The sequence below is a fragment of the Taudactylus pleione genome, unplaced genomic scaffold (assembly GCF_031769625.1).
Source record: "Taudactylus pleione unplaced genomic scaffold, aTauple2 ptg000121l, whole genome shotgun sequence".
Classification (NCBI taxonomy): domain Eukaryota; kingdom Metazoa; phylum Chordata; class Amphibia; order Anura; family Myobatrachidae; genus Taudactylus; species Taudactylus pleione.
In genome coordinates, this window is record NW_028284523.1 from 6,638,477 (window position 1) to 6,926,834 (window position 288,358).

Sequence of the window (288,358 nt, forward strand, 5' to 3'; positions counted from 1 at the left end):
CTCATTATTTTATTTGAATTTTTTCTACAACAATACAAAATACCATAATCTGAAATATAACATAATTTTTATTTCGTAAAAACAAATCTGGCATAAAATATATTCCATAAAATATCACTAAGTCCAGAGCTGATGCATCCTCTCGGAGCTCCCCACAAGTGGCCCTTAAAAGCCCCCTCTGCAGTGATCCCCATGACCGGACGGACTCCCAGGACAACCACTCTGCATCCTTAGAGTCTCCTGTAACGAGGGATTAGGTCCACGGAATTGGAGTGCACTCCTAGTGCCCTCGCAGATTGCGGCATTTCCCTCGCTTTGAAGCCGCGGCTTCAACTTGCAGCTCCTACCCACTGAGCGCGCACTCCGCTCGCGGTGCTGCGACTCTCGGACCCGATCTCTGGGGGTACCTGTGTTCAGCCCAGAGGCTCTGCTGTGACACCCTGCTGCTGTCGAGGCCTGCTCCGGACACCCCTTGGGCCCGCTTCACTCACTCCAGCTAGCGCACAGGCCCCGGTAGTGGAGCCCTGTGCTGTACCCGGGACTCACTTGGGCTGTCTCCCAGGATGGCCCCTGCATTCCCTGGTGCCCTTGCCTGCTGCTGCACCTGCCACCAGGTCCCGGGTGACCTCCCTGTTAGCTGCCCCAGTGGTCTGCCGGACCCTTGGTGCAGTCCTGTCCTTACAACACAGCCACAACCTGTGACTCTCCAGGGGCTGCAGAGCCTAATTGTATCCCCAGACAGCCTCTCACATGGATACTGCTACACCTGCTGCCTCTTGTATTCTGCTAATCCTGAGGTGAGACGGGGGGACACTTGGCTATTAATTTTCTCACAATCCTCTAAACTGCTCCGACCTTGTATTATAAGCTATTGGGAGCTGCCATCTTGGCCTCTCCCCAATCTCCCCGTCAGGTCTACTGCTGCTTCTACTGCACCTTCTGAGCTGATTGTTTACAAGTCTCCCTCCTTCAAGCAACTACATCGCACAGCTGTCCTATCTGCAGTCGATTTGATTTATATAAGTGTCCCTGCCGATTCTGTGTGTCAGGCTTAGACTCCTGTCGGGAGTCCTCAGACCCTTCTTCAGCCCCCATCAATTTCTCCAAGGGATTATCTCCATGCTGCACTGATGTTTCCCTGATCGCGCTGAAGTCATACTCTCCAGTGGTGCTTATTCAGGCCATCCAACTCTGTTTACTACTCCAGACCCTCTGTTATAATCCACTACATCTGCACTACTAGTTCAGGACACCTATTATTACCATGAACAGCTCTAACGTGAATATCAAAAAGCGGACGGGCGATGACATCACCCAACACTTCTCTAAAAGCTTTTTTTAACAGATATCAGATCTAAATTGCGCAAACATGAAGTGCCAAGCCGCCTGTGTAACACAGAATAGAGCCTTCACCACACTCAGATAATATCCGCAACAAAAAAAATCGTGTTCCACCCTGGCGCATAGGCACGTGTTCCCCAATATATGTGTAACAGTGTCTTACACCAATTTTTCCTGTCCACTTCCAAATTCATTAAATGGGATTCCCCATTCCACCTTTGAAGATTTTTATTCTCAAAAAAATTAAGAAAAACAAAATATAGTGTAATACTGTCACTAATCAGATATGAGTTTTTTTATATTGTGCTCACATTTAATAAAGAATAACTAGCATATATCACCATATCCCAGGTGTGTCCTTTATTCTCTCCCAAGTATCTCCAATATTCCTTCCAATTTGCACAGTTGGTATCTCAAATAGAATTCAAAATAAAGAAACAAATAGTGCAATTTCGTTTTGAACACAAATTTATTACTACATCGCACTCGCATTTAAAAGATTAAAACAAACCTATATCACCAAAGTGATAAGGGTTTTGTCCAGTTGTGATGGTAAATCCTTCAGCTGGCAAACAAAGGAATTGGAGTCCCCAAATCCCGGAAAGCTGTAGCTTCAAATTCCGGAAGGATGCCAATCCACCTCCGATAGTCCCCAAGTATTTCCTCTGCTTAACGCGTTTCAGACCCTTAATGGTCGTCCTTCAGAAGTGTGAGGTGTAAAGTGTGCTGGACTCATACCACCTCAATTACATGCTGAGAGTGGTTTTCCGCACCGGAATCCATAACCAGAAGTGCGTCATCCCGTCTGGCGTTCTACGTTCCAACTACCGGAAGTGCGTCGCCGGTCGTGACGCATGCGTATCAGCTTGTCCTTTTGCCGGATGTAGATCATCAGGTCCGCATTCCCTTCCATTAAACTGTATATAAGTAAACAAGGAGCCTATATATATATATATATATATATATAATGTGTGTGTGTGTGTGTGTATATATATATATATATATATATATATATATATATATAAAACAAGTGTTAAAACACTAGGAAAATAAGTAAATTCAATAACTCCAAAAAAAATCTATAAAGACTGATTAATATAGGATATGAGGTAGATATCAATGTCAACAAAATTAATATACAATATGAAAGTTAAAATCTGAATCAGAATATATAATATAATAACATTTATATAAAATAAATGACAATAAAAATGCAGAAAACTATGAAAAACCATTTTAGTTCAAAGTCACTATTAAGACCCTGGGGGACCAATGTGTGAAGTTTGCATATCCATTTAATCTCCGCCTTGGCTAGACTGTTCTCTATTTTTTTACGCCATGTTCAATTTATTTGTTCAATCCCCCAGAATGCCTTAATATGACACGAACTGGAATTGTGGACCTGTTTAAAATGCGCAGAAACAGTGTGCATTTCCAAACCTTTCTTGATGTTCTAGAAATGGTCCTCAAATCTAATTTTCAAGTTTCTACTTGTTTTCCCGATGTAGAGGAATCCACATTGACATTCAATAGCATAAATTAAGTTCTTTGAATTACATGTAAGAAAGTCGTTAATAGGATATGTAGTCCCATTAGCTTGAAACTCCTTAAATTTTCTGTCGCCTTTGACAGTATTGCACATTTTACAAAGTCGACACTGATGAAATCCCTGACTTCTAACACTATTTCTATTTGGGGCTTCAATAGCGCTGTGTACCAATTTGTCTTTTAATGACTGGGCTCGTCGATAAATGAAAGAAGGCCTGTCCCCTATTACACTTCCTAAAACCTGTTTAAGAATCCTCCAATTCCTTTTAAAAATGGTTTAAATTTCTTGATGTTGACTGTTAATATACAGTGATCTTTTATTAGTAATTTTATCTCTTTTGGTTTATTTTTGGTTTCCCAAATCAATTTAGTTCTTTCGATGGAATTTACCTCCAGAATCCAATCTAATAAGGCCAAAAATGGCTTGGAGGCGGCATGAGACTCTAGGGATAAAATTATGGAAGTTAATTTATACAGGAAACTTAAGATAAAAGCCCCTAGAAAAGATACCGTGCCACCAGTGCTAAACTCTTTCTGGGTCTGGCTGCATGTGGAGGGGAGAATGCACTTGTCACTGAAGTAAATATAAAATCTGGATTTTTTTAAAGAGTGGGGCAAGCCTGATGATACCAGGTTAATGTCTAACTCATTTGCTGCACCAGATGGCAGGTTTTCCCTACAGGTAGCCTTTTGTGCCAGCTTGGCACACCTGATACCTCTGTGGGTATGAAAATCACTTCTGGTTGAAGAAATCTAACTTTATTGTATAACAATACACTGTATGTAACAATTACAGCACTACAGGTGTGTTATGACTTATCGACATTCAGAATGTCGACAAGTCGACTGGATACCAGTACTACAATAATTACCAGATGGTTCACTGCACTAAAGCCTCACAGAGAACCCTATCCTTAGGGGGCAATAATAACCTTTCCCTAAGCACCAATTCTGATGGATGCAACCATTTTCACTCTATGCAAAATGGCAATGATAGTGAAGTCGGCAGCAATCACTGGAGCACTGAACAAAATGCTCAGTTATATTTAACTCCTCTAGCAGCAATTTAGGGACAAAACTCAAAGATCACCCCACTTTTCCTGGGCTTGCATAGTGGCAAAGTCTGTGTAGGCTTTTAGCTTTGATCCATAGTGTCTTCTAGCAATCCTAGGACATGTTTCAGAGATGTATGTTCATCCCAAGATGAACATACATCTCTGATGTTTCCAGGTCTGTGCCTGCGCGAAACCTGTTCTGCGATTACGCTCGCAGACCCTTCTCAAACTGCTGCATGATTGACATGCTGCAGCATTTGGGGGCGGAGCGGGGGTGTGGCTAGTCACCAGTCCTGGGAACGGGTGTGTCGCAACCGTTTTCCTGGAGAGACGAGACCAGGGTCTGCATCGGCAGATGGAGATTTCTGGCCTCTTACATGACCAACACACTGTAAGGCTGCAGGAAGCTACAGCTCCCGCAGCCTGACCAAAGGAGCAACCATTAACTGCAATGGTGATCCCAGCCTGCGATGTCGGTCGCAATGCTGGGATCGCAAATGGAGCAAGGGGTGTCTGACACTTTGTTCTGCATTTGCATCACAGATTAAGCAGTTCATGGATCATATGGCTACTCCCATACTGCCTCCTTGTATGGGGTGCCCACAGCATGCTATGTTTGCACCTCCTAAACATCCTGGATGGATGGATGCTAATGCCCACTCAAGTCAGAAGTATGGCTCAGTCAGCTGTTGCAAGCAGACCGGTAGTTACTAAGGCACCTAAGCGAAAGTTATCTTTTTATTGGTCTTTTCAGCATATGGATTCAAATGCATCATCAGAGAAATCAGATGATATGCAGGGTTCTTCTCCAGGGTCTAGCTCGGGAGAGGACCATCCATCCACAGTAGATGTTACTTCTTTGGTGAGGGCAGTTAAATCAATCCTAGATATTCAGGATGATGAACCAGCCCCTAGTAAGAAGGCTCCAGTGTTTAAACACCGGAAGGTGGCCGAAACTGAGTTTCCTAAATCCGAGCAGCTCACTGCATCGTTGTATCCTTTTCCCAGCTTCTGAATGTACTAAGTGGGAGGTGCTTCCTACTGTGGATGCTCTCGTGACACACTTAGTCAGAAATGCTACGTTGCCTGTTCTATTTAAACATGTCTTAAGGCAATACTTTCATGATACTCATCCATCTGTGGCTGGAGCTTGCGTAGCCAAAGCTGTTGAAGAATGGACGTGGCATTGGAAGACTCTCTACCAGATGCTACCAGAGAACAGATCATGTATATCTCCCACATACGGGAAGAAGCCTCCTATTTGGGAGGAGCTGCAGTAGATGCTGGAATTTTAGCTTCTAAAGCATCAGCAGCTTCTTGAGTGGTGCGCAGGGTTCTTTGGTTAAAATCCTGGAAAGCTGATACAGGATCAAAGAAGACTCTGGAAAACTTACCTTTCTATGAAAATATACTATTTGGAACAGAGTTAGATAATAGCTACACTGGCGGCTTCATAGCCTGCAGATCTGCTATCTACGGGTACAATAAAATCTAGGCAGTTTTCTTTTCAGTCCTTTCGAAAAGGAATGAGCAACGTAACAGTATTCCTCCAAACCATCTAGTTTTCGTAGGACATCCAGGTGACAAACTAAGAGGTCTGGGCCGGCCAAACAGCTAGCTTCTAAGCCGGAGACAAACCCTTGGCCTGATGGGGCGGGCCGCCTCCTGAGGGAACCCAGGGTGGGAGGACGACTTTTTCAATTTGCAAATTACTGGCATCCAAGAAGTTGTCTCTCAGGAGTTTTTTTTGTACAGATTGTCCATCATGCGCAGTCAAGGCCTTGGCCCTTCAGGAGGCCATTCACTCTCTGCTGCAGGCAGGGGTAATAATCCTGGTTCCTGTGTTGCAACAAGGAAGGGGTTATTATTCCAATCTATTTTTGGTTCAGAAACCGAATGGGTCTCATTGCCCTATTCTAAATCTAAACACCCTCAACAGATTTATAAATGTACCTAAGTTCCGTATGGAAACTCTCCGGCCAATTATTTTGGCAATGGAGCATGGGGATTTTATGGTTTCCCTGGACATTCAGGATGCTTATCTGCACGTTCCTATTATGCCATCCCAGCAACAATTTCTACGGTTTGCTGTCCTACAACAACTATACCAATTTCAGGCAGTGCGCTTTGGCCTAGCAAGGGCTCCCCAGGAATTTACCAAGATAATGGCAGTCATGACGGCCTATCTAAGGCATCAGGGAATCAGAATACTACCATATCTGGATGACCTTCTGATACTGGCACAAACTCCAGTTGTTTTACAACACCATTTTCAACGGACCTCCCTACAAAAGCCCTGCTGGATCATCAATTGGAAGAAATCCTCTTTCTCCAACACAGATGGTACATCTGGGAGCACTTCTGGATTCTCAGGCACAAAAGGTGTTTCTACCAGAGGACAAGATTGCGACGCAAGTTAAGGGTATCCATTCTATCAGCGATGCAGGTCCTGGGATCAATGGTATCCACCACGTCAAAGGTGGAGTAGGCGAAGTTTCATTCCAGGCCTCTGCAAAGACTGACTCTCTCCAGGTGGAATGGACAGTATCATCTACTAAGGTCCCAGAAGATCCTTCTTACGCCAGAGGTTCGTCTCTCCCTCCTGTGGTGGCTGAAAAAGGATCATCTGGACTGTGGGTGCCCATTCTGGATTCCAAATTGGGTGCTTCTCACCACGGACGCTAGTCTTCGCAGATGGGGGGCAGTGACAGATCATCACACCTTTCAGGGAAGATGGAAAATCGGGAAAGTCATCTGCCAATAAACATTCTAGAGCTGCAAGAGGTATACAAAGCACTTATCATGGCACAGGACTTGCTCCAAGGCAAGCCGGTCCAGATCCAGTTCGACAACGCGACTGCAGTGGCCTATCTCAATCATCGGGGAGACACGCAAAGTCATGCAGCCATGAAAAAAGTGGCAAAGGTTCTTATTTGGGCAGAACGTCATCTTCCGGCCATCTCAAAAATATTCATACCGGGAGTCCTCAATTGGGAAGCAGACTTCCTAAGTCGTCAGGACATACACACACACACACACACACACACACACACACACAGAGTGGTCTCTCCAGCCGGGAGTGTTTCAGCTCTTGGTGAACAAATGGGGTCTACAGACATAGACCTCATTGCATCATGTCACAACCACAAGGTCCCCAGGTAAGGGTTCAGGTCCATAGACCCATCAGCAGCATTCGTGGATGCACTGGCAGTAAGATGGGACTTCAAGCTGATGTATCTCTTTCCTCCAATTTCCCTCCTCCCAAGAGTCCTCAGAAAATTCAAGAAGGAAGGCGGAACAGTAATACTAGTGGCTCCGGCTTGGCCCAGACGTCATTGGTTCACCAAAATACAGAGTCTATCCATAGACAATCCATATCTTCCTCTTTGGCAGGATCTGTTAATGCAGGCATACAGATTTACCTCGTCTGGCTTTGATGGCGGGGCTCTTGAATCTTTCATTTTAAGAGCCAAAGGTTTCTCCTGCTCTGTGATTCAAGCAATGTTTAGAACACAAAAGCCTGCCTCTGCCTGAATCTATTACAGGGTTTGGCATTCTTTTGGTCAATGGTGTTCCCACAGAAAGTCCCTAGGGTGTTTACAGTTTTCCTGGTACTGGCTTTTCTCCAGGCTTGTTTAGACCATGGTCTTCGCCTGGCCACTTTGAGAGTGCAGGTTTCTGCATTGTCAGTCTGGTTCCAGAGAAAGATTGCTTCATTACCAGATGTTAGAATTTTTTGCAGGGAGTTCTGTGAGTTCCCCCTTTTTTTTTTTCCACCGGTAGCACTGTGGGATCTATCTTTGGTTCTTAAGGGGCTACAAGCTCCCCTATTTGAACCTCTGGACTCTGTAGACTTGAATTGGTTGACAGCAAAGACACTTTTCTCCTCGCTATCTCTTCTGCATGCAGAGTCTCTGATTTGGCAGCGGTCTCTTATTCCCCATTTTTTATTTTTCACTAGCCTAGAGCTGTTCTTTGTACAAGGGAGGGTTACCTTCCTAAGGTAGTGTCCCATTTTCATGTAAATTAAGAAATTGTAGTTCCAGCTTTTCAGGCTCCAGACCTCTCTGTAGGTAGTTCGTGCTCTCCGTATCTATGTGGAGCGTAAAAACTGTTAGAAAATCAGATGCTCTTTTTGTATGATATGGTTTTCACAAATGAGGATGGCCAGCTAACAAGTAGACCATGGCTCAATGGTTATTTATGACTATCTCTCAGCTGTACACACAGGCTGATCTCCCTGTTCCAAACACGGTGAAAGTACATTCTAATCGGTCTGTAGGGCCTTCGTGGGCATTTAGTCATGGTGCCTCTGCTGAACAATTGTGCAAGGCAGCCACATGGTCTTCTGTCCACACTTTTCACTTTCTTCTGTCTACACCTTTGCCTCTCAGGACAATGAGTTCTCCTTTCTGCTCAGGATCGTCCCCCACCCTAAGGGGAACTGCTTTAGGACATCCCCAAGGTATCCCAGTGGATCCCTATGGACCCTGAAGAAAATAAAAGTTATGTTAGACTCCTTTTCTTTGAGGTCCATAGAGTCCACAGGGCACTCAACCTAGTTGCATTGGGTAAATTTTCTTTTCTGTCGGTCACAGATTCTCTCATCTTGCGTGAGAGTGTTTCTAGTGTGATTGTTCTTTCTTCTGCCTTGAGGCTTGTTTACAAATCTAATGGCCTGTGGCTGGGGGTTGGGTATATATGGAGGATCCAAGGCATCCTGGGAGCTGAAAGCTTTAACTGTTTGGTGCCTGGATCTCTCCAACCACATTACCCATGGTATCCCTGTGGACTCTATGGACCTTGAAGAAAAAGAGTTATCAATGGTAAGTCTACCATAACTCTTTATTTTTACAAACTTGTATAAAAACACTGCCAATTACTCTGGAGACATTTTTCTGTACCATAAAATGTTGAATAGACTTTATCTCATGAGAAACTCTGGCTTGCTATCATTTTTCAACCATAAAAAGTGCAAAAAAACAGCCCTTTGACGCCTCTTAAAAACCTCCAGTACATTCCTTATGTTCACTAACAGCCTTTGATATGGTCTTGCTATCTCAATAACCTCTTTTTTGGGGATCCAAGGTGGTTCCCCATTTTTTTATGCAGTTCTCTAAGGTTGCATTTTGTCGAAAAGTTGTGCAACCTCGCCGAACTACTGCAAATTGTAATTTCTAATTGGATCTTGCATTTCTTAGGTGCGCACATTCGTGCGATGTGTGTGAGTTTCATGAAACAAACTCGCATATGCCAACTTGCACTTAATGTCAAACAATAAATAACTCTGATCAACAAAGTGGAGCATTTAAAGAAACGTTATGGTTTTAATCTTTTCCAGTATTTTGGGGTGAAATCATGCTTCCAGTTGACTAGCACTTCCTGTAAATATATCTGATAGAATACGAAGTCATGCAAGAACAGTTCCAGCAACTGAAAGCTACATGTCGCTGGTGTGAGCGACCCGGGGACTTAAATTGTAATAGCTCTTTTAGAGGAAATGGTACATAGTATAGGACAGAGGTTCCCAACCTCTGCCATTATAGTTCAGGTTTTAAGGATATCCATGCTTGAGCACAGGTGATTCAATTAGCGCCTCAGTTAACCTGTGGCCAAATCGCAGAAAGTGTGGCCATGCCCCTTTCATTAAAAAAAATTAAATAAAGTGCAGCGGTGCTGCACGCTGTGGAGGGGTGTGCTGTGTTCCCCTCAGCCCGGTGCACAATCAGCCTGATTGCTCCCCACCACAGAGAGGAGACTGATTAGCAGCAGTGCGCACGTTCCCACTGCAGCCCAACACACAGCAGTGTGTGCTGGGCTGCTGACAGGTAAGAGGGAGGAGGCATCGAACCCGGGGCCCCCCAACAAGCCTGGGTAATTAATACCCACTTCCCCCCTCTCTTGGCACCCCTGCCCATATCGATCCAAAAGATTGATACAGGACCTTCAAATGGCCATCCTTATACTTGGCCAATAAACAACATACTGTATCGCATAGTGCATCTGCGGGTGTGTACAGATATGTCTGTGAATGACGTCGTTCACAGACATATCAGGTCGGCCCTGCAGCACAGCTGATGTCGCTATATCGGTATATCTCTGTGTGTACAGCCGACCTGCCAACTGCAGGAACTACTGACACCGATATCACAACTGGCCCCGGACATCGAAATACACTAATACCCCTTTTACACCAGAGCAAAAACCTGGATTTTTGCTGGGTCTACCCAGGTCGCAGCTCAATGTAAAATGGACCCTGAATAATAACCTGGGTCAAGTGACCCAACAAACCAACCTAGGTAGCTACCAGGGTTGGACCCGGTAATAGTGAGATGTAAACGGTGCGACCCAGGTTATCCGAACCTGGGTCATGCCTAAAATGAGCTGATTGATGGTTGTGGATGGAGCAGTCAACTCCCACTTTTTATGACCTCACAGTTTTAACAGGGCAGACCTGGGAGTAACGCAGATTGAAGGTGCAATGTAAATGGGGTCTGACCTGGGTTGGAACCATGTCCAAAAACCCAGGTTGGACATAGGTTTTAGAGACAGCAAGAAACCCCAGATGGTGGATTAATTCATTCACCCTCCTCACAATCGGGACGTAATATTCACCCACCAAAAATGTAATTTGCATTTTTCTCCTTCTGGAATCAAACGTTAGACGCTGCTCTGGAAATCCCATGACTCTCCTGTAAATTTCGCAACATTTACTAGCAATATATGCCCACACCGCACAGCACGCTGTCATACACACACAACTGTTTGCTACGGCGGTCCGGCCAGTAATACTCCTTACTCTAAAAACGCACAGAGCGTCCGTCTCTATGGTAACTAGCGCAGCCGCACAGCAACACAGTAAATAGCCCACATTACATGCGCAGTCTGAGGTGGTGGTGTCACCAGTGACGCACCAGGGAGGCGGGGCCGAAAGTGACATCTCCAATGAGGTAAGCCTCGGCAATGACATGCGCAGTGAGGGTGTATCCGGCGTGACATGCGCAGTACTGACAGCGCGCCATTTTGCTGGCGTTTGAATGTGATGTGCGAGAGGCGCTGGATCGAGGCCCGTGAAGAAGTGTGAGACACCGGGACAGGTAATTGGGGCCGGGTCTCCCTGGCTGCCCGTCCTAGGCGTGTTCCCGGCCATGTTCGTTACGAGCTCTGGACAACATCTCCTCAGTCGTCATTCCGGTGCGGCATGTGTGGTGGGATGGGCCTCACTGGGGTACATGGCTCCGACCCCCTCATATATATTCCTACACATAGATCATGTACAGTTACCGGCACCGCTATATCCCTCATTATTTTGTGCCTTCCTGTACTGTGTAACGTCCCCCTTATCGTCTGTCATCCCAGGCGTATCCCCGCGCCTCTGATCACAAATGTATAATGTATCCCTCATTATCTAGTAGTTACCCTGCACATGTGGGAGCATTGCCTTTGGTAACTCATTAGCTGGCATCACCACCTATATATCCTAATCATCACATACTGTATCTAATGTACCCCTTATTATCTCATGTCACCGAGATTTATCCTGGGGCATTGCCTTTGGCATTCCTCAGCTGGCATCGCCACCTATATCATAGGACATCACACCTACTGTAATGTCACTGAGGTTTACCCTGTACATGTAGCCATCACCATTGAATATAATTTACTTTTTTATCTAGTGTCTCCCCAGGCTATTCTCCCTATATAATGTGCATTCATTCTGCCAACCCAAATATATACTGACATTACTGTGTAATGTTCTTATTATTTAGTGTCAAGCCTGTTAATTAGAAAATGTATGTGGTAATACATATGTCCTATGTTACATGGTTCCTAGCTCTTAATTGTTCTGATACATCTGTTGTACGGAGCCCTTGTTATGCCTTATAATAAAAGGTAACTGAAGAGGTGAGCGGATGAATGTGTTTTGTTTAGAAGAAACTGGTATATTTACAGTTTAAGACATATTTTATATAAATCAGTAAATAGGTTACCAACGTTTAAAATAACATTGTTACTATGATGACTAGGTCATAACCATCATCTATTAACAAAAAAGTTTTTAGAAAGTTGTTACATAACACCTTCATCCACTTGCCTCTTCAATTATAATATGGTTGCACTGGTGAGTTTAGAAATGTTCTATAAAGGGGATGTAGTTAATAACCCGGCGGACGATATGTTGGGATTTGAGCTTCCGTTTTTTTCAATCCCATTCCCTATAAAAAGGGTTAATATCGCCATCAGTCAGGGCTTGGTGCTACTCAACTAAACTCTGTTCTAGCTCCATCCTTGTATCATCCGGATTGGTGGGTACAATGTTTACCTACAGCTTCCTTTTGGCATTTGTTATTGTCACTTACCCTTTGAAACAGGTTGAGTGGGTGAGCTGTGCTATTCTTATCTGGTAGAGATGTCCATTAAAAGGCTTTTTTTTAACCTCTCGGCTAATATATTGTAAAAAAAAAAAAAAAAAACAATCAGAAATTGTGTTTGTGTGTGGGGGGGTGTTGATTGGACTAGGTCAAGAACACCTACTTTAGAATAATTAACACCATATACAATAAAAATAGAATTTTTTTTTATTTTTATATAGTATACTGTTTAAAGTTCATGTTCTTAAACTAGTGATGGTCATTGAAGGCTGCACCATTGATGTTCTAGAATATCGATAAGACCATGGATCGTTTAGTCAATGATGCGTACTTCGAGTGCGCAGACCTCATTGGCCTGGTGCCATTAATGGTTTCTCAACGTTGGCTGCCGCCATCGATGGTGTGGCACCATTGCCTTGCCATCGATGGCAAAAAAAACAAATCACTTGCCATAGGCAATCAATGGTCAATGTCCATCCCAAATCGGTGATCACGTGTCGATATTATTGCTCAATACGGAATCGGCAAAATGATACATGGGGGGGAAAATACAATATTAATGTTTAGAAGTATTGATATTTACTACTAAGTTTGCACAGTTGTAGTCAACTGGAAGTTTGGGGAGCAGGGGCTGCTGTTCTGGTGAAAGCCTGTCAGTCAGGGTGATTCAATTGTTTTTAGCAAGGCTCTAGCGCACAGGTTCTCAAACTCGGTCCTCAGGACCCCCCAACAGTGTATGTTTTTCAGGTCTCCTCACAGGCTGACAAGTGATAAAAATTTGCTCCACCTGTGGATCTTTTAAAATGAATAGTGACTACACCCGTGCACCTGCTATGTGACCTGGACAACATGACCAGTGTGGGGTCCTGAGGACCGAGTTTGAGAACCACTGCTCTAGTGTAATGGGCGTCCGACGGAGCAATTTAATTGTTGCTCTGCTCGGGCACGAATAGATGCAGGAGCACACATTTCTGCTCGCACCCTCCTGAGGTGGCGATAAGAAATGTGATTAGTCTGCGCTAACCAGGACTTTAATTGGGAAATCAGGTGTGATAAAACAGTAAATTTCCCCCAGTGAATGATTTATCACAACGGTAGACTCTACCAGTGAGATATATCAAACAAATCGGTATGACTAAAGCTGGGTACACCCATTGTCGAGTTTTGCGAACCATTAGAGGTAGCAGTGACCATTGCAGTGTGTACCTCCAAATCCCCAAATTCATTGTTTGATGTATTGGGTGGTCGCATCGTCTTGTTTGATGTGCTGATGCCACGGACAACACTGTGTTGTTACATTAAGCATGTAATAATATATTGTGTAGTGTGTACGGCGATGCAATATATTGTTACATCGTGTCGGCACATCGCTGGGGTGTTTACTCTGCTGTGAATTTTAGAAGAAAATGAAATGTAAAGCCAATAATTGAAGAATATAGATATTCTCGATATACCGGAAATATCGATAATCGGTGGCAGAGAGATACTGGGGCACTGCTTTGATAATATTTCTTTGACGGCTGCACATTTCTGCATATACTGGCTAGCAACCTTCTGCTTTCATTACATTTTACCAGCTATCCTCCCAACTAGAATAATTAACCTGTCCAGGATTTTTTGTATTCACCGTAAAATGCAGAGAGGACGCCGGGCTAGCGATCACTGCTACCAGCAGTAATCGACACACAATAATGGGAGGATTCGTAGGTGCAGAGGTGTCGGGAGGTCCCTGTGAGATTAGTTGCTGCTGGAAGATTATCTTCCAGCAGCTGCCCAGTGGGCGTTTCTGACTGGTCGCATCAGATGTAACCATGTCAGGGAAAGTCCATCCTGGCAAGTGGTTAAAGTAATTTAATTGGCAATGTCGCTCCCATAATTGTTTCTTCTTTGGAGCTGGAAGTATTGGTATACAACTACATAAACAGGATTTTCATGTATTTTATTTTCTGAGATGCACTGCAAGTTTCCTGCCTCTTGGATGAAATATCTGTGTGGCTCTTGCTACAAGTTACCCTGAGTCTGTTACTGTGAGATTAAGCACAGAGCATGTTGCCAGTGTGTTTGCTTCTTCTTTTGTTCTATTTGTGGGACATTGCAGACTGGGTTTAGAGTAGGCACTAAGCATTGCACAGCAAGCACAACCAACCAAGGAAGGAATGCAGTGTCCCCCAGATGGGCTCAGAGGTATTGATTGTATAAAAAAATCCTTTGCAGGACTGGGTTGATCATTCTAGTTGGAAGAATAGCTTTCCTGACGACCTGCCTCTTCTGGTCCCAGTGAGGGGTCCTGGGTTGCGGCAGCCCAAATACTGGTGGTTTCCTTTGCTCTCTTTCAATCCTGCAAGTTTTAACAAACCATGCATGGGGATACCACTGCTATCTTCTCCCATTTCCAGCATTGGGATGAAATCCACTTTAAGTGCTCGATTCAATTGTCTGCAACTCCTATAGCTCCTGTCGCGTTGTCTCTCCCTTAGTACCCACCCTGGCCGGCTTTTTCACAGATGCTAGCAAAAATTACGGACCACATAGCAGTCCCTATACTGGCTCCCCCCATGGGATGGCCACAGCAAGTACTCCCTGCAAATCCTGTACCTCCCCCATTGATGGGTGTACTGTCTACTTCAGTACAGAGTTTGGCTAATACCTCTATGGTTTTTCAGCGAAAGAACAAGCCTTTACCTACTAAACGTGCTCTGTTATCTGACTCGGATATATTATCTGGGGAAGCAGAAGACGCAGACCTCTCTGACTCAGGAGAATAGGAGCCACTCTAAACTAAATATACCTGCTCTTGTGAGAGCTGTAAAATCTATTTTACAAATAGAAGTGGACGAACCTGCTCCTAAGAAAAAGAATGCACTTTTTAAACGCCAAAAGGTGGTTTTACCAGAATTCCCTGAATCCGATCAGTTATCTGATCACATGAGGGAAGCATGGAATATGCCTGGCAAAAGGTTTCAAATTCCAAAACTGTCAAGTTCCTTTTACCCTCTGCCAGCTGCTGATTGCCCTAAATGGGAAGTTCCCCCAGTAGTGGATTCTCATGTAACACGTCTGGTTAAAAATGCCACATTATCCATTCATACTGCAACATCCTTGAAGAAGAAGACAGATAGAAATATAGGAGCTTGTCATAAATCCATTTACTCTCTTACAGGCACTATTAATCATCCTGCTACGGCCTGGGTGGCAAAAGCCATTGAGAGTTGGGCAGTGATCCTAGAAGAGACATTTCCCCCTGATGCTTCAAGGGAACAACTATCCTTCATATCTCACATTAGGGATGCAGCCTCCTACTTAGATGAAACAGCTATGGATACGGCTCTCCTGGCCTTCATGATATCCGCCACTGTGGTAGTAGCCCGCCGTATTGTTTGACTCTGTTCCTGTAAAGCAGATTTGGAATCAAAGCACGCTCTGGAGTCTCTGCCTGATTAGGGAGACATCCGATTTGGTCCAGAATTAGATACAATTGTGTCTATTTTGGAGGCTTCCAAGACAGCGTTCCTGCCCTCTTCATATAATACAAAACCTAGGACATCATCCTTTCGGTCCTTTCGCCCTCAAGGCAAAGTCAAGGGTCAGTCCTTTCATGGCAGCAGACATCAGCCAAGGCCTCCAAGCCTAGGGCCAAACAAGCCTGGGCTACTAGACGTCCACCTGCAGCCTGACGGGACAGGCCTCTCCCTGGAGGCTCCCAGGGTGGGAGGCCGACTTCAATTCGCCCAGGTTTGGCATCAAATCACATTAAATACCTGGTTAAGAGAAGTGGTCTCCCAAGGATATGCCCTCTCCTTCCTGAGGTGACCTCCCCCAGCTGTTCTACTGCACAGGACCTCCATTGGACTCTACCAAGGCCCTGCTGCTCCAAAAATCCTTTCAGTCCTTACTGAATTCAGGGGTAACAATTCGAGTCCCCTCCTCAAATCGGGGCAAGGGTTGTTATTCTACCCTTTTCTTAGTTCAGAAGCCCAATGGGTCTCATCGGCCTATCCTCAAATCTCTGAACAAGTTTATCAGGGTGCCCAGGTTTCTTATGGAAACCCTCTGTTCTATCATCCTAGCTATGGAGCCGGGAGTTTTTATTGTATCCCTAGACCATTGATTACCAACCTCTGTCTTCAAGGCACACTAGAAGTCCTGGTTTTAGAGATATCCATTAAACACAGATGGTTGAATCAAAATAACTAAGGTACTAATTAAGTCACCTGTGCTCAAGTATGGCTATCCTTAAAACATGGACTGTTAGTGTGCCTTGAGGACCGTGGTTGGGAAACCCTGACCTAGACATTCAACACACTTACCTACATGTACCTATAGCGCCTTCTCATCAATATCTCCGGTTTGCTACACTGCAGCAACATTACCAATTTCAGGATCGTTTGGCCTCTCAATGGCCCCTTGGGTCTTTACCAAGATCATGGCAGTTTTGGCAGCCTCTCTTAGTCATCAAGGGATCAGACTGGTCCCATACCTGGACGATCTCTTGCAGTTGGCCAGCTTCCCAGAGACTCTTCACGCCATCTGCAGGTAACCATTACCTTTCTACAAATGCACAGTTGGCTGATCTACTGTAAAAAGTCTTCCCTGACACCCTCTCAAAGGTTGGTACATTTGGGAGCCCTCTGGGACTCTTGAGTTCAGAGAATCTTCCTAACATCGGACAAGTTTTCAGCACTGCATCACAGGCTACGCAGACTGCTCCACAATCGGCGAGTGTTGATTCACTCTGCAATGCAGGCCTTGGAATCAATGGTGTCCACCTTCGACATGGTGGAATTCGCCCAGTTTCACTCCAGGCCACTACAACACCTGATACTCTCCAGGTGGAATAGGCTACCCCATCTGCTCAGATCCCAGACGATGAGCCTCCCCCCAAAGGTTCGCCTGTCCCTAGCCTGGTGGCTACAGACTTTCCATTTGAACAAGGGTCGACCCTTTTGGATCCTGGACTGGGCTCTCCTCCCCACGGACGCAAGCCTCCGATGGTGGGGTGCAGTAACTGGTCAGCACTCTTTCCAGGGCTGATGGTCCCCAGTCGAGGCAGTGCTGCCAGTCAGTAACCTGGAACTTAGAGCCATCTACAGAGCTCGGGCTCAGAACATTCTGAAAAACAAGCCAGTACAAGTACAGTCCGATAACGCCACGGCTGTGGCCTACCTTAATCGCCAAGGGGGCACTTAAAGTCAGTCCGCAATGACAGAAGTGTCCCACATTCTCACATGGGCTGAATGCAATCTCCCAGCCATCTCCGCAGTGTACATCCCGGGGATTCTCAATTGAGAAGCGGATTTCCTCAGCCATCACGATATGCACGCAGGAGAATGGTCTCTACATCTAGAAGTCTTTCAGCTTCTGGTGGACAAATGGGGTCTTCCAGAAGTGGATCTCATGGCCTCAAGTCGCAACCACAAACTTCCAGTTTATGGAGCCAGAACAAAGGACCCCAATGCGGCCTTCAAAGTCGCCTTGTCGGTAAAATGGAACTTCCAGTTGGCATATCTCTTCCCTCCAATATCCCTGCTTGCTCGAGTGCTTCGGAAGTTTAGACAGGAGTGTGGCATAGTCCTTTTAATAGCTCCGGCTTGGCCCAGATGTCATTGGTACTCTGATCTTCAAAGGCTCTACATAGACGTTCCTCTTCAATTTCCTCTACGAGTAGACTTGTTGTCTCAGGGTCCATGTCTACATTCGAACCTTGTCCGTCTGTCTTTAACGGCATGGCTCTTGAAACATCCCTCCTAACGGCTAAGGATTTCTCCAGCTCTGTGGTCTAGACCATACTCAGAGCACGCAAACCGACCTCAGATAGGATTTTCCACAGAATATGGCATACATATTTCCTATGGTGTGTTCCAAGAAACTATGACCCTTAAGTCTTTAAAGTTTCTCGTATTCTTGCCTTTCTTCAGGCTGGACTAGACCTAGGCCTCCGCCTAGCATCTCTCAAAGTACAAGCCTCTGCTTTGTCTATCTGGTTTCATGCAAGGTGTTCTACGTATACAACTTCCCTTTGTCCCTACTGTGGCTCCATGGGACTTGTCAGTGGTGCTCAAAGCACTTCAGGAACCTCCATTCGAACCCCTGGAATCAGTGGATATCAAATGGCTCACTGCATAGACTTTCTTTTGGCTGTAGCGTCTGCCCGTAGAGTATCTGATTTAGGGGTGCTTTCATGTCTTTTCCCACCCCCTTTTTAATATTTAATCAGGACAGGGCTGTATTTCTAACATACCCAGGCTTCCATCCCAATGTGATTTCTCGCTTCCACCTGAATGAGGAAATTGTTGTTCAGGCCTTTAATTCACCAGACCTCTCGGCAGGTGAGGCCTCTTTGGATGTGGTCCATGCTCTGAAGATCTATACGAACCGTACTACTTTACATTATGAAATCAGACTCCCTCTTTGTCCTAATTGGATTCCCTAAGAAGGGATGGCCAGCTAACACACACTCTGGCCAGATGGCTTTGCATGACTATCTCACAGGCTTACACACAGACTGGCCTTTCTGTGCCGACTACAGGCTCTACTCGCTCTGTGGATCCCTCATGGGCAGCCTGGCGTGGCACCTCAGCTGAACAGCTATGCAAGACGGCTACCTGGTCTTCTGTCCACACCTTTCTTAGGTTTTATGCCTTTGATACATTGGCCTCTCAAGATTCTTCCTTCAGGCGTAGGGTATTCCTATCGGCTCAGGAGCATTCCCGCCCTTGAACAACTGCTTTGGGACATCCCCCAATGTGGAGCCCTGTGGACCCTAAAGAAGAACAGAGTTATGGTAAAACGTACCTTCGTTAACTCTTTCTTTGAAGTCCATAGGGTTCACAGGACACTTGACCTGACGCACCTGGCTTCTATGGACTTCTCCTCTTGGTCACTTGTTTCCTTCTCTGCGTGAGAGTGTGATTCCTCAGTGTACCAGTCTTCCTTCTCTCCTGCTCCTGCCTTGGGCTTGTTAACAAAACTGAAGTGTCCTCAGGCTGTTGGCGGGGTATAGGGGGGAAGGACCGGAGCATCCTGGGATTAAAAAGCTTTGCAGTTGGTGTCTGGTCCTCTGTGTCTCACCTACACCCCAATGTCTCCCTGTGGACCCTATGGACTTCGAAGAAAGAGCATTAACAAGAGTAAGTTTTACTATAACTCTCCTTTTTTCAATCAGTGTTCTATACAAATATTCACCACATACTTTAGTTATAATGCAGAGCTTTACACTAAAAGCTTTTTATCATGGCAGTATTGTCTTTATTATAAACACTTGGGAAATGTTCCCTCAAGTGTTCTAGGGTATCCAGCGTTCTGTTAAACATCTTCTGCTGTTAGTGCTGGATCACACAGATATTTATGAATATATTTTGTGGAGTGTGGTGTTTTGCGTTTCTGTGCCTGACTGTTTGTGGAAATGTGTAGATCTAGTGCTGCCTTAGATATCTATGGTCCTTTCCTGGCCACTAGTGGGAAATATAAAATGATGTAATGTAGGTATCTAATATGGTAGGCACAAATAACTATATTCATTGACCATGGTATATTTTATGCATTTATCCAGCTAAGATTTGTGGGCAACCACCGCATTATTTCAGCTATAGCTTATGTTTTACTTTAGTATAATTGTGTGTGCTTGCTATCAATAAACATTTCACAATCCACTTGCAATCTCTTCGTGCATACCATAGATTTCCACATCACATAATTTTATACTTCTGAACATGATAGGCCTAATAACAGACAATAATATTCTGTTTTTTTTTTTTATGCTTTCCAGATAGTGAGAGGTTTGCTATTGGCTTGACTAATCCCTTTTGGCACTACACTAAAACTTCCAAAAGAATATTCATTAAAATTGTGAAGGTAAGTTTTGGATTTGGAGGTGTACTATGTGCATCACGTAGCCAAAATAGCATTTTTGTATTAGTTATTTAATTAATGAAAGTGTCTTTGTCCAGCAATGAATTTGTTTTGCTCCACTTTATACCTCTCGTGGTTATTGAATACTTGTTAATTATGATTAAATAAGATCTCAGGATAAGTCCACTTCATGCTTGGGCAACAGTCTAAGGGGCCTATGTATCAAAGCTGGGAGAGAGATAAAATTATAAAGGTTCATACACAGTGTTCCCGCTAGGCTGTTTTAGCGGGGCGCGGCGCCCTGCCCTCCTTCTGGAGGGCATAAAGCACCCTGCCCTCCAGGAGGAGGGCAAAAAGCGCCCTGCCCTAACAGCCTGCGGGACGCAGTGTCCCGTGGGTGGACAAACATGCGGTGATCCGGTCACCGCCGGAGAATAGACGCCGGGCGCATGCGCCCGGCATCTATTCTCCCTTTCTGCAGCGCTTGGGGGCTGCCCGGCATGTCCGTAAGCGCCGGGCACGCCCCCAAGTATGACGAAAAGGGGACGTGTCTTATAGACATGCCCCCTTTTCATAACCACGCCCCCTTTTCGGGCGCACGCACAAGATTGCCCTCTCTGGCTCCGGCGCCCTGCCTGCCGCCGGAGCTAGAGGGAACACTATACACACACAATGATTTTTTGAACGATTATCGATAACGTTATCGTTAATCATTGGAAAGTTAAAACGATGAACGATTATCGTTCATGCGCGTTCACGTTTGTAGTTCAGTCAGACTGACCAACTCAACGATTTTAAGGGAATATGCAAAAATTGTTTGCAGTTCAAAAAAATGGTTCGTTACATTTAGTAAATGAACGATTTTAGTAAACTATTTTCGTTCATTTTTCCCTTGAAAAAATGAACGAAAATGGTTTAATAAATTCGTTCATTTACTAAATCGTTGTGTGTGTGTGTATGCAGCTTAAGAAATCGTCAACCAATCAGCTCCTAACAATAATTTTTTAAACACAGCCTGCAAAATGTAAATTGGAAGCTGTTTGGTTAGTACTTTATCTCTCACAATTGTATCTATCTCCCAGCTTTGATACATAGGCCCCTAAATCATTGTAATATGGGTCATACAGCTGGATCTTTCTCAAATCCAGGTCCAGCAGAAGGAAACCCCACACAGCTGCTTAGTTATGGCTGTGTGCAGGGCTTGGAATGTCCCATTGCTATTTACTGAATTGAGTCAGGCAGTGTGAGACATGTACCACTTTTTCTTCTCTGAGCTGCTGTGAGTTTCCTAATTGTCTCCTAAATATATATTAATTGATATTGCAGAGAGCATATTCTCAGTTTTGTGCCCAGATTTATCAATGTGTGATATTTTTGTTATCACTCATTACTAATCTTAAATGGTTCTCCTATCAATCAACTCCTATCTGTCATGTATTTGAAATATGATAGTTAGGAGCTGATTGGTGGGAGCACCATTTAAGTAATGATTGATAACAAGAATATCACGCATTGATAGCACTAGTATCCTATTTTAGGTGTTAGATAATCTGTTGACTACATAGTCAAATAGACTGTATTAAACAATGTCACCTCTATATATTCAGCCGTAACACTCATTGCAGTATTTGTCTTCAGCTATATCCATTGATGTCCTTATCAATTTTTCTTTGTTACTGATAGATTGTGTTATGCACTCTGTTAGCCCCTCTGTGTGTGTGTATGTGTGTGTGTGTGTGTGTGTGTGTGTATGTGTATATATATATATATATATATATATATATATATATATATATATATATATTTATTTTTGTTGTTCATCTGGAATGTCTCATTGGTATGTGACTATTTCAGGTATTCTAAACATGGAGCTGAGTGATGCTAATCTGCAGACACTGACTGAATATCTGAAGAAAACTCTAGACCCAGACCCAGCTGTACGCCGTCCCGGTACGTGCTAAATCCAGTAATTTACCCTCTGGTTAATTTCTGCAGCATGACTGCTCTCTGGCGCATTATGTCTATTGTATGTCTGCAGACAGTACATATTGCATTTATGTAGCGTTCCCGCTAGGCTGTTTTAGCGGGGCGCGGCGCCCTGCCCTCCTTCTGGAGGGCAAAAAGCACCCTGCCCTCCAGGAGGAGGGCAAAAAGCGCCCTGCCCTCACAGCCTGCGGGAGCCGTTCTCACCCGCGGGACGCAGTGTCCCGCGGGTGGAGAAACATGCGGTGACCCTGTCACCGTCGGAGAATAGACGCCGGGCGCATGCGCCCGGCATCTATTCTCCCTGTCTGCAGGGCTTGGGGGCTGCCCGGCGTGTCTGTAAGTGCCGGGCACGCCCCCAAGAGTGACGAAAAGGGGACGCGTCTTATAGGCACGTCCCCTTTTCCGATGACCATGCCCCCTTCTCGGGCGCGCGCCTTCGACGCGCGCACGGGCATGCCCTCTCTAGCTCCGGCGCCCTGCCTCCCGCCGGAGCTAGAGGGAACACTATTTATGTGCATGCTTTTTTCATATTGTGATAGTTAAAAATTCATGGGGTAAAAATAATCGGTATGCAATCGGGAAGCCGACTGCCTAAATACCGGCAGCCGGCTTCCCGACTGTCATATCCCGGCAAGGGTGAAATTCCGGGCGTCCCGGGGGGGACTTAGGGTTAGGCACCCCCCCGAGGGGAACTTAGGGTTAGGCACCCCCCCGGGGGGAACTTAGGGTTAGGCACCCCCCCCCCGGGGGGAACTTAGGGTTAGGCACCCCCCCCCCCCCGGGGGGGAACTTAGGGTTAGGCACCCCCCCCCCCCGGGGGGAACTTAGGGTTAGGCACCCCCCCCCCCCCCGGAGGGAACTTAGGGTTAGGCACCCCCCCCCCCCCGGGGGGAACTTAGGGTTAGGCACCCCCACCCCCCCCCGGGGGGAACTTAGGGTTAGGCACCCCCCCCCCCCCCCCCCCCCGGGGCGAACTTAGGGTTAGGCACCCCCCCCCCCCGGGGGGAACTTAGGGTTAGGCACCCCCCCCCCCCCCCCCGGGGGGAACTTAGGGTTAGGCACCCCCCCGGGGGGACTTGGGGTTAGGCAGCGGGGAAGGGGGAGGTTAGGCACTTAGAGGGGGGATTAGGGTTAGGCAGCGGGGAAGGGGGGGTGGTTAGGGTTAGGCACCCCTAAGGAGGGTTAGGGTTAGGGGGGTTAGGTTAGTAGATACTCACCTATCCACGATCGGGATTTCCAGTGCTGTCGGGCTTCCGCTGCTTCGAACTCTGCTCCTGTCGGGCTGCCATGCGGCCGGCGGTATTTCATACCCATTCCAAATAATCTGTCTTATGTTTTGATACAAGCATACATTTTTGTCTCTAAAAATTGTTTGCCATCCTGTAGGAAAATTCTGTTGAATCATAAAGAAAACATTTTTGGGTAGATATACTAAGCCATGGAGAGAGATGAAGTACCAGCCTATAAGCTCCTAACTGTCATTTTATAGACTGTTTTGAAAAATGACAGGAGCTGATTGGTGGTACTTTAGATCTCTCTTTTTTATCTATATCTAAAGTTTTATACATCTCCCCCTAAGACTGAACTGGCTACTCTCCCTCCATTCCTCAGCAGCATTAGGAGGAGATGTACTAAACCCTGGAGAAGATAAAGTACCAACTAATAAGCCCGTAACTGTCTGTTTACTGGCTGTGTTTGAAAATTAACAGGAGCTGATTAGGGGCCGCCTCGCTGCTTTGTGGCTTTGTTTTTCATTGGGAGCGCTCTCCTCGGATGAGAGGCCTATTGACCGAGAAGGGGGGGGGTCTGCTCCTTCCCTCACCACCTTTGGGCTCGTCTGCACACTGGGGCCTTATTCAGAGATGTACACAATGCCGATATTTAGCGATTGTTACCCATTGCACATGTATTTAAGTCAAACATGCATCTATTTTGCGATTACGCTCGCCCAGAGTGAGTGACAGGTAGTCAGTGTTTGAGGGAGGGAACGGAGGGTGATTAGAAAAACATTGGTGTGTCGGACCGTTTCAGGGCTGCATTTTGGCCATGCATAAATGAGCCACTGCGTTCATGCTCACAACAGGAGAGCCTCCTGCGTGTCTGGAGACCTGCTGTGTCTGGAGCATCTTAGGCTTACTCAGAACGCTGATGACTGCCTGATCTACGTTCGATGTTTAATCTTTTTGTGCGTGAGCGGCGGATGTGAGATGTTTTCAGTGGGTTTTCTAAGCACAGGACCGCAAGTGAGTCATTGGCATATTTTCGCAGCTGCGTTAGCCTACATCTCTAAATCAGGCCCCGACCTCCAGCAACCACAGCAGTTCCACAGACCCTGCAACCAGATGCTGAATCTCGGAACCTGAATCTTGGTGCAGTGGGATTTTTGATGGTGAAAGCATGAGAGGTGGATTTTTTGGGACTTACTCCTGGTTTTGTTTCCTCGGGTTCCTCAACTCCACAGAGTTGGTGGTCTTCTGGGCTGGAGGTTTTTGTGCCAGCCTCGTCCGGTCCCAGGTTTTTGGCTTTTGACAAGAATGGCTTCTCTAGCTTTTTTTTTTATTTTGTTTTTTTTGTTGGTGATTCCTAGCTGGTGTATTCCAAATATACATTTAAGTGTCTAGTGGACATCTTCGGAGTGCAGTTATGTCCATAACCATAGGAATGTCTTGCTCCATGACCAATTTCTCACAACTTCTGGTGAGTAGATGGGTCTGCCAGACAGGGTAGGGTCTACTGAACACATGTTCAAAGTTTCTGTCCCTGGTCTTGAGACCCTGCCGTTTTTTTTCCTCCTTTCGTGCCTCTGACAGCCTCTGCTATGGAGGCGGGAGTAAGCCATGGCATCCATATGGCAAGGACTGTTGTCAAGTTCTCAGTGACTGTTTTGCCATTCCATGGCGACTTCCAGTACAGGGCCACTGTTTTCCTGAGAACTGTTTTTTTTTGCGTTCGGTGGCTCAACGGGGTGATGCTACCTCCACTTAAACAGGTGTCAATGATTGAGTGATCTTAAAGATGTTCATGGCTGTGTCATCTGGTTTATTGCATATTTGCCAATGTTCTTGCCTTCACGTGTGCCAGGTTTTTTTTTTTTTCTGTCTTATTTCTTTAACTAGAAAGGCAGAGATTCCCACTGGACTCTGTTCTCTTCTGGTTTCTCTACTACAGATTTAGTTGATCTGACTAGAGAGATGCTTTTTAGCTCCTCTTGGGGCTTCTGCTCCTAATGCTTGGTGTGGGAGCCATTTGACCCAATGGTTTGACAGTCTCTGCCTTTGTCCTCTTCTCCTGGGTTTTAGTTTTATGGCATGGCTTTTTCCTTGGAGTTACTTCAGGCCTTTTCCCTTCGGGGGTGTTCTCTGGGACTGCTATGGCAGTCCTCCTGGTCTCCAAGCTCCTATACTTTCGCTCTGGCTCCTAGATTTTAGAAAACTATCCAGTACACAGAACCCTAATTAGAATATTTCCAGGGAGCATGTAAGGTGGAACAACATGCATATTTGTTATTACATATGTTAACAATAGTTAGGACAATCCTACAGCCCATGAGGGTAACTTTTAATAGTATTTCCCCAAATAGAATGATGGAGCTGCAAAGAAAGTGTCACAGTTTAGGGAATCTGTATGAAATACAGATGGAAGGGATGCTGGCTGTTATTACACTGACAGCGGCATCCCGATGGTTCAAATCCCGACAGGGGAACGGTGAGTAATGTTCCCCTGTCCTATTTACCGCCAAACCGTCCCCCGTTAGTGCCTAATCCTAACCGTCCTTCCTTAGTGCCTAACCTCCCCCCAGATGGTGCCTGAACCTAACTCCACCTGTCTAGAGCCTAACCCCCCCCCCCCCCCTCCTGCTGCCTAGCCCTAATTCCCTCTGGGGTGCCTAGCCCCCCCCCCCCCCCCCCCTGCGGCTGATACTTATCTTTACTCTGTCTCCTTACGACCGGGATCCCGGCGTCTGCATCCCCAGTCACCTCGGGATTCCGTGGTCGGTGTTTTCTCGGCGATCGGGATTCCAGTGATGGGGTTCCGGCAGACTGCATCCCGGATCTAAATTGCTTCCCCAGTTAAGTATTACCTGTATTTCTCCTTCATCCACTAGGGGACACTGGAGCTTCATGACAGTGGGGTATAGACGGTGGGTTGAGTTGAGCCTGGCACTTTAAAAATCTACAAGTGTGACTGGCTCCTCCCCCTCTATGCCCCCCCAACCCCAGTTTTTAGAATGTGCCCGAGTAGAGCCGGTGCACAGGGGCTGTCTCCAGGCCTTATATTAATTTTTATATAGATTTCTAAAAGAATACGGAGCATCTGTTAGCGGGTCGGCGCTTCGGAATTTGGAATTGGACCTTGGTCACCACGGACGCCAGCCTCCGCGGATGGGGAGCGGTGGTTCTGGACAATCACTTCCAGGGGCTTTGGTCGCAGCAGGAGTCCCTCTTACCAATCAATGTTCTCGAACTGCGGGCAGTCTACAGAGCTTTGATACAGGCTGCTCCTCTGTTACGAGGACTTCCGGTTCGGATACAATCCGACAACGCCACGGCAGTGGCATGCATAAATCGCCAAGGGGGAACCCGCAGTCGGATGGCAATGAGAGAAGCCAGTCGCATCCTTCTGTGGGCAGAAAGACACGTAGAGGTCATTTCCGCAGTGTTTATTCCGGGGGTCGACAACTGGGAAGCGGACTACCTCAGTCGTCAGGATCTTCATCCCGGGGAGTGGTCCCTTCATCCCGAGGTCTTTCATCAACTGGTTTGCAGATGGGGGAAGCCACAGATAGACCTGATGGCATCTCGGATAAATCATCAACTACCCCTTTACTGCTCCAGGACCATGGATCCGGCAGCGGTGGGAGCGGATGCTTTACTGATCCCTTGGTCGTACAGCCTTGTGTACCTGTTCCCACCGTTTCCGCTCCTCCCTCGGATTCTCAAGCGGATCAAACGAGAGTCGTCCACCGTCATCCTAGTGGCTCCGGATTGGCCTCGTCGGGTTTGGTACTCCGGTCTTTTATTCCTTCTGGCAGACGAATCTTGGCCTCTTCCGCTACGATCGGACCTTCTACAACAGGGTCCATGTGTGTACCCGGATTTACGGCGGCTTCGTTTAACGGCGTGGCTATTGAGACCGCCATCCTAAGAAGCCATGGAGTTCCTAGGTCGGTCATTCCTACCATGCTTAGGGCTAGAAAACCGGTAACATCAGCGCATTATCATCGCATTTGGAGGGCTTATATCTCCTGGTGTGAAGGTCGTGGATCCTCCACTTCCTCTTTTCATTTACCACGTCTTCTTCTTTTTCTTCAAAAAGGCCTCGATGCGGGGTTACGCTTGGGATCGCTTAAAGTGCAGATTTCTGCTCTTTCTATTTTTTTCCAGCGTCGCCTAGCTCTGATTCCGGAGGTTCAGACCTTTTTTCAAGGGGTACTTAGAATTCAGCCCCCCTTTGTGCCACCCACGGCTCCTTGGGACCTGAATCTTGTTTTATCTTTTCTTCAGTCATCCACCTTTGAGCCTTTGCAGGAGGTGGAATTGAAGTATTTGACTTGGAAGATGATCCTTTTATTGGCCCTGGCTTCGGCCAGACGTGTGTCTGAACTTGGAGCCTTGTCCTGCCGTTCCCCTTACTTGATTTTTCACGAAGATCGGGCGGAACTTCGTACCCGGCCTTCCTTTTTGCCCAAGGTGGTCTCTGGTTTTCATCTGAATCAGCCGATTGTAGTGCCAGCGTTGTCGGACTCTTCTGGGGATTCTCACTCCTTGGATGTGGTTCGGGCACTTCGCATTTATGTGTCCCGTACTGAGTGGCTACGTAAATCAGAGGCTCTATTCGTCCTTTATGATGCTTATCGGCGTGGCTGGCCTGCGTCTAAACAAACTTTGGCCAGGTGGATTCGTCTGACTATTCGTCAGGCATATGTTGCTTCTGCTCGACCACCGCCGGTATCCATTTCTGCGCATTCTACGCGCTCTGTGGGTACTTCTTGGGCGGCACGTAGAGGTGTCTCGGCTTCACAGCTTTGTAGGGCAGCGACGTGGTCTTCGGTTCATACTTTTGTACGTTTCTACAGATTTGACACTTTTGCGGCTTCTGCTTCAAATTTTGGTCGTAGTGTCTTGCAGGGCGTTCAGCACTCTCCCCCCCAGGAGGGTACCTTTGGGACGTCCCCACTGTCATGAAGCTCCAGTGTCCCCTAGTGGATTAAGGAGAAAACATGATTTTGGTACTTACCGTTAAATCCATTTCTCCGATTCCACAGGGGACACTGGACGCCCACCCAGTGCTTCTTGCCTGTTCTCAGTTGCTTGTTCTGCTTCAGTTCTGTTGCAGTTTTGTCTGTTTTCATTGTGTGACTGTTTATCACTGCAGCCTGCTGTGTTCTTGCAGTGTGTCAGTATGTTGGATGTTTCTTTTCCTGTTCTCCTTCTCTGTTCTTCAGTCTGTTCTCCGTCTCCTCTCGGGCTCAGTTCTTTAAAACTGGGGTTGATGGGGCATAGAGGGGGAGGAGCCAGTCACACTTGTAGATTTTTAAAGTGCCAGGCTCAACTCAACCCACCGTCTATACCCCACTGTCATGAAGCTCAAGTGTCCCCTGTGGAATCGGAGAAATGGATTTAACGGTAAGTACCAAAATCCTGTTTTTTAAGTCTTTTAAAGATGACTATTTGTATAGAAACAAAATGTTTGGGAGATACTTGCCTCAGTGTGCCAGTTATTGTTAATTATCTCATAGCTGCTGTTGGTAGATCCTGATACTCAAGACTGCAGACAAGCTGCTTCTAGAAACTTGAGAAACAATGGGCACGATTCTATTCCATGCGATGTGAATAGCGCCGGGAGTGAGCTCCCGGAGCTATTCAATACACCGCGCTGCCAAGTCCGACTAGGATTTCTTCTCGCATCCCCCTGGGGATGAGAGCAGATATCCGACAAAAGTCCCGGCGCGAGGCTGTTTTCTGCCCTTAGCGCCGGGAAAACAGCATCGCGCCGGGAAGTTAGGTTGGGGAATGCCCGTTATAGCGCCTTAAACAGGGTGTTTAGTCGCAAGAACGGGCATTCTCCGACTAAACACCGCGCACAATTGAATTGCTCCTGGAGCTATCTCCCAGCGCTATTCACATCGCATAGAATAGAATCGTGCCCAATGAGTTTCCAGTATTGAAATTGTCTATTCCAATTTACCATATTTGTTTCTATGAACTGAGAAATCAGAATTCTACTTATGACATGCTTTGGCAATTAAAGTGTTCTTTTTAGCAGTGATGCACTTATTTAAAGTAATAAAGTTTGTGTGGTAACCCCATGGGAACTTAACCAATACTAGGGAATTTGACCTGCAGAGGTTTATTCTAGGTGCGTTGGACACTGGATGCAGGCGCTGCGGTGGGAACTCCGACGCCGGCATCCTGACAGGGTTAGAATACCAACCTCGCTTGTAAATACCCTAACCCTAAACCTATCCCTCCCCCTAACCCCAATATTTACCGTCGGGATGCCGGCGCCGGAATTCTGACTGTTGTTGGGATTCCGGCGCCGGCATCTGGACTGTCAAGATCTGAACTGCACCCCTTCTAGGTATATAAATATACTATTCTAAAATACTAGGGAATCTGATTATTCTACTCCACAATTCAGATTGTATAAAATATCACATTGTTGGTTTCTTTAGCTGAGAAGTATCTGGAATCCGTAGAAGCAAATCCAAATTATCCATTGTTGCTTTTAACCCTGCTGGAGCGTTCCCAAGATAACGTCATCAAAGTGTGTTCATCTGTGACTTTTAAGAATTACATCAAAAGGAACTGGAGAATTGTAAGTACCACTGTCCATGGCCTGTCAGTCTTATTTAAATGTTGTACAGTAGGGTTTCATTCGCCCTGTTCTTTACAGGAGCGCTGTAAGTAGTGACTGCTAAAGTGGAAATTACATGAGTATGTTCTGATTTGCATAAGGCCAAATGGGGTTAGTTAGGATGGCACGACGTGAGCGTGAGGAGAGGACTTTTGCCAGGGCTGTGGCTCATAAGTGTGGTATGAACTTGTGTATGTGTGTCTAGAAAGAAGAGGGCCCTTGCATACTGGTGGTTGATCCATGTACGGTTTTGACCGTGACATGGGAGATCATTGATTTGTCACTTTATTACTGCATTGGTGGTGCCTGGGGGCTGTAAACACTTACTAGTGCAAGGCTAAATGTTACCACAGGTTTATCTGAACAGTTTGCTTTCTGAGTGTCTTATTTGATCATGAATCTTGGAAAAAGAATAGTGTGTGGGGTATACAGTATATACTCCATTTGTAAAATGTTTGCTTCACAGTCTAAAGGTGCCTACACACTATGCGATGTGCTCACGATGCGATATCCTGAGCAATTTCCCTTGAACTCTCCCCGGCACTCCAGGACAAGATATGCAGCAAAAGCAAGATCTATCCTGCACAATCTAAAGAATTGCCTATCTTTAGATCGTGCAGGATAGCAGACAGATGCTTGCACGGATCAGGGATATCCGTGATGCATGCATCTGTCTGTAAAAACATAAGCACAGATGCACGGACGAGATCAGTGAGACCCGTCCATGCTGCTGTGTTTAAAAAAAATGAAAACCTGTGTGTAAAAAAAAACAAAAACAAAAAAAACAAAAAACCGTGTGGCGCCCTCCCCCAAAAGAGCAAAAAGCCCCGTGCTTTACTGACCCAGTGCTGGTTGTGCAAAATACGGGGGACAATCGGCGTAGGGGTCCCCCGTACTTAAGCACAACCAGCATCGGGCTAGTCATAACCAGCAGGTGGTTGCCAAAATACAGGGGACAAACTACGTAGGGATCCCCCGTATTTTGCGCAACCAGCACTGGGCTCTGATCCGGTCCTGGTTCTGGAAATATAGGAAGAGGAAATGCGTAGGGTCCCCCTGAATTATCCAGCACCAGATTTTTTTCTAGCGGGGGGGCTAATACCACAGCCAGGGTAGCCCTTTCACTGGGTCCTCCAGCCGAAGCATTAACCTTGACTGCTAGTCAGCCCAGGCCAGGGATCCTTGGGGATCCCCCCCCCGCCGCCCCCAATCAAGGGGTCCCCTCTCCAGGGCACCCCAGGCCTAGGCTGATAGCACTGGGCTATCCCTGGGGCAGTGGGTGCCGGGTTGATAGTGTAGTACATTTGATAAAAGTAAAAAAATTGTCTTTTGCAGTGGAACTACAGATCCCAGCAAGCCTCCCCCCCCCATGCTGATACTTGGAGAACCACAAGTACCAGCATGCGGGACATTACGGGCCCACTGGTACCTGTAGTTCCACAGCAAAATAAATATTAAAATAAACGCAGGACACACACCCCGTAAAAAGTAAGTTTATTAAACATGCAAGTACACATACTCGCCAATGTATCCCTGTAGCCCATCTGTCCTCTTCTCCAAGTAGAATCCATAGGGTACTTGTAAAAAAAAATAATATCCATACTCGCCGTCTCCTATGCTAAGTTCGGGTCCTCTTCGTTCCATGTAGGGGTCATTCCATGTCAGTTCAACCAGGGGTGTCCACCACCCATCGCAGATTTCTCCGACATTTTTTTTTAGTTAAGAGAGAATGTCAAAACTGCTATTTCTGCCAAATATCTCGACTGTCTGGCAATTTAGTTTATTAAATATCGATTTTTCAATGTATTAAATTATTTACTAATCGTTGCTTCTTTATCCAGTTTATTTGAAATATCACGGGTGTTTATTAAGGAATCATCATGACCCCCCCCCCGAATCCAAATATCAAAGACCAAATTATTTTATCTGCCTTTTATTTTTGCATTACGGCAAAAATGCACGTTTTTCGGATAGAATTAAAAATCGCTAGGTTCAATCGACATCAGGGATGCTATTTTTCTTTGGGTGCTTAAAGGAAATCGCACCTAATTGAGTACAGCCCATGTGTATTATCATATATCATCATTGCTGACTATAATGAGGCTTTTTTTTTTTTTTTTTCCTTAAGATTGAAGATGAACCAAACAAGATCTGTGAAGCAGACCGGGTTGCCATTAAAGCTAACATTGTAAATCTGATGCTTAGCAGCCCAGAGCAGATTCAGAAACAGGTAGTTGTTTGGCTCCCAGAAATGTGCGAGAGACTGTCTGCTAATGTGAGATAAACGTATACATGCCCACTTTTCTCTCTATAGCTAAGCGATGCAATCAGTATCATAGGACGGGAAGACTTCCCTCAGAAGTGGCCAGATTTGCTGACTGAAATGGTTAACCGCTTCCAGAGTGGAGATTTCCATGTGATAAATGGGGTGCTGCACACAGCTCACTCTCTATTCAAGAGGTATGGAGGCATGGCCACAGTCTGAGCTGTCCAGATGTGTCTAATGGTGCCCACACACATAGTGATCTGCACACGATCCCATGATGTGTGCGATTTCCCCTGAACTCTCCCCCGGCAGTCCTAAACATGATTTGGAGTAAAAAATGTCCAATCTGACTTAAGATCTTTCGTGCATCCAGTGCATTGTGTCCCAGATTGGCAAATCTGCCCTACAGCACAGCAAATCTGAAGGTGCCATGTATGACTAGCGGGGACACGCATTGGCATCGTGAGTGGACACTCAAGATTTGGCCATATTTCACACGATTTGTCGAAATCTGCCAAATCGGGTAAAATATTGCTGTGTGTGTAGGCAGCTTGAGAATGTACTCCATCTCTAGTAATGCTGCCGTCGTCTTGTTTTAGGTATCGTCACGAGTTTAAATCCAGTGAATTGTGGACCGAGATTAAACTTGTACTTGATACCTTTGCTTCACCTCTCACCAACCTTTTCCAGGTAAGATATTTACCAGGTCCACATTGGTATTTGGAATAAAACATTTTAACCTGTCACAATCCTTTGAATTGATTAATGTTTGGTGTGTGTTGGTTCTTTCTCCTGCAGGCAACCATCGGTCTGTGCAATACTCATAGTAATGATGTCAGCGCTTTAAAGGTCCTCTTCTCTTCCTTAACTCTGATTGCCAAGCTCTTTTACAGCTTAAATTTCCAGGTAATCAATGCTTTTCTATATTCAGCATTAAGCACTTTATTTTTTTATAAATTCTTTATTTACAATTTTTGAAAAATTCACAACACAGAGCATCATATAACCATAATAAAATAATTCTGTACTACAGCAAGTAGGCACTAAATAAGAGTACAATGTAAGCTTGAATGTTCATCAAGTGCAAACAAACCCATTTTAAAGTAAAAATAGAGCTAACCACATTTACTGGAGGGGGGGGAGGGGGTGACGAGACAAAGGAAAGGGTGAGGTGAAGTCGGGAATAATCATGTGAAACACAGGTAGAGGGGAGAAATGAGGAGGCATGAGTGTATAGGCGGACATGGCTAAATGGAGCTAAAAGTATCTATATCTGATGTGAAGGTACCAGAGCTTTATATACACGTGATGACTTAAATACAATCCAGTTGAACCAAGTAGCACCAAAATCGGAATGCTTCTCTAAAACGGTTTAAAAGACATATTCATATAAAAATTGATCGCTGACACCCCTCCCATATTGAGGGAGCTACCACCGATCGCCAGTGGGCTGGGACAACTGCCCTTACTGCGTTAGCCAAATGCTTAAGGAGAGACTTCTTTAATGTCCCCCACCCCCACTGCAAATGCAAGGGAAGGACCCTAATGGATTTAATAAAAAAATCTAGTTTTTTAGTATTTAGAATTCTACAATCCATTAGCTACAAAAAAAACAGCATTTAAATCTGATTTACTTTTTCATGAATCAAATATCATTTATAATAACCTAATATAATAAGTCTGTCCTGTCTCAACCATGCATGTGCAGTGGGACCTTGGGTGTGTGCCCTAATGGCTCCCACTACTAGGGAAACTGGACAGTACCTAGCCTAGGAGGATGACCTAGCTGGCTGATGGGAACAGGTTAAGTATGGATGTGTGGTTGACCGGGCCGAGCAGCATACATTGAGCTAGGTGACTTGCCTTTACCTTAAAAAGTAAATTAAAATATTTAGTGGCTGTTCCTTTTAAGTGAACTGTCGAAAAATCTGTTAATTCCCCATTGTACTGAATGTTTATGGTCTATCTCACAGCTTGTACTAAATCCTCTATCCCTAGGGGCATGACCTTGACGGCAACGGAGTAGGATGCTAGTCCTGTGCACTCCAGCCGTTTTCTTATATATATATATATATATATATATATATATATATATATATATATATATATATATATCCTGTAGCCAGCAGGATCTTCTCTGAAGGGCTTTCTCCTGTTCCAGGCACCGGTCTGAGGTTCTGGATTGAGCGTGTCTCACCGGGCGAGGTCTTTCTTTTTCTCTCTCTTCTCGTTTTCTCTCTCTTTCTCCTTCTCTCTCCCCCCGTGCTGCTGCTTTCCTACGCATATCAACCTCAGCTTCCTGCTGCCGGCACTGGTGTGGTTGCCTGGCCTCTCTTTTTAAAGCTCTGACTCCTATGGCTGGGGCTGTGTTTCAGGCTGCGGTCTCCCGCCCACCGCCATTTTGTCTTCATGTCCCTGCTGATTGGTGCTGCTGCCATATTTCATTGGAGTAGGTCAAGGCTCCTGGGACAGGGGGTACCTCAGGTGAATAACCCCGTTTTTCCTTCATCCACTAGGGGACATTGGAGCTCAAGACACTGGGGTGTAGACTGTGGTTGAGTATAGCATGGCACTACTGTGGAGTCCAAAAGGACTTTAAAGATATGCCATTCTCCAAGGAGGTCTTGTTCTGTCCCCAACTGGATAATATTTCCTTTTGCAACAGGGTAAAAGCATTCTTTTCTCCCAGTCAGTGTTTTATCATACGCAATGAGCTGCTAAATATCTAGACTGTCAAGACAAGCCATCCCCTGATATCGGCATAGCCCTGGGAGGCTTTTTGTTTTGTGGTCACCACAGACACATGCTGCTTTGTTGCAGATCAGCAATTTAGCAGCTGGTTTTCTATTTTCCTTGTGAGATCATCCACTATAAGGTACATTGTTGTACTGTTCCCTTTTGGGATGTCTGGTAGATCAGACATCAGTATATGGAATATATTGATGATGGCATCATACTTTTAGTGACATAACTGTTTTTTTTTTTGGGGGGGGGGGGGGGTTGGGGTCGTGAGGGTGATCACACACACTTTTTTTTTTTTACATATGGACATATCTCCTCTTAGGATTATTGATGTATTAGGCTTGTTGTTTTAAATTCAGTTATTGCACATATTAAATATATTTTATGCAAATTATCCATTTGCTCATTCTTTTTTTTTTTTTTTTATTCAGTTGCAATTTTGGGGGCTCAGGACCCCAAATTTAATGAGCAGCATCTGGATTTAATCATTACTCAGCCTTCTTTTGTATAGTCAGTGGGGCCTGGTATTTCCTATCGCTCATATACATTCATGCACAATGATAGTCCTTCTCCTGTTTTGTAGGATCTCCCTGAATTCTTTGAAGATAACATGGAAACCTGGATGACCAATTTTCACAGCCTCCTAACTCTGGACAATAAGCTTTTACAAACTGATGTGAGTATTGTGGTAATCTGTGGCTTGTTAGAATACAGTTAATCTATTCTTGAGATTTATACATGGCATTCATGTTATCATATTGGAAAATTGTCTCAGATTAATTCATGCTTGATTGCATCATTATATAACATGGGTAACTGCAATTAAAAGAGAACTGCAGATGACTCCCTTTTTGGTCTGTGTATACTCTTCCGACAGCACCAATAGGCTGCTATGATGCTGGAAAAATTGCCAGATCTCAGACATGTTGGTCACTGGCCAAGTGGCAGCACCTTGCCTTGAGGGATCAGCTTTATTAACCGTAATTAGGGAATTTACAAAATAAACACCAAGCAGTACTTACTTCAGATCTACTATACTGATAAATATGTATCCTGGCTGTTGTTGCACAATGGCAACTTATTGTGTTTTGCATTAACCTTATTCTCTGAAATTGGCCATGTTATAGGATGAGGAAGAGGCTGGATTATTGGAGTTGTTAAAATCTCAAATCTGTGATAATGCTGCTCTGTACGCTCAGAAATATGATGAAGAGTTCCAGCCATATTTGCCACGATTTGTCACTGCTATATGGAATCTTCTAGTTACTACGGGTCAAGAAGTTAAATATGACTTGGTAAGCACTAGTGTTCGTTTATTTTAAGCCATCCGTTTTTCCTGTATGCTCAGGATTTCCAGACAAGCATGCATTAACCCAGGTTCAATCTGTTTACATTTCATCACTGTAGGTAGTTACATGTTAACAGGGAAATAGTGAGAAATGTTGATCATGTAGAATAGTAACAAATCTTCGCTTTAATTCCAGATGTTCTTCTTCAGTAGCCCTACTACTTGTTTGGATGTCCATAACATGCACATCAACCACTCCCACTCATGTTGTAATGCACAGTAAAAAATAAATAAATCTGTAAATTGTGTTAATAGCTTTAATAAAAATGAAATAAAATCAGATTATCATTCAGATGACCTGGACATCTGTTTATGAGCACTTTTGACTGCTCTGCACCACATCCAAAGGATACCAGTCAGACAGTTATTTGCACCATATGTGCTATTTTTTTTTTTTTTCTGCAATAACTTTTTTTCACAGTATGGCTATAGTGTTTAGCATTCATAATGGACCCATTCTTTTGTCTAGCATCCAATTGAGCAGCATTGAGTATTAAGTGCAGTGACAGGAGTTTGGGCACTTAACATTTACTAGCAAGCAATTTATCTCCTGCCCCATTATACTCCTGTAGGCTCCCTGGGATCCAGAGGCAGTCACATTTTCTCAGGGTGGCTTTGGCAGCCATTTATTCAAACTTTGTTTTACTCTTTAAACCGGCAGTCCACTACAAGTGATCACCTTCTGGGGGCAGGATCCCGGTCACTGCAGACAGGTCAGGAGAAGGGTCACCAATGCCTCCTCCTATTTTGTCTTTCCCTGTCATTTTCAAACCCTGCAGAGAAGGAGGTAACCGCTCCAGAGGGTTTGTGTGGTTGTTGTCACTGCATTGACTTAATGGGATGTTGATGGTCTTGGAGATCCAACTTGACTCCTTCCCAGCAGGTGATTATCTTGAGACTTTTTAGTAGGACACCGATCAAGGTCCTTTCTATACGGGGACTGGTGATCCAACAGCTGTCTAGTCACTTTTGCATGAAGGTCCTGGGAAAGTTTGTTTCCACTATGCAAGTGTTGCATCTTGCATAGTTCCATTTAACAGAGTTGCGTATGGAACTTTATTTTAAAATAGATTAAGTCTCAGCAGCACTTGAAAAGCCAAGGCACATTTATATTCCACTGCTGGCTTAAAGGCAACCACCTCAACAGGGGTCACCCATTCTTCATCTGGGGCTGTACTCTGAGGTTGGACACTTACCTTACCGAGACTGGTGGCTGTTGCTATTCAGGGTCTTTGAACTTCATAAGGTGCATACACACACAACGATTTTTTTAACGACTATAGTTAAATGATATCGTTTAACGATAATCGTTTGTGAAAATCGTTCACTATCTGAGTCAAACGATGAACGATTTTCGTTCATGCGCGTTCACGTTTGTAGTTCAGTCAGACTTGTCAACTCAACGATTTTCAGTAAGGGAATATGCAAAAATCGTTTGTAGTTCTAAAAAATCGTTCATTACATTTAAATGAACATAGTAAATGAACAACTTTAGTAAACGATTTTAGTTAATTTTTTCAAGGGAGAAAAGCATTTACTAAAATCGTTCATTAACTAAATCGTTGTGTGTGTATGCAGCTGTAGCAGTTGCAGCTCCTTACTTCCTCCACAGATAAAAACATAGTCACTAAAACTAGAGGTCAGTTCAAGTTAGTAGGGGCAGACAAATGTTAACAGGAAGGCATCACTGTTGAATCACTTGGTGGAGTACTTTGGCTCCAGAGCCATAAATGTCAGTTCCTTAGAGGCTCTATCTGAAGAATGGTATTCGGACTTTAGATAGACCGTAAAAAGGTTGACCGTGTCTAGATAGACATCAGATGTTCGACAAGTCAATAGGTCGACAGGGACAAATGGCCAACACTGTGAAAGTCAACTTTTTATTTTTTTACGGTTGGACATTTACCCCGACAGTTAGGGTTAGGCACTTACCAGTGGGCTAAGGGTTAGGCACCAGGAGGGAGGGTTAGGGCAGTGGTTCCCAAACTTTTTCGAATCGAGGCACCATAGAACATCAGCATTTTTTCCACGGTACCCCTGGGCCAAAAGTTTTTTTTTTTTTTTATTGAGAAATTCAGCAAAAATGAAGGAAGTAAATTGTGCTTATATGTCACCCTTAGGATCATTTATGTGGTGGTTGACAGGACTTCGCTTCTTTTTAGCCACATTTTTTGATTGGCACCCATTATTATTGGTTTTGCCTATCACACTGACTAAAATAATTTAGTGGACCACCAACCCGTGGCACCCCTGCAAGTGCCCTGAGGCACCCCAGGGTGCCACAGCACCCAGTTTGGGAACCACTGGGTTAGGGTGAAGATTAGGGTTAGAAAAGAAAGGGTGTTGACTCTGTCTGTAGACCTTTACTGTGTCGACCTTTAGTCCCTGTCGATCTATTGATTGTCTAACATCTGGTGTCTATCTAGAAACTGTCTACCTTTTTAATTGTCTATCTTTTATACCATAACCCTGAAGAGATGTTTAGGTGATTCTGCCAGCTCCACACTAGCCAAGAAAATCTTGGTGCATAAATATTCTAAACCTGGCTGATGGTCCAGTATGCTACCTGCCTCCAAGACTCAGTTTCTTAAGTCATATGTATAAACTGGTTAGCTAGGGAAAAAAAACAAACCGCAGCCTACAGCCCAGTGGAAAAAACATGCCCCCTCCTAGAGCATGAAAATGAAAGCATTTTGGGATGTAGAGAGGGAATAGTGTCCTATATACCCCATGGTATCCAGGATAGGTGTCAGAGAAAAATAATTATTTGTAAAACTTCCTTCCTGTTAGCCATCTCCACAGCCTTGAGAGTTTCTGAGCTGCTGGATGCTCCGTCGTGGAAGTCTATTTTCTACATGTTCTGTGATGACAGGACTGTTCTTGCAACAAAATTTTTATTTCTAAATGCCATCTGAATCAGTATATTTTAATCCCGGCATGAGATAGTCGTTCTTCACGCTCTGGATTTTGTTATGATATTGCAGACCTATGTTCAGAGGGGGCGATTCAATTGTTTAGCTGGTGGCTATTTAAAAAAAAAAAATTTTTAAGGTGCTCGACAGAGCAATTCAATTGTTACTCCGTCTGCGCGCGATAGCCGCCGGTGCCTACATTTCTGCGCCCAGAACAAGTGAATTGCAAAACTGGGCACTCATTAATGATCGCCACCCACAACATTTGAATCTCCCCCATAGAATCAGGCATTTGTGTAGTACAGATGTCCTTGTGTTTCTTCACAATGTCCATAAAAGAGTTTGGCCAGCTTCTAAAAAGGGCATTTTCAAGTGGATTAGACTGGTAATTCCCTTGACTGTCCTGTCATTGTTCCCATTATAAGGCTATCTCTGAATAAATGAGAGCACATTCCACCAGATTTGGATGACACTTCTGCTTAGCAATTGTTTTGTGCAGTCACCTTGTCATCTGTTCACAGCTTCACAAAATTCTGCAGAATTAGCACCCAAAGAAACCAATATTCGATGTAGTGCTGTGCACAACAACTTCTAAATCTACCCTCCCTTAGGTTCCTCTTTGGTGTCCCATCCCCTTTAGAATGTAAGCTCTTCCGAGCAGGGCCCTCTTCCCTCTTGTGCTTTTCCTTTCCTTATACTATCAAAAACTCCATACAATGGCACCTAATCCTTGGGGGTAAATTTAACTAAGTGAGAGTTTTTAGAAGTGGAGATGTTGCCCATAGCAACTAATCAGATTCTACTTAACATTTAACTAGCACATTCTAGAAGATAATAGCTAGAATCTGGTTGCTATGGGCAACATCTCCACTTCTAAAAATTCTCACTTTAGTAAATTTACCCCTTGGTTTCTAGCGCAATGCTGCATTCTTGAGTATTATGACCGCTAATACAGCAGTGTTTACAAACCATGTCCTTGTCCTGCAATGTTTTGTACTGTAAGTTACTTGTCTCTTGTCTTGCTTATTATATTCATGTATCTTGTAAGGCGCCTTGTGGTGCCATATAGATAATGATGATAATGTCTGCAGCGTGTTTAGTGTCCCCCTATTGGATGTATAGAGATGATGGTGTTTTTGTAGTCATGTTCTATTCTTTTCTCTGAAACATTGTTCTCCCTTTTGCATTATTTTTATGTGTGGCTTTGTTAGAAAAATGAGCATGGTACAGCATAGAGGAGGAGGAACTTGAGCTTTTGCCAGTAAATTTAAAGTGCCCAACCTCTTGCCTCTGCAGTATGTACACATATCTAGGATTCAGAGAAAATTAACATAGGTACAAACTTTTTTTTAAAATTTTTTGTAACCCATCTATATTACTAGACAATTGTTTCAGTTGGTGAAATATATGCATATTATGCTGTATGGGAAAACCTAAACATACAGTGTAGACACCTCTTTATAACCCATGGTGTTAGCTGTAGACCCAGTAGAAAGTGACGGTTATGCTTCATGTTGTTCATAGCTGGTGAGCAATGCTATACAATTCCTGGCATCTGTATGTGAGCGGCCACACTACAAGAATTTGTTTGAAGATCCCAACACTCTGACCAGTATATGTGAGAAGGTCATTGTTCCTAATATGGAATTTAGAGGTAAACCTCTTCATGTTCAAAGTAACTTTAACAAAAACGATAAATATCTCTTTAGGGCGGTAGTCAATTAGCACCGAAGTCAGCCCGACGCCGGCACTTATAAGGGCTTTTTTTCTGGGACCTGATGTGTCCCGAGAAAAAAATCCATGAAAAGTTTAAATTTTTCCGCCCCTGAAATGGCGAAAATACACAGGATCTGTGAACATATCATGGATCTTATGTGTTTTCAGGAGAAATATCCTATTATTTACTTCCAAAATAATAGGATGGGGGGGGGAAATCCCCGTTTTCGCTGATCGCAGCTAATTGGATACCCCTCTTTAGTACGAAAACGGCTTTTTTGTAACTTTATCTAATTTTCTCTAAATGGTTGCAAGATTATTCTATAATCTGTTATGTCTCTTTGGCCTGTTTTTCTGCTAGTATAAGGGGGAGGATATTTGTTGTGTACGCTCTTAACATTTTCATGGTTTCTGCATTTCCAATGCTGCAGCTGCTGATGAGGAGGCATTTGAAGACAATTCAGAGGAATATATCCGAAGGGACTTGGAAGGATCTGGTAATATTTGACGTGATTCAGTTGATTAGACCAACATGTTAATTTTATCTTGCTTCACGGTCTAGGCACATAATACATGCTAAGGGAAACATTTTTGTTTTGTTCTCCAGCAGTAGTGAGGTTGTCTCACCACCAAGAAACTCGGGTGCTGGGGAACAAAAATGAACTGATACCCTTCTTTTTTTTTCTTAGGGGGGTTCCCAGGGAAAATGATTCTCACAATGCCATGGTGCTGTTTGGCTACACCTGGGAGCCTCCAAGCTTTTATAACAAGTGGCTCTGCTATTGCTGAGTCTTTGTGCAACAGGACTTGGAGCTCTGTGCGAACCCTTGTTGCTGATATCTCAGGTCATATATGCAAAACCTTTCACTTAAACACTGGTTCAGACAGATCATACATCTCTGTAGTCAACAAGTGGGCTGCATCCTCTTGAATAACTCTGGATTCTAGAGGAAGTGTCTAAGTTGATTTAGTTGTGTACCAACCCCGGCATATTGTTTTTTCTTCTACAATTCCTTATTTGGCAGTTCAGCTTCTCGACTTAATGCTGCAATTTCAGGTTGAGTTGTCAACGTTGGCGCTTCTAACCATCCTTCCATATCTTCTGGTACTGCCCAACCTTTAACAATCAACTTGTCACACCAGAGAGTTGTTCAGAGGACTTCGACCTATGGATCTCCCAGTTGCAAAGCTTAAACCTCTTTGCTGGGGTGGGGGTCCCTGGAGAATACATCGGGACTGTTATGCTGGGTACATATGTAAAGATTTTCTGTCCAACCATCCAACTAGTTGATTGGTTGGAATGAAAATCTGGTAAGGTATGAAAGCAAATGACATCAGCAATTTGCTCCCAAATATCGGAAAATGGACACAAACTGTTTGAACAAATTGTTTAGATCAAACATTTAACAAACTTGTCTGAATGACCATTTTCATCTGCTTTCTGGCATTTAGGAGCAAATTGCTGATTATCAGTTACTCCCATACCTTACCAGACTTTCATTCCAACCAATCAACTAGTTGGATGGTTGGACACAAAATCTTTACGTGTGTACCCAGCTTAAGCCTCCAGGCCTCTTTCTCTTCCAGTGTTAACTGTTGCTGATGCTAAGGAGTTGGACATTTTGTAGAGCTGTTCTGTGATACTTCCCTGTAGCTGGGGTCACTCTGAGAGAAGGGAGCAGAAGCTGCTGTGGTGTTTTTTTTTATTTAATTTTATGTTTTTTACTTGTAAATAGAAATGTGTTCTGATTTGAGGTGCACTTGAACCTTGGAAAACTAATTCATCATTTTGTCAACCTTTTGCCCTAGACATTGACACCAGACGACGAGCTGCTTGCGATCTGGTTCGTGGTTTGTGCAAGTTTTTTGAGGGACCAGTCACTAATATCTTCTCATGTTACGTTAACTCAATGCTCCAGGAATATGCAAAGAATCCATCTATTAATTGGAAGCATAAGGATGCAGCTATCTACTTGGTGACATCGCTGGCATCCAAGGCCCAAACACAGAAGGTTGGTTTAAGTCAATTGTTGTAATATAGTTTTCCTGTGTGGTCAGGTAGGTTGGTTTTAGCTTAGATCCCAATTGTTGTATTATAGCTATCTCTCTTTTGCGCTCTATGGTCACTGGATGGATTGAATCTAGATCGCTTTTGTAGTGTCGATGACCTTGAATTGTACAGCTGTCAATGTAGAGCCACCAGTGTTGAATCTTCATGATCTTATTAATATTTTACATGTAAAGGGGGCGTGGCTTGGCGCAGCATGGAGTAGCAGCGTTTTTGCTGTAACTTTCGCCGACTATCTGTCTCTCCATCCTGATCTCCTGGTGGTCTAGGGCTGACGCCTTACCTGCGACTGTGGGAATCACTCCTGAAGCCTCCGGTCTCCTGCGCGGGTGTATCCGGCGTCCTGCTGTGCCTGCTCCGGCGCCGAGAAGTCCTGGGGCCTGTGGACGCTTCCGGTCAGCGTGGGCTGCTGATGTGCCGCTGGTCTCTCCCTCTCCTGTTGTGGTGTGCTGCCCGGGGCTCCCCGATCTGCTGGCGCAGTTGTTGGGAGTGACTGCCTCCTTTTGCTGCCGTTCCTCTGCTGCGTCCCGTGGTCCGGTGAGTCTCACTGCAGACACCATCTTGGATGACTCATGAAATCCTCCTGTGCTATGCTCCTTCACTACATTTAATCAGCACAGCGCTGTTCAGTGACTGCAACTAATTACACACAGTGCATCCTCCATTTACAGTGATATCAAGGGTGTTTCGATTACACTGCACTCACTTTCTTGTGTGTGAATATCCTTATAATATATATTTTACCATGGGGAAAACTGGCAATACAGCTGGAGCTGCTGGCAGGCTAGAAAAATATGCTAGAACTTCCCAGCCACCTCTGTCTTCTAGCCAAAGTGTTGCTGTTCCCTCCCTCTCCTACCTGCTGAGGGCGATACTGACCATAATGGTGCGTCACATTCTACTCGGCAAATCCTGCAGGCTATCTCTACATCTGAGCAGCGAGTCACTGATAAAATTGGTCAAGTGCAGCTTGACTTATCCCTACTTCATCAGGATTTACAGAAAATAAGGGAGAGGGTTGGCGAAACAACACCGTGTTTCTGATCTGGAGGATACTACCTCACCTTTAAAGCATAAAGTCGAAGAATTATCTTCCCAAGTTGTGTCCATCCAGGCTAAACTTTCCGATGTTGAGTGTCTGCTTAGGCGCAACAATAACCGTCTTGTTGGACTTCCTGAGCGAGCTGAGGGTTTAACCCCTGAGAAAATTTTGGAAGACTGGCTAATTCAATTATTCACCAGGGAAGCTTTCAGTCCTCAATTCACTGTTGAGCGTGCTCATAGGCTCCCTTCTAGGCCCCCTGTGCTTGAACATTAATTGCCCGCCTGTTACACTTCAGAGATCGGGATATCATTCTCCAATTGGCCCGTACTAAGGGTCCGCTGCAGTTTGAAAATCATTCCATTTCGAGTTTTCCCGAATTTGCATTGGAGGTGCAGAAGAGTCATTCTCAGTTCTTGCAAATCAAGTGTAAATTACGTGACTAATATTCAGTATTCCATGTTGTTTCCTGCAAGTTTGCGAGTGGTGCACGATAATACTACTAATTTTTCCACTAACCCCAAAGATGCAGAGGTTTGGGTGGAGCGTCAGCCCCGTGCTCCTCGCTGAGGTGTCCTTGTTTCAAATTGTCTGAATTTTTTATTTTTTTTTGCTCTCGTTGGCCTTTAGTGCTTGCTTATATGCTGCTACAAGTTTCTGTATTAATTGATGCATGTTTTCATGCTTTATTATTTATCTATTGTGTGTATGTTTTATATTTGGTTGCTATAGTATGTCTGCCTATAATGTGTAAACTATAACATGATGCGTCTAATTCTAGTTTTCTTTTTTTCCTTGCTATCAGCTATACACAAAATTGTTTGTTCCACCAGCAGACCAATTACGGTATAATTATTAAAGGGAGTTTCCTGCTGAATATAGTAATAGGGTCTATTTCCTATACCCCTTTTACTCTGTGCTCTATATAGGGTTTAGTTAGGATGATTATTAGCTAGTTTTGTTAGTCTATAGGGGAGGGGTGTCTTTTTTGGGGGGGGGAGGCATGGGGACTAGGTTTTGAAGGCTATACAGGGTGGGTTAGGGATGGGTTAGTTTTTTTTTTTTTTTTTTATCAGTGCATATGTGTAATTTTTTCTCTCAATTTTTGGTGCTTCTCAAGGTATACTATATTAACCATTGCTGACACAGATGTTCGGCCCGCATTGAGCTCTCCCACTGCATTTTGGTCCCTCTCTGTTTCCGGTTTGTCTTATTTTATCCTGTATTTATTGTTTTCTGTGATATCCCGTGATTGCGGATGCTGGTGATCTCTGCCTCCTTGGTTGGAATGTTTGGGGTTTGAATGTTAAAATTAAGCGTTCTCTTGTTATGTCCCAAATTAAGAAATATCACGCTGAAATTGTCTTTCAGAAACTTTTCTACTTCAGGGTCCATAGGGGTCCACAGGGTGACCTTGGGGTATAGCTGGATCCTGGATCCTCGGGCACCACGGAGTTAAAGCTTTTAGCTGCTCCCAGGATGCACTTGGGTCCAACCTCCCCTATACCCCGCCCCCGAGCCACAGGCACCTCAGTTTAAGATGGTGCCCGGCCGGAGTCGGGTCACCCTGCGGGGGGGCTGCAGGAGCAGCCCCCTAAAGCTTTTTTAACTTAGTTAAATTTATTTATTTTTTTGACTATAGTTTTTTTCTCCAGAGCGGCAGCGCTGGGCTGTCTGTACAGACGCCCACGCTGCCGCTCCTTCTCCCTGCTGGCGCCGCGACGCCAGCACTGAACTGGGGATCGCGGCGGGGGAAGCCAGAGTCTGTACTAGCCGGACTCTGGCTTCCCCCGGGACTGCTGCCGGAAGACGCCGGGGAGATCAGGTAAGCCGCGCACCGCTGATTAGCGGCGGTGCGCGGGTTCCTTTCAAATGCAGTCCCATGCCCCCGGTTCTAGGGGACAGACCGGGGGCGCTAGCGGTGGCGGCGGGCCCCCCCTCCATCGGAGGCATACCCCGCCAGACCACTAGACCACCAGGGTAATTAAGCGGCAAGCGGGATGCCGCAACCTTGGGGGTTAAATATGCTAGCCAGGGGAGGAAGCCTTCCCTGTCAGCGGCTCCTCCCCTCAGCTCAGCGCGCCTTTCAGCTCGGAGTCTGGCGTCGCTGAGCTGCAGATACACGGCCACTCCTCCTCTGAGGTCTCCAGCGGCCATTTTCTCTGTGGCAGTGTGGATACTCTCAGGGAGCACGCGGACCGGTCCCCCTGTGTACCTCTCCCCTGCAGAAGGACAGTGTACACAGCGCTATAGCCCTCCCAGACACTGAATCTGGGCAGGTTGATTGTAGTGGAAAGGTGCAGTGAGTATATCTTCCTGCATGGTATGTGACTTTTGCTAGTGCTGCCTGTCTGTGTCTTTTTTCTACTTACTGTCAGCCTGTACCTATCCCTTTCCTTCTCCTACAAGCCCTACAGGTGTGCGGGGGAAGGGTGTTTCTACTGACCTCACCTATATAGATCACGTATTTGTGAGGTCCGTCACATACAGTTGTGTGCTACACGGTGCCATATTGTGGGCTGTTGTTCAGCACACTGGTGAGTGCGCACGTTTTCTTCCTAAGTCATGTCTGAGGAGGAGATTGAGCACTCCGGGGCTCCAGCATTGTTCTCCTGCAGGCGCTGTTCTGCAGGAGTGGATAGGGAGGATTTGTCACAGGACGGCCTGTGCGGACGGTGCCAGGCGGTCCCTGGTACGTCTAAACCTCCCATTTCGCAGGAGCCACCATGGGCGATGTTTTCCCAGGTGCTGGTGTCCATCGCGGACCGTCTGTCGGTCCCGACTGCCGCCCCTACTAGGGCGTTGCCCCAGCCTGCCATCCCCCATTCCCCGGGTGTCCCACAATTATTGCAGACTCCCCCGGGGTCTCAGCCTGTTGGTCACTATGCGGGGTTGCCAATGTATATTCAGTCCACCCCTGTGGCACAGCCGGCTGTGGTGCCGTTTCAGGCTCCTGTGACAGCTCCTCCACCCTGGGTGGATGCGCTTTCCCACACTGTCCAAGATTTGGCGGCAGCATCTTCGGCTTTTCAGTCGATGTTGCGCAGTGACGTGCCCTCCAGGGCGTCTAAACGCTCAGTCATGGCACAGGCTGCGCATCTTTCGGATTCTGAGGGGTTCTCGGATGATGGTGAGGTACAGGATGACTCAGCCTCAGATGCCTCAGTCCAGGAGGTAGACACTAAGTCTTCCATCAATGTGCGGGCTCTGGTTAAGGCGGTGCGGGCTATTCTTCTGATTGAGGATGAGGCACCCGCTCCCAAGTCAAGGTATCCTAGTTTTAAAAAAGCTAAGGTTACTTCTACAGCATTCCCCTTGTCTGATCAGTTGACTGATCACATGGCGGTGGCCTGGCAGACGCCCAGTAAGCGTTTCCTGCCACAGAAACGCTTGGCGTCCAATTATCCATTCCCGGAAGCGCATTGTAAGAAATGGGAAACTCCGCCTGCAGTCGATTCCCATGTAACACGCCTCATCAGGAGTGCTACTTTGCCATTGCCATCTATATCCTCGCTGAAGGATCCTACGGACAGGAAGGTGGAGACTTGTCTAAAGTCTATTTATTCTCTCTCAGGGGCTGTAGCCCGGCCGTCCATGGCCATCTCCTGGGTGGCCAAGGCCATTGAGGGGTGGGCCAACGCCTTGGAGGACACGTTTACGGATGAATCTCCGGACGTCCAGAGGGCGTTGTTAGGACAGATGAGAGATGCCGCCTCCTACATTGGAGAAGCATCTTTGGATGCTAGCCTGTTGACCTCTAGGGTTTCGGCAGCAGCAGTGTCTGCTCGTAGATCCTTGTGGTTGCGGTCTTGGAGAGCAGACGCGGATTCAAAGAAAGGCTTGGAGGCCTTACCTTTTAATGGGGAATTACTATTTGGTCCGGACCTGGACAAAATAGTAGATACCCTGGCAAAATCCAAGTCAGCCTTCCTCCCTTCAGCTACTACACCTGCTAAGGTCCGGAGCTCAGCGTTTCGTTCCTTTCGGGTTCAGGGCAAGGCAAAGGGTCAGTCCTTCCCGAGGCAGTCCGCACCCAAGACCGCCTCAAAGCCAAAGAAGCAAGCCTGGAGTGCTAGGCGCCCTTCTTCCAAGCCAGAAGATAAGCCTTCTGCGTGATGGGACGGGCCTCCCTCTGGGGGACCCCAGAGTGGGAGGCCGACTTCTTCAATTCGCCCAGTGCTGGCACAATACAACCACGGATGCCTGGGTGCGAGAAGTGGTCTCCCAGGGGTACGCCCTGTCTTTTCGGCACAGGCCGCCTTGCCAGTTTTTTTGCACAAGTCCTTCTCAGGACAAAACCAAGGCCTTGCAGGTTCAGGAAGCCATAGAGGCCTTGCTGACGGCGGGGGTCATTATACCCGTACCACAGTCTCAACGTGGGATGGGGTATTACTCTACGCTGTTTCTGGTGCAGAAACCCAATGGCTCTCATCGCCCCATCCTCAATTTGAAGTCCCTGAACAGGTTTCTCAGGGTTCCCAAATTCAGGATGGAAACTTTGCGTTCCATCATACTGGCGATGGAACCAGGGGATTATATGGTCTCCCTGGATATCCAGGACGCCTACCTCCATGTGCCTATAGCAACATCGCACCAACGGTTTCTGCGGTTTGCTATTCTCCACAAACACTACCAATTCAGGGCTCTACCCTTTGGTCTCTCCTCGGCACCAAGGGTATTTACCAAGGTGATGGCGGTCATGGCGGCTCACCTTCGGAGCCAGGGGATACGGTTGCTACCGTATCTAGACGACCTCCTCTTGCTGGCAAGCTCCCAGGAGGTACTGATCCAGCATCTCCACCTGACGGTCGCTTGTCTACAGGCGCACGGCTGGTTGATCAACTGGAAGAAATCCTCCCTCATCCCATCACAACGGATGGTTCATTTGGGGGCCCTGCTGGACTCTCGTCAGCAACGGATTTTTCTGACTCCAGAGAAGGTCTCCTCCTTACAGCTGCGGATTCACAGTTGTCTGAGCAGTGGCAGAGTGTCGGTGCACTCAGCGATGAGAGTTTTGGGGTCCATGGTGTCGGCATTCGACATGGTGGAGTTTGCCCAGTTCCATTCCAGGCCCCTGCAGGGGCTGATTCTTTCAGAATGGAACGGATTGCCACACAGGATCCGCTCTCAGATGCTGGTGTTGTCCTCGGAGGTGCGTCTGTCCCTAGCCTGGTGGCTGCAGACAGCGCATCTCCTGGAGGGGCGCCCCTTTTGGATCCCGGAATGGGTTCTGCTCACGACAGATGCCAGTCTCCGGGGTTGGGGGGCGGTGACAGGCTCCTTGTCACTTCAGGGTCGTTGGTCGGCGGAGGAAGCGATTCTTCCCATCAACATCCTGGAACTGCGGGCAGTATACAGAGCCCTGCAGTCATCCGGCACCGCTCTTCACGGAAGGGCCGTTCAGGTGCAGTCAGACAACGCCACCACGGTGGCGTACATCAATCACCAGGGAGGGACTCGCAGTCGAGCTGCGATGTCGGAGGTGTCCCGCGTCCTGGCTTGGGCGGAGCGCTATCTTCCAGCTCTCTCGGCAGTTTTCATCCCAGGAGTCCTCAATTGGGAGGCAGACTTCCTCAGCCGTTACGATGTGCATCCCGGGGAATGGTCGCTTCATCCAGAGGTATTCCAACTACTCGTGGACAAGTGGGGGCTGCCAGAGCTGGACCTGATGGCGTCCCGTTACAATCACAAGCTGCCTGTGTACGGGTCAAGGACAAGGGACGCAGGCGCAAGTCTGATAGACGCGCTGTCGGTGAAATGGCTGTTTCAACTGGCTTACTTGTTCCCTCCGATATCTCTGCTGCCTCGGGTCCTGCGCAAGTTCAAACAGGACGGAGGCACACTGATCCTGGTGGCCCCAGCGTGGCCCAGAAGGCCGTGGTACTCCGATCTGCGGAGCCTGTCCATCGACGCTCCGTACCTCCTACCTCAACGGCGGGACCTGTTGTCTCAGGGGCCCTGTCTTCACCCGGATCTGGGTCGACTATCTTTGACGGCGTGGCTCTTGAGACAGCCGTCCTGAGGTCTCGGGGCTTTTCTAGCTCCGTTATTACCACCATGCTGAGGGCGCGCAAGCCTGCTTCCGCGAGGATCTATCACAGAGTGTGGCACACTTACTTTCAGTGGTGTGAGGCCAGAAACTATGATCCCCAGGTGTTCCGAGTTTCGCGTATTCTGGCTTTCCTTCAGTCCGGTTTGGACTTAGGATTACGTCTTTCTTCACTGAAGGTACACGTGTCTGGTCTGTCGGTGTGGTTCCAGCGCAGGATCGCTGCTATGCCGGACGTACACACCTTTTTCCAGGGTGTTTTGAGAATCCAGCCTCCCTTTGTGCCACCTGTGGCCCCGTGGGATTTGGCGGTGGTTCTTAGGGCCTTACAGGGTCCTCCTTTTGAGCCCTTGGAGTCAGTGGAGCTCAAGTGGCTAACTTTTAAAACTGTTTTCCTCTTGGCAATTGCTTCTGCCAGGAGGGTTTCTGATTTGGGGGCGCTTTCTTGTCGTCCCCCTTTTCTGATTTTTCATCAGGACAGAGCGGTGCTTCGCACTCGTCCTGATTTCCTGCCTAAGGTGGTTTCCAGGTTCCACATTAATCAGGAAATTGTTGTACCAGCCTTTCAGTCACCTGATCTTTCGGCTGGGGAGACTTCCTTAGACGTTGTAAGGGCACTCCAGGTTTATGTGGACCGGACTAGTTCTGTGAGGAAGTCGGATTCTTTGTTTATCCTCTTTGGTTTTCACAAGAGGGGTTGGCCTGCCAACAAACAGACTCTAGCCCGTTGGCTTTGTTCTGTTATTATTGAGGCTTATATGCAGGAGGGTTTACCTGTTCCAGCCTCTGTTAAGGCTCATTCCACTCGGTCCGTGGGCCCTTCTTGGGCTGCTAGCCGTGGCGCCTCTGCTGTTCAGCTCTGTAAGGCGGCCACCTGGTCTTCCATTCAGACCTTTTTGAGGTTCTATGCGTTTGACACCTTTGCCTCTCAGGATGCATCCTTTGGGCGCCGGGTTCTCCTATCAGCACAGGAGCGTCCCCGCCCTTAGTTGGACTGCTTTGGGACATCCCCAAGGTCACCCTGTGGACCCCTATGGACCCTGAAGTAGAAAACAAGAGATATGGTAAGAACTTACCTTTGTTATCTCTGTTTCTACGAAGTCCATAGGGTCCACAGGGCACCCGCCCTGACGCACCTGGCTTCATATGGGCTCTGTGACTGGTCACCGGTTTTCCGTCTCCCATTTCTGTGAGTATGGTTCTTGTGTGTTCCAGTCTTCCTTCTCTCTGTTTCGTCTCCTCCTCCGGCCTGGGCTGCTTACCAACTGAGGTGCCTGTGGCTCGGGGGCGGGGTATAGGGGAGGTTGGACCCAAGTGCATCCTGGGAGCAGCTAAAAGCTTTAACTCCGTGGTGCCCGAGGATCCAGGATCCAGCTATACCCCAAGGTCACCCTGTGGACCCTATGGACTTCGTAGAAACAGAGATAACAAAGGTAAGTTCTTACCATATCTCTTGTTATTTATATGGTAGCAAAGTGTTGGCACTTTAAAAAACCCTGGGTTGGGCACATGTATCATTCCACATTTGACAGGTGTACCGCTCATTACACTTTCACCTAGAATCTAGTTTAGTTGATTCCCAAGTGCGGTTTGTTATCCTCCGGACTACTGTTAACCATGTCCTCCTTTATATATTGGCTGTTTATATTCCTCCTCCGTATAATAATGAAGTCTTACATATTTGTCGCTCAATCCCCTGGTACCCCTGTGATATGTTTGGGAGACTTTAATAATGTCATGGATCATCGATTGGGCCGGTGGAAGGAGGGTATTGATTCTTCCTTGCCCTGTCCTTCTCCCACTCTATTTGCTAATCTCATTGCTGAATTGGGCTGGATTGACGTTTGGCGTTGCAGGAATCAATCTGCCGCTCAATATTCCTGTCAATCCACTTCCTTCCATACATTATCTCGTATCGATCTAGCATTGATTTCCCCTGATATATTATCCATGATATCGGAGGTACATTATTTGCCCAGAGGTGTCTCGTACCATTCTCCTGTATCACTTAATTTGGGCATGTCTCTGGATAGGTGGGTCAGGTATTGGAAACTGCGCCCATTTTGGCTATCCATGATGGGGGCTGGTTCTGACCTTGTTACAGCATGGGAGGGCTTTCAATTAGATAATCTTTCTCACCCAAATCCGACTGTTAGGCATGATGCATTTAAGGCATATATGCAGGGCTCTTTCATTAAAAGAGTCTCTGAAATTAAAATGTATAATCCCATCTTGTGCTCCCAATTGGAGACTCTATATCCTATCTCAATCGCCGCTTGATCGTGAGTTGTGGTTGAGTGGTCTGATTATCTTCTTGAAAAATCCAAACATAGACTACTTTTCCCTAGGCATAACCAGTATTTTCAGGCTGAGGTTGGTGGTGGCTATTTGGCTTTCTTGGCGAGAGCGGACTCCCATTCTAATTTTAAACAGTGCATTCTTGATTCTCGTGGTCTGCCGTGTTATTCGGGGGTTGACATCTCTGAGGTATTTTGTAAATATTGTTCTTCTCTGTACGCTTCCAGGGTTTCCTACTCTGATGACCAGCTTCAGAACTATTTGGACCGAATTGTCCTGCCGCAGCTCTCTCAGGAAGCTATTATATGTCTAGATGCTCCATTCACTGTGGAGGAGATTGAGGTTGCTATCTCTTCCCTCCCCACCTCCAAGGCTTCTGGCTGTGATGGGATTCCTGTGGAGGTGTACAGAAAATTTAAGGATTTTTTTTTTATTCCTTATTTATTGAATGTATTTATTCTCTATTTGATTGGGGATCCCTCTCTCCTTCAATGTCTGAAGCAATTATAGTTGTATTAGCTAAGCCTGGGAAGGATCCTACTCTCCCTGAATCTTATCGTCCTATTTCGCTGTTAACCACAAATATCAAGATACTAGCTAAGATACTTGCTACACGTTTGAGCCTAGTAATTACTTCACTCATTCACCCTGACTAGACCGTTTTCATGCCGGGGAAGTCTACAGTCCAGAATCTTCGCAGATTGTTTTACCATTTGCAGAGAAGTGATCTGCTCGGGGAGGAGACAGTGGTGGTGTCTTTGGACACCGCCAAGGCCTTCGATTTGGTAGAGTGGGGCTATTTGTGGGCTGTGCTCCGTAAATTTGCCTTTTGCCCAGTTTTATTCACTGGATTCAACTCCTGTATTCTTCTCCAGCAGCTCGAGTGTCTGTTAATGGGTATATGTCATCTCCTTTTCCCTTAGCGAGGGGGACTCGTCAGGGTTGCCCGTTGTCCCCTGCTCTTTTCGCTATGGCTATTGAGCCATTGGCCTGTTTATTACGTGCAGATCCCGATGTTCGAGGTATTGTGTGGTTGAGGATGTTGTGGCCCTGTATGATGATGATATGCTCCTGTTTTTAGAGGATTCAGGGAATTCGTTAGTCGATGCTGCGCATTATTAATGTTTGGTGTCTACTCAGGACTACTTATTAATTGGGATAAGTCTAACTTATTCACTATTTCAGGCCGCATTCCTGAACAAGAGCGGCTGTCTTGTCTCTTGCAGTGGACCGTAAAATTTGAAATATTTGCAAGTTTGGATTATACCCCTAGCTTCAAAATATATATCGCAAAATACTGATCCCATAACAACTAATTTTAAAGCAAAAGTCCATGTTTGGCAAAAATTGCCTCTGTCATGTTTGGGACGTATACATTTATTTAAGATGTCTATTCAGCCCAGGTATTTGTATATTTTGCAGCACTCTCCAGTCTACAGTATGTCCCCAAAAGGGTGTTTTCTGTTATTGATAGTATCCTTTCCTCCTTCATTTGGGGTCAGGGTCCTGCCAGTGTGTCCATTAAAGCCCCCTATAAAACTAAAACCTCTGGAGGTTTAGGCCTCTCTAATCTTAGGTTCTATTATATAGCTGCTCAGTTAGTTCATCTGTATGATTGGGTGTCCGGCTCTGCTGGCTTAACGATGCTGGGGTTTTTGGTTGAACGGATTGGATCCTTCTTTACTCCTTTATTTATTTATTATTATTTTTTTTTACTTTCTGTCATGTCTACTTCTGGATTGCCCCCTTTACTACGTCAGGCTCTGTTGGTTTGCGTTACGCCCATACCCTTTTTGATTGGTCTGACTTCGATGCTGATTCTCCTCTATGGTTTAACAACACCTTTTTATGAACTATTTAAGCTATCGTCGGATAACATGTGTCTCCTGAAGGGTGTTAAGTGTATAGGCCAGGTGTATGACAATGGAGGCTTTAAGTCGTCTCAGCAGCTACAAGTTGAATATAATATTCCTAATACAGCCTTTGTTAGGTATTTGCAATTGCGGCATGCTGTACGAACAGTTTGCCGTTGCTACTCCTACACTTTCACCGTCTCCTGTCTTTGATTTCTACTTTGGGTTCTAGGGGTAGAGTATCATCTATCTATGCTGCTTTTAATGATAGACTATTTCAAGAATTGTTTACGCCCCTTATGTTAAAATGGGAAGCGGATATCTGTCCTATCTCTGATGAACACTGGTCACAAATGTTAGGGTCGATTAAATATACTACACCTTGTGTTAGATATCAACAGGTACATTTTTATGTTCTACATAGTGTATCGCACAACCATTTTTCTGTACCATGCTGGTCTTAGGGAAGACTCTCTCTGCCCTAGATGTCGGGAGGATCATGCTGGATTTTGGCACTTACTGTGGGACTGCCCATTAGTCCATGTATTTTGGGAACATGTTTGGAGGGATATTTTACTCACAGACCCTTCTCTGCCGAGCTTCAGTCCTGAAATTTGTTTATTCGGTTTGGATTTAGAAGAAACATACTCTTTAGTATTATACCAATATATTCTGTGTCTCTCTGCACTGACCAAGGTAATTGTAGCTCATGCGTGGTTTACGGCTGATTCCCCTTATTTGTTTAAATGGAGAGCTTTGGTAAATGACGTGATTAAACATGAAAAACATATGTTTAAATCTCTGAACAATATGTCAAATTTCACGATAAGTGGGATATGTGGTGTCATTCATGGCTGGGTAGGACTATTGGTACTATCGTGGATGCATAGATTTGCCTTGCTGCAGGTGGGATGTGCTTGGTTGGGTTTGAATTAGTTATTGTCATATGCAGGTATCTGATACCCTATTTGATATCGTAGTATATCTATGCTATCCATTGCTGACGTCTATTACGATTTCCTTTTTTTTGTTTTTTTCCTCATGTTCTATATAATTGTCGATTTGTGTATAATTTTAGATATACAAATGTATTTCATCTGTTGGTTTTAGTAGAAGGCACTCTGCTATACAGATATATTAGGAGAAGCTACTAAATTTCCTTTTTTTTATTTTTTTATTAATGTTTGCATATAAAACAATCGATGACTTTGCACTGTTTGTAATTTGAAATTTTCTTTAATAAAAAATGCCTGATTTAAAAAAAATATATATTTTACATGTAAATTGTTGAATCTATATATTTTTTTTCTTGCAGCATGGGATAACACAAGCTAATGAACTTGTCAACTTAACTGAATTCTTTGTCAATCACATTCTTCCCGACCTAAAGTCTTCTAATAGTGAGTGACAAAGGGGTGTAATTGTTGAGTTTAAGAGAAGAAAAACATATAAACTTAGTGATTGCTATTATAAATAAAATAATTGAAATCATATTCTATTACTTGATTTTATATGTGTACTTTACATTTTGTGGTAGAAAGAAGAAATAATAAACCTCTGCATTTACAAATACTGTATAACATATGGCTACTTGTTTGCTGACTTTCTTACACATTCACAGCCATAGAGAGGATGTACAGATCTGTCCTCCTACAACTATCCCTTTTGCACTATATGAAGAAAAATGCCTAGCGGGATTTCAGTGCTGCATACTTTCCTTTTTTGCTTTTTCCTGCTACTTTTCCTACTTTTGTAAATAAGTTTACAGGTAGTGTACTAGTTTTTATTTTTGTCAAACAGAAATTGGTATATACTTGCAGATTAAGCTTCGTGCATGCATGGTGAGGGTCACTAGTAACGGACCTGGCTTGTGTACTTTCCTCTATCTAAAGGTGGGTACACACCTGGTCGACGGGTCTACCGACCTACCTACCAATTGGTAAGTGCCTTAGGCTGATATTACTTTGCTGACATCACAACAGGACAGGCATTTAAATTGCCCGCCTAGTTGAGATGGCAGTTACCGGCGGGTCCCTGCAGCAAGTGTACGGGCGGTCAGCAGGTCACCCGTACACACAGCTAGGCATGCCGATATATATGCATCGGCTGTGCTTCAGGACAGATGCGATATGTCTATGCATGATCTCATTCACAGACATATCTTCCATAAACACCCACCGATGTACTACAGATATCGCCTGTTCAAAGGAACGGCCGATATGTCTGTCTGTGTGTACCCAGCATAAGTTTGCAGTGTACTTAGGATTAGTGTTTTTTGGCAGTGCTAGGTAGCAAAGTCTGTGGCGCAATGAACAGTGTTATTTGGAGCAATTTCAGGGTCTGTGTGTGTAGTATCCATAAGTCAGTGAATTACTATATGAAATATTACGTTTGTTAAGGTTTTCATTTTGTCAGCAATTAAAACAAGACTTATTTCAGCCATTAAAATGTATCTGGAAATATGTGCAAGGCATTATTATGATTATTATAATGCCTTATGAAACATTCCTTAAATTAAAGGTTTTAGTGTGAAGATTTGCCAACCTATAAAGATGCATTACTTGTCTACCTTATCCTAAGATTTGTGAGAGGTGCAAATATTAACTGGCTAGCTATTTTACTGAGGGGAGCACCATTTTGTAATACAGGCTCTCTTTCTTCACTCCGTGATTGTAGTTATCAGGATCAAAGGGTAAAGGCCCCCTTACATCAGAGATTGATTGCAGCAATTGTGCAATTTGCAGTCGATTTGTGTTTAAAAATCTTTCCCTTTTTCAATCGATTGCAGAATTGCCACAATCGATTGAAAAAGGGAAAGGTTTTTATACACAAATCGACTGCAAATTTGCACAATTGCTGCAATCAATTGCTGATGTATGGGGGCCTTTAGGCTGGGTACACACGTAAAGATTTTCTGTCCAACCATCCAACTAGTTGATTGGTTGGAATGAAATTCTGGTAACGTATGAAAGCAAATTACATCAGCAATTTGCTCCCAAACGCTGGAAAATGGACAAAAACTGTGTTTGAACAAATTGTTTAGATCAAACATTTAACTTGACTGAACAACCATTTTCATCTGTTTTCTGGCATTTAGGAGCAAATTGCTGATCATCATTTACTCCCATCAGATTTCTTCCCAGAGATTTTTTCCAGCCGGGCGACATCAAAAATAGTTGGCTGGGGGCCTTCATAATTATGCGCGCCGGGAAAAGGGGCATCTTCCTTACCAATCCAGCCCGACAGGTCTCGGGCTGCTCCCCCACTGGCTCTAAGTCAAAAGTGCCCATTATGCAGTGCCCCCTGTAGTTGTGCCCTTTATACAGTGCCCCCTGTAGTTGTGCCCTTTATACAGTGCCCCCTGTAGTTGTGCCCTTTATACAGTGCCCCCTGTAGTTGTGCCCTTTATACAGTGCCCCCTGTAGTTGTGCCCTTTATACAGTGCCCCCTGTAGTTGTGCCCTTTATACAGTGCCCCCTGTAGTTGTGCCCTTTATACAGTGCCCCCTGTAGTTGTGCCCTTTATACAGTGCCCCCTGTAGTTGTGCCCTTTATACAGTGCCCCCTGTAGTTGTGCCCTTTATACAGTGCCCCCTGTAGTTGTGCCCTTTATACAGTGCCCCCTGTAGTTGTGCCCTTTATACAGTGCCCCCTGTAGTTGTGCCCTTTATACAGTGCCCCCTGTAGTTGTGCCCTTTATACAGTGCCCCCTGTAGTTGTGCCCTTTATACAGTGCCCCCTGTAGTTGTGCCCTTTATACAGTGCCCCCTGTAGTTTAGCTTTGCACTTATACAGTGCCCCCAGGCTGAAGTAGTACCCCCAGACTGGTCCCTTATGCAGTACCCCCAGGCTGAAGTAGTACCCCCAGACTGGTCCCTTATGCAGTACCCCCAGGCTTAAATAGTGTCCCTTATGCAGTGCCCCCAGGCTGGCCCCTTATGCAGTGCCCCGAGTAGCAGCCCCCCCTATACAGTGCCCCGAGTAGCAGCCCCCCCTATACAGTGCCCCCAGTAGCAGCAACATGATACAGTGCCCCCAGTAGAAGCCCCCTTTATACAGTAATGCATACTCACAAAAGAAAAAAAAATAGACACCTGATCCCCGCTCCAGCCGACGACTGCTGCTCCCGGCCCGCTCTGCGCTATGGGAGAGACGTCATGACATCTCTCCCATCAACCACTGCGGGGAAAGGAGCCGGAATGGGAGCTCATGAGTGAGCTTTAGCCGGCTCCCTCCGTGGCCGCAGCAGCCAATCGGAGTCTGTATGACACTCATTGGCTGGCTGCGCTGCTATGACAAACACACAGCTGCCGCTGGCGGCTGTGTGTTTGTTTCTGTGTAGGGCAGATCGCTACTCACTGCGGTCTGCCCTACACTTGTGGGGCCCTGGGACACTAATGGCGGGTGCGGGTCCCTGTGCAATGCATTGGCTGCACCGCCACTAGTTCTCAGTGCCGGGCGGTGGGGGATTTTTGCCGGGCGGACCGCCCAACAAAGCGTGGGGTGAACACTGTCCATACGTCACCAGATTTTCATTCCAACCAATCATCTAGTTGGATGGCTGGACAGAAAATCTTTACGTGTGTACCCAGCTTAACACCCTTGTAAGGGGTCAAGTGAAATTGACAAATTATTTATTATTTGTGTAGTTAATAAGTACATCAGGAACGGGAGTGGCCTGGTTTCTTGACAGAGGCGGTAGCAATTTTCTCTCTTGAGGTCTTGGAGGTGCTCTTTTTCCATTGTCCTGTACTACCCCCGCCCCTAATGGATTCAGAGGAAAGGATTTAACAACTCTATAAAAATTAAGTTTTCACAATCAAGTCTTCACATTTTAGATGTTAGTTGGACTGAAAAGTATAAATTACTAATCTGGTTCTATACATACATAATTGGTTTGTGCTTGTTTTTTTTCCCCCCTGCAGTTAATGAGTACCCCGTTCTTAAAGCAGATGGAATCAAGTATATTATGTTTTTCAGGAATCAGGTAACTGGTATTGTGTGATTTTATTCTGTACTCATATTGACTAATATCCTTCAATTGGAACAGTAGCCTACGTTGTAATTTTTCACTTTGTAAACAGCCCTTCTGCATCAAAGCCAATTAATCGAGGTCTTGCATGCACTCTTTTATGTTCACTAGTACGGGGAATGTTAACCGGTTAGCCACTGTTATATATATATATATATATATATATATATATATATATATATATATATATATATATATATATATATATATATATATATATATATATTTTTCTAAGTTTTGGTTTCACTTCCCAAGCCTAATACTTGGCTGGAATATCTATATTGTGGTCGGTTTACTCCTTATGGTTACATTATTTTCTTTTATTAGGTTCCTAAAGAGCAGATGCTATCGACGATTCCTCTCCTGATCACTCATTTGCAAGCAGAGAGTATTGTGGTTCACACATACGCAGCACATGCACTTGAGAGGTTATTCACTATGAGAGGGGGATCATCCAACACCACCCTGTAAGTGTCTGTTTGCTGACGGTATGTGAATAGATCTCTATGGAATCTGCCTGTTTCTACTTCAGGGTCCATAGGGGGTCCACAGGGTTGACCTTGGGGTATAGGTTGGGAACCAAATCCGGGCACCACGCAGTTAAAGCTTTTAGCTCCCAGGATGCACTTGGGTCCACTCTCCCTATAACCCCACCCCCCAGCCAGAGGCACCTCAGTTTAAGTTGGTGCCCGGCCGGAGTCGGGTCACCGTTACTGCAGGGGGGCTGCTTAGCAGCCCCTAAGCTTAAAAGAGTTTTATTTTATTATTTTTTACTACTCTTCAGAGCGGCAGCATCAGACTGTCCAATGGACGTCTAAGCTGCCGCTCCTACACCCCGCCGGCGCTGCGACGCCAGTACAGATCTGGGGATCGCAGCGGGACCCCAGAGTCTGTACTAGCCGGGCTCTGGAGGAATCCCTGGGCTGCTGCCGGATCGACGGGGACAGGTAAGTCGCGTGGTCACCGCTTGCGGTGATCCACGTGTGAATATGCAGCCTTATGCCTCCGGTCTCTGGGGACAGACCGGAGGCGCTAGCGGTGGCGGCGGGCTCCCCCTCCATGGAGGCATACCCCGCGTGTCCACTAGCCCACCAGGGATTATAGCGGCAGCGGGAGCCGGCATCCCGGGGGGTTAATTGCTAGCCAGGGGAGGAAGCCTTCCCTGTCTAGCGGCTCCTCCCCTCCCCTCCCCTCAGCTCAGCGCGCCTTTCAATACTACAGTCTGGCGTCGCTGAGCTGCTTCCTCCGCGGGCCACGCTTCTTCTGAGGTCTCCAGTGGCCATTTTCTCTCTGTGGTGCTGCAGAACTCTTAGGATGTCAGTGAGCCCAGTCCCCCTGCGTACCTGGCCATTTGGGTGAGTGTACACAGCGCTATAGCCTTCCCAGACACTGAATCTGGGCAGTTGAATGTAGCGACATTGTGCAGTATATTATATGTCATGCAAATGTATGTATATATATATATATGTCTGCATTGTATGTGACTTTTGCTAGTGCTGACTGTCTGCTTTTTCTCTCACCTGTCAGTGTATATCTATCCCTTTTCTTTATCTGCCCTAATACAGGTGTACCTGGGGTGGTTCTGAGACCTCACATATATATATTTGTTAATATCTGTGAGGTTTGTCACATACTGTTGCGCGCTGCACGTTGCCATATTTTAGATGGAACTGTGAGTTGCATACGCTGATAATGGGTCCCTGCAGCTAATCTTAGCGTCAGTCAGGACCGGTATGGCGCTGCTTAATATTTCCGTCAAGATAGTCAGATATATCTGACCAGGAGATTGCACACGATACTGCACCCATTATTGCGATCCTGCAAGTCATAGCCTGCAGGAATTAGTGCGGAGGATTTTAACTCAGAAAGGTTTATGTATGCGGCACCATCTGGTGCGGGGCCCCTTGCACGACCCCCTTAAAGGGCGGTTTATTTCTCAGGATCCTCTCCTTTGAGGATCGCCGGGCGGGCCCCATTGTCGTCACTCGCTTGGAGTTACTTCACCATACTGCCCTTTTGAACTCGGGGTATCTCGCAATTTCTTGCAATTTACCCCTGTGCAACAACTGTCGCTCCCCGCCGGGGTTTTTCACAGTACATGAATTACCTCCGATACCACATCGGTCTGTCATTCCCCTTGCAGGGATTACCACAACGGCCACCCTGGTGGATGTTGTTTTATAGAAATACTAATTGGCGTGATATATGCCCTGTGGTTACTGACCAGTGGCTCTGCCGTGAACTGGATGGTATATTCGGCTCTTTCCCTCTCACATGGGGGGAGCCGATTTCAAGTATTATTATCCCTGCTTTGGGGCTGGTAGCCAGGTTCATTCTGGATATAGAGAATGTCGATCCTGCACCTGTATCATACATCTCCCGTTTTCTGCCCAGCGGGTGGATCTCATAGCGGGAGTCTGGCTGTCGCCAGATACGAGGAGTCACAAAGGCCTCCTGTTTCCCATTCCCTGAGGGTCCTCACAAGTAATGGAAATCCCCTTCTGGGATGGATTTGTATGTTAATCATCGGGTTACAGGCATTAATACGCCTCCCATCCCGGCCTGGACGGATTTTACGGATCCGTAGGTGGTAACTTTGCCTGAAATCAATGTACTCGTTTTCAGGGCCTGTTGCCCGTCCTACCATGGCCATCGCATGGTGATGCTTTTGTGACGTTTTTCCCCTCCAACACGTCCTGAGGTTCAAATATCTTTTGCCGCTCACATAAAATATGCAGTGGTCATATGTGGGATTACCTCATGGGATGCCGGTCTTCTAACTTTCAGGGTTTCGGCGGCGTCTGTATCCGCCGCAGTACCCTATGGCTGCGTTATGGGAAAGCAGAGGTGCACACTCCTTCCATGGGGAAGATCTTGTTTGGTCCTGACCTTGACAAGATCGTTGCATCATTGGCAGTATCACTAATGGGGAGATACCGTCTTTAGCTACTCCCACTACATTCGGACTAACTCTGTTAAGTCTTTTTGTCCTCAGGGTCAGCCTAAAGGCCTGTTTTTTCCTAGGCTGTCGGCCTCCATGGGGGCCACCATATCCAGTACCGAGCAGTCCTGGACTTCCGGACGACCCTGTTTCTACACCTGAGGATATACCCTCAGCCTGACGGGACAGGTCTACATCTGGGGAATTTCCAGAGTGAGGTACTCTCATTGCTCAGGCAGCCTCCTCACAGGCATTGTTACATGGGCCCTTCTTCAGACCTGATCAGGGCCTTACAATCCCAGAAAGCTATACAGTCTTTGTGGTAAGCAGAGCTATTTCGGCCAACCTCACTATCTCAGTGAGGGACTGGTTGTTCTACTTTCTTTCTGGGGCGGTGACCGACTGGTCCTCATTTGCCTATACTCTGTCTCAAATCCCTGAATCAGATTCCAACGGTGCCTGGACTCAGGTGGAATCGTCCATGCTCCATCATCCGACGTTTGGAACCTGGGGATTTTAGGGTATATCTGAGTATTCAGGATACGTACCTACGGGTACGTACAGAGCCATATCATCAGCAGGGGTTCAGGTTTGCTGTGCCACAGCAACACTTGTAAGTTTCGGGCTCTGCCTTTTGGGACTGTCCTCAACTCCACCGGGGTTTACCAGCCTTATGGATTTTCTGACAGTTCACCTGTTCAGGGTATCCGAATGCTCCTTTCTCTGGACGGTCTCCTGCTTTTAGCAGGATCACCAAGGTACTTTACCGCCAGGTCAGGATAACCGTGGCTTCTTCTCGGCACAGATAATTAGTCAACGGAGAAAAAGTCCTCCCTACATCCCTCACAGGGTTTTCTTCATCTGGGAGCACTGCTGGATTCTCAGACTCTGAGAATTTTTCTGGCGTAAGACAAGATCTCCACTCTTCAACTTGGAGTGTGCGGATATCTACGCATTCGACATATGTCATTACTCTTTGTGATGCGCGGTCTACCAGAGTGTCTACCTTTTGGTAGGGTGGAATGTGCTCAGTTCCATTCCAGACCTTGCCATAATTGACTCCCCTCCAGATGGATCGAGTTTTTCCCATCGGATCGATGTTCGAACGATGATACTTTCTCCAGAGGCGAGTTGGTCTCTGTCCGGGTGGCTATGGCCATCTCGTCCAGGGTGTTCTTTGCTACAGACAGTGTCTGGTCCGCATTCGTTTCGGGGCAGTTGGACGTCTGTCGTTTCTGTCCTGCCACTTAACTTGTTGATACTTTAGGCTGTCTTGGACCTTTACTCTGGCCTAACCCATATGTCACGGTAAACCTGAATAGGTTCAGTCCGACAGTGTCACAACAGTGACTTCCATCTAGGCAACACTGGTAGTTGGGTGGCAATGTCAGGTATGTCATCCATTCTGGCATAGTCCAAGGGTCTTCTCCTGGCCAACTCTGCAGTGTTTATTCCCGGAGCTCTCCATTGGGAAGCGGGCTTCCTCAGCTGTTGCGACGTGCATCCCGGGGACTAGTCTCTTCTCCAAGAGAGGTTTCAACTCCTGGTGAGCAGAGGGGGCCTCCCTGAGGAGATTGATCCTCATGGCCTTCTGACTTGATCACACATTACCGGTGTTACAGTCCAGCTCCAGGAGTACTGAAGCTACCTTCAGTGACTCTTTGTCAGTGAAGTGGTCCTTCCACTTTGTGTACCTGTGTCCTCCGGTCTCCCTTCTTCCTCGAGGTCTTCGGAAGTTTAATTCGAGACGGAGGGGCTTTCCTTCTGGGGGCTCCAGTTCGTCCCAGACATCACTGGTACTGAGATTTTCGGAGTCTCCTCATCGATACTCCGTTCCTACTGCTTCACTATCTGGACCTGTTGTCTCAGGGTCCTTGTTTTTCCCTGGACCTGGATCGTTTGTCTTTGACTGCGCCCCTACTGTGGTCCTAGGGCTTCCCTGGCTCTGTCTTCATTGAGATGTTTAGAGCAGATAGGCCAGACTTTGCTGGGATCTGCCACGGACTGTGGCACACATAATTCTTATGGTATCGTACCTGTCGATACGATCCTCCGGTGTCCAGGATTTTCAGATATTCTGGCATTCCTTCCGGCTGGCTTGGGTTTCACCCTTGGCCTGGCCTTCCTGACAGTGCGGATCTCTACACTGTCGGTATGGTTAAGATATGGAATTGCTCCGCTCTGGTATCCAGTTCATCCTTTGGAGTGTTTTCTGGATTATGCCTCCACTTGTCCTCCCTAGGGACTCCTGGGGAGTTAGTAGTGGTTCTTTGTTCCGTCCGGGGACAGTCAATGGAACTGCTGGTTGTGATAGCCATTACATGGTCTATTGTTTAAGCTCTCTCTCTCTCAGGGTGTTTAAATCAACCAGGAGAGTGTCTGAATTGGGAGCGTTCTCATGTGGCTCCCTCTTCTGGAGGGCATCATGTCAGGGTGTGAGTTGCTCTCGCCCTGTATTTCTTCTTAGAGTGGTTTTTAGGTTCCATATTATTCTGGAACTTATGGTACGGCCATTCAGTCCCCAGTCTTCTCGGCTGGTGTGGCCTCATTGACTGTGGTCCGGCCTCTTTGGCTTTATATGATCCGTTCAAGTTCCTTATGGTAATCGGACTCCTTATTGGTGGTCTGCGGTTTCTGGTTTTCACAGGAAACGATGGCCGGCCTATAATGAAATGTTGGCTGGATGGCCTCGTATGTCTTCCTCAGGGGCCTACCCATAGGTAGGCATTTCTGTCGTTGAGGCTTGTTTTTTCTCAGGTCATGTAACCCTCGTGGGCGGCTCGTTGTGGCGCCTCGGCTGTTTTGCCTTACTAGGTGTCCACGTGGTCTTCTGTCCAAACCTTTTTTTAAGGTTCTAGGCATTGGTTTCCTTTGCCTCTCAGGATGCTTCCTTTTTGGCGACGGATTCTCCTCTCAGCACAGGAGCGTCCCCACCCTGGGTTGAACTGCTTTGGGACATCCCCAAGGTCAACCCTGTGGACCCCCTATGGACCCTGAAGTAGAAAACAAGAGATATGGTAAGAACTTACCTTTGTTATCTCTGTTTCTACGAAGTCCATAGGGTCCACAGGGCGCCCGCCCTGACGCACCTGGCTTCATATGGGCTGTGTTACTGGTCACCGGTTTCCCGTCTCCTTTTCTGTGAGTATGGTTCTAGAGTGTTCCAGTTTTCTCTCTCTTTTTCTCTCCTCCTCCGGCCTTTGGCTACTTACAAACTGAGGTGCCTCTGGCTGGGGGGTGGGGTTATAGGGAGAGTGGACCCAAGTGCATCCTGGGAGCTAAAAGCTTTAACTGCGTGGTGCCCGGATTTGGTTCCCAACCTATACCCCAAGGTCAACCCTGTGGACCCTATGGACTTCGTAGAAACAGAGATAACAAAGGTAAGTTCTTACCATATCTCTTGTTTTCTCTAGTTTGGTTGTAGTTGAGGTGGTACAAGGTTTGAGGCCAGTGTGTCTGCAATAGGTGGTCTGTTAAGCTGCTGTGTCTAAAGCAGTTCAGCTAATGGATTGTCCACCACATCTGGCTGTTTTTTATCATACAGATAGTGATTCATGGGTCAGTATGAAAAGTCTTGATATATCTCTCTTCAGTCTATATAATTTCTTTTTTCTATTTAATACAAGCTTAAGTACTTTATTTGTTCACAGGACAGACCTTTCATTCTTTCTCTGTAAATGCACCAGGATTTCCTGCAGTGGCGTATGTGCCCCACTTGCATTAGGCTCATAAAGAGAAGCACTGGACGAGTATAAGGCGTTTTAATTACCTACTTATCCTGCGGTTGGATACCATTATTTCCTTTTCCTTTTTGTGTTGGTGGCACTGCTGGCTTCTGTCTGCTGCAGTTGTGGATCCAACACTGCTGCATGCAGGATGGGTTATCAGCCATAGTCCCCTTAATTAGTCTGCAGTCATTTCTCTGGACTAGACTATCTGCTCTATCATACTGTACTCTGCCTGGAAAATTAGCTTAATTCCCTGTGCAGAATTTCTAATTTTAGAACCCCTTGAAGTAGAACTTAGTTTGAAGATAGAGCCACTGTATTCCTTTGTTTATGGCTTCATATTGAGGCATTCGTGTGTTGGTTGTTGGTTGTATAGTTTTGTGTTTCTGGGGCTTACCTTCCTCAGTGGATAGAATTTCCTATTTAACAGAGTTAATTATGGCCTTAAAATTCTAGGGTTCAGTTTAATGTAATAAATGAAAAATTTACAGTGCTAATAGAGGATAATGATCTTAATAAATCTTGGTAAAACAGATGAAGTGCAATCAATTTTAAAATAAATATAGAATTTTAATAATGTATATAAAAAACATACATATAAAAAACATGTGTAGGCCAATGTGTATTTGAGCTACCCTTGCATGAAATAATAGTATTCAAATGGATATAGGTGACAATGTCTTATTGCTCTATGACTCCTTTGAAATAACAGTGGAGAGAATATTAGAAATTCCAATTGGATTAGTCTCTACCAACTCACGATGTATAGGGATCCAGAAGGTGTCAAAGCGACATCACGCTTATTGAAGTGTCCCTTGGAGCGGTGAAACATAGGTGTAGTCCATGGGATTCCTTTAGAAGCCACTGTAGAAGTCCGTCTGTCGTTTGGTGAATGCCCAGACAAAGGATTGAATGGTCCACGGAGTCTGTTCCAAATTAGAGCTGACAGCAGAATAACTGTATCCAGAAGAGTCTTTTTCATGTAGAGGGGTGCTCAATCTCCTAACGTGTTTCGCTGGGTAACCCCCAGCTTTATCAAAGGTGATTATATGTTGGAGTATTGGAGATATTTACTATGGATCTAATGGATCTTGATACTTAGTATATCAGATCATACGATGGAACAACACAATATATTCTGTGTCCATCTAACATTACATCATAACTATTGTTAATTCAATTAAAACCTACTATTTTCAGTAATCATAGACTCTTCAACACTCTATAACTCCCTATGTTAAGTATTATCTATCCTTACTTATTTGTTGAAGTTCCAAAAATTATAAAATGTATTCAATTAGAAAAAAAAGCCAGGCCGAATGTGACCTTCTCCTATCAACAATAGACCATGTGACCTGGTAATATCACATGGTCTCTTGTTTACATCACATGATCGGCTTAACACGCTATGCAGTGTTAAGCAGAGGGATAAAATTCTGGACGGAATAGCTCAGTGTATGTTAAAACTCTTAATTTCTACTTCAGGGTCCATAGGGGTCCACAGGGTGACCTTGGGGTATAGCTGGATCCTGGATCCTCGGGCACCACGGAGTTAAAGCTTTTAGCTGCTCCCAGGATGCACTTGGGTCCAACCTCCCCTATACCCCGCCCCCGAGCCACAGGCACCTCAGTTTTAGATGGTGCCCGGCCGGAGTCGGGTCACCCTGCGGGGTGGGCTGCAGGAGCAGCCCCCTAAAGCTTTTAATTTTTTATTTAACTTAGTTAAATTTATTTATTTTTTACTATAAGTTTTTTCTCTAGAGCAGCAGCGCTGGGCTGTCTGTACAGACGCCCACGCTGCCGCTCCTTCTCCCTGCTGGCGCCGCGACGCCAGCACTGAACTGGGGATCGCGGCGGGGGAAGCCAGAGTCTGTACTAGCCGGACTCTGGTTTCCCCCGGGACTGCTGCCGGAAGACGCCGGGGAGATCAGGTAAGCCGCGCACCGCTGATTAGCGGCGGTGCGCGGGTTCCTTTCAAATGCAGTCCCATGCCCCCGGTCTAGGGGACAGACCGGGGGCGCTAGCGGTGGCGGCGGGCCCCCCCTCCAGCGGAGGCATACCCCGCCAGACCACTAGACCACCAGGGTTAATATCGTGGCAAGCGGGATGCCAGCAACCCGGGGGTTAATATGCTAGCCAGGGGAGGAAGCCTTCCCTGTCTAGCGGCTCCTCCCCTCAGCTCAGCGCGCCTTTCAGCTCGGAGTCTGGCGTCGCTGAGCTGCAGATACTCGGCCACTCCTCCTCTGAGGTCTCCAGCGGCCATTTTCTCTGTGGCAGCGTGGATACTCTCGGGGAGCACGCGGACCGGTCCCCCTGTGTACCTCTCCCCTGCAGAAGGACAGTGTACACAGCGCTATAGCCCTCCCAGACACTGAATCTGGGAGGTTGATTGTAGTGGAAAGGTGCAGTGAGTATATCTTCCTGCATGGTATGTGACTTTTGCTAGTGCTGCCTGTCTGTGTCTTTTTTCTACTTACTGTCAGCCTGTACCTATCCCTTTCCTTCTCCTACAAGCCCTACAGGTGTGCGGGGGAAGGGTGTTTCTACTGACCTCACCTATATAGATCACGTATTTGTGAGGTCCGTCACATACAGTTGTGTGCTACACGGTGCCATATTGTGGGCTGTTGTTCAGCACACTGGTGAGTGCGCACGTTTTCTTCCTAAGTCATGTCTGAGGAGGAGATTGAGCACTCCGGGGCTCCAGCATTGTTCTCCTGCAGGCGCTGTTCTGCAGGAGTGGATAGGGAGGATTTGTCACAGGACGGCCTGTGCGGACGGTGCCAGGCGGTCCCTGGTACGTCTAAACCTCCCATTTCGCAGGAGCCACCATGGGCGATGTTTTCCCAGGTGCTGGTGTCCATCGCGGACCGTCTGTCGGTCCCGCCTGCCGCCCCTACTAGGGCGTTGCCCCAGCCTGCCATCCCCCATTCCCCGGGTGTCCCACAATTATTGCAAACTCCCCCGGGGTCTCAGCCTGTTGGTCCCTATGCAGGGTTGCCAATGTATATTCAGTCCACCCCTGTGGCACAGCCGGCTGTGGTGCCGTTTCAGGCTCCTGTGACAGCTCCTCCACCCTGGGTGGATGCGCTTTCCCACACTGTCCAAGATTTGGCGGCAGCATCTTCGGCTTTTCAGTCGATGTTGCGCAGTGACGTGCCCTCCAGGGCGTCTAAACGCTCAGTCATGGCACAGGCTGCGCATCTTTCGGATTCTGAGGGGTTCTCGGATGATGGTGAGGTACAGGATGACTCAGCCTCAGATGCCTCAGTCCAGGAGGTAGACACTAAGTCTTCCATCAATGTGCGGGCTCTGGTTAAGGCGGTGCGGGCTATTCTTCTGATTGAGGATGAGGCACCCGCTCCCAAGTCAAGGTATCCTAGTTTTAAAAAAGCTAAGGTTACTTCTACAGCGTTCCCCTTGTCTGATCAGTTGACTGATCACATGGCGGTGGCCTGGCAGACGCCCAGTAAGCGTTTCCTGCCACAGAAACGCTTGGCGTCCAATTATCCATTCCCGGAAGCGCATTGTAAGAAATGGGAAACTCCGCCTGCAGTCGATTCCCATGTAACACGCCTCATCAGGAGTGCTACTTTGCCATTGCCGTCTATATCCTCGCTGAAGGATCCTACGGACAGGAAGGTGGAGACTTGTCTAAAGTCTATTTATTCTCTCTCGGGCTGTAGCCCGGCCGTCCATGGCCATCTCCTGGGTGGCCAAGGCCATTGAGGGGTGGGCCAACGCCTTTGAGGACACGTTTACGGATGAATCTCCGGACGTCCAGGGGGCGTTGTTAGGACAGATGAGAGATGCCGCCTCCTACATTGGAGAAGCATCTTTGGATGCTAGCCTGTTGACCTCTAGGGTTTCGGCGGCAGCAGTGTCTGCTCGTAGATCCTTGTGGTTGCGGTCTTGGAGAGCAGACGCGGATTCAAAGAAAGGCTTGGAGGCCTTACCTTTTAATGGGGAATTACTATTTGGTCCGGACCTGGACAAAATAGTAGATACCCTGGCAAAATCCAAGTCAGCCTTCCTCCCTTCAGCTACTACACCTGCTAAGGTCCGGAGCTCGGCGTTTCGTTCCTTTCGGGTTCAGGGCAAGGCAAAGGGTCAGTCCTTCCTGAGGCAGTCCGCACCCAAGACCGCCTCAAAGCCAAAGAAGCAAGCCTGGAGTGCTAGGCGCCCTTCTTCCAAGCCAGAAGATAAGCCTTCTGCATGATGGGGTGGGCCTCCCTCTGGGGGACCTCAGAGTGGGAGGCCGACTTCTTCAATTCGCCCAGTGCTGGCACAATACCACCACGGATGCCTGGGTGCGAGAAGTGGTCTCCCAGGGGTACGCCCTGTCTTTTCGGCACAGGCCGCCTTGCCAGTTTTTTTGCACAAGTCCTTCTCAGGACAAAACCAAGGCCTTGCAGGTTCAGGAAGCCATAGAGGCCTTGCTGACGGCGGGGGTCATTATACCCGTACCACAGTCTCAACGTGGGATGGGGTATTACTCTACGCTGTTTCTGGTGCAGAAACCCAATGGCTCTCATCGCCCCATCCTCAATTTGAAGTCCCTGAACAGGTTTCTCAGGGTTCCCAAATTCAGGATGGAAACTTTGCGTTCCATCATACTGGCGATGGAACCGGGGGATTATATGGTCTCCCTGGATATCCAGGACGCCTACCTCCATGTGCCTATAGCAACATCGCACCAACGGTTTCTGCGGTTTGCTATTCTCCACAACCACTACCAATTCAGGGCTCTACCCTTTGGTCTCTCCACGGCACCAAGGGTATTTACCAAGGTGATGGCGGTCATGTCGGCTCACCTTCGGAGCCAGGGGATACGGTTGCTACCGTATCTAGACGACCTCCTCTTGCTGGCAAGCTCCCCGGAGGTACTGATCCAGCATCTCCACCTGACGGTCGCTTGTCTACAGGCGCACGGCTGGTTGATCAACTGGAAGAAATCCTCCCTCATCCCATCACAACGGATGGTTCATTTGGGGGCCCTGCTGGACTCTCGTCAGCAACGGATTTTTCTGACTCCAGAGAAGGTCTCCTCCTTACAGCTGCGGATTCACAGTTGTCTGAGCAGTGGCAGAGTGTCGGTGCACTCAGCGATGAGAGTTTTGGGGTCCATGGTGTCGGCATTCGACATGGTGGAGTTTGCCCAGTTCCATTCCAGGCCCCTGCAGGGGCTGATTCTTTCAGAATGGAACGGATTGCCACACAGGATCCGCTCTCAGATGCTGGTGTTGTCCTCGGAGGTGCGTCTGTCCCTAGCCTGGTGGCTGCAGACAGCGCATCTCCTGGAGGGGCGCCCCTTTTGGATCCCGGAATGGGTTCTGCTCACGACAGATGCCAGTCTCCGGGGTTGGGGGGCGGTGACAGGCTCCTTGTCACTTCAGGGTCGTTGGTCGGCGGAGGAAGCGATTCTTCCCATCAACATCCTGGAACTGCGGGCAGTATACAGAGCCCTGCAGTCGTCCGGCACCGCTCTTCACGGAAGGGCCGTTCAGGTGCAGTCAGACAACGCCACCACGGTGGCGTACATCAATCACCAGGGAGGGACTCGCAGTCGAGCTGCGATGTCGGAGGTGTCCCGCGTCCTGGCTTGGGCGGAGCGCTATCTTCCAGCTCTCTCGGCAGTTTTCATCCCAGGAGTCCTCAATTGGGAGGCAGACTTCCTCAGCCGTTACGATGTGCATCCCGGGGAATGGTCGCTTCATCCAGAGGTATTCCAACTACTCGTGGACAAGTGGGGGCTGCCAGAGCTGGACCTGATGGCGTCCCGTCACAATCACAAGCTGCCTGTGTACGGGTCAAGGACAAGGGACACAGGCGCAAGTCTGATAGACGCGCTGTCGGTGAAATGGCTGTTTCAACTGGCTTACTTGTTCCCTCCGATATCTCTGCTGCCTCGGGTCCTGCGCAAGTTCAAACAGGACGGAGGCACACTGATCCTGGTGGCCCCAGCGTGGCCCAGAAGGCCGTGGTACTCCGATCTGCGGAGCCTGTCCATCGACGCTCCGTACCTCCTACCTCAACGGCGGGACCTGTTGTCTCAGGGGCCCTGTCTTCACCCGGATCTGGGTCGACTATCTTTGACGGCGTGGCTCTTGAGACAGCCGTCCTGAGGTCTCGGGGCTTTTCTAGCTCCGTTATTACTACCATGCTGAGGGCGCGCAAGCCTGCTTCCGCGAGGATCTATCACAGAGTGTGGCACACTTACTTTCAGTGGTGCGAGGCCAGAAACTATGATCCCCAGGTGTTCCGAGTTTCGCGTATTCTGGCTTTCCTTCAGTCCGGTTTGGACTTAGGATTACGTCTTTCTTCACTGAAGGTACACGTGTCTGGTCTGTCGGTGTGGTTCCAGCGCAGGATCGCTGCTATGCCGGACGTACACACCTTTTTTCAGGGTGTTTTGAGAATCCAGCCTCCCTTTGTGCCACCTGTGGCCCCGTGGGATTTGGCGGTGGTTCTTAGGGCCTTACAGGGTCCTCCTTTTGAGCCCTTGGAGTCAGTGGAGCTCAAGTGGCTAACTTTTAAAACTGTTTTCCTCTTGGCAATTGCTTCTGCCAGGAGGGTTTCAGATTTGGGGGCGCTTTCTTGTCGTCCCCCTTTTCTGATTTTTCATCAGGACAGAGCGGTGCTTCGCACTCGTCCTGATTTCCTGCCTAAGGTGGTTTCCAGGTTCCACATTAATCAGGAAATTGTTGTACCAGCCTTTCAGTCACCTGATCTTTCGGCTGGGGAGACTTCCTTAGACGTTGTAAGGGCACTCCAGGTTTATGTGGACCGGACTAGTTCTGTGAGGAAGTCGGATTCTTTGTTTATCCTCTTTGGTTTTCACAAGAGGGGTTGGCCTGCCAACAAACAGACTCTAGCCCGTTGGCTTCGTTCTGTTATTATTGAGGCTTATATGCAGGAGGGTTTACCTGTTCCAGCCTCTGTTAAGGCTCATTCCACTCGGTCCGTGGGCCCTTCTTGGGCTGCTAGCCGTGGCGCCTCTGCTGTTCAGCTCTGTAAGGCGGCCACCTGGTCTTCCATTCAGACCTTTTTGAGGTTCTATGCATTTGACACCTTTGCCTCTCAGGATGCATCCTTTGGGCGCCGGGTTCTCCTATCAGCACAGGAGCGTCCCCGCCCTTAGTTGGACTGCTTTGGGACATCCCCAAGGTCACCCTGTGGACCCCTATGGACCCTGAAGTAGAAAACAAGAGATACGGTAAGAACTTACCTTTGTTATCTCTGTTTCTACGAAGTCCATAGGGTCCACCCGCCCTGACGCACCTGGCTTCATATGGGCTCTGTGACTGGTCACCGGTTTTCCGTCTCCCATTTCTGTGAGTATGGTTCTTGTGTGTTCCAGTCTTCCTTCTCTCTGTTTCGTCTCCTCCTCCGGCCTGGGCTGCTTACCAACTGAGGTGCCTGTGGCTCGGGGGCGGGGTATAGGGGAGGTTGGACCCAAGTGCATCCTGGGAGCAGCTAAAAGCTTTAACTCCGTGGTGCCCGAGGATCCAGGATCCAGCTATACCCCAAGGTCACCCTGTGGACCCTATGGACTTCGTAGAAACAGAGATAACAAAGGTAAGTTCTTACCATATCTCTTGTTTTTCGAACAATAAAAGGTTTGCCTCACAATTAGGATTTTTTATTGGTGTTGATTTGTTTCTTTTTAATATATATTTATAGATGAAGTGCAATTAATCTCATGTGTGAGCAATCAGTGGCCATATTGATCTTGTATAAATATCTCCAATACTCCAACATATAATCACCTTTGATAAAGCTGGGGGTTACCCAGCGAAACGCGTTAGTAGATTGAGCACCCCTCTACATGAAAAAGACTCTTCTGGATACATTTATTCTGCTGTCTGCTCTAATTTGGAACAGACTCCGTGGACCATTCAATTCTTTGGGCATTCACCAAACGACAGACGGACTTCTACAGTGGCTTCTAAAGGAATCCCATGGACTACACCTATGTTTCACCGCTCCAAGGGACACTTCAATAAGCGTGATGTCGCTTTGACACCTTCTGGATCCCTATACATCGTGAGTTGGTAGAGACTAATCCAATTGGAATTTCTAATATTCTCTCCACTGTTATTTCAAAGGAGTCATAGAGCAATGAGACATTGTCACCTATATCCATTTGAATACTATTATTTCATGCAAGGGTAGCTCAAATACACATTGGCCTACACATGTCTTTTATATGTATGTTTTTTATATACATTATTAAAATTCTATATTTCTTTTAAAATTGATAGCACTTCATCTGTTTTACTAAGATTTATTAAGATCATTATCTTCTATTAGCGCTGTAAATTTTTCATTTATTGTATGTTATCTCTTTATTGAGTGTGACTACACATTTCTTGCAGCTGCTGTGGAAATAGGGCCCATCTGAGCGCTTGTTGTGAAGTTTTCTTCACATTATTTTCCTTGTTCAGTTTAATGTAAATGTGGAGAAATGTTTGATGTAATTTACATCTATCAACTAGATATCATTATTTATATATAGTTTATAATGTGATTTTAGTAACTTTTTTTTTTTTTTTATCCCCAGCATCACTGTAGCCGATATGTTACCATATGTGGAAGTGCTCCTATCTAATTTGTTTAAAGCCCTATCGTTACCTGGCTCTTCAGAAAATGAATACATCATGAAAGGTAAGTGGGGGGAGTATTTGTAAATCAGATATTAGGAATTCTATTCCATACTTGTCACACCTATGAGTAAGCTTACCATACTATTCCTAAACCGAGACGCTCATGAATCTCACTGATTTTGTTGCTGGCTGACTTCAAGCCTGCATGTCGCCTGGTTTTAATCAGCCACAGAACCTGTGTGATTTATGAGCGTCCCAGTTATCCAGTTTTCATTAACTCTAGTTAGTAGTCTTCTAGTTACACATGTCTGGACAGCAGCAGAGCACAGCACATTCGTTTTATGAGTTGTCCGTTATTTTCAACAGCGATCATGAGGAGCTTCTCACTGCTCCAGGAGGCAATCATCCCGTATATTCCTTCAGTAATTACTCAACTCACACAAAAGCTTCTTGCTGTTAGTAAGGTCAGTGTCTCTTCATCTTTCATTGTACAGTAAGTGATGCAGTATTTTATATCTAATCCTGTTTTGTTTTTTTTCTGTTTTTTATAGAATCCAAGCAAACCTCATTTCAATCATTATTTGTTTGAGTCCATTTGCCTGTCAATACGTATCACATGCAGGGCTACCCCAGCTGCTGTTGGTAGTTTTGAAGAGGCACTGTTCCTGGTGTTTACAGAGATACTCCAAAATGATGTGCAAGGTGGGTAGTGAGCAAGCTCTGCAATCTGCAGCCCAACTCTACTGATCCTACTGTAGTAACGTGCTTTCCTTACCTTTTGTCCAATTATTATATTACACTAGGTCTTTGGGTCCAAAGTTTCCAATGGAGGACACTGGGGGGTATAGCATGTGCAAGAGTGTCTGGGCAATAAAAGGTTAAAATCCTTCCAGGCATGTGTTAGAAAAAAGGTGTCTGCGCTAGTGTCAATACATATAACACATACCACATATATTTTTGTTATATAAATTTATTATAAATAAAATTAATGAACTGCAGTTCAATATTGTTAAAACAAATATTCACACATACAACATGCAAAATGTCTCCAATATATGTCTAAAGCTACACAAATAACGCTGTTGTAATCAAATGCACTGTAAAATGCATAAGTGTAGCTGTTGAGATCAAATACACTGTATCACTGCTAGCTAGGAAACAATGTAGCAAACAGTTGGATTGGTAATTCTGAATGTCAAAAAATATGTTCTAAATAAAATCTAAAAAATATAGTCACCATACAAGTTCAGGTCCAAATGGATTCCTTAGACCAATGTGTGGTGTATATTAATGCCGCTAGACCACGGTAATAAGGACCGAAGGGTCTCCTGACCAGTAATGCCCGCTCCCTTATTTTCCTTGTCCTGATAGTGGCAGTGAAACGCCGGACTCCCCAATGCTTAGCCCTGCCGAGGACTCCCAATAGATATATAGCAGCAGAGTGTGGGGCTAGATCGCACCGCTCTGGCGGCTCCCGACCAAGGTGTAGGGAAAGTGAGCAGATGACCAAATGTTGTATTCTCACTAAAGCGTATAGGCTCCAGGTGATGGAGGAGGAAGCAATGGTGCAGGCTCCACGTGTAAAGCCAGGAGCAGTGGCTTACAGGGGTAAGATTCTATTTGCTTTTTGAGAAAAACCCTGTAAGAGGGGAGAAACACGTCAAGGATATCAGTGGACTGCTGTTCACTTTTCTGCATATGTCTGGAATTTCTACTTCAGGGTCCATAGGGGGTCCACAGAGTTGACCTTGGGGTATAGGTTGGGAACCAAATCCGGGCACCACGCAGTTGAAGCTTTTAGCTCCCTGGATGCACTGGGTCCACTCTCCCTATAACCCCACCCCCAAGCCAGAGGCTCCTCAGTTTAAGTTGGTGCCCGGCTGGAGTCGGGTCACCGTTAGCGCAGGGGGGCTGATTAGCAGCCCCTAAGCTTTATTATATTTTATGAGTTCACAGGTTTATTTTTCTTTTGGAATCTTCAGAGCGGCAGCGTCGGACTGTCCATAGGACGTCCAAGCTGCCGCTCCGTCACCCCGTCGGCGCTGAGACGCCAGTACAGATCTGGGGATCTCAGCGGGACCCCAGAGTCTGTACTAGCTGGACTCTGCGGGCGCCCAGGACTGCTGCCGGATCCACAGGGAGTAGGTAAGGTCGCGGATCACCGCTTATCTGTGCATTTAAAATGCAGTCCGAGGCCTCCGGTCTCTGGGGACAGACCGGACACGGCGGGCCCCCCATACCCCGTGTGTCCACTAGACCACCAGGGACTTGGCGATCGGCGCTGGGAGTCGGCGTCCCAGGGGTTAATAGCCGGCCAGGGGAGGAAGCCTTCCCTGTTGTAGCGGCTCCTCCCCTCAGCTCAGCACGCCTTTCAGTGTCTCAAGTCTGGCGTCGCTGAGCTGCATTCTTCCGCGGGCCACGCTTCTTCTGAGGTCTCCGGCGGCCGTTTTCTCTGGTACAGCAGCAGATCTCCAGAGATGTCGCTTGGTCCAGTCCCCCTGCGTACCTCACCATCAGGTCAGTGTACACAGCGCTATAGCCTTCCCAGACACTGAATCTGGGTAAGTTGAATGTAGCGACGTGCAGTATTTTGTGTGTATGTATATATATATATATATATATATATATATATATATATATATATTTTATATATTTATTTTCTACTTCAGGGTCCATGGGGTATCCACAGGATACCTTGGGGTATAGGTGATGACGTCAGTCTTCAGGCACCACAGAGTTAAAGTTTTCAGCCTCCCAGGATGCATCTGGGTCCCTCTCCTATACCCCGCCCCCGAGCCAAGGCATCTCAGTTTCGTCGGTGCCTGGCCGGAGTCGGAGGCACTGTGCAGAGGGGGGCTATGAAGAGCCCCTGAAGTTTCTTTTAAAGGCAGCGCTGGCTGCACATCTGGGAGTGCAGCATGGACAGTTAGTACTGACGTCCATGCCGTCTCCCCTACACCCCGCCGGTACCAGAACGCCGGTACTGATCCGTGGATGCTGGTAGACATCTGGGGTCACGGCTAGCGGTGTCCCCTGATGTTTTGGACCATGGCCGGATCCAAGGGGATGCAGGTAAGCAGCGGGGTCCCGCGGTGGCTCCCCGCTGGTCACATGGTCCTGAGTCCCCAGGCAGGGGGCTCCCTGGGGACTGGCTGCAGCGTGGAGCCAGGCGACCAACCTGCGCTTCCACTACCCCCTTGGACAGCGGGCCGCTGCTGAGCGGCATGCGCTGCGGCGTCCCAGGGGTTAAATGCATGCCAGGGGAGCGCGCTTTCCCTGTCTCACAGCCGGAGCCTCCCCTGCTGCACACAGCCTCTCTGCTCTGCCTGATTGGCCACAGTGTGTCAGCTGTCCTCCCCAGGCCGGCCTCCTTCATCTTCTGCTCCTCGGTGGCCATCTTTAAAGCATGGTGAACACTGCTGGAAGCCTGTGAGCGGTGGCATTTCGGTCTGGGTCCCCCAGCATACCTCTCCTCTGTTTGTCACAGGTCAGTGTATGCAGCGCTGAGTCCTACCAGCCTGAGGGTCTGAGTAGTTGAGAATCAGCGCTAATAGTGCAGGGATTTGTTTCTTCTGCATTGTATGTGACTGAACTGCTAGCCTGCTGTCTGTACTTTCACTTTCTACTGTCAGCCTTATTACTGTCCCTGATCTTGCTCTGCTCAAAGCCCTTGCGGTGTGCAGGGTGTTACTCACACCTATACGTATTGGTATAGTGTGAATGTCACATACTTACCATCATGTCTGAGACTGATTTTCCTCTCCAGCTCATGTGTACTAAATGTAAGGTACCAATAGCGGAGGGGGAGGGTAACGCGGAGGGGTTATGCCCCCAGTGCCTGGCACTGTAACGGCCGATTATGGTCCCGGTACAGGAACCTCCCTGGGCTTGTTTCGCTAAGGCGCTTACAACCCTTGTGGGCCAGCTAGCTCCGCCACCTGCGTTTACCCAGACTGGTTTGTCCCAGCAGTCAGTGGTGTCGTCACCCATGCGGGAGTTCCCGAAACAATTGATGGTACCCCACAGTCTCCCTGTCCCTTCCCAGGTTTCTCCGGAGCCTGCGTGGGTTAATACTCTTAACTACATCGGTTCAGCATTTGTCCGATGTTTTACAGGGGGAGTCTGTGTTGCGGCCTCATAACGGCCGGTGGCGTCTTTATCTGCTCCTTATGGGGATGACGATGAGACGTCAGATCATGGGGAGATTCTGGATCTATCTGACCAAGAACCTCTCCGTACCAAAGAGCCGGACGCTAAGTCCAAGGTGTATATCCCTGGTCTTATTCGAGCGGTCCGCTCGGCTTTAGTTATTGATGATATTGGTCCTTTGGTGGCCACATTCATATATGCCTTTTTAAGGATATTAAGGGTGAGGCTACGGTGTTCCCTCTTTCTGATCAATTAGTGGATCATTTAGAGGAGGCGTGGAAAAATCCAGGTAAACGGTTTCAGCCCCAGAGACGCTTAGCCGTGGCTTATCAGTTTGCGGTCAATTATTTTTCTAAGCGGGAATCCCCTACGCAAGTGGATTCACATGTCACACGCCTAGTCAAAAGTGCCACGTTGCCTATGCCTTCGATGTCATCCTTGAAGGATGTCACTGACCGCAAGGTGGAGATCTGCCTCAAATCCGTTTATTCCCTTGCAGGGAAGCATCCAGACCGGCTCTGGCCGTGTGTTGGGTAGCCAGAGCTATGGAGCGCTGGGCGGATAATTTGGAGGCGTCTTTGGACTCTGACTGTTCGGCTGAACAGACCGAGTTGGTGGGCAATCTCCGAGACTCGGCCACTTACATTAATGAAGCGGCCTTAGATATTTGTATGCTCACCTCTAAGATCTCCTCTGCAGCCGTGGCTGCTCGTCGCATCTTATGGTTGCGTTCTCGGAAAGCGGACGCGGATTCCAAAAAGGGATTAGAAGGTCTGGACAAAATTGTAGTTACGTTGGCAGCCGCAAAATCTGCATGTCTTCTGTCTGCTACGATTCCTTCTAGTGCTGGTGGGTCGTCCTTTTGGCCTCACAGGGCCCAAGGTAGGCCTAAAGTACAGTCCTTTCCACGGCAGGCTGGGGCCAAGAAATTGTCCAAGCCCAAGAAACAGGTCTGGAGTACCAGACGTCCGGCTCCTAGGTCAGATAACAAACCTGCGGCCTGACGGTCCAGGCCTCCTTTTGGGGGACCCCAAAGTGGGGGGCGCCTGCTTCAGTTCGCCCGGTGCTGGTCGCAGTGCATGTTCCAATTTCCCAGAGGTGCCTGGGTTTCTATTCCATTCTATTTTTGGTGCAGAAACCCAATGGGTATTACCGTTCAATACTAAACCTAAAGGCCCTCAGCAAGTCCTTGAGGGTGCCTCTGTTTCGGATGGAGACCCTGCGGTCCATTATTCTGGCACTGGATCCTGGGGACTACATGGTGTCATTGGACATCCAGGACGCTTACCTGCATGTCCCTATTCTTTTGCGCCATCAGCAGTTCCTCAGATTGGCAATCTGCAACGAACATTTCCAGTTCCGGGCTCTGCCTTTTGGCCTGGTGACTGCTCCACGGGTATTCACCAAGGTCATGGCGGCTCTCCTGCGGACGCAGGGAGTCCTACTGTTGCCTTATCTGGACGACCTCCTGTTGATAGCGGGGTCTCCAGAGCTTCTTTTACACCATCTGGATCTGACGATTGCGGTACTGCAACGTCACGGTTGGTTGACAAACTGGCAGAGGTCCACTCTCACCCCGTCTCAGAGGATCCTGCACCTCGGGGCCTTATTGGACTCCAGGCAGCAGTGGTTCTTTGTGACGGAGGATAAGATCCTTGCTTTGTAGTTGAGGGTGCGCAGTTGTCTGCAGTGTCGTCGAGTGTCGATACACTTGGCAAAGAGGTTATTGGGCTCAATGGTGTCGGTATTCGACATAGTGGAGTACGCCCAATTTCACTCCAAACCTCTGCTGCTATTGATCCGGTCCAGATGGAATGGATTGTCTCAGTGTCTCAAGTCCCAGACGATGGGGCTCACTCCGGATGTTCGCCTGTCTCTAACCTGGTGTTTGCAGACGACCCACCTCAACAAGGGTCGCCCGTTCTGGGTGGCGAACTGGGTCCTGTTAACAACGGACGCCAGTCTCCGGTGCTGGGGAGCTGTCACGGGTCCACACTTGTTTCAGGGCAGGTGGACTCGGGCGGTAGCGGAGCTTCCAATAAACATTTTGGAGCTCCATGCGGTGTCAAGAGCTCTCCAGCGGGCACAGCCGGTTCTCCAGGGTCACCCTGTGCAGGTCCCGTCGGACAACGCCACCACGGTGGCCTATTTAAACCAGCGAGGAGGAACCGGGAGAGTGGTCTTTATACCAGGACGTCTTTCGGAGTCTGGTGGACAAGTGGGGTCTTCCAGAGATAGACCTCATGGCGTCCCGGCACAACAACAAGTTGCCGGTGTACGGGTCTCGAACATGAGACGAAAAGGCGTCTCTGGTGTATGCCCTGTCCGTCTAGTAGACGTTCCAGTTTGCCTACCTTTTCCCTCCGTTTTCCCTTCTTCCGCGGGTATTACGGAAATTCAAATCAAGAAGGAGGTACGCTACTGTTGATAGCTTCCGAGTGGCCCAGACGGCACTGGTTCTCCGACCTCCAGAGTCTGTCTGTCAGACGTTCCTCTGAGGTTACCATTACGACCGAATCTGCTGTCATAGGGTCCTTGTCTTCACCCGGACCTGACTCGGTGTGGCTGTTGAAACGGTCATGCTAAGGTCCATAGGGTTTTTCTAGCTCCGTGGTGCAAACCATACTAAGAGCTCGTAAACCTTCCTCGGCAAGAATCTACCATCGTGTGTGGCATACTTTCTTCCGGTGGTGTAGACCTAGAGGGTATTCCCTTAGGGAGTTCCGCCTGTCTAGGGTGTTGGCTTTCCTACAGGCTGGACTGGAACATGGGCTTCGCCTGGCTTCTCTGAAAGTGCAGGTGTCTGCCCTGTCAGTCTGGTTTCATCGTAGGATTGCTGCGCTCTCTGATGTGCACATCTTTATGCGAGGTGTTCTTCGCATTCAGCCACCTTTAGTTCCGCCAGTGGCGCCTTGGAATTGGGCTGTGGTCCTGAGAGTTCTCTAGGGGCCGCCGTTTGAACCACTGGACTTTAAATGGCTTACAGCTGAAACCATATTCCTTCTGGCCATTGCCTCGGCCAGACGGATTTTGGATTTAGGGGTTCTCTCTTGTAGACCCCCTTTTCTGATTTTTCATAGGAATAGGGCGGTGCTTCGCACTCGTCCGGGATTCCTTCCCGAAGTGGTATCCAGTTTTCACATCAATGAAGAAATTGTTGTGCCGGCTTTCAATTCACCTGGACTTTCAGTGGGTGACGCCACTTGGGATGTTGTGCGGGCATTGAGAATTTATGTTGACCGCACTTCTTCTTTTAGGAAGTCGGACGCCTTGTTTGTCCTCTATGGCTTCCGTAAAAAGGGTTGGCCTGCTTCAAAGTAGACTTTGGCAGGCTGGATTCGTATGGCAATTTCAGAAGCTTATCTTCATGAAGGTCTTCCAGTTCCCTCCTTGGTGAGGGCTCATTCCACTAGGTCTGTGGGTCCTTCGTTTGCAGCTAGACGTGGTGCCTCTGCAGTTCAGATCTGCAAGGCTGCTACGTAGTCTTCTGTCAATACCTTTGTGAGGTATTACGCTTTTGACATCTTTGCCTCTCAGGATGCTTCCTTCGGGCGGCGGATTCTCCTCTCAGCACAGGAGCGTCCCCACCCTTAAAGGATACTGCTTTGGGACATCCCCAAGGTATCCTGTGGATACCCTATGGACCCTGAAGTAGAAAATATGAGATATGGTAAGAACTTACCCTTGTTATCTCTATTTCTACGAAGTCCATAGGGTTCCACAGGACTCCCGCCCTGTCGCACCTGTACTGCAGATGGGCTTTATTCTGGTCACCGGTTTTTCCGTCTCCCTATGGTGAGAATGTGATTCTTGTTAGTGTCCAGATTTTTTTCTTCTCTCTTTCTTCTCCTCCTCCGGCCTATGGCTTGTGACGTAACTGAGATGCCTTGGCCCGGGGGCGGGGTATAGGAGAGGGACCCAGATGCATCCTGGGAGGCTGAAAACTTTAACTCTGTGGTGCTTGAAGACTGACGTCATCACCTATACCCCAAGGTATCCTGTGGAACCAGGGTAAGTTCTTACCATATCTCATATTATTTTCTGTATGGAATGTGACTTTAGCTAGTGCTGACTATCTGTGCTTTATTCTCTCACCTGTCAGTGTATATCTATCCCCTTTCTTTCTCTCTGCCCTGATACAGGTGTACCTAGGGTGGTTCTGAGACCTCACATTTATATGCTTGTCAATATTTGTGAGGTTTGTCACACACTGTTGCGTGCTGCACGTTGCCATATTTTAGGTGGAACTGTGTGTTGCATACGCTGATAATGGGTCCCTGCAGCTAATCTTCGCATCAGTCAGGGCTGGTATGGCGCTGTTTTATATTTCCGCAGTGATGGTTAGTCATATATGTCTGACCAGGAGATAGAGCGCGATACTGCACCCATTTTTGCTATCCTGCAAGTCATGGACTGCAGGTATTAGTGTGGAGGATTTGACGCAGAAAGGGTTATGTATGCAGTGCCATCTGGTGCCGGGCCCCTTACACGACCCCCTTGGGCGGTTTGTTTCTCAGGATCCGGTCCATTGGGGATCGCCGGGTTGGGCCCTGTTGTCGTAACTCACCTGGGGTTACTTCACCATACTACCTTTTTCATCTCAGGGTATCTCGCAGTTTCTTGCACTTTACCCCTGTGTCACAGACTATCGCTCCCTGCCGGGGTTTTTCACAGTACATGATTTACCTCCAGTACGACAACGGTCTGTCACTCCCCTTGCAGGGATTACCACAACATTCACCCTGGTGGATGTCGTTTTCTACCAAATACAAAATGGCGTGATATACGCCCTGTGGTTACTTCCCAGTTGGCTCTGCTGTGAACTTGATGTATTGGGCTCTTTTCCTCTTACATGGGGAGAGCCGATTTCAAGTATTATCTCTGCTTTGGGGCTGGTAGCCAGGTCCATTCTGGTTATAGAGAATGTCGATCCTGTATCATACATTCCCCATTTCTGACAAGAGAAAAAGGTTGTTCCCAAGCGCTCCTAATGGGAATGGTGGACAGTATTTTAAATGTCTTTCTTACACAATTATCCGTGCGTGATGTAATAACACCACTTAATCAATCCAAGTAGAATGCTCCTATATCAATGTCACGGATCCAGAAAAAGTTTGAAATAATTCACCGTAACTTCTATTATATCAGGTCGTCGTTCAAAACTTTGTTTAGTTTCCTCCTTCCAGGGCAGCACCTCCTTTATACTGGTATCTTTCAATGTGCATACATGCAAAACAGAAAAGGGGGTTGCCACAATAGTGTAAAATCTTCACAATTTTTTATAAAGTTTAAAAAGTACAAATGGATGCGTACCATAAATGACCTTTCAAGTGAGGTACACTGTAGAACATAGAAGAGATTAGGTAGAGTCCGCACTAGTCAATCAGAACCATAAATAATCATTTACTGAAAATATATTATGTATAAACCAACATATAGGTCTTAACTGAAAAATTTTGTAAGACTATGACTCGGTTGGTGGTGCACCAGATAAATTTGTGGGAACACAATATTAATTTGATATTTTGCAAAGAAACAAAAAAGGACAAATGTAGTCTTACTGGTGCACTCTTAAATAGTAGAAAGATAAATCAATGAAAAAATGAAATCAATAACAATGAGTAATAAGCTATATTAATACATAACCTTTAATAGATATTTAAAAAAGTGTATAATAAATACACTGATTGTTACCCGGGATCACAGGAACACCGAATGATCATAACTCACACATAACAAGACAGTACGACATTTTGAAATAATATTTTCGCCATTTGTTTTTCTTAGTTCCTTTATGTAACAATAGTCAGAAAAATTATTCAAGAATATTTCTCAGGGAACCAGTATCAATATACCACATTCCTAACACATGAAAATATTTATTCATATGGCCTCATTGAATTTTATAAAAAAAAGTATATAAGCGATACAGAGGAATCTGAGCAGCTGTGTAAGGAAGCCAACATCATATGTACTAAGAATCCTTAATAGCATGCCCTCATCAAAAGTTGATTAAGACTGCTTAATGCTTCACAGTATCCTAAACTCACATCTGTGAAAAACAGTGGTTGATCATGCAATAAATAAAGAACATTGATAAACTCCTAGTATACTCCTGTCTCATCACACCAGTGACGGCAAGAATATTGGTATTTACCCTAGAAGGTCACACTCAAATGAATCTATATCTTCAATAATATAGAGAAACCTGTTAGATATATCCACACAATGTATAGGAAGTTTGGAGAATGATAAATATACATCCACTGCAGTATGACATGTAAAATGGTGTGGTTAGATCCAATTGGTATATAACAAAACACAATGGAGTTTAAATCAGTGTGTGGTGAGAAATAAAGTATAGCATGGTGTCAAGCTGCGCCACACATCTTCTACTGTCCCTTATCTTGTATTAATGCAGCGCATAAGGGATGAGAGAGGAGTGAACCAGAACTACCAGGGAAACAACAGGTTAAGCGCCTCTGCTGTCCCCGCTCCTGACTGTATCTACCCTCTGTTGCTACATAGGTATTGCAGAGGGAAAGTGTCAGCCCGGCTTGGATGAGAGAGTGCTAGAGTGATGGGGAAAAAGGAGAGTACCTGGAGTACATACGAAATTTGATGCAATGATCAGAGGAGTTTAAATCGCTGGTTATCTGCACATCACACGTGATCGCGGCAGTGCAGCTGCTCGTGGTATCACAGGTAGGGCTGGTTACGTGTCGTCACCCCGTCTAATAGCCATCGCGTGTGATCGCAAAAGTGTAGCCACTCATGGAGGCTACATAGGGCTGGTTTACACGTGGACCACCCGTCAGCAGGACACACGTTTCGCCTTCCCAGGCTTGGTCACCTGATCGCCGTGATTATATTAATATAGCTTATTACTCATTGTTATTGATTTAATTTTTTCATTGATTTATCTTTCTACTATTTAAGAGTGCACCAGTAAGACTACATTTGTCCTTTTGCTTCTTTGCAAAATATCAAATTAACACTGTAGAGCATATAGGGGTATTAATGTGCTCCCCCTATAGAGTGTTACCTTCCCAGTCTTAGGTACTCCAAGTATAATCACCATACAACCACCAACGCGTTTCCACCTTCTATGAGGTCTTTATCAAGGTATATGGTTAAATTTAGACTGACCTGATATATATAGCAGCAGTGGGCGGAGCCACCCTTGTTATATAATGTATGTAAAATGCGCACTTACTGCTTTTACACGGAGCTGTCTCCAAGCTCCATGGTGCTGAGACCTTAACAGCGCACCATGTGACCGCGCTCGTGTCCCGGAAGTGCCGCGTATCCATTCTATCTTCCCCACGTGATGCGTTCCATCTCTTGGAGCGCATCACGTGGTTCACAGCTCTAGCTCCCGGAGCGCAACGTTTAGTGCAGGGGTCTTCAACATTGGCCCTCCAGCTGCTGTGGAACTACACATCCCAGCATGCACTGCCATAGTTTTAGCATGCTGTTATATCAAAAAGGTGGCAGTGCATGCTGGGATGTGTAGTTCCACAGCAGCTGGAGGGCCAAGGTTGAAGACCCCTGGTTTAGTGGGCTTAGTTTATCATCGGCGCTGTCATGTATAAACTCACCAGTAGCCGCCCAGTGATTGCTAAATAGCGGACAAGTACCTACCATATATAGGTGTTTATCATTATTTGTGGCTTATAAAGTTATTAAACTCAATGAAAACTTAAATATGCAAATGCAGATATGGATATATCCTGCATATGTATAAAGTGCATTGTGGCTTAAACATGCAATGGGACCATTGTCATATGAAATTTACAATATAACCTATACAAGCAGGTATATAATGGCATACAATAATCATAGTGAATGTAAAAATGCAATATAAAAATACATAATAAATAAGAAAAATCCCATAATGTGAATAAAAGTACAATCAGAAGAATAAATATATGACCATATCAATAGCCTAAAATGGGTGTGGAGATCATAAAAACCATTTAAGTTCAAAATCCGCATTCAGGCCATGCGGTTCTAGAGTTTTCACTTCATAAATGTATTTCATTTCTGTTTTAGCTAAAAATGTATCAATGCCCTTGGTTCTCCAGTTTCCTTCTACCTTTTTTATGCCCATAATGTATTTGATATCATTTACAGAATTTTGGTGTTTCTCATGAAAATGTTTGGCCAAAGCATGGTTCGTTACACCCCTTCTGATGTTACGCAGGTGTTCAGCCCTCCTGACTGAGTTTTCTGGATGTTTTTCCTATATACTGTAATCCGCAGGTGCATTCAATCATGTAAATACAATTATTGCTATTACAGGTCATGAATTCTTGTATTTTGAATTTTTTGGGGTTAGATGTAGAATCACACGTTTCTATTTTTGAATTTTGGTTGGTGTGCGTGGTGCAAACCACACATGAACCACACCGGTGGAACCCCTTTGTTTTCATCCTGCCGGTTCTCTTTTCAGCTATGGCACTTTTCACCAATCTGTTATTAATGTTAGGGGCCCTTCTGTAGGTGAACATTGGTTTCTTTGGAATTATCTCCTTCAATATGGGATCCTGTTGCAGGAGATACCAATTTTTCTTAATAATGTGTTCATCCCTTCTATATTGATTATGAAATGCGGAAACAAAAGAGACTTTGGGTTTTTGATTTTGTCTCTTTTTATCCCTGTGTTCTAGGAGTTCATTTTGTGAGATAACACCTATTTCTTCAATAGCTTCTTGTATGCAATTATTATCATAACCTTTCACTAAGAATTTCTGACGTAATGTTTCTGCTTGTTCTGTAAAATGTTCATCTTTTGTACAATTTCTACATGTTCTTTGGATTTGTCTTCTAGGGATATTTTTCTACCATCTGGGATGGTGATGACTTTTTATATTGACATATGAGTTGCTATCTGTCGGTTTATTGTAATTTCTAGTAGCCAATCCTTCATCCGTTAAATAAATAACAAGGTCTAAAAAGTTTACCTCCTTTTGATTAATGTTAAGTCAGGTGTATGTTATATTCATTATTTAGATTATTACAAAAATTATTTAGGTCCTCCTCTTCCCCCCTTCCAAATGAAGAATATATCATCTATAAACCTAATCCAAGTTATGCTGACCATGTTGGGATACAGAGACAAGCGTAAATTACTTGTTAATGCAGTGTTTGATATGGTTAATAATACCAAGGATGATAATGAAACTGTTGAAATTATGGATGAGGATTTGGAAAGTGTTATGACTAAACTAGAAAAATCACTCTTGCAAGAGAGTAAGATATGGTGGGAAATTGCCACCCTGGAAAGATATATAGCAGATGAGTTGATCCCTAAGGGGTTACAAATTAAGAAACCATGCACATTTCAAACAGATAATGTAGATTTTCAGCAGGATTGGCAGTTGATTTTAAGAAAATGTTTCTTTTCTCTCGTGGAATTAATTAAGGAAAGAAAAACTAAACTCACTAATAATGAACAGATTGATGAATTATCCTCATTGATTAATCCATACAGAGAAAGGAAGGAATGTAAAGAAATTGAGAAAGAAATGGAGGGAAGAGTGATGAGAAAAGAAAAAGAAATTATCAGTAGGAATCAGAGGAAATATCTACGTGATAAGAGAGAGGAAACTAGGGCTGAGGAAATAGAAAATCTTAATACCAGCTTAAATTCTATGCAAGAATCTATAGATGAATGCCCAGTTCATACAACTGGGTTCATTTACCCATCACGAGTAGATAGAACAATAGGAAGAAGGAATCCTAATAGAAATAGACTGGAGGAGAGATTCATTATCGAAAGAGAAATTACTCACCAAGGAAATATACCTACAGGAATGAGAGAGAAGATAATTGGAGTCAATATGAAAGAGGTAATAGATAGAGACCGAGGTAGGAGATTTAACAATGACTATACTACTTGGAACAGGGTGAGGCGGAGTAACAGGAAAACTGATACACTATACACCATATCAAATACCTACTCAAAATCGGTTTAAGCCACTGGATAGTGGGGATTTTTTGGAGAGGGACAGAGGAATGAGAAAACGAATTTAAATAAACACAAAAAACGCAGCCATAGGGGCAAAAGAGGAAGGGGGACAAAAATAAAGAAAAAGACTCACTTGAATAATGAATTCCCACAGAGGGAGGAAGAAGTTGAATCCATAAAAATATTCAATTTAAGTACATATGCAGTGAAAAAGGAAGAGATGAGCTTATTACAAACAGGTCTAAAGTTTGCCCCCATTAATAAAATTAATAAGTTTGAAATGTATATCGACATACAAAAATTTATTAGAAACTTGTCATTAAAAAAGTTTTTTTTAAAACAAGACAGTGAGAAAGAAGCCTCTGATACGGACTTCAACCTAAATATACGCAATCAATTTAGACCAAAATCTATATTCAATCCAACATTTAATAGAGGGTGTTTTTTGGAAAGTTTTAACAAAATTGTGTGCACAGAGATAGAACAACTAGATGCTAACCAAAGTTTAATACATAATCTATCCCAGAGTGAATTCAATGCCATACACCAATTAGAGAAGAATCGAAATATTACAATTAAACCAGCAGACAAGGGTGGGGGTATAGTCCTAATGGACACCATTAATTATAATGCAGAAATTTTAAGACAATTAAATGACAGGGATACATATAATCCATTAAGGGGCAACCCCACAGAACGGATTGAGAAGAATTTTATAAATCTCATTTCTCAATATGAGGAAAAGGGTGTTATTACAAAACAAGAAAAGGAATATATAATTAAGGACCATCCGGTCCTTCCAGTAATGTACATATAATACCCAAAATCCATAAGGATTCCATTAATCCCCCGGGGAGACCCATTATTGCCGGCACAGACTCGATTACATCCAATTTGGCACATTTTATTGATTTTAATTTACAACCAGAAGTTTTAAAAATTAAATCATATGTCAAAGATACTGTAGATACTATTAGAATGTTAAAGAATACCAACATCCCTAACCATTGCCATTTGGTCACAGCAGATGTTACAGCATTGTACACTATTATAGACCATGAATTGGGAATCAATGCAGTGGAATATGCCATTAGGAAAAACTCTGATTTAACTAGTAAGGATAAAATTAATTTTATTAAAGAATCTCTGAACTTTATTCTTACCAACAATTATTTTTTGTTTAATGGACAATACTACACACAGAAAAAAGGGACCGCCATGGGAAGTCGGGTAGCATCGGCTTATACGAACCTATTTATGGCATGGTAGGAGGATCTAACCATTTAGAACAATAATCCATTTCTGGATAACATCATTACTTGGATTAGGTTTATAGATGATATATTCTTCATTTGGAAGGGGGGAAGAGGAGGACCTAAATAATTTTTTTAATAATCTAAATAATGAATATAACATACACCTGACTTAACATTAATCAAAAGGAGGTAAACTTTTTAGACCTTGTTATTTATTTAACGGATGAAGGATTGGCTACTAGAAATTACAATAAACCGACAGATAGCAACTCATATGTCAATATAAAAAGTCATCACCATCCCAGATGGTAGAAAAATATCCCTAGAAGACAAATCCAAAGAACATGTAGAAATTGTACAAAAGATGAACATTTTACAGAACAAGCAGAAACATTACGTCAGAAATTCTTAGTGAAAGGTTATGATAATAATTGCATACAAGAAGCTATTGAAGAAATAGGTGTGATCTCACAAAATGAACTCCTAGAACACAGGGATAAAAAGAGACAAAATCAAAAACCCAAAGTCTCTTTTGTTTCCACATTTCATAATCAATATAGAAGGGATGAACACATTATTAAGAAAAATTGGTATCTCCTGCAACAGGATCCCATATTGAAGGAGATAATTCCAAAGAAACCAATGTTCACCTACAGAAGGGCCCCTAACATTAATAACAGATTGGTGAAAAGTGCCATAGCTGAAAAGAGAACCGGCAGGATGAAAACAAAGGGGTTCCACCGGTGTGGTTCATGTGTGGTTTGCACCACGCACACCAACCAAAATTCAAAAATAGAAACGTGTGATTCTACATCTAACCCCAAAAAATTCAAAATACAAGAATTCATGACCTGTAATAGCAATAATTGTATTTACATGATTGAATGCACCTGCGGATTACAGTATATAGGAAAAACATCCAGAAAACTCAGTCAGGAGGGCTGAACACCTGCGTAACATCAGAAGGGGTGTAACGAACCATGCTTTGGCCAAACATTTTCATGAGAAACACCAAAATTCTGTAAATGATATCAAATACATTATGGGCATAAAAAAGGTAGAAGGAAACTGGAGAACCAAGGGCATTGATACATTTTTAGCTAAAACAGAAATGAAATACATTTATGAAGTAAACTCTAGAACCGCATGGCCTGAATGCGGATTTTGAACTTAAATGGTTTTTATGATCTCCACACCCATTTTAGGCTATTGATATGGTCATATATTTATTCTTCTGATTGTACTTTTATTCACATTATGGGATTTTTCTTATTTATTATGTATTTTTATATTGCATTTTTACATTCACTATGATTATTGTATGCCATTATATACCTGCTTGTATAGGTTATATTGTAAATTTCATATGACAATGGTCCCATTGCATGTTTAAGCCACAATGCACTTTATACATATGCAGGATATATCCATATCTGCATTTGCATATTTAAGTTTTCATTGAGTTTAATAACTTTATAAGCCACAAATAATGATAAACACCTATATATGGTAGGTACTTGTCCGCTATTTAGCAATCACTGGGCGGCTACTGGTGAGTTTATACATGACAGCGCCGATGATAAACTAAGCCCACTAAACCAGGGGTCTTCAACCTTGGCCCTCCAGCTGCTGTGGAACTACACATCCCAGCATGCACTGCCACCTTTTTGATATAACAGCATGCTAAAACTATGGCAGTGCATGCTGGGATGTGTAGTTCCACAGCAGCTGGAGGGCCAATGTTGAAGACCCCTGCACTAAACGTTGCGCTCCGGGAGCTAGAGCTGTGAACCACGTGATGCGCTCCAAGAGATGGAACGCATCACGTGGGGAAGATAGAATGGATACGCGGCACTTCCGGGACACGAGCGCGGTCACATGGTGCGCTGTTAAGGTCTCAGCACCATGGAGCTTGGAGACAGCTCCGTGTAAAAGCAGTAAGTGCGCATTTTACATACATTATATAACAAGGGTGGCTCCGCCCACTGCTGCTATATATATCAGGTCAGTCTAAATTTAACCATATACCTTGATAAAGACCTCATAGAAGGTGGAAACGCGTTGGTGGTTGTATGGTGATTATACTTGGAGTACCTAAGACTGGGAAGGTAACACTCTATAGGGGGAGCACATTAATACCCCTATATGTTCTACAGTGTTAATTTGATATTTTGCAAAGAAGCAAAAGGACAAATGTAGTCTTACTGGTGCACTCTTAAATAGTAGAAAGATAAATCAATGAAAAAATTAAATCAATAACAATGAGTAATAAGCTATATTAATATAATCACGGCGATCAGGTGACCAAGCCTGGGAAGGCGAAACGTGTGTCCTGCTGACGGGTGGTCCACGTGTAAACCAGCCCTATGTAGCCTCCATGAGTGGCTACACTTTTGCGATCACACGCGATGGCTATTAGACGGGGTGACGACACGTAACCAGCCCTACCTGTGATACCACGAGCAGCTGCACTGCCGCGATCACGTGTGATGTGCAGATAACCAGCGATTTAAACTCCTCTGATCATTGCATCAAATTTCGTATGTACTCCAGGTACTCTCCTTTTTCCCCATCACTCTAGCACTCTCTCATCCAAGCCGGGCTGACACTTTCCCTCTGCAATACCTATGTAGCAACAGAGGGTAGATACAGTCAGGAGCGGGGACAGCAGAGGCGCTTAACCTGTTGTTTCCCTGGTAGTTCTGGTTCACTCCTCTCTCATCCCTTATGCGCTGCATTAATACAAGATAAGGGACAGTAGAAGATGTGTGGCGCAGCTTGACACCATGCTATACTTTATTTCTCACCACACACTGATTTAAACTCCATTGTGTTTTGTTATATACCAATTGGATCTAACCACACCATTTTACATGTCATACTGCGGTGGATGTATATTTATCATTCTCCAAACTTCCTATACATTGTGTGGATATATCTAACAGGTTTCTCTATATTATTGAAGATATAGATTCATTTGAGTGTGACCTTCTAGGGTAAATACCAATATTCTTGCCGTCACTGGTGTGATGAGACAGGAGTATACTAGGAGTTTATCAATGTTCTTTATTTATTGCATGATCAACCACTGTTTTTCACAGATGTGAGTTTAGGATACTGTGAAGCATTAAGCAGTCTTAATCAACTTTTGATGAGGGCATGCTATTAAGGATTCTTAGTACATATGATGTTGGCTTCCTTACACAGCTGCTCAGATTCCTCTGTATCGCTTATATACTTTTTTTTATAAAATTCAATGAGGCCATATGAATAAATATTTTCATGTGTTAGGAATGTGGTATATTGATACTGGTTCCCTGAGAAATATTCTTGAATAATTTTTCTGACTATTGTTACATAAAGGAACTAAGAAAAACAAATGGCGAAAATATTATTTCAAAATGTCGTACTGTCTTGTTATGTGTGAGTTATGATCATTCGGTGTTCCTGTGATCCCGGGTAACAATCAGTGTATTTATTATACACTTTTTTAAATATCTATTAAAGGTTATGTATTAATATAGCTTATTACTCATTGTTATTGATTTCATTTTTTCATTGATTTATCTTTCTACTATTTAAGAGTGCACCAGTAAGACTACATTTGTCCTTTTTTGTTTCTTTGCAAAATATCAAATTAATATTGTGTTCCCACAAATTTATCTGGTGCACCACCAACCGAGTCATAGTCTTACAAAATTTTTCAGTTAAGACCTATATGTTGGTTTATACATAATATATTTTCAGTAAATGATTATTTATGGTTCTGATTGACTAGTGCGGACTCTACCTAATCTCTTCTATGTTCTACAGTGTACCTCACTTGAAAGGTCATTTATGGTACGCATCCATTTGTACTTTTTAAACTTTATAAAAAATTGTGAAGATTTTACACTATTGTGGCAACCCCCTTTTCTGTTTTGCATGTATGCACATTGAAAGATACCAGTATAAAGGAGGTGCTGCCCTGGAAGGAGGAAACTAAACAAAGTTTTGAACGACGACCTGATATAATAGAAGTTACGGTGAATTATTTCAAACTTTTTCTGGATCCGTGACATTGATATAGGAGCATTCTACTTGGATTGATTAAGTGGTGTTATTACATCACGCACGGATAATTGTGTAAGAAAGACATTTAAAATACTGTCCACCATTCCCATTAGGAGCGCTTGGGAACAACCTTTTTCTCTTGTCAGAAATGGGGAATGTATGATACAGGATCGACATTCTCTATAACCAGAATGGACCTGGCTACCAGCCCCAAAGCAGAGATAATACTTGAAATCGGCTCTCCCCATGTAAGAGGAAAAGAGCCCAATACATCAAGTTCACAGCAGAGCCAACTGGGAAGTAACCACAGGGCGTATATCACGCCATTTTGTATTTGGTAGAAAACGACATCCACCAGGGTGAATGTTGTGGTAATCCCTGCAAGGGGAGTGACAGACCGTTGTCGTACTGGAGGTAAATCATGTACTGTGAAAAACCCCGGCAGGGAGCGATAGTCTGTGACACAGGGGTAAAGTGCAAGAAACTGCGAGATACCCTGAGATGAAAAAGGTAGTATGGTGAAGTAACCCCAGGTGAGTTACGACAACAGGGCCCAACCCGGCGATCCCCAATGGACCGGATCCTGAGAAACAAACCGCCCAAGGGGGTCGTGTAAGGGGCCCGGCACCAGATGGCACTGCATACATAACCCTTTCTGCGTCAAATCCTCCACACTAATACCTGCAGTCCATGACTTGCAGGATAGCAAAAATGGGTGCAGTATCGCGCTCTATCTCCTGGTCAGACATATATGACTAACCATCACTGCGGAAATATAAAACAGCGCCATACCAGCCCTGACTGATGCGAAGATTAGCTGCAGGGACCCATTATCAGCGTATGCAACACACAGTTCCACCTAAAATATGGCAACGTGCAGCACGCAACAGTGTGTGACAAACCTCACAAATATTGACAAGCATATAAATGTGAGGTCTCAGAACCACCCTAGGTACACCTGTATCAGGGCAGAGAGAAAGAAAGGGGATAGATATACACTGACAGGTGAGAGAATAAAGCACAGATAGTCAGCACTAGCTAAAGTCACATTCCATACAGAAAATAATATGAGATATGGTAAGAACTTACCCTGGTTCCACAGGATACCTTGGGGTATAGGTGATGACGTCAGTCTTCAAGCACCACAGAGTTAAAGTTTTCAGCCTCCCAGGATGCATCTGGGTCCCTCTCCTATACCCCGCCCCCGGGCCAAGGCATCTCAGTTACGTCACAAGCCATAGGCCGGAGGAGGAGAAGAAAGAGAGAAGAAAAAAATCTGGACACTAACAAGAATCACATTCTCACCATAGGGAGACGGAAAAACCGGTGACCAGAATAAAGCCCATCTGCAGTACAGGTGCGACAGGGCGGGAGTCCTGTGGAACCCTATGGACTTCGTAGAAATAGAGATAACAAGGGTAAGTTCTTACCATATCTCATATTTTCTACTTCAGGGTCCATAGGGTATCCACAGGATACCTTGGGGATGTCCCAAAGCAGTATCCTTTAAGGGTGGGGACGCTCCTGTGCTGAGAGGAGAATCCGCCGCCCGAAGGAAGCATCCTGAGAGGCAAAGATGTCAAAAGCGTAATACCTCACAAAGGTATTGACAGAAGACTACGTAGCAGCCTTGCAGATCTGAACTGCAGAGGCACCACGTCTAGCTGCAAACGAAGGACCCACAGACCTAGTGGAATGAGCCCTCACCAAGGAGGGAACTGGAAGACCTTCATGAAGATAAGCTTCTGAAATTGCCATACGAATCCAGCCTGCCAAAGTCCTACTTTGAAGCAGGCCAACCCTTTTTACGGAAGCCATAGAGGACAAACAAGGCGTCCGACTTCCTAAAAGAAGAAGTGCGGTCAACATAAATTCTCAATGCCCGCACAACATCCCAAGTGGCGTCACCCACTGAAAGTCCAGGTGAATTGAAAGCCGGCACAACAATTTCTTCATTGATGTGAAAACTGGATACCACTTCGGGAAGGAATCCCGGACGAGTGCGAAGCACCGCCCTATTCCTATGAAAAATCAGAAAAGGGGGTCTACAAGAGAGAACCCCTAAATCCAAAATCCGTCTGGCCGAGGCAATGGCCAGAAGGAATATGGTTTCAGCTGTAAGCCATTTAAAGTCCAGTGGTTCAAACGGCGGCCCCTAGAGAACTCTCAGGACCACAGCCCAATTCCAAGGCGCCACTGGTGGAACTAAAGGTGGCTGAATGCGAAGAACACCTCGCATAAAGATGTGCACATCAGAGAGCGCAGCAATCCTACGATGAAACCAGACTGACAGGGCAGACACCTGCACTTTCAGAGAAGCCAGGCGAAGCCCATGTTCCAGTCCAGCCTGTAGGAAAGCCAACACCCTAGACAGGCGGAACTCCCTAAGGGAATACCCTCTAGGTCTACACCACCGGAAGAAAGTATGCCACACACGATGGTAGATTCTTGCCGAGGAAGGTTTACGAGCTCTTAGTATGGTTTGCACCACGGAGCTAGAAAAACCCTATGGACCTTAGCATGACCGTTTCAACAGCCACACCGAGTCAGGTCCGGGTGAAGACAAGGACCCTATGACAGCAGATTCGGTCGTAATGGTAACCTCAGAGGAACGTCTGACAGACAGACTCTGGAGGTCGGAGAACCAGTGCCGTCTGGGCCACTCGGAAGCTATCAACAGTAGCGTACCTCCTTCTTGATTTGAATTTCCGTAATACCCGCGGAAGAAGGGAAAACGGAGGGAAAAGGTAGGCAAACTGGAACGTCTACTAGACGGACAGGGCATACACCAGAGACGCCTTTTCGTCTCATGTTCGAGACCCGTACACCGGCAACTTGTTGTTGTGCCGGGACGCCATGAGGTCTATCTCTGGAAGACCCCACTTGTCCACCAGACTCCGAAAGACGTCCTGGTATAAAGACCACTCTCCCGGTTCCTCCTCGCTGGTTTAAATAGGCCACCGTGGTGGCGTTGTCCGACGGGACCTGCACAGGGTGACCCTGGAGAACCGGCTGTGCCCGCTGGAGAGCTCTTGACACCGCATGGAGCTCCAAAATGTTTATTGGAAGCTCCGCTACCGCCCGAGTCCACCTGCCCTGAAACAAGTGTGGACCCGTGACAGCTCCCCAGCACCGGAGACTGGCGTCCGTTGTTAACAGGACCCAGTTCGCCACCCAGAACGGGCGACCCTTGTTGAGGTGGGTCGTCTGCAAACACCAGGTTAGAGACAGGCGAACATCCGGAGTGAGCCCCATCGTCTGGGACTTGAGACACTGAGACAATCCATTCCATCTGGACCGGATCAATAGCAGCAGAGGTTTGGAGTGAAATTGGGCGTACTCCACTATGTCGAATACCGACACCATTGAGCCCAATAACCTCTTTGCCAAGTGTATCGACACTCGACGACACTGCAGACAACTGCGCACCCTCAACTACAAAGCAAGGATCTTATCCTCCGTCACAAAGAACCACTGCTGCCTGGAGTCCAATAAGGCCCCGAGGTGCAGGATCCTCTGAGACGGGGTGAGAGTGGACCTCTGCCAGTTTGTCAACCAACCGTGACGTTGCAGTACCGCAATCGTCAGATCCAGATGGTGTAAAAGAAGCTCTGGAGACCCCGCTATCAACAGGAGGTCGTCCAGATAAGGCAACAGTAGGACTCCCTGCGTCCGCAGGAGAGCCGCCATGACCTTGGTGAATACCCGTGGAGCAGTCACCAGGCCAAAAGGCAGAGCCCGGAACTGGAAATGTTCGTTGCAGATTGCCAATCTGAGGAACTGCTGATGGCGCAAAAGAATAGGGACATGCAGGTAAGCGTCCTGGATGTCCAATGACACCATGTAGTCCCCAGGATCCAGTGCCAGAATAATGGACCGCAGGGTCTCCATCCGAAACAGAGGCACCCTCAAGGACTTGCTGAGGGCCTTTAGGTTTAGTATTGAACGGTAATACCCATTGGGTTTCTGCACCAAAAATAGAATGGAATAGAAACCCAGGCACCTCTGGGAAATTGGAACATGCACTGCGACCAGCACCGGGCGAACTGAAGCAGGCGCCCCCCACTTTGGGGTCCCCCAAAAGGAGGCCTGGACCGTCAGGCCGCAGGTTTGTTATCTGACCTAGGAGCCGGACGTCTGGTACTCCAGACCTGTTTCTTGGGCTTGGACAATTTCTTGGCCCCAGCCTGCCGTGGAAAGGACTGTACTTTAGGCCTACCTTGGGCCCTGTGAGGCCAAAAGGACGACCCACCAGCACTAGAAGGAATCGTAGCAGACAGAAGACATGCAGATTTTGCGGCTGCCAACGTAACTACAATTTTGTCCAGACCTTCTAATCCCTTTTTGGAATCCGCGTCCGCTTTCCGAGAACGCAACCATAAGATGCGACGAGCAGCCACGGCTGCAGAGGAGATCTTAGAGGTGAGCATACAAATATCTAAGGCCGCTTCATTAATGTAAGTGGCCGAGTCTCGGAGATTGCCCACCAACTCGGTCTGTTCAGCCGAACAGTCAGAGTCCAAAGACGCCTCCAAATTATCCGCCCAGCGCTCCATAGCTCTGGCTACCCAACACACGGCCAGAGCCGGTCTGGATGCTTCCCTGCAAGGGAATAAACGGATTTGAGGCAGATCTCCACCTTGCGGTCAGTGACATCCTTCAAGGATGACATCGAAGGCATAGGCAACGTGGCACTTTTGACTAGGCGTGTGACATGTGAATCCACTTGCGTAGGGGATTCCCGCTTAGAAAAATAATTGACCGCAAACTGATAAGCCACGGCTAAGCGTCTCTGGGGCTGAAACCGTTTACCTGGATTTTTCCACGCCTCCTCTAAATGATCCACTAATTGATCAGAAAGAGGGAACACCGTAGCCTCACCCTTAATATCCTTAAAAAGGCATATATGAATGTGGCCACCAAAGGACCAATATCATCAATAACTAAAGCCGAGCGGACCGCTCGAATAAGACCAGGGATATACACCTTGGACTTAGCGTCCGGCTCTTTGGTACGGAGAGGTTCTTGGTCAGATAGATCCAGAATCTCCCCATGATCTGACGTCTCATCGTCATCCCCATAAGGAGCAGATAAAGACGCCACCGGCCGTTATGAGGCCGCAACACAGACTCCCCCTGTAAAACATCGGACAAATGCTGAACCGATGTAGTTAAGAGTATTAACCCACGCAGGCTCCGGAGAAACCTGGGAAGGGACAGGGAGACTGTGGGGTACCATCAATTGTTTCGGGAACTCCCGCATGGGTGACGACACCACTGACTGCTGGGACAAACCAGTCTGGGTAAACGCAGGTGGCGGAGCTAGCTGGCCCACAAGGGTTGTAAGCGCCTTAGCGAAACAAGCCCAGGGAGGTTCCTGTACCGGGACCATAATCGGCCGTTACAGTGCCAGGCACTGGGGGCATAACCCCTCCGCGTTACCCTCCCCCTCCGCTATTGGTACCTTACATTTAGTACACATGAGCTGGAGAGGAAAATCAGTCTCAGACATGATGGTAAGTATGTGACATTCACACTATACCAATACGTATAGGTGTGAGTAACACCCTGCACACCGCAAGGGCTTTGAGCAGAGCAAGATCAGGGACAGTAATAAGGCTGACAGTAGAAAGTGAAAGTACAGACAGCAGGCTAGCAGTTCAGTCACATACAATGCAGAAGAAACAAATCCCTGCACTATTAGCGCTGATTCTCAACTACTCAGACCCTCAGGCTGGTAGGACTCAGCGCTGCATACACTGACCTGTGACAAACAGAGGAGAGGTATGCTGGGGGACCCAGACCGAAATGCCACCGCTCACAGGCTTCCAGCAGTGTTCACCATGCTTTAAAGATGGCCACCGAGGAGCAGAAGATGAAGGAGGCCGGCCTGGGGAGGACAGCTGACACACTGTGGCCAATCAGGCAGAGCAGAGAGGCTGTGTGCAGCAGGGGAGGCTCCGGCTGTGAGACAGGGAAAGCGCGCTCCCCTGGCATGCATTTAACCCCTGGGACGCCGCAGCGCATGCCGCTCAGCAGCGGCCCGCTGTCCAAGGGGGTAGTGGAAGCGCAGGTTGGTCGCCTGGCTCCACGCTGCAGCCAGTCCCCAGGGAGCCCCCTGCCTGGGGACTCAGGACCATGTGACCAGCGGGGAGCCACCGCGGGACCCCGCTGCTTACCTGCATCCCCTTGGATCCGGCCATGGTCCAAAACATCAGGGGACACCGCTAGCCGTGACCCCAGATGTCTACCAGCATCCACGGATCAGTACCGGCGTTCTGGTACCGGCGGGGTGTAGGGGAGACGGCATGGACGTCAGTACTAACTGTCCATGCTGCACTCCCAGATGTGCAGCCAGCGCTGCCTTTAAAAGAAACTTCAGGGGCTCTTCATAGCCCCCCTCTGCACAGTGCCTCCGACTCCGGCCAGGCACCGACGAAACTGAGATGCCTTGGCTCGGGGGCGGGGTATAGGAGAGGGACCCAGATGCATCCTGGGAGGCTGAAAACTTTAACTCTGTGGTGCCTGAAGACTGACGTCATCACCTATACCCCAAGGTATCCTGTGGATACCCCATGGACCCTGAAGTAGAAAATAAATATATAAAATATATATATATATATATATATATATATATACATACACACAAAATACTGCACGTCGCTACATTCAACTTACCCAGATTCAGTGTCTGGGAAGGCTATAGCGCTGTGTACACTGACCTGATGGTGAGGTACGCAGGGGGACTGGACCAAGCGACATCTCTGGAGATCTGCTGCTGTACCAGAGAAAACGGCCGCCGGAGACCTCAGAAGAAGCGTGGCCCGCGGAAGAATGCAGCTCAGCGACGCCAGACTTGAGACACTGAAAGGCGCGCTGAGCTGAGGGGAGGAGCCGCTACAACAGGGAAGGCTTCCTCCCCTGGCCGGCTATTAACCCCTGGGACGCCGACTCCCAGCGCCGATCGCCAAGTCCCTGGTGGTCTAGTGGACACACGGGGTATGGGGGGCCCGCCGCGTCCGGTCTGTCCCCAGAGACTGGAGGCCTCGGACTGCATTTTAAATGCACAGATAAGCGGTGATCCGCGACCTTACCTACTCCCCGTGGATCCGGCAGCAGTCCTGGGCGCCCGCAGAGTCCGGCTAGTACAGACTCTGGGGTCCCGCTGAGATCCCCAGATCTGTACTGGCGTCTCAGCGCCGGCGGGGTGACGGAGCGGCAGCTTGGACGTCCTATGGACAGTCCGACGCTGCCGCTCTGAAGATTCCAAAAGAAAAATAAACCTGTGAACTCATAAAATATAATAAAGCTTAGGGGCTGCTAATCAGCCCCCCTGCGCTAACGGTGACCCGACTCCAGCCGGGCACCAACTTAAACTGAGGTGCCTCTGGCTTGGGGGTGGGGTTATAGGGAGAGTGGACCCAGTGCATCCAGGGAGCTAAAAGCTTCAACTGCGTGGTGCCCGGATTTGGTTCCCAACCTATACCCCAAGGTCAACTCTGTGGACCCCCTATGGACCCTGAAGTAGAAATTCCAGACATATGCAGAAAAGTGAACAGCAGTCCACTGATATCCTTGACGTGTTTCTCCCCTCTTACAGGGTTTTTCTCAAAAAGCAAATAGAATCTTACCCCTATAAGCCACTGCTCCTGGCTTTACACGTGGAGCCTGCACCATTGCTTCCTCCTCCATCACCTGGAGCCTATACGCTTTGGTGAGAATACAACATTTGGTCATCTGCTCACTTTCCCTACACCTTGGTCGGGAGCCGCCAGAGCGGTGCGATCTAGCCCCACACTCTGCTGCTATATATCTATTGGGAGTCCTCGGCAGGGCTAAGCATTGGGGAGTCCGGCGTTTCACTGCCACTATCAGGACAAGGAAAATAAGGGAGCGGGCATTACTGGTCAGGAGACCCTTCGGTCCTTATTACCGTGGTCTAGCAGCATTAATATACACCACACATTGGTCTAAGGAATCCATTTGGACCTGAACTTGTATGGTGACTATATTTTTTAGATTTTATTTAGAACATATTTTTTGACATTCAGAATTACCAATCCAACTGTTTGCTACATTGTTTCCTAGCTAGCAGTGATAGTGTATTTGATCTCAACAGCTACACTTATGCATTTTACAGTGCATTTGATTACAACAGCGTTATTTGTGTAGCTTTAGACATATATTGGAGACATTTTGCATGTTGTATGTGTGAATATTTGTTTTAACAATATTGAACTGCAGTTCATTAATTTTATGTATAATAAATTTATATAATAAATATATGTGGTATGTGTTATATGTATTGACACTAGCGCAGACACTTTTCTTATACATGCCTGTTTGTGAGGGTATTCTGCAGGAAACCCTCTGGTGTCAGCTGTAAGTGTCCATACTAGACAGATATTGAGCAGATAGCGCACCATTTTCTTCTCTATAAAATCCTTCCAGCACAGCTTACTCCCCCTCTGCACTGGCTGCTCTGTATTAAAATACACACAACAGTGCTCATTCTGCAGGGAATTCATACATGTGCCATAGTCGGATATTTAGTATTTGGTTGGTTCTGTTAGGTTAACCTGGGTCACACACAAAGAAAAGGGAAGACATTTTCCCCAGTGACCAAGCCCTAGCTTAGGAGTTGTAGAGTATTAGATCGTGATCACAATAGGAATTAATTTCAAATTACACCGCACAGTAGTGTCCCTTATTCATGTTAAGTCACACAGTAGTGCCCCTTATTCACTTTACATCACACAGTAGTGTCTCTTCTAACACGTGCCACGCAGTAGTAGTGCCCCTTACACATTATGCCACATAGTAATACCACTTAGACATTATGCCACACAGTAATGCCCTTTACATATTGTTTTTCAGTAATACGCTTTATTCATTATACCATACAGGAATTCCTTTTACACAGTATGCTCCCCCTCCTGTCCCACCAGCAGCCTCTTAACTTGCTCCCATTATGTCCCTCTAGCAGACTGGTTATGGATTTGGCGCGCACTCCCGCAACGGTGGGCAGCCGCACTGCAGCCCCTGAGAGTGCTGCCGTTATTCGAATCTGAAACGGAGCTTGCGGACCGGCAGCAGCTACTGATTGGCTGCCGGTTTGCAAGCTCCAAATGGCTAGCGACCAGAGCCAGATTTAAATGACAGCGCTGTCAGGGATTGGCCCCAGCAGAGTGCGCTCCCGGGATCCCAACCATTATTTAAACCGAGTCCCCAGTCCTCAATACCAGGTAAAATACGCACTATAGCTTGTATTTGCAATTACTGTTCTTAGAGAAGGACGCCACCATTGAGTTTTTGGCAAACTATTATTCCTTTTCCAAATGCAGCCTTCCTGAAACTTTGATTTTCTCAAATCTATTTTTGCTAACACAGGTCTCTCTCTACGTCCAGCACTGTCCGCTGCTTGGGTCAAGAAGGCCATGAAACGCTGTGTGGATTCTTTTGGATATAGGCTTTCGTGGTGGTATGAACAGACTGAGCTGTTACCTTGGTGGATAATCTCAGATTAGCATCCAGGTACTTAAGGGAGGCTGCCATGAATTCGGGAATTTTGTCATCACGGGCCTCTGCATCTGCCAGTATTGCCCAGTAGTTACCCACTTGGCAGGCATATGCGGATTCGAAAAAGGCTTTTGAAATGATTATGGCGGAAGTAGCTGCGTCCAAGACCGCTTTTATACCTTCCTCTGCTCCAAAACCAAGGCTTTCCCTTCAGTCTTTTGTCAACAAGGGAGAACAAGATTTGTTCTCCAATCTAGGGGGCAGGCAGTCTCTTTTCCTTCCTAAGGTTCGCGGCCTAGAGGTTGTCAGGCCAGACCTGGACGTCATCCTGCTCCCAAGCCAGCCGCTGCATGACTCTTTCCCGTCCCCTTCTGCACCCTCAGGGGGATTCATTGATGGGGACTCCTCTGTTCAAATTCAGTGACCAATGGCCTCTTTCAAATACGGAAAGGTGGGTTTGATGTATTGTCTTCAGGGGTACGCCCTCAACCTTTGGGGCCCACCTCCTCGGTTCTTTGTTACCGGACTTCCCAGCTCCTGCGAAAACAGCGGCTCTACAGGGGTCCATCCTTTCCCTTTTAGTGTCTGTAGTCATTGTTCCTGTGCCATCTTATTAGCAGGGAAGAGGCTTCTATTCCAACCTCTTCTTTGTTCCAAAGTCAAATGGGTCTTTCCGCCCCACTTTGAATCTAAAATCGCTGAATATCCATCTTTGGATTCCCAGATTCAAGATTGAATCCCTCATATCAATTCAATCTTTGGAACCCGGCGACTTCATGGCGTTCTTGGGCATCAAGGATGCTTATCTACACGTCCCAATCTGGCAGGGTCATCAGTCCATTCCCCATTCAATTCCAAGCTCTACCGTTTGGACTCTCGATGGTATCTCGAGTATTGAACAATGTGATGTCTGTCATGGCCGCTGTCCTCTGTCAAGAGGGGGTCAAGGTTTTTCCTACCTTGATGACCACCTCATCACAGCCAAAACACCGTCCACCTTGGATGCTCACCTCCAGTTATCCATAAATTTGTAAGTGCTCACGGTTGGATACTGAATCTCTGAAAGTCCTCTCTTGTTCTGGCCCAGCAGATGGTCCACCCCAGAGCTTTTCTGGATACAAGATCACAACGTATCTGCCTGTCAGTAGACAAGATCTCGGGGGTTCATTTGCTTGTTCAGCTGCTTCCTACAGTCTCTATCCATCTCTGCATGAGAGTTCTCTGCAAACTGGTGTCGACTTTCGACATGGTGGAGTTTGCTCAGTTCCACAATCTGGTATTTCAGAGGAAAGTGTTATCCAAATAAAATGGGTCTACCCTCCAGATTTCGCTCTCAGGTCATCAGTCTGTCTCCCCGGACAAGACCGTTCCTTTTGTGGTAGTTGTTCAAACATCACTTGAACAAGGTGTGTCCCTTTTCAAATAACGTTTTAGACTATTCTTACAAATAGACACTAACCTCCGGGGATGGCGTGCAATAAGCTTTCACACAACCTTTCAAGGTCGCTGGTCTTCTCAGGAGGCATGCCTCCCTATTAATGTTCTTGAGCTTTGAGCTCTCTTCCTGGCTCTGGTACAGGCTTGTCACCTTCTTCAGGACCTCCTGGTCAAGGTCCAATTGGACAACACAACTGCTGTCGCTTACATCAACCACCAGGGGGGCACCAGAAGTGCTCAGGTCATGAGGGAAACAGCGCAAATTATGTTCTGCGGCTAAAAGCCTCCTCTGGACATATTGGCAGTCTACATACCCGGAGTGGACAACTGTGAAGCTGATTATCTCAGCTGCCAGGATGACCTTTCCGTGGAAAGGTCCCTTCATCCAGCCCGTTTAAACTTCTGGTGGGGCCAACCAGAAATCGACCTGATGGTGTCTAGATAGAACTACAAGGTGGACAGGTATGGCGCTCGTACTTTGGATCCATGGGCTCATCTTGTCAACGTCCTGTCAGCTCCAAGGGTGTTCAAAATGGTCTAACACTTCCCTCCCACTGCTCTCATTCCACAAGTTCTTCGCAAGCTCTGGAAGGAGTGTGTTCTGTCAATTCTGGTAGTTCCCTGTATGCCTCATCGTTCCTGGCAAACAGATCTTCAAATGTTTGTGGCCCCTCCTTCGTGTCTGCCTTTGTCCAGACCTTCTCAGTCCAGGTCCCTTTTTGTTAACACAAAATGCCAACTTTGGCTTTGACGTGGCTATTGAAACAGCCTAAAGGCGAGGAATTTCTCCGATGCTGTGGTCTTGACCATTCTCAATGTCAGAAAATGTCTTCAGATTTACCACAGGGTATGGAAAGCCTATTTCACTTGGTGCAAACAGGCGTTTTCTCATTCAGTGTTCCGGCTCTCCAGGCTGCTGTCGTTCCTCGATTTGGGATTTAGTCTTCCCCAAAGGTTCTGGTGTCTGTCCTTTTTTTATTTTCTTTCACAAAAACTTGCGGTCATTCCTGCTATCCAGACTTTCATGCAGGGGATCTTGCACATTCAGCCCTCCTTTGTGCCTCCGGTGGTGCCATGGGATCTGGTTTTGGTTCTTCAGGTGCTTCAGGAGCCTCCCTTTGAGCCTTTAGAGTCGATAGACCTGTGGTCTTTGACTTGGAAGGCTGTTTTCTTACTGGCCATATCCTCTGCCAGGAAGGTCTCCGAATTATCAGCCTTGTCGCATCGGTCGCCGTTTCCAGATCTTTCACCAGGACCGCACAGTCCTCCACACACATGCGCAGTTTCTCCCAAAGGTGATTTCTCGTTACCACGTTAATCAGAAGATTGTGGTTCCAGCTCTCCCTGAAGGTGAGCCCGGCACTTCGGATCCATCCTTTACATACCATAGATGTGGTCTGTGCTCTCAAATAAATGTCTCCAGGACTAAGGACTTGCGTCACTCAGATGCTCAGTTTGTCCTTTTGATGCTCACAGGCGCAGATGGCCTGCATCAAAACAATCTATCGCCAGGTGGATTACTGCTTATGTTTCCAGTTTTACACCTGTCCCTGAAACGGTCAAGGCTCTCTACTCGGTCAGTGGGGACTTCATGGGCAGCTCACTGTGGTGTCTCAGCTGTACAACTTTGTAGAGCTGCTGCCTGGTCTTCTCACACCTTTATTAGATTCTACCGCTTTGACACTTTTGGATATCGCAATGCCTGCTTTGGTCGCAGGGTGTTATCTACCGCACAAGAGACTAAGGGAAGGACCCTTAGGGACAGCTATGGGATGTCCCCAAAGTCTCCAGTGTCCCCCTATTGGGAAAAAAGAGAAAATAGGATTGTGTCCTTACTTGTTTAATCATTTTCTCTGATTCGATGGGGGACACTGGACACCCTTCTCTGTCGCTCCCAGCATTTTTTTGTGGTTGTCAGAGCTTGTGTGGGTTACAGCCACCCATTGTGTCAGTGTGTGTTGTGACTGCCTCGCTCTGTTGTGACTGCCTCCTTCTGTTCTTCAGCTTTGTTAGTATAACTGGCTGGCAGGGGTGAGGCATAGAGGGGGGAGTAGCTGGTGCCAGAAGGATTTTAACCTTTTAGTGTGCAGACTCTCTCTCACATGCTATACCTCCCAAAATTTCCAGTGTCCCCCACTGGAAGAAAAAGAATAACTTTTAAAAGGAACTTGAGTATGGACCCAAAGAACTAGTGTAATATAATGATTGGATAAGAGGTAAGGCAAGCACATTACTAAAGTTAGGTATAAACACAAAATCCAGTTTTTTTTTGAGCTGGGCTCCCAAATGTTCTTAGTCCCCATACAGTTTTTTGCCTATAGCATTGCATATCTGACAGTTATGTGACACCCTCCCCAAACACATTCTGGATTCTATTGCACATGTTGCTAAATTCTATTAGAAGAAAGGAAGTATGGAACTACATAACTAGCCTCTTGAAATCTGTACTTTGTAACCGCTCCAGCACCCTGTATATAGGCAATCTCGCATTCAAGATTTTACTTGTTGAACAGAGAGTTCACAGCCTTTTTTCTCGTGTGAACATTTTATTTAGCGTTTTTAGAAGAATATGTCTACAAGAAAAATGTGATCAGTTGATAGTACACCCTGTCTGTTTATTTTATGGCCTCCTAGTGGGCATATGAAGATTTGTTTCCCAGTCCCCTACTTCAGGTCTATCAAATGAGTTAAGTGTGTCTTGTTTCTCTTTATAGAGTTTATGCCGTATGTGTTTCAAGTAATGTCTCTGCTCCTGGAAATGCACAAAGATGACATCCCCACGTCCTACATGGTCCTGTTCCCTCACCTCCTACAACCAGTCCTGTGGGAGAGAACAGGAAACATTCCTCCTCTGGTGAGACTCTTACAAGCCTACCTGGAGAGAGGAGCTAGGACAATAGCGACCAATGCCTCTGATAAAATTGTAAGTTCATGTCTGAATGAGTCAGTTATGTGACCCTGAGCGCACAGGGAATACTGGGGACAAAGAATGCAGGTGCACACTATTTACTAAGAACAAGGATAGTCAAAATAATCCTGATAAACGCTACAATTAACGCTACAATGTGTTCGTATTAGGCATGTTAAGGACCCATTTTATGGGGTTCACCTTGACGCGGTGGATGGGCAAACATCACTCATACTCCATGTTAATTGTAGAGTTTATCAGGATTAGTTTGACTATCATTGTTCTTAGTACTTAGAGTGTGCACCTGCATTCTTTTTTTTCCCTGTATTCTACTACAATTCTCAGCATGATAGCGCCTCTTAATTTTAGAAATAGGATGTGCAGTCAAAGCCCTCTCCCCTTTCGACTAGATTTGTGTATATATTGTACACTTGAAGGCTGAGACTACTGCTGGGTATTTGCACCCAACCCATCTGCCCTTAGGTGTTTTTAATCAGTACAGGTTCCTACACTGATGTCTACATATTACAATGGGCACTATTATAGGTAAGTCCTGGATAAATTGTCCTAATGTTATTAGGGATGTCAAGGACCTGTCTTATGGGGTACACCTTGACACGGTGGATGGGCAAATTTTTTTGGCCAAACATGTACTAAGAACCTCACTTAAACTGTACAATTAACATTGAGTATATCAGGATTATTTTGACTATCATTGCCCTTAGTACTTAGTGTGCACCTGCATTATTTGTCCCCTGTATTGTACTACAAGTCTCAGCATGGTAGCACCTTTTATTTTTAAAATTAGGGTGTGCTGTCCAAGCCCCCCTCCCCTTAGCACAGGGAATACTGAAAGAGAAGCTGTCATTTCACAATAGAAATTTTGTATTTTTTTTTTAATGGTGAATGCTTTATTTCATTAATTAGAATGTATGGTTGGATTGCAATACTCTATCTAGAGAGTCTACAAACCATGCAGGGCCTTGATGTATCCAGTATGTGATATATATATATTGAAGATAGTGTTTAAACCATTTTTGTTATTTGTAAACTGTTTGCAGCCCAAATAGATTGATTTCTTCCTCTCTCCATAATGGGACACAGGGATTGTGGTGGGGTATAGGCTGTGCAGAAGAGTCTGGGCACCAAACAGTCTTTGACACCCTGGCAGCCCAGGCGGCATGGTCTGTGTTACCTTGACAAATAGCCCTTGTGTTAACATGGTGAGGGGTTCACTGTGTACCCTTCTACTTAGCCCCATTTGTGCGGCCTTACATTCATTGCATTTCCCTTTTTTTTTTCTTTTTTTTTTACACACATCTGTTGCTACAGCTGTGTGGGTGGGGATTGCCTTCGACCCTGCCATGTCCTCTAAAGCAGAGCACCTAAGGAGGTGGGGCCTCCTGTGTTGCGTACATATAGATCTTGGTCTCTTCCCGCAGGATCCAGTCCAGGCTGGTCACTATATCCGGTGCTGCACAGATACAGTGAGAGGTCCCACCCACAGCCTCAACCAGGAGCCAGCTTAGGCTGCCTTTCTGTCACAGGTAATGTTACAGTTGGTTGAGCATTTGACAACCCACTCTCCTCCCCTTCCCCCTATGGGGGCCCACCCTGCCATGGTTGTGCCGTTTAATCTGCAGCCACCTGCTTTGGAACTACCATGGTTGAGTTCCTTCTCTGTCCAGTACAGGGTTTAGCGTAGGTGTTCGTCTCCTTCCACAGATGCTGGATAAGGACCTTCCAAACGCAGACCAACCGTCTAGGCGGGAAAGTTCAACCCCCCTCCCCCTCCCAGTCTGGTTATGCTTTGGACTCCCGAGTTTACCTTAGACCTTGAGTAGATCGGGTCCATTACTTCAGATGAGACCTCTGGCTTCGTTACTGGTGTGCCGACACAGATTATAAGAAGGCTCTTGAGGCTCTTCCTTATTCTGGGAACATTCTCTTTGGTCCTGAATTGAACAAGATTATTGCCATGCTGGCAGCATCTAAGACAGCATTTCTACCTTCTGCATGGGCCACTTGTTGCTCTTTTCGTCTGCTTGGAAAACCCAAGGGACAGTCTTTCTCCATGTTCCAGCGTTCTTCCTCTAAGGGCTCTAAGCCCCGCAGCAAACAACCCTGGGCTGCCAGATGCCCCACCACCAAGCCTAACAGGGCTGGCCTCCACCTGGAGGACCCCAGCATGGAAGGTCGGCTTCTGCTTTTCTCAGAGACCTGGATGACGACCACGACGGATGCCTGGGTACGTGGTGTGGTTTCCCAGGGCTTACGCTCTAACCTTCCAACAGTCCCCTGGCCCATTTTTTTTTTTTTCCACAGGCCTTCCAGTGGATCTGGGAAAAACAAAAGCACTGCTGGATACCATTCACTCTTCTAGCCTCCAAGGAAATTATTCCAGTACCCAAGGCTTAGAGAGGCAAATGCTTTTATGCCAATCTCTTCTTGGTTCAGAAGCTGAATTGTTCCTTTCGGCCAATCCTCAACCTAAAGTCTATCAACCGCTTCTTGCCGGTCCCCAAGTACTGCAAGGAATCTCTGCATTCCATCATTCTGATGCTGGAACCAGGGGATTTCATAGCCTCCTTGGACATCCAGGATGCCTACTTACATGTTCCTATTCGGCTCAGTCACCAGTACTTCCTCCGGTTTGCGGTCCAGGAGGATCGTTACCATTTTCGTGCATTGTCATTTGGCCTTTCATGACAGCTCATTTGAGGCGCAGAGGTGTCGAGATTCTGCCTTACCTGGACGATCTTTTTATCCTGGCCCAGTCTCCGGGTGTCCTCAAGGAACACAATTATCTGGAGATGGATCTTCTCCAAGCTCACTGGTGGATCATCAAATTGAGAAATACTTCTTTAACTTTTTTGGACTCCAAAGTTCAGGGAGTCTATCTTTCGACGGACAAACTTCGGGACCTTCAGGACAAGATTTACAGGTTCTTGCATCACCTCAGAGTGTCTATTCACTCCTGCATTCACTGGTCTCCACCTTCGACATGGTGGCATATGCATAGTTTCACTCCCGGCTGCTTCAGTTGGGAGTTCTGACTCCATGGAACAAATCTCATCAACAGATCAAGACGCAGACAATCATTCTCTCTCAGAAGGTCCTTTAAGGGTCAGTGGATGGTTCAAGAGAGCCGCCTTCCTGTCATCATTCTCGAACTCCAAGCTGTCATCCGGGCTCTTTGTCTAGTGCAACTGCTTTGCCAACATCGTCCGGTCCTGGTTCTGTCTGACCACGTGACTGCAGACGCCTACATCAACCGTCAGGGGGGCACTCGCAGTTGCGACGCCTTGAAGGAGTTGAGTGGCATTCTCAGCTGGGCAGTTTGTCATCTACTGGCTCTGTTGGCGGTCTTCATTGCAAGTGTCCAAAATTGGGAAACTGACTACCTAAGCTGCCAGGACGTTCATTCAGGCTCTTCAGACTTTTCAGCTACTGGTTCATCGCTGGTGTCTACCGGACATCGACTTAATGGTGTCCCGACACAACCACAAGCTGCTAAAGTATTGTTCTCGCACCAGGGATTTGGGAGCTCTTATGGTGGACGCCTTAGCGGTTCGCTGGGTCTTTTGTCTCTTGTACATATTCCCTCAGATCTTGCTCATTCCGTGGATTGTCCGCAAATTAAAACTAAAAGGCGGCACCATGAGCCTCTTAGCTTCCGACTGGCCTCAACGGGCTTGGTACGCGGAACTTCAAGGTCTCATCTACGCTCCCCTGCATCTTTTGCTGAAGCTAGATCTACTGTCTCAGGGCCTGTGCTTCCATCCGGATTTGGCCCATCTTGCGGGGTCACTCTTGGGCCAAGGGCTTTTTCAGGACAGTTATTCATACCATGCTTACAGGCTGCAAACCCGCCTCAGCTAGGATTCATCACCGGGTTTGGAGGATTTACTCCTCATGATGTTTGGTCAGGGGCCTTAACTCCATGTCCTTTAGAGTTCTCTCCTTCCTGCTAGCCGGTCTGGATTTGAGCCTGTGCCTTACATCCCTGTGTCGTTCAGGTGTCGGCCCTTTTGGTAGTCTGAGACATTTCGTTGTTGCCTGATGTCAGAACTTTCTTTCAGGGAGTTTTTAACATGCAGCCCCCTTTTGTTCCTCCAATGGCTCCATGGGACTTTGGCCCTCATTCAGAGCCACTCGCTATTTGCGGTCGTTCGTTCTAAAACTAGGGGTGGCTATTCAAATGAACCGTTCGCTGTTTGCGGTCTGTTCACGCCTCTATGTCTGAACGAGCGAACAAAACTTGCGTTCGTTTTTTGGAAAAATACGCCCCCTGGCCGCTCGCATCCTACGTCATGTCCGCTATTTATTAGATTAATCGAGTACATCGACAAGGGTATGAACTGCTCACTATTCTTGGGGTTGGTGTTTGCTACCACAATTTTGCGAGCAGTTCTGACTATAAAATAACCCAGTGACGTGGTCCATGATGCTGCTGTTTTAAATATGCACACCCATAAAACGCCCGTTTTGACCTTTAAGCACGCCTGCGTTCTGATCTCCACTCCCCATTTTCAAGCACCTTCCCCTGTTACCACCCACATACGCCTCTTTCTGTCAGTCAAAATAGCAGGCATTCGCTATTTTGCGAGCACATGAATTTCGGCCGCACTGACTGGTTAGCGCATGCGTATAACGATCCGTACGCATGCGCAGTTGGGCTAACATCGTTCGGAACGAACGAGCGGCCGCTTACGAGCGGCTCTGAATCAGGCCCTTTGTCTTTAGTGCTTCAAGCTCTTAAGTCTTCTCCCTTTGAGCCATGAGAGTTGGTGGACTTAGAAGAATGTATTCCTTCTGGCCATAGCGTCGGCCTAAAGACTGTCAGAGTTGCATGCGCTGTCGTGTCGCTCTCCGTTTCTGGTCTTTCACTCGGACTGGGCCGTTCTCCAGACCGTGTTAGGCAGCCTTCTGAAAGTATTTTATTGGTGCCACATCAACCAGGAGATTGTGGTTCCGGCCTTCCGGTCACCTGATTCTTTGCCAGAGGAGGCTTCTTTGGATCTGGTGAGGGCCCTCCGGATCTGTTGAATGCAATAGGGATCTCCGTAAGTCAGATTCCCTTGTTGTACTCTTGTACTCTATGGCTTTCAAAAACTGGGCTGTCCAGCTACAAAGCAGACCTAGGCCTGATGGCGCCGTTTGACCATCCGCCACCCGTACGTGGCAGCGGACCTACCTGCCCCGGCTGTGGTGACTGCTCATTCCACCAGGTCGGTAGTGCCGGGGTGCCTCAGCAGAGCAGTTCTGCAGGGGGCGGCTACGTGGTCTTCTGTCCACACGTTTCTCCGATTCTATTCCTTTGACGCCTCCGCAGCCTTTGGCCAGACGGTTCTCTGTCAATGTTGGGAGAGTCCCCTTCCTTAGGGAAATTGCTTTGGGACGTCCTACAGTAATCCCTGTGTCCCCTATGAAGAGAGGAAGAAAAAGATTTATGTTCTTAACTGGTTAAATCCTTTACTTCGAGATCCATAGGAAACACAGGGCGCCTACCCTGATGCACCTGGTTTGTGGTGGTTTGTTCTGTTTCTGGTTCCCCTGTCCATCTCTTCAGTGTGTTTGGATCTGTGCGTGTGCCAGTCTTCCTCCTTCTCGCTCCTGCCTTGGGCTTGCTAACATAACTGGCCTGCCTGGGGCTGGGGGAGGAGCAGCCTGGACTGCCATGAAGTCAAAGATTTTAACTGTTTGATGCCCAGTCTCTTCTGCACAGCCTATACCCCAGCGTAATCCCTGTGTCCCCTATGATTTTGTAAATTTCCTTTCTGATTAGGAAATTATCAATAGTTGTTTTCTAATCTGTCTACTTGTCAATAAGAGAATCCAGTCGACGAATCTCAAATTCTCAGTTTTAACACTGGCCTTGGCTGAATGACTGAATACATAGAAGAACCTAGCTCATTTTTACTGTTTTACTAAAGCATTATTCTGCCACAATTGATAAGAGGATGTTGTATTTCTGACACTTAAAGCTGGGTACACACTGACGGATACATTGGCCGATCAATTGATCGGCCAATGTATCTGCTGCCTGTCGGGCAGTGTGTACCCGCGATATGTCGGTGAACGTCGGCATTCACCGACATATCGCATTGGCTGTGCTGCACAGCCGATGGACAGATATGTCTGCAGACATATCTGACCATCGGCAGGTGCCGAAAGCCCGTACACACACAGCGGCAGCCACGAGGAGGGGAGCGGTACACGCCCCTTGGTCGCCGGGACCTGCGGGCAGACACAGGTGATGGTGGTTCAGTGTTGTACGAACAACCATCATCTGCAGATATATCTGCAGATCACTCGATCTGCAGATATATCTTTATAGTGTGTACCCACCTTAAGCCTTAGTACAGCCTGGTGAAGATAACATGACTAGGAGGCAAGTGGTATATTACCCTTGCGGAAATCTGATTTCTGAATTATAACTTAAATCCCTGTATGAACTATATCAGTGTTATTATGTGATTAAACTGGTTTCCTGTGTTGTAGCCTGGCCTTCTAGGTGTCTTCCAGAAACTCATTGCATCTAAAGCAAACGACCATCAAGGATTTTATCTCCTGAACAGCATTATCGAGCACTTGCCAGTGTAAGTAACCACTCGCGTCTCGTGGCATGTGTAATCTTGTTGGATCTGGTTGAGTTATTGAAAATCTGCAGTGTGTGTGTGTGTGTGTGTGTGTGTGTGTGTGTGTGTGTGTGTGTTATATATATAATTTTTCTCCCTCTCCATTGTCTTTGTTTCTTATAGATTGTGCCAATTTGGTTGTGCAGATATAATAAAGAATGTGCCCTATGACTTGATTAATGTATTTAAAACTTAAACACATGTTGAAATGGCTTCCTTTTTAGATCATGCTGTCAGTTTGGTTATATAGTTTGGCTACTAATACTCTAGCACCAGACGATGTCAACTGCGCACCTCTGTGGAAACCGCCATTGGGAGAATTTTAGAACAGACATTTTAATAAATAAAACAATTTAAAACCACAATTAAAATACAGTATAACTACAAATGGCCGGTGATTTAAATTATACTGCAAAAATACATGTATAGCAACCATATATCAACTTAATTAATACAGTAATTAATTGTTTAGTTATCTCTATGTAGAAATCAATTTTGAAATAATATCAACTGGTACGAAGTTCATTAATGACTTGGCATGTAAAAATTTATTTTTAAAAGTCAATTGTAGGTAGGTAGGTCCAGTTCACACAGAGTCCAACAATGTATTAGGAGAAACTGTTACTAATAAGCTAATGCTAAATACTATTACTTATGGAAACTTGGTAACTTTGTTGATGTCCCAGAGGATAAATCCACATGGCAATAAAACATATAATACTATGGTAGTTTTTTGGTCTTGCTTTTTAAACACTACTGTAATCCTCATCTCCCGGCTGCTGGAGATCCTATTATGTTGCACTACAGGAGGGCTGCGCAGTACCATAAATATGTAAACATATCCTTACCTACCAGCTGCTTGATAACGAAACCTACACTTTAGGGAAAACCGTCCCATGTGTAAATAAGCAATCAGCTTAATGAACACACAGGGAAATAGAGCAGTGGTGAAAACCTGTTTCAGTAATAGTCTGCTGTATGAGTGTTGTTTCAAATGTTTTTTACCACTGGCTTGTGGGTTAGAATCTGCATTCTTCTATATTGCTCCTGGACTCCTCCACCAAGAAAGCTCCTGAAGCTTCTGCCACACCACTCTGAAATTGCTAGCTTCATATCCAATATGCTGACAGCCATCTTTTGTCAGTAGATGCTCTCTCTGGTTACTATATGTGTTAGTACACTTCATTTGCAAATTGTGAGCTGATCAATGCAATATTCATCACTGTCCATCAGCGACATGGTGCTTTTTCATTAGGACATTAGAAGGTGAATCACCTGGCAACTCGCTGTAGTCTTTGCAGAGTAGACACTCGATGCTAAAAAACGAATACTGTGTATTACACAAATGCTGAACTTCTAACACTTTTACTTTTTGAACTTTAAACTGGGTAACGGATCCTCTTTTTAATCTGTAGCTTCATGTACAATCTTTGTCCTGCAGTGAATGTGTGGATCAGTACAAGAGACAGATCTTCATTGTGCTTTTCCAAAGGCTGCAAAACTCCAAAACCACAAAGTTTGTGAAAAGTAAGTTATACAGGATGTGCCTGATTTCCTCTTATCAGTACTTGCATTGCATGGTAAAATGGCTCTAGATTGCATTGGATATGTGGGTGGTAGTGGGAAAATGTTACTCTCCCCTGCACTGGCTTAGACCTTCCCGTAGGTCAGGAATTGGCTGCTGTAGTTGAGTATGTGTTTGGAATGTCCTTTTACTGTAATATCCATTGTGGGGCAGTGAGCTATGGGGTATAAAGGTGTAGGTATTAGTTTGGGCATGTTAAGGGAAAAGAAGTTCTGTCCCTTCAATATAGCTCAGATGGGCAACACCTCCTCTTCTAAATACCAGCACTTTAGTAAATATACCACTAGGAATCCCATTACATGTTCAGTTATTCTTAATTACTTGGTTCACGTCTTGCCGCAGTGACACAGTCTTCACATAGTTTGTATATCGGTCAGTATCAACAGTAGCCCATGCATGGGTATCTGTAGCACCTTATGTTACCTGTAAGATCGGTTGCTAGTATCTGTCAATAAACATAATACTTTTTTTCATTTTTACCAGGTTTTTTGGTGTTCTTAAACCTTTTTTGTGTTAAGTACGGAGCTATTGCCTTGCAAGAAATGGTAGACAGCATCCAGCCCAAGTGAGTAGATGCTTTTAATAAGTTTCCTCCCTGCCACTAAAAATGAATTGATGGCTACACGGTTGTTGTATCCCAGGGAGCGTTGGGCACTTATAGTCTGGATAACTTGCTAAAAAAGGGTTTGAGGTCTGTAGACATTCCTGTGGATATAACCACAGATGGAAATGCCATTAATGTTTTCACAGTATTCAAAAAAGTTATTCGTCTTCTGCAGCTTGAAAGGTGAGATTATAATTGTTTTCTGGCTTTAGTTTATTACATCAGGAATTATTTTACCACTCCGAATATGTTGAAATTAGGATCTGTTGGGGTATCATATCATGAATGTTGTATGTGGTATGGCGATAAGTCTTTTTGCTTTGCAGTGTAGTAAATTAAATGGTATGTTCTATTCAAAGCTCAATGCACAGATATAGTGTAGATATTTGTAAGCAGATGATGCTGTTCTCTTATTTACCTAATATACCATATATCATGATCTGGAGCACATGCTTATCTTATCACAGGATGTTTGGAATGGTTGTGGAGAAGATAATTATCCCAGAAATCCAAAAAGTATCTGGGCCAGTTGAGAAGAAAATCTGTGCAGTTGGCATTACAAAAGTGCTGACGGAGTGTCCCCATATGATGGACACTGATTACACAAAGCTGTGGTAAGGACAGACTACACTGACTAGTAGCCTTACTAGTAGAGGAACAATACTACCAAAATGCTCATTTTAATTTATTATTTGACTGAAATTTTCCCAGTTCTACAAAGAGTAACGAACATACACTGTAAAATTGCCCAAATGGTAGAGTCTGGGACACCTGCAGCCTACGTATGGAGTGCACTACATTAATCTATTAATTACATCAAAAACTGTCACCAAATTGTAAATATTATGGCACTGCATATATTTATATATTAAATACATCTGTGTAATATATTTGTCCGCAATATTTTCTCCCTGTTTGCTTTAGGACGCCTCTATTGCAGGCTCTGATTGGTCTCTTTGAGTTGCCTGAAGATGACACTATTCCTGATGATGAACATTTCATTGACATTGAAGATACACCTGGTTACCAGACAGCATTTTCCCAACTTGCATTTGCTGGCAAAAAAGAGCACGATCCTATTGGAGAAATGGTTAAAAATCCCAAAATCCTCCTGGCACAGTCTCTGTACAAGCTATCTACTTCCTTCCCAGGCCGGGTAAGACCGTTATACAGTGATCTGGAACTATAGTAAATATAAAAAAATCTAGTTGTGCCTCTAGTAATAGTTGGTACCACAGTTTGAAAGTGTGAAGCTCCGCTCCACCCCCACCGGACCTCCATTTTTTTTATTTGGTACCTTCGAGTAAGGTACGTTTTAGCTAACTTTTAGCTTTTAATTTATTTTTCCTTCATGTTACACTGTGCCTCAGTCCCTGTTTGCTGAGCTCACTGCACTTGTTAGAGCGGAACATAGCTGCTGAACATCTTCCCTCTTGCTCTGCGACTGGATCCCTGGGTGACTCATTGCTTCTCTGGCTGAACAGTGCCCAGTGCTCTACCATAACAAGGACATCCGGAGTCGGGTAGGGTAGCCACAGCTTGCCCCTGCGGTAACGTTGGGATGCTATCTGGCCACACTGTACACCTGGTACATAGCATCTCTAAAGGTAATCCTGCGACCGGATCCTGCAGCCGCTCTGCTATGCTTTTACTTATCTGTCGGTTGGAATTTGAGCATCACTGCCGTTCCCTCTACTGCTTGGCATGGTGGCTCCTCCCCCAACCCTACTTGGCAGGCTTCAACAGACACTCCAGCGCCGTCTTTCCCTACTGACCTTGGGGTATGTAGTTGAAGTAATCCATTGCACCAAACAGCTACAGCTTTCAAGCCCCCATCATTCACAGGACCTCCTCCCTATATACCCAGCCACAGGCATTCCGTTATTATGTTTGGTGCTCGGCAAGTATCCAGATGTACCTGTTATAACAGCGGTCCCAGGCTTTTTATTTTTTGATTTACCTTAGTTTTTTATACTACTGGGTTGAGTAGTACTAGGCGTCCAAATAGGATGCATGTACAACGACTCCTATTAACATAGAAACATAGAATTTGACGGCAGATAAGAACCACTTAGCCCATCTAGTCTGCCCCATTTTTAAACATATAACCTCAACCCTTATTGATCCTTACTTCTTCTGAAGGATATACTTATGTCTTTCCCATGCATGTTTAATTTGCTGTACTGTCTTAGCCTCTGCCACCTCTGATGGGACACATACCTCCGTTGATGCCGAAATGCCAGCTCCTGCAATGTTCCCTGGGGATTTTGGTGGGTCACAGCGAAGCTTAGCTAGCAGCGACGCTGGGGCCCGGACTGCAATCGGATCCAAGGAGATGACAAGGCGATTCCTCATTTTCGGGGAATTGTGTGCTGCAGTCCTGGCTTCCGGTGTATGAGACGCACCGGAGGCTGCTGCTAGTGAGGGCTCGCGAGCCCTCTTATTGGCTGACGCCGGGGATGGTAGTAGACGCACTAGTAGCGTCTACTACTGTGGGGCCATTGTACCCGTGCCGTTAACGCAGCTTAGGGGAGATGGGGTGTGGGGTTTTTCATTTGTCTTTTCATATTTACTTGTGAAGACTGTCGCATTGCATTTTTACCTTATTCCTGTGATACATTGTTATGTCTAAAGGCATGGGGAAGCACCTGCACAAGAACCACCTTGGATGGCCTCTTGGTCTCAGGCTGGTGTCATATAAATGCTGGTGTCATATAAATCCTGTTCGGCAGGCCTCTCGGCTCAGGATTTCATATAGGATGGTTTGTGTGCTCCCTGTTATAGGAGACAGCTACCTCACCAAATCCATTATACCAGCTAAAAAAGGGCATTGTTACTTTTATACTTATATATGCTAAGCATAAAAGGAAACAAGAGTTTATGCAAGTTTTTATTTTTGTTTGTTATAACTATCAATGCTATTGCTCCATTTTTACCCTCAACTACCAGGTGTGAAGGGCAGTGGTTCCCAAACTTTTTCAGGCACTCTTAGGGTCTCCTTCATTTTTTCAAGGCACCCCTAATCCAAATGAATTACCTGTAGTACTGCCCTTTATGTAGTGTCCCCTGGTGTAGCGCCCATAATGCAATGCCCCCTGTAGTAGTGCCCCTTATGTAAAGTCCTCTCTAGTTGTGCCCATTATGCAGTAGCCCCACACCCCTGTGCAGAACTTACCTGACTGGAGTTCACGCTGGTGACCGCTCCTCCTGCTGTCACTCCCACTGCTCTGACCTGGATCAAGCTGGATCCAGCAGGCACACATGATCCTCACAAGTTCCCAGTGATGCATTGTGCCGGACCGTGATGTCACCTGCGCACTGCATCACTGGGAACGCTGAAGAGATCAGAGACTTCCTTCGCCCCTGAGAACTTTGGAGCCAGTGTTCCAGTTACTGTGGGAAAGTTGATCGCGATCTACCAGTGGGAGCTACTGGTAGATCGCGATCAACGTTTTAGCAAGGCCTGTAAAAAAAAAAAAAAAAAAAACCCAGCAGCTTCCCTCCGGCCATGACCCTGGTGACAGAGAGGCACACAGTTTGGGAACCACTGGTGTAGGGGTTAAGTTGTACTTTACTACTACTTGTGAAGACTGAGCTGCCCATCCCCCTCTCTCCTAATTAGTTGGAGATGCTCAGCTACTCCTATGGCCAAGGTATATAGCACAGAAATCCTACCAACTTTTCTAAGTTGATTCAGTGCCAATTTGTAAGTATATTTGTTTGCATTGCACTTGTATCCTACCAATGTAACTGCAATTTAGTGCCTATTTGCAAATATATTTATATGCATGTAGTTCTAGCCAAAAACTTGTGTTTAGGTAGTTGATTTTAATGCACATTTGCAAATATATATATTTTTTTCTCTTTTTTTTTCTAAGCCCCCAACTGCCTAGTGATTAGAGTGTACTTCACATTTAGTTTTATCGGTGAAGGAGGTCATTGTTAACCCTACACTTGTTGTAGATTATTTGCAAATATTTCCCATGTCTCAGGACAAAGGTAAACGGAAGATAATTGTTGTCCCTGTGCTGGTTTCATGTAAATCCTGTACAGTAGGCCTCTCAGGTTTTTATACAGGATGGACACAACAGCAGTTCACCTTGCCAGCACCTGTTCAGGGGTCACCTTGAAGGTCCTCCTGGTCTCAGGTTATGACGCAGTTAGTGGACCGCTTATCAGCCCCCACAACTGCCTCCCACTTTGGTTTTCCCACAGTGATTACAGCCTGTTATGTTTCCTCTTCCCATACATCCTTCCTGGATGGAGAATTATGTACACTCAGTTCAAAATCTGACTTTTTAGCATCTACCTATCTGTAGAGGGTACAGACGAATAAGACATCAGTCTTTTAAGCATATAAATGGACTGCACCATCCTCTCAGTCCATCCTGCTTTCAGATTCTGATCTGTCATCTGAGGAGGCAGAGGATACACAGGTTTTCTCCCTCTGGGCTAGATTACCTCAATCTAAATGGCTCACTGAGGTTATGGGGGGGAAGCATGGAACACTCCAAATAAACTGTTACAGATTCCAAGATGGACTAATGTCTTTTTACCCTCTCATGCAGGGAAAGTGCATTAGGTGTGAAATCCACAGAAGGTTGTTGGCACAACTCCCTGCTCAGTTCAGGGGGGATAATCCCGGTTCCTTTGGCTATCAGGGAAGGAGTTATTACGCAGATTTGTGTTTGATTCAGAAACTATATGGGTCTCATCTCTCAACAGGTTCATCCATGTGCCCAAGTTCGGTATGGAGACCCTGAGGTCAATTATGCTGGCAATAGAACCTGGGGATTCAGGGTTCCCTGGATATACAAGATGCATATCTGCATGTACCTATTGCATTATTCCACCAGGGGTTTCTGAGTTTTGCTGTTTGTTAGCAACATTACCATTGCCCTGTGGTCTGTCCACAGCCCCTCGGGTGTTTACCAAGATAATGGCAGTCATGACTGCTCTCCTCAGAAGACAAGGAGTCAGGATACTGTCATACTTAGACGACTTCTTGATATTGGGTCTTCTCCAGCAGACCATTGCCTGACGAGCAGACTGGACTAGCAAATTGCTCCGCAATTGAAGAGTGTCAGTTTACTCAGCAATACAGGTCCTGGAGTCCATGGTATTCACCTTCGACATGGTGGCATATGCTCAGTTCCATTCCAGGTCCTTGCAACAATGGATTCTGTCTCATTGGGATGGTCCGTAGCATTGGATAAGGTCTCAAACGATCTGCATCTCGTCAGAGGTTCGGCTCTCACTCACATGGTGGCTGCAGACAACTCATTTAAACAAGGGTTGCCTTTTATGATTCCCAGATTGGGTGGTACTCACCACCGGTGCAAGTCTGCAAGGATGGGGTGCGGTGACAGGTCATCACACCTTTCAGGGAAGATGGCCAGCTCAGGCAACCATCAAGTAGGCACACGAAGTCCGGCAGCCATGAGGGAAATGGCGAACATTCTGCTTTGGACAGAATGCTATCTTCTAGCAATCTCTGCAATATTCATCCCAGGAATCCTCAACTGGGAAGTGGACTTTCTAAGTCTTCAGGACATACACGCTGGAGAATGGATTCTTCATCCGGACATCTTTCATCTCCTGGTGGACAAGTGGGGACTATCGGTTGTAGACCTCATGGCATCATGTCACAACCGCAAGGGACCCCTCAGCCGCCTTCGTAGATGCTCTGGCGGTGAGGTGGGACTTCAGGTTGGCATACCTGTTTCCGCCAATCTCCCTCCTACCAAGGGTCATCAGAAAATTCAACCAAGAAGGTGGCAGGATAATACTAATAACTCCTGCCTGGCCCAGGAGACATTGGTTCACTGATCTGACATGTTTATCCATAGACAGTCCACTTCCTCTATGGCGGGATTTGCTAGTGCAGGGTACCTGCCTATATTCAGAACTACCTCTGCTGGCTTTGACGGCATGGCTCGAGTCTTCGTCTTAAAGGCCAAAGGTTTTTCTACTTCAGACGATGCTTATGGCAAGGAAGCCTGCATCTATCACAGGAGTTGGTGTTCCCACAGAAAATATGACCCAAGGGTGTTCAGGGTCTCCCGAGTTCTTGCTTTTCTGCAGGTTGGACTAGACCTCGGTCTTTGCCTGGCTACTTTGAGAGTTCAGGTTTCTGCATTGTCCGTTTGGTTCCAGCGCAGAATCGCTCTCCTGCCAGATGTTAAAACTTTTTTGCAGGGTGTTCTGCACCTTCAGCCACCTTATGTCCCTATGGTGGCACCGTGGGATTTATCCTTGGTTCTCAGGGCGCTGCAGGCTCCTTCCTTGGACACAGTGGACCTCAAATTGTTGACAGCAAAGACGCTTTTTCTACTCGCTATCTCCTCAGCTCGCAGTGTTTCTGATTTGGCAGCACTTTCATGTCGCTATCCATTTTTGATTTTTCACCAGACTAGAGCTGTCCTTCGTACAAGGGCGGATTACCTTCCAAAAGTGGTATCCCATTTTCATATGAAAATAAATTGTAGTCCCTGCCTTAAAGTTTTCTGGCCTTTCTGTAGGTGAAGCTTCACTGGATGTGGCTCGAGCTCTTCGTATTTACATGGATTGTGCCAGCCGCATCAGGATGTCAGATGCATTTTTTCGAGGTTCATGGGGTCGACAATGCACCCATCCTGATGCGCTTGGCCTCAGTTGGGATCTATTCTTTTCTTTTTTTGTCATGGAGTCCCTCTTTGCTGTTTGAGTGTGTTTCTTGTGTACAGTGTACTTCCTTCTCCACTTTCCGTCTCTTGCCGTTAGACTTGTTTACAAACTGAATGCCTGTGGGTGGGGTATATAGGAAGGATGTCCTGTGCAGGCTGGGAGCTTGAAAGCTGTAGCTGTTTGGTGCAATGGATTACTCCGACTACATACCCCAAAGTAGTTCCTGTGGACCCTATAAACCTTGAAGAAAAAGGGTTAACAAAGGTAAGTCCTACCATAACTCTTATTTTTCTTGCTCGAATTGGTTCAGTGCAGGCTATTAGCCAGGTTGTAACCTGTATTTAAAATAGTCTGTTTTCCTTATTTCCTGTCTTTTTTTTTTTCCCACATGTCTGGGAAGGTGGAAAAAGCTGCAAAGTTTAGGCAGTTTCTATTTGCTGCATTATTCTATGTATGTGCCAGATGTGGAACAAAAATAACCAAAGGCCGTACAGAGCCAGCAGCCAGCTGTGAAACTGAGCCCGTGGATCAGCTGTTGTGTAGTTCAGCGGATGAGTCTGTGATCATGGAGTGGGCAAAATCCGTGGCTCAGGCCATTGCTGACTTGTCCAGGGATATTGATAATCTGAGGTGACTGATTGCTCTCTCCCCTGTGGCCAGGTAGTTCCCCCAGGCTTCTGCCGGTTCATTCTACTGAGCAGTTATGGGCCCATAACAAGGGAAAATGTCTTTCCAAGGTGTCTGCTTCTATGGAGAGTATTCTGGCATCGTATATAAGTGGGTGGATGGTGTAGTGCGCTTCTCTGGAGTGGCACAATGATGATCTCGAACGTGTTTGGACGCTGCAGCCAATGACACAGGTGTGCTCCCCGTTCTCACCAGTAAATATTATAGTAGGTATGGACTAGGGAAATATATGTATTAAGATGTTTTTATTGAGGTAGAATCAAATAATAATTTTGACATGAAGTGAAGGAAAAACAATCAAATATTCCTTCAGTGGAATAATTAGTACAATACTACAACAACATATTGCATATGATGACAAACACATACAAGACCATATAGAGAAATGTGATCACATTAAAATATACCAGCTATACATAAAAATATATATATATATATAATTAAAAACCTGTATGAATATCCAAATTGGACTGTGCCTGGATGTCTGTTATAGTAGCTATCCTTGAAGGGTGGTTGGCCTTACACATGTAATGCAAGCTGTTTAAGTTATGGTTAGTGTAAACATAAATGACTGATAGATGGGTGGTTGGTGCGCACACCACCTACCTCCTTTGCAGCACGTTGGTGTACGTCACATCATGTATGGGGGAGAAGTTAATGTATATTTTAGCTGGAATGTCTTGTAAAGCATATGGTGAGATGGAGACCTCCGGTTGTTCGTTTGTCCCCGGGCTCTGCTCTCTGATATCTCACTAGGAAGTTTCAATGTAACTACTAATCAGTTTAAACAATAGTAATAATCTATAGGTCAATCATTGTTAACAACTGGTACATGTAGCATCGTGAAAAGGGGGCATAAAGAAACATGATAATTATCCCTTCCACAAACGAGTAGCTCAACCTGCATCTAATTATAAGCCAGATCAACAGCCCCACTACACTACAAGCCCTGACGAAGCCCGAAAGAATTTGGTGAAACTCGTTGGCCATGCCCCCAACCGCTCCACTGTTCCCAGAAGAAACTACCCTGTGGTAAGAAGGACGTGCACGCTCACCGCTGGAGTCTGTCTCTGCACCAATGGATCACTATCCATCACAAGTAGCCCCGCAGAAAAACGAGCAACCGGAGGCCTCCATCTCATCAGATGCTTCACAAAACATTCCGGCTAAAAGATACATTAACTTGTCACCATAGATTATGTGACGTACACCAACGTGCTGCAAAGGAGGTAGGAGGTGCGCGCACCTATCAGTCGTTTATTTTTACACCAACAGTGACTTAACAGCTTGCATTACATATGCAAGACCAACCAACATTTAAGGACAGCTACTGTAATGGACATCTAAGCACAGACCACTTTGGATGTTAACACATGTTTTATATATATATATATATATATATATATATATAAAAATCTGGTATATTTTAATGTTTACATATTTCTCTATATGGTCTTATTTGTGTTTGTCATCATATCCAATATGTTTTAGTATTGTACTGAAGGATCATGTGATTGCTTTTCCTTCACTTCATGCCAAGATTATATGCTGAGCCAGTATAGATACACTTCTATACCTATTATAGTATTCTGGCATCCTCTAGTCCTAACACTTCTAAAAAGAGGTGGTTACCTTGGGCCACTTTTCCTGGTGAGTCTGACTCCGCAGACTCCACCCTGACCGGGAGGAGGATACGTCTGCTAATGTTGGTGTTCGCGAACTAGCGGAAGCTGTTCGCCTGACCCTCAGCCTTCAAGAACCTGAAGTTTCTGAATCCAGTAGGTCTTTGTTTAAACATAAAAATAAGCCGTTGTTTACCTTTTTACTGCCTTTTCTAATTTTTCTGATATTTTAAGAGGCTCGGTTGCATCTAGATAAGAAATTTCAGATTCATGAGATTCCGATTTTTTTTTTTTTTTTAAATCTCTTTGTGGATGAGGACACCACAGCTTGGGAGGTCCCACACCGGATGGATGCTCCTAAAGCCAGCCTGGCCAAGGCCACGGTTATTCCTATGGTGCAATCAGTCACCTTGAAGGACCAAACCAGTTGGAATGTAGGTCTTTTTGAAGTCTTTTTTTTTTTTTATACTGGTGTTTCCCTTCATCCCATTTTGGCCATTGCCTGGATCAACAAGGCAATTGAGTCCTGGACTGGATTGGAGTCTGGTTTACAGGCTGCAGGAGATCCTTATGAACTCCTTAATTTGGTAGATCAGATATGTGAAGCTTCTATTCTATTTATATTGGCGACGCCTCTCCTAAATGTTACTTTTTTTTTTGTTTTTGTTTTTTTACTGATGCGTGTGCCAGGAGATCTATTTGCCTTAGATCGTGTGATGCTGATCCAGAATCCAAGCGTACCTTGGAGTTAGTTCCCCTCAGTGAGCTACGAATCGAAAACAAATATCATCACACATGCTACAGGAGGTAAAAGCCCTTACCTTCCGGTCTGTACACCTAATGCAAAATCTCCCTGGTTTCATTCCTTTCGCTTCTCTGGAAGGGGCAAATCTCAGACTTTCAGATGCACTTCCAGTTACTCCCGCAGGGGAACCTTCAGAGGATGTGGTTCCATAAGTTCTCGCTGAACCAGGCCCAAGCTTTCTGACAAGCCAGCTATATGACTCAAATGGGATCTGTCCCTATCCAGTGGTGAGGGCCCGTCTGCTCAGGTTCTGGTACATATGGCTTCAGACTACTCTAGACCTTTGGATTTGCGGTATTGTGTCCAGAGGATACATTCTGAACCTGGTAGGTCACTTGCCCACGGGATTTATGGTCACTACTCTTTCAAGGACCCATCCAAACATAGCTCTGCTGTCACCTCTTCATTCTCTTTAAATTCCAGAGTTATTGTTCTGGCTCTCTCTCGCCAAGAAGGCCATTGGTTTTTCTTGCACCTCCGGTCTTCCGTCCAGTTCTAAATTTAAAGCCGCTGAATCCTCATCTTTTTCTGACAAAATTTAATATGGCGTCTCTGTGCTTGGTTATCAGCACAACAGAGGTTGCCGAATATTCAGTGTCTGTAGATATCAAGGAAGCTTACCTTCACATTCTTATTTGGAAGGGCCATCATCAACTCTCTACGCTTTGCCGTAGGATACCTCCATTTCCAGTTTTAGACTCTATCATTCAGGGTTTCACGAAGGTCATGGCCCACATGGTTTCTTTGTTGAGGCAGAAAGGAATAGCCATCATTCCTTATTTGAAAACCTTCTAATAAAGGCCCCCTCACAGGCATTGGTCCTACAACATCTGCCTATTGTGTTGAGCTTCTTAAAGGCTCACAGTTCGATTCTAAATTACCCCAAGTCCAACTTCACTCCTGTTCAGAGGATGGTGTTCATGGGTCTGTCTTTCGACACCTGCTGTCAACATTTTTCAAGACCTCCAGTCGTTGGTGAGGTTACATCTTCCGCTATCTCCCCAGGAGTTGCTATCATTCTCCGATGTATGCAACTTTTGGGGAAAATGGCAGCTTCATTCAAGGTAGTCCCTTTTTTTCCCAGGTTTCATGCCCGGACTCCTCAGCGCCAGATCCTGCGTTTTTGGTCCAGGACCAGCTCCCATTGGGACCAACAGCTCTTTCAACTGTCTTCGGACACGCTAGTCATTTCAATGGTGGCTTTATACCCCCAATCTGTCCAAGGGATCCACGTTCTCAGTTTGACATCGGGTGCTGCTCACCACAGATACCATTCTAATGGGATGCTGGGGTGCAGTTACTCTAGACTTCCGGCTTCGGAGTCTCTGGTCTGAGAGGGAATCCACTCTCCCCATCAATATCCTGGAGTTGAGGGCTGTCCAAAATGCACTAGTCCAGGCTCAACCGGTTTTGCAAGGCAGACCTGTTCGGATTCAATCGTACAATGCCACTCCTGTGGCTTATCAACAAGCAAGGGGGGGGGACATGCAGCCGTTAAGCTATGACTGAAGTCTTGCATCCTTCTTTCGGCAGAACGTTGTGTCCCCCCTGCCATCCACACTGTCCACCCCAGGAGGTGGGAACTTCACCATGACATGTTTCAACTGATAGAGCACTGGTGGATGCCTAACCTAGACCTCATGGCCTCCCCTTAAACAATAAGCTTCCAGTGTATGGGGTTCACAGAAGGGATCCCTAAGCAGTTCTTATAGATGCCATGACAGCACCTTGGTCCTTTCAGCCGGGATATCCATTTCCACCAATATCCATGCTGGCCAGGGTTCTTCAAATGGTTTGACGAGGTCTTTCTGTGATCCTTGTCGCTCCGAGCTGGCCTAGTTACTCTTGGTACGCTCTCCTTCAGTGCATGCTGGCGGACGTCCCTTACCATCTTCCTCTCCAGAACAACCTTGTTCATCAGGGTCCTTGCCTACACCCAGATTTACCTTGTCTGGCTTTAATGGCTCAGTTCTTGAAACCCAGATCCTTAGGCTCGATTTTTTTTTTCCAGGCTAGTAGTTCAGCCAAAAAAAAAGGCTTGTAAGCCTGTTCACAATTTATCATCGTACCTGGAAAATTTATATATCTTGATGCAAGCGGCAGTCTCTTTCGCTGGCTAATTTTTGCCTGCCGAGGCTCTTGGCCTTCCTTCAGAACAGGTTGACTAAGGGCCTTTTCCTTTCTTCCCTCAAAGGGCAGGCGTTAGCCTGGCCTGTTCTGTTCCAAAGACATTTGGCCCTGCTTTCAGAGGTCCAGGCCTTTCTGCAAGTGGTACTTCATATTCAGCTTCTATATCTGCCTCCTATCCCTTCGTGGGACCTTAATAGTTGTGGAGGCTCTTCAAAGACCTCCATTCTAGCCTGTGAAAACAGTGACATTGCTTTATCTTGCCTTAAATGGCTTTCCTCTGACCATTGCTTTGGCGAGTTTCCGAGTTGGCTGCTTTATACTGTAACCCCCCCCCCCCCTTAGTTCGAAAGACCACCCAATCCGGATCGAAAATCACTATTCCCTTCCTAAGGTTGATTAGAATTTTCAATTAAATTAAATCAGGATATCATTCTTTCTGGGAGCAGCCTCAACCTCTTCATCCTTGGAGTTGTTGGATGTAGTACGTGTTCTAAGAATTTATTCTGACCACACGGCTCCCATTAGGCGGACGAATTCCCTATTGGTTCTCATCAATTTTCCCAAACTGGGTTGGCTGTCTTAAAAAAAAAAAAACATTGAATTGTGGATTACTTCTGCCATATGCCAGGCATACCTATCTGCTATTAAACATGTTCCGTCTTCTCTCTGGGCTCACTCTACTCGAGTCGTAGGAACTTCTTGGGCGATTCAACATGGATCCTACTTGGAACATTTATTCAGAGTGGTGACATGGTCCTCTGTGCATACATTTTTGGTTCCGGTGACTCCAGATTTGGACTTAAAATTCTCTGTGGGGCTTTCCTGGACAGCAGCCCACTCTGTTACACTCGCTTTGGTGAAGTCCCATTGTCAAGATATGCATTGTCTACAAGATTGGATGATAGACGAAATTGGATGTTTTACTCACTGTAAAATTATTTTCTCTAAATCCATTAGGGGACCTTGCACTCCTTCCCTGATTGATGTTTCTTCTATGTTCATGGGTTTTCTTGTCAGATAATCATGGTTTTGTTCTGTTTCTTCTTCCTCTTTCAGCTTTCTTAGACAAAAACTGAAGTCTGGTGGAGGTGGGAGGTGTTAGAGGGGGGAGCTTCACACTTAATTATTTAGTGCCTTTACTCCTGTGCCAGCCCCTTCTACCCATTGTCGAGATATACAGTATCCCCCAGATGCATTCCGAGGAAAGGATTTTGCGATGAGTAAAAAATTCTGAGATGAACATGGATAAACATACATCTGTTTAAGTTCAAGTTTTAAACAATAATATCGGACTGTTTTATTAATAATGTTCCTCTAATATCCTGAGCTATAACAAGTCCTCTTTTGGTCCCTCCAGGTCCCCAGCATGATCAGCGCAACTATGAATTCAGATGCCCTCCAATTTCTCCAAGGATATCTCCAGCTTGCTAATGTAATATTGGTGTGAATGTGGATGACATTGGAGCACTAACCATTACAAAGCACTTGGGGGCTTGTGTGAGGAATTTCTGCATGGTCAAGAGTGTATTAAGTCTTGGACTTTAATACACAGCCCGGCCTTTTAACACTTATTTTTCAAACTGCATCCAGTGTCTGTACTAATGGGCAAGGATTCATTCAGCAAGTTTTAAGGGTGGATAATTTTGTCTTGACTGTTCCCGTGAAATAACAATTAATTTATTGTACAGTTTAATCAAACTTCCTCTCATGCGGCGTCTATCAACAGAAAGCACTTGTAGTTGCATATGAAAACTTTGCCTTTTTTCTATATTCATTCTCAGATGTGTTTTTTTTTTTTTTTCCTGAATTGTGAATAAATAAGACGCATTTGCTTAAAGCTGTCTAGTGATGTGCCATTATTATACATTCAGATGCCTGGTTTGATGCCCGGTGTGAATACTTAGTGAACTCATTCCACTCGGAAAATCTGTTCCTATTCCTCACATGGTTTAACTTTAATAAAGGTTATTTGTTGAAGTCAATATGCCTAACTGTACTTTATCTTGCACAAGTTAGTACTATTAGTCTATTCAGAGAAAAAGAATATTAGTCTTGATTTACTGTATAAACACATGATTTAAGTAATATTCAAAGGAACAAGGTGCACGATACGGGGCACAGCAAAGGGGTGGTCTAAAGCAGTGGTTTTCAACTCTAACCCTCAAGCCTTTCCAACAGGTCATATTTTGAGGATTTTCTATCTGTGAAAGCAGGTGGGATAATTACCGACGCAGCAAAATAGATTAACTCACCTGTGTATGATTAACGAAATCCACAAAACATGACCTGCAGGTGATAATTGAGGACTGGAGTTGAGAACCCCTGATGTAAAGTGATAGGTTTCTAGCTCAATTAAGAAAATTAAAGCAAAGGCTTGGTTACAGCCTCCGTACAGGAAAAAGTGGACGTTCTTCCGCAACATCTCCGGGAATTCTACCTAGTTTAGAACTATTATTAGATGTAATACTGTATGTTGTGACTCCTCTCTCTTCCCAAGCCGCATCTAATATAAATATATATATATATATATATATACATATATATATATATATATATATATATATATACACACACACACACACACACACACACACACACACACACACACACACAGTAATTTTGGGATTGTCATGGAGTCATTCACAGAAATAAAATTAAATTGGGAAAACCTCAATTCACGCACACAAAAAAAATACTATTGTTTCCAAGCTGAGAGTCATCTGAAGGGAAGACCTCCAGAACTAGCTTTCGGAAAATTGTATGAAATAATGACCATCCTGCTGCTTTCCAAATATCTTCTGCTGATTCTTGAGCACTGAGAGTCCATGTCATCACCACTGGTCTCATCCCCGAGTTCTAGGGGTATATTTTCTAAAGTGTGTTTATAGAAGTGAATGTTGCCCATAACAGCCAATCAGATTCCACTTAGCAGTCAGATTCTAGCTATTGTCTTCTAAAAGGTGCTAGATAAATGATATGGGCAACATCTCCACTTCTATAAACCTCTAAGTCAGATTTTTCACTGGATTGTGCTTCTTGGGTGGCTCACCAGTGGTGCCTCGGCTGAGCAGCTTCGTAGAGAGGCCAATATGGTTCTCCGCCCATGCTTTATTCCAGTTCTGTTCATTTGCCACCTTTGCTGCTGCGGTCGCCTCTTTTGGCCAAAGGTGTTCTCAGCGCAGCTCCGGTGCGTCCCCTCCTATTATGGGATAGCTTTGGGATGGGGCATATGGGGGAGAACCCGGGGCTGCTGGGAGAAGAAGCTTAACTATTTGGTGCCTGGACTTTTCCTGTTTACCCTATACCCATTGTCTAAGCCTGTGTTCCCTATGGAGTTAGAAGAACTGGACTTAAGAGGATTTATGCCTTACCTGGTTATCAATTAACAAAATCCTGCCCGATCTACTTTCCCTCTGGTTACTGAAGGATAACACATTTGCACCTTATACCCCACTGGCTTCTGACAACTTCAGTGGTGATTCACGGCTCTCCGGATATTGTAACCAAGGGAGCCCCCATTTCAGACGGACAGCACTCCATAAGCATGTACCTGATACCGGGCTGCCACACATTCGGTATATGCTTATGAACGGAGATCTATAAGCTGACTGCTGCCGATCTTATGGTGGGTACACACTGGGCGATTTTAATGAAAGATCAAGCGATTACGATATCGTAATCGCTTGATCGTTCATAAATCGTTCAACACAATGTCAAAAACGACCAGCGATGCGCGCTCCCGCTGGTCGTTTTCGACATTGATCATCGCGGCTACTTGCAGCACAATTAGGACGTTATCGTTTAATCGCTCGGCATCAGACACAGCCATTACAGCTATTAAAGAAGAAGGAAGTTTGCTGCGCGTGGTCCTGCCTAAAAAAACGGTAAGTAAAGTCCCCCACTGTCCACCAATGTTTTTGGGGTCATTATTAGAGAGGCATAAGGGGCTTCAAAACGTTTGGGGGCATTGCACAGCATGGGAGGGGGGGGGCATACTAATGGGGCCATTGCACAGAATGTGCTGGGGGGGGACTGCATATTGGGGGCATTGCACAGCATGGGAGGGAGGGGGGGGCAGCATTACTAATGGGGACATTGCACAGCATGTGCTGGGGGGGGACTGCGTACTGGGGCATTGCACAGAATGTGGGGGGAGGGGGGGCAGCATTACTAATGGGGCCATTGCACAGCATGTGCTGGGGGGGGACTGCATACTGGGGGCATTGCACAACATGGGAGGGGGGCAGCATTACTAATGGGGACATTGCACAGCATGTGCTGGGGGGGGGACTGCATACTGGGGGCATTGCACAACATGGGAGGGGGGCAGCATTACTAATGGGGACATTGCACAGCATGTGCTGGGGGGGACTGCATACTGGGGGCATTGCACAGCATGGGAGGGGGGGGTAGCATTACTAATGGGGCCATTGCACAGAATGTGCTGGGGGGGGGGGGCTGCAGTAATACTGGGGGCATTGCACAGCATGGGAGGGGGGGGCAGCATTACTAATGGGGCCATTGCACAGAATGTGCTGGGGGGGGGGCTGCAATAATACTGGGGGCATTGCACAGCATGGGAGGGGGGGGCAGCATTACTATGGGGGCATATCTTTATTTTGTGTTGTAAAAAATAAAAAAATTTATTTTAAAATTTTCAGACATGCCTTCTTCAAAAGACAGGATTCATTGAGCTATATCAAGCTAATGAGTGCCTCTGGAGACTGAAGAGTAAAGACTACATGAATAGAGTGTTGAAAAATGAGGCATTTGAGAAACTACGCCAATACAGTACAGAATATAAGCCTGACCATTGAATGGGTCAAGAACAGAATCCAGGGTCTGCGAACCGTGTTTTTGAAGGAACACAAAAAATACTTGGAATCGCAAAGATCAGGAGCAGGGGCAGCTGAGGTGCGAAAGCCATCGCTATGGTACTACGACTTGCTGCTGTTTACCTTGGATAAAGAGCCAAGTCAAAGTTCCCGGAGCTCGCTGGTGCCACAGTCACCAGATGTGGTGCCACAGGACACCGTGAGTCAGGATGCTGTAAGTTTTTTATTAAAATGTATTTTTTTAAAATGTCAAATTTTTAAAAAAATCTAAATATATTCACGTTTTTTAAATAGAAATCAGTCGGGAAGCCGCTGGTTGGAATGCCAACCATCGCCTTTCCAAATGTTTAAACCATGCAGTGGATAAAAGCCAGGCATCGTAATCCCGATGCCTGACCTACGCATGAGTCCAGACGCATGGTATCCCCGTCACTGCTAAGCCGGACAGGGATAGTTGTGGGGGGGGAATGATTGGTTAAGGGTTCCTGGGGGGAGGGGGTTGGGCTCTTAGAGCACCGCCCTGGGAGGTATAGGGTAAGGCTGGTGGAAAGGGGGAGCTTCAGGTTAGGCACCCCCCTAAAGGAATGGTAAGGTGAGGTAATTATAAAGGGTTTCTTACAACTATAAACATTTGACTTTTTAATCCCTGTTTTTTTGTTTTTTTAATTCTTTATGGCACCAGAAATTTATGTTTGAATATAAGTTAAGCATGTGTTAAACATGACATTAATTATGTAATTTTTTTTATTGCCATTTATTTGCATTGTTTTGGACCAGAAAGTTTTATATTGTGCAGGTTTGTGTGTTATTTTTGGTGAAAAAAAATTTTTTGAAATAAACTTTGCCTTTTTATTACAGCATTTTTTTTAAAAAAAAATGTTTAAATTGGTGATGTGATTTTTTATTTTTTTTTATCATACTGCTGGCGGTAGAGGATCCTGACCCGGTGTCCTGCGAGCCCCAACAAGTGGAAGTCCCTGTGCGTGTGGCCGAGACACCATCCAAAGCGCCCACTAAGAAGCGGAAAGGGACAACACAAGCATCCACTTCGGGAACGTCAAGGAGTGATAAGTTTCTAAAACATGCGGAGGAGGTGCTTTCCAAACCCCCGGATGAAAATCAAATATTTGGCCTAAATCTCGCCAATGAAATGCTGACCATTCCTCCGGAACAGGTCAAGCCTTTCAAGCGTCTGGTTTATAAGGCATTGGTACATGCTATTGAGGGGGACTTGAGTATGGCAAGTACCATTGTTTTAAATAACAGAGAGCAGCCCACCCCAACGGCCACATCAGGCAACCTCACCGTCCCAGAAGTAACTTACGCGGATCCACAACATGAAAACCCTTCTCCGTTACAGTCCCACCCCTTTTCTTTGTCGCGTACCCCCTCGCCCCCTTCTGCCTTTCCTAGTACTTCATCCAGTGGTGTTCACACAGCACTGGGCAGTGCTCGCACCACTGTATTAGGCGAAGATGAATTTTTAAATATGTCAATTATAAAATTGGCAGTTGTTTTTTTTTTTTTTCATTTTTTTAAAACTTATCACTCCTTGTATTGATTTGGTTCTTTGTTTCATGGTGGACTGTAGCATGGTCGTAGTACAACAACGATGGCTACTCCACCTCATGTGCCCCTGGTTTCTTGTTCTTTGTGACTCTAAAGTATTTTTTGTGTTCCCTCAAAACCGGGGCCCAGATCCTGGATTCTGATCTTGAACCTGTTGAAATGTTCACATCAGGAATATTGTTCTGTACTGTATTGGTGTAGTCTTCAAATGCCTTATTTTTCACACTCTAAGTGCCTCTGGAGACAAGATTACACAAATAGTCTTGATTAGACTCCTGTCCAAAAAGTAAACATTTTTTTTTTTACTAAAGTTAAAAATTTGTGGTCTCTTATTTAACGGCTTATTAAAATTGTAATGTGTTATTTAGGGTACTTAGGCTTATCGAACACAGATATTTTTATATTACATAAACACCTGTTTTCGGGGGTTTGCCTCAAATACTATGTATCCCCCGAATGTATGAAGGAGGGACCGCAGCAGGTATCTCCGATACCTGCTGCGATCCCTCCATTGCCGCCAGCAGCCGCCTCCCCCATAGGTTTCTATGGGGGATGCGATGTTGCCAAATGTATCAATATCGGGAATGCGAAGCATTCCTGATATTGGCACCAGCAGCTAACGCCATCTGAAGATGGCGTTAGCCGCTGTGTCCTATGGGCACTTACCCGCATTTCAGCCGGCAGAGGGATCTTCCAGATTCCTCCGCCGGCAATGGGCGCCGCTCATGTGCAGTCCGCGGGACTGCGCACCTGCAGCAGCCTGGAATGCGCTCCGGTCACATCGCAGGAACGGGGTCTTTTCGGAGCCCGTCTCCCTGCATGTGCCGGGTCATACATTCGACCGGTATGATCGCATTTTGCAATGCAATCATGGGCGGTGCTGCATGCCCTGATCGCATTGCAAAATGTGATCCTTAATAAATGGGCCCCTATGCCTCATAATGGCGCTTGATCACACCCGGTCATTAGCTCTACAAGCTTGCAATTGGGTGGATGTTGCTCCAATGCACATGCGTACAAAAGGAGCCGGCTCCGTCATGCACATGCCCGTGACCTGGCTAACGACGGGTGATCCGTCGTTAGGGGTCTCCTAGCTGACGGGGCAAGCTGTCAATGTTGAGTGACAGCTTGCTCCGTTTGTTTGGTGGTACGGGGGCGTGCCTGGCCAAACGGAAGCGTTCCTGCCAGAACGCTTGCCGTTTGGGGGCGGCCCCACTGACATCAGTAATGTCTCTGGGGAGCTTCCTGCTCTGGGGCTTAAGGTTGTTGAGACCCTACCTTAGGGTGTAGTCATTAGCCCCAATGGTCACGATGGTCTTGACCATTACAACCATCACCAATAGCAGCTGTTACAGCGGTGGGTGTTGACCCACAGCCTAACCGGCGACATGGAGGCGGCCGTTCAGGATGCAAGCGGCCGCCCTGTTTCAGAATGAAAGCTTGCATCCTACGACCGCCTCTGAATTTGGCCCTAAAACTGAATACTTAACTTTCATTATTAAAATTCGGTTTAATGGCCACTATAGTATTTCTTATTTAATTTTGCAAAAAGTTATGTTAAATATTATCATGCAAAAGAAAACACAAGGTGAAATTTTTTTTTATTAGTTTTCAGTTTTTAAAAACATCAAGAAACATAATTCCAGATTATATTTAAACCTGCCATGAAACGGCACCTTCACCATTAAAATAATTCAAGTATTTCCCTCTGACCTCTTTTGCCCGGGCAGAGCCCGGAGAGGGAAATCTTGGGGGATTTAGAGATGTGAGGACAATATTTTCCTCACTATGGTCAATATTTTCAGGCAATGAGTTTGTGGCAGGCGCTTGTCCAATTTTTTTGGCACGAAGCAAATTATGTAGGGCACAACATGCCAAGACAAGCCACTCGATTTTGTCTAGCCTGAAATTTATACAAGTATGGAAAATGCGAAACCTATTCGCCATTATGCCAAAGGCATTCTCAACAGTGCGCCTCGCACGCGATAGTCTGTAGTTAAAAATTCTCTTTTCAGGTGTTAATGCCCTTTGAGGAAAAGGCCTCATTAAATTTTCATTAAGGCCAAATGCCTCATCGGCAACGAATACAAAATTTCAACCATATTTGGTTTGTGTCCCCGAAGGTATGTTTAACTGATTGTTCATTAGTCTCTCAAAAAAGACGGTCTCTCGGAAAGAGCCACCATTGGAAGACCTTCCATTTTTGCCAACGTCAACAAATAAAAATTTATAATCGGAGCTCCCTTCGTCGTGCGCATACGCATTTGGGTACCAATGACCCGCTTGCGAGCGTCCTGCATTTGCAAGAGGGTCTGAAATACACAGCGCTATAGCCTCCCCAGACACTGAATCTGGGCAGTTGAATGTAGTGCCATTTGCAGTATGTTATATGTAATGTTTATGTATATATTTCTGCATTGTATGTGACTTATGCTAGCACTGACTATCTGTGCTTTATTCTCTCACCTGTCAGTATAGATCTATCCCTTTTTTTTTTACAATCTGCCCTAAACAGATGTACCTAGGGTGGTATATACTTGTCAATATTTGTGAGGTTTGTCGCATACTGTTGCGTGCTGCACGTTGCCATATTTTAGATGGGACTGTGTGTTAGTATATGTTGATAATGGGTCCCTTGCATAACGGTGGGTTTCGTTCTGATCGGAATGAAATAGTACACACGTGACCAATATGAGTGAGTACAAATGAATACACTTTATTTACAAGTAACAAACAAACAACATACAAAGTATACAGTATACTCAACTTTTGTCTATGTATTCAGATGACACCGCTAAATCATCATCTTCAGCATAAGATGTACTTCATCTTATCTTCTCTCTGGGGAGCCCTCGTTTTCCAACGCCCAGATAATTCAATTTACATTGCAGGCACCTCTACTGCAGAGTCTTAGGTCCATACATGAGCTAATGGGTCCTTTGTGTACCTCTGGTTTTTATACCCTAAAATGGGGTGTTGGCTTGCCGGATATTAAGCCCATATCAATTACATACAGTGCTAGGTATCAAGCACTCATTGGTCCAGCATAGCATTGACCAAACTTATCTCTATTGCACATGCTCCGTAAGCACTAAGATATTACCAGACAAAGAAATACATTAATGACGTATCCTAATGTCTGGAGATGAACCTCTATTTCAAGGCTCCTTTGTATAGAGTCTGGACATCAGTTAATTACCCATAATGCATAGCATCTCTACACAGCTTACAAATGGTCATTCCAATGGAATGTAGCTAACTGATAAGAACATGTAGGCTATGAATGGCTCATTATACACATGGCAGGTACAAGCTAGGGCCCCTCAAATTATGGCTTATTTGACCCCAAAAGGTCATTTGACCATTCTATGGAAAAACAGCAACTGTATTAAGACAATCTAATTTCAAACCTCAAGAGGCCTAGCAAGGGGTATATATGTGTGTTACAACTTATATGCCTATGTAGAAATTAACTATTTAATCCACTGATTACAGTCCCTGCAGCTAATCTTAGTGCCAGTCAGGACCAGTGTAATGCTGCTTGATATTTCCACAATGATTGTTAGTCAGATATGTCTCACCAGGAAATAGAGCACGATACTGCACCCATTTTACGGAGGATTTGACTCAGGAAGGGTTATGTATTAGGTGCCATCAGGTGCCGGGCCCCTTAATGGACTCCCTTGGGCGGTTTTTTCCTCAAGACCCTGGCCTCCATTGAGAATCGCCTGGCGGCCCCCATAGTTGTCACCCGCTTGGGGTTACCTTAACATGCTACCCTTCCCTCTCAGGGTATCTCGCAGTTCTTGCACTTTACCCCTGTGACACAGACTGTTGCTCCATACCAAAGTTTTTCACAGTACATGCAATTCCCTCAGGTACCACAAAAGTCTGTAATTTCCCCTGCAGGGATTACCACAACAGCCACTCTGGGTGGATGTCGTTTTCTAAGAAACACAAGAATGCTTAATATACGCCCTGTGGTGTCTCCCCAGTCTGTACGGCTGTCTAACACAGTTCGTCAGCCTACGGTGTTCCGGATAATGTCGCGGACTCCTATTGCTCTCACGTGAGGGGGAACCTATATCAAGTATTATCCCTGCTTGGGTGCTGGTGGTCAGCTCCATCCTAGTTATAGAGGATGTCAAACCTGCACCTAAATCATATCGCCCTCAGTTTAAGCATCAAAGTGTCTTCGGCTGTTTTCCTCTTCTCTGACCAGCGGGTGGATCACATGGCGGGAGTCTGGCTATTGCCAAATAAGAGGTATCACAAAAGCGTTTGGCCTCATGTTTCCCATTCCCTGAGGGTCATTACAAGTAATAGGATTCACCTCCTGGGGTGGATTTTTATGTTACTCGTCTGATTAAAAGCGATACTACGCCTCCCATTCCTGCCCGGACGGATTCTACGGATCCGTAGGAAGTAACTTTGCCTGAAATCAATATACTCGCTTTCAGGGGCTGTTGCCTGACCAACCATGGCTATCTCATGCTTGGCTACTGCTATTGAGTGCGGGGCTAAGGCATTTGTAGAGCTTTTTCCCTCAAAAACTTCTGGGGATCCGATATCTTTTGTTGCTCACATAAAAAAATGCAGTTTCAAATGTTGGAGTAAATACATTGGATGCCAGTCTCCTAACCTTCAGGGTTTCTGCTGCCACTATCCGCCGCCATACCCTATGGCTGCGTTCATGGAAGGCAGGGGTGGACTCCAAGTTGGGCCTTAAATGGATACCCTATATTTGGGAGATCTTTTTTTGTCCTAACCTTGACAAGATTGTAGCAACGTTGGCGGTATCACTAACGGCAAAATTTCCACCTTCAGCTACTCCCACTACAAGGCCTCAGAATAAATTTGTTGAGTCTTTTTTTTGTCCTCAGGGGCAGCCTAAAGGCAGTCTTTTCCTAGGCTGTCGAGCTCCACGAGGGCCGCCATACCCGCTACCGAGCAGACCTGGACATCCAGACGCCCTGCTTCTAAACCTGAGGATAAACCTTCAGCCTGATGGGACAGGTCTTCATCTGGGGGATCCCAGAGTGAGATACCAACTTTTTCAGTTTGCCCAGTGCTGGTGTCAAGTCACCACAGATGTTTGGGTAGGAGTTGAAGTCTCTCACGGGTACGCCTTCTCATTGCTCAGACGGCCTCCCCACATGTTTTGCTACACAGGCCCTTCTTCAGACCAGAACAAGGTCTTACAAATCCACCACAGGATCTACCACAGAATGTGGCATACATAATTCTTATGGTATCGTACCTGTAGCTACGATCCCCAGGTGTTTAGAATTTCCAGAAGTTCTGGCATTACTTCCAGCTGGCTTGGGTCTCGCCCTCCGCCTGGCCTTCCTGAAAGTGCGGGTCTCTGCACTGTCAGTATGGTTCGGATGTGGAATTGCTCCACACTCTGGTATCCAGACCCTCCTTCAGGGTGTTTTCTGAATTCTACCTCCCTTTATTCCCTAGGGACGCCTTGGGATTTGGCAGTGGTTCTTAGTGTCCTCCTCTGAACCACTAGTTTTGATAGCTCTTTCGTGGTTTATGGCTTAGACTCTCTTTCTTATGGCGTTTGCATCTGCCAGGAGAGTGTCGGAGTTGGGAGCGTTCTCAAGTGGCTCCCTCTTCTGGATATTTTACCAAGACAGGGTTATCAGTCGCACTTGCCCTGTGTTTCTTGCTAAAGTGGTTTTTAAGTTCCATATTATTCAGGAACTTATTGTACCGACATTTCAGTCTCCAGTCCTCTCGGCTGGGATGGCCTCATTGACCGTGGTCCGGCCTCTCTGGATTTACGTGGTCCGTTCAAGTTCCTTCAGGAAATCAGACTCCTTATTTGTAGTCTATGGATTTCACAGGAAAGGATGGCCGGCCGATAGCCAAACAAAGCCATCTAGCCAATGTCTATCTCAGGGGCCTACACATAGGAAGGCCTTTCTGTTTCTGTTGATGCTTATTCTACTCGGGCTGTGGGTGGCTCGCTGTGGCGCCTCGGCTGTTCTGCCTTGCAAGGTGGCCACGTGGTCTTCTTTCCAAGGTTCTTATGCATTGGATTCCTTTGCGCCTCAGGATGCTTCCTTTGGGCGACGGATTCTCCTTTCATCACGGGAGCGTCCCCACCCTTAGAAGGACTGCTTTGGGACATCCCCAAGGTCAACCCTGTGGACCCCCTATGGACCCTGAAGTAGAAAACAAGAGATATGGTAAGAACTTACCTTTGTTATCTCTGTTTCTACGAAGTCAATAGGGTCCACAGGGCGCCCGCCGTAACGCACCCGGCTTCATATGGGCTGTGTTACTGGTCACCGGTTTCCAGTCTCCTCCTCCTGTGAGTATCGTTATTGGGTGTTCCAGTCTTCTCTATTTCTTTCCTCCTCTGGCCTTTGGCTACTTACAAACTGAGGTGCCTCTGGCTTTGGGATGGGGTTATAGGGAGAGTGAACCCAGTGCATCCTGGAAGCTGAATGCTTTAACTGCGTGGTGCCCGGATTTGGTTCCCAACCTATACCCCAAGGTCAACCCTGTGGACCCTATGGACTTCGTAGAAACAGAGATAACAAAGGTAAGTTCTTACCATATCTCTCATTATTTCTCCTTCATCCACTAGGGGACACTGGAGACCATAGACAGTGGGGATATATACGGTGCTAAGTGGAGGCTGGCGCTTTAAATTTTAAGAAGTGTGACTAGCTGCTCCTCTTCTATATCCCCCTACAAGCCCAGTCTTAGTTCGTGCACGAGTGGAGCTGGATGTGTTTACACACTCAGGGTTTTGTAATTGGTTAGAAAGCACTTTTGTGCTGGTTAGAATACTTTGAGGAGACAGGCAGCAGCTGCATGTTGAGCACACAGCTTTAATGTAAGAGGGTGTAATAACCCATTCCCCACTGCAGACCTGGTAGTGTTGCTTGTTCAGACAGCCTCATACCCAGGCTCATTATTGACATTGCCATTGCGTGGCACCTCTAAACAGGTTTTTAACGCACTTATAATACAATTTAAGCACCATAGTGGGAGGGGGGGTGCTTAGCTCCGGAGCCCTGTTTCTTCCTCCCATCGCTCCTCTGAAGGGTGCTGGCGGCCATTACACGGAGTGACTCTGCCTGATGTATATATACATATATATTTAAATGCTGTTGCAGTGAAACGGGTAGCCTAAACAGAACTGTAAGTACACCGTGGGGTTTAGGCTGGTTAGGAGAGCATTTAAGCATCAGTCATTACTTCCTTCTATGACTAGCGTTTTCTGGCACTGCTGGGAGCACTATTAGGGCACTATCCTGTCTCTCTGTATACCAGTTTTTTCTGTTAACCTTTTTCATTACACTTTAATGTTGTGTGTGTGTGTGGGGTCTGTATGTATCGTGAGGCTCTAAGGCGTCTCTACATGTTCCAGAACTGTAATGGCTTTTTTAGATATTGTTTGGCAAACTCTAATCTGGTCTTCCTGTTTTTGTGGCTCACCAATGGTTTACATCTTGTGGTGAACCCTGTATATTCACTCTTGTGAAGTCTTCTCTTGAATGTTGACTTTGACACATATACACCTACCTCCTGGAGAGTGTTCTTGATTTGGCCGACTGTTGTGAAGGGGTTTTTCTTCACCAGGGAAATAATTCTTCTGTCATCCACCACAGTTGTTTTCCGTGGTCTTCCGGGTCTTTTGGTGTTGCTGAGCTCTCCGGTGCGTTCTTTCTTTTTAAGAATGTTCCAAACAGTTGATTTGGCCACACCTAATGTTTTTGCTATCTCTCTGATGGCTTTGTTTTGATTTTTCAGCCTAATGATGGCTTGCTTCACTGATAGTGACAGCTCTTTGGATCTCATATTGAGAGTCGACAGCAACTGATTCCAAATGCAAATGTCACACCTAGAATCAACTCCAGACCTTTTACCTGCTTAATTGATAATGAAATAACAAGGGACTAGCCCACACCTGTCCATCAAATAGCTTTTGAGTTGATAGTCCCATTACTTTTGGCCCCTTAAAAAGTGGGAGGCACATATAGAAACCGTTGTAATTCCTACATCGTTCACCTGATTTGGATGTAATTACCCTCAAATTAAATCTGAAAGTCTGCAGTTAAAGCACATCTTGTTTGTTTCATTTCAAAGCCATTGTGGTGGTGACTAGAGGCCAAAATATGAAAATTCTGTCAATGTCCCAATATTTATGCACCTGACTGTACATGCTATTGCATTTCCAGTTTCAATAAAGCTTGGGAACATTCGGATAAACAAATTTCAGATGTCCCGGTGATTTTTCTCTTTTTCATGCATAGCAGTATATCTTGTGACCTCACTGCACTACTTTGTTGATCCACGTGCGGCTACTGCGCACACAATTCACAAACACAGAAAAAATATATTTTTTTTAGCACTTGGGGGGAGCACCCCTGATGGACAGAGCACCCCCTGGACAACACTACAGCACCCCTTTAGGACTGGGACACTGCACAGGATTTTGGAGTGGACACAGCCCCTATGGACAACTGACTGCACAACACAGTCCAGCCAGCCCCTATGGACTTTGAAGTAGTGGACACAGCCCCTATTAACAACAGCAGCACAACACTACGCAGCCCAGCCAGCCCTAACTCCCACCCTCCCTCTTCACTGTCCACAGCCGAGTGAGAAAATGGCGCCGACGCGGGTACCTTATATAGGATCCAAAACCCGCGAGACCCGGAAGGCGGGATGATGATGTTTTGCCTCGATTTCAGATCCGAGTCAGGCGGGAAAAGTCGAGCCTGACTCTGATCGGGGGGCCCAGGGGGGTTCGGATTTCAGAGATCCGAACCCGCTCACCCCTACAATAAACCCCACCCCACAAGCTTGTCATCTTGGTGTCATTCTTGATTCTGAACTGTCCTTTGTGCCCCACATTCAGTCTGTCTCAAAATCCTGTTACATACATCTAAATAACATAGCCAAAATTCTACTGCAAAAACTCTTTTGCAATAGTCTACGTGGGAAATAATGAGTGCATGGATTAGTCTCCTTACTGGTCTTCCCAAAAACAGCCTCTTGCCGCTACAATCCATTATGAATGCAGCTGCGAGGCTAATCTTTCTCAATAAACGTTCAATGTCTGCTGATCCACTCTCAGTCCCTCCATTGGCTACCGGTCTTCTACCATATTCAATATAAAATACTTACACAAAGCTATTAACCAAACCACCCCAACATACATCTCTTCACTTGTCTCAAAATATCTCCCAACCTGCCATCTCCGCTCAGCACAAGATCTGCGTCTCTCATCCCCACGCATTACTTGCTCCCATTCACAGTTATAGGACTTTTTTCAGGCTGCACCCACCCTGTGGAATGCCCTCCCACACACAATAAGACTCTGCTAGTCTCCAAACATTCCCGGAAAACTCACCTTTTCAGACAAGCTTATCAGATTCCAGATTCTCTCACATAACCTTCATAGCTTCCATATATCTGTGTAGGAAGTTCAAAAGAGCTGCTTAAAATTCAAATCAGGAGAGCGGCCCGTGGTTAATAAGGTGTACCCACACCTCTGTATAAACAATTTTGAAAGAAGATTTAACCTTAGGTGCTACCCTTCAATGGTAAATAAATGAATGGAGCGTTCAGGTCTATGCAAAAAAAAATTTGTTCAAATTCATAGAAAAGATCCTTCAGACGGTGAAATTCATATAAATTCTATATGATATATTCTGTCTCTAGTATATAGCCATACTACACAAAAGAACCAAAATCAAAGGTCATGGTAAATATGCAAAATATAATACATTAAAAAGACAGTAAAATAATTACTTTGGACTTCAAAATGGTGCTGTGGCTCAAAGTTAAGTGCATTCAATTGACTTTCAGTGGTTGAATAAATAAATGACATGTTGGCATGACACATGACTGATGGTAATGCTCACCTTTCCTTCTCCGGACAAGCGTTTTTCCAGATGCCCCAAACAATCTGAAAGGGGATTCATTAGAGAAAATAACTTTATCCCAGTCCTCAGCACTTCTATCCCTGTATCTTTTGAAGAAAATTAGTCTGTCCCTGATATTTTTCCTGGAGAGAAGTGGCTTCTTTGCTGCCCTTCTTGACACCAGGCCATCCTCCAAAAGTCTTCGTCCTGTGTCATGCCAACAGTAAAGCCTCCTTAAACCATTCATGTGTGGGGTTGCTTCTCAGCCAAGGGAGTGGGTTCACTCACAATTTTGCCTAAGAACACAGCCATGAATAAAGAATGGTACCAAAACATCCTCCAAGAGCAACTTCTCCCAACCATCCAAGAACAGTTTGTTGACAAACAATATATTTTCCAGCATGATGGAGCACCTTGCCATAAGGCAAAAGTGCTAACTAAGTGGCTCGGTGAACAAAACATCGAAATTTTGGGTCCATGCCCAGGAAAATCCCATTGAGAACTTGTGGTCAATCAAAAACCCACAAATTCTGACAAACTCCAAGCATTGATTAGGCAAGAATGGGTGGCCATCAGTCAGTATGTGGCCCAGACTTTGACAGCATGCCAGGGCGAATTGCAGAGGTCTTGATAAAGAAGAGTCAACACTGCAAATATTGAGACTCTGCATAAACTTAATGTAATTGTCAATAAAAGCCTTTGACATTTGATTCTAGCACACTCTTGTCTGTATCTCAGCAGTTTGTTGCATTAGCCGAGTGCGATAGAAGCACCAGAGCAGAGAGCGATACCTCAGGCAGGAAAGATGAACTGCAATGGGTTGTGACAGGTGCAGGGTGCTAGAATGAACATCTACTCTTGAAGCACTGGCAGCAGTGATGTGCGGGAGGTGAGACAGAGTGTTTCCTGTCATAATTTGTATAGTCAAAACTCTAAATATAAGAAAAATACAAAGAAAAAAAATAAATATCTTCTTTGTATTATTGTAATCACTTTTATAGTCAAAACTCAGGGGAGGCAGTGCCTCACCTGCCATACACAGTCTTCCTTTTCCGCACATCCCTGATCAAAACATACCAAATTTCCAGCACTATATACTGCTTCACCTTTGTGAAATGACCACATGAACCCTCTGAATCATAAATGTATCTGTAAATCTGGCTCAATACTAGCCAGTGCCTCCCCAGCCATTTACCTCACCACACGTCACTGACTGGCAGAGAAACAAAACTAACTTTTACTGACCAAATAGAGAAAGCCATTTTGACCGTTAGCAAAGTGCTGATTGCTGTAAATTAAAACTAATGTGCAGTTGTCAGTGTTTACAATGCACTGCCACTTATTGCTTCTACCTAGTACAACAGTGGGTCCTCATGTTGGAATTGCCAGTGCTGATGGTGCCATCTGTCAACTGTAGCTGGTATTACAATGGATACTCACAGTTTGCTCAGCAAATTAAATGGTAAGTGTATTAAACGAGGCATTCATAATGGAGGAGAAATTTAATTAAGAAAAAGTACATAAAAATTTGACAAACCCACCAGGTTGTCCCAAAATCTCAAGAACCAATTTAGCCTCTTCCAATTTATCCATATACCTGTATATAATACATTTCTACAACCATATGTTAAAGCACACAAATCATACATCAGAGACACCACAGACAGTCTGAACACCATTCAATACTCGCTCAACGATCATGAACAGAGCCTGGATGCGATCTGATACTATCTAAGCAAAGATGACACACTACAACCAGAACAAGCACATTTCATTCTTGAAGGAATCAGGTAAATCTTGAAACATAACTACCTACAGTATGGTGACAGGTACTATAGACCTACTTGCCTACTTTTGAAAACAAGTTTCAAGGAGATTATATTCAGTAATAGAATACGCCATGCGCGGCCCAAAGTGTGTGTCTAGCTCCACCTATGGGTGTATCTATTGCCACTCAGGGATGTTCCTGCAGTGTAATTTCCTCCTTAGCCTTACTCTCCAGGTCTCTGTCCCACCCCCTTAGCAGTGTCAACCCAATAGCCCTCACTCTCCATACGTCTCTGCCTCCCCTCTCCTCCAACTTATATCCTGTTTTCCGAGTCCCATAATTTCAGTGTGTGACTGGCAGGTCTTTGTCACCCAGCACTGTATCAGCTGTCACAACACTGAGTACAGCTCCGCTTCTCTGTCACCCAGCACAGCACACCCTCTGTGTCATCCACCTACCGCCATTACGGCACCCTCCCATTACAGCCTGCACATTATCCCGGCCACTTACTCGAGATCCACTAGCTGAGATCCGTGTACCTGGAGATGTTCAGTTTCTCCCATCCTGCGATGGGGCTGCGCGCATGGACAGCTCCCGGGCCTGCTAATCCTCCCTGTAATTAAACCAGGCGGTGACCCCGTTCTGCCACCTCTGGGTGATGTCCTCTTGTCCAGGCCCAGCCTCCCGGCACATGCGACAGGCAGTGCAGTGGGGAGAAATCCAGGGGATTTTTTTTTAACTATCCGGGGCAGCGGGAGACTCCACAGTGAATCGGGAGTCTCCTGCAGGATGCGGGAGGGTAGGCGCCGACTATAGACTAATCACAGGGACTGCTATGGGGAATAGATTTGTGCAAAGTTATGGAAATCTCTTTATGAGTTATTGGGAGGATAACATCTGGTCCAGACATAACTTTTGCGCAAATCTAATACTATGACGAGGTTCATAGATATGTTCATATGGAGGGGGGACATCACGGAATTGGACCAATTCTTAGAACACATCAATAGCAACAATAATTTGAAGTTCACCACCTAGTACAGCCTGGTTTAGGTAAGTTTTTGGGACAATCATATTTATTGAAGATCATACATACGAAAACCTACATTAAATCGGTTGACGTAAAAGTGATATCCTTTCAGACAATGGCTACCTCCCTAATTGGCTGCAAAGCATACCCATCAGTCCGTTCACGAGAATACGGAGAAATTGCACACAATTAAAACACTACCAAACTCAAGGCCAAGCACTGAAAGAACGATTTCTAGACAAAAAGTATGACATGACCAAAGTGGAGGAGGCATACCACAAAGTAGAGAAGACAGACAGACACATTTATTGAGATACAAAACAAAGATTACTGAGAAGGAAGCAATCCATATAAAACTTCCTTCATCACACAATATAGCAGTGATACTAAACATCTGCAACAAATCCTCAACAAGCACTGGTATTTACACATGGAGGGTGAAGTACTCACAGATATACTTCTAGATAAACCGAAGATCATTTACCGCAAGGCACCAGACATTAAAGAATGACTAGTAAAGAATCATTTCAACAACCATGGTAAAATCCAGAAATCACTAACAGGGAACCCACTACAGGGAGGTTTCTACTATTGCGGCAGATGCATAAATTGCAAATTAGGAAACATCCACTGAAGAGGTGGGAGAGTTCATCTCGCACAAAGCCAAAGAAACTTACGAAATTAAACAGCACATCACCTGTGAAAGCACATGGGTTATATACATGATAGAATTCCCTTGCGGCTTACGATACATTGACCGAACCACAAGAACATTAAAAATAAGTATCGCCAACCATGTAAGAAACATCAGGAAGGGTGTTCTCACACACAACCTCTCACTCCATTTCAAGGAACATCACCATCAGGACCCAAGAGGTCTAAAATTCCTAGGTATAATATAGAAGAATTGGGGGGAATCAGAAGAAAATCATCAAAAAGGAGGAATTGAGATGGATTTTCACACTCAAAACATTCAGACCACAAGGGTTAAACATTGACGATAAAGCTGTAATTACAAGCTGATTTTGATTGCTACATGTTAAATAACCGCACAGTAACCACGGCACCACTTATATATACACACACAAATGACACAATTAGTCCTGATGACAATCATGTACTACACAAATGTGGAGAATGAGGAGTGACAGGTTATAATAACCCCACAAGAAAGATTTATGAGTTAACATAGAATGAGTATTGAATTATACAGAAAATCCATCCAGAGACACGGTTAATAATGGGTATGAATTACTCTATCACACAGGTTCTCAACCTCGGTCGTCAGGACCCCAAACAGTGCATGTTTTCCAGGTCTCCTCACAGAATCACAAGTTAAATAATGATCTCCACCTGTGGATCTTTTAAAATGTGTCAGTGAGTAATGAGTGCACCTGCAGAGTGACCTGGAAAACTTGACTTGTGTGGGGTCCTGAGGACCGAGTTTGAGAACCTCTGCTCTATCAGAACCGAAATGGACTAGAACGGAAGTCTATCTAGTGCTATGGAATACATACAGTGCACATGAGAATCACAATGAACTCTGCCATGAATGGAGATATTAACACAGCACTACCGCCCACATGTGACATCATCAGTGAAGTCATGAATTGGCAAGAATAAAAGGGAACCACATCCAAGATAACGCACACATTCCCTGATGAAGGCTCTACATGAGCTGTCGAAGCTGGATAATTGGCTGAGACAAGATCAGTTTAAAATTGGATCGCAGCAACGCCATCTTGCGACTGGTCGCAAGACGCCATCTTGGAAATGAGATCGCAAGATGCCATTTTGTGAATGGCAACCCAAGCGCCATTTTAGATAAACTCACACTTTAGTACATGTGGCGATATTCCTATTTGCATCATGCGATTGCATCTTTCACCATTTCTCATACACACATTAATACGCACAATTGCACTGTTATCTATTCGCATATTAGCGAATGTATAAGATCCTGTATGAAAACGCTGAATATTAGCTTCATGCACATGCATCTGCCTCAAGTTAACTAGCGTCTTTACATCAAACCCCACATACTCACACATTACATATTCACATACAAGGTTCCATAAGCTTTAAGGTATAAGATTCAAGTATGCACATTTATTATAATTGCTAGGAAATAAAGATTATTTCGTAACTAAGGTTTTATACATGATAAGCCATGTTTGGTATTGTACTGATGCGTACTCTCTCAACAGTATTCCGGTAATATCGATGGAGAGATCGCAACATGCATTCAAGCAACAAAATGTACATTATATGACCAACTGTTAGGATTTGCATGAAGCGGGAAACCAGAGACCACCAGTTGTTAGAGGCTGGACTGTCTATTTGAACCAACCTGTATTAGCAACAAACTTCTCTATTGTGTTGTTTATTTCTGGGGGGTATAAATATGTGTGCTCTGACCCTGGGTTCCTAGTCTTCATGCTGAATGCTGATTGACGGGGGGTTTCTTGCTGATGCCTACATCTGGTCCAGAGCGCTGCGTATGTATAACTGTACTTGGGTCTGTATAATTCCTTTGCGCCAAATTGTACTTATAACTAGCGTGTAACTTGACTGTACTTTTACTTGAATACTTTGTGCTTTGGAACCACAGGTTCTAGGTCTGGAGTCTTTATTTACTGTATAACTGCGGATGTAAAATAGCGTCATCCTTTGAGGTTTATAGGCAGGATATCAGAAGGTATAGGCAGGGGTGTATAGAGGTTCAAAGGCAGTATCGTTAGTTGGGGGCTCGTAGTGAAGTCACTTACCCACTCACACGGCACACACGGTTATCGATATCTCACCAAAGGGTGGAGTGGCCACATGCAGGGTTTATCTGCAACCGCTCGGTGCTGAGAGATCACTACCCGTTTTCGCATGAGCCAGGGACGCTGACTAGAATCCAGGGACAAGAGAGGAAAAAGTTTGTTTTCCTTTGTTGATAGAACCTAACATTTAAAGGGATGCCGCAGTATTGAACACATGGCTGAGTCGCAGTTTTGCGCACAGTAAAGACGCACTTTTGTGTACACAGCTAAAGATTGTCATACGGTTGTGTGGTAGTCGCATTATTGTGTATTCGACTGGTCGCACAATAGCGTATACATACTTCCGGTTGTGCTGCCACATGTTTAAACAAAGCCATTGAGTTTACATTATCAATTGTTGCCAATAATTGAGTTAACATGTAGTTTTCTGCGCAGGAAAAGTGTGTGATTGTGAGTATTTGTTTAGGGTGTAACACGGGACCTAAATGTTAAGGGTATTGTATGACCCTTAAGTACTAGGCGCAGGAGTTGGCCTAGTAGCTCGGTAAGTAGCTTACCGTTCTATACACATCAGCAGGTGTACATGTTGTCTTTGTTGTAGGAACCAGCTCTCAGTGTGATTGCAGTGTTCAATAATTAGGTTGGGTTATTTGAGCATTGTAGTTGAGCCACACTAGGAAACTTGTGATTGTGAGCTGAGAGATAATAGGTGAGCGGGAGCATCTAGAAATTTCTTCCGTAGGTGAGCGGGGGCATCTAGAAATTTCTAACGTAGGTGAGCGGGGGCATCTAGAAATTTCTTCTGTAGGAGAGCGGGGGCATCTGGAAATTTCATCTGTAGGTAAGTGAGAGTATCTAGACTGTCTTTCACCAATTTAAATCTTTATTGAAAAAGTTAGGGTTCTCCCAGGATGAGGGCCAAGCAAACGGTAGAGATGTTAAATGATTTGCTGCTGTTGGAAGCGCCACATGGGTCGGCACGGCATATTATGCATATTAGGTACGGTGCCAATGCAACCAGGTATTGTGATTTATGGTTTAATATGATGAGGAAGAGTGTTAAACCGTTTCCTAGAATTGGTAGTTTTGATAAAGATGTATTGAATAATGTCAGAGACCACATCAGTCTGATGCACTCTCGAGGTGAAAAGGTAAAATATTATGAATGTTTAAAGTTGTGGCAGCATGAAGGGGATGTGTGGCTTAAAAATGCGCAAGCGACGCAAACTAGCATTGTGAGCGCATTGCCAGAGAATGCATCCACGACGCTAAATTGCAATACGAGCAAGCCGCAAAATGGCGCGCACGTGCAGCAAGGTAGCATTGTAGAAGGTATTGCCAGCAGTTCATGCACACCACCTCCACCTTATGTGGATGGAGGTGCAAGTACAGTTATCAAAAATACCCATAAAAATGTAACAAGCAATTTGTACCCTCTCTTAAGCAACCATAAAGAAAATGTTCATGATGTGGATGATGAGCCTATTGTAATGTCTGCCATTTCCCATGCTGTACAGATGATAGATGCTGCACCACAACAATCACGAGTGGTGCCATCATCTCCATCAGTAACAGTAAGGGAAGTGCTAGCCCCCTCTGCACCCGTAGAGGAAGTTGTTAATATCATACATAGCAGCAGCAGACTAAACCCCCAGCCAGGTAGCAAGGTCAAAGGTAGCAGCGCTGTGGGTCTGCATCCCATTCAGACTATAACTGTTCCGAATGGAAATGCAGATGCGAACGGTGTAGTGCCGAGGGAAGTGGTAATGCATTGTCCTTGGACAAGAGCAGAACTAAATTCCATCATAAAAGATTTCCCCGATCCCAAAAAGGAACTAGCCAAATGTCAAAGATTTTTGAGGAATTTGGGTAGTTCTCATGAGCCAACTAATAAAGATTGGCGTGTGGTGTTAAGGGCCTGTCTACCGCACAATCCCGACATGACAAAATTTATCACGGATTGTGTATTAGATGGTGACGTTCCCTTAACAGACCAATTAAAAGAAAGTTTATATATTTCACGCATCATAACTCAATTAGGTATATATTTTCAAGTAATAGTTAACTGGAACAAAATTTTCACCATAAAGCAAAAGGAGCGTGAATCTGCAGAAGATTATTGCGACCGGGCTCTGCAGACTATCACCCAGTACACTGGGTTAGAAGATATTAAAGATAGCACTCACCACAGGGGAATGATTGTCACCATATTCATGGATGGCCTTAAAGAAGACTTAAAGACCCGGGTTCAGACCTCACAGCCTGGCTGGAGGGGAGTCACAATAGATACCCTCATAGAATCTGCCATAGAACATGATAAAAACATCTCAAAGAAGAGAGAGACCCAGAGTGAAAAACTAATGGCTGTCAGCATCCAAGCTCTGGAAGGAATGACTGTAACATCACAGCCAGTAGACACACCTGCACCTATACACACACTTGCACCTGAACAGTTACACATCCTCAACAATCCCATACCACAGCAAACACATCCTTACCCCACATATCATACACAACCACAGGTCCCATGCTACCCACAAACTTCATACCTCCCACCGTACCCTTATCCTCCATATTCCTACCCATACCCACCATCTTTCCCTCTTGCTCAATTCAAACAACAATCCTTTCATCCACCCCGTTCAAAAAGATGTTTTAACTGTCACCAAGTGGGACACATAAGTACTGCAAAGTGAAGAACACCACACATGAACACGGGTTTCCCATGGGTTCATAAGCAACCCCAGTATCTTCTCCCAGGCCTTATATGACTGTTTACAATCTTTTCATCCTGCCAATGGATCTGTTCTAATGTCAAATGTGGATGATTTATTGTTGTATTTAGGTCATGTTTAAATTATATTAAACTGTTGTGCTTTATCTCTCACACACAGGACACAAGGTTGCTAAGGATAAACGGCAGCCATGCCAGGCTAAGGTTAAATACTCGGAATACTATCCAACCCAGGGGCCCAGGCATTATTTAGAGCAGTAGCTATTAATAACAAGATTTAATTGCCGGAACCTGTATGCAGATACTGTGGACCTCATTCATAGCCGGTCGCACAGAGCGGGCGGTCGGTCGGTCTGAATGAGGGGAGGACCTCTTGAATTTTCAAGACGTCCTCCTTTGCAGTGGTAAGGCTGTGAGTTAACACCCACAGCCTTACGACCGCCTAAGGTGATGGTCGCGATGGTCAAGACCATCGCGACCATCGGGGCTTACGACGAGACCCCAGGGTAGGGTCTCCCTTGTCATAAGCCCCGGAGAGCTTTCGGCTCTGTCTGAGCCGGAAGCTCTCCACTGACATCACTAGTGATGTCAGTGGGGCCGCCCCCAAACGGTAGGCATTCCCATGGGAACGCCCCCATTTGGGCTGCCACCCCCCCGGCCCGCCTTCCAAACGGGGCGAGCTGTCAATCAACATCGACAGCTCGCCCCCTTTGGAAAGAGACCCGCTACGACCGGCGCTGTCGGTCGTAGCGGGTCTCACAAATGCCGGCGCCGTCGTGCGCATGCTCTGTGGGGGGCCATCAACCCGGTCCGAGCGCATCGGCGCTAACGACCGGGTCTGAATGACCCCCTATATCCCTAGAATTATTCAAAGTGATAGGGGGATTCATTTTATAGGTGACGTTTCCCAGAACATGTGTAAGGTGATGGGTAATAAAACCAAGATCATTCCAGACTGTCATTTCCTTTATCCCTTTGAGATACTGTTTAAACAGGCAGCCTCATGTGAAAAAAAAAAATGATAATGAGGTTATTGTGCAGGGTCCCACGAAGATGAATAAGAATAACAGAAATTGAAAGTGTTATTAACTAACATGTCTAATGCGAACTGTCATGATGTCAAACCTGGGGAATTTGTTATGATCCGAATTTTTTTAGCTCAGGTCGTTTGACTGATCGGTGGAAAGGTCCGTATCTGACGATTGTTGACAAAGTACCACATCCTCAAAGTGTGGCCGGGGAAGACACGTGGGTCCATTCCACTCACTATAGGGAGGTTAGCCAACCGGTGGAGATACAAGGTCGGAGACGAGGCCGATAACGTGGACCTGTCAATTGCGAGCTTGTGCCGAAAGGATTAAAAAGGGTACGGTGAGATACCTGAACTAAAGAAATGTGTAGATCAGTGCTTCCAGCAATGGAGTGGTCTGCTGTGGTCATCCTAGTTCTTTCTTCCAGAGTTTCTGTCGTGATGATCTGTTTGGGGATACCCAGTTTCTGTGATGGAGGACCGATAGAGGAGATGGGAGCTGATGGCAGCGCTGATGGAGTGGAGTCAGGAGGAGTGCTATGCCAATCAGGGGAGTGTCTGACCAATCTTAGTACTGTTATTGTTAAGAGAGCTGTTATTCCGGATACTCGGGGACGGTGTAAAAGTTTGTCGTCTGAAGATTCCTGTATTTGTGAGCTTTGTAGGTCCCTAGTTGATGAGAACTGTATCCAACGGTGCCAACCTAAATATAACCCGTACTGGGGTGGGTATCCTTTAGAGGATTATCATAGCATGGTAGGCAAAGTGTTAAATGAAACTGATTGCTGGGTGTGTTCACATGTGCCACAGGGACAGCATAATGTAGGGATGGTGCCATTTCCGCTGAATATCACGGAAATTTTAGAATTACAGAAAGGGAAGACATTGGATGGAAAATTCCTCTCATCCAAACCACCTCATTTCAAACTCTATCAATTCCAAGTAGATAGATCACTTTTGTGTTTAAACATAACCAACCCTAATAAACCCGGGAGTTGGGAAGTGACAGGGAATAATCAGATGATGACCTTCTCACAAAGAGCTGATAATGAGTCCATAAACCATGATTTGTTACGCTCAATTAAATCTAGTGGGAGACATTTTAGGTACCGGTATACATTGAGTTCCACCAAAGAAATTATTGGTAAGGTGCCAGATGGTTATTGTGCTAAAATAATACTGCCAGAGAATTGCATGTACCAGATGGAAGACCCAGAAATAGGATTGTTTGCAAGGGAAATGTGCTTAATGATAATGATGCATACCATTCCTTATGTTCTCCCTGATAATGTATATTTTATATGTGGAAGAAAAGCATATAAGTGGCTCTCCCCGAGTTCCGAAGGTTTGTGTTACCTGGGAAGAGTATTCCCAGAAGTTATGACCCTCACACATGTTGAAATGCTGGGTATACATAAAAACACACCATCACCATATCTTCACATGCAATATGAACAAAAAGGCAAACGAAATATGATACCTGGTGACGTGCATAAAGCCACTCAGTTATTTAGTGAGACAACTGGATTTCAAGTTTTAGTCGCATTGGATCCCACCAGGATCGCTCGGGGTACATTAAATTTTAGATATATTCAGGAACTTGCTAAATTAATAGAAAATATCACCGAGATGTACGATGACACATTCAGGTATACAGGGAGAGAATTGCAAGCGTACAAGAAAGAACTGGTGCAACACAGGCTAGTGTTAAATTATTTAACTGCTGTTACTGGAGGGTATTGCGTAACATTGGCCACCCAATTTGGAGTAAAATGTTGCACCTATGTCACCAATGATACCAGCGACCCTAAGGAAGTGATAGACCGGAAGATGGATGAAATTCTGCAGCTAAAATGGGAATTTCGTAAGAACCATAATGCTTCAGTGGCTGAAGTAGGGGAGAAGATAGAAGGATGGGTTTCATGGCTGAACCCAGTGAAATGGTTCTCAGGTCTAGGGGAATGGGTCCAGGAAGTGATCGCCAGCATCGGCAAATTCTTAATCCTTATACTGATTGTCATCATAATTGGCATATGTGTCCGGTGTGTTCCTATTGTGTTGAAGTGTGGAAAATTTAAAAATAGAGTAAAACGAAAGAACGAAATCATGATGATGGTCAGCATGAATACCGAGGTAAATACAGAACTGCATTACAACCCTGAACTAGGAAATACCATCATTTAATGTATTATATTTAGACCTGCATAGAATGTATTATTGAAATGTTATTTTTAAAACACCTCAGATAATGTAAAGTCTCAAATTCCCCTTCAAGACTGCCTTTATAGGACTGGTGTATCCCCACACCTTTCACATGATCTTCCAAGATCCGGGGTGTGCGTATAATAGTAGTTTTATGTCCCCACTCAGAGACACATTATTGATGGATTAAGAACCACATTGTGCCATCCCATAATAACACTAAATAGTATATAAATGTAAGCCTAAATTATATTTTAAAATCAGATTGTGATAGCATGTTGTTTGCTATCAAAGGGTGGCCTGTCGAAGCTGGATAATTGGCTGAGACAAGATCAGTTTAAAATTGGATCGCAGCGACGCCATCTTGCGACTGGCCGCAAGACGCCATCTTGGAACTGAGATCGCAAGACGCCATTTTGTGAATGGCCGCCCAAGCACCATTTTAGATAAACTCACACTTTAGTACATTTGGCGTTATTACTATTAGCATCATGCGATTGCATCATGCGATTGCATCTTTCCATTAATCATACACACATTAATACGCAGAATTGCACTGTTAACTAGTCGCATATTAGAGAATGCATAAGATCCTGTATGAAAACGCTGAATATTAGCTTCATGCACACGCATCTGCCCCAAGTTAACTAGCATCTTTACATCAAACCCCACATACTCACACATTACATATTCACATACAAGGTTCCATAAGCTTTAAGGTATAAGATTCAAGTAAGCACATTTATTATAATTGCTAGGAAATAAAGATTATTTTGTAACTAAGGTTTTATACATGATAAGCCATGTTTGGTATTGTACTGATGCGTACTCTCTCAACAGTATTCCGGTAATATTGATGGAGAGATCGCAACATGCATTCTCAACTTATGGACCGCAGAGACTTCAAGCAACAAAGTGTACATTATATGACCAACTGTTAGGATTTGCATGAGGCGGGAAACCAGAGACCACCAGTTGTTAGAGGCTGGACTGTGTCTATTTGAACCAACCTGTTAATGCCTTGTAATATATGCCCTCTCCTTTATGACCAATGGTATTATCAACAAACTTCTCTATTGTGTTGTTTATTTCTGGGGGGTATAAATATGTGTGCTCTGACCCTGGGTTCCTAGTCTTCGTGCTGAATGCTGATTGACGAGGGGTTTCTTGCTGATGCCTACATCTGGTCCAGAGCGCTGCGTATGTATAACTGTACTTGGGTCTGTATAATTCCTTTGCGCCAAATTGTACTTATGATAAGCGTGTAACTTACTGTACTTTTACTTGAATAATACTTTGTGCTTTGGAACCACAGGTTCTAGGTCTGGAGTCTTTATTTACTGTATAACTGCATACGCAAAATAGCGTCATCCTTAGAGGTTTATAGGCAGGATATCAGAAGGTATAGGCAGGGGTGTATAAAGGTTCAAAGGCAGTATCGTTCGATAGGCGTTGCAAACCCAGCACCCGCTTATCCACTTTCACACAGGATTCTATCCAAAGTCTCCTCGCCAGTTGAGCGGCTGGTGACTCACAAAAGGACCGCATGATCTCGTGAGATCGTAGTACCCAGAAATCTCGTAGAACACCAGTGACTCCTGAGTGCAGACGCACCATAAGTCAGCCCTTAGCATTAGGAGCAGAATCAGGAGGGCAGGACAACAACATCAGGATACCATTCACCAAGACCTGACTGCACTGCAAGACACAAAACAGGTAAGCGAATGGACTGGAGGGCACGGGACGCCGCCTCTCCAGAGCAGGCTACCCCGGCAGGACTCTCATCCTTTGTGGACTTAAATCGCCCCCTGCACTTCCAACACTGGGATACCATCATTCCCCCGAACCGTATATTAAGGTGCATCACAGTGATCAGTGACTTTTGCGGCACACTAACATCCAGCATAATCGGTTGGAGCACTGTTCTCCAAATAAAACCTAACATACTTTCACCATCTATAACTATATGCATGATTTATTTGGTCACTCACATTGCTTATAGTTATTAACCTACTGATCAATTGCTGTATTGTGTCATCCACTATATGTTTTACTATATATATATTGACATTAGGTGATTCAATAAGTGTTAAGATTGCAGATCTACCAAAAAGGAATCATTAGTGCAGACCCATCCCCCATATTTCTATATATTGGAGGAGGTTGCAGGTCAAAGGTTATAGTAATAAGTTAACAAAGGTATCAAGGATTTGGTAAACTTGACCTTGGGTTAATAAATTACAGCAAAACTATGGGGGGGGAGATTATAGATGGATAATGTGGACTTCAAAGGAAAAGAAGGAGTTGGAAGTTTGCAATATGGAGAAAGCAGGATGTCAACTCCACCAACTTGTCGGTTTACAGCTCCGGAGGTATGGCTGAAGTGAAGTATCCCATAGGAGAGAGCTGCAAGAGATTTGTTGTTAGAAGGTTTTTTTAATGACAAAGAAGTTAAGGGATTTTCAAATGAATAATTCATGAATGGATGTGAGTTTGTTACAAATAATAGATCTTGTGTTCCAGAGTGTGCAATAAAAGGGGAGGGTAGCAGAGATATGTGCATAATGTTGGAAGGATTGGAAGTATGAGGTGGATGGAATATTTGGAGTAGAACAAGAACGTGAGTAGATAGTGCGGATTGCTCAGGTCCAGGGTTGGGAAAACACCATCCGCTATAAGAAGGACCAATGTGAGAAAGAGGACATGTGAGGATGATTTGTGGATATTGAAATTTGATTCAGCTTATGTAGGTAAGTGTGTGCAGTAAACAAAACAGTTCATAGATGAAGACTAGCAAGTGAGAAGCAGTGAAGGGGAAGTCACAATATGGGATGGAGAAATAGAATGCTGGAGACATTGGAGAGAGGTGTGGTCAAAGCAATTATGAGAAAGAGTGAAGGTAAACCGAATAGGGGCATGAGGAGTAATGTTCCACATTGTACATCACCACTAGAGAAGCTCTGTGAGTTAGCAGGAAGTGCCCAGGAGGCAAAACAAAATAATCTAGGCGCTCGGAACAGTATACTATATAGTGAAATATTTAACCTTAATGTTAGTATATACATTTAACAGTGGAATACCTATATCCTTCTACTGAAATAGTATTGCAGAGAAAAGTGTAAGGAAAGGAGCATATTTTCATGTTACAGATTGTTTTGTTTTATTGAGCGGCCAAACTATCTACCATCATGGTCACGCTATGGAACTGCACTCTGTATCTGTGGCATGAGTGACTCATGCCATAGTGAATATCTGCATTTGATTAGTAATCTCATAACACTTCATGGAGACATTTAACATAATGGATTTTTAATCCTTACTTTGCACATCAATTTATGCAAATTAAACAAAGGGAAAACGGGGATGGAGAGTGGGATTCTCGCACAGAAGCTAATTGGTTTATTTAAACTGCAATATCTTCACTATTAACAGTGTTAATAATATATTATATATACAGTATATGAATAAATCAATCCAAATTAGTATCACCACATGCTTAGAGCAAAACAATGTATACAAACAAAAATAAATGCATGCATAAGCTCTTTGAGAAAAATGATAGAAAACAAGACCTACTTCAGTGAAATCTACTTGGTTTTTAAGGGATTACATTTTTACTTTATATTATTACTGTTTAATAACTGTATTCAAACTTGGCAAATACAGCCTTTCATTAACAAAATTCTAGTTCAATACCTTTTACACAGAGGAATCCTAGTACTACCTGTAATCATTACTCAGTGCCCAGGAGGTGTATGGCTAACTTTGTTACACAGTGCAAGGTACTGTAGATTTACAAAACGACGGTTTTCCTACAAAAGTTAAAACTGCAGGAATATTAAAAGCAAAACGTCTGGTATTGCATTTAACATTATTGCTGTTTTCAATTGTGGGGTTAAACCTAAAAAAGCCACTATATAGTAAATCTAGCATTTTGTATAAGATCTTTGGGACAGTAGGGAGTGGAAAGGAGATGTCTGGCTGTATTGGCAGAGGGACATGATTCTGAGCCGCACGTGAAGTGGCTGTATTTGTGGGCAGCCGCGTAGATTTGGATTAAGGGAGAGGGGGGGGGCAAGTCACCCAGCCCTCTCTCCCCCGATCAGAGTTCAGCTGCCAGAGGGCCTCATCCCGTTTGATCAATGCTCTACAATTCCACCATGCGGTTTGAAGTGTCTGGACGTCAACTAGTGACATTGCTACGCTGTCACTTACAATCTACAGATGATGAGGGCCCTGACCGTACTATGAGGCAAGAGGAGACGGGGTACACTGCATAGGATTAAGGTAATATGGTTTTTCAAGTAATTTCAGTCGCTCCCTCCCCCCGCACTGTCCATCTATACACCTATTTTCCACTTTTATGTTCAGTCCTTCCTGTGACAGTTGCATTCTCTGGCAATACTAGATACCACTGGTGCTCAAGGGGCATGCATCTGACAAATACACTCCAGTCCTCTTATTAAAAGTTAGGATTACATCTGGGCTAGGGATGGCCATGGACCATAGATGATTCCTAATCAACAATTGTTTATGGTCGATGTCGAATTTTTTCCCATCGATGGGGGGAGAACCAGATGGTCTCCCTCCACCGATGGAAGAACATAACTGAATATTTTTATTTTATTTTTTTCAAGGTGACAGGACACAGAGCATAGCTCCGCCCCCAACACCAGCAAAGCCACGCCCCCAGTTCTGATTGACCCACCGGCCAGTCAGGCATGGAATAGGGATGACCATCGTTTGATGAAGCCATCGATAGTCATCCATTGCATATTTGATTACCATAGATGGCCACTTTATAAATTTGCCAACGATGGTAACCATACCGATGGCCATCCCTAATCTGGGCTATACTTTTATAAATATAACTACTATTATTTATTTGATTATTCCAATTCAGTGCTCTAATTAACATCAGTTTATCACCTGTATGATCTCACACTATATATGGCAACCTGTCACCACTATTTGGTACTTTTTTTACATTGTGTTAACTCTGCCTATGCTCATTCATAAACATTCAAATTACCAGCCACCATACATACAGACAAAACTGTACTAGCACCAAAAATTAGTGGTCGGTGACTACTATTATATTTTATTTAATTTCAGCTTTACTGACCAGGGGCGACGAGAGGGAGGGGAGCGGGTACAGATTACCCGGGCCCGGGCCTGTCAGGGGGCCCGGACCATCCACAGCACATCACCATTTTTTTTTTTTTTTTCAACATATTTTTTTTCTTAATAAACCACCGAGGCCGGAGGCGGGCGTCAGTTCGGGGGGTAGGTGTAACTGCACTGTCTGTGTGTCAGTATCACAGACAGTGCCACTAACTACTCACCCTGCCTCACCTTCCTTGGAATGCAGGAGGCAGTCGCGATACTGCGGAGCTGATGCTCTCACGAGATGATGTCATCATCTCGTGAGGCTTTCTCTCAGCAGGCACCAGTTCCAGGCTCTGGGCGGCGGCGGGGCAGAGACCTGGAGGGAGGGATTAAAAAAAGGGAGGTAACTGTTACCGCGGGCATCCTTGATGTGTGTCAGAGTGCAGACAGAGGGCCCGATTCAGACCCGGTCGCAAGCGCTAAACGCTCGCAACCGGGTCGATGGTGGCCCAGAGTGAATGCGCACGATGGAGCCGGCTCCCGTTGTGCGCATGCGCGAGACCCGGCTAGCGACGGGCAATCCGTCGCTCCGGGTCTCGTACCAAAGGGGGCGTGCTGTGGGTGGGCTGGGGGAGTGGCTGCCCAAACGGAGGCGTTCCCATGTGAACGCCTCCGTTTGGGGCCGGCCGCACTGACATCACGAGTGATGTCAGTGGGAGAGATTTCGTCTCTGTTCTCCCTGGGGCTTGCGGCAACGAGACCCTACCACATGGGTCTCGTCGCAAGCCCGATGGTCTTGACCATCGCGACCATTTTCCTCGCCGCTCGCTATAGCTGTGGGTGATCACCCACAGCTATGCGAGCGGCGAGGAGGCCGTTCTAAAAAAAAAAAATAGCCCGGCCCTGATTCAGAGCGAGCGCTCTGTCAGAGCGTCCGGCTCTGAATCAGGGCCAGAGTGAGTTGGGAGGGACTGTGGGCTTCATTCAGAGGCGGCCGACAGCGCCAGTCGTAGCGGGTCTCTTTCCAAAGGGGGCGAGCTGTCGATGTTGATTGACAGCTCGCCCCGTTTGGAAGGCGGGCGGGGGGGGGTGGCAGCCCAAACAGAGGCGTTCCCATGGGAACGCCTGACGTTTGGGGGAGGCCCCACTGACATCACTAGTGATGTCAGGGGAGAGCTTCCGGCTCTGACAGAGCCAGAAGCTCTCCGGGGCTTACAACAAGTGAGACCCTACCCTAGGGTCTCGTCGTAAGCCCCGATGGTCGCGATGGTCTATGACCATCGCGACCATCACCCTAGCGGTCGTTAGAGCTGTGGGTGTAAAAGCACAGCCTAATGACCGAAACAGAGGCGGCCGGTCAGGATGCAAGCGGCCGCCCAGTTTCTGAGCGACCGCTTGCATCCTCCGACCGCCTCTGAATGAGGGCCTGTATGTGAAGGGAAGAGCCGAGCGCACCACTGACTGCTAGGCTGTGAATCTCTGTAAGTGGACATTGACACTTATATTATTATACACTAATGGTGTTGGATGCATTATATATATAAATATAACAAGAGATATGGTAAGAACTTACCTTTGTTATCTCTGTTTCTGTGAAGTCCATAGGGTCCACAGGGTTGACCTTGGGGTATAGCTGGATCTGGATCCACAGGCACCACGCAGTTAAAGCTTTTGCTGCTCCCAGGATGCACTTGGGTCCATCCTCCTCTATACCCCGTCCCCGAGCCACAGGCACCTCAGTTGGTAAGCAGCCAAGGTCGGAGGAGGAGATAAAACAGAGAGAAGGAAGACTGGAACACACAAGAAACCATACTCACAGAAATGGGAGACAGAAAACCGGTGACCAGCCACACAGCCCATATGACGCCAGGCGCGTCAGGGCAGGTGCCCTGCGGACCCTATGGACTTCGTAGAAACAGAGATAACAAAGGTAAGTTCTTACCATATCTCTTGTTTTCTACTTCAGGGTCCATAGGAGGTCCACAGGGCATCCTTGGGGATGTCCCAAAGCAGTTCAACTAAGGGCGGGGACGCTCCTGTGCAGAAAGGAGAACCCGGCACCCGAAGGATGCATCCTGAGAGGCAAGGTGTCAAACGCATAGAACCTCAAAAATGTCTGAATGGAAGACCAGGTGGCCGCCTTGCACAGCAGAGGCACCACGTCTAGCAGCCCAAGAAGGACCCACAGACCGAGTGGAATGAGCCTTAACGGAGGCTGGAACAGGTAAACCTTCCTGTGCATAAGCCTCACAAATAATAGAACAAAGCTAATGGGCTAAAAGTTTGTTGGCGCCAACCCCTCCTGTGAAAACCAAAGAGGACAAACAATGAATCAGACTTCCTAACAGAATCAGTCCGGTCCACATAAATTCTGAGAGCACGGACTACGTCCAAGGAAGCCTCACCAGCTGAAAGATCAGGTGACTGAAAAGCTGGCACAACAAGTTCCTGATTAATGTGGAACTTAGAAACCACTTTAGGTAGAAACTCAGGACGAGTGCGAAGCACCGCTCTGTCCTGGTGAAAGATCAGAAAAGGGGGACGACAGGAAAGCACCCCCAATTCTGACACCTTCCTGGTAGAAGCAATTGCCATGAGAAACTTAAACGTTAACCACTTGAGTTCCACTGACTCAAGAGGCTCAAAAGGAGGACCCTGCAGGGCCCGAAGAACCACCGCCAAGTCCCAAGGAGGCACAAAGGGAGGCTGAATTCGAAGAACACCTTGAAAAAAAGTGTGAACATCTGGCAGTGTAGCGATCCTACGCTGGAACCACACAGACAGCGCGCAGACATGTACCTTCAGGGAGGCAAGACATAAGCCCAGGTCTAAACCTGACTGAAGAAAAGCCAAAATCCGGGAAACTCGGAACACCTGAGGATCATAGCGTCTGGACTCACACCACTGAAAGTAAATGTGCCACACTCTGTAGTAAATCCGTGCGGAAGCAGGCTTGCGTGCCCTGAGCATGGTACTAATAACCGGACCCGAGAAGCCCCGAGACCTTAAGACGGCTGTCTCAAGAGCCACGCCATCAAATACAGCCGACCCAGATCCGGGTAAAGGCAGGGCAGGGCCCTTGAGACAACAGGTCCTGACGCTGAGGAAGAAGGTACGGAGCGTCGATGGAGAGGCTCCTCAGATCGGAGTACCAAGGACGTCTGGGCCACGCTGGAGCCACCAGCACGAGCGTGCCGCCGTCCTGCTTGAATTTCCGCTGGGCCTGAGGCAGCAGGGATATCGGAGGAAACAGATACGCCAGGTGAAACGTCCATTTCACCAACAGTGCGTCCACCAGACTGGCGCCTGCGTCTCTTGTCCTTGACCCATACACAGGCAACTTGTGATTATGATGGGAGGCCATAAAGTCCAGCTCTGGCAGCCCCCATCTGTCCACGAGTAGTTGAAATACCTCTGGGTAAAGCGACCATTCCCCGGGATGCACGTCGTGACGGCTGAGAAAGTCCGCCTCCCAATTGAGGACTCCGGGAATGAAGACTGCCGAGATTGCTGGAATGTGGCACTCCGCCCAAGCAAGGATGCGAGACACCTCCGACATCGCAGCATGACTGCGAGTTCCTGCCTGGTGGTTGATGTATGCCACCGTGGTGGCATTGTCGGATTGCCATTGAACCGCCCTTCCGTGAAGAGCGGTGCCTGACGACTGCAGGACCCTGTACACGGCCCGTAGTTCCAGAACATTGATGGGGAGAAGTGCTTCTTTCGCAGTCCAACGTCCCTGAAGTGACAACGAGCCTGTCACTGCCCCCCAACCCTGGAGACTGGCATCTGTTGTTAGCAGAACCCAGTCCGGGATCCAAAAGGGGCACCCCTTGACTAGATGAGCCGTCTGAAGCCACCAAGCTAGAGACTGCTGAACCTCCGGGGACAACACCAGCATCTGAACCGGATCCGGTGAGGTAACCTGTTCCATTCGGATAGAATCAGCCCCTGCAGGGGCCTGGAATGGAACTGGGCAAATTCCACCATGTCGAATGCCGACACCATGGACCCCAGAACTCTCATTGCCGAGTGGACCGACAGTCGGCAACTGCTCAGGAAACTGTGTATCCGCAGCTGCAGGGAGGAGACCTTCTCCAGAGTCAGGAAGATCCTTTCCTGATGAGAATCTAGCAGGTCTCCCAAATGAACCATCCACTGTGATGGAATCAGGGAGGACTTGTTCCAATTTATTAGCCAGCAGTGTGCTTGCAGACAAGCGATCGTCAGGTGGAGATGTTGAAGCAGTACCGCTGGAGAGCTCGCCAGCAAAAGGAGGTCATCTAGATATGGCAGCAGCCGTACATTCTGATTCCGAAGGTGGGCGACCATGATCGCCATCACTTTGGTGAATATCCTTGGAGCCGTGGAGAGGCCAAAGGGTAGGGCCCGAAACTGGTAGTGATGTTGCAGTATAGCAAACCTCAGATACCGCTGGTGTGAAGGTGCTATAGGCACATGGAGGTAGGCGTACTGGATATCCAGGGAGACCATGTAATCCCCAGGTTCCATCGCCAGAATGATGGAACATAACGTTTCCATCATGAACTTGGGAACTCTGAGGAATTTGTTCAGAGGACTTCAAATTGAGGATAGGGCGATGAGAACCATTTGATTTCTGCACCAGAAACAGAGTAGAATAGTACCCCGTCCCCCGTTGTGACTGAGGAACGGGAACAATGACCCCTGCTTTCAGCAAGGACTCTATAGCTTCCTGAATCTGCAAACCTTTGGTTTTGTCCTGAGAAGGACTCGTGCAGAAAAACTGGTGGGGTGGTCTGTGATGAAAAGACAGGGCGTATCCCTGGGAGATCACTTCTCGAACCCAGGCATCCATGGTTGTATTGTGCCAGCACTGGGCAAATTGAAGCAGTCGGCCTCCCACTCTGGGGTCCCCCAGAGGGAGGCCCGTCCCATCAGGCACAAGGTTTATTTTCTTGCTTGGAATAAGGGCGTCTAGCACTCCAGGCCTGTTTCTTGGGCTTAGAGGCGGTCTTGGTTGCCAACTGCCATGGGAAGGACTGACCCTTGGCCTTACCCTGAACACGAAAGGACCGAAAGGCAGAGCTCCTGACCGTAGGATGCGATGTAGTCAAAGGAAGGAAAGCTGACTTGGATTTAGCCACTATTTTGTCCAAGTCTGGACCAAATAATAACTCCCCATTAAAGGGTAAGGCCTCCAGGCCCTTCTTAGAATCTGCTTCAGCTCTCCAGGACCTCAGCCACAAGGACCAACGAGCAGACACAGCTGCCGCCGAAACTCTAGAGGTCAGCACGCTTGCTCTCTGGACATCCGGAGCATCGTCTGGAAATGTATCCTTTAATGCGTTGGCCCAGGTCTCAATGTCTTTTGCCACCCAGGAGATGGCCATAGACGGACGGGCCACTACCCCTGAGAGAGAGTAGATAGACTTTAAACAAGTCTCCACCTTCCTGTCCGTGGGATCCTTGAGGGAGGAGATAGACGGTAAAGGCAATGTAGCACTTTTGATTAAGCGTGTGACATGGGAATCCACCGCCGGTGGAGTTTCCCATTTCCTGCAATGAGCCTCAAGAAATGGATAATTGGATGCCAGCCATTTTTGTGGCTGGAATCTTTTACTGGGCAACTGCCAGACCCCCGCCATATGATCCGTCAACTGCTCAGACAGGGGAAAAACCGTCGAAGTCACTTTAGCCTTCTTAAAATTAGGATACTTTGACCTAGGGGCCAGTGCATCATCCTCTATGTGCAGGATGGCCCGCACCGCCCTAACCAATCCGGCACATTAATGGAGGATTTAGTCTCTATCTCCTGAGCCGTGGCGTCCGAGTCAGTGTCCTCATGTACCTCCCCGTCATCTGCAGACACGTCCGTGTCCGTTAAATGCGCAGCCTGGGAAGCCAGCTCTGGGCGCATAGACGCCTTTTGAGGCATGTCACCCTGTAATATTGACTGAAAAGCCGAAGACGAGGAAGCCAAACTCTGTACAGAGCTGGAGAGTACATCCACCCAGGGTGGAGGAGCCGTCTGAGGAAAACCCTGAAAGGGCACCACAGAATGTTGCAACACTGGGGTAGACTGAACATACATAGGCAACCTCATATACTGCCCAACAATCTGAGACCCTGGGGGAGACTGCAATAATTGCGGAATACCCGGGAATGGGGGACGGTAGGTTGGGGCAGCGCCCTAGTAGGGACAGCAGTCGGGACCGCTAGACGGTCCGCAATTGACACCAGCACCTGTGAAAACATTGCCCAAGGAGGGTCCTGTGATGTAGGGGGTTGAGAGGGCCCAGGCAATAGCTGGCACCGCCCGCACAGACCGTCCTGTGATAAATCCTCCCTCTCCACTCCCGCAGAACAGCGTCTGCAGGAGAACAACACAGGAGCCACAGAGCGCTCAATCTCATCAGACATGACAACATATATATTCACTATATATATATATATATATATATATATATATATATATATATATATACAGTCAGGTCCATAAATATTGGGACATTGACAGAATTTTCAGATTTTGGCCTCTATTCACCACCACAATGGTTTTGAAATTAAACAAACAAGATGTGCTTTAACTGCAGACTTTCAGATTTAATTTGAGGGTAATTACATCCAAATCGGGTGAACGGTGTAGGAATTACAACAGTTTCAATATGGGCCTCCCACTTTTTAAGGGACCAAAAGTAATGGGACTATCAACTCAAAAGCTATTTCATGGACAGGTGTGAGCTATTCCCTCGTTATTTCATTATCAATTAAGCAGGTAAAAGGTCTGGAGTTGATTCTAGGTGTGACATTTGCATTTGGAATCAGTTGCTATCAACTCTCAATATGAGATCCAAAGAGCTGTCACTATCAGTGAAGCAAGCCATCATTAGGCTGAAAAATCAAAACAAACCCATCAGAGAGATAGCAAAAACATTAGGTGTGGCCAAATCAACTGTTTGGAACATTCTTAAAAAGAAAGAACACACCGGAGAGCTCAGCAACACCAAAAGACCCGGAAGACCACGGAAAACAACTGTGGTGGATGACAGAAGAATTATTTCCCTGGTGAAGAAAAACCCCTTCACAACAGTTGGCCAAATCAAGAACACTCTCCTCATTGATATGGAAACGTGAAACAACTTTGGGAAGAAATTCAGGACGAGTGCGCAGCACTGCCCTGTTCCTATGAAAAATCAGGAAAGGGGGTCTACAGGAGAGAGCCCCTAAGTCAGAAACACGTCTGGCCGAAGCAATGGCCAGAAGGAAAATTGTTTTAGCTGTCAGCCATTTAAGGTCCACTGAGCCCAGTGGTTCAAACGGAGAGCCCTCAGGACCACAGCTAAATCCCAAGGCGCCACTGGTGGAACAAAAGGCGGCTGAATTCAAAGAACACCTTGCATAAAGGTGCGCACATCAGGGATTGCAGCAATCCTATGATGGAACCAGACTGACAGGGCAGACACCTGCACCTTCAGAGAAGCAAGGCGAAGCCCATGGTCTAGCCCCGCCTGTAGGAAAGCTAACACTCTAGACAGACGGAACTCCCGAGGGGCGTAACCTCTCGATCGACACCACTGGAAGAACGTATGCCACACACGATGGTATATCCTTGCAGAAGATGGTTTCCGAACTCTTAGCATAGTTTGTACTACAGAGCTGTAAAAACCCCTGGACCTTAACATGGCCATTTCAACAGCCACGCCGTCAAAGACAGCCGATTCAGGTCCGGGTGAAGACAAGGACCCTGTGACAGCAGGTCCGGTCGTAGCGGCAACCGCAGAGGAATGTCCACAGACAGACTCTGAAGGTCTGAGAACCAGTGCCGCCTGGGCCACGCGGAAGCTATCAACAGGAGCGTCCCTCCTTCCTGTTTCAATTTCCGGATTACCGTGGAAGAAGGGAAAACGGAGGAAAGAGATAAGCAAATCAGAACGTCCACTGGACGGACAGAGCATCCACCAGAGACGCCTTTTCATCTCTTGTTCGAGACCCGTACACCGGCAACTTGTTGTTGTGCCGTGACGCCATGAGGTCTATCTCTGGAAGACCCCACCTGTCCACCAGAAGTTGAAAGACATCCTGGTGCAGAGACCACTACCCGGATGAACGTTCTGGCGACTGAGAAAGTCCGCCTCCCAGTTGAGGACTCCCGCTGCTGTGGCCGGGAGATTGCGCTCTGCCCAGACCAGAATGCGGGACACCTCTACGAGTGCCGCCCGACTTCGGGTTCCTCCTTGCCGATTTATGTAGGCCACGGTGGTGGCGTTGTCCGACTGGACCTGCACGGGATGACCTTAGAGAACCCGATGTGCCTGCTGGAGAGCCTTGAAAACCGTGCGGAGTTCCAAGATGTTTATCGGAAGCTCCTGTTCTGCCTGAGTCCACCTGCCCTGGAACAAGTGTGGACCCATGACCGCTCCCCAGCCCTGAAGACTGGCGTCCGTTGTTAACAGGATCCAGTTCGCCACCCAAAACGGACGACCCTGGTTGAGATGGGTCGTCCGCAACCAGCAGGCTAAGGACAGGCGAACCTCCGGAGTGAGCACCATCGTCTGGGACTTTAGACTCTGAGGCAGTCCATTCCATTTGGACAGGATCAATTGCTGCAGAGGTCTGGAGTGAAACTGGGCATATTCCACCATGTCGAATACTGACACCATGAAGCCCAGTAACCTCATCGCCGAGTGCAGAGACACTCGGCGACTCTGCAGACAACTGCGCACCTTCAACTGTAAGGCAGAGATCTTTTCCCCCGTCACAAAGATTCTCTGCTGACTGGAGTCCAATAAGGCTCTGAAGTGCAGAATCCTCTGAGACAGGATCAGGGTGGACTTTTGCCAGTTTATTAACCAGCCGTGACGTTGCAGAACTGCAATCGTCAGGTCCAAGTGGTGTAGAAGGAGCTCTGGAGATCCTGCTACCAACAGAAGATCGTCTAGGTACGGCAACAAGCGGACTCCCTGCAGCCGCAGATAAGCCGCCATGACCTTGGTGAACACTCGTGGTGCTGTCGCCAGGCCAAAAGGTAACGCCCGAAACTGGCAGTGATCGTTGCGGATTGCAAACCTGAGGAACTGTTGATGGCGTAAAAGAATAGGGACATGCAGGTAAGCGTCCTGTATGTCCAATGACACCATGTAATCCCCAGGTTCCAGCGCCAGAATGATGGACCGTAGGGTCTCTGTCCAAAAACGCGGCACCCACAAGGACTTGTTGAGGGCCTTGAGGTTGAGAATCGGATGGGACGACCCATTGGGTTTCTGCACCAAAAATAAATTAGAATAGAAACCTTGGCCCCTCTGGGAGAATGGAACAGGCACTATAACTCCAGCCTGGAGCATAGTGTGCAAAACCTTCCGCAGTTCCACGGCTTTGTTCTGGTCTAATGGAAGGCCCGTGGTGAAGAATCGGGATGGAGGCCTGTGCCGCAAGGAGAGGGCATACCCGTAAGAAACCACCTCGTGAACCCAAATGTCTGTCGTGGTTATCGACCAACACTGGGCGAACTGCAGCAGGTGGCCTCACACTTTGGGATCCCCCAAAGGGAGGCCCGGACCATCAGGCCGCAGGCTTGTCATCTGACTTAGGGGCCGGACGTCTGGTACTCCAGGCCTGTTTCCGGGGCTTGGCCGATTTTCTGGGGCCAGCCTGACGGGGAAAAGACTGTGCTTTAGGCCTACCCTGGGCCCTGTAAGGCCGAAAGGACGGCGTACCTGAACTGGAAGGGTCCGCAGCAGACGGGAGACATGCAGATTTGGCTGCCGCCAGCGTGGCTACAATTTTGTCCAGATCCGGACCAAATAGGACTTCTCCATTAAAAGGCAAAGCTTCCAAACCCTTTTTGGAATCAGCGTCCGCCTTCCAAGATCGCAACCATAAGGTGCGACGAGCAGCTACAGCTGCCAAAGAAATCCGAGAAGTTAGGGTACTGATATCCAAGGCCGCTTCATTGATGTAAGTGGCCGAATCCCGGAGATTGCCTACCAACTCGGCCTGTTCAGCTGAACAGTCGGAATCCAAAAACGCCTCCAAACTATCGGCCCAACATACGGCCATAGTCGGTTTGGATGCCCCCCGCCCCGCAAGGGAATAAATGGACTTTAGGCAGATCTCCACCTTACGGTCCGTAGCATCCTTCAAGGAGGACATGGAGGGCATGGGCAATGTGGCACTTCGGACTAGGCGTGTCACGAGAATCCACCTGTGGAGGGGATTCCCACTTAGAAAAATAATTGTCCACAAATGGGTAAGCCACCGCTAAGCGTCATTGAGGCTGATACCGTTTACCAGGATGTTTCCACGCCTCCTCTAAATGGTCTACTAACTGACCCAAAAGAGGAAACACTGTGGCGTCACCCTTAATATCCTTAAAAAAGGCATATTTGGATTTGGACACCGGGGGATCGTCATCCTCAATAACTAAAGCTGTGTGGACTGCCCGAATAAGGCCATATAATAAGGAATATAAACCTTGGACTTCGTGTCCGACTCTTTAGTAGGGAGAGGTTCTTGGTCAGATAGATCCAGAATCTCCCCATCATCGGACGTCACGTCGTCATCTTCATAAGGAGCAGACAGAGACGCCACCGGCCTCTTATGTGGCCACAACACAGACTCCCCTTGTAACACGTCCAACAAATGCTGTACAGAACTTGTCAGTGAATTAACCCACGCAGGCTCCTGAGAGACCTGAGGAGGGGAAATATGGAGACTGTGGGGTACCATCAGTTGTCTCGGGAAACCCTGCATGGGTGACAACACCACTGACTGCTGGGACAATCCCATCTGTGAGAACGCAGGTTGCGGAGCTAACTGGCCCACTGGATTTGTAAGCGCTTTGGCAAAACAAGCCCAGGGCGGTTCCTGTAACGGAGCCGTGACAGTAATTGGCCGCGCCAATAAAAAACACTGCTGACATAGCCCCTCCGCGTTACCCTCCCCCTTCGCTATTGGTACCTTGCACGTAGTACACAGAAGCTGGAGAGGAAATTCACTCTCAGACATGATGGTAAGTATGTGACCACTCTCACTGATACTCGTTAGTATAGTGGGAGAAACACCCTGCAATCACCGCACCGCAAGGGCTTTAGCAGAAGAAGAGGAGCAAGGACAGTGAAATGGCTGACAGTAGAAAGTGAAAGTACAGGCAGCAGATGCTAGCAGAAGTCACATACAATGCAAATAAATTAATCCCTGCACTATCAGTGCTGATCCTCAACTAAGCAGACACAGAACCTGGTAGGACACAGCACTGCATACACAGATCTGTTTCAACGGAGGAGAGGTATGCCGGGGGCATCCAGACCACGATGCCACCGATCAGCAGCTTCCAGCAGCGTTCACCATGCTTCTGTAAAGATGGCCACCGAGGAGCAGAGAGGAGGCCGGCCTGGGGGAGGAGCACTGCCACAGGGCCAATCGGCAGGTGCAGAGAGGGCTGTCTGCAGCGGGGGAGGCGCCGGCTGTGTACAGGGAAGGCGCACTCCCCTGGCATGCAACTAACCCATGGGACGCCGCAGCGCTACCGCTCAGCTGCGGTCCGCTGTCCCAGGGGGGTAGTGGAAGCAGGGTTATTACCTGGCTCCACGCTGCAGCCAGTCCCCAGGGAGCCCCCTGCCTGGGGACTCTGGACCATGTGTTCAGCGGGGACCCACCGCGGGACCCTGCTGCTTATCTGCTGCCCCCTTGAATCCGGCCATGGTCCAAAACATCTGGGGTCACCGCTAGCTGTGACCCCAGATGCTTACCTAGCATTCCCGGATCAGTACCAGCGTTCTGGTACCGGCGGGGTAGTAGGGAAAACAGCATGGATGTCAGTAGTGACTGTCCATGCTGTACTTCCAGATGGGCAGCCACAGCTGCCTTGAAGAAAACTTCAGGGGCTTTCCTTAGCCCCCCTCTAAACAGATGCTCCGACTCCGAGCCGGGCACCAACGAAACTGAGATGCCTTGGCTCGGGGGCGGGGTATAGGAGGGGGACCCTAGTGCACCCTGGGAGGCTAAAAACTTAACTCTATGGTGCCCGATGCCTGACGTCATCACCTATACCCCAAGGTATCCTGTGGATACCCTATGGACCCTGATGTAGAAAGGTAAGTACTACTACTCAATGAGTATCACCATATAAAGTTATTAATTGAGCCCAATATTTCCTTTACAAAAAGCATGCCAGGGACAAATTTTCATTTAAGCCACGTGGGGAAATTACATCTAACCTATATATCCACTCAGCTTCCCATTTCAGCAAAATTTTTCCCCTGTCACCACCTCGTAACAAAGGGGGGATATGGTCTATCATCCTATAGCGGACAGATGTTAGTGGATGATTCCGTTCACAAAAGTGTCGGGCAACAGGATGATCACGATTTTTATTTTTACTCAATAATGCTGCTTTAATGCAGGATCGGTGTACAGCCATCCTCTCTTTAAACTTCCTTTGGGTTTTCCCCACATATGAGAGACCACAGGGACAAATTATCTGATATATTACAAAACTACTATTACATGTTAAATGATGACGAATTGTGTAGTTTTTACCTGTGTGTGGGTGATTGAATGTATTCCCTGATATTAGGAATTTACAAGTTATACAGCCGCGTCTAAAACAACCCATTTGCTTTGTTTGTAAAAAATGTGTAGGGGTTATAAGATCTTTTGAACTATAATTGGTCTTAACCAAAATGTCACTTAGATTTTTTCCTTTTGTGTAGCATGGCATTAAAGCAGCATCATTAAGTGCCAGTTCCTCATCAGATGTAACCATCGGCCACAAGACCTTTGATGCTTTATTAATAAAAGGTGATAGCTCATTGAATCGTGATACCCATGGAAATTTGTTATCATTGTTATTTTTAGATTTTTTGCAAAGTAATTGTTCTCTGTTCATCCCCATTACTTTGATCTCAGTAGATTCAAGAAGTTGTTTATCATACCCACGGGACAAAAAATTTTGTATTACCTCATCAATCTGATGAGAGGCCTTTGTGTTATCATTATTGATTCTACGAATCCTAATCAACTGCGAGTATGGTAACCCCTGTTTCAAGCTTCTAGGATGAGAGCTCTGGAAATGGAGCAGGGTATTGCGATCTGTGATCTTGTTAAACAATGTATTTATTTTTTCTCCGTTCCTACTAATGCGAACGTCAAGAAAGTCAATCTGCTCCACATTCATCACATAAGTAAATTTCACGGGACTGGCTGATTCATTATGTCTTTCCATTAGATCAATAAATTCATCACTTGAACCCCTCCACAAGATCAATAGATCATCAATAAATCGTACATATAATATTACTCTAGAACTAATTTCCTTCTTCTAAAAAAATAGCGTCTCTTCAACAGAGAACATATAAGTGTTAGCATATGTCGGGGCCACCAACGAGCCCATGGCACAGCCAGCAAGCTGTTGGTAGAATACACCATCAAATGAAAAATAGTTCTTTGTAAGAATAAGCTCTAACAATTGTAAATAGATATCTACATATGATAAATCGATCATATTATCTGCCATCAGCAATTTTCGCACAGCAGATATACCCTCATCGTGCGGAATGACGGTATATAAGCTGGTCACATCTGTGGTTATAAACCATATCCCGTCCGAGCCCAAGTTGATTTTATCTAATTTATTCAGGAGCATCGTAGTGTCTAATAAGAAATTAGTTTTTTTTTGTATCAAAGGTTGTAATATTGTGTCTAACCAAATTGCTGTCGGTTGAAATAAAGAGCCCCTGGCCGATATAATCGGTCGTCCAGGTGGAGGGGAAATACCCTTATGCACCTTCGGCAGTGTAAAAATAACCGGTATTTTAGGGCAATCTGGTAACAAAATAGACAACATCTCATCATCAATTAACGACGCATCTCTAGCTATATTTAAAATATCAGCTAATTCCTGTTTAAATTTAATAGTCGGGTCACTCTTTAATTTATAGTATACATTTGTATCACTCAGTTGACCAATGATCTCATGAACATAGGGCCTAATTCAGACCCACTCGCAAGCGGGTCGATGTTGGGCCAGTGCGCATGCGCACGACGGACCCGGCTCCGTCGTGCGCATGCGCGAGACCCGGATAGCAACGGGCAAGCCGTCGCTATGGGTCTCGCTACAAAGGGAGCGTGCTGTCGATGGTGACAGCACGCCCCCCTTTGGTGGGCATGCCGGGGGCGTGGCTGGCCAGCCGGAGGCGTTCCCATGGGAATGCCTACCGTCTGGGGCCGGCCCCACTGTCATCACAAGTGATGTCAGTGGGAGTGCTTTCGGCTCTGATAGAGCCAAAAGCACTCCAGGGCTTGCAGCAACGAGACCCTACCACAAGGGTCTTGTCGCAAGCCCGATGGTCGCGATGGTCTTGACCATCGCGACCATCTTCCTGGCCGCTCGCTATAGCTGTGGGTGGTCACCCACAGCTATACGAGGGCCAGGAGGCCGCTCTAAAAATTCAGAAGGACAGCCCTGATTCAGAGCGAGCGCTCTGTCAGAGCGTCCGGCTCTGAATCAGGGCCTTAGTCCCACAGTATCCTGCAAAACGATACTGCCCCCCTTGTCCGCTGGGCGGATTGTAATAGAGTTATTATTGGATAACGATTCTAACGCCTGTCTTTCCAATAACATTAGATTTGGATGTCCAGGAATTTTATTATTAACCATGTCATTGTTGCATTTGAAGAAAAAGGTTCAAATGTTGATTTTGCCCTTAGTTTATATAATTTACTAGGTATTAGATGTTGTGTAGTCATAACTTGAGGATTTTTATGAAAATGTTCTCTTAGTTTTAAATTTCTTTGCAATCGATATTTCTCTTTCTGCCATTCAAATTTATTGAAGGCAGTGGTGGGGACGAAGGACAGTCCTTTATTTAATACACTAAGGGCCTGATTCAGAGCCGCTCGTTCGCTCCGAGCGATGTTCGCACATCTGCTCATGCGTATGGGTCGTAATGCGCATGCGCCAACCAGTCATTGCGGTTGGAAATCGAGCGCTCGCAAAATAGCGAGTGCTTGCTAATTTGAGTGACAGGATGAGGCGTTTGTGGGTGGTAACAGGGGAAGGTGCTTGAAAACGGGGAGTGGTGATCCGAACGCAGGCGTGCCAAACGGTCAAAACGGGCGTTTTAAGGGTGTGCATAATTAACAAAGCAGCGTCATCGACCACGTCGCTTGGTTGTTTCTTAGCCTGAACTGTTCGCATGATTGCAGTAGGATAAACCTACCACAATGTACTCGATTTATCTAATAAATAGCGGAGATGATGTAGGATGCGAGCGGCCAGGGGGCGTCTTTACAAAATAGCGAGCGCATGTTTCATTCGCTCGCTCAGACATAGAGGCGTCAACAGACCGCAAAGAGCGAGCGCTCAATTTAAATAGCCGGCCCTTTTTTCTGAACGAGCGAGCACAAATAGCGTCCGGCTCTGAATCAGGCCCTAATTTCACTTTTAGTGAGGATATGGGAGGATAGATTAAATATCACTTCCTCTGAGGCAAAGGTGGTCTTCTGCCACGTCTTACCCCTCCTGGTCCGTCTCCCACGTCTAGTGTAACGCTTTGTGCCGTGGGGTTTCGCATACGAGTTATTACCCCTAAAGGGGTCGATGGTTTCCTTCGGGAAGCATTTTTGGGTACATCTGTGTCACTCGTGGTAGTGTATAGTTCTTGGGATGAGTCAGTTTCACCCTGGTATCTATTACTGTGGTAAGGCCTCCTAAAGAACGTTTTTCTCCTCCTAGGGTCGGGTGGTCCACCCGCCAGCCTTTGATATACTTGATGGCGTTCATAATCCATTTCAACCTTTTGGAGTTTCTCTTTTTTAAATTGAATAAGCTCCCTTTTATATATGGTGATTTGATTGTTGAGTTTAGCTACCCAATCGCACTCTGGGTCAGCATGTAAGTATGGTATAACAAGTATCCACTGGCCCTGATTCAGAGGCTTTTTTTTTTCTGTGCGGCCTCCTGGCCGCTCGCATAGCTGTGGATGACCACCCACAGCTATTGCGAGCGGCCAGGATGATGGTCGCGATGGTCAAGACCATCGCGACCATCGGGGCTTGCGACGAGACCCTTGTGGTAGGGTCTCGTGGCCGCAAGCCCCAGAGAGCTTCTGGCTCTAATAGAGCCGGAAGCTCTCCCACTGACATCACTGATGATGGGAATGCCTCCGTTTATGAATCCACCCTTCCGCCACGCCACCCCCCCCCCCCCCGCCAGCCACGATCAACATCGACAGCCGCCCCTTTTGTAGTGAGCCACGGAGCAAGAGAATTTCTGTCTCGCTCCGGGGCTTGCACACACGCAGTGCGGCCGCTGCGCGTGCACAAACCGCACCACTGACCCGCTCACGAGCGCTCAAGCGCTTGCGAGCGGGTCTGAATCAGGCCCACTGTCCTTTAGCAGTGGAGAGGTACACAGGGGGACCGGTCCATGCACTGCCTGAGAGATCTGCGTTGTGCCAGAGAAGGTGGCCGCAGGAGACCTTAGAGGAGTCCCCGCATGTGGAGAGAAGCTCAGCGTCGCCAGTACATGTGAGCAAAGGCGCGCTGAGCTGAGGAGCCGCTAAACCAGGGAAGGCTGTGTCCCATGGCTAGTGATTAACCCCAGAGACGCTGGTTCCCCTCCAGCCATTACTCCCTGGTGGTCCAGCAGACGCGCAGGGTATGCCTTGAGAGGGGGAGCCCGCTGCCACTACTAGCGCCGCCGGTCTGACTCCAGAGACCGGCGGCTAAAGACTGCCTTTACCCGCGAGCAACGCAAGTCAGCGCTGCTCGTGGCTTACCTGTCCCCGTTGATCCGGCTGCAGTCGTGGGAGGTCCCGGAGCCCTGCTAGTACAGACTCCGGGGTCCCGCTACCATCCCCAGAGCTGTACTGGCATCACAGCGCCAGCGGGGTGTAGGAGAGGCAGCGTGGACGTCCTAATGGACAGTCTGCTGCTGCCGCTCTGAAGAGTGTAAAAAATAAACAAACTCCTTTAAAAAATAAGCTTAGGGGCTGCTCCTGCAGCCCCACTGCGCGAGGGTGACCCGACTCCGGCCGGGCACCAACTAAAACTGAGGTGCCTGTGGCTCGGTGGCGGGGAACAGAGGAGGATGGACCAAGTGCATACTGGGAGCAGCAAAAGCTTTAACTGCGTGGTGCCTGTGGATCCAGATCCAGCTATACCCAAAGGTCAACCCTGTAGACCCTGAAGTAGAAATATATATATATATATATATATATATATACTTATACACCCACACTAAGACCCTCATTCAGAGAAGCGAGCGCTCGTTCCGAATGAGGGCGGCCGCTTCTATTTTTAAGTGCGGCCTCCTGGTCGCTAGCTAAGCTGTGGGTTACCACCCACAACTTTAGCGACCGACCAGGTTGATGGTCGCGATGGTCAAGACCATCGCGACCGTCGGGGCTTGCGACGAGATCCTAAGGTTGGGCCTCGGCAGCCGCAAGCCCCAGGGAGCCTCCTGCTCTGATCGAGCAGGAAGCTCCCCACTGACGTCACTTCTGATGTCAGTGCGGCCGCCCACAAAACGGCAGGCGTTCCTTAAGGAACGCCTCCATTTGTGAAACCACCCCCCCGTCCCGCCTACGAAACGGGCCGAGCTGTCGATCAACATCGACCTCCGGCCCTTTTGTAGTGAGTTCCAGAGCGAGAGAGTTTCTCTCTCACTCCGTGGCTTGCGCTCGCGCAGTGCGGCTGCTGTGCGTGCGCAGGGCCTAAACATCGACCCGGTTGTGAGCGCTCAGAGCTTGTGACCGGGTCTGAATGAGGACCTAAATATATGTGTGTGTGTGTGTGTGTGTGTGTGTGTGTGTGTATATATATATATATATATATATATATATATATATATATATCGCCAAAAGTCCTGCACTCTCAACTTAAGCTTGTCATCTTCAGGGTGCATCCAAGGACGACTGGGTCCCAAAATAAAGTTAGATTTCCTGTGCGGAAGGATGCACTCTCTGGTTTTTTAAAAAAAATTTGATTCATCTTTAGACATCATATTGAAGCGAAGAAAATCTTGTTTTCATGGTCGACGTTTCGGTACAATCATGTACCTTTCTCAAGACCTCAATTCGACAAGATAATAAACAACAAACACGCAAATAACAATATCTGTGAAACATGAAAAAAAACATATAATAATCTGTCTATCAGGTTCCCAAACGTCAATTATTCACCTCCATGCCATTAATCACCCATGTGTGAACAATATACCGTCATGAATATATCTATTGATGAGTGCACTCTCAACATGCAGCCTGACACCATAGTACACCTGTGGAGAGACAGCATACCTGTGCTCCGTTGAACCAGGGCATAAACATATCAGGGATAATCTGAATATTGAATACATATATTATATTACTAAAACTCACAACTGTATACAGAAATAACACTCGAGCTACAGAGACTGCCACTCATGTAAAACCAATTTCAGTGGTGAAAAAAAAAATACACTTAATTACCTCGATATAAATTCACGGAGTATGGCCAGACTTAAGAGATCCATAGAGGAACATTATAACCTGTAGAATAGTAACCATGATGGTATCAATGGCACAATGTGAACCTGGACTATAGCCACGTGCATTGTAAACACAGGCTTACCTGTAATCATATATCTGAAGGAAAGGCATAACTTCCGCGCGGCCCATAGCGTGTCGAGGCTCCAATCCACCCCCGCTATGCTGGTAACAACGCTCAGTCGCGGCTAAAAAGCCGCCAGACCGGAAGTGCGTGTTCTAAGGATCCGCTTCCGCGTGTCACAGTGACACGCAAGCCAAACGGCGGTATCCAGGTGACGCACATATGTGATCAAATCTGTCAAATAGACCCAGTGTATCCCGGCAGCGAACTCACGTGATATGTCAGCACACCAAATCGGAAATGAGTGTAACCAAGGTTTCTAAGCCGGCTCAATCCGGCAACAATACGCATATAGTTAGACGTTATAGGAACCTGATAGGACTAATATCGGGGTATCAATTAAAAAGTGTCACAAGCGTGGAATTTAGGAGCTGTGTTCCCGGACTGGGCCTTGGATCTGTATTATTTGGCGCAGACGCTCGCTGGAGGAGGCTTGGCTTAATGAAGTTTCTCCGCATGAGAGGGTGCAGCAAACTGACAGGAGTTTGAGGAATGCGGCAGTAACGAGATAGCTAGGAAGCTGCGTGGAGCGGCTGGATAGCCCAGGGTAGACGTTGGTAGCTGAGTGGCTATGTGGAGCGGCTGGATAGCAGTGGGTAGACGTAGGTAGCTGAGTGGCTACGTAGAGCGGCTGGATAGCCGTGGGTAGACGTTGGTAGCTGAGTGGCTACGTGGAGCGGCTGGATAGCCGTGGGTAGACGTTGGTAGCTGAGTGGCTATGTGGAGCGGCTGGATAGCCGTGTGTAGACGTTGGTAGCTGAGTGGCTACGTGGAGCGGCTGGATAGCCGTGGGTAGACGTTGGTAGCTGAGTGGCTATGTGGAGCGGCTGGATAGCCGTGTGTAGACGTTGGTAGCTGAGTGGCTATGTGGAGCGGCTGGATAGCCGTGTGTAGACGTTGGTAGCTGAGTGGCTACGTGGAGCGGCTGGATAGTCGTGGGTAGACGTTGGTAGCTGAGTGGCTACGTGGAGCGGCTGGATAGCCGTGGGTAGACGTTGGCAGCTGAGTGGCTACGTGGAGCGGCTGGATAGCCGTGGGTAGACGTTGGTAGCTGAGCGGCTATGTGGAGCGGCTGGATAGCCGTGGGTAGACGTTGGTAGCTGAGCGGCTACGTGGAGCGGCTGGATAGCCGTGGGTAGGCGTTGGTAGCTGAGCGGCTATGTGGAGCGGCTGGATAGCCGTGGGTAGACGTTGGTAGCTGAGTGGCTATGTGGAGCGGCTGGATAGCCGTGGGTAGACGTTGGTAGCTGAGCGGCTACGTGGAGCGGCTGGATAGCCGTGGGTAGACGTTGGTAGCTGAGTGGCTATGTGGAGCGGCTGGATAGCCGTGGGTAGACGTTGGTAGCTGAGCGGCTACGTGGAGCGGCTGGAGCGCAGTGGGAAGGCTACTTAGCTAAACTAAGAAACTAGTTGCACTGGCAACTTGTGTGAGCATTGGAGATCCTTTTATAGTGGACACTGGGAGCTGACAGGCTGAGAGAGAAGGAGAAGGCTCCTCATTGGTGGAAGTGGGGTCACATGGGCAATCCAAGATGGCCGCACCCATGGACCGGAGGACAGCGCTTCCTGGAGGTAGTCAGCGGGGACCAGCGGTGAGCAGGAGCCGGCGTGGGAGCAGCACAGCAGCGGGACCCTCCAGAGGACAACAGCGTACAGCGCGGGAGCCGGAAGACAGCGCGGGTCAGCGCCCGCACAGGTAAGCGACGGGGTCTGATTCTGGGGTCTCCAGGCCGGCGTGACAGTACCCCCTTCTTCAAGAGTGGCCACCGGACACTTCCTTGGTTTATGAGGAAATTTCACATGGAACGCTTTGACCAGACGGGGTGCATGGACATCGGAGGCATTTATCCAGATTCGTTCCTCCGGACCACAATTCTTCCAGTCGATAAGGTATTGAAGACGGTTGTATCGACAACGGGAATCTAAGATTCTGTCAACTTCGAACTCCTCTCCCTGCTGTGTTTGAACACTAGAAGCTTTAGGCAGGACCTTCTGAAATCGGTTTAAGACTAGTGGTTTAAAAGAGAAATATGGAAGGAACTTGGAATGCGAAGAAATGGAGGAAGCTTTAACTTGTAAGCCACAGGATTCAGGACTTTGATGATTGGGAATGGACCAATGAATCGCGGAGCAAATTTCATTGAGGGTACTCGGAGTCTTAGGTTTCGGGTAGAGAGCCAGACCATATCCCCAGGTCGGAAATTTGGAATCGCTCGTCTTTGGCGGTCAGCAAATCTCTTGTACCGGGCTGACGTTTTAGTCAGAGAGGAACTAACCTTTTCCCAGATGTTGGAGAATCGTTGAAGGGACATTTTGGCCGCAAGCACATCTAATGTGGGAAGAAGAGGGAAATCTGGCACTCGAGGATGTTGACCAAAAACTGTAAAAAAAGGAGTTGAGCTGGTGGATGTGTGATAATGATTATTGTGGGCAAATTCGGCCCAAGGAAGAAGTTCAATCCAGTCATCTTGGGAGGAGGAGACAAAAGTGCGCAGGAACTGTTCCAGGTCTTGATTGACCCTTTCGGTCTGACCGTTGGTCTGGGGATGATAAGCGGTAGAAAATTTGAGTTTTATCTGAAGGGCTGAGCAGAGTGACCTCCAGAACTTCGCTACGAACTGTACTCCCCTGTCGGAGATGATCTCTTGAGGAAGGCCGTGGAGCTTGAAGATCTCTTTTATAAAGCTCTGGGCGAGTAGAGGTGCAGACGGAAGCCCAGTAAGTGGTACGAAATGAGCCATTTTAGAAAAACGATCCACGATAACCCAAATTGTGTTGTGGCCCCGAGATGGAGGAAGGTCAGAGATGAAATCCATAGATAGGTGAGTCCATGGCTTAGATGGAATTGCAAGAGGTTGGAGTTGACCGTGTGGAACCCGCCGAGGTATCTTGTGTTGGGCACATTTGATGCATGAAGACACATAAGACCTGACGTCCTTTTTCATCGAAGACCACCAATAGGACCGCTGGATAAATTCTAGGGTTTTATCCATACCCAGGTGACCAGAGAACCGGGAAGCATGAGCCCAATGCAGTAACCTCTAGCGGAGTTCCGGAGCGACGAAAGTCTTCCCAACCGGGGGTATAGAATATAGTTGAGTAGAGGGGAAGGAACCGGAATTCAAGATTGGTTGGGGCTGCTCCATGGGTAGATCAGGGTTGCTCGTCATGGAACGGGAGAGTGCGTCGGCTTTGAGGTTTTGTGAACCGGGGCGATAGGAGACTTTGAAATTAAATCTGGAGAAAAACATTGCCCACCGGGCTTGACGAGGGTTCAAGCAATTTGCAGATTTAAGATAAAGGAGGTTCTTATGGTCAGTAAAAATGGTAATGGGGTAATGAGCTCCTTCTAGAAGATATCGCCATTCTTCGAGGGCTAGTTTCATGGCGAGTAACTCTTGATCTCCAATGGTGTAGTTCTTCTCTGCAGGCAAAAACTTCCGGGAAAAGAAACCACAGGGATGAAGTTTTTCATCTTTAAATCGCTGGGAGAGCACTGCACCGACACCTTCAGAGGATGCGTCCACCTCCAGGATAAAGGGCCGGGTGGAGTCTGGTTGCTTTAAGATGGGAGCGGAGATGAAGGCTTGCTTAAGAAGTTGAAATGCAGAGGTAGCTTCGACGGGCCATATAGTTGGATCTGCTCCCTTGCGGGTGAGGGCTGTAATCGGAGCTACCAGAGTCGAGAAACCTTTTACAAACTTGCGATAGTAATTGGCAAATCCTAGGAATCTTTGTATGGATTTTAAGGAAGAAGGAAGAGACCAATCAAGAATGGCTTGTAGTTTTGACGAATCCATTTGAAGGCCTGTTCCGGAGATAATGTATCCCAGGAATGGTACACTTGAGACCTCAAACAGACACTTCTCTAATTTGCAAAACAGTTGATTGGACCGCAACCTCAGAAGGACTTGTTTGACCTGGTCTCAATGAGTTTGGAGGTCTTGAGAAAAAATCAAAATGTCGTCTAAGTAAACGACCACACACTTGTACAAGAGGTCCCGGAAGATTTCATTGACGAAAAACTGGAAGACAGCCGGAGCATTACAGAGGCCGAAGGGCATAACGAGATACTCGTAGTGCCCATCCCTGGTGTTGAAGGCCGTTTTCCATTCATCGCCTGGACGGATACGAATTAAATTATAGGCTCCTCTTAGGTCGAGTTTGGAAAAAACTGTGGCTCCCTTGACTCTATCAAATAACTCTGTGATGAGAGGAAGAGGGTAGCGATTCTTAATAGTTATTTCATTAAGACCCCGGTAGTCAATACACGGGCGCAAGCCACCATCTTTTTTTTTTACAAAGAAAAATCCAGCCCCTGCTGGAGACGTGGAAGGTCGAATGAAGCCTTTATTTAAGTTTTCCGTAATGTACTCCGACATGGCCTGAGTCTCAGGGAGAGATAGAGGATAGGTTCGGCCCCTAGGAGGATTCTTCCCGGGAATCAGATCTATGGGACAGTCCCAATCACGATGGGGAGGTAACAGGTCTGCGCTCTGTTTGCAAAAGACGTCCTGAAACCCATCGTAGGCTTTGGGCAGGTCTGTAGAATCCCGTACAACGGAAGATCTGATAGGTATTACCCGCTGAAGGCAACCTTTGAAGCAATTGGAACCCCAGGAGATTATTTGCATGGTGGTCCAATTGATTTGAGGTGAATGTCTCTGTAGCCAGGGTAATCCGAGGACTAAAGAATGAGAGGCTTTGGGAATCACTAGGAAGGATAGTTGTTCAGAATGGAGCACCCCAATGGTAAGTTTAAGTGGTGTTGTACGATGGGTGATGGTTCCACTAGAAATGCGACTACCATCGATGGCGGTTAAAGTGATGACTCGAGGCAACGCTTCCATGGGGATTTGATGCTTCTGGACAAATTCAGTAGTGACAAAGTTCTCTGCCGCTCCGGAATCCAGGAGAGCTAATACAGCTTTGGAACCTCGAGGACACTTTAAATGAGCCTGGATGGTGGAATCAGACTTCCTTTGTGATTCAATGGCAACTCCTAACTTAACCTCTCTTTCATAACTTAGGAGGAAGCGTTTCCCGGACGAATGGGACAACTTTTAACTAAATGTTGAGGAGATCCGCAGTACATACAGAGGTTCTGCTTCCGCCTTTTCTGACGCTCCTCAGCCGATAAATGAGAGCGGTTGACCTGCATGGGTTCTTCGCCCAGAGGAGGAGAGGGTAAGCGGGAAACTGGACGTGGCCTTCCACGATCAAATCTGCCTCTTTCCAAGGCACGCTCCCTGTGACGGAGATCCACCTTGTTGCAGAGGGAGATTAACCCATCCAAACTGGTTGGAAGGTCACGGGAAGCTAGGTCGTCTTTGAGCCTTTCAGAAAGGCCACTCCAGAAGGCAGCGATGAGGGCATCCTCGTTCCAATTGACTTCTGAAGCCAGAGTCTGGAACTGGACTACGTATTGGCCGACGGTCCTGCTGCCCTGACGGAGGCGTAGAATATCAGCTGATGCGGAGGTAGTTCTTCCGGGTTCATCAAAGATTTTGCGAAATGTAGCAACAAATTCGGGGTAGTTGGAGAGCAGGGGATCCGACTTCTCCCAAAGGGGCGAGACCCAATCGAGTGCTTGGCCAGAGAGTAGAGAGATGATATATGCCACCCTGGTTCTGGCCGTCGGAAAGTTGGCAGATTGTAGCTCGAATTGGATTTCGCATTGATTTAAAAAACCCCTGCATAATTTGGGGTTGCCATCGAACTTGCTCGGAGGGGAGAGCTGAAGACGAGCAGGAGGTAGAACCGGAGGAGCAGGTGACACCACAGGAGGAGAGGCGGCTTGGGAGCCAGCGGGAGCGGGATGAGCCAGTAAGGACTGGATGTTGTCCAGGCGTGACGACATATCTTGGATAAATTGGATCAGCTGAGCCTGAGAGGTCTCCTGTCTTTCCAGACGGGATAGTACATCCTGCGAGGCTTCTATCCCAGATCCTTGACCACTTGCCGAGTCCATCTGGCCAGTGCAAACTGTCACAAGCGTGGAATTTAGGAGCTGTGTTCCCGGACTGGGCCTTGGATCTGTATTATTTGGCGCAGACGCTCGCTGGAGGAGGCTTGGCTTAATGAAGTTTCTCCGCATGAAAGGGTGCAGCAAACTGACAGGAGTTTGAGGAATGCGGCAGTAACGAGATAGCTAGGAAGCTGCGTGGAGCGGCAGGATAGCCTAGGGTAGACCTTGGTAGCTGAGTGGCTATGTGGAGCGGCTGGATAGCAGTGGGTAGACGTAGGTAGCTGAGTGGCTATGTAGAGCGGCTGGATAGCCGTGGGTAGACGTTGGTAGCTGAGTGGCTACGTGGAGCGGCTGGATAGCCGTGGGTAGACGTTGGTAGCTGAGTGGCTACGTGGAGCGGCTGGATAGCCGTGTGTAGACGTTGGTAGCTGAGTGGCTACGTGGAGCGGCTGGATAGTCGTGGGTAGACGTTGGTAGCTGAGTGGCTACGTGGAGCGGCTGGATAGCCGTGGGTAGACGTTGGCAGCTGAGTGGCTACGTGGAGCGGCTGGATAGCCGTGGGTAGACGATGGTAGCTGAGCGGCTACGTGGAGCGGCTGGATAGCCGTGGGTAGGCGTTGGTAGCTGAGCGGCTACGTGGAGCGGCTGGATAGCCGTGGGTAGACGTTGGTAGCTGAGTGGCTATGTGGAGCGGCTGGATAGCCGTGGGTAGACGTTGGTAGCTGAGCGGCTACGTGGAGCGGCTGGATAGCCGTGGGTAGACGTTGGTAGCTGAGTGGCTATGTGGAGCGGCTGGATAGCCGTGAGTAGACGTTGGTAGCTGAGCGGCTACGTGGAGCGGCTGGAGCGCAGTGGGAAGGCTACTTAGCTAAACTAAGAAACTAGTTGCACTGGCAACTTGTGTGAGCATTGGGGATCCTTTTATAGTGGACACTGGGAGCTGACAGGCTGAGAGAGAAGGAGAAGGCTCCTCATTGGTGGAAGTGGGGTCACATGGGCAATCCAAGATGGCCGCGCCCATGGACCGGAGGACAGCGCTTCCTGGAGGTAGTCAGCGGGGACCAGCGGTGAGCAGGAGCCGGCGTGGGAGCAGCACAGCAGCGGGACCCTCCAGAGGACAACAGCGTACAGCGCGGGAGCCGGAAGACAGCGCGGGTCAGCGCCCGCACAGGTAAGCGACGGGGTCTGATTCTGGGGTCTCCAGGCCGGCGTGTGACAAAAAGATTTTTTGAAGAAATTTGACAAATCACTTAATAGTTAATGGGATCTTACATATATACAATACACTGCTTAAAGACATATATTACTATTGAAGGCAGTTATTAGAGGTTCAGCAATTCAAGTTGCGGCTCGGCTTAAGAGAGAATATAAACAACAGTATGAGAAAGCGGAAGTTGAGGCTGCGCAAATTGAAGAAGCTCATAAAGCAGACCCCTCTAATAAAATATTATATAAACAACTCCTCAATGCTCGAGAAAGGGTGAATGTCTTCTCACTTAGAGAAGTACAGCGTAATATTGCCAGATTACATAAAAAATTCTACGTATTTGGTAATCGAGCAAGTCGACTGTTGGCTAGTAAATTACGTGGACGAAGGACTAGGGGTCAGATACAGAGAATCTACAATCACCATGGGGCTAAATTATCGGACCCTGTAGAGATAGCTAATGCTTTTGCAACCTATTATGCGCAACTTTATAACCTCAAAGATGACCCCAATACTGCCCAACCAACGGCAGCCCTTATTGAGCAATTCTTGAGTGGGCTTACTCTCCCGAAATTGTCTTCTGAGGCTTGTCTGTCCCTTAGCACTCCTTGGACTCTGGAGGAAATAGATGTTGCCATTAGTAAAATGCAATCAGATAAGGCTCCAGGTCCGGACGGCTATTCTGCCAATTTTTACAAAACATTTAAAGCTGAGCTGGCTCCGGTTTTGTTGTCTGTGTTCGGTGAAGCAACGGAATCTAAGCAATTCCCTGCAGAAATGCTGGAGGCACGTATAATTGCCATACCAAAACCCGGCAAAGACCCTAATGCTGTAGCTAATTACCGACCTATTGCTTTGCTGAACACAGATGTCAAGTTGTTTGCCAAATTGATTGCTAGTCGCCTGTCTCAACTGTTGCCGGTTCTCATTAAACCGGATCAGGTCGGATTTGTGATGCATAGGCAAGCCCCAGACAATACACGTAGAGTTCTCAATATTATAGAATATTATGACTATCGTAGGGAGCCTTTGTTGATCCTATCGCTTTATGCCGAAAAGGCGTTTGACCGCCTGCACTGGGGTTATTTGATGAAGGTTTTACACAGTTTCGGTTTCCAGGGAGGTATTTTAGATTCCATTTCGGCCCTATATACTTGCCCTTCTGCGAAGGTATTTGTAAACGGTTGTCTATCTGACAAATTTGACATAACCAACGGCACACGTCAGGGGTGCCCACTTTCGCCACTCATCTTTGCGCTTGCCATTGAGCCTCTGGCGGAGATGATCAGAACCCTCAAATCCATACATGGTCCCTTGCTCGGAGGCTTCTCTCATAAAATAAACTTATTCGCAGATGATATTTTACTGTGTTTACTCCACCCAGAAGAGTCCCTTCCAGCATTGCATGCCATATTGGATCAATACACAGCAGTGTCCTTTTACAAACTCAACACAGCAAAGACAGAAGCCCTCCCTCTTAACATCCCAACTGTAATTTTGGAGAAACTACAGGAAAATATAGATATACATGGAAATCAAGGTCCCTCAAATATCTGGGGGTGCATTTAGCTAGAGACCATGATCTTATTGAATGTAATTTTGGGCCCCTCTTGAAAGCTTATGAAACTTTAACAAAAGAATGGATGCTACATGAGGTGTCCTGGCTAGGAAGGATTGCGGCTGCAAAAATGGTGCTTCTCCCTAAACTAATGTATTTATTTCGGACCATTACTAGACCCCTATCCAAATCCATATGTAACAAATTTTACCAAGTACTCACTAAATATATTTGGAAGGGGAATCAACCCAGAATAGCGAGAAATACCCTCTCCCTCTCTAAGGAGACAGGCGGAGTGGCCTTCCCAGACTTGGAGAGATACCATTCAGCGTGTATACTTAGCCAGGCAAGGGACTGGTTCATAATAGACTCTCCCAAACCCTGGGTAATTATTGAAAGGGAACTTATGCGTCCCTTTCCCCTTCCTGATCTATTCTGGCTGCCCTCTTCTGAAATCTCCTTCAGACCGGGTTTCTGTAAAGCAGTCCAGACTACAATAGTATGTTGGCATGCCTGTGTTTCCTTAGATGAGGAGATTTCCCTGCCTTCTCCTAATCTATCTCTCCGATCAATAGCCAATTTGATCCCTGATATGCACTTAGGTTCCTGGGCGAAGGCGGGCCTCTCTTCTTTGGGGGATGTATTCGCGGGGGAGGATTTGGCTTCTTTTGTGTCCCTTCAAACGCAATTTGGTTTAACGAAGCAGGACTTTCATAAATATTTACAGCTGAGACATTGGTTGCACAGTCACCTCCCTTCTCAACTTAGAAAACCTGCCTTCCCATCGCTACTGCTGACTCGTATACGAGCCTCTAATCACAAAGGTGGTATATCTTGGTGGTATCAGTATCAGATAATGTTAAAAAAAAAAGGGAAAATTCCGTGTCAGCTTAAATGGGAGAGGGATCTGGCTGTGAACCTTTCTGATGAGGACTGGAATATTATTTTTCGTTCCAGTTTTACTATATCCAAATGTATCAGCCATTCAGAAATGTATTACAAATTACTTCAGAGAGCATATTTTACTCCTGAAAGGCTGCATAAGATCTGGCCCTCTGTCTCTCAATATTGCTGGAGAGGTTGTGGTTTGGTAGGAGACATCTTTCATGTCTTTTGGTCCTGTCCTCTACTTCGCCCCTTGTGGAATGCGGTATTTTTTATGATTAGTAAAATAGTTGGTGTAACTATTCAGGCGGAGCCTCTAGTTGCCTTATTCCACTTTTATCCTGGGGAATTATCACGTGGCGAGAGATATATTATGGGTCATGTGCTGATTGCTACAAAAGCTACAATTGCTCAGGGGTGGAAGACAGACTCTCTCCCCAACATTAGATTCATAGAAAACAAGATCCATAAGCATTTTGTTTTTGAAACAATGGGTGAGAAATACTCCTCCTCCGTCAATTCCATCCATATGAAATGGTTTAAATGGGGAGAATATAGGGAAAAACAAGGCCATTCCACTGTTTATAATGTTCTGGTTGATCTCGGTGTTCTCTGTTCACCTCACGCAGATCCGGGGTAGCTCCATTAACTGATTATTTAGTATTTTGTCTGATATATGTTGCGAAGTGTTTTATAAAACATTTTTCTTGTCCTAAAATGTTTAATATCAATTATATGTACAAGGACCAAGATCGATTTGATTTATATTGTGATGTGCAATATGTCTGGCTTACCCTTTTTCCCTTCTTTTTCCTTCTGTATCCCCATTTCTTTGTATTAAACTTTCAATAAAAACTATTATTAATAAAAAAAAAGACATATATTACTAAATGCCAATAATGTATTAGATATTAGAACCCCGAATAGCCAAATGTCTCAGAGAACTACCCATTTGTACATATAATTAAAAATTTAAAAGAAACAAAGTACCCACTAGACTTCTCTAGTCTTTACTAAGAAATATAATCAAACTGACCAATTAATTGTATTATAGGAACTGACTCTATGATCCTACTTAAATACTATAATAATCCTATTTGGACTCACAAGAACACACTCCACGGGTTATGTTCATTTAAACCTGTTGGTGTGACCGTGACTAGTTTATGGATCCAAAATCTCTCACGTCTTTTTAGACTTAAGAGCCTGTCACAACCCACTTGCGGAGGAATCCAATCGATTAATTTACATCTTAGGGCTGCCGCTTGGTGAGATATTTCTAAAAATTGTCTGGCCACTGGTTTATCACTTTTACCAGTATGTAGGGGTGCCCTAATAGAGGCTCGATGATTTGCCATTCTGTCCCTAAAACGACGTGACGTAAGGTCTACATAATATAGGCCACAAGGGCAAATCAAAATATAGATTAGATGATCTAATGCACAATGTAACCTATACTTAATGGCAATCTTACTACCTGAATGAGGGTGAGGGAAAGAAGGACCCACTATCATGGAGGTGCAGGTTATGCAACTGCCACATGAATAACTCCCTGGTCTTGATAGAAACAGATCAGATATTTCACTCTTCTTATTTGGATATAAAGTGGGCCTCATTAACATTTGTTTTAAATTGGGACCTCTTCAGTATGCCATCATAGGGGGTGCCATATGTTGAAAAGGTAACATTTTATCACTTTGTATAATCGGCCATTGTTTTTTTATTGATTTTTGAATGTACTTTGCTTTTCCATCATATGTGGTGGTATAAATCAAGCGCTTGTCATTCTTTCTAGTTTCTCCATCTGGCGGGGTCGTAAAAATTGATTTCGCCTTCTGGAGACATCTAAGCAAAGTGGATTGCTGGTAGCCCCTTTCGAGAAATCTTGTTGTCATGTCTTTCAGCTGGATCTCCCTCATTTCAGATGTGGTATTAATTCGCATAACCCTTAGGTATTGCGATACAGGCAGATTTTCTTTTAAAGCTACAGGATGGTGGCTCGTTGGAACATTATGTATCCTAAACCCTCGTGGGATCTGTTTATGGCGATGGTATTCTGAGAGAAACTGACCATGTAATAATAGATCAACCTCTCTCCTCTGGAGTCTCAATAATCTATAAAATAGGTCAGCCGATGTTTCTGCTGGCAATGTGCTAGAATCTAATTTATCAAAGAGCACTTTGCTGATATCATCATCCGTGAATGATAAAGCCCCACTCTCTGCTTGAGAGAGAAGACCCTCATCCAGTAGGCCCGAACCTCCATAAGCCATAATATAAATATAGGACTAGTCAGTAATATTGCAATTAAATAGAACTCTGGGCACAATATCAGTTTTTCACTATGCTTAGCAGTAATCAACTAATACAATTCTTATTACACATATATACATCAGATGTAGTTAGCTGAACACTTAACCAATAGTCAGTAGATATCACATGTTAATCACTTTCACAAACAAGTACACTTCAAAATGGTTGTTTGATGTCAGGAAAAGTATATTGATTACCAATAATACTCTGAATATCGCCAAAAGTCCTGCACTCTCAACTTAAGCTTGTCATCTTCAGGGTGCTTCCAAGGACGACTGGGTCCCAAAATAAAGTTAGATTTCCTGTGCGGAAGGATGCACTCTCTGGTTTAAAAAAAAAAAAAAAAAATTTATTCATCTTTAGACATCATATTGAAGCGAAGAAAATCTTGTTTTCATGGTCAACGTTTCGGTACAATCATGTACCTTTCTGAAGACCTCAATTCGACAAGATAATAAACAACAAACACTGGAGACCGCAAATAATATCTGTGAAACATGAAAAGAAACATAATAATCTGTCTATCAGGTTCCCAAACGTCAATTATTCACCTCCATGCCATTAATCACCCATGTGTGAACAATATACCGTCATGAATATATCTATTGAGGAGTGCACTCTCAACATGCAGCCTGACACCATAGTACACCTGTGGAGAGACAGCATACCTGTGCTCCGTTGAACCAGGGCATAAACATATCAGGGATAATCTGAATATTGAATACATATATTATATTACTAAAACGCACAACTGTATACACACTGTGACACGCGGAAGCGGATCCTTAGAACACGCACTTCCGGTCTGGCGGCTTTTTAGCCGCGACTGAGCGCTGTTACCAGCATAGCGGGGGTGGATTGGAGCCTCGACACGCTATGGGCCGCGCGGAAGTTATGCCTTTCCTTCAGATATATGATTACAGGTAAGCCTGTGTTTACAATGCACGTGGCTTTAGTCCAGGTTCACATTGTGCCATTGATACCATCATGGTTACTATTCAACAGGTTATAATGTTCCTCTATGGATCTCTTAAGTCTGGCCATACTCCGTTAATTTATATCGAGGTAATTAAGTGTATTTATTTTTTTCACCACTGAAATTGGTTTTACATGAGTGGCAGTCTCTGTAGCTCGAGTGTTATTTCTGTATACAGTTGTGAGTTTTAGTAATATAATATATGTATTCAATATTCAGATTAGCCCTGATATGTTTATGCCCTGGTTCAACGGAGCACAGGTATGCTGTCTCTCCACAGGTGTACTATGGTGTCAGGCTGCATGTTGAGAGTGCACTCATCAATAGATATATTCATTACGGTATATTGTTCACACATGGGTGAATAATGGCATGGAGGTGAATAATTGACGTTTGGGGACCTGATAGACAGATTATTATATGTTTCTTTTCATGTTTCACAGATATTGTTATTTGCGGTCTCCAGTGTTTGTTGTTTATTATCTTGTCGAATTAAGGTCTTGAGAAAGGTACATGATTGTACCGAAACGTCGACCATGAAAACAAGATTTTCTTCGCTTCAATATGATGTCTAAAGATGAATAAATTTTATTTTTTTTTAAAAACCAGAGAGTGCATCCTTCCGCACAGGAAATCTAACTTTATTTTGGGACCCAGTCGTCCTTGGAAGCACCCTGAAGATGACAAGCTTAAGTTGAGAGTGCAGGACTTTTGGCGATATTCAGAGTATTATTGGTAATCAATATACTTTTCCTGACATCAAACAACCATTTTGAAGTGTACTTGTTTGTGAAAGTGATTAACATGTGATATCTACTGACTATTGGTTAAGTGTTCAGCTAACTACATCTGATGTATATATGTGTAATAAGAATTGTATTAGTTGATTACTGCTAAGCATAGTGAAATACTGATATTGTGCCCAGAGTTCTATTTAATTGCAATATTACTGACTAGTCCTATATTTATATTATGGCTTATGGAGGTTCGGGCCTACTGGATGAGGGTCTTCTCTCTCAAGCAGAGAGTGGGGCTTTATCATTCACGGATGATGATATCAACAAAGTGCTCTTTGATAAATTAGATTTTAGCACATTGCCAGCAGAAACATCGGCTGACCTATTTTATAGATTATTGAGACTCCAGAGGAGAGAGGTTGATCTATTATTACATGGTCAGTTTCTCTCAGAATACCAACGCCATAAACAGATCCCACGAGGGTTTAGGATACATAATGTTCCCACCTTAGGGAGAAATTTCCCTGTATTTTGCAGTAGATGGTGTGCGATACTAAACAAATGCTCATTGGATTTGTTGGTTCTCGTAATCGAGGAGGTGGGGTGTGAACTACAGAAGGTGAAATCAGAAATAGAACAAGTGAAAATTGTAACTATACCTTCATTGCGTGATGATAAGAGCACGAATTGGCTAGAGAGACTACAAACGCAGATTGAGACATATAAAAGGGATTTAACATCATTTAAGCGGAAGAAGTTAGATGAAGTAACATCTGATTACCAGAAACATACGGTGTACCGCTGGTTGCTAGGTGATAATTCACAATCTAGATTGAGATTAGTAAAAAACACTACCAGACGTAGACAACCACTACAAATTCCCTTTGAATCAGGGTCGTCATATTCCACTTCTGACACTGAAGCTAGTTATGGGACACAGAAACCTAGTAGTCATTTTTTAGATATTGGACCCAATCGGGAGCAAATCCCCCCCGAATCCAATGAAGAAAGAGTCGGAGACCACACCCGAGGTGGAGTGGCTATAAGGAGACGCCGACTGGGAAGGCGGATATGAATGTGGTTTTAAATCTCTCCAGTAGTAGTCTTGATGAAATACAGCTTAAAGTACTAGCCAAGGGCCTTTCATTTGTGCCCACTTATAGACACAGTGAATTTAAGAGTTCTATCAATCTTTATAAATTTGGTAGAACACTTAGATTGAAATAATTTTTTGCTAATAAAGGCAATACAGTTGACACTAAGAAATTTAAAAGACAATCTACCTTCGATCCACCCACCAGTAATGCCAGTCTCAAAACATTTTATAGGCTTGTTAATCAGGACATCAGATCCACGGTTACACCAAGGATATTTAACAATCTAAGTGCCCTAGAGGATAAGGCGCTACAGTCTTTGGTGAAGAATCCCAATCTAGTTATTAGACCTGCCGACAAGGGAAGAGCAGTGGTGGTGCAGGATTGGGCTGATTACGACGCGGAAATCATGTCACAGTTGGCTGACAGTAACACCTATGTTAATGTAGCTTTGAGACCAGTGGATGAGATTAAAAATCAGGTTGATGCTGTACTCAATAATGCCAAGATCCAGGGATGGATTGATGAAGATGAATTAAAATATCTGACGGTTGATAACCCACAATGCCCTATTTTGTATACACTCCCGAAAATACACAAAACAACAGTCAAACCACCTGGCAGACCAATTATTTCTGCACAAGGGTCGGTTTTACAACCTTTAGCGATCTTCATTGATAAAGAATTACAACCATTAGTACAACGACAAGATTCCTACCTGAGAGACACTGGACACCTGTTACAATTGTTGAGTGACATACGAGATCTTAATGATGAGGTATTTTTAGCCACCTTAGACGTAAAGTCACTTTATACTGTTATCCCTCACCGTGAAGGTCTGGAAGCTTTGAGAACAGCCTTAATGACTAGGGAATCTAAGTATATTCCAACAGAGTTTTTGATTGACCTTGCGATACTGGTACTGTCTAAAAATCATTTTCAATATAAAGATAAGTTCTATCTTCAAGTATCAGGTACGGCAATGGGATCGAACCTGGCACCAACGTACGCCAATCTGTACATGGCTGGATATGAAAAAGAACATATTACCTCTAAGTATGGTAATATCAAGTTCTACAGTCGGTTCATAACATGGCCAATAATTTGCATACACTTGACAGTCCAATACGTTTTACATATGAGATTGATAGTGGATCTATAAATTTTTTAGATGTCTCAATCTGCCTATCTGAAGGCAAACTAGCTACTTCATTATTTAGGAAACCGGCTGACAGGAACTTAGCTCTGTTACCAACGAGCCACCATCCTGTAGCTTTAAAAGAAAATCTGCCTGTATCGCAATACCTAAGGGTTATGCGAATTAATACCACATCTGAAATGAGGGAGCTCCAGCTGAAAGACATGACAACAAGATTTCTCGAAAGGGGCTACCAGCAATCCACTTTGCTTAGATGTCTCCAGAAGGCGAAATCAATTTTTACGACCCCGCCAGATGGAGAAACTAGAAGGAATGACAAGCGCTTGATTTATACCACCACATATGATGGAAAAGCAAAGTGCATTAAAAAATCAATAAAAAAAACATTGGCCGATTATACAAAGTGATAAAATGTTACCTTTTCAACATATGGCACCCCCTATGATGGCATACCGAAGAGGTCCCAATTTAAAACAAATGTTAATGAGGCCCACTTTATATCCAAATAAGAAGAGTGAAATATCTGATCTGTTTCTATCAAGACCAGGGAGTTATTCATGTGGCAGTTGCATAACCTGCACCTCCATGATAGTGGGCCCTTCTTTCCCTCACCCTCATTCAGGTAGTAAGATTGCCATTAAGTATAGGTTACATTGTGCATTAGATCATCTAATCTATATTTTGATTTGCCCTTGTGGCCTATATTATGTAGGCCTTACGACACGTCGTTTTAGGGACAGAATGGCAAATCATCGAGCCTCTATTAGGGCACCCCTACATACTGGTAAAAGTGATAAACCAGTGGGCAGACAATTTTTTAGAAAAATCTCACCAAGCGGCAGCCCTAAGATGTAAATTAATCGATTGGATTCCTCCTCAAGTGGGTTGTGACAGGCTCTTAAGTCTAAAAAGACGTGAGAGATTTTGGATCCATAAACTAGACACGGTCACACCAAGAGGTTTAAATGAACATAACCCGTGGAGTGTGTTCTTGTGAGTCCAAATAGGATTATTATAGTATTTAAGTAGGATCATAGAGTCAGTTCCTATAATACAATTAATTGGTCAGTTTGATTATATTTCTTAGTAAAGACTAGAGAAGTCTAGTGGGTACTTTGTTTCTTTTCAATTTTTAATTATATGTACAAATGGGTAGTTCTCTGAGACATTTGGCTATTCTGGGTTCTAATATCTAATACATTATTGGCATTTAGTAATATATGTCTTTAAGCAGTGTATTGTATATATGTAAGATCCCATTAACTGTTAAGTGATTTGTCAAATTTCTTCAAAAAATCTTTTTAATTGATACCCCGATATTAGTCCTATCAAGTTCCTATAAAACGTCTAACTATTATTGTTGCCGGATTGAACCGGCTTAGAAACCTTGGTTACACTCATTTCCGATTTGGTGTGCTGACATATCACGCGTGTTCGCTGCAGGGATACACAGGCTCTATTTGACAGTGTTGATCACATATGTGCGTCACCTGGATACCGCCGTTTGGCTTGCGTGTCACCGTGACACGCGGAAGCAGATCCTTAGAACACGCACCTCCGGTCTGGCGGCTTTTTAGCCGCGACTGAGCGTTATGTTACCAGCATAGCGGGGGTGGATTGGAGCCTCGACACGCTATGGGCCGCGCGGAAGTTATGCCTTTCCTTCAGATATATGATTACAGGTAAGCCTGTGTTTACAATGCACGTGGCTATAGTCCAGGTTCACATTGTGCCATTGATACCATCATGGTTACTATTCTACAAGTTATAATGTTCCTCTATGGATCTCTTAAGTCTGGCCATACTCAGTGAATTTATATCGAAGTAATTAAGTGTATTTATTTTTTTCACCAATTAAATTGGTTTTACATGAGTGGCAGTCTCTGTAGCTCGAGTGTTATTTCTGTATACAGTTGTGAGTTTTAGTAATAATAATAATATAATATATGTATACAATATTCAGATTATCCCTGATATGTTTATGCCCTGGTTCAACGGAGCACAGGTATGCTGTCTCTCCACAGGTGTACTATGGTGTCAGGCTGCATGTTGAGAGTGCACTCATCAATAGATATATTCATGACGGTATATTGTTCACACATGGGTGATTAATGGCATGGAGGTGAATAATTGACGTTTGGGAACCTGATAGACAGATTATTATATGTTTCTTTTCATGTTTCACAGATATTGCTATTTGCGGTCTCCAGTGTTTGTTGTTTATTATCTTGTCGAATTGAGGTCTTGAGAAAGGTACGTGATTGTACCGAAACGTCGACCATGAAAACAAGATGATTTTCTTCGTTTCAATATGATGTCTAAAGATGAATACATTTTTTTTTTTAAAAACCAGAGAGTGCATCCTTCCGCACAGGAAATCTAACTATATATATTATATATATATATGGGTATTAAGAGATGAGGGGGCCCATGTGCATTCCCCGTCCGGGGCCCCCTCCTCTCTCCCCAGTGGCCGCCAGCAGACTGAAGGCTGACCACTGGTGGCCACAGCCCCGGTAGACTCTGGGCACTAGTCTGTGCCCAAAGTCTCCTGTGCATGTGCAAATCGCCAGGGAAATGACTACGGCGGCCATTTTCCAGCATTTTGTGCAGAGCAGAGACACTCGAAGCGGGACCTCGGAGACGTATTAGAAAATATGGGTGCGGTGTGGGCCCCTCTGGACCCTTGGGCCCATGTGCACCGCACAACCTGCACGCATTGTGTGTGTGTATATATATATATAAAACAAGAAGTGGAGAAGGAGCGCCTCCTAGTGCAATATCGTATAGACCTTTTTTGACCCTTCACCAATTCCAATCACCTATGTGGTGGAGGTGTACCTTTAACAGTGGAATAATCCACAATTATATCAGCATAAGAGAATCACTGGTCGTTCAGGATTTTTCCTTCCTCATCCAAGCAAGGAGACCCAGTCTTATATAAGCCAATCTCAGAAATACATGCAATTAAGAAAAAGAACCATAGTGTAGTATATTACACAAACAATTTAATGACACATAAACAAAGTAAAGTAAAATGCCCGTACAATATGAAAGATAAAGCAAGCTTATCTGTAGATGATCACATCACAGGTGCCCCGGGCAGTAAATCACAGCTAAAACCTCAACGCGTTTCATCCATTCATAATTCATAGGACTTCATCAGGAGGATAAAGGAAGATCATAGCTAAGACCCTTATATACCCTAAGTAATCATTTAATTAATGGGCGTGTGTACCGCCAATTCCGCAATTAGGATTGCATTCCAAGAGCTGGAAGTGCGTTCCACTTAGCCGGAAGTGGATAATCAAAAGTCCGTTCTTGGATTCATTAAAGTAGTTCTGATGGCCCTTATCAGAAGTGGATCACCCTCTCAGAGCTCACCGGCATGCCAGATAAGCAGAAAGGGTCACAATGCCCCCAGCACCAGCAGCCGCGTGTAGCTACGTCGGGCTCCGCTTCTTTAATGGCGGCGGCCATTTTCTTGTATCGCATCCTCTAGTAACCACTCTAGTGGTGGCTGGCGCCATTTTGCCTTAGTCTACATATGATTATAAGCCAATTATTAGTCAGGATGATCGCAAGAATCCCATCCCTTCTGGACTTAATACATGAAATGAATAAATAATGGACACATAAATATAGCAAGGAATATAGAACCAATACCGGATCATCATAAGTATAAATGTAGGACAAATAAAATGGAAAATTAAAAGCCTCTAAGAATCATAAAATCGATAATGATCCACAATAAAACAAGGACTAAATGACAAAGAGAAAAGGGATGAATAAAATAAATAAAATTTAAAATACCACAATAAACAGTAATAATAACCTAATAACTTAATCTAAAAATGGGGCAATTTCATAATTATCGTTCAAACCATTGGGAGCCATAGTATTAAGAGAATAAATCCAAAACATCTCACATCTAGATAATTTATTATCTAAATTGCCACCTCGTTCTCCCATCTTAACGTGTTCTATGGCTTTAAATCTAAAACCATTCAATTCAGAATTGTGAAACTGTTTAAAATGCCTTGGTACACTGTGATTTTCCAATTTATTTTTAATACTACGTACATGTTCCTGTATACGCATTTTAAGAGGGCGTTTCGTTTTGCCAATATATTTCAGTCCGCAAGGACACTCTAGCATATAGATTACCCATGTTGTTATGCAGTTCATAAACTCACAGATTGGAAAACTTTTTGAATCATCAAAATTCATAAAAAAAAATTTCTTCGGATGAATATATTTACAGATAATACAGTGGCCACATTTAAAAAAGCCTTTTCTTTGGATCTCCCAATTATTCTCATTTCTTTGTATTTTCACCTTTAATTGACTAGGAGCCAATATACTTTTCAAGTTCTTGGCTTTTTTAAAAACAATTTTTGGTCTATCTGGTAGAACTGTATTCAGTACAGCATCCATTATCAAGATATCCCAATGTTTAGTCAGGGTTTTCCGTATCCTTTTTTCCTCTTTATTATATGTAGTGATAAAGAGGACCTCATTATCATTATTTCTTATCTTTTCTTTATATTTTAATAACTCAGATCTATTCTTATTTTTTGCTCTTATCTTAGAGTCATTCAACAGGTTTTACCCCCTTTCCTTAAACCTATCCGAATACAATTTGAGTTGTTCCTCACAGATGTTTTGTTCACTACAATTACGTTTGATCCTGCAAAATTGTGAAAATGGTATATTTGTTTTCCATTTATCAGCATGACCACTTTTAAAATGTACATAGGAGTTAGTGTCCACAGTTTTAATATAATTTCTTGTTTGGATAATATTATTAGTACTCATTAAAACTAAATCTAAGTATTCAGCCTTATGGTCTTCAAATTTAAATGTAAAAGATACATTTTATATGTTTTTACACTAATAAAATCCATAAAATCATCAAATTCAGATCTAGAGCCCTTCCAAACAATTAAAATATAATCTATGTAACGTTGATATAAAACAATGTTGTCACTAAATGCATTGTTCCCATAAATGAAAGTATTCTCCCAACTCCCCATGTAAATTGGCAAAACTTGGTGCAAAAACAGTCCCCATTGCTGTTCCACAAATCTGTAGGTAAAAGTCACTTAAAAATTTAAAATAATTGTGTTTCAATATAAAATCAATTAAGATACAAATAAAATTCTTATGTGGTTCACTTAACATGGGATCTATAAGTAGGAATTCTTTACATGATTCTATTCCCTTATCATGATCTCTAGACGTATACAATGATTGGACATCAATAGTCACCCAATGATAATCCTTCCAAATAAATTTCTCCAAAATTTGTAGTATAGCTGTAGTATCTTTAGTATATGACCTCAATGCGCAAACATATTTCTTCAGAAATATTTCTACATACTCTAAAATATGTGCGGTTAGGGAGTTAATGCCTGCTACAATTGGTCTCCCAGGGGGATTTTCCAGGCGCTTATGGATTTTAGGGAGGAAATAAAAAATTGGTATCACTGGGTTATTCTCGATCAGATATTGGAATTCATTCTTCCTAATGATGTCCTGTCTCAATGCATCTACCAAAATGATCCTAAGTTTTTCCACAAGTCCTTCTGTGGGATCTGTGTCCAATTTTTTATAGGAAACAGCATCATTTAACAGTCTAAGACCTTCAATTTCATAATCTTTCCTATTCATGATGACCAGTCCTCCCCCCTTATCGGCTTGTTTGAGGACTAGCTCATCATTATTTTTTAACTTTTTAATAGCATTTTTTTCAGAGTTGGTTAGATTATCTTTCACACCTACTTTCTGAGTAGTAATATTAGTATCACACAATTCTTTTTTCACCAATTCATAAAACATCTCTATCTGGCTGCTTTTGGATTCTAACGGGTAGTATTTTGAAGGTGGTTTTAATCCTGACTTGGAGCAATTTAACATACTAGTTGCTTCTATAGGCTCTTTTTTCAAGAAATGTCTACGTAAAGTTAATTTCCTAATAAATTTATTTAGGTCAATAAATAATTGAAAATTATTAGACTGTGCTGTGGGGGCAAACGTCAAACCTTTGCGTAACAATGAAATTTCAGCTTCAGACAGTTGATAAGATGAAAGGTTAAAAATGCCTTTCTCCTTTAGATCTATTGCTCCATTCAATTGAGTAGGTTTCTTCTTTTTTTGTAGTAGCTTAAGGCCCCCCTTCTCCCTCGTCGTCTACCAGCCTTCTTTTTAATGGTGATGATCTTCTCACCTGTTCTTGACATCCCATAATTCCCATTGGTCTCTCTCTCATATCTGAGGCCATTGGGGATAAAAAATCAGAATCGCTATTGGATCCCAATCTACTTAGTGTAGAGTAACGATTATGATTCATAAAACTCACTCTTTTAGGAGTTGGGAATCTTTTGGCGGTAGGTTTAGATTTATATATATATTTTGTATGTATGCTCCTGTGGATGAGTGCTTCTTACATGCTAGGCATGCCCTAGCAAAGAGGTGCAGCCCTGCCCCTAACATGCTGTGGCCACACCCTCAACATGGGGGGGTGCTGGGAAGTTGCTGTACCATGGCCCAGGATTTCTCTTGGCATCCCTGTTACTGACAGCCAGGGGTGTATCTAGGGATCCAAGTGCCCCTGGCAATGTAATGGACTGGCGCCCACCTCCCCCCTAAGCAGTGGCCCCAGTAGTAATCCCCCCTATGCTGCATTGCCCCCAGTAGTAGTCCCCCCCATAGTGCCCTCAGTAGTAGTCCTCCCTATGCTGCATTGCCCCCAGTAGTAGTCCACCCTATACAGTGCCCCCATTAGTAGTCCCCCCTGTTGCAGTGCTCCCAGTAGTAGTCCCCCTATACAGTTCCCTCAGTAGTAGTCCCCCTATACAGTGCCCCCAGTAGTAGTCCCCCCTATGCTGCATTGCCCCAGTAGTTGTTCTCCTATACAGTGCCCCCAGTAGTAGTCTCCCTATACAGTGCCCCCAGTAATAGTCCCCCATATACAGTGCCCCCAGTAATAGTCCCCCATATACAGTGCCCCCTGTAGTAGTCCTCCCTATACAGTGTCCCCAGTAGTGGCCACCCCCCTAAAGTGCCCCCAGTAGCTGCCCCCCATATACAGTGCCCCCAGTAGCGGGCACCCCCCCATAAAGTGCCCCCAGTAGTGGCCACCCCCTATACAGTGCCCCCCCAAGCTGTGCTAGGCTTACACACACACAGAAGAAAAAAAATACAACTTATCTGGTCCCCGCTCCTGACGCGACCGCCGCTGTCCGCTCTGAGTCCCGGCTCTTCCTTGCACTATGGGAGAGACGTCATGACGTCTCTCCTATCACCCGCTGTGGGGGGAGCAGGAAGACGGAGCTCATGAGTGAGCTCCAGCTGGCTCCCTCCGTGGACGACGCTGCAGTCAATGAGTCTGTCTGACTCTCATTGGCTGGCTGCTATAACAAACACACGGCCACCGCAGGGCAGACCGCTCTCACTGCAGTCTGCCCTACACTTGTGGGTTGGGGGACTAGTCCACCCCTTGGCTGCTGGTGGCACTGCCGGATGGCGCCCCCCCTTTGGTCGGCACCTCTGGCGAGTGCCACCCTGGCCATTGAGTAGATACGCCCCTGCTGACAGCTGCTATCCTGAAAAATATGATAAAAAGAAATGGCATGAAAAAAGGCCACATTTTCATATCAAGTGTTTTCAGTCTACCAGCAACAGGACTGTATACAACACACACATACACTTTATTTTAGTGCATAGGGCTCTCCTTGTCTTAAAGGTGCCTACACACTTAGCAATTTTATACACGATTTGGCCAATTCCGATGAATCGAGTAAAATATACTTAAAAATATACTTAAAAATGTACCTTAAAAAAATTATTATAAAAATCACAAAACTATTTACAATTATTGCTAAAACTGTATATGTCCATATTTTTCTTCATCCTAGGAATGTCTACGGATAGCGAGCGGAAATTTGTCACTGGATTCCTGGAGATCTTGTATTCCAAAGAATGCCTATGGCGGATAAGCTGTAGACAATACCACAATAAGTCCCAAAAATTGGCAGCGTTGGAGGAGTTGTTGGAGTACACCAAAAAGTTTGTTTCGGATGCTAACCTCAAAACAGTCTGTCAGAAAATCCAGAATTTGCGCACGGTGTACATCAAGGAACGAAAGAAAGTGGACGATTCCAAGCGGTCCGGAGCAGCCACTGACGACCTCTATCATCCAACGCTGTGGTACTACAACCAAATTTTATCACTCCCAATAGGTACTGTATGCTATACAGTGGTGATGATGCTGATTGGACAAGGTCACTACACACATGGCGCAAGTACAGATTGATGGAAGCTGGGGCAACAATCTGTACTTGTGCCATGAGTGTATTGGTCTGTTCAATCTGGCATCTGACCCACCGTATAGCATACAGCAGCTATTGGGACTGATAAAATTTAGTGTTAATGCTCTTTTCTACATTTTATATGCATACTACAAAAAAAAGGTCTAGATTACTGTGCAGTGTTGTTGGCACAGTGTTGTTAATGCAGCCTTTTTAGCTGACAATACTGTTATATAAAGGGTTAAAAAAATATATATATATATATTTTAAAAAATTTCTTTGACAAGAAACAAATGTGTAGTGTTTTTTTTTTCTTACCTTGCAATACTGGTACTGCAGCACTTTAACAATAGCCTTGCAGGTCTCCAGGATGATGACGCCCAAGGACTGAGGGGAGATGAGGGTCCCAAACTTCAGGTCTTCCAGTGACCTTCCTGTAGCCAGGTACCTCAGGGTAGCCACCAGCCTCTCTTCAGCAGGGATTGCCCTCCGCAGCCTTGTGTCCTGCCTTTGGATGTGGGGGGTCACCATACTCAGCAACTCCTGGAAGGTGGCGTCATCCATGCGCAGGTAGTTGCGGTAGTCGTCCAGGTGGTTCTCCTTGATCTCCTTCAGCAGGGACATGTGAGAGTGAGTATCCCTTTGCAGCAGCCACTCCTTGGTCCAGCATGCTCTCCTCCTTCATCACCTTGAGCCCAGCATAGGCAACCATCACTCTATACCCATAGGGCTCCATCAGCAAAGAATTCAGGAGCAGGATAGAATGCAGGTAGCACACACTTGCAAGAAGAAGACACTTTGTAAAAGGCAAGCCAAATACAAAGCAGAGCACAGTAGCAATGTACAGGGTTCAGCAGGTATACACCTAGCCTCACTAGTAGCAGAGCAGAATGTGCACAGGGTTAAAATGGCGCCTGCTTTTTATACCCCCTAGCTAGCCCCGCCCATTATTTAAATTCCCAACCAATCGTGAGGATCCTCGTGTTTTGTTTGGTAAGCTCACGATTTATCCTGCACGATCTCACGATTTGGACTTCCAACACGTTGCATGATAGATCGTGATTCAATTTGGGAGCTTTATAGACCAAATCGCGACCACGACTGCCGTGGAGAGTTCAAGGGAAATCGTACACAATGTCAGATAGTGAGCAGATCGCCAAGTGTGTAGGCACCTTAATTTCCTCAGGCCCCCCAGAGCGTTAATCCGGATCTGCAGCTGCAGAAGCCATATTTACTACCTTTTTGCTAATGCAAGAATCTGTTCAACTAATGCAGGGTTGATGCGTGTTCAAGCGAAAACACTGGCCACTGCAACCATCATTATTATCTGAATAATTCTAGGTGCAAATATACATCAGAAACAGGGTTTGTTTGCACAGAGCTTTTGATACAAGCCCATGACCACACTCCAGTTCACGCCCCTAATGCCCAGAAAGCAGTGACGTGCGGTGAGGTTATTGGCTGAGGAGGCACTAGCTAGTATCAGTGCCAGATTTACAGATACATATATGAACCCGAGGGTTCATGTGGGCATTTTACAAAGGTTCAGCAGTATATAGTACTAGAAATTTGCTGTGTTTTGATCAGGGATGTTCAGAAAGGTAGACAGGGGAGGCAGTGCCTCACCTGCCATACACGTTTTACTCCAGAGTTTTGACTACACCACCTTGACACTCCAGTTGTTGTGGAACTATATATCCCAGCATGCCCTGCCACAGTTTTAGCATGCCCTAATAGCAAAACTGTAGCAGTGCATGCTGGGTTATGTAGTTCCATAACAGCTGGAGTGTCAAGGTTAGCCAACACTGGACTACACTATCAGACCCTGTATGTCACCATTAGAGTGTAAGCTCTTGGAAAAGAACAGGGGAATGCAAAGGAGGTGTCTGGCTGTATTGTTACACACTGTATCTCACCATCAGAGTGTATGCTTTGGGGGGGGAAGTGGGCAGCGCCGGCGTTGGTTGCATAGCAGCAAACACTCAGTAGAACTCGGCTCAGACGCCGCAGTCGGGAAACTTACCCCGTGACCTCAAGGCAGCGGACAGGCCCCGCCCTCCGCAGCAGTGCCGGCTGACGTCACTTCCGGAAGCTCCGGCTCTTCATTCTCTTTAGTGTTTGCCGTGTCCCTGTCATCCCCCCCGGTCTCCCGGTACCGACCCCCGCCCTGAATGGACTAGAGAGCTCTATCAACGCAGGGCCTGGACATAGCGGGACGGACAGCGAGTGAAGGTGAGAGAGGGGGCCGGCCAGCCTCACACGCCGGCTGGCTGTAGTCTACTGGAGACACCGTGGCGGCGCTCTGACCCTCAGGCCGGGATGCCATTCAGGGCTGACCCAGCAGCACCTCATGTCCTGCCCCGCTCATTCACCACTTGTATGTCATCGCATCCACTCACTGATCATAGAAGCTTCCACTCTAATCCCCATAGCCATATAGTCTGTTTATATTTGTCCTGCCTGGACACCTGGGTTTATTGTGCCAGGGGCTCAGTCCTTACCCACCTATGTGTAATCACCTTCACTTACTTAAACCAGGAATTTGTCCTTTAATCCTCATCAGCATTGCTCAGTGTGTGTACATGTCCTGTTGGGGCTCCTGTCATTCCCTGTGTATAAATGTACCCTGCCTCAGGAGCTGTCACACTAATGCCCTACCACATCTTCTATTGCACTCTCCTCAGTTTAATCACATCCACCCCCTTATTGCAGTATCTTGCACACTATACTCTACACAGCATTACTGTGTGTGTATATATAATATACATACACACAGGGCCTTAACTAGGGTAGTGTGACCAGTGCCATGACACAGGGCACCGCAGGACAGGGAGCACTGTTTGGACCTGTCAATTATCCTGTTTATTATCATTCTCCCTTGCAGCTTCCTCTTCTTTTATCCCCAGCATCTCCTGGCTTCCCCTATCTCCTCCCTGGCCCTTCCCCTTGAGGCCATGGCCCTTTTCAGGGTATTCTATCTTATGACCCAATTTAAAGAAATAGAGGGGGGCGCGCGCCAATGCTCTCTGGCACAGGGCACCAAGAAGTCTAGTTACGGCTATGTATATACACACACTCCCTGTTGAGGGCTAATCCGTTCCCCAACTGAATATATTCAGGAGCTTGCACGCTACCACCCTTATAATAGTAGCTATTAAGATTATTTATGTTCTTCAGACAGATTTTAGCATGCCATGGGTTACGGAGCTGGGTTTATATGTCCAAAAACGACTAGTTTTTACCCTTATATTGCTCTCCACTGTCCCATCTTCTAATATGTTTGCCTCTTTACTCGGGGGTAGGCAACAAGCTTAGACAATTGTTATCTTACTTCATTTGGTATTTGGATCTGACACATGCTTTTTGACAGACTGTAGGTTAGATTTCATGCCCACTCTCTTCAGCAATGGTTTTCTGTTTACCACGCTCCAAAAAAAAGTACAGGTTTGCTGAGTGCCTGTCTGGTGACCCATGGGTATTTTTCCCATCTCTGCATAGGCCTTCCAAGATGTAATGAATGTCCAGGCTTGGAGATCTAAGCCCTCTAGTAACAAATTAAGTTGTACTATACTCTCCCCATTCATAGCAGCTGTCTTGAAAGTGCTCCAGGGAATGTTAATACTCCTTATTAGAGATGAGCGGGTTCGGTTTTACTCGGTTCTCAAAACGGCATTTTATTGGCTATCGGCTATCACGTGTTTTGGATAGCCAATAAAATAAATCCAAACTAATCCGAGCTTGCGTTAATGTGGCGATAAGAACCGAGTAAATCCGAACCCGCTCATCTCTACTCCTTATATCCTTCACCCCATGTTAGAATCCTCCTTGATTTGGTTGGCTGTCGGTAATTTTCTAATCACCTATCCAAGTAATAAAAATAAATATAAGTAATTCATGATTAAACGTTGCAGGAGACCAACAATCTGTCATTGTATGGGGAGAAAACATTTTTCACTATAGACGGATAATCTCTGTGTATGAAGTCCATTCAAGATCTATTAGACTTCTGATCTGCTGAAAAAAAATCATGCAGTTTAAGGCCATATTTAGTGATAGAAATAATAGTTTTGGTTGACCCTCAATATGTTTGTATTCAGTCTGCTGTTAATAGTAACAGACTGTTTAATCTCAGAGTAAGTTTGCATAGCTTTACACAACTGTGTTGCTTTGGCAATCAGCTATTTTGTTTTGAGGTGTTTTAGTATAATGTGCTAGCACACAGGTTTTCAAACTCGGTCCTCAGGTCCCCAAACAGTGCATGCTTTCTGGTTCTCCTCTCCGAATCAGAAGTTTAATAATTAGCTCCACAAGTGGAACTTTTAAAATGTGTCAGTGAGTAATGAATACACCTGTGTGATCTGGAAAACATGAACTGTGTGGGATCCTGAGGATCGAGTTTGAGAACCTCTATACTAGCCTGATAATGAAAAGTATCAAACTGTTGCTTGGATCAGATGATTGTATTATCATATGCACACTATGGTCCTCATGCAAGGGGAGTACTATACTAGTTAGCATATATTGGATATTGGGTGAAATTACTGTTTGCATGTCCAGAAAAAAGTTTACCTATACAGATTGCGTGATTCTGGCATTTCAGCAGCCTGCATCTGGAGAGGATGGACAGGGAAGAGTTTTTCTAACCTAGGTTGAGCGCAGTAAGCATATACAGACCCAACACAGATGTACACCCATCAGCCATAACATTAACACCACTGACAGGTGAACTTAAGTGAAAAACATTGATTATGTCATTACAATGGCAACTGTTAAGGGGTGGGATATATTAGGAAGCAAGTGAACACACAGTTCTTGAAGTTGATGTGTTGGAAACAGGTAAAATGGGTGTAAGGATCTGATTGACTTTGACAATGGCCAAATTGTGATGGCTAGACGATTGGGCCAGAGCATCTTCAAAATGGCAGGTCTTGTGGGGGTGTTCCTGCTATACAGTGATCAGTACCTACCAAAAGTAGTCCAAGGAAGGACCACTGGTGAACCGGCGACAGGGTTATGGGTGCTCGAGGCTTATTGATGCCCGTGAGGATGATGGCTAGCCTCTCTCGTCCTATCTCACAGTAGAGCTACTGTAGCATACTGTACATTGCTGAAAAAGTTAATACTGGCTATGATACAAATGTGTCAGAACAGCGGTGCAACACAGCTTTTTGTTAATAGCCTTATGTGTAAATAGAAGAATTTTATATTGAATTTGGTAAAGTACAGGTAACAAATGGAGGGACTGACAGAGCAGGTGAAGGTTTAGCGAGGAAGATCAGCCTTGCAGGTAAATTAAATATAGATTGATGGGGTGAAAGTCTGTTTTGGGGGAGACCGGTAAGGCGACTACTGCAATAATCAATCCGGGAGATGAGTGCATGAATTTTGTTTTTGCAGTGTCTTGTGTAAGATATGGTTGTATTTTAGATAAGTGTTTTAGATCTAAGTAACGGTTTGGAAACCGATTTGAATGTGGTGAACAAAGGACAGTTCAGGGTCAAAGATGACACCTATGCAACTAGCTTTGGGAATAGGTTTGATTGTTATCAACAGTGACAGAGATGTCCAGTTGATAACTACTATTGAACAGTAGAAATATTAATGATTCTGTTTTAGAAATAATAGGTTTAAGGTGGCGAGGTGACATCCAAGATGAAATGGCAGAAGGACATTCAGTAATGCAGACCCACACAAATGGCTACCAATCTGGAGAGGATAGGTAGATTTGAGTGTCATCCGCATACAGATTATACCGAAATACGAAAGAGCCGTTAAATTTGGCAAGAGATGTAGCATATATTGAGAAAAGCAGATGACCTGGGACTGAGCCTTGCCGTACTCCAACTGATAAAGGAAGTTAAGAGTAGGTTGATCCAGAGAAACAAACAATGAAAGAGCAATTTGATACGATGGAATCAGGATAGGTTGTGTACCGAAGACCAAGGGATTCTAGTGTTTGTATGAGAAGAGAGTGGTCAACAGTGTAAAATGCAGCAGAGAGGTCCAGAAGAATAAGAAATGATTAATGGCCTTAAAGGCACACATCCACTAGACGACAGGCAAAAGACTGCACAATTACGACATTGTAATCGTGTAGTCGTTTGTCAGTCTGTGATGAGCCTGCACTGAACGAGCAGTCGTTTAGTGCAGGCTCATCAATCATCTGCAAACATGTTGAACCTGACTATATCGTCAGGTTGTACAACATATTTGTACGATGATAGATGTCTAAACGACCAGCGGGAGCGCGCATCGCTGGTCGTTTTAGAAATATTTTAAACAATCTGCAAACGATTATCGAATATCGTTATCGTTCAATCGCTCAATTTAAATCGTCTAGTGGATGTATGACTTTAGGGGGTCAGTCAAGACCACCGCGACCATCTTTTTGGACGCTCGTATATGCTGTGGGTGGTCACCCACAGCTATACGAGCGTCCAGGAGGACGCTCCATTTTAATGGAGGAGGGCCCTGATTCAGAGCGAGCGCTCTGGTCAGAGCGTCCGGCTCTGAATCAGGCCCTTAGTCTTAGCAGTGATCAAATCATTCACTACCTTAGTCAGTGCTGTCTCTGTGGAGTGTTGGTAACGAAAGCCTGACTGAAGTGGGTTCAGTAAGTTGTGCAAGTGAAGAAAGCATGTGAGGCGGGTGTAGGCAAGTCTCTCAAGTAGCTTGGAGGGGCATGGGAGCTGAGAGATGGGACGGTAATTTGAGAGAAAAAGCTAGGGTCAAAATTCTGTTTTCTTTTTTTAAGATTAGGAGTAATCACTTCATGCTTATATAATATTGGAATGATACCAGTAGAGAGAGAAATTACAGATTTTAGTTAAGATTGGGATCACAGGAGACACTGATTTGTGAGCGTATAGGATCAAGTGTAGAAGTCTTAGAGTAGGAAGTTGAGAAGTGTTTAGATGCTTCATCTTCATTTGTGGGATCAAATAAAGAGAAGGTGACAGAGTTTTCAGAGCAGGAAATGAGCAGGTTGCTAGCTGAAAAAGCGCATACCATTTCATTTAGGATCTTATCAATCTTGTTCTTGAAATCTGAAACAATATCTTTGGCACTGATAGTAGCCAGTGGGTTGTGTGTGGAAGGGGATGTAATCTGCATCCTGACTGTCATGATGCTGGTAGTCAGAATCCCGGCTCCTGAATCCTAAACGCTGACCTCTGGATGGTGAGTATTAGGGTTAGGTTATGGGTTAGGCACTTGGGGGAGGGTTAGGGTCAGGCTGAGGGATGGGACGGGACGGTTAGGGTTAAGCTGTGGGAAAGGTGCTTTAGGGAGAGGGTAAGGGTTATACTACTTACCAACAGTATCACCCCAACAAAATTTGGTGTTCTGACCGCCGGGATCTTATACTCAACCCGTGTGGGAGGTGTAAGAAGTTATTTGTGTCACTTGGGGTTAGAAGCGATGGGAGATTGAAAACGCCACCAACGTTCTACTTTACGTGAGTGTAGGTGTTTTTTTACTTTAGAATGCCATTGTTGACATCTAAAAATGCGTACACACTTGGCGATATTACTGAGTGATTGCACGATTACGACATTGTAATCATGTACTATAATGTTGGAAACGACCAACGATGCTCGCTCACGCTGTTTGTTTCCGTCATCTATCATCGCCTAAACATGCAGGCCAATCTGCCGATAACGACAGATTGGCCATGTTCAGGAATGATGGATGGTGCCTACACTGAACGACATATCGTTCAGTGTAGGCACTACAGGGGATCAGGAACGACTGTACGATTACGATGTCGTAATCATACTGTCTTTCCTAATCACCCAGTGTGTCTTCACCTTTAGTCTATGTGGGGCGTGAAGGGTAGCTAGAGCTACTTCATCGAAGGCTGTTTCTTGAGTTTGGTTAAGGTGTAATACAGCAATCTCAGGAGTGAATGTACAAATTGGCGAGAGCAGTTGTTGCAGAGATATTTCTGCGGGTTTGAGTAGGCTTAATCCGCGTACACACTGGACGATGTATTTGAACTATATGAACAATGATATCTTTTCAATGATCTATCGTTCAAATTGTCCAATGTGTATGCACTTACAGATGAACGATGCATGCTCCCGCAGGTCGTTAACGATATCACCAGTCGTCTGTACATGCAGTCCAATCTGGGGATATCGTTAACTAACGATGCCATGCTGCCGAATGCAGCATGGCCCTGACGCCATCGTTGCCGGCATTGGCAAGTGTGTATGCACTTACCGATGCCGGAACCCCGCAGGGTCCTCCGCATCTGACATCGCTGGGGTACACACATAGTCTAGTGTGTACCGGGCTTTGGAAGGATTCAGTAACAGTGAGCTTGAAGTAATCAAGTAAAGTATGCAGGTGATTAGATTGTGATCTGATAGAAGGAAAGGAGTGTAAATGCAGAAATTGAGCATAGTGTGGTGAATACAAGGTCAAGGCAGTGGCAGAGAGGTTAGTGAGAGTAGTTTGGAGGCACCAGGAGAATGTGCCTTATTAACAGAGTTGTTGAAATCAGCCATGATGATGGTGGCAATATTAGAGAATAGGAAATGAGGGAGCCAGGCAGAAAAATGTTCAAGAAATTGTTGGAGTGGCCCAGGTGGACGATGGACAACAACAGGATAATGAGATGCTTATGATTGGCTGTTTCTGAATGAACCACTGATTCTGATTGGTGTTTTTCTTTTTTTGTTGCATGGGCCTATATAATGCTTTTATGTACATGTTTGAAGGAATTTTTTTGTCCGGTACGTGAGACTGGGAGGAGTTCTGATGTATTCAAGAAGTATTTTTTAAGTTTTAGTGATTTTGTTTATAAATGAAATGTCTATAAACATGGACATATACCTGGCTTGAACAATATGCTAATGGTACCAAGCTGCATATGACTTGTGATCATTGCAGCTTTGCACATTTTTAACCAAATTGCTAAGTGTTGATACGTATGAGTGATAACAGATCCAATGCAATAACATTTAGATCGCCTAATCAGTTGCTGTGATTGAAACGGTTTGAGTTATGCATTGTAGTTGTGTGATGAAAGGGACTATCTTCCAGCTGTCACACATTTCTCATGCGCTGGAAATGCGACACTGCGCCTCGGTAATATGTCTGAAGCAGCGAATCGTGAGGCCACAGATGTGGGTGTTTTCTTTGTGATTGCACCCTGGTCATGTGGCCTGAAGATAACTGTATAGACAGGCCGATTGGTAATATTCCTACTTCATTTTTCACCGTACAGGTCAATGTTCCTGTGCAGAAACAGCATTAATGGTATTCAGAGCTTTCCAGCTGCCCTGGTTATAGCTGGAATGGGGAAAATGGATTGATTGATGGAGAAATACACAACCAGGGGAAGAGTATAAATGAAGCATGGAAGTGTATGTTATCTGTTCTGATACAGCGACATATATGCTATAAGCTGCTATTGCTGCAATTTGGACAGGTGAACTGGGAATATAGGCTTGTGCTACCTGTCTGTTAGGTTACTTGTAATTTGGAATTTAATTAAAAAAAAATGTTTTTGTCTTTGCAGATCTTTTCTAGCCCCAATCTGCACTGAGCACTGTTACCTGCAAAGCATATAGCTCTGATGGAAACTAATATGTCTCAAATTCAGAATACACCTGCCGCTCTCTCAGGGAGTCAACTCCTGAACAAGAACCAGCATTCTACCCTCCCACAGCCTCTTAGTATTCCTCCCACTGCCAGCTCGCTGCCCTCAGAACATGCAGGAAGACCGCACCAGAACTCTGCTTTACCGCCCCCATCTGTGACGTCCGGCAGTGCAGCCGCAGGTAATGTCTGTGACCACTGTCTGTCTGATGCAGTTTCACTCTATTTTAGCATAGAAAATATTTGAACTGTGTGTATGCTAGAATTTTTCTCATTACTCTATATTTCTGAGGCCTTTGTTCTATATCACCGATGTTGCATAATCTGGCTCTCGTAGGTCCTGGTTACATTGCTCCGTGCTTACTCTGATATAACGATCTCTAATTTCTGTTTGTTTCTTTTAGTGTCTTCTAACATGGCAAACCCCAAAGAGAAAACCCCGATGTGTCTAGTGAATGAGTTAGCCCGTTTCAATAAAGTCCAGCCAGAGTACAAGCTGCTCAGTGAACAAGGTCCAGCTCATTCAAAGGTTTGACTCTTATTCATGGATATTATGTGGATAGAGGTACTACAGTCATTATAACCAAATGGTTTCATGAAGATGACTCCCCCACACACTCTATATTACACTGTGTTCTGCTAATAACCTGTATATAATTTGTTTGATCTGAGTTCTTCATTCTTATGTGATTTCTAATAACATTATGTACAGTAGGGGTATATTATCCTATAAACAGTGTGCCTGATTGCTGACCAATTAGAATATCGATCATCATGGGGAAGGACAGGCGCCTGATAGTGTGGTACCTTATGTGATAATACAATATAATAAATGATTATATTCTATTATAACATAAGGTACCACACTATCAGGTGCCTGTCCTTCTCCCTTTTTTTCCTAGAAATTGTGCCATATTTCTAAGTGGTTTTCTGGAAGGACAGCGCTGCCACCAATAATACAGAGGGGACTCTAGTGTGACTGAAGGATTAAGGATTGGACTCGGCAGTGACTGAACTGATTTTTATTATTTCCAATTCGGAATCTGTTCATTACCAATTTATTATAACTTTCAGGACATATTATATAAGTACAGTGGAAGCATGCCATTATATATATATATATATATATATATATATATATATATATATATATATATATATATATATATGAAATTTGGCTTTTAAATGTTACTGTTTTGGATATTTGTATCCTTTATCATAAGCATTTTGTGACCACTGAGAATACAGTGGGGTCAGCCTGCCATAATGTTAACCAGCCCTAGCTGTTTCTAAATAAACCCAAATCTGGCATTCCGTAAATTCATCCCTAGGACCCTGCACATGATATTGACTCCCATCTTTTCACTGCTGCACTGAACACTAGTTTGTGTTGTCTGGTCCGCCACTTCTGACATACTTGCATTCAAATAAAAAATGTAGTATTTAGCAAAGTACATTTATTATGCATAATTGACAAGAAAAACATACTTTGAATTTGGCATCTAAGTTGTATTACAAAGTATTTTACTGTATCATTGCATAGCGGGAAATATCAAGGATTGTATTACTTTCCAACCCCTCGGGAGTAGGACACTTGGAAACTCGTGCTCCCATCAGCAATCCATTTTGCTGTTTGTTTTTTTTTCCCCTACTGTAGTTTTCTGTACCTACCTATATTGTCCTCTCCTTCGTCCGACCTCAGCTCAGCTGAACAATGCAATTTTTTAGCACTTGTTGGAAGCACCAGGGTGGTATGTGCAGCTCCAAAGGCCAAGACTTCTCTCCTGGCCAAGCATTGTGCAAAGCAGACCAGCCAAATAAGAGCAATGTAAATGTTTGATGCCGACTTTCTTAGTCGGCAAAAATTGGGGAGCAGGCACCTAAACTCCTCTTGCCGGATTTTGGAAGTCTGGTGAACTAGCTATTTTGCGCCAAAGGCATTCAGGTTCACCTACTTTTTTCAGGGATTTACACTCTGTCAGCACGTTAAACTGAGGGAAAGGGTAAAGTTATTCAGGGATGCCCAAGAGTGTGATACACATGTGGAGTCCATTGGTCATACTTCCATGGTGGCTGTCTCTGCATATGATCTTTCTGACAGCATTTCTTTTCCTACCAGGGTCTGAAGAATCTATTTTGGACACCAGTTGATAGGATGATAAAGGCCTTTAAATTATTTTAATTTCATATTTATTACTGGATCTAGGGATGTTTAGTTTGGCGCAGAGACCCTGGATTGTTTCAGTTTTCACTTTTTTGACACCATGATTTGGATGAGGGGTTGGCCTTGAGTCCTCTCAAGAATCAGATGTCCTCACTTTCGGTCTTTTACCAATGTCACCCAGCCTGCTATAGGTTGTTATGGCTGCCATATATAGCCCACTTCTCAAGATACTGCACTCAGTGTCTTGTGTGTTTATGTTCTAATTCACTGTTCGGTTACATTGCCATTTATGTTGAAGGCACTGTCCTTGGTAGCAGTGGAGGTGGTGCATATTGTATTGGAAGTCAGGTCATTGTATTTTTTTCTGAAAAATTAGATTCGGGAGTTGATTTTCCCATCGCTCTCTCTTCTGTCCATGCTCCACAAATAAGGCTGTACTGTAGCTTGGATGTGGTTTTATGGTGGTGTCTGCCTGAAGGTTCGCTATATGTAATTTATTTATTATTGTCCTAGGTCTTATTTCCTCTTTGAAGGGCCCAATGAAGGAACAGGAAGCTATGTCCCTGTTGATTCAGAGTAGCACATTTAAGGAGAAGGTGGATGGATCCTGCTTGCTTCCCTGATTGTATACTAAAGCAGTTGAATCCTCTAGAGCAGGCTTGGCCAATTTGTGGCTCTCCAGCTGTTGTGAAACTACAAGTCCCAGCTGATAGGTGGGATGGTATGCTGGGACTTGTAGTTTCACAACAGCTGGAGAGCCACAGGTTGGCCAAGCCTGCTCTAGAGGCAAGTCGGACAATGGTGCCTTATGGGAATAATTGTGCAAATCAACACCATAATCAGGCTTTTGTTTTGTTTTTGTTTGGTTTTTTTTGCATGATTTCACTGAAAAATAGAAATTGAATGTGACTGCTGAAAAAATTGATTTCCTACTAATTGTAAAGTGTTTTTCTTTAAAGCTATATATATATATATATATATATATATATATATATATATATATATATATACAGATTCAGCCTCCTAAGAATGCTACTGATGCTTTTCTCATGTTGAGCTTGTGTCCTGGTAAACCTAGAAAGTTAAAGCCCTTCCCTTTTTTTAATGTAGTTTAGTTTCATATACCTATATATATAGGCTTGCCATATCATCCCTTTTAATCCGGGACACACATGAATCACACAGGTTCTGTGTCACATGAATCACACAGGTTCTGTGGCTGCCTGACTTCATGTCTCCATTTCACCTGGCTTTAATCAACCACGGAACCTGTGTAATTCACGTGTCCTGAATTAAAGAGATTATATGATCCAAGCCTACCTATACATAGTGTGGCAACACATTTTATATGTAGCTTTTCTTTCTCTGTCTCATTGACTATACTGTGCTGTAAAATGATAGGTGGCTGACTTGCAGAACGGGAGACATCACCAGTTGAGACTGACAGCTGCATGAGGCACTTTTAGTGACACAAGAGTTGTATTAAAAAGTATTAGTTGATAGTGTTGTCTTCTAGGTAGCCTGAGCCAGGACAGTTGAGAGAATAGAGCCAGGAAAGAATTTGTGCTGTAAAAGCTCTTGTAGATAGATACAGTGAATGTTTAGCTCTTGGAGAGAGAGAGACGGTGGATGACCACACACTCTCCAATTTGGTAAAAGCAGTAGCTGCTAGGACAACCATCTGAAAGCCCATATGCCTGTGGAAGCTAGTGTTACCTACGGTGGCAGTGATGTGTAATTTCCAAACTTCCATGGTTTGTGGCGTCGGTCCCTACTTCCTATCGTTCGATCTTCGGCGTTAAATATAGTAGGATTTGGAGAGTAGGAACATTACAGATAATAATTCATTTATTTCACGAAGATCTAGAAGAATATAAATTAGTGTTTCCTATTTATATATGTCATTTTCTTTCTACCATTATATTGTGAGTTGGCATACAGCTTTATAGGTGTAATATAAGTACATGAAGGTTCTTAAGGAGAACTCTTGTCTCCCACTTCCCAGGTGATACCACTAGGACGCTGGCAGGATTACAGCCTTCTTGAGAGAGTGGGAGAAGATCGCCCAAAACAAGTGGGTATTTATTTATTCTACTTGTCTTCTATAAAGTGCTTTAAGGTCTTTTGGGCTTTGAGTCCCCTCCCCTCTTTTCAAGAATCTGCAAATGGACGGTACTTTGTACTCCCTTACTGGTGGGTAAAATCATCCAATGTCTTTTAAATCTCCCTGCAGTAATGTCCAGCAATTTTGCTTCATTTTTTTTTAACCTCTAAACCCTGCCAGACCCCCACCCTCTTTTCAAGCTTTCCTGATGTGCATTTGGGGTGTGTCCCATATTGGCTGAATGTGGGGATGAAATGAGATAGAAGACACGAGTTTGTTGTGTAACACAGACATACTAATACACATGCTGCAAAGGAGAAATATCACAGGTTATCTGAACATACAAGTTACCTGTGTATATGTCACATCTTTATGTCAATGGGAGGTGATTGAAGTGTAGTAATATGCACAAATTATAGCCTAACATGTGCTTCTTTGATGGATAACATACATACATACATACATACAATCACTCACTCTTTGCAAGCTTGGCACTCAGGATGATAATTTCCAGCAGCAGGGTGCCTTCCTAAAGTCATTGTATAGAAAGTATCCTATAGTGTAGCCTGGCAGCCCCACATGTTAAGGAAGAAGGCGGCACTGCTTGATGATATGAAATAAATTTGTATTCAAAACATCATATAAAAATATACATTACAGGGTGTCGACGTTTCAAGGTCCTAAGACCTTTTCATCAGGACTGTGACTAAAGCAAACGGGTGTATGTGACATAATCTTACCTTATAAAGACTAGTGCATGCTGTCCGGCCTCTGAGCTCTCAGTACAGGACTTCCGGCGCGTGCGGGGGAAACCGGAAGCTGTCAGTGACAGTCGGCTGCCTGGCAACCACAGATGCCCTGCACACCAGGACACCGGGGGCTGTCAGCGCTGCAGTGAGAATGTATCCTAGTAATTAAAAGACCGTATAAAGCATGTGAATGCTGATATGAAAAAATGTATATGCAAATGTTAAATTACGAATATGGTGTGAAATAAATGTGCATAGCGACTGTGGTGTATAAAAAGCATGTAAAAAATAATGTACATTTGGAAAACCAGACAGCAATAATATCTTTACTTACAGCATATAGAAGAGGTGCCTCCCAATATCATAAATAATATATTGTATATGATTATCAAAATAGATGCTGCAAAAGCAGACCTACTGTATATTCATTATTCACATAATTTGGGTAATGATACAATATCGATTATTACTGAAAGGAAAACATAACCGAAGCCAAATGGATATGTCACAAAGATCACATTATTGTAAGAAAACGTTCCATACATTCTTCTCTTTGAGACCTTTTACAACATTTGTAATTTAGCATTTGCATATAGATTTTTCCATATCAGCATTCACATGCTTTATATGGTCTTTTTATTACTATGACACATTCTCATTGCAGCACTGACGGCCCGCACTGACGGCCCTGGTATGCAGGGCATCTGTGGTTGCTAGGCAGCGGACTGTCACTCTGACAGCCTCCGGTTTCCCTGCACCCACCGGAAGTCCTGTACCGTTAGCTCCGAGGCCGGACAGCGTGCACATGCCAGCACCTCTAGTCTTTATAAGGTAAGATTATGTCACATACACTGTTTGCTTTATTCTCTCATGATTGGTTCGGGCCTTTTCCTGCAGCACCAATGTGAATAGCCTTACTGGTTACTCAGTTCAGCCCCTACCTAGCCAAGATAAAGAATTTATAGGCGAGTATTATAGAGAACACTTAATGTGGGTACACACTGCAAAGATATATCTGTGGATGATGGTCATTCATATATACTGAACAACCATCTTCCAGACAGCCGCGGTTCCCGCTTGCTGGGCAGGGGCGTGTCAACCCCCCTCCCCTGGGCTGCCGCTGCATGTGTACAGGCGATTGGCTGATTGCCCATACACACTTGCCGATGGACAGATATATCTGTAAGCCGACACGATATGTCTGGTAACGACGTCGTTCAGACCTATCACTGGTACACACTGGCCAATGGGCGCCAGATATATTGGCCGATCAGTTGGTCTGCCAATATACAGTCAGGTGCATAAATATTGGGACATTGACAGAATTTTCATATTTTGGCCTCTATTCACCACCACAATGGCTTTGAAATGAAGCAAACAAGATGTGCTTTAACTGCAGACTTTCAGATTTAATTTGAGGGTTATTACATCCAAATCAGGTGAACGGTGTAGGAATTACAACGGTTTCTATATGTGCCTCCCACTTTTTAAGGGACCAAAAGTAATGGGACAAACTAAACAATCCTAAATCTAACTTCACTTTTTAATACTTTGTTGGCAAATCCTTTGCAGGCAATTACAGCCCTGAAGTCTGGAACGCATAGATATCACCAGAAATTGGCTTTCATCCCTGGTGATGCTTTGCCAGGCCTCTACTGCAAATGTCTTCAGTTCCTGCTTGTTCTTGGGGCATTTTCCCTTCAGTTTTGTCTTCATCAAGTGAAATGCATGCTCAATCGGATTCAGGTCAGGGGATTGACTTGGCCATTGCATAACATTCCACTTTTTAGCCTTAAACTCTTTGGTTGCTTTGCAGTATGCTTCGGGTCATTGTCCATCTGCACTGTGAAGCGCCGGGTCCAATTAGTTCTGAAGCATTTGACTGAATATGAGCATATAATATTGCCCGAAACACTTCAGAATTCATTCTGCTGCTTTTGTCAGCAGTCACATCATCAATAAATACAAGGGAACCAGTTCCATTGGCAGCCATACATGCCCACGCCATGACACTACCACCACCATGCTTCACTGATGAGGTGGGTATGTTTTGGATCATGAGCAGTTACTTTCCTTCTCTATACTCTTCTCTTCCCATCACTCTGGTACAAGTTGATATTTTGTCTCATCTGTCCATAGGATGTTGTTCCAGAACTGTAATGGCTTTTTTAGATGTTGTTTGGCAACTCTAATCTGGTCTTCCTGTTTTTGTGGCTCACCAATGGTTTACATCTTGTGGTGAACCCTCTATATTCACTGTTGAGAAGTCTTCTCTTGATTGTTGACTTTGACACACATACACCTACCTCCTGGAGAGTGTACTTGATTTGGCACAACTGTTGTGAAGGTTTTTCTTCACCAGGGAAATAATTCTTCTGTCATCCACCACAGTTGTTTTCTGTGGTCTGTGGTAAGTCCCATTACTTATGGCCCCTTAAAAAGTGAGAGGCACATATAGAAACTGTTGTAATTCCTACACCGTTCACCTGATTTGGATGTAATTACCCTCAAATTAAATCTGAAAGACTGCAGTTAAAGCACATCTTGTTTGTTTCATTTCAAAGCCATTGTGGTGGTGAATAGAGGCCAAAATATGAAAATTCTGTCAATGTCCAATATTTATGCAACTGACTGTATCTGTCAGTGTGTACCCAGCTTTAAAGGATAGGACACTTCATGCTGCAATTTTACTATCAAATCCTGATCTTCCTGATATGCAATGTAACACTCACGGTGCATCTATACCAGTGGTTCCCAAATTGTGCGCCATGGTGATGCCACCGGGGGGTGTCGCGGCCGCAGGCTGCCCATACATGCTATAGACATTGAAGGATCAGTTTTTAAACTGATCGGGCCCTGCGGGACTCGTTGTGAATCATTGAGGTCCTGTGTGCGCTGCAGCAGCCAATAGAAATCATCAGCATCTCCCCAACCAATCAACTGCTGGCAGCATCTCCTTATCCAATTGCTGCCCGAGCCTGCCGACGCCTCCCAGCTTTTGACGGCCGCTTGTATATTACCATGTGTGCGGGCCCCCTGCGCTGTCTCTCTCCGGTGAGCCAGCTCTGCAAGGAGACCTCAGCCTGTGTGACCAACGGCTGCTTCTACTCGTCCATGCAGTCTGGCAACACTTCTCCTGACCTAACCTACGCCGCGGCGCTGGTGATCTCTACTAATGGTAAGTAAGGGGGCTGCATTGGAAACTATAGGGGGGATAGCTATGAGAGATAACTATAATATAGGGAGGGGGCCGCATAGGGAACTAAAAGGGGGGGCAATGAGAGACATGGAGGAGGAGGCTGCAAAGGGAGACAGAAGACACATGTAGGGGGCTGCAAAGGGAGAAAAGGAGACATGCAGAGGGCTGCAAAGGAAAACGCATGGAGAAGGCTTGTAAAGGGAGACACATGGAGAAGGCTTGCAAAGGGAGGCACATGCAGAGGCTGCAAAGAGACAGAAACAGGAGGCTCAGTGGCGTAACTACAGCCCCCGCAGACCCCGTGGTGGCTTGGGGGCGCAGGGGCTTGTGGGGCACTGTGGCTGCAGATTCCATGCGGACTAGCCGTCCGCATGAAATCTGCAGAAAAAGGCCCTCCAAAAATGGCCGCCGCCTTGGAGGAGACATATGCTAGAGGTCCTCCTGGACCTCTAGCATCTGTTAGTCACCCAGGCAAGGCGGTAGTGCGGACAGTACATAAGTGCCGTCCGCACTACACTACTAGCATAACAAACACACAGCCGCCGGCTGCTGTGTGTTTGTTTTAGCAGCCGGTGAGAGTCAAACAGACTCTCATCGGCTGCTGCGCCCACTGCCGGAGCTGGGCATCTTCTGGCTCCCGCAGTGGCTGATGGGAGACCTCTCCCATCATGCAGAGTGGGCCGGCCCGGGAGGACGCCAGACGGAGGAGCTGATGTCGGAGCGGGGATCAAGGTAAGTGGAGGTCTTTTTTTTTTTTTTTTTGTGTCTGTCTGGCCGGGGGAGGGGGGGTCTTTGTTACTACTACTGGGGGGCATTGCTGGGGAGGGGGGTTACTACTACTGGGGGACATTGCTGGGGGGGGGGTTAACTACTGGTACTGCTGGGGGAGGGACTACTACTGGGGGGCATTGCTGGGGGGGTTACTACTACTTGTACTGCTGGGGGAGGGACTACTACTGGGGGGCATTGCTGGGGGGGTTACTACTACTGGTACTGCTGGGGGGACTACTGGGGGCATTGCTGGGGGGGGTTACTACTACTGGTACTGCTGGGGGGGGACGACTGGGGGGCATTGCTGGGGAGGGGGGGTTACTACTGGGGGGGCATTGCTGGGGGGGTTAACTACCGGTACTGCTGGGGGAGGGACTACTACTGGGGGGCATTGCTGGGGGGGATTACTACTACTGGTACTGCTGGGGGGACTACTGGGGGCATTGCTGGGGGGGTTACTACTACTGGTACTGCTGGGGGGGTCTACTGGGGGGCATTGTTGGGGAGGGGGGGTTACTACTACTGGGGGCATTGTTGGGGAGGGGGGGTTTACTACTACTGGGGGGCATTGTTGGGGAGGGGGGGTTTACTACTACTGGGGGGCATTGTTGGGGAGGGGGGGTTTACTACTACTGGGGGGCATTGTTGGGGAGGGGGGGTTTACTACTACTGGGGGGCATTGTTGGGGAGGGGGGGTTACTACTACTGGGGGGCATTGTTGGGGAGGGGGGGGTTACTACTACTGGGGGGCATTGCTGGGGAGGGGGGTTACTACTACTGGGGGGCATTGCTGGGGGGGTTACTACTACTGGGGGGCATTGCTGGGGAGGGGGGTTACTACTACTGGGGGGCATTGCTGGGGAGGGGGGTTACTACTACTGGGGGCATTGCTGGGGGGTTACTACTACTGGTACTGCTGGGGGAGGGACTACTACTGGGTGGCATTGCTGGGGGGGTACTACTACTTGTACTGCTGGGGGAGGGACTACTACTGGGGGGCATTGCGGGGGGGGGGGGGTTACTACTACTGGTACTGCTGGGGGGGACTACTGGGGGGGGCATTGCTGGGGGGGTTACTACTACTGGTACTGCTGGAGGGGACTACTGGGGGGCATTGCTGGGAAGGGGGGGTTACTACTACTGGGGGCATTGCTGGGGAGGGGGGTTACTACTGGAGGCATTGCTGGGGAGGGGGTTACTACTACTGGGGGGCATTGCTGAGGGGGGTTAACTACTGGTACTGCTGGGGGAGGACTACTACTGGGGGGCATTGCTGGGGGGGGTTACTACCTACTGGTACTGCAGGGGGGACTACTTGGGGCATTTTTGGGGGGGTTACTACTACTGGTACTGCTAGGGGGACTAATGGAGGGCATTGCTGGAGGGGGTGACTACCACTGGTACTGCTGGGGGTGACTACTGGGGGCATTGCTGGAGGGGTTACTGGTACTGCTGGGGGAGACTACTGGGGGGGTTACTACTACTGGTAATGCTGGGGGGGACTACTGGGGGGCATTGCTGGGGGGGTTACTACTACTGGTACTGCTGGGGGGTGGTTACTACTGGGGGGGACTACTGGGGGCACTGCTGGGTGGGACTACTACTGGGTGCACTGCTGGGTGGGGCTCCTACTAGGGGTACTGCCGGGGGGACTACTACTGGGTGCACTGCTGGGGGGGGGGGACTGCTTCTGGGGGCATTGCTTGGGGGGGGGGGACTACTACTGGGGCCATTGCTGAGTGGGAGGTGACTACTACTGGGGGCATTGCTGGGGAGGGGCTACTACTGGGGGCACTGCACTGGTGGGACTACTACTGGGGGCACTGCATAGGGGGACCACTACCTGGGGCACTGCATAGGGGGACCACTACCTGGGGCACTATATGAGGGGCACTGCATAGGGGGGCCACTACTGGAGGCACTGTATAAGACCCCTGACAACGAGCAGGTAATTTAAAAGTAATTAGAAGCCTTACTGTGGGGAAAAAATGGTCTTGGGGCAAATATGTAAGTGGCACTTTGGTAATAGGCATTACAGTGTGCAGCATAATGGGCATTACGGTGTGTGGTATTATGTGTAAGGGGCATTACGAGGAGGAAAAATACTGCAAACTGTCTAGGGGGGTGGGGCACATTTTTAACTATTGCACTGGGAACCAAATTGCGTATAAATTGCCCTGTAATTATTTTACCGAAATGCCATGGGGGGGGGCGTCAGAAATATTTTTGGCAGGGGGGAGCAAAATTTATAGTTACGCCACTGAGGAGGCTGCAATGTGAGACATGGAGAGGGGCAATGGGAGAGAGACGGAGGGGGCAATAGGAGAGAGACAGCGGTGGCAAAACAAACAAACAAGTTAATATGCATTTCCATCCTGACCTAAATACTAATTACGTAATTTTGACCCAACTACTTGGGTCAAAAAGGGACCGCTCGGTAATTATTTTGGCTTAGGGGTGTCTTGAAAAAATCATGAAGACCCTAAAGGTGCCTTGTACTGAAAAAGTTTGGGAACCACTGATCTATACAATGATCTGGCTCAGTGGCTACGTGCTGGTCTGGCGTTGTGTACACATAATAATCTGGACTTCACCAGAGTCTCTGCAATTACGTAAAGGAAGTATAAGAACATGGCAAGAATTTAAAAAGTAATGTAAATTAGAAGTCAATTGCAAACTGTATGAAAAAATACTTCTATAGTACCCTGTAAATTAGAGTCTAGATAATTCTAGAAAGACTGAAAGTTAGCATGGGAAGGTAACAGTTGCTTTTTGTCAGTGTTTTGTGTTTTATTTTCCTCTTTATTAAATTATGGACATAGCTGAGGTTTCCACTAGTACACTTGCTTATTGCATTGATTACTTTGTGTTTTGCTATGTTTGTGACCGTTAACTATATATTTTTTTGCCTATGTGTAAGACCTGATTACCATTAGCATCATGTTCTCTTTGCTTGAAAATAACTTGAATGATGCCAATTTTATAAAAGCCTCTCTGTGACTTCTGTAGCAGCATTCATGTTGCTTTCAGTGCAGGCTCGCCTGTAGGTTCAGTACTACAACCACACAGCCGGGAGCAGGCCTTGGTTAGACCTCTAATTAGCAACATGCCGTTCATGGCAAGATGTGGCTGGGTGCACTGATTTTGTTATGCTGATCTGTGTGGTTTATGTAATTTTAGCCCTCCTTGTCATTGGTAGCCATCTTTAATTCTTCTGATATGTTCTACTAAAATAACATTAATAAACATTCACCAGGAAAGTCACATGACTCAATCTTTCCTACATATGTAAAGGCTCCGTGATATGTTTGCACTCTTACCCGCTTTTGTGGTGACTTTTGGTGGTCTCTCTCTACAGATGTTCACAGTGCAGCTCACTCTTGGGGACCAGTACTGGGAGGCCGAAGGGACAAGTATTAAAAAAGCTCAGCACGCAGCCGCCGCGAAAGCCTTGGAGGGGACAAAATTCCCTAAACCTACAGCCCGCCCTTCTCGCGGTGAGGGAAAAAATCCAGGTACAGGTTTACAACCTTTCACGGCATGTAAACGTGTACCATCCATTCTGTCAGCCTTGCTGGTTTGTCCTTCAACCTCTATCAGCGACCACTCGTCCATCTGTCACTGCTTGACTGCCAGTGTGTTGTAAAAGGCTCAGCAGCAGCAGCTGGGAAGAATCTGATTGATGAAAGATTCCACTCTGTTCGTTGCTGTGTAATAAATAAAACATTACTTGTTGGTCCTGTACCAGTGAACCTAATTGGATGTTTTGTACACATGTTAGTATGTTATTGGGGCTGATTCTGGGCGGTTCTCTGTGCTCGGACACAAACGGCTAGTTTTAGCGCACAGCCCAAGTGCTGATGTGAAATTAAGCATTTTTGCTTATGTCAGTCCTATTCTGAGATGCTGGAATTGAGCGTATCTATCTTTCTGCCAAACAGGGCGTTCAGGGGCAGGAACTGGGTGGCGACAATGCAAATTTACTAGAACTGCCCTGACGTGTCTGAGTGTTGTTGTGGGTGTGTATCTAAAGCTCCGTGTGAGTCCTGCGCACGGGGATGGGAAGCCTGTTTCTGAGGGATCCCTTGCACCAAACTTTAGGCTGGCACAAGTGCAGATACTAATGACTGTTGCGGCAGACGGCACAAAATCAGTAGGAGCGTGACTTTCCACTTGCAGACGCACGGACCTCCACATTAGCTGAATGACTATAGCATAAGGTTATAAGTCTGCCTGCAAATACAGCCACTTTGCATCCAACTCAGAATCAGCCCCATTGTGTTTATATGTATGTAACATTCTCATTTCAGTTATGGATAGGTCTTGCTCTCTTGATGCATATAGTGTGTATCCATTCATGTTGTGGCTAATGAAATGAAATCTGTAGAAGGCAGTGTAACAATGAAATATACGGCTTTAGCCATGGCCATTGTGCTCCCTGCTCTGCCCGGTCCTTTTAATATTAAATAATGTCTTCAAGCACAATATGGTCTAATTTAGTTTGTTTATCTCTGTCAGACACCCATAGTCTATTCATCTTCTCCTAATGTTAGATCCTCTCCCTTTCCTAACTGGCAGTAAGATAAGAGTGAATGATTTTTAAGGATTACTCACATTTATATAGAGCAGGGGTTCCCAACCACGGTCCTCAAGGCACACTAACAGTCCAGGTTTTAAGGCTAACCATAGCTGGGCACAGGTGATTTAATTATTTTGATTTAACCATCTGTGCTTAAGCATGGATATCACTAAAACCAGGACTGTTAGTGTGCCTTGAGGACCGTGGTTGGGAATCACTGATATAGAGCATTCAATTTGCATTGGTCTGCACACACCATATTTCAGTGGAGGTAAATTGGTACTTGTGGCAATGGGGGTTTGCCATTTTCCTCTGGATCAACACAATAATAATTGGTTTAACAGTTGAATTTGATGGGCCTGTCTTTCTTAGCCACCATACTAATGATGCAACAATTCCCTTGGCTAATTATGTTTTACAATATAATGTGTGGTGTGAAGGGATACAGTGACGTATCCAAGGTTACCAGGAACTGAAAGTGGGATTCAGCTGTGAAACCTATTACCTCACTACTGAAGGAACATTGAACTGTTCCCTACATGGGAAACCTATTCTAGTAAGCATAAAAAACTAAAAAGGGCTTCTGGAAAATGTCCATTGCACAGCACCACCTACTGGATTTTTTAAGGCACTTTTCGGTCTGCTATCCATGTAAATGTCATTTTCCAGAAGTCATTTCTCTTGAACAGTTAAATAATCAATGCATTTTGGTTTTTTTATGGTAGGGGGTGATGTTGCATGGCTATTGTTTTGCAATTGCTGAATTGTAACAGTTACAGATGTAACTTAATTTACAAATTGTGATTTTTCATTTCAGACAGCATAACACCGACAGTCGAACTTAATGCATTATGTATGAAGCTGGGCCGAAAACCTATCTATAAACCCCTGGACCCATACACAGGCATACGTTCTTCTTACAATTACAACATGCGTGGAGGCGGTTATCCCCCACGGTATGTTTTACAGGCTATTGGGCCGATTCAATTAACTGCAGTAAACTGAGATCTTGCCGCAGATGAACGTACCGTTCACATTGCAGGCTATTATCGGCATGCACGCTTCCGCAATCCAGACTATTCTATTTAGAAAACGATCCCTGTAATTTTACAGTGCGTAACCTGCGGAAGTGCATGAAAAAGTGAGGAAAGCACCCCCTCATCCCCAGAAAAGTGTCAAATAACATTGGATGACAGTATAGGCGTTTTATTAGTAGCCATAAGCAAAATACTGCATTTTAGTTTCTTAAAAGGTGTCAAATGGCTGATTTAGTAAAATAGTGTTTTTCACCAAAGCCTCTACAATATTTTGGGGCACAGAAAAATGTATATTATGTGATTTTTTATTTTTTTTTTATATATTTCAGTAAGTTTAAAAAATATTGGGGAAAACCTGCTTGTAACTCCCATCTACAAGTTAAGAAAAAAAACTTTCCTTTCAGTAAAACACCCCAAAATGTCATAATTAAGCCATTTTTTCAGCTTTTTACAGAAAATCACCTGAATGTGTCATTATTGGAGTCACTACATCTTTACCTTTTGAAATAAAGATTTTTCCCTACTTTTAAGCTACTCGGTGCTACGAACTAAAACCCACATTAACTCCCATTAAGACCTGATTTAACTCAGTGTAGATTACCTAATTGTATACCAAAAAGTTTGTGCTGTAATCTGCGTTAATGGAACCAGTAGCTAAACTGTGAGAATCTGGTATTGGTGGTTTGTTGCGGTTGATACTTTTTATCTTATTGTATATTTCTTCTAGGTACTTTTATCCATTTCCTGTCACACCCATCCTATACCAAGTAGAGTTGTCTATAGGTGGTCAACAATTTCATGGGAAAGGCCGGACACGGCAGGCAGCAAAACACGATGCTGCATCCAAAGCCTTGAAGAGTTTACAGCATGAGCCCCTCCCCAATAAGCAAGAGGTGTGGTTGATCACTAGAACGTAGTGCTATGTGCTTGGGTCATTCACTTGCACCATGTAGACTGCAGAGGGATGAGGGGGTTCTCTTATACTAGCAAAAATCTGCATATCATGTTCAGGCAATGTTGTTTAACGCAAAACAATTTATAGATCTAGATCCTGACGGCTATTATGAGATCCGTATTATAGAATTATGCAGACAGTTTTACTAATTATATTTTAATGAGATAACTGTATAGGTATCCTATGAAAAAAAATCCTATTCTGCCAGTGTGTGTATATGTAGCACATCTGTCTGTCCTCCATACTTGCATAGGTAGCAATGTATAACTGTTTGTTTTGAGGAAACAATAGTAGTTTGTTTTTTTTTTTTCTAGGTTAATGGAAATTCAGATGAAGAAAACCTGAATAAATCGGAAATAAGCCAAGTGTTTGAAATTGCACTTAAAAGGAACATGCCTGTGAACTTCGAGGTGAGTCCTGTTGCCACAGAAATGTGTGTGTGTGCATGTATATTTGTAGCGTTCCCGCTAGCTTGCTTTAGTGGGGCACCCTGAGCCTTCCCCACCCATGAGCCGCAGTGTTCCATGGGTGGTGAAAGTTGCTGTGACCGATCACCGCTAGGTGGATATTCACCATGAGGGGAGAGCTTGGGGAAGCCCAGCACCTCCATAAGTGCTGGGGATGCCCCCAAGTGTGACAAATTGGAAGCATGTCCCATGGACACACCACCTCCCTGGCTGGGCATACATTATATATATATATATATATATATATATAATGTATGTATGTGTGTGTATAATATAGGTCCAGCTTGAATCCTCTCTCTTTCCACTGTGTGTCTGGGGACTTTGTGGGTGGCAAGCCATGGGACTTATGTAGAGCATTTACGTGGTCTTTTATTAATACATGTATTAAATTCTACAGATTTTCATGAGTTCCAAGGCTGCTAGTTTTGGACAGAAAATATTGTCAGCTTCTATACCCTCAATACATTCCATGGACAGCAGTGTCCCCCAAATTATATAGAGTGCTGGTATACCACAAGGGTGAAGACTGCTATTGTGTCTTTCTACTTCAGGGTCCATAGGGTATCCACAGGATACCTTGGGGTATAGGCCATGATGTCAGACATCGGGCACTACAGAGTTACATTTTCAGCCTCCCAGGATGCACTGGGGTCCCTCTCCTATACCCCGCCCCCCAGTTTCATTGGTGCCCAGCTCGGAGTCGGATAACCTTAACAGAGGGGGGCTGTTATGGCCCCTGAAGTTTTCTTCAAAAGTAACTGTGGCTGCACATTTGAGTTGTACAGCATGGACAGTCATTACTGATGTCCATGCTGTCACTCCCGCCGGTACTGATCCGGGGATGCTGGTAGGTTTCTGGGGTCACAGCTAGCGGTGACCCTGGATGCCTGGACTGTGGCCGGATCCATGGGGGACAGGTAAGCCACAGAGGGCACCCGCCGAGCAACACAGTCCTAAGTACCCAGGCAGGGGGCTCCCTGGGGACTGGCGGCAGCGTAATTTCTGGCTGCACTTCCACTATACCCCGGGGACAGCGGGCCACGGCTGTGCGGCAAAGTCCGGCGTCCTGGGGGTTAATTGCATGCCAGGGGAGCACGCCTTCCCTGTATACAGCCAGCGCCTCCCCCGCTGCACACGGCCTCTCCATTGCGGTCTGATGCCTGTGTGTGTCTCTCCCACCCGGGCCCGCCTCTTCTTTGCTCCTCGGCGGCCAACTTTAGTGCTTTAGTTAATTGGCAAGCACTGCTGGACGCTGAAAGACGGTGACATCGTGGTCCGGGTCCCCACGTATACCTCTCCTTCGTGTAAGGTTGGTGTATGCAGCGCTGTTTCCTACCAGGCTCTGGTCTGTGTAATTGATCTCAGCGCTGTTAGTGCAGGGCATTGTTTCTGCATTGTATGTGACTTACTGCTAGCGCTGCTGCCTGTACTTTCACTTCTGACTGTCAGCCATTTCACTATCCCTATTCTTTCTCTGCTAAAGCCCTTGCGGTGCGGTGTTGCAGGGTGTTTATTACCTCACAGTAAACTATTGTTTTTCTGTGTGGGGAGTCACATACACTGTCACTCATCATGTCTGAGAGTGATTTTCCTCTCCTGCTAAAGTGTACTAAATGTAATGTACCACTCGCTGAGGGAGATGGGAATGTGTAGGGCCTGCTATGTGATATCACGCCCTATCTCTGTGACTATGCCTGTGCAGGAACTGCCCTGGGCTTGTTTTGCTAAGGCACTTACAGCACTTGTGGGCCAGTTAACGCCTCCCCCTGCGTTCCCCCAGATGTGGTTAACGCAGCAGTTGGTGGGTTCATCACACATTCAGGGGTTCCCAAGACAGTTAATAATGCCCCAGTGTCTCCCGCTGTCACCCCCCAGGTCTCTCAGGAGCCTGTGTGGGTATACTCATTGTCCAGTTTGGTACAGCACCTGACAGATGTATTGCAAGGGGAATCCTCCTTCTGACGACCTAAGCTGTCGTTCGTTTCTCAAACGCCTCAGTATGGTGAGGATGATGTGTCGTCTGATGACGGGGAGATTTTTGACTATTCGGACCAGGAGCTCCCTTGTACTAAGGAGGCAGAGTCCAAGTCTAAAGTGTATATACCTGGCCTTATACGGACAGTCCATACGGCTTTGGTTATTGAGGATGAGGATCCCCCCGTGACTAAATCAAAATACGCCTTCTTTAAGGATGTTAAGGGTGATGCCACTGTTTTTCCTCTATCTGGTCAGTTAGTGGATTATTTAGAGGAGGCTTGGAAAAATCCAGGTAAGTGGTACCAGCCTCAAAAACGTTTGGCCTTCGCATACCCCTTTGCAGATAATTATTTCTCTAAATGGGAAACACCTCCACAGGTAGATTCGCATGTCAAACGCCTAATGAGGAGTGCTACATTGCCAATGTCCTCCTTAAAGGATGCTGCGTATCGCAAGGTTGAAATATGCCTGAAATCCATTTATTCCCTTGCTGGGGGGGCGCCCAGACCAGCTATGGCCGTGTCCTGGGTGGCCAGAGCCATGGAGCGCAGGGCTGATAGCTTGGAGGCATCTCTGGACTCTGACTCATCACCTGAGCAGGCGGAGGTGGTGGGCAATCTCAGCCACGTACATTAACAAGGCAGCCTTGGATATAGGTCTCCTCACGTCCAGAATCTCCTGGGCAGTAGTGGCAGCTCGTCGCACCCTATGGTTGCGCTCTTGGAAAGCGGACGCGGATTCCAAAAAGGGATTGGAATGCTTGCCCTTTAATGGACAGGGTCCTGTTTGGCCCTGATCTGGACAAAATTGTGGCCACTCTGGCAGCAGCTAAGTCTGCGTGTCTGCCATCGGCTACAGTCCCATCAGGGTCTGGTACTTCGTCCTTTCGGCCTTATAGGACCCAGGGTAAGTCCAGAGTGCAGTCTTTTCCTAGGCAGGCAGGGGCCAAGAAATCTGCCAACCCAAATAAGCAGGCTTGGAGTGCAAGACGTCCTGCTCCCAAGTCAGACGATAAGCCTTCACCTGACGGGACGGGCCTCCCCTTGGGGGACCCCCAAAGTGGGAGGCCGGCTTCTTCAGTTCGCCCAGTGCTGGTGTCTCACAAATGTGGACACTTGGGTAAGAGAAATGGTCTCTCGGGTACGCCCTCTCCTTCCGGCGGAGGCCTCCCAGACGGTTTTTCACCACGGGCCTTCAGTCGGATCAAGACAAGGCCCTGGAATTCCGGAAAGGTGATCCACTCTATGCTCCAGGCTGGAGTTATAGTGCCGGTTCCATTGTCTCAGAGGGGATCTGGGTATTACTCCAATCTCTTTTTGGTACGGAAACCCAATGGGTTTTACAGGCCCATCCTCAACCACTCAACAAGTTCTTGAGGGTTCATCGGTTCAGGATGGAGACCCTGAGTTCCATCAGTTTGGCGATGGAGCCTGGGGATTTCATGGTGTCGCTAGATATTCAGGATGCTTTCTGCATATCCCTATTGTCTCAGCGCACCAACGTTTCCTCGGGTTTGCAGTAGTCGACAAACACTTCCAATTTCAGGCACTGTCCTTTGGTCTGGCCACGGCGCCTCGAGTATTTACCAAAGTTATGGCAGCCCACCTGCGGATGCAGGGGGTCCACTTGTTGCCCTATCTGGACGACCTCCTGTTGTTGGCAGGGTCTCCAGAGATACTTCAGTGCCATCTGCAACTGACAGTCTTGGTGTTGCAGAATCACGGCTGGCTGATAAACTGGAAGAAGTCCTCCCTGGTTCCCTCACAGAGGATGCTCCATCTCTGAGCCCTGTTGGACTCCCAACATCAGAGGATCTTTGTGACGTAGGAAAAAATCTCTGCATTGCAGGCAAAAGTTTGCAGTTGCCTGTACAGTCGCCGGCTGTCTATTCACTCGGTGATGAGGTTACTGGGTTCCATGGTGTCTATGTTCGACATGGTGGAGTGTGCCCAGTTTCACTCCAGACCTCTGCAGAAGTTGATCCTCTCCAGATGGAATGGGTTGCCCCATCGGATGAAGATGCAGACAATGGTGCTTCTCCTGGAGGTACATCTGTCTCTGGCCTGGTGGCTGCAGACTGCTCACCTGAACAGGGGGTGCCTGTTTTGGATTGCAGACTGGGTCCTCCTGACAATGGACACCAGCCTCCGAGGCTGGGGAGCAGTGACAGGTCCACACTTCTTCCAGGGAAGGTGGACGCCAGTGGAATCTGCTCTTCCAATAAACATCTTGCAACTTCGGGCAGTATTCAGAGTTCTTCAGCAAGCAAGACATGTCCTGCACGGGAAACCCATGCAGGGACAGTCAGACAACGCCACCACGGTGGCCTACATAAATCGCCAAGGAGGGACCCGCAGCCAGGCGGCCCTGACAGAGGTGTCCCGCATTCTAGCTTGGGCGGAAGGCAATCTCCCTGCCATATCGGCAGTGTTCATATCAGGAGTCCTCAACTGAGAAGCAGACTTTCTCAGCAGTCAAGACGTGCATTCAGGAGAGTGTTCTCTTGACCAGGAGGTGTTTCAGCTACTGGTGAACAAGTGGGGCCTTCCAGAGATAGACCTCATGGCCTCCCAACACAGCAACAAACTGCCTGTGTACGGGTCAAGAACAAGAGACGCATAGGCACTTCTGGTGGACGCACTGTCGGTCAGGTGGACCTTCCAGTTTGCGTACCTCTTCACTCTGTTCTCCCTTCTTCCTCGAGTGATTCGCAAATTCAAGCACGAAGGCGGCACGCTCCTGTTGATAGCTCCAGCGTGGCCCAGACGTCACTGGTACTGAGATCTTCGGAGTCTCTCAGTAGATACTCCTTTGCTGTTGCCTCAACATCCGGACCTATTGTCTCAAGGTCCTTACCATCACCCGGACCTGGGTCGTCTCTTTGATGGCGAGGCTGTTGAGACTGCCCTCTTTAAGGTCCAGGGGTTTTTCCAGCTCTGTAGTTAACACCATGCTCAGAGCTCGGAAGCCAGCTTCTGCAAGAATTTACCACCGAGTGTGGCATACTTTCTTTGAGTGGTGTCGTCCTAGAGGCTATGATCCTCAGGTCTTTAGGATATCCAGGGTGTTGGCTTTCTTACAGGCAAGCTTAGATCATGGTCTTTGCCTTGCTTCCCTGAAGCACTGTCTGTATGGTTTCAGCGTAGGATTGCTACACTTCCTCATGTCCGCACCTTTATGCAAGGTGTACTTCGTATTCAGCCTCCCTTTGTTTCACCAGGGACCGCCATTTGAACCACTGGGCTCAGTGGATTTAAAATGGCTTACAGCTAAGACTGTATTTCTTCTGGCCATTGCCTCTGCCAGAAGGGTGTCAGATTTGGGGGCTTTGTCATGTCGCCCTCCCTTTCTGATTTTTCATGTAGATAGGGCGGTGCTTCGCACTCGGCCTGGGTTTTTACCTAAGGTGGTGTCTAGTTTCCACATCAATGAGGAAATCATAGTGCCTGCCTTTAATTCCTCAGACCTATCTGCTGGTGAGGCCTCCTTGGATGTGGTACAGGCTTTAAGAATTTATGTTGACCGTACCAGTTCATTTCGGAAATCGGACTCTTTGTTTGTCCTCTATGGTTTCCATAAAAAGGGTTGGCCTGCCACTAAGCAAACTTTGGCAGGTTGGGTTCGCATTGCGATTTCTGATGCCTATATTCATGAGGGCCTTCCTGTTCCAGCCTCTCTAAAAGCTCATTCCACTCGGTCTGTAGGTCCTTCATGGGCAGCTCTCTGTGGCGCCTCTGCAGTTCAACTTTGCAAGGCAGCCACGTGGTCTTCTGTCCATACCTTTGTGAGGTATTACGCATTCGATACTTTCGCCCCTCAGGATGCTTCCTTCGGGCGGCAGATTCTCCTTCCAGCACAGGAGCGTCTCCACCCTTAAAGGATACTGCTTTGGGACATCCCCAAGGTATCCTGTGGATACCCTATGGACCCTGAAGTAGAACATATGATACAGTGGAAAGAGGCACTGGAATAGCTAATTGGTGGTTTGCTTGCTTCTGCCATATAACGAACTTAGATCCTATTGGTTGCAGGACCTTTTACCTTAACATGACCCTTACATTTTCTTCAGGTAACCAAGGAAACTGGGCCTCCGCACATGAAGAGCTTTGTAACTAAAGTGTCTGTTGGTGAGTTTGCGGGAGAAGGAGAAGGGAAGAGTAAGAAAGTATCAAAGAAAAATGCTGCAATTGCCGTACTCGAGGAGCTAAAGAAACTTCCGCCTCTGCCAATTGTTGAGAAAATGAAACCACGAATCAAAAAGAAAACAAAATCAATCGTAAAGGTTAGATCATTCTTTCCCATTATTGTCTAATGTATATTCCATTGTCCTTGTCTCATGTTTCGATATTAAATAGGCAAAACTCTTATGTCTCATAGCTTCCAACCAGCCCCGAGTACGGGCAAGGAATGAATCCTATCAGCAGACTAGCTCAAATTCAGCAAGCTAAAAAGGATAAAGAGCCGGAGTATGTTCTGATCACAGAAAGAGGTCTTCCCCGACGCAGGGAGTTTGTCATGCAGGTAGGTTTCCTGGTGATCTTTTTTCTTTGATTTATACCAGTCCTCTTTCTAGAGCTCTGCTCCCTGATTTGTAGAGTATGGAGTGTGCTCTTATTTCCTTCCCACAGGTGAAGATTGGAAACCTGACTGCAGAGGGAATGGGCACCAATAAGAAAGTCGCCAAAAGAAATGCTGCCAAAAATATGTTGGAAATTTTAAGTTCTCTACCTCCCCCTAAACCGGCCCTGAAAACGGAGGAAAAAGTAAGTAATATCCCCTGATTACCATATCTGCAGCTCATCACTTTCCAACAACAAATTAAGATCCACATTTTCCCTAAATTAATAAATTTAGTTAAAATATAGTTGCTGATAGTCACATGGCACTGAGTGGACAGCTGTGTGAGGGTAGTAGCGGGCTTGGGAGCACTGTGTACGTAATGTAGGATGGCTGTGTGAGGGCAGTAGCGGGCTTGGGAGCACTGTGTACGTAATGAAGGGTGGCTGTGAGGGCAGTAGCGGGCTTGGGAGCACTGTGTACGTAATGTAGGATGGCTGTGTGAGGGCAGTAGCGGGCTTGGGAGCACTGTGTAAGTAATGTGAGGTGGCTGTGTGAAGGCAGTAGCGGGCTGGGGAGCACTGTGTAAGTAATGTTGTGTGGCTGTGTGAAGGCAGTAGCGGGCTGGGGAGCACTGTGTAAGTAATGTAGGGTGGCTGTGTGAAGGCAGTAGCGGGCTGGGGAGCACTGTGTAAGTAATGTAGGGTGGCTGTGTGAAGGCAGTAGCGGGCTGGGGAGCACTGTGTAAGTAATGTAGGGTGGCTGTGTGAAGGCAGTAGCGGGCTGGGGAGCACTGTGTAAGTAATGTAGGGTGGCTGTGTGAAGGCAGTAGCGGGCTGGGGAGCACTGTGTAAGTAATGTAGGGTGGCTGTGTGAAGGCAGTAGCGGGCTGGGGAGCACTGTAAGTAATGTAGGGTGGCTGTGAGGGCAGTAGCGCGGGCTGGGGAGCACTGTGTAAGTAATGTAGGGTGGCTGTGTGAAGGCAGTAGCGGGCTGGGGAGCACTGTGTAAGTAATGTAGGGTGGCTGTGAGGGCAGTAGCGCGGGCTGGGGAGCACTGTGTAAGTAATGTAGGCTGGCTGTGTGAGGGCAGTAGCAGATTGAAAAATGCTGTATGTGGAAATGGTGCAATAGATAGGGTTTGTCATCTTCTATCTTACTGTTCTGCATACAGATGTGTTTGTACACATTTTCGCTGCAGTCGCTCTAAAAAGCCTCTCTCGGCGCCGTCCTGTGAGACTCTGCTGGCTGCGGGCCTTTTTTTTTTTTTTTTTTTCCGTCTAAGGCCCGTAATCAATTAGCCACGAAAAGTCGACTCACGCCAGGCAAGTCACGCTGCGTGTTGAAGCTAGATGTACGAGGACACATCTGTACAGTGTGAAAATATGGTTCAGACTAATAACCCAACCCCCCCCCCCCTTCCCTACTTAACTTGATTTTTCTTTTTATAGAAACATGTACAGTTTGCAGATTTTTATTAAGGAAATATATACATTTCAGACCCCTCTAAAGAAACCAGGAGATGGAAGGAAGGTAACATTTTATGAGCCCGGATCTGCAGAGGATACTGTTAATAGTAAGTTTCTTTATACAGAGGACAACTGACAGATTAATTGAATCAGATGAATTTTACACATGCAAAGTGATATATGTATCTCTCTCATATGTTTCTTCCCAACCCCAATTGAATGTATATAGGTGTCCTGTTCCGCTTTCACCCCCTTGTTATATGTAATATACTAGGACTGCTCTCAGAAACAGCATAAGTGGAGCAATAAGGCTTATGAATAAGGAGTGGTACAGCAATGTGGGTTTTACTAAATTAAGATCCTTTATCCATGTAATGGTTATGTCACATAACATGAATATTTTTGGTTCAGAAATGAATATGTTCAGTAGCGGTGTATCTTCTTGTTGCAGGCATGTAGCATGATATCTGTTCTGTGTTGTAGATAATAAAGATGATGAGTTCAGGATGCCTTATCACAGCCATCAGCAGCTGCCAGCTGGAATCCTCCCCATGGTACCAGAAGTGGCTCAGGCTGTGGGGGCTAATCAAGGACTTCACACCAAAGAATTTAACAGGGTGGCCCCTAACCCAGCAATAGCAACTGTGACGGCCATGATTGCAAGAGAGTTACTGTATGCAGGCACCTCCCCTACTGCAGATGCCATCCTAAAGAGTAACAACACATCTCCTCATGTACTGCACGCTCCACTTGCCAGACCTTCCGAACAATTACATTATCTGTCCAGCGTGCAAGGGATACAGGTAATGTCTGTTGATCCGTTTTCTCCAAACTGTTCATCGGATAGCTATCTGTATGTAACCCGTAGCCGGAAATCCCATCTCTCCAGGTACAAGAAACATGGGGTTAAATTTACTAAAGTGGTTGCACACACACAACCATCACACCCAGTATACTACACCCCATCACCCAGTGAACCCTCAGCCACAGGAAGAGCGCACCCGACCAACAACTATGAACTCTGCCATTAACAGGACCTGGTACTCCTGCAAGATGGTGCAGCACTCCGCACACTATCACCCTTCTACCGCACCAACTCTCCCACCCACCACCCTGCTTTTCCAACCCCACCTGCCTCCCGACTACCACCCCCCTCCCCCCAACACACCATCCTGTGATTTACACAAATTGCCCGATTCCCCTTCCTCTGGCCCCACATCACTTCCTCCCTTCACCACACCCTGGATGAGTGCAGTTCACCACAACCATCTACTTTACTTCCAGTGCCTCCTGCGACTCTTTTCCTACTGTGATTTTTTTCAGTGCTAATTAAAATCTTTTTATTATAGCATATATACACACTAAGATTCCTTGCGTTATGTCATAGTATTGTAACTTTTACATACATCTTTGTGTTACCAAACATATATCATATTGGATAAAATTGTATTCTGCATTTAGTGTGCCTTTTGATCTGCTGTTTATAAAACTGTATCACTGTTATTTCCAGGTTGAGTACAAAGATTTTCCGAAGAACAATAAAAACGAGTTTGTCTCTCTCATAAATTGCTCCTTCCAGCCACCGCTAATCAGTCACGGCGTAGGAAAAGATGTGGATTCCTGTCACGACATGGTAAGATATTAGCTCAGCCTCCGATATCCGGGAGCATTTGTGTTTTTGAGGTGTACTAATTTGTCATTTTTTTTATGGATTTATTAAATGAGCAAGCATTAATAGGTACTGTTTTTGTATCTAGATAGAGATGTCTTGGGTTGTGTCAAGTAGCAGCAGTGTGGAAGGTATAACTTTAGTATACTAAAAGGTTATTTCAACAATTGTAGTAAATGGGAAAGCTTACCTTTGTTGGTGCCTGGCTGGTTTTGTTTACCCTCGATTATCTGTGAATGGAAATGTACCAGATTAACTCAACAGTCAGTGTGAGGGCAGTGGCGGACCTAGACTTTACTTTTAAGGGGGATGTGGGAGTGGGGGGGGCGGTTTAAGAATTAGTACTGACTCCTCCCCTTTCTATTCATTTACTCCTCCCACTTAGAGTTCTGCCCGTCCTATTTTCAACAAGTACTGAAAAAATACACAGGAAAAAAAAAACCACACATTTAGGCACCCACGTGAAATATTACTCACCAGATGCACAGTTTATCTACATTACATCGCACATAGTGCCCCCAGCAGTGGTGGTGCCCCTTTTGCAGTGCCCCCAGCAGTGGTGGTGCCCCTTTTGCAGTGCCCCCAGCAGTGGTGGTGCCCCTTTTGCAGTGCCCCCAGCAGTGGTGGTGCCCCTTTTGCAGTGCCCCCAGCAGTGGTGGTGCCCCTTTTGCAGTGCCCCCAGCAGTGGTGGTGCCCCTTTTGCAGTGCCCCCAGCAGTGGTGGTGCCCCTTTTGCAGTGCCCCCAGCAGTGGTGGTGCCCCTTTTGCAGTGCCCCCAGCAGTGGTGGTGCCCCTTTTGCAGTGCCCCCAGCAGTGGTGGTGCCCCTTTTGCAGTGCCCCCAGCAGTGGTGGTGCCCCTTTTGCAGTGCCCCCAGCAGTGGTGGTGCCCCTTTTGCAGTGCCCCCAGCAGTGGTGGTGCCCCTTTTGCAGTGCCCCCAGCAGTGGTGGTGCCCCTTTTGCAGTGCCCCCAGCAGTGGTGGTGCCCCTTTTGCAGTGCCCCCAGCAGTGGTGGTGCCCCTTTTGCAGTGCCCCCAGCAGTGGTGGTGCCCCTTTTGCAGTGCCCCCAGCAGTGGTGGTGCCCCTTTTGCAGTGCCCCCAGCAGTGGTGGTGCCCCTTTTGCAGTGCCCCCAGCAGTGGTGGTGCCCCTTATGCAGTGCCCCCTGTGGTAGTGTCCACTGTGGTAGTGCCCCCAATAGTAATGCTCCCTGTAGTAGTGCCTCAGTAGTAATGTCCCAAGTAGTAGTGACCCCTGAGCAATGCCCCTAGTAGTAGTGCCGAGTAATGCCCCCTGAGTAATGCCCCCCAGTAGAAGTGGCCCCTGAGTAGTGCCCTCTGAGTAATGCCCCCAGTAGTAGTGCCTCCTAAGTAATGCTCCCAAAGTAATGCCCCCAGCCGCTTGCACACAAAAAAAATAAAGACCTAATACTTTAAGGCCGGCTCCTGCCTCCGCTGCCGTCCGGTCCGCTCGGCTGCTCCTCTACACTGTGGGAGAAACGTCATGACTTCTCTCCCATAGTGCATACTGCAGGAGCTGGAAACCGGAGCTCACGAGTGAGCGCCAGCCCGACTGCCGCTGCGGGGAGGGGACCGGGCGCCCATTGGTAACAAAATCTCAGTGGACGCCCGGAAGGAGCACATGGAGGCCAGCGACAGTCTGTCACTGAAATCGCGCTGCTGCTGCGCCACGCGGCTGCACTGCTGACAGGCATCAGCACCAACTGATCTGACTGCCTGGCTGACACTACTGGGCGGGGCTTTCGGGAATTGCGCCTGTGTGTGCGGGGGGGGGATCGCCCTTTTCGCCCCCCCTGGATCCGCCACTGTGTGAGGGTGGGGGGTAGGGGGGTAGTGGCTCATGGCTTTATTTGGGGGTGGACTGTGAATTTTAGTGTTATGTCTAGCCAAGGAGTGGTGAGGGAGAACTTATTTTCAAATGAGCATAACCAATATAAATCTTTTTATTATCAAATACACTATTTGATGCTTGTTGAGTAACTTAAACAGGACATTATGGTGAAACTTTAAATACAATGTTAGTCACTTCTAGAAAAATGCTTCCTGCTGCACAATACCAAGAGATATTTTTTAATCTATTTCATAGGGCATACTTTTCTCCCCATAGGCAATTTAGGGCAGGAATGGTGGCATCGCCCTCATGTCCTCATTGCCAATCTCCACTAGCTGACACACATCACTATTTTTGGAAATGCCAACTTCTTAGAATATTTTGGTTACAGGTGCGTAGATACGCACTGGATAATTTGGTGAATTACTTGCCTTTTACTAATGGGTGCTGTTTGGGCTATTACCGGATGGTCAGAGTGGCAAAAGGCTGTAAAAAATTATTACTGATAGTTTTACGTGCTACCGCACTAATTATTTTGCAAGCCTGGATAAATATCCCCCCTCCTACTCTAAAATTATTTTAGGAAAAACTTTTTCATGTGTTTTAACATGGAATGGATAGAAACCACATTGGAGAAAGAAACTAGGGTCTCAAAATGTTTTGGTATATGGGAAAGTTATATCTCAACCTTGCCTGTTGGTATTGGGAAACATATCCATACATCATTTAAAAATACAGACTGGTATATACTTCATGAACTATCCAATGACCCTCCAACACTTTGGAATCCTAAAGTCAAATTATAGTGGAGAATATTAATGTATTTTTTTTTGTTTTACTATATCAATATCAAAATAAGGGGAAATATTCATGTCCATTTCTTGTTTTATTTTTGGGAGGATGCGATAGGCTCTTGGTCTCGTCTCATAAATCTTTCCTTCATTTTTTGACAAGATTGTAGCGCAGGTTCTATTGGGAACATTATTTCGAGGTGATTGATTTGATTACATATATTCAATTTACTGTTATGAACATATGTTATTATTGTAATGACTTCAGATAACTTTGTTTTTGTCTTCAGCTACTGATTTAATATGTAACAAATACAATAAGAACATTTAAAAAAAAAAAACAGGACATTATGGTAAGCTTATCTTTGCTGAAACCAGTCCCTGGCAGTGAACATAACCTAACGGACATTGTCCTGTCCTCGTTCAGTAGAATGTAACATTTTGTTCTTTTGGTTAAGGCTGCATTGAATATCTTGAAATTGCTGTCAGAGATGGACCAACAAAGTGCAGAGGTGACAAGAACAGGGAATGGACCAATGTCTGTGTAAGTTCTTCGTTTGTACTACGTACATTTTCACTATATCTAATATCTTGCCAATTGCAGTTAGCCTGGTCCCAGCGCCCAACCTCACATAGCCCTCTGTCCTGTTAGGCTATTTGAATCACATTACACTCATCTTTATCGACCCCTGTGCCTTGCCTTCTGTTGCTATCAGCTTAAATGTGTTCCTGCGCTTTGTATCATATTGCTCTTAGCCAATCTGTCCTTGAGCCTTACATTGTCCTGAGCCCTATTTGTTGGTCCCTGCTCCTTGTGTCTTTGCCCTCGCTCTTTGCCTTGCTTTGCCCTCAGCCTTGTTGGTTTCGTTCTGCAGTCCTTGTCTCGCTTTACCCTCAGCCTGGTTTGATTTGATCCCCGATGTTATATATGTATCTGTGTTGGCACCAAAAAAAGACCTGACACATTGTTTATCATTATTTGCAGATTAGATATACTCCCTTTCTCTCTCATCCATGGGTGACACTGGAGCCATGGATACAGGTGGAGCTAGAGTAGTCTGTGTAACAAAGATTTATTGTTTGAATTAGCACAGGCTCCTCCTCCCCTATACCCCACCCCCTGCCTGCAGCATTTAATACTTAAAAAGCCCTAGGACAAGGATTAGGAGGAGAGGAGAAATATATACCAGGCACACAGAAAACGTCACACATAAGAGTTCAGAGAACCCTTTGATTGCCATTTGTGCAGGAAAATAACCCCTAGAAAGTCAAGAACATAAGGGAGGGCATCCAATGTCCATCCATGGGGGGCACTGGAACTGTGGGACATCCCAAAGTTGTACTTCTAAGGGAGGGAACACTCCAAAACTAGCATCACTAAAAGCGAAGGTGTCAAATCTGAAGAATTTGATAAAGGTATGCGTAGAGGATCACCTAGCAGCTCAGCAGAGATTGCCCACAAAGTCACAGTCTAGACGCTATGTATGTGTGTGATATTTTTTTTGAGATGCTGTCTGGGCAGCGCAGACGCCGCACTTGCCAGAGCTCCGCCAGGCCGGAGCACTGGCGACTGGGTCAGGGGCAGCGGCGGTTCCCATCCTGTGGGGGAGGACTTAGTGGCAACCCGATTCTCCACTCCCCCCACTGCACCTTCATCGACATTATTTGCAATAGGGACACCATTAAAAAGGCAGCAAGACTCTGGGGTCAGCCATGAAGGGAGGAGCCTTTGGTTCTTTTCTCCCAAAACCTTCCAGCCTTTGGCGTGCCCCCTCCCTAGGCTGCCTGGCAAAGGCTCCATCTCTACTCCTCACAGATGCTGGGTAGCCATTTTACAATTCCGCTGTTCTAATTACCTGATAGTCTCTACTCCTGCCTCCCCTATACCACACAGCTGGGTGTTGGGTTTTAGTTTCACTTACCACAGCTTTTTTTTCCTGTCTGTTTGTTTGATTTTGAATGTACGAGGGCTAATTAAAAAGTAATGAGACTGATTTTTTTTTTTAATTCAGGATCCGATGACTCCACAGGATCTGAACATTTTTTCTTTTCCAAAGTAGCGCCCTTCACAGTTAAAACATTTTTGCAGCGTTTCAACAACAATTCAAAGACGTGCAGTAGACTGTTTTGTGACATCACTTTTAGGGCTCAATCCAATTAGGTGTGAATTGCAAGTAGCGAGTTTGTTTCTTTAAACTCGCACACTTCGCCGCTAAGCGTTCTCCCGACAATTCTCCAATCCAATTAAAAATGCCTATTCGCGCTACTCGCAGAGGAGGGGCGCGAATTAACTGCCAAATGAGATTTGCGAGAAATGCATGAAAATGTGGGAAACCACCCTGGACCCCCAAAATGGATCATTTTATTAGCAGGACTGTATAGATGGCTGTTTGTGGGCATTAGGAAGGTACTATAGATTTTGAAATCGTGTCAAATGGCTGATTTGTGTGTTGTTGTTTTTTTGTTTTTTTTTTAAATTCAAGAAAATGTTAAAAAAACAAACTTTTTTTCTGTTTAATCTCAAACTAATTAAATGAAAAATGCAAAAAAAAAAAAAATTAAGAAAAAGGGTGATTTTGGGGTACTTTGAGGGCACCTTGAAAAATGGAAAAAGATGAAAAATATTTTTTTAACTAAAAAATTATTGTAATTAAATTTGGGGTGCCTTAACTAACGAAAAAGTTGTTTTGGGGGTAATTTGAGGAAATTTTTTTTTTAACCTCAAAAAATTACATGTAGTTATTGGACTAAATAAGCTAATTAGAAACTTCCAATTGGTCATAAAGAGGGCTGTCCAAGGGGTTCAGCACAGTGTCCCCACATTTTAACCTTAAAATAAAGATTTTCCTTTCCATCTCTCAAACTCAGGGAGGTGCGAGTGAAAACTTGCGAATTCAGTCTGACCAGTGCGAGTTGCTAATTGGATTGCAAAATGAATTCGCTATGCAAATTCGAAGTGAAAATCGCATCTTGCAATTCGCACCTAATAGGATTGACCCCTTAGTGTTGCAGCTGTGGTATTTTTCACTTTGTAATCTGTTGAGAACTACTTTCTGCGTAGTTGTTTTTTCAGTGTTGGGAATGCTCAGAAATAACAGGGCCAGTCTGGGCTACATGGAGGGTGTTACAGTTCTACCCATTAATTTCAGTCAGAGCTGCTAATGCAACAGCAGCAACATGTGGTCGGGCATTGTCTTGGAGCAAAAACCACTGTTTCTTCAGTAACTGTGGTCTTTTCTTCCTCATGGCTATACACATATGGATTTTCAGGACGTTTGCATAGTAGTCACCATTAACAGTGCTGTAGGATCATACCGTGCGCATCAAAGAACAGCAGAAGCATGACTTTACACACCAAAGGAATCACACAGAGGCGAATTTGCGTGTTTCCATACACTGGACTTTTGTTTGGATTCCAGATGATAATGATGAATCCACGATTCATCACACTTCACAATCGATGTCAGGAAATCGGGCATCCTCTACGACATTCGAATGGTGTTCTTGCACGATTCAACTCATCGTCGCATCTGCTCTTCTGTGAGATTTCTGGGTACCCACCTGGCACACATGCGATGCAGTTTCAGTTCCTTTGTCATAATGTGCTGAACTCGTTCAAATGAGATGCCAAGTGAAGCTTAAAGTTCACGTAAAGTTAATCCTCTGTCATTTTGCAACATCTCTGCAGGTTTAGCAATGTTGACATCTGTAACTGCGGTGGATGGTCTCCAAGAACGCGTTTCGTCAGTCACTCGCGTATTATGCTATTTAAAGTGCTTTCACCACCAAAGTACAGCAGCAAGGCTAATTTTTTTCTTCACCATATGCTTGCCGTAACATTTCATGAGTTCTTTTCCAAGTTTAACACAAAATTCAATCACATATCTCTGACGTAATCTCAGAGACATGTCTTCCTCGTCCACCATGACCAAATTTACAAAGATCTTCCACTTGCTGTGTCCAAACAAAGACGACTACGGCAGTTCAGACACATCGATGTATGAGCTTCACAATAGCCAGCATAGCGTTGCCATGTCTACCTATGAGACAGAAAAACAGAGGCAGTCTCATTACTTTTCAATCAGCCCTCGTATTTCAGACTTAGGTCTATGCTGTTCTAGAACAGTTTATCTGTGAAATATTTTTTTTATTTTCCTGTTCATTCTTAGTAGTTTTTACATAATCTATTACACAAATAGGTGTATTATTACTGTTCATGTACTCTTTCAGATTACACACCTTTCATTACGGTTAGATTTTGTTTTCTACCTGTGTCAGTTTATTCAGTTTTGCAATTTACTTAAATAGTTAATTTCTTTCAGTACATATGTGCACTGTGTGTGTGTATTCCACTATTGTGGGTTGGACGAGTATATTTGCCAAAGGGAATTGTTCTAAGGCTACCCAAGAGAGGAGCGCGTCTTTGCTGAGGACCAATTCCTGCAGTAACTGTCAAAGATTTGTTTAGTTCAGAGCAGGATCATAGGGGGCTTTGCTGGCAGTGCTTCAAAGGGGTGCAGTGTCTGGTTTCCCTAGTGGCAGACCTCCTGCAAGAACCAGCATGGGCATCCAACCTGTCCCAAGCCACTCTGAAGTTGGCCAAACAGTTTCTTCCATGTCTTCCCCTGTTGAGGCATCTACCATTTTCTCCTTCTCCATACCGGTTCCAGCCCATCCAACATCTGTTGAACTCCATGGGTACAGGGGTTGTCTTAGTAAGTACAGGTCTCTTCCTCTCTTCAGCAGATGTTGGAACCTTTGGCCAACCAGATATCTTCAAAACATCATAGCTCTACTGTAAATTTGCAGTATGAATCTGGCTCTGAAGTTTCTCCTGATCCAGAAGAGGTATTTCTACAGGGCTCAAACCTAAAATAGTCTTTCGCTCAAGGTGACAAAACAGCCCAATTCTGTACATTTTGAGGCGTTATTCACTGTGGTTTAAGGATTCAGATAGTACCCTTTTAGAAGGCACCTTTCTTCCAGCGCAAGAAGGAGTCTATTTAATTTCCTTCCTCCGCTCAGGTACAGTTTCTCCTGGCAGAAGCTTGGAGCCATCCTAATAAACATTTTCAGGTATCCAAGCGAGTCTTGACCTTTTTATCCCCACCCTTCTGCGAACAGAGCGAAGTGGGAATTTTCTCCTCCAGTGGACGCTCCAATAGCAAGACTGGTAAAATCTACCACTCTCCTTATCTCTAACATGGCCTTTCTAAAAGACACCAAGGTTCGGAAATTTTACCATTTCCTTAAGTCAGTTTTTTCTAATGTAGGCGCAGCTCTCAGTTCAGCCCTCGCCTAAGCTTGGTTGTCTAAAGCTTTGAAGTTGTGGGTGGAATCCCTGGATGAAGACCTCCAGGTTAGGAACCCCTCGCTCAGAGTTATTGTCTGTGGTGGACAATATTTAGGAAGCGACTTCTTATCTGGGAGAAGCAGTGATTGATTCCAGTCTCCAAAGTCTCGGCTTAAGCTGTTGCTAGAGTACCAAGCTAGCACTATAGATTTGTTCCTGGCACTCAGATTTGAAATCATTGAAGGCACTGGAATCTCTTCCTTTTACATACTGTTCGGTCCTGAATTAGACAAGATAATGGAAGCTGTTGTGTGCTCCTAAACCGCTTTTCTTCCTTCTGTGGCTCCTAAACCCAGGACTTCTTCCTTTCCATCCTTTCATCCTCAAGGTAAACTAAGATTTCAGCCTTCTTCGAGGATCAGGGTACCTCATCAGAGTAAGTCCAAGCCAGACGGGCTTGGTCAGAATGCCATCAAACGGCCAAACCTGCTGAGAAACCAGTGGCATGACAGTGCAGAATCTTACCTGGGAGTCCCCAGAGTGAGTGGCAGTCCTTCTGCTTTTCTCTGAGGTGTGGCTGCGAACAACTTCCGACTTTTGGGTACAACCTATGGTATCTCGGTTATGCTTTGGGCTTCAAAGGACCCCTTCCAGGCCAGTACTTCTTGATAGGACTTCCAGTTGACCCTGCCAAAGCAGGAGCCTTGCTGGAATCCACAAGGGCTCTTTTGGCCTCTTGCATCAACATCTCATTTTCACCTCCTCAAACAGGGACTGGTTGTTACACCAATTTGTTCCTTGTTTAAAAGCCAGATGGCTCCTTCTGATCCACCCTAAACTTAATTCCTGAATATCTTCCTCAGGGTCCCCAATCCCTCTGGTCTATCATACATGCCTTGGAACCTGGGGATGTCATTGCATCCCTGGATATCGAGGAAGCCTATGTACATGTTCCTATTTGGGAAGACCCTCAGAGGTTTCCCTGTTTTGCCGTTCTCTCAGACCATTTTCAATTTACCATTCGGTCTGTCATTAGTGGCTCCTCATGTGTTCACAAAGATAATGTTCATGATTGCAGCCGCCCTTCGTCTTTGAGGGATCAGGATCATCTTTTACCTGGACAACCTTCACATTGTGGCCCAGTCTGCTGCTGTTCTTCAGGAACATCTCCTGGCGGTGCTGGATCTTCAAACACATGGATGACTTATCAATCAGTGCAAGTCCAGTCTGTCTCTGACGCAACGGATGCTTCATATGTGAGCTCTGCTGGAATCCAGATCCCAGCGGAAAAGATTGTATCCTTACAGAACATGGTATGGTCTCTTCTTCGGAAGCTTAAGGGTATCTGTCCACCAGTGCATAAGAGTGCTGGTAAATTTGGGTGTGGAGGACCTATATTGACTATTGCTTCCTCAAGTAAATAGAGCCAGCTGCCTTCCGACTCTCCTGGGTGTTATCCTTTTTACAGGTTGGAAAAAAAACTTAGGTCTTTGTCTCTCTTCTTTGAAGGTGCAGGTCTCTGCCCTTTCAAGCTTGTTCCAGCACAAAATTGCTCTCATGTCGGCTGTTCAAACCTTTCTTCATGGGGTGTTACATATTTAACCTTTCTTTTTTACCCCGGTTGCCCCGTGGTTTTTACTTGTAGTGTTAAGGATCCTTCAGGCTCATCCTTTTGAGCCTCTAGAATCAGTGGACCATAGCTGCCTAAGGTGGAAGACTGTGTACCTCTTCGCTTCATCGTCCACTCGACAGGTATGGTGATTTGAGTTCTTTATCGCATAAATCCCCATTTCTAATTTTTTCATTGAGACTGTGCAGTCCTCTGGACCAGGTCTCAGGACTAGAGTTCATCCCTTGCTCACATGGTGTGTAGTGCATTTACATGGACAGGACAAAGAATATTTGTTAGTTGCATTCACTTTTTGTCCTCTGACTTCACTAAATGGGGCTTGCAAGCTTACCAAGCAGACTCTTGGCTGTTGGATAAGATTGGTGATCTAGCAGGCTTACTCTTTATTGAATAAGCCTGCTCGGGAATTAGAGCCCATTCCATCCAGTCAGTGGACGCTGGACGGGATGCCTTGCAGAACAACTCTCCCGAGCTGCTATGTGGTCCTCTGCGTAGACCTTTATCAAATTCTACAGATTTTACACCATCGCCTCTAGTGATGCTAGTTTTGGGCAAAGGGTCACATGCACAGAATAGGAGCGTTCCCTCCCTTACAGCTTTGGGATGTCCCACTGTTCCAGTGTACCCCATGGATAATAGAGAAATCCTTTTCTCTGAGTCCATGGGGGACACTAGATGCCCTCCCTTACGCCCCAAGCTTGCTAGGGGTAATTTTTCTGGACACCCGTTTTCTGTGTGCCTGGTCTTTTCTTCCTCTCCTCCTAGTCTTTTGTTAGTATTAACGGACTGCTGCAGGCAGGGGGTGGGGGTATAGGGGAGGAGGAGCCTGTGCTGCTTCAAATATTAAATCTTTATTGCCCAGTCTCCTCCAGCTCCACCTATACCCACGGTTCCAGTGTCACCCATGGACTCGGTGAAAAGGATTTAACAGGTAAGAGCCAAATTCCCATTATCACAGTATTCATAAGACTCTCCTCTGCTCTAATTATTACTGCTGGTTTTCCTTTTAAGAGGAGGTGGGATATCTGTTGCACTGGGAGCTGTATTTTAGCTAATAATCAAGATTAATATGGCCCCTGCTGCAAATATTATCAATACATAATGTTGATATCAAACCTAAATTATAGCATATACATAGGAAAAGCAAAAGAAGTCTGTATATGGTACATGTTAAATAAAAATTAACCTTTTATTTAGTATGTTTAAAATGTGTTTTCAAAGCAACAGAGTGACAAAATATTTTTAAACTATAGTACTAGAATTTGTGTGAGAATGAAATTCGTGTATTAAAAAAAGATTTAATTGAAAAACCTCTTTGAGTTATTAAATCTCTAATTATTTCCCTGGACAAATCAACAAAGACCCATATCCATAACACTGTACAATAAATTAATTATTTTAATTTGTTTCCTCTCTGAAAATAGTCATACATTACTAATTTGAGGTCAAGAAAAACTATAATGATTTCAGAATGTTTTTACTAGCTCTATTTTTTTGAGCTACACTACTTGCACTGTATGTACATTAGTAATATAGTCATAGTGAAAAGCCATTTTAAAATCTGATATTTTCTTGATTTAATTAAAACAACTTATTTATTTTCTATCAATCACAAATAAGAACACAAAACGAAACAAACATACAGCATACGAAAGTACTATCTAATATATTGGCCTATTTATGGGGGTGCTTTCTCTTTGCTTGTCGCTTGTACTCCTCTTCTGGGGCATCTCTTGTCACTGTCCAACAGTAGTGATTCACCTACCCTGATATCTTTGTTCCATTGCTGAAATGTCTTGGTGGAATCGCTCACTATGCTTGTCACTCAGTGCACCACAGTTATCTTGTGTGTATAATCCCGTGAATCGCATATATTTGAATAGGGGAGGGGACAAATAGGCCCCGTCCCCTCTGCGCGGAACGCAGATTGCTGGTAAGACTCTCTCCATTCTGCCCACTTCACTAAGAATACCACTACATCGTCATAAATGGGCTAGATCTCGGAACTCAGAGCTAAATAAGTTTTAAATGTCATATTCATTCTTTGCATGCTGAAATCAATTAGAAGTAACTATTTTCACATCGGAAACATTTTCATTGTTGTGCAGTGTAATTGGTCAGTGTATTTGCCATTCCTGATATGTAAGAGTAATGGGTAGTTTGGAATTTTAAATTCAATAAAATGTATCTATCTCAGGGTAAAGAGATATATGAATTCTTCTGAGATATAAATGGTGTGAGTTTTATGGATTTTAATACCATTCATCTCCATTATCACATCTTTACATAGAAGAATGCTGTGTTCAGGAAAATGATGTAATCAATTCATTTATGGATAACCTGGTTCCACAGTATATTTATTAGACACGCTCTGTTACCATTTGGTGAATATACATCATTAGAGCTCTGTCTATAATATCCCTTCTGCGATTTTTGCAGCTGATTAGATCTGCAAGTAAGGGAATTCAGTTTCAGTGTTGTAAACCCAGGATATAAAAATCTATTTCTCTGCCACCTTGTATAATATGTTTGATTTTATACAACGTGGAAACTGAATTCCCTTACATTCAGATCTAGAATCTGATTGGCTGGTACTTTATCTCTCTCCAAGATTTGATAAAACTACCCCCATGTAAGGCTGCACCCAATAAATTGTAAATTAATTTGCAAATATCATGTGCATTTTTCCTAGAATTCACAGTGATTTCACAGGCAGGCTTAAGCATTACCCCTGAGAATATCCGTGCTCTAAGTTCTCTGTAGCAGACCAGCCTCACGGTCCCTAAAGACAAACATTCATAACCACGGAGCCTATATGTGACAACGTGCTTTGTTTCCTTCTCTCCAGGTGTGTAAAACCAGAGATGGAAAGTGACCCTCTCATCAAACCTGCTAATTCAAACACGCTGGGACAAACACTGAACAGCACGGCCTGACCTCCGTTTCTGATTGGACCTGTAAAGCACCAGGGAAAATCAAATGTACTTTTTTTTTATAAACTCGCAACCTGTCCAGCTCTCCCTCTGAACCCAGTGCCCAGCCGGGACTGTCTTATTTTTCCTCTAATTTCAAATTATGATTTTTTTAAAAGTTTCTTAATCATAACTTAGAAACTTTAATATATTTAATTAATTGATCATATCCTCATGTGTGGTCATATAAAGATATAGGATATGTATTTTTTATTTTTATTTTTTTTTACATTAGTTTTAAAGTTTGTTCAAATTATGTTACGTGCCCTCCTGTTAAAAAAAAAAAAAAAAAAAAAAAAATACATTGAATTCTGTCTGACAAATAGATAATGAATTAACCATTGTAGTAATAAATATTTTCTTTAGTTATTAGACAGTGTTCAATCATTTGAGTGTTTACTTATTTTGTGTATGTGTAAACTAGTTTACATAAGTATTTGTAAGGTGCACAGACTATATCACTGCATTACAGGATATGATCTAATTACTGTATTTAACAGTTGCTTGATTTGATTTTCTTTGTGTGCTTTAAACCAATAAATTACATCTCCATGTAGGGCTGAAAAAATGCCTGTTTCTATATAAGCTGTGTTGCTTTAGATGTCTTTAATTGCGTGCCTTGACACACGCAGTACATTTTCGCATATTGTCTATTTAAAGCACGATGCGTTGTCAGTTCAGTATCGCTTCAGGTCATTGTTTACGCTGGAATTTTTTCTCCCCATGGAATGTAATCGGTGTTTGTCACAAAAAATTAAAAAAAATATAGAAAAAAAATAAAATTAAACAGCTTGTTAAATATTTGTTTTTATTTGTCTTGTGTTTGAGCACATTTACGTTGGATATGGACTACTCATTCATTAAGAGCTAAAGACATTAAAGGGGGACAAAGTGTGAAATTTCCCAGTGATGTCAGTGGTTCCTGGTGAATAAATAGGCTACAGTCTTATCCTAATGTGTAATGAATTTACCAGACTGCAATGCCATTTAGTACATAAAGCATTAAGAAGCCCAGAAATGGGGGAGGTTCTGAGTTCCAGATCTCCTGCATCCTGGCTTCAGTAATTTCAGTGGTGTTTATAAATACTGATAGTGTTAATTCATTAAATAGAACACTTAATTAGTCCTTTATTCATAGCAGGTCTTTAAGATGTTAGTGGGGTAGATGATATACGCATCTATATTAATGATTTCTTGAAGTTTTATTAGTATGGTATGGCTCCAGTGAGGAAATTATTTATAAATCACTGGGGCTTTGTATCAAAAGGTTTTCACCTTCCAATGCTCCCATATACAAGTTTGTGTAACTAGGCAAAAAATAATTACATGCCATCCAATAGATTTACACCTAATAATAATTGTCCAAAAGCATAAAATAGTGTTCTAAAATGAATGCTATACAGTCATATGAACTGTTTGTCTTTAGACAGATGGCATTCAGTTGTCAAATACTTATGTACATCTTGTATCCCCTTTAGAGTGTGGAGGGTAAATTTACTAAAGGTCGAATTTTAAATATCTCACACATGCGCACTTCTGAGAAACTCAAGATACAATTTGAAATGCTTATTTGCACTACTCGAGGCAAGGGTGTGCAACTCTTCTATACTTCTTCTATAGCATGCTGAGAAGGGCATGAAAAGGGTGTGCAACTTTTCTATTACATGCGAAGAAGGGAATGAAAAAGTGGGGAAACCATCCTGTACCCCAAAAAAGTGACACATTCGTTAGCAGAATTCAATAGAAGGCTGTTATTGGGCATACGGAAAGTACTGGAGGCTTTTAAAAGGTTTGAAATGACTGATTTTTCATTTTATTTTAAACGAAACAGTGATTTTATGTAAAAAAAAAATTCTACCTTTTCACACCCTCAGGTAGGTGCGCATGAAAAAAAAAATGCAATTTTCCTATGAAAATAAAAATAATTCAAGCTTGGAATTGGATGCATCTGCAACTCGCAGTATGAGTTCCCCGTGAGAACTACTTGCACAAGCCAACTCGCACCTAATTTGTTTGACCCTAAATCGGCGTTTCAGGGTCTAAATCGCATATTTATATATTTTTTTTATTGTGTATTTTATTGGTTTTAGAGAAGTACAAACATACAAAACAATAATAGAAAAAATAAATGGTGGAAAAATATGTGCGGGATTGACATATAACATAACAGTATTATGAAGAATATAAATGAGCAAATAGAATGAAATATATATATATAATAGAATACGCCTGGCACTCAGGACAAGGAAGACCAAGGTGCGGGTGCCATCCTAAGTAAATATAAACGTAGTCCTTCTGGCATGGGTATGCACCCAGCTCAATAAACGGGAGGCGGCACTCCAATCAGATGAAAAAAGTCAAAGTGTATTAATAATGTAAAAGCATGATAACATCCATCTGTCAACGTTTCAAGGCTCAAAGCCTTTTCATCAAGTTCCTTTGTATGTCCTGATGAAAAGGCTTTGAGCCTTGAAACGTTGACAGATGGATGTTATCATGCTGTTACATATATATATATATAATCCAACAACAAACAATAGGATAATACAAGTACCCGAAGGCGCCATTCGGATACCCTTAACAAAATGTACCAAAAAAAAAAAAAGAATTGGGGACAATAGAAACAATTGCACATATAACAAAAGAAGTTCTAGGAAATGGATAAACCCCATCCACCAAAATAAAACCTTACAAACCTCCCCATTACCACCTGCCTTGTATGACCGAACCACAGCTAAGGCACACTTGGATCCCCAACACAGTCCTCCCTCCCAAATCTATGCTACCTAAACCCCCTCTCCCCGATGGAATGATATAAATAACTAGGGCAATGAGTACAAGGGGCAACTACACCCATGAACTCAAGGGCAAAGGAACAACCAGCCCAGGATCAATAATCCCGCTAAAGTAGTCTAGAAATAATAAACAAAACCATATAGTCTGTTACATATTCTTAAACAGGCAAAAAACAAGTAAAAGGACACGCAGGCTAAAGTAACGAAGCAGTTGCTAAACAGCAGAATATTAGTGAAGTATAAAGATTGCATAAATAGGATATATCAGTAATAATGCCATCATGGATAGTTCAAGAACAGAATATCATTAAAACAACCCATAAAATTAAAAAAAACCTAGAGATAATATCACAAATAGAGAATCATCTACCTCCACAATTTGCAGATCAGGCCCTATCATTCTGTACAGAATGTTAACATAAACAGAATATAATGCACATAACCAAATATCAATAAATCAAGTAAAAAGTATAAAATAAAAGGCATAGAGGTTATAACTCAAATACGGTAGAGTCATTCATGGAGGATCAGCCTGCTCCAAGGTCTGGAAATCAAACCAGAGCGCTCCAACCGGTAGAAGGCATTAAATAGAAATTGGCCCCCCAAAATCATCCAAGACTTAACAGCAATTGTCGAAGACAAAATATTGGAGACCACTCAAAGGACCCTGTACATGGGCAGATTGAAAGCTAAAGTGGTGGAACTCTACAGAAGCATCTGGAAAATTTGCCATCTCTTGAACACTAAGCTCCCGTAAGGAATTAATTCTGGGGAGTTAACAAACCGCATCGGGATCTTTGCAATATTAACTTTTTGAATTCCCAGAGGAAAAGGCTGTATAGGCATACAACATGCCCGTGTAGTAGCAAATTGAAGACTAATGAAGTCTTTATCAAAAGCAAGCCATAAGCAAGATTCCTGGGACAGCTCAACAGGAGCCCCGGCTACTGTCTCAAATCAACTGCACTAATATCATGGCGGAAATCTTGCCAGATAAAGAACAAATCAGACTGCAATTCCATCATAAAAATTACCTGTTACATCGATTTAGATTTAAAACCGAATCGACCTTTCGTAAATATACCCCTAGGATTCTGGTGTATAAAGATTGTATGTCTGTTGGACACAATTTATAGTTCATCCTCTATAATTAATTTAGAATCGCAGGATGTGAGTCTGCATATAGGACATCCTTTTCTATACTCCACATATATATACTCCTATATGTCTACAGGATATCCAAGATGATTATTTAGATAACATAAATTATATTTATATTCATCTAAGGTCAAACAATTTAATTCTCTTTGAATTAAAATTTTACGGATTCTTTAAGAGCCTAGAGATAGGTTTCATTAATAGATTTTTAGATTACTAAGTTCATGATCTAATTTTTGATTTGAGTTGTTTTTAAAACCTGTTTCTCGTGGGATGCTCTTTTTTTTTTTTTTTTTCTGCTACCATTCTTAATCAAACTTTAAAAAAAAAATACTTGATTGGAAAAAAGGGGGTAGAACATAGATTTAGGTTTTAATCCTAGCTATTACTTTCATTATTAGCTCTGCTAAAAACCATTGTAAGATCAACATCAAGGTTAAACATATTTGTTTCTTCTTCGTTCCTCCATGGCAGCCTATACCTTGTGATATAGGACCTGTTCCTCTTAGTATAGACAGGAAGTTTTTTCAGGGACCGCCCCCTCACCGTATATCGTCCAGACCCTCTTGTCCCTTGTCTTTTTTTCCTGTCTATGAGTAGAATAGGGAAGTTTGTTATTTTAACCCAGTGTGCCCTTAGCGCGCGCTGGCCTCAGGTGGAGTGGTACCCCAGAGGGATAACAGCATGAAGCTTGGTGTGCAGCGAGGCCGGCAGGAGACAGGAGGAATGGCGACCCTCGCGTCTTTGCCCTGAGAAGTCTCCAAAGGTTGGCGGCTCATACATTGTTTGTGCACAGGTGCGTGTCATGACCAAAGAAGCGCCGGATCAAAAGCCTATGTGGAGATGCACAGCGCATGCGCCCGACCTCTCATAGGTCAAAGGGCTATAATGGTGCTGCACACCGGAGACAGGTATATCTGTCTTATAGCCGATTTAAGGATTCTGGTATTGGGAGTTGCAGGCGTGCCATAAAATGGACGCAGAACCTTCTCCGCAACAACCAAATAGTTGCCAGCTGAGGTAAGTCCCTTTTTAGTGGGCATTTATATGGATTATGCTAGCTAAGTATCATGTTAGTGATGGGGTATTGATTAGTGTGTCTTTGAAGACTGTTGGACCGAAGAAAGCTAAAAACAAATCATTTAAGATGTCTGTGATAACCATTCTTAAACGGATGGTATTCTGGACCTCATTCAGAGGCGATCGGTCGCACCCAAAGTGATCGAAAATATGCAAAACGAGCGCTCAATTGCAACGAACATTGTAAGCGCGGAAACACCCACAACAATGAAAGCACACCTATCTCTACGGGCTAATTCAGAGTCGGCCGCAGGCGGCAACCTACGTCAGCACGATTAACACCTGTTACATTGTTAATTGCCTACAGACATCAGTTGAGGCCGAAACCATCGGCTGCACTCGCAATGCTTAAGGTAGACCCTGGGCTACCTTTAGCACTGCGAGCAGTAGCCTCGTTATTGCAACGAGATGACGAGTGTGATGACTCGCTCAGTAATATATGCACGCCCTTAAAACGCCCTTTTTAAGGTCAACCATGCCTGTATTCACGCCACCACACCCCCCATTCACAAGCACCTTCCCCTGTAACCACCCACAAACGGCACGAAATGTCAATCACAGCTACGACCTTGTAGTGACTAGCGAGCAAGAGGATTGCGGTCGGAAAAACAGGCTTGCGCATGCGAACTGCCATATGTACGCATGCGCAGTTGAAAAAAACATCGCTCGCTACGTCCAATTGCTCCGTGCGACAGTCTCTGAATGAGGTCCTCTGTGTGAATTGTGCTCAGAAAAAAATCCTACACCGGTGATTGTCCAGCAGCCGAACCAGTTCAGGTGTTAATGGACTGGATGAAAATTCTTTTGTATCTAAAGAAGAGTTTCTAAAAGATCTGGATCTGTAACATGATGTTGTTTCTTCTGTATAGAGTCTGGAGAGATTCATGAGGATGTGAGACCTTTTTGCAATGGTTGAAAACATATAAACCATGAATATAAGGGTGTAAGAGCTGTGTAATTCAGTGCACTAATACCCTGCCTGCACAAATGGTGAGGCTAGTGGAGACCCTGATTCTTAACCTGTGTAGGTTTCCAATTAAAACAAAGAATGGCAGAATCTAAATAAAAGGCAAATAATTTTTAATCGTGTTGAAGGTATGTATCCTATTTAGGATGCTTAATTGGTGCACATTACCTAAGTGGATGCTGCAATTGCAGAGTTAATGACAAGAACTACCATTCCATTGGGGGATGGGACAGCAGTTAAAGATACCATGGATAAGGATGGAAAATTTGTTTTAAAAATTACATATTTCCACTGCGGTATCCCTGAAGTCTGGTGTACCTATGGCTCCGTCTCTGGGGCAATAAGACTCGAAGTATGAATTTGCATACAGATATTGAAGAAAGGATATAAAAATTATATCTTTGAGAAACCTAGATATAATGCAGAATCCGTTTGTATATTGTGTGAAACATCCTTGGATACTGTGATGTATACAGCAAGACTACATGACTATGGCTACAGGGATCTAGGGTTTACGATCTTGGATGGCTGATGTGAACTAAAAAAAAACAGTGACGAGAGTTGGTGTAGTGGTTAGCATTATTACCTCACATCCCTGAGGTCATGAGTTCAATTCATGACTATTAGCTGTGTGGGGTCTATATGTTCTCCCCAAAAATAAAAAAATTAATTTGGCCACACTACCTTATGAAGGTTCTTTTCTATTGTGAAATAAATTAGATTCACGAACACATAAAGTGATGGGAGGTAAATCATGTTGATTACCTCAGGTTAAGCGGAATAGATGCCCGGTTCCATCATCAAGACAGCAGTGTAGAAAGGCCAGGACATACAGACCCGGTCGTCTGTACAATAGAAGGTTTCTTCAGGAGTTACCAGACAATCCTTTTGGCAGAATTCTGTGGATTCAATCCCAAACAGTAATGACCACTGTACAAGGCCTGTTAGAAATAGCAGTAGGAGGAAGATGAATACAGTTCGCCAATCAATTGATTCACTGTATTCAGGACAGGGGTATTGGATGTGGTATCCAACGGATATCAAATAGAGTTCAAAAAGGAACTAGAAATAGACAAAATTGTACTATCAAGAATGCCAATTACAAAGTGGAAAAGATGGCTACTATCAGTTTTAACTAAATTAATCAGCATTCAAGCAGTAAACCAGTGCTAATTGTATAAAGGAAAACCGGTTTATTCACCTCTCAGGTTTAAAAAAAAAAACAACAACAGGAGAATTCAGGATCATTCTGGATCTAAGAGAACTAAACTAATATATTCAAACAAGAAAGTTTTTCATATGGAAATGTTAGTCTATTCTAGCAGGCATTGATAGACTTAAAAGATCATTTTTGTTCACTGGGATGTGAAAGTAAGTATCAGAAATTTCTATGATTCTGTGTAGTAGGAAGACCTTCCCAGTTCACTTGTCTTCCCTTCAGTTTATCGATTTCACCAAGGTGTTAGTGACTGTGATGGCACACCTAAGAACCCAGGGGATTATGATCTGGCCTTATCTAGATGGCATATTGATCTGAAGGATGGAAGATCTAGTACGAGACTACGTAAGACAAGCTCTACAATGTCTGCAGATGTTGGGCTGAGTTATAAATTGGGACAAGTGTTGTCAGAATCCAGTCCAGACAATCCAATATCTAAGGGTAATAATAAATACCCAGAGGTACACGGTATATAGTCCAGTCCCTTCCTCTCTCATAAGACAGATGAACAAAGATACAGAATGGTCAATCTCGTACAGAACCACAGCAGGTTTCAACTCCATACAGGACTAAGACTGTTTGGCAGGATCTTGTCAACCATAGATGTAGTTCCTTGGGCAAGGTGGCACATGAGAAGTCTACAGTGGGACATTCTAAATTCATTCAGAAAAAAATGCCTCTTTATTATCACATATGATTGAGATAAGACACAAAATAATCCCTAGACTGGTAAGTGAATCTGAAAACAGATCAACATTATTGCGTCAACCACAATACCTAGTTTTGATGACAGATGCAAGTCAGTCAGGATTGGGGGCACATGTATCACAACAGGTGACACCAGGTCGATGGATGCCACAGGGAAAGTTATTTTCTTCAAATCAAAGATAGATGCAAGCTGTATGGAAGTTGACACAGTACTTCCAAGATCACCTAAGAGGAATTCTCAGACAACATGACAGTGATAACATACATAAATCGTCAAGGTGGTACCAGGAGTTAGGTCCTCATGAAAAGGTTTCAAAAATCGTGAATTGGGAGGAAAAGTACTTACTGTCCCTTTCAGCACTCCATATGGCAGGCAAGGATAATGTGGTAGCAGACTTCCTAAGCAAGAAACAAATTCTTCCAGGAGAATGGGAATTGAATATGGATATATTCCAAGAAATAATAGGAAGATTTGGATATATCAAGTATGATTTAAGAAAATATGGCGCTGCACAAGTAAATGTTGCTGCCTCCCCTCACTAGAAGACCTTCCCTTTGGTCTAAAGAGTAACTAATTTAAAAAAATATATGAAGAGAGGGTATGGCGCTGCCTCTACTACCAGAATAGAGAAAGAAAATGAAGTATAAGATGGGAAATTTTCCACCCTAAGTGGAGTCAAAAAAAGTTTAAATACTTATCTGTCAGTATCGTTCAGCGTATTTTCCTTTTTTGTGTCCACCTTGTTCATATTATTCATTCATGTATGTAAATAAAGAATCCAACATGTGTAGTATTTCTCATATATTCCAAATTGCATATACATACAATGGTATAAATGCAATGGCTTTAAAGATGTATATATACTAATTTTGCCAACAGTCACACTTTAGGTTTGTTTGAGCCCATCCTAGTTTTTATACTTGGGGGTCAGGTGAATGTTATACATGGATTCTTATATCTTCTCTTATAATAATAGTCGTCTCCCCACTGTGGAATTGTATCTAAACTTCTAATGCGTATATATATATATATGTATATATATATATATATATATATATATACACACACCTCACTTAACGCATGTGAACTGTATATTCAAGCTTATATTGGTTTCTTTCCCCGCACATCTACAGGTATATTTCAATCACTTCATACGTAGTCTGTATATAGATACATATACACACACATCACTTACACATGTGGAGTGTATGTTCAAACTCATAGCAGTTTCTTTTCCCGCACACTTCCAATTTGTTTATATCAATTCACATATGTTTCTATATGATAATGATCGAAAATGGCGTACCTGTACTGACAAGGTAGTTGATTTCTTTGCATATATCAAGGTATCTTTATCACACATATCTCCTTCCAATGGGTTTTTAAAAATTAATTTATTGGACAAACTTTGTTTAAAATGTACAAAAATATATAAATACATTTTCATAAAAAATGGTATAAATGCAACAATGTGCCAGGATTGGGGATCTGCACTGAACTGGAGTGTGGTATGTGCCAAAAAACTTTTTACAATAGGTCCGGTTCCTAATGCATACAAAAATACAAAAAGCAAATACCTCTCCGTTCAAGTAGCAGTGTGGATTCCCCTCTAATAGCACTAACACCAACGCGTTTTGACAAGGACTGTCTTTTTCAAGGTATGTTTGTGCTGTCACTTCTTCCGACTTAAATAGCCACAATCCGATATTCCCAAAATGGCGTCACTTCCGCTTCCAGTCCGCGGGTGCCAGCTTTCCTTCTGTGCACACTAACATAATTCCCCACCGTCTTCTCAGATGGATGGGTAATCCCATGACCTCCATTGCGGCTATCTTCCTCTTCAAAAGCACTACTCTGGTGCCGCTCTGCAGACAACACACAAACCTGGAAGTCAACAGCCCGCCGCGGGGGTGCTTGGGATTTGTAGTCTTTATTAAGTGCCTCCTGAATAGCAGCTTTGAGTCAGAATTTGTAATTGGGAAAAAAGATTCATCTTTTTCCCTTCATTGCGGCTATCTCCCCCTCCAGAACACTCCTTTGGTACCGCTCTCTAAACAACACAAAAAAATGGAATTTGGTGACCTGCCACGGGGGTGCTAGGGATTTGTAGTCTTTACTTCATCTCCACTTCATAGCAGCTTTCTTTGAGTTATAGTTGGCAATAGGGGATATGATTCATCTTTTCCCTATATAGTAAGGAAAAAAAATCGCAATAGGAGCATGGTAGTATTATTCAGCATAAAGTTGTATATTACATATTGCATACCATTAAAAAAAATATATACATATAGTCAATGGCAAAAAAGCTAAAAGATATATCAATAATAAGGCCTATTAAGACAAAAACATCTATATAAACCTATATAAAAATACATTTATAAAAACACAATTTATAAAAATATGCTTATAAGATAACAAAAGGAAAGGAAAGACAGATGCAATGATTGGTTAACAGTCTATCTAATTATTTCATAAAAACCATTTCATAAAAATCATTTAAGCTCAAAATCTTGTTTTAATCCACGTGCTTTTAGAGTTTTCAAATTGTATATTGATTTCAATTAATTTTTGGGCAAAATTTTTTTCTATATTTTTGTCCCTCCATATGGCTTTTATATGCTGAATGCTTACGAATCTCTGTACATGTGAGGCAGAGCAATTATGCTTCGTTTTAAAATAGTCTGATAAATTATGTGTTTGTAGACCTTTCTTAATATTCCTCAGATGTTCCGAGATCCTAACTTTCAGGGGTCTTGTTGTGCGTCCAATGTATGATAGGCCACACGTGCACTCCACTAAATATACAACATTGGAGGTATTGCACGTGATAACTCTCTGATTTTTTGTTTGACACCATTGACAGTTATCTCATTGTATTTATTCTGGGTGTCTTTTATATTTCTGCACCCAATACATACTCCACATCAATGGAAGCCTTTTGTCCTAATTAATTGTTTAGATGGTATTAGTAAAGTGCTCTTCACAAGATGGTTCCTAAGATTCTTAGCTTTCCTGTATATAAATAACGGCTTTTCTGGGATCATATCTTTTAGAATGGCATCTCTCCTCAATAAATGCCAATGTTTTCGAAAGAGTTTTTCAATTTGTTTATGTTGTGTAACGTAGTTGGTAATCAGTGTCCATTTCTGCTTTTCTTTAATGTTTTTATTAATGTTATCTGGACTGTTCTTTTTCTTTGGTCTTATCAATAGGGCTCTTTCTCTTTTAGCAGTATCTTCTATTGCTCTATTTAGAAGGTCCTGATCATAGGCTTTTTCCATAAAATCTTTCTTCATTTGGATCGTCTGTTCTTTAAAATCTCTTCTTTACTGCAGTTTCTTTTTGGGACCCCTTTAATCCAAAGTGCATGGTGCGGGCTATCCGTCGGGATATTTACATCAGTTGGTTTCTAGAATGTCTTTGTTTGTACCTGGTCATCTTCTATATATAAAAGTCAAATCAAGAAAATTTATTTCCACTTTACAATGTGTAACTGTGAAATGCACATTCATTTCATTGGTATTCAGACTTGCAAAGAAGTTCTCTAGGTTATCTTCTGGTCCTTTCCATAGTAAATTTAGTCAATATATCGATACCACTTTTAAGAGACTCGTGCCCCAAGCTACGCTACTGTAAACGTATGTCTCTTCCCAATAACTCATGAAGAGATTAGCGTAGCTTGGGGCAAATTTTGTACCCATTGCGGTACCAGTGCGTTGTAAAAAGAAATCACCATTAAAGAAAAAATAATTATTCTCAAGAATAAAACGAATGGATTACACAACAAATTTTTTTCTCTCTCCGGACAGATCAGTTTTATGCACTTTATATTAAAGGGGTCCCAAAAAGTCAATTTTTACGTATAAAAAGAAACTGCAGTAAAGAAGAGATTTTTAAAGAACAGATGATCCAAATGAAGAAAGATTTTATGGAAAAAGGCTATGATCAGGACCTTCTAAATAGAGCAATAGAAGATACTGCTAAAAGAGAAAGAGCCCTATTGATAGGACCAAAGAAAAAGAACAGTCCAGATAACATTAATAAAAACATGAAAGGCATTTATTGAGGAGAGATACCATTCTAAAAGATATGATCCCAGAAAAGCTGTTTTTATATACAGGAAAGCTAAGAATCTTAGGAACCATCTTGTGAAGAGCACTTTACCAATACCATCTAAACAATTCATTAGGACAAAAGGCTTCCATCGATGTGGATGTGGGTGCAGAAATATAAAAGACACCCAGAATAAATACAATGAGATAACTGTCAATGGTGTCAAACAAAAAATCAGAGAGTTTATCACGTGCAATACCTCCAATGTTGTATATTTAGTGGAGTGCACATGTGGCCTATCATACATTGGACGCACAACAAGACCCCTGAAAGTTAGGATCTCGGAACATCTGAGGAATATTAAGAAAGGTCTACAAACACATAACTTATCAGACCATTTTAAAATGAAGCATAATTACTCTGCCTCACATGTACAGAGATTTGTAAGCATTCAGCATATAAAAGCCTCATGGAGGGACAAAAATATAGAAAAAAAATTTGGCCAAAACTGAAATGAAATCAATATACAAATTGAAAACTCTAAAACCATGTGGATTAAAGCAAGATTTTGAGCTTAAATGGTTTTTATGAAATAATTAGATAGACTGTAAATCAATCATTGGATCTGTCTTTCCTTTCCTTTTGTTATCTTATAAGCATATTATTATTTTTTATATAGGTTTATATAGATGTTTTATAGGTCTTAATAGGCCTTATTATTGATATATCTTTTAGCTTATTTGCCATTGACTATATGTATTTATTATTTTTAATGGTATTCAGTATGTAATACACAACTTTATGCTGAATAATACTACCATGCTCCTATTGCAATTTTTTTCCTTACTATATAGGCAAAAGATGAATCATATCCCCTGTTGCCAACTATAACTCAAAGAAAGCTGATATGAAGTGGAGATGAAGTAAAGACTACAAATCCCTAGCACCCCCGTGGCAGGTCACCGACTTCTGTTTTTTGTGTTGTTTAGAGAGCGGTACCAAAGGAGTGTTCTGGAGAGGGAGATAGCCGCAATGAAGGGAAAAAGATGAATCTTTTTTCCCAATTACAAATTCTGACTCAAAGCTGCTATTCAGGAGGCACTTAATAAAGACTACAAATCCCAAGCACCCCCGCGGCGGGCTGTTGACTTTCCAGGTTTGCATGTTGTCTGCAGAGTGGCACCGGAGGAGTGCTTTTGAAGAGGAAGATAGCCGCAATGGAGGTCGTGGGATTACCCATCCATCTGAGAGGACGGTGGGGAATTATGTTAGTGTGCACAGAAGGAAAGCTGTCACCTGCGGACTGTAAGCGGAAGTGACGCCATTTTGGGAATATCGGATTGTGGCTATTTAAGCCGGAAGAAGTGACAGCACAAACATACCTTAAAAAAGACAGTCCTTGTCTAAACGCGTTGGTGTTAGTGCTGTTAGAGGGGAATCCACACTGCTACTTGAAAGGAGAGGTATGTGCTTTTTGGATTTTCGTATACATTAGGAACCGGACCTATTGTAAAAAGTTTTTTGACACATACCGCACTCCAGTTCAGTGCAGATCCCCAATCCTGGCACATTGTTGCATTTATACCATTTTTTATGAATTTTTTTTATATATCTTTGTACATTTTAAGCAAAGTTTGTCCAATAAATTATTTTTTAAAAACCCATAGGAAGGAGATATGTGTGATAAAGATACCTTGATATATGCAAAGAAATCAACTACCTTGTGAGTACGGGTACACCATTTTCGATCATTGTCATATAGAAACGTGATTTGACATAAACAAATTGGAAGTGTGCGGGAAAAGAAACTGCTACGAGTTTGAACATACACTCCACATGTGTAAGTGAGGTGTGTGTATATGTATCTATATACAGACTACGTATGAAGTGATTGAAATATACCTGTAGATGTGCAGGGAAAGAAACCAATATAAGCTTATATATACACTTCACGTGTATGTGAGGTGTGTGTGTGTGTGTATATATATATATATATATATATATATATATATATATACTCGTTAGAAGTTTACGATCCCACAGTGGGGAGATAACTATTATTATAAGAGAAGATATAAGAATCAATGTATAACATTCACCTGACCCCCAAGTATAAAAACTAGGATGGGCTCAAACAAACCTAAAGTGTGACTGTTGGCAAAATTAGTATATATACATCTTTAAAGCCATTGCATTTATACCGTTGTATGTATATACAATTCTGAATATCTGAGAAATACTACACATGTTGGATTCTTTATTTACTTTTTTACATACATGAATGAATAATATGAACAAGGTGGACACAAAAAAGGAAAATACGCTGAATGATACTGACAGATAAGTATTTAAACTTTTTTTGACTCCACTTAGGGTGGAAAATTTCCCATCTTATACTTCATTTTCTTTCTCTATTCTGGTAGTAGAGGCAGCGCCATACCCTCTCTTCATATATTTTTTGAAGGAAGATTTAGATGTCCAGAAGTGGATCTAATGGCAACAATAGGTATAGATGTCTTCTGGCAAAAATTTAATTTTCACCTGGCATATGTCTTCCGCCTTTTCCACTTATATGTCAGATATTGATAGATATAAATAGAAGAGATCCCCACAAAGAACAAAACAGTAATTACTCCTCCTCAGAACTGGAATCCTCAGGTGACGAAGGAACCACATCTAATACATCTAGTTCCTCTAACTCATTAGCACCCCTTTTTTTAGGGAATTCGAGAGGAAACCGGGAACCATACAGAGGCAACAGAGGAAGATCAGGAGGTCAAGGAAGAAGAGGAGGATCAAAGTGGGACAATCTGTCGCTCAGCAGATACAGCACACGAAACCAACACAAGAAATAACAGATAGTCTAAAGATTATCAACCTATCAGCACATATACTCATGACTGCAGAAATGGGAGTTCTTAAGTAGAGGTTTATCATTTTCATCCACATCTAGGTTCAATCGATTTAAATGGGAAAAAGATCTCAAACTGTTTGGTAGGAAATTATTGTTGAGAAAGTTTTTTTCAACTAAACAGGATGACACAGTGGTTACTACACAAGAATCCCTTATCGAATTGGAAGCATCAGCATTATCAGCACTTGAGAGTTTACAAGAAGAAACTGATTCGGCATCATCAATATGCAGACAACGACCACAGTGCAAAAATAAGTCTCTTTTCTTTCCTACTGAAACTATCTGTCCAGAGGTAAATATCTTTATGAATCTTATTTCACAGGATCTGGACAAATTACATAATAATAAACACCTTCACAGCAGAACATCTAACCTCAATAAAGAAGAGAGGGAAGCTCTACAAAACATCAAAGGATGGTCTGATGTCGTAATTAAACCCTCAGATAAAGGGGGTAACATAGTGATCTGGCCCAAAACTGAATACATTAAAGAAGCATACCGACAACTCCTGGATGAGGAATGTTATCAAAGAATACTCTTGAATCCCATAGATACGTTCAAAAATATATATTCCAATATGATAAACCGTGCATTTGGAAATGGGATTATTACCAAATCCGAACATACTTACCTTAATGTGGAACGTCCCAAATTGGCGACTTTCTATCTTCTCCCCAAGGTACATAAGAACAGTCTTACTCCACCGGGGAGACCAATAGTATCAGGCGTAGGTAGTTTGGCTGAAAAAGCCAGCACCTTCATAGATTTACACCTTCGCCATTTTGTTCTACAACTTCCCTCTTATACGAAGGATACCTCAGATATCCTTAAAAAACTCAATGACACAAGACTGGAGGAAGGCCAAATTCTAGCTAGTCTAGATGTGGAGGCCCTCTATACTAGCATCAACCATGATGTAGGTATTAAAGCGGTACGATACTTCCCAGACATGGAAGGTCACAATAAAGTTAAAGATTTCATACTGGAACTACTGGATTTTGTACTACACTATAATTTCTTTACATTTGACGACAAATTCTTCTTACAGGTTAGAGGCACCGCAATGGGCGCAGCATGCGCACTGACCTAGGCAAACCTCTATTTGGGATGGTGGGAGCAGGAACACATCTTCAGTGAAATTAATGACTCCTACACCAACCACACTATAGCATGGCATCGCTATATAGACGATATTTTTGTCATATGGGATGGGGAGGAAAAACTCATACTCTAATTCATTCAGTTATTAAACCAAAATACTTTCAATCTAAGGCTAACACACGCGATTAGCCAGACTACGATAACCTTTCTGGATCTCAAAATCTACAAAAGCCCGAAAGGAACTATTGAGACTGAACTCTTTAGGAAAGAAACAGCCACAAACAGTTTACTCCACCAAACTAGTTCACACTTTCCCCCAACAGTGGAGAATATTCCTAAAGGCAAATTTCTTTGCCTGCGTAGGAACTGCTCGGACTATGCGGTTTTCAAACAACAGAGCGTAATCCTCTCCTCCAGATTGAAAGAGAGGGGTTACAGCAATAGATCCATCAAAAAGGCCTTTAAAATTACCAACTCTGCTGATAGAGATTACCTCATCTTTGGGAAGAACAAACCAATAGAGACTAATCCCGTGGAAACCATCAGATTTGTGGGGATTTCTGCCAGGATTGGAAAGTTATAAAAAACATCATTCAAAAACATTGGCATATTCTACTCCTAGATAAAGATCTATCACTTGCTCTAGGCCAAAGTGTATCCATGAGTTGGAGACGATCTCCCAATTTAAGGGATAACCTTACTCAGAGCCATTATCGACGAGCCCCTTCGAGATCTTTATCCATCCAAGGCTCTTACCCCTGTGGGTCCTGTAAGGCATGTATCTATATGATTAAAAAGAAGGAGGTCATTAACAGATATGGAGCATTGGCTCCAATCAAGAGCTACATAAACTGTAGAACGAAAGGAGTCGTATATTGCATCACATGTCAATGTGGTGCGAGATATGTCGGTATGACCACCAGGATGCTAAAGGAAAGGATCCTAGAACATGTAGGCACAGTGAGAAACGCCACCTCCGATACAATCAAGATGAAGCAACTAACATCGGTTGCTAGACACTTTTATCACAAACATAAGGGAGACCTGAAAGGATTTAAAGCTTTCGGTTTGGAGGAGGTGAAATTAGGCATTAGAGGAGGTGACCTCACTAAGGAATTACTGAAGAAAGAGAGTCAATGGACTTTCAATCTGGGAACCCTGACACCAGGTGGCCTTAATGAATACATCAGCTTCAGTCCCTTCCTCTAACCTAATGCTCCCATAAGTATCACCTAATGTGTGTATATACACAACCCCTTACTGTCATATTAAAAATTAATTTATTAACGAGTATGTTAGTAAGACTTTATGAGTTATCCTTTTCCTCTCTTCCCTCCTCTCCCCCTCTTTCTACTTTTCACCTACACATAAGAAATCCTTTCATGACACTTTCCCAGTCAATTTTCTTAATGCGCAACAATAATATACACATAGACTTTTAGTAAGAAGAACTACATCGTCTGTCTTATTTTCCTTTTTCTAGTGATCAGGCCCCACGTTTTATACAAGTGAGGGACCCTCTTCCAATTTTGTTATACTCTCGATCACAGTGCACAGCTTAATTCTCCTGCACCGTGCACTTGCTCTGGAGGTTTACTTATTTTATGCTCTTGGGAGAAGGTTTTTTTCCCCCCCATATATATGCATATTAAATTTTTGGTTAACCAGATATAATTCTGCTTAATTATCATATGGAAGTGTATCATACATTTTTACCCAATTATTTTTTTAAATAACCGGTTCAGGGTGCTTTGCTCTTGCATGACTCAACTATTGACTACAAAGTAATTTAAGAACTTACAGTCCAAACCATTAAGTATTGACATTGCCATTTATGCCTCTATTCCTCTAAAATTTATATTTTATGTGTAAACCTGTTTGCATGAGATCGCTAAGAGACTACTGTATGTATGGAGATTATCTTCTGCACTCTCTCATCAGTCTGCCTCTTGTACCTGCCCTGCAATGTCTTTTGATATCAGGGGAGTAACAACTTGTGCACACTGACAGCAGAGGTGCCCTTTCTCTTCCTTCCTACCAGCTGCCAACCCCGTTCTCTCATCCCGTGTCCTCTGTTTTCACATGACACAGTGACAGCAGAAACGGGGCAGACATTTGTCTGGGCCCCTTTTTGGTGCTACTCACAGGAATCTATATGCCTCCTATATAATGTGTTGACATACAATAACTGCATGCATTTTCATTCCCTGATCTAGGTGACACAGTGACCAAATGTTTGATACATTCACACTGAACATTATGTTCTAAGGCTATTTTATAGCCAGCTCTTTTCATGCAATTAATGATCTATGTACAGCACTTAGGAATACGACGTAGGTGCTGCATAATAGTACGATTTCTGTCAAAAGATACTATCTATTCAATACTTATGTAAGAACTAGCTGCAGAAATTTGCACAGTATCCAAACTAAACGTTTGTCTTTGCATTATACTTATGTACCTTAACGATTATCAGTTTGTGATATTGTATGATATGCTCCTATACCATATTTTGACAGATGTCATTCACATGCTAACTGTTTATATTTCATGCAGCAAACTTTCAAGTATTTCAAATATATTTTGGAATGGTCTTGAGCTATTGTTCGGCATTCTGGCTTAACATACATGTCAGCTCGACAATTTGATGTATTGTCGTTCTAAACTTTGGATATGGTGATTTGTTTCATGCCTGTCTATGGGACCAATTGTTTGGTGATTTTTTTCATGCTCGTTTATGTGAACAATTGTTTGGCTATATGCAACATTAGGAGAGTTTATCCTTGTTACATATTTATATCTGACAATTATAGTCTGTTGAATTGTTAGAATTATATTATTATTCACCTGAATTCAAGCTTAGCTAATCTTCACATCATCTATCAGTGCCACGTGCACAATCTGTTCCACTTGTCTGAGCGGTACAGTGGAATATCTTTGTGTTGTATGTTGTATGTCATGTATTGTTGATTATCTACTGTTTTAATTTTTGTTACATTAAAAGTTAAGTTTTAGTATCACTAGTTTCTACTATTGATACAACAATTGAGTGCCCCCAACCAAGAGTCTTCTTTTCTCTACATATTTACATACTTTGTATCTCTCTGACTCAGGGGAGCACCTCCAACCCAAATATTAAATCGCTTTCCATTATTGGATATTATGATCTACATATAAGTTGGTTTGAAGAGGTATATACCATCCCATCCAACGTTTGAATACTATATACACCCAAGATGATCGCAATATTATTTCCTTTCTGTTCTTTCCTGTGCGGGCTCTAAAGATATATGTTTTCATGTCAGATATTGAAAAAGATCAAACAGGAACAAGTGGAGGTAATAGCGATCTTAATGGCCCAGAAGAGCCTGGTTTTCAACAGTATTAAAGATGACAATGGAAGAACCATTGCTGTTACCAGCCAGACTGCATATGTTTAAAACAGGGTCCGTTATATCAGAACCCGGCAGTACTCAATTTAGCGGTCTGGAGATTGTACTTTGATTGTTGAGACTGACAAACCTTTAATAAATCCTTCATGTATAGATTGCAATATTTGTGATATCTGTGCCTTCATGGCCATAAATGAGAGAAAATGGTTTCCAAATCCTGTAATATATCTGTTAGGAATTCTTCTTCCCTGTAATAGGATGTGTATAACTTGTTTTTTTCTTTCATATCACTCAAATATGAGCTCTCGATGTACATCTGGATAAGAAATTGGCAGAAGATGAACTTGTAAAGAGATTCTGTCAAGTAGTTAAGAGGATCCATCCACAAGTTAAATCTGTCACAGTCCCGTGGGACATGAATTAGTCCTGAGAACCTTTATGGTGACTCCATTTGAACCTCCAGAAGAAGTGTCTCTTAAACGTTTAACATTTAAAGTAATTTTTCTAATTGCGATAACATCAGCAAGAAGAGTGAGTAAATTAAAGGCCTTATGGACAGAGGAGCCATGTTTGAATATTAGGCCATACAGAGTTTGTGCCAAAAGTGGTTTCATCATTTCACCTCAATCAAGATATTGTATTACCAGTTTTTTTTTCCCTCAACCAAAAAAATGACAGACAAAGAACTACATGCACCGGATCTGGTTAGAGATATTTCTATCTACATACAGTGCCTTGCAAAAGTATTTGCCCCCCTTTTCACATTTTTCATGTTTTGTTGCCTCACAACCTGGAATTAAAATGGATTGTTTGAAGGCGTGCATCATTTCATTCACAGAACATGCCTACAACTGTGAAGATGTGTTTTTTTATATTGTGAATCAAACAACATAACAGAAAACTTCAGCGTGTACAACTTTTCACCCCCCTAAAGTCAGTACTTTGTCGAGCCACCTTTTGCAGCAATTACAGCTGCAAATCGCTTTGTATAAGTCTCTATGAGCTTGCCACATTTTGCCCCTGGGATATTTGCCCATTCCTCAAGGCAAAACTGCTCCAGCTCCTTTCATGTTGGATGGTTTCAGCTTGTGAACAGCAATCTTCAAGTCTGACCACAGATTCTCAATTGGATTGAGATCTAGGCTTTGACTAGGCCATTCCAACACATTTAAATGTTTCCCCTTAAACCACTTGAGTGTTGCTTTAGCACAGTGTTGGCTAACCTTGACACTCCAGCTGTTATGGAACTACATAATCCAGCATGCACTGCTACAGTTTTGCTATTAGGGCATGCTAAAACTGTGGCAGGGCATGCTGGGATGTATAGTTCCACGGAGTGTCAAGGTTAGCCAACACTGCTTTAGCAGTATGGTTTGGGTCATTGTCCTGCTGAAAGGTGAACCTCCGTCCCAGTCTCAAATTACAGGCAGACTGAAACAGGTTTTGCTCAAGAATATCCCTTTATTTAGCACCATTCATCTTTTCCTCGACTCAAATCACTTTCCAGTCCCTGCTGCTGAAAAACATCCCTACAGCATGATGCTGCTACCACCATGTTTCACTGTGGGGATGGTGTTCTTGGGGTGATGGGATGTGTTGGGTTTGCCCCAGATATCGCGTTTTCCTTGGTGGCCAAAAAGTTTAATTTTAGTCTCATCTGACCAGAGCACCTTCCTCCATACATTTGGGAAGTCGCCCACATGCCTTTTGGCAAACTCAAATCACGTCTTTTTATTTTTATCACTAAGTAATGGCTTTTTTCTGGCCACTCTTCCATAAAGCCCAATGGAGTGTACGGCTTATTGTGGTCACATGCACAAATACACCAGTGTCTGCTGTGGAACTCTGCAGCTCCTTCAGGGTTACCTTTGGTCTATGTTCTGCCTCTCTGATTAATGCCCTCCTTGCCCGGTCTGTGAGTTTTGGTGGGCGGCCCTCTCTTGGCAAGTTTGTTGTGGTACCATGTTCTTTCAATTTGATGATGGATTTGATGGTGCTCCGGGGGATCATCATAGATTTGGATATTTTTTTATAACCCAACCCAGAATTGTATTTCTCAACAACTTTGTCCCTGACTTGTTTGGAGAGCTCCTTGGTCTTCATGGTGTGATGCCTCTTGCTTAGTGGTGTTGCAGCCTCTGGGGCCTTTCAGAACATGTGTGTTTATACTGACAGATCATGTGACACTTAGATTTCACACAGGTGGACTTATTTTCACTCTTTATGTGACTTCAGAAGGTAATTGGTTGCACCAGAACTTTTGAGGGGCTTCATAGCAAAGGGGGTGCACATGCCAATTTTCAGAATTTTTTTTATAAAGGTTCTTTTTTATATATATTTTTCTCATTTGACTTCACCAAACTAGACTATTTTGGGCAGATCCATCACATAAAATTCAGAATAAAAAAATTACAGGTTGTAATGTAACAAAAAAGGTAAAAAGCCAAGGGTCGTGAACACTTTTGCAAGGTACTGTAGAATAAGGGAATTCAGGAAAACAAAGCATCTATTTGTTCTACCATATAGAATTAGACAAGGCCATAGTCCTACTAAACAGACCATTGTAAGATGGATAAGAGAAGTTATTATCTTGGCATACAATAAAGAAGTACTTAAGGTGCCAGGAGACCCTTATAGCACACTCAACCAGAGCTGTAGCTACTTCTTGGGTAAAGAAGGCAAAGCCTTTGGTAGAAGAGATTTGTAAAACAGCATCATGGTCGTCAGTACATACATTTACCACTCATTATGCATTGGAGTTGTCAAAGTCTTGCTTTAAGTGCTTCAGGAAGCACTTAAAAGTATTGATATGCAGAAATCATGAGGTTTGGTTATTGCCCCCCCCCTGTATATTAGCTTTAGTATGTCTCAAGTTGTAGGATGCCATGGAGAAATGAAGAAGAAAACATCAGATTATACTTACCGATAATTCTGTTTCTTTGAGAGACTCCATGGTAGCCCATAGTTACCCTCCCTTAAGTGTATTTTTCTAAGAATCGATTACAGGGAGACACTCAAAAAGACAAGGGACAAGAGAAAGAGGCTGGACTATACATGGTGAGAGGGCGGGCCCTGAAAAAACTTCCTGTCTATACTGAGGGGAACAGGTCCTATATCCCAAGGTGTAGGCTGCCATGGAGTCTCTCGAAGAAACAGAATTATCGGTAAGTATAATCCGATGTTTTCCTGTTGGGGAAATATTTCATCAATTGGCAGTAAACTCCTTAGAGTTGTTGCTGGTTAACGCAACCCTGTTCAACAGGATCTAGATGTCAAAATCCAGGAGGCTAAACTCTTTTGCTGTCAAAAATGGGCCCTATGTGGTTCCTGCATAACGATATGAGAAAGGGGTTTGGTTGTGTGGAAAGTGCACCACAAAAGCAGTAATTCTCTTGTAAGCACTTCGAAATGAATTATCTTTACTAAATGAAGTATTTAGAATATATCAAAAACTAAACAAAAATATAGAAACTAGACTATTGTGGACCTACCAAGTTCATGGCATCCTGCTGCAGTAAAAAGAGGTATGCCAACCTCACAAATAAATATTACAAGCAACAAATACTGCACTGGTGAGTTTTCTGCAAAAAAAGACGCAAAAACTGAGGGCACATGTACATCATCAGCCTGCCTGTTTTTCACAACTCATATCTATCTAACATGTATCTTGAAATAAGTTTACCTTTCACTGTGAGAAGTCAGCAGATAAAGTTGTTAACTGACAGCTCTATAGCAAACATTGACTTTTATACCAAAGCTAAGTGACATCACAAAGACTGTTTGATGTTAGCCAAACAGATGATCATACTACTGAGGTAATCTCAAAGTGCCTGCATTTCACCACTGTTACCTATCAATCTGTGTCTTTCTTTTTATCTATAATCTATTTCTTTTCATCTAACATTATTTTGATGTAACATTTAGTTTAAAATTAGCTTACCATACACTGTCTGAAATCATATCAGCAGTTACAGCTGATAACTGACAATTATATGCCAAGCAATCACTTTCTTACCAAAGCTGAGTGACATCACAAAGGCTGTTCATGATGTTAGACAGAAACATGATCATGTTACTGAGATTATAAACATCCACTTTCCTGCATTTAATCTATGCTCTCATTATTTCATATAACATTTTGGTTAAGCTATGCTTCCCTTACACAGTGAGAATTCATATCAGTAGAAACAACTGTTTAGCGTCATTTCTAAGCAAATGTCAAGGGCACTATTGTATCCCACTGTGTGCCAATCAACAGGATGTAGTCAGGAAGCCGACGGTCTAAATGCCGATCGCTGGCTTCCCGACTCTCTAATCCCGGCGTGGTACTAATGACATTCGTCGAAAACTTGCATTTAGGTTTTAGGGCTCCTGGGGGGACTCAGGGTTAGGCACCCCTCCAGGAGGGTTAGGTTTAGGCTAGGGGAAGGGGAGGTTATGGTTAGGCACCCCCCCGGGAGCCTTGGTTTTAGGCTGCGGGGAAGGGGGGGATTAGGGTTAGGCACCCCTAAGGGAGGGTAAGGGTTACGGGGTAGAATTAGGTTATCGATACTTACCTTTTGATGATCGGGATTTTCACCCTTGTCGGGCTGCCGCTGTCGGATTTGAACCGCCGGACGTGCGGCCGGCGGTAATACCTACTACACCCCATCAACTCATCAGACCAGGATTCCAAAGATATTAAAACTAACTCTAGGTTCTACCTATGCCCCCAATTGCTGAAACACAACATGTAATATTGTTAAAGATAGATATTTTGGATGACGGCATGTACTTATATAGGTCACAAATTACTGATTGGTCGATCTGATTGCATGAGATCCGATTGTATGCTATTGTGAATCATAATAGTGCACCATTCCTTGGGCTTGTTCTGTTCTGTATTCCAATAGGATAACTTTGGTGACCCTGCAGAAACCATCACACTATGCGGTTACAGAATATCATTAATATAAAGTTCTTATTTTAAATATACTTTAAGTATATTTATAATGTTACATAACTGTTTATTGATATTTAGTCTTATTTTAGTCAGCATTTATTATAGGTAAATACTGCATCTCTGTTGTAAACATAAATGTAATATTATTGGTATAATGTTTTAGATCCAGTTTATGTTCAGTTAAGCAATGTAATGTGCTTAACCTGAAACTTCACCCTATCCCCTGATACTGTAAGACAAAGGAATTCCAGAATTGGGATAGTTTCGGCGGGGCCCTCTGGCTAATGAAGATCCGGTTGGCACACAAAGAAGAGGGAACTGACCTATCCGACGTTGAGTGTATATATAGATCCCTGCCTGTATCCAATGATCTTATTCCCTAAGGACTATTTGAATGCGAACTTGTAAATTGTACTGCACTGACTGTTGGAAGTCAGTGCATTCAGAATTGAAGCCTTGTATTGGTCCAATCGCGCTTGCGTATTGTAAGGGGTGGTATGCTATTTATTTCTGTTTGCAAATAAATCCTTTGGACTTTGGAACGCCAAGTGAGCTGAGCAGACTTCACATTTGTTTAACTTTCATAATATATACAGACAAGAATATAAAATACTTCACCAGAGAAAACTAATGATCACAAACACGCTTCACCTGAGTATGAATGATGGGGGATACTACTGTTTGGGTTCATCAAGTAATCACACTGAATCTCGTACCTGTCACCACAATTGAAGAGAATTCTCTTTTGGCGAGCGGAGTATCAATTTACTAAAATATGCATACCAAACCTGATAGAATTTAGTGGGGTATCAATTTACTTAAATATCCATTCCAAACATGATATCATTTAGGAACATACAGTACTTTATTAATATTATTTCCCATGGGAAAGTAGCTTTTAATTTAACATTTCCTGGAATTACTACACTGGTCATAACGTCATATAAAATCCCTGCAACTATGACTATGACTTATAGCCAATAGTTGTTTTGATGTGTTATGTTCATTCTTATAATATGGCCCCTATCTCCTCCAGGGATCATTCCTATCTTCTCTAGTTAACTGAGCTGATTGAAGTCAGTCAATGCCTCAAGCGTGAAGTGAGCCTAGTCCAGAACAGGACTGATCTAGGTACCATTTGCTCATCAAGCTAGATTAGCACCTTTCCTATCTGACATCCTTTCATTAAGAAACATATTTACCTTACATTCATTTTAGCCACCCATCTCAGACAAACCACTTCTCTACCTTTACTAACCTTTGATATTCCTTGCCCCCTTGTAGGTGACAAATGCCAGAGGATAACAAGAACAAACGGCAGGTACATACTGTGAAATAGTTCAAATTATCTGCCCTCAATGACCGTATATATATATTTTAAAAAAGACTATGACCCTTCCTGACTATGCCCTGACCATCACAACCAAGCAGTGACATATATACCTAAGCTATGCAACATCACAAAGCTGTCTATGATGTTAGAAAGTCACATGATCAGCCTACTGATGTGATATTTGTGAACCTGCCTGCATTTCCCCACTGACATCTATATCTATCTGTCTCTAGCTATCCATCTAACATTTTAATTTAACAGATTAAAATAAGTGTACCTTACCTGCTATCTATCTATCATTTAGGTTAAAATAAGTTTCTCTTACACTGTGATAAGTTATATCAGCAGATACAGCTGATAAGTGACAGTGCTATACCAAACAGTGACTTTCATGCTAAAGCTAACATTACAAAAGCTATCTATGATGTTAGCAAATCATATGATCAGCCTGCTGATTTGATAAATCTCAACAAGCCTGCATTTCACCATTTATCTATCTATGTATCTGTCTCTAGCTATCCAACATTATTTTAATATAACATTTATGTTACGTGAATAGTCCATTTAGCAGATACAACTGATAACTGACAGTTCTATACCAAGCAGTGGCTATTATACCTACCTCAACTACAGTAAGTGACATAGCAAAGGGTATTAAAGACATTAGATGGTCACATGATTAGCGTACTGATGTGATAAATTTCAACATGCTTGCATCTCACCACAGCTATTTCTCAATCTGTCTCTTGCTATCCATCTAACATTACTTTCATATAACATTTAGGTTAAAATAAGCTTACCTTACATTGTGAAACATCATATTAACAGATGGGTTGGGTATGCGATGCCGGTGCTCATAATCCCAACGCGGGCATCCCGACAGGGTTAGGATACTGATACCTGCAGGTAAGTATCCTAACCCTACCCCTCCCTCCCCGCAGCCTAAACCTAACCCTCCCCCAAGCAGCCTCAACCTAGCTGCCCTTCCCTGCAGCCTAACCCTAACCTTTCCCCCTGTGCAGCCTACCCTCCCCCTAGTGCCTTACTCTCCCCTTAAACCCAATATTTCTGACTGAAGAAATGTAATGTGAGTCACATTCATATGTAACGAGTCACATGTCAAAACTGATTTTAAGTATAGTTTGCTTAACATTCAGTTTTTTGTTTTGTGTCAATCATAGGTTTAGGGTCTTATAAGTATATATAAATAATTAGGAGAGCAGGTTTAAATGAATATATGTCCCCTCAGTTCCTGTGTCCATTCTGTTGTAACATGAGTCACACATATAAACAATACAATTTAACTACTGAGTGTACATTTTTTTCTGCTTCTAAGCATTAATTATTACGATATACCCCATATATTTTTAAAATGTTGAATTTCAGCTTCACTTTTGTGCGTGGTGCATTTAAACTTCAAAATTTAACATGAAACATAATGTGAGTCACATGGAATTACCCTGCTGATAATTGACAGTTCTATATCAAGTAGTGACTTTTATACCAATGCTGTGTGACATCACAAAGGCTGTTTATGATGTAAGATAGTCACATGATCAGCATTTCCCCACTGCTATATATATTTTAGGTTAAAATAAGATTACCTTACACTGTGAGAAGTCAAAGCCGGATATGAGCCATATGAACATGAGCATGAAAATGGCCTGTTGTGAAAAGTGGAGATGTGACTAGCACTGTGTGGGTGTGGCTAGGGCCATGTGGACATGTACAGCCCCTATACTATCATGTATCCCTAATGTCTCAATTATGTAAACTCTAAATGTAATTTTAATATTTAAGATTATGGGTGTCTGGTCATGAATACTGCTGTCCTGTCAGATGGATACTATGGGGTAAATGTTATAGGCTGCAGCTTTGAGACATCTGTGAGTCTCGTGCAAGACTGCCTGATATTTTCAAGTAGCAGTCTTTAATAGGCAAAACCAGGTTTTAAAAGACTGCTACTTTAAAACATCGGGCAGTCTCACACGGGACTCGAATATGTCTGAAATCCGCAGAAAAATTACATTTAGCCCTATCACTTTTTTCTATTTAAATTAAGACAGTCTGTGGTGCCAGCTTTGGATATGGGACTCCATTGGATATAGGGCCTGATTCAGACCCGCTCGCAGGCGAGTCGATGGCCGGGCAATCACTCGCAAGAAATCACTCGCTCCAGGGCTCGCAGCAAAATGGGGCAGCTGTCGAGCTCGCCCCATTTTGTAGGTGGGGAGTGGCTGACCAAACGAAGGCGTTCCCAAAGTAACGCCTGCCGAGGGCGGCCGTACTGACATCACTCGTGATGTCAGTAGTGAGCTTCCTGCTCTATTAGAGCAGGAAGCTCACTGGGGCTTGCGGGAACGAGACCCTACCAAAAGGGTCTCGTCGCAAGCCCGATGGTCGTGATGGTCTTGACCATCGCGACCATCTTTTTGGCCGCTCGCTATAGCTGTTTTACTTAGAAAAGCCCAAATTCATGAGCCCCTCCTGATATTTCCATATCCTCACTTCCTCCCCTCACAGCACTGCATCCCTCCCCTCACAGAGCACACCTCACTTCACAGTGTGCAGTCCACCGCTTTCTTCACCTGAGTCCTCAGGCTCACTCGTCACTCCTCTGCATTTGCCATTTGGTGCTGGCCGCCAGCCAATTACGTGACTGCCTGGCGCCAAATTAAAAATGCAGTTGGTTGCCTGATTGGCTGCCGGAGCCAAATTTAAACTGACAGATGCCTGCAGCCGCTTGTTGACTGGAGCAGGGACAGTGATGGTCCCAGGGCCGGTTGCCGAAGTACCACCGGCACACTTCGACCACTGATTGGCCATAGTTTGATTCTGTAGGCCCTGTACCAGGAACAGTGGCATCACAAGGGTGAGCGCACGTCGCACCCTGGTGTCACCCGCCGAGGGGTGACACCAAGGTGCAGACTCCCAGTGACAGGAGCCGGGGGCAGCACTCTGATACCCTTGTGGTAGGGTCTCGTTGCCGCAAGCCCTGGAGTGCTTTCGGCTCTATCAGAGCTGGAAGCTCTCAACTGACATCACTTGTGATGTCAGTGGGGCCGGCCCCCTGGGCAGCCACGCCCCCGGCACGCCCACCAAAGGGGGCATGCTGTCACTCACCATCGACAGCATGCCCCCTTTGTAGCGAGACCCCGGGTCTCGCGCATGCGCACGACGGAGCCGGCTCCCTCGTGCGCATGCGCACTGGGCCAACATCGACCCGCTTGCGAGAGCTCAGCGCTCGCGAGCGGGTCTGAATCAGGCCCAGAGATCCAATGGTTCTCCACCATAATTGGTGCAGAGCTTGCCGATGTTTTTTTATTTTGTACTTGGCGCCGGACACTAAAGATAGCTCGGCCCCATGTCACCTGTGAAGCCCCGCCCCCACCTCTGATTGGCCCGATTAGTAATAGAGCAGGGCTGACCATTGGTGGTAGGGATGGAACATCGAAAGAAAACATTAGAAATACCTATGTTTTTAACATTGAATACAAAACATTGGGCCTGATTCAGAGCCGGACGCAATAAGCGCTTGCTCGTCTAGAAAATAGGGGTGGCTATTCAAATGAACCGTTCGCTCTTTGCGGTCTGTTCACACCTCTAGGTCTGAACGAGCGAACAAAACTTGCGGTCGTTTTTTGGAAAAATACGCCCCCTGGCCACTCGCATTCCTACGTCATGTCCGCTATTTATTAGATTAATCCAGTACATTGACCAGGGTATGAACTGCTCGCTATTCTTGTGGTTGGTTTTTGCTACCACAATTTTGCGAGCAGTTCTGGCTATAAAATAACCCAGTGACGTGGTCAATTACACTGCTGTTTTAATTATGCACACCCATAAAACGCCCGTTTTGACCTTTAAGCACGCCTGCGTTCGGATCTCCACTCCCCGTTTTCAAGCACCTTCCCGTTACCACCCACATTCGCTTCCTCCTGTCACTCAAATTATCAGGCATTCGCTATTTTGCGAGCACATGAATTTCGACCGCACTGACTGGTTAGCGCATGCGTATAACGATCTGTACGCATGCGCAGTTGGGCAAACATCGCTCGGAGCGAACGAGCGGCCGCTTACGAGCGTCTCTGAATCAGGCCCATTGTTTAGTCCTAAATATTGGTTCTGGAACATCGATGTTAATTGATGTTAACTGATTTTAACAGATGTTTCTATTTTTTTTAATTAACCTACTTAAACATATAATACACTAATAAACTTCTGAAATCATACTTATGTTTATTTGATGGAGGCTTACAGTGTATACAGTCCAGCGGTTCAAAAAACCAGCAGCACTCAGAGGATTTAAAAAATGCAAAGCTCCTTTATAAGATCTGTAAAGATGTGGTACTTCTTAGGCAGCATACTACAAGCAGTCCCCCTTAAACATTGGCATTAAATGGGGTATTTTTGCTGCCGAAACGCAGGCATCGAGCAACACGGCCATATCAATAGTTGCTAGGCGACAGTGCGCTTGCCACAGCTGGAATTGCTGGGAGACTGTGATGTAATTTTTGAGCACCTCGTGGTCCCGGCGGTCAGTCACTAGGTCGGTATTTTCTCTATTTAGAGCGGGGTAAGTAGCATCTATTTGTGGCTGCAGGTTTTTTATTTTGCTACATTTTTGTCCTGAGGACATTCTTTATATAAACCGAAACATCGACTTGCACTACTGTCTGTATGCATTAATGGTGATTTAAATACACTTAGTTATTGGGGTGCTTTATCTTTGTGCCTAGATGGATATATATATATATATATATATATATATATATATTATAAGGAGAGCACTCACCAGTCTTCATAGTACAGAAAAGTGAAAAAACTTTTTAGTAGCTCACATCATGCCACAAATCCATTTAGTCGACGTTTCGGGCCACACCAGACCCTTTGTCAAGACACAGGGACCATAAGATTTGTCCAAAGCAGATACGGCCCGATGTGGCCCAAAAATGTGAAGTCCAGGAGCAGAGCATTTTGTACCTGATGGAAGGGGTCATGTTGTTGGAGGGTAGGTATATATATATATATATATATATATATATACTCGTGTATATACATACATACAGGACCGGCGCTAGGCAGCGCTGCGCCCAGCGCCGTCCTGTGTTGCCGCCCCTTCCCTCCTCCGCTCCCTCCTCCCTGTGCTTAAATATGGTCTATACCAACGGGTGGGTGGTGGGCGTTTCCTGAGCCCTCCAGAAACAGTAGCGCTCCGGGCGACGGACCGGCTTGCCCGTGCCTGGAGCCGCTACTGCATACATATACAGCACATGTAGTGACTGACTGACTGCTCAATTACCAATAGCTGCTGATTGGCTGACAAGAGTGTCTTTCACTGTCAGTCACTGCCCCCAGCAGCACATATGCAGCTAGTCCAGCCCTAGGGATGGCCATCGGTGTGGTTACCAGTGATGGTAAAATAGCAAGTGACCATCGATGGTAACCATCTATGCAATGGATGACAATCGATGGTTTCACCAACTGATGGTCATCTCTATTCTTTTGTCAGGCCCGTGGGCCAATTAGAACTGGGGGTATGGGGGCTTTGCGGGTGCCGGGGGGCAGAGCTATGCTCCTTATACCTGCACCTTGTAAAAAAAACATTCGGTTGTGGTGTTCCATTGATGGAAGGAAACCATCTGGTTCTTTCCCATCTATGGTAAAACATGAGACATCGGCCATAAACCATCGATGATTATGAATCATCGATGGCCATCCCTACAGCCAGTGACTCACTGAGTGGCAGTGGCCGCGAGCCTGGGATGGGGCTGTTCTATGTGCTGCTGCTGATTGGCTGTCCAGAGTGTCTTTCACTCTGTTAGCCACAGCCCCCAGCAGCAGCATGCACAAACACAGCAGTGTCATAGTTGCCAAGTTCGCTTATAACAAGCGGAATTGGGCTTGGTTTTTTTTGCAAGTTGCTTGTTTTTGGGTTTTTTTTTTTTTTGTGTATTGTCAAGGCACCCATGGAGGTAAGTAGATGTGTGTGTGATTTGTGTGTTTTTTTGCACTGGTAGTGACTGAGGAAGGGGGGAAGGTTGTGTCTGGGGAATAGAGGGCAGTAGCCAATGAACAGGGTGAAGTTGGAGGGGGCAGGCATGAAGGAGAGATAAACTAGATGATAGAAATGAGGCAAGTTAAAATGACTGAGGCTGTTAAAAAGAGGGGATAATGGAATTAGACAGGTGACAGGAATGAAGAAGGTAAAGAAGAGGGGTAAGAGAAATGCGGAGAAGAGTAAAGGAAAGGTAGGTACTCACTAGACGATATGTCGCCTGATCCTGCTGATTGGGCCGATATATCGTCCACATCGGCCAGTGTGTACCCACTATGTGTGACCCTGTGCACTCCCGCGCGGGTTGTCCATCGGGGACGTTCTGTCGGCCTGCATGTAGGGCCGATGGAATGACCCAGATGCCGACATAGTAGATGGAGCAGTTCCCGACATATCGGATGTTTGGTCACCACATCGTTCAGTATGTATCGACCGCCCGATATATATTGCATGGTCTGGTGTTGCATCGCTTGATACACATATCGGCAAGTCTGTACCCAGCTGAAGACTGACAAGGGAATGAGGTATGAAAAGAGGGAGGAGGTAAAAATATGGAGGCTGGTGTAGAGGGAGAAAAGCAATATAGGCAGATAATGCTGTGCATACACTAACATATTTAGGTTAGAGAAGAGGGGGAATAAAGGAAGCTAGGCAGGTAGAGAGTGAGGACAAAGAGACACCCCCATAAATTGGGCTTTTTTAATTGGGCTTTTTAGGATTGTTTTGGGATTGTTTGTTACTTATAAGTTGCTTGTTTTCCATTTCAGAGTTGGCAACACTGAGCAGTGTGTGTAAACTGTGTATTGAAATGTTAGCATCACACACACAGTACCTGCAGCTGCCAGCAGCCACCACAGGGGGCAATTCAAATGTCTTTTTTGGGTGTGATAATTAATGAGCCCCCAGTTTGCTATTCAATTGTTCTGGGTGCTCATTAATTATCACCCTCATTGCCGACTATCTGACGAGGTTTAGCTGCGTAAAATTGCTAAACCCGTCTTAATTAAACATCGAATATTAGAACCATCTGACCGATGAAACATCACATAATCGGTGGGTGAAACCATTGATGGCTTCCGTCTTGGTTTCATACCATTGTTAGTGACCATCGTTGTTTAGCTCACCAATGGCCATTCCTATCATTGACAATGTAAGAAAATATCTATTTTATCTTCCCAATAGGTGGTTGCTATCAATGGGGCAGATGTATGAAGCTCTGGAAAGTGATAAAGTGGAGAGTGATAAATGACCAGCCACTCAGCTCCCAACTGTCATGTTAAAGGCTGTGTTTGAAAAATGACAGTTGGGAGCTGATTGGTTGGTCGTTGATCACTCTCCAGTTGATCACTTTCCAGAGCTTCATACATCTGCCCCAATGTCCCATGTGTACTGCGCATGAGGCGATGACAACGCCAGGGGCACAGTTAACGGCCTCAGTACGACAGAGCGCATGCGCCCTGACTGCCGGTTTCCGGCCTCGCTACACGCGCTGGCTGCTGTTCCATTCGATCACTGGGCAGAAGACGGATAGTGCGCACTGCGCATGCGTTTCTCTAGGTATAAAAGTCCGGGTGCCGTTTCCGTTCGCTCTTTTCCTGCCGAAGGTCTGAAGGTTACATCTCTCTCCATCCTGCTTTGCGCTACGGAGGCTGCTATCAGGTAGGTTACACGGTGGGTCGGGGCGCTATTCTCGGCTGTGTCTGTGCGACGCCGCTGCATTATCATGCGGCCCGCAGGGAGCCGCCTCTATACCGTGCGGGTTCTTATACTAGTCTGTAAATGCAGCGTGCGGTCATCGTGCAGCTGGAGACAGTCACAGTGGGGACTGGGTAAGTGTTGTCCCGGTGCTGCTGCTTGCAATTAGTGGGTGGTTTCAGCCTATTTACCTTAGTGTTACCTCTACTCACAGGCCATGGAATCTGTATGGGTCTTCGTGCAGTTGGAGCAGCTGGATCACACCTCAGGACCTGGCTGAGTGACTTATTGTTGCTGGTAAGTGATCTCCTGTGTGTGTATAATGCTTCTGGAGCTCTGATTGCTTCCCTACCGTCGGCTATATAGATAAATGTCCTCACGGAGACTGTAGGGCAGTGGTGTCAAACTCTGGCCCTCCAGCTGCAGTGGAACTACACATCCCAGCATGCAGTGCCAGTTTTGCTATTAGGGTATGCTAAAACTGTGGCAGGGCATGCTTGGATATGTAGTCCCACAAAAGCTGAAGGGCCAGAGGTTGACACCACTGCTGTAGGGTGTAAAGGATCTGTAGTAACTTGTGATAGCTGAGTTGACCTATGATTTTAGTATTTATACATTAGATTCTATAATATGGAAACTTTTGTAATTTCATGACCTCAGCGTTCAGGGTATGTAGATTGCACTATATACATATACTTGGATAGACTAAATTGTTGAAGGTTGCTAGAAACCTGGCTGGTAACAATATATCTAGTGCAGTGGTGGATTTTACAAAGGGGCTGCAGGACTGAGGCCTCCCCCACCCCCTCGGTAAAAAGCCACTCCTCTGCCTATTGGGTTGTCCTACCTGACTTCTAGGGGTTGTAGCCAAATTAGCCCCTAGAAGCCAGTGTTTTTTTTTTTTTTGTGCGCAATGGCTATGAAATACTGATGCTGGAATCCCAAAAACTAAACATCCCGACTGGGGCAGGCAAGTATGCTAAACCTCCCTGGGGGGTGCCTAACCTTAACCTCCCTGAGGGGTGCCCAGCCTCTCCCTTCCCACACCCTAAACCTAACTCCCAGGTGGGTGCCTAAACCTAACCCCCCCACCCCTAAGGAAACTAGTATACTTACCAGAGTGTGGCTGTTTGGGATACCGATGCCGGTAGCCTTGTTGGCATTATGCTGGGTGTCAGGATGCTGGTGTCTGTATATTGGCTGCTGGCATCCTGTTCGCTGGCAATATAACTACATCCTTTTTTGTGCATGTGCGATCCTGCTGCTGCATGTTAGTCCTTGCGCCTGCCAAATCCATTGTGCGGGGGCGCTAAGACATGGCTGTCCAGTACTATGGTTTCTGATGTGCAGGCAGCAGCCCCCTCATACGAGCCTCTGCTTATTTAGTGACCTCCCATTCTGAGGGCCCCAGTGTGCTGTTCTAGTAATTATTCACAGGGCTAATATCTGGGGCTAGAAGTCATACAGGGGGTTATAAAAATTGTTGCACTCCAGGTATTTTGTATGTAGTATGTTTCTCTTTAGATTAACATTGTGTTGCGCTACTAATGAGCTGAATGTGTTGCATCAACATGTCAAAGGCTTTTTTTGTCTTGTAGGTAACTAACCTGATGGGTGAATGGTTCGGTATTAAAAGGACATGTACAATCAAAGGTATACACTGAAATTTCTCACTTGTACAATTACAACTTGCATGCTGGGATTTGTAGTCCGAAAAGCTGCGTTTAGTAGTTTCCTGGGTTTGCTAATATTGCTGATGTGTGTGATGACTGAACTTTTTTCCCCATCAGATCGACTATGTTGATTTGTGACCTTAATAAGCCAAATTGTCTGACACATTAGCTTATTTTTTATGCTTTGTATATTGTGTATTCAAGTATTTTATTTTAAGTTTAATACTCTAAGCGGCTTCCCATGCAATCCTGTTACTTGCCTGTAGCTGCAGACAAACCTTCTGGCATGTAATATTTTGTATTGGTTATGTAATGCTTATACGATGTACGGTCTTGGTTGTAGGAAACCTATTGCTGCGTGGTGACTGGCCCTTGCTGCACATGTGACACCGCAGGTATGTACCGAAACTTCAATTGCAACTGGTAATATGCATTATGGGACCTAAAGTAAATTGCTTGTAGAACTTGCTGATGTGTGTGATGACTGAACTTTTTTCCCCATCAGATCGACCCTGTTGATTTGTAAAGCAAATAAGCCAATTTTGTCTGATACATCAGCTTTTCTTATCACTGTATTTATACTTCACTTAAGAACTGACGAACATGTTTCTTAAAGAAGGAATTTTTTAACTGGTATATTCTGTCTGGTTTATGAGGCTTATCTAATTGTACCCTGCCTGGTTTGTTTATAGGTAATGAAAATGTGGTGAGCAACGGATTGTGCAACTGGTCACATGGACATATAGGTACGTACTTGCGGCTGCAGGCCTGGTGCAGAGGGCAAGGTTGCTATAACAGTTTGTTCAGTTTCTAGACCTTGTTTGCTGGTAGTTAAATCCAACAAGCTGCTGCTGCTACTACTACTAACACTCCAGCAGTGTTCTAGGTGCACTGATGTGTGTGATGACTGAACTTTTTTCCCCATCAGATCGACCATGTTGATTTGTGAAGCTTTAAGCCAGTTTTGTCTGACACATCCTTAGGTTTATTTGTGTTGTAAAGAATTTGAAAT

At 45.0% G+C, this 288,358-nt stretch overlaps 2 protein-coding genes, 1 long non-coding RNA gene, 3 other non-coding genes and 1 pseudogene across 11 annotated transcripts in view; all 7 read left to right on the top strand.

The window, feature by feature from the left end:
- The first annotated feature begins 10,925 nt into the window (after positions 1-10,925).
- Positions 10,926-130,623, top strand: CSE1L (chromosome segregation 1 like). 2 transcript variants are annotated; one of them, XM_088472171.1, is made up of 26 exons: positions 10,926-11,041; positions 20,082-20,167; positions 22,019-22,114; positions 29,826-29,968; positions 32,136-32,237; positions 32,322-32,467; positions 32,873-32,963; positions 33,072-33,179; positions 35,599-35,691; positions 36,143-36,310; positions 40,800-40,929; positions 41,423-41,488; positions 42,801-43,003; positions 55,617-55,701; positions 59,226-59,287; positions 59,660-59,799; positions 74,565-74,668; positions 74,974-75,071; positions 75,159-75,309; positions 107,708-107,916; positions 114,406-114,503; positions 115,984-116,069; positions 116,611-116,692; positions 117,199-117,345; positions 117,656-117,887; positions 129,999-130,623. In XM_088472171.1, exons 3-26 carry the CDS (start codon positions 22,030-22,032, stop codon positions 130,086-130,088), a joined length of 2,919 nt encoding a protein of 972 aa, XP_088328297.1. In that variant the 5' UTR covers positions 10,926-11,041; positions 20,082-20,167; positions 22,019-22,029; the 3' UTR covers positions 130,089-130,623. The 2 variants fall into 2 exon arrangements, with proteins under 2 accessions (XP_088328297.1, XP_088328298.1); XM_088472172.1 differs by lacking the exon at positions 10,926-11,041 and adding an exon at positions 11,048-11,138.
- Positions 130,624-131,744: 1,121 nt separating this feature from the next.
- LOC148524144 (uncharacterized) lies at positions 131,745-135,319 on the top strand (annotated as a pseudogene). The gene is made up of 3 exons (XR_015878383.1): positions 131,745-131,828; positions 133,303-133,690; positions 134,411-135,319. The product of XR_015878383.1 is annotated as an uncharacterized LOC148524144 (transcript).
- A 71,120-nt stretch (positions 135,320-206,439) lies between these two features.
- STAU1 (staufen double-stranded RNA binding protein 1) lies at positions 206,440-253,044 on the top strand. Of its 4 annotated transcripts, none has more exons than XM_088472173.1 (16): positions 206,441-206,656; positions 213,951-214,212; positions 214,435-214,559; positions 218,200-218,268; positions 226,376-226,532; positions 228,414-228,552; positions 229,361-229,526; positions 229,903-229,998; positions 236,102-236,314; positions 236,410-236,553; positions 236,661-236,795; positions 238,089-238,164; positions 238,541-238,860; positions 239,568-239,690; positions 242,821-242,906; positions 252,134-253,044. In XM_088472173.1, the coding sequence occupies exons 2-16, from the start codon at positions 214,008-214,010 to the stop codon at positions 252,219-252,221; spliced, it is 2,142 nt and encodes a 713-aa protein (XP_088328299.1). In that variant the 5' UTR covers positions 206,441-206,656; positions 213,951-214,007; the 3' UTR covers positions 252,222-253,044. The 4 variants fall into 4 exon arrangements, with proteins under 4 accessions (XP_088328302.1, XP_088328299.1, XP_088328300.1 ...); XM_088472174.1 differs by having other exon boundaries at positions 226,376-226,514; XM_088472176.1 differs by lacking the exon at positions 218,200-218,268 and having other exon boundaries at positions 206,440-206,656; positions 226,376-226,514.
- Positions 253,045-285,483: 32,439 nt separating this feature from the next.
- LOC148524146 (uncharacterized) overlaps positions 285,484-288,358 on the top strand; it is a 3,720-nt gene continuing 845 nt past the window's right edge. The window contains exons 1-5 of the long non-coding RNA XR_015878386.1: positions 285,484-285,637; positions 285,888-285,970; positions 287,272-287,326; positions 287,690-287,741; positions 288,039-288,092. This is a non-coding gene — a long non-coding RNA (uncharacterized LOC148524146). The remainder of the gene's footprint in view (positions 285,638-285,887; positions 285,971-287,271; positions 287,327-287,689; positions 287,742-288,038; positions 288,093-288,358) is intronic.
- LOC148524147 (small nucleolar SNORD12/SNORD106) lies at positions 287,426-287,516 on the top strand. The gene has a single exon (XR_015878392.1). It is a non-coding gene; the product is annotated as a small nucleolar SNORD12/SNORD106 (small nucleolar RNA).
- LOC148524148 (small nucleolar SNORD12/SNORD106) lies at positions 287,814-287,905 on the top strand. Its single transcript, XR_015878390.1, has one exon. It is a non-coding gene; the product is annotated as a small nucleolar SNORD12/SNORD106 (small nucleolar RNA).
- On the top strand, positions 288,237-288,327 carry LOC148524149 (small nucleolar SNORD12/SNORD106). The gene has a single exon (XR_015878391.1). It is a non-coding gene; the product is annotated as a small nucleolar SNORD12/SNORD106 (small nucleolar RNA).

Excerpts from the sequence above, each read along its gene's own strand:
- CSE1L (XM_088472171.1), top strand. The coding sequence starts at position 22,030 with ATGGAGCTGAGTGATGCTAATCTGCAGACACTGACTGAATATCTGAAG. Across the intron at positions 59,800-74,564 it reads GGATCATCCAACACCACCCT|CATCACTGTAGCCGATATGT; the intron begins GTAAGTGTCTGT and ends TTTTATCCCCAG. Across the intron at positions 116,693-117,198 it reads GTAGACAGCATCCAGCCCAA|GATGTTTGGAATGGTTGTGG; the intron begins GTGAGTAGATGC and ends ATCTTATCACAG.
- STAU1 (XM_088472173.1), top strand. The coding sequence starts at position 214,008 with ATGGAAACTAATATGTCTCAAATTCAGAATACACCTGCCGCTCTCTCA. Across the intron at positions 229,999-236,101 it reads ACATGCCTGTGAACTTCGAG|GTAACCAAGGAAACTGGGCC; the intron begins GTGAGTCCTGTT and ends CATTTTCTTCAG. Across the intron at positions 242,907-252,133 it reads GGGAATGGACCAATGTCTGT|GTGTGTAAAACCAGAGATGG; the intron begins GTAAGTTCTTCG and ends CCTTCTCTCCAG.